This window comes from Anguilla anguilla, chromosome 7 (assembly GCF_013347855.1).
Source record: "Anguilla anguilla isolate fAngAng1 chromosome 7, fAngAng1.pri, whole genome shotgun sequence".
In the NCBI taxonomy this organism is placed as follows: Eukaryota; Metazoa; Chordata; class Actinopteri; order Anguilliformes; family Anguillidae; genus Anguilla; species Anguilla anguilla.
In genome coordinates this window covers 19,372,499-19,612,571 of record NC_049207.1, presented here as the reverse complement: position 1 = coordinate 19,612,571, position 240,073 = coordinate 19,372,499, and the positions used below count along the sequence as shown (strand labels likewise).

Here is a 240,073-nt window from a genome sequence, read left to right as displayed (position 1 = left end):
GAAGGTCGCCCAAGAAAGGATGGAAATCTCACCTTGCAATAAGACAGGCAGATGGAACATAAAAAGAGAATTTAGGGGGTCGGCATCCTTAATTTCTTTTTTTATTTTCAATTTTTTCTTCATTAGTCTGAATTTTATTCACACAACTACTGTATGTCCCAAGTCCATAGAAATGTAAAAATGGGTCATTTGGAGGATTTGACCATATGTCATTCATTTACGTTCTAATGGGGGATGGCGGGACGTTGGCAGGACGTGGGCAGGACTTCCGTCCTTTCTAGGGTGGCCATCTAGGGACGACCGTGGAAGAGGGGATGAAGTGTCCAAATAGAGCAGTGTAAGCCTGAGAGTTATGTCCCAGCAGAGTACGAGCTGGAAAAAGACTATTGTTCTTTTCTGCTCTACTTCTTCGCATTGTGGGGATGTTGACTGAGACTTGAACATGAAATGAATACTTGGATATTTAGTCCTTCCCTGACTGCTGCTGCTCCCTCTCCTACCAGTTTGGGGCTTTGCTGTGACAATAGGCCATGGAGCCCTCGCATCAGATGCCTTTGTCAGTTTCCTATTATCTTCCCTGGCACTCGCCTCTCAATAGAGCACTCAGGATTTTTGCTGAGTGAAAATCTAATACTCACTGGTATCTACTGTCAACTGCATATGTGCAGTATGGTCATATTTCTGAAAGCCCTTGGGTTTATAATTGATTTGTTCAAACCAATTACTTCAGCAATTAATGATTTATCTTGGTTCTTTAGTGTTTATATGATTAATATTTCAGCAATACATTCAATTGGTAGGATACATGTCTACTGTAAATAGGTCATCTTATTTTAGGATGCTTTTTTATTGTCTGTTCTGTGTTTAATGTTACCTTGACATAAGCCTTCGTGGAGATACAATTTTAGAAATAAAGAAACCCACAATAACAAATAACACAGCCTAGAAAGGTGAGAATCACATTTGACCTTGACACCAGGGGCCACGCATGAGACATTGACAATCATCATCTTTGGTAGGATCTGTTCCTTGTGTGTTCATTTCAACTGGGCGGCAGTGTAATATAATGGCTAAGGAGTTGGTCTTGTAACCTAAAGGTCGCAGGTTCAATTCCCCTGTAGAACACTGCTGTTGTACCCTTGAGCAAGGTACTTAACCTGCATTGCTTCAGTGTATATCCAACTGTATCACTGGATACAATGTAAGTTGCTCTGGATAAGAGCACCTGCTAAATGCCTGTAATGTAATGTAGCTGTGCTGAACCCAATGCTGGAAAAAGCTGGTGTCACCTCTAAAGTCTCCATTTGGAATTGAGTCAGGCTTGTTTTTATTTGTAGCTCAGGCCTTGGCTGAGGATGCTGCAAGTGAAGCGTGCACAACACTGAAATGAATCCCCACCAAGACTTCACATGGATGGCCCTGTTGTGATTCCCTGAGCAGCTCTGGATTCCCCAGTTCAACTGCCCTGGTAGAGATGAAGGACCTGCACTCCACAAGGGTTCAGGGAAGGATGGAATGCTCAAGTTCGAAACGCTCAAACTGGGGACCTGGTCAAACAAGGCACAAAGTGAGTTAAATAATAGACTCAGAGAGTGTGCCTAAATTTGGGACCTTGGAAACGTATTGTCAATTGAGTGCCTGCTGGGGGCCAGTGGCGGATATTTACTGATAACTAGACTGGTGGCTGAGGACTCACCTCTATAAAATAAGTTTTTTAGTCCAGAGAGAAGCAGGGCTTGGCTATAAGCAGGAGTATCCACAAAAGGTGGTCACATGGTCAACCGCTGGTGACTACAGTCCTTTCTTACACTCTGTGTGAGCCAGAATCCCTGCCTCTTCTTCATCTCACCCTGTCGTTGTCACTGGTTAGCTGGCTGCATGGGTATTAGCTCTCCATCAATCTCTTAGGATCTTTGACAACCATATATTATGTACACTCTCTCTGAAAAAGCAAACTTCACACAGCACTTGGCAGTACTCTGTTGCACTGCCATCAATAAATGTTCAAAGCAATACTTTGGTGTCAAGTGGAAGAACTCTGGGGTTCTGGCAGGGTTAAATGCATACACAACTCTCGAGGTTTCATAATCTACTCCAGTCATCACATAACACTCCCTGCGAGAAAAGTATGTAGAATAATATCCCAAAGCTTTGAAAACCAAAAAATCTAACCTCAGTCTCCTTGGGCATCTCTCCAGCCTATCATTTAGATGCGAAAAAGGAATTTAATAAGACAGAAAAAACACAGTGCAATTTATTGGATTCGACCTGAATTTATGTGACTGTGAAAACTGAACAATCGTTAGTGATGTGATTTTTAGGTATTATTCTCTGAATAAACATTCAGGGATTTTGTCAGCATTTTTACTGATGACACATGAAGGCAAATTCAACAATAAGAAAAAAAAAGACCTGCGACGTGAAGACATGGCTATGCACCACCGAGCACAGTGAATGCATGGTATTTGCACGAGAGCATTATCTAGAGTTCTGCATATTGAAGTGCATGTGATTCAGGGCTTTCTTTGCTGCTGGGGTCAAGGTTCGACAAGAGGCTTCCAGATTCTTTCCCTTCCTAAAACAGTGGGCTTTTCACAGGCGCAGTGTGCAGGTATGTCGCCTAGACTGATTGCGCCTTGCGATTTGCCCTTGAGTGGAATGAAAAGCAATTCAATATTTATTTCACAGGCAAAACATTTACATTTCTCCATTTGGCATGTTAATAGAGATTAAGCTGAATTCACCCCTGCGTGTCAGGTGGCAATTCAATTGGCTCATACCTCACATACCTGCGCCATTGTACTGCCGTCAAAGTACATCTTGTTTTGCTGCTCTTTGAGTGCTTCAGAAGGGATGACATATCAGGGAACATAGTTATTACTGCAGACCTCATTGGCTTAAAAAAAACAGTGAACATTTTTTTGAAAAAAAAATTTGAAAGAACGTCCAAAATTGGTAAGAAGAAGCCATTAAATTGGTCCAAACTAATTGCTGTTTATGCACTTTCAGCCCTTTATTTGACTCTTTTTCTCATTTATTCTTTTCCCCAAGTGATGGAACTAACAATTTGTTTCCCCTTACGCTAACACCTGTGGGTGGTACACCAAGGCGTCCACTTCACAGAGCTAGGAGTAGATTGCAGGAAGACCGCTGTGGATTGCAAACAAAGCTGCAGTGAGTCAACAAGGAATGTCCTGGCAAGTACATAGCTATACTTGAAGAATAATGTCGGGAAATTAAGAGGAATCGTCAAGCTAAAGCGTAGGACATACATTACACTAATTGTGAGCGTCATGTTGCTCAGTTCCCTGCATTACTTTTTTGTTTGTTTTTTGAACAACGTGGGAACTTCAAAGTATTTTAAAATTGTATTATTATTTTTTGTTTAGCTTCAAAATGTTCTCCAAATGCCCATCTGCACGAATAACAGCCCAAAAAAATTCACAGGACAAGCTATCATTGATAGCAATTACGTCCTCGTTAGTTTAAATCATTTCCTGATCAAATATGTGATCCGCAAGCAAAGAGATGCTGTTTCTTTAAGAATGTAAGGTGGGAGAGTCCCCTCACTGACGCACGTTTGGTATGCAAACATAAATTTAGCAACAACGTGTTCTCAGCGTGCAAAACTATTGGAAGCAACTATGAAGTGTCATGTTGTCATCAAAAAACTTTTAGAATTTATATTGTGGAGTGGACGAGAGCTGAAGGAGTAGACACCGTTTCTCTTGTTCAGGATCAAACATTCTCACATAGGCTTCTTCACTCTGAATGAGCGAAATTGACAACCGGAGAGATGGTAACCCACATCCACAGAGCTGCGGGAATTGTTTTCGTGGCGTCATTATTGCTGTGCAAGGTAGGAATTAATTAACTTATAAGTTAGCGTTTCACTGTATCTTTTTTTTTATTTTATTTTTTTTTTACTGTAAACTGGTGCTGTTCGTTTTAAGCGGAACATTTACTCAAGCAGTCACCCGATGCTGTAATCTGCTCGTATAAATCCCATGATTGTCGACAATTGCGTTTTCAAGGTAGCAAGTTTCGAAGTAACGTTTTATCAGTGATTTTAAGAGAACTGAAGTATCCCACATGTTTATAATTATGATATTAGGAATGATAATCTGTATTGTTCCACTTGACAGTTAAAATTATATTCTGTGGGTAATATCGTCTCTCTCCTGAGATAAAATGCGCCAATTGGAGTTGCCATTTGACATCTGACAAGTATTACATCGTCAAGCCTAAAAGATATTCTTGGATCATAATAGGTTTTATTCAAGGCGTACCTACTACAATAACGCCCAATGCTTTATTTATGACATTCACTTCAGAGATATTTTAACAAAAATTGAGTGGGTGGTATGTGATTAAAGTGAATAGGGCATATTTTATTTATTAAACAGCGAACTTGTCCCATTCTTTAAAAAAAAAAAAAAAAAGGAAACACACCGTGTATGTGCGGGGTACGTGCGTACAGCTATGGAACAATTGAGACCTCGTCAATTTTTCAGTTTTACTGCTTATGGGTGTGTGTCTGTGTAAAATGCAACTTTTGACATTTGTTTCATGAACGATTGACTGCATTTGATTTTAATTCCAAACAAAAATATTGTAAATCACAACAGAAACTGGCAGGAACTGACAGCTTGTTGAAAGAGGCGACAAGAGAGGCTTCAACTTTTTGGTGGAGTTACCCCGATTTTACTTTAGAATGGTAACTAATTTTTTCCAGCGTTGTGTGTGCGTTTTCCTTTTGAAAACCCAATTAAAGTCAGTTTAATGACAGTGTATTTGAGTTTCAGCAAAAAATCAGTCAGCATCATAAAACGCAGCTCTTAATTAGTCTCTTTTATTCTGCGCGTGTAATCAGTCATGTTTTGCATAAGGACGATGTGAATGTGCCGGAGATGCAGTAATCGACATCAGTCAATCTGTGGGATTGCGTGTGCGCGTCTGAGCTGCAGACGTGTTTCCCATGCAAGCTGCTGAGAGAATGAGAGCGAGAGTGAGAGATAGACCAGTTTAGCTGGAGCAGGTCCAGCAGCTGATGGCCGTGATGAGAGCAAGGTTCAATCTGTAGGGGAGACAGAACACCAGTGTGGCGGCACCAGTGGGCAGCAGCTCAGGGCCAATGAGGTGGAAAGCTCTTTTGAATAGCAGAAAGACCATGATTCTTCAGACCACAGTATTGTTGGTACCAGTCCCAGAATGCCATGCCTAACAGCAAGGTACTCCACCTGAACTAGTTTGCTTTGTGAAAGGCATGATTAGACAACAGAAAATAACTGAGTCAGGGAAAAATTATGATAATAGCCAGAGTCTGCTTAAGATTCCTGTCTGTTCACTGCTACCCGGTTACAGGAACATCACACTGCTCTACTTTTAAACAGCTCTGTCTGAGGGTGACATGGACACTGCCAACACTGCTGGTATTTTGGAGTCTTGGTAAATCTAGACAGCCGCTGCAGTCAGTTAAAACTGGTCAGCAGGGAAACCTGTCCCAGCAAACAAAACCTGATGCCCCTGCCCTGCAGACCCTGGCCCCTTGTGGGGGCATCACTGGCAGAAGCTTAGGGGTTAGTGTGTGACACACAGGGGCCTTAACTTATGAGGGATTCCTCATATGAATACAGTCTTATGTCACAGTGAGGCATCGATTTGATATGAGATGTTAAGTTCAGAGCCCCTTTTGTAGACAGCGATGAAGTGTTAATGTATGTAATGTTTGGTTTTGAGGCAGACGGGCTGTTGTAAGGTTAACGATGATGGCGTCTCGTCACGTGAGGTTGCGCCGCCATCTCCACCTGCCACATGGAGCGGTAGCGTCTCCCCGGTGGAACTGAGGTGCAGGGCGGGGGGGGGGGGGGGGGGGGCGGAGGGGCGGGGGGGGGGCAGACTCAAAGGCAACTCACAGGCTCCGAGAGGGAAACAACCGTCCACTTCAAACCAAACATCACAGGAATTCCTTTGTGGGGACGTTGCTTCGGTAATTTGCCTTTTGAGAGGAGTTTTGCTTTGCCCTGGCCATTCTTTCAGTGTGACAGGTTCTTTTCATTCGTTCTCTGGCAGAGCGGAGTCAGAGGAGGAAAATAGTGGCAGCCTACCTTACTCTCCGGGGACAGGGGGGTAATGAGGGCGGTGAAGGGGGGGGGGGGGGGAGTGGCTGAAGGGTCTGTTTCTGCAGACTTTTAATAGTCCTGAGGGAATGAATAGACATGGCTTTGTCAGTGGGGTAAAGGCATTTCTGAAGGATTCTTTACAGATCTTGTTTAGTTGCAAACAGCTTGTTCCACCCCCCCCCCCCCCACCCCGCTCAGAAGCTAGAAAAACCCTTCCAAATGAGCTCAGCCTTCCTGTGAAAGAGGTTGAATAGGAGTGTGCTGGACACCAGTGGCAGGAGAGCCCGCCTGCTTAGAAGATGCCTTGGCCTAAACGCAGTGAGGTCACCGCAGTTCCAGCAGGAGGACATTCGGCGCGTAATTGCCGATGTGCGTTTGCCTCAGCATTGTGGTGTCAGGCCGCATTCTTACGCTGTGAAATGACCCTTTCATTCCCCGCGTGAATAGGCCCGCTTAATAAAGTGAAACAGCTCGGTAAAAGTAATGGATACGGTAAAAATGATATGCGTGATTATCTACTGTAAACGAAATGTATTTGCAGAAGGAAATGACATTGCCGTCTGATGATTCTCATGGCTGATATGCTGACAAGCAGAGTAAATTGCAGAATGTTTTGCTTCGGTGATAAATTTGTTCTGCTCTAGCCATCTCCAAACAAACCCTGGTTGCCTTTCCAAATTCATGTCCGGAGAAGTAAAATATTTATATACATTACTGAGCCTCAGTACGTACTCTGTTGTTTTCCCAAATACATACATTGATCTTTTGACATGGTTACCTTTTGGAAACATGGCAAAATATTACTGGAGCATTTGCTTCCAAAATTGCTCTGCACTGATTAACCTTGTGCTTCTCATATGTGCAGAACGTTTGGCAATAGTACTTTCTGCTGTAAATTTGAGTGGGTGTCCATCAGGTGGATGTGTGTTTGGGACAGGTTCAGGAAGACAGTGGATATGGTATAGGTGAGTGAGATCAGATAACTGCACTGCACAACTGCACTTGTGCTGTGGTGCAACATCGCTTTGTGTGGCCAATATGTGCCAAACTACTTTATTCTTACTGAAACGAGCCAGTCTCGCACAAGGTGTAGTCTCCTTCAAGTTTTTCGGCCTGACAATTTGTTGAAAACCATGGTTTTTTTTTTTGCACCTTCCCCAAACATCATGTAGACTCCCCCAGCTTGGCGTTGGGGTGTGATTGGGTCACACACTGTGCCACCTGCTCTCCAAAGCACAGGCCCAAATTGGGAATGAAGCACTGGGATTGGAAGTGAAGTCCATTGTTCCAAGTAGTCTAGAGGGAAACAAAAGCTCCTAGCCATGGCGACAGGCTCCCCTGCTGGGCTTTGACAATATTTCCATTTTCAGGCACTGTGTGATCCATAAAACCCTGAAAAGGTCAAATTAAAACCTTTAATGGCAAGTGTGCAAGCGTGTTATTTAGAGGTTTCTTCGAGAAAAGGGTCAAAAACATCTGGGCTGGCCTGGGAAAAACCGGCTCGAAGCATGTTAACGAGATTGAGTGTTTTCAGTTAAACTGTGAAACCTTTGAAACTCTTATTGCTCACATCTGGGCCTAATCTTGATGAGAATGAAAGTCCCTGTCGCTGTGTAGAGTGGCAGAGCAGTCCCTCACTGTTAGTTTTTTTGGAAAAGGATGTGGGTGTGGCGTTTGTGACCCGGGTCGTGCGCCGTAGTTGCCGTCCTGCCGGCTTGCCCCCCCGGTCCACGGAGTACAGGTGCAGACGGGGGCGCTGGGACACCCCTGCCCCGGATATCCCGGGTCAAGCCAGCCGCCTTTATCCCCGGGCCAGAAGGAAGTTCCTCTTACCCTCCGGAGCCTTCCAGAATGAAGGAAGAGCGCATACGGGGGCGGGGGTTTGGAGAGCGGGGTTTCATTCATCACTAACGTCAGCGAGCGGTTCAATGGTGGCGATTGTGAAGCAGGCCGTGTACTGTAGTATCAGTGGCCGTGCCATTACGCTGGGCTGTAATAATGGACTGCAGCTTAGAGCTGTGTGGATGATGGCAGTTTACTCAGGGCAAAGCAAGGCGTTTGCCGGACATGCGAGGGGAAGTGCACGCTGAGAGATGGCTCAGAACTACATAATGACCAGCCCTGGCCTGTAATTCAGCCTGATTTATGCCTTGGGGGGGGGGGGGGTGGCTGTGACTTCAAAAACTCGCCATTCAGCTTCACTGTTATTCTTGCTGGGAAAATCCCAAACCGGTTCCGTTTCGGACGAGCCATGACCGTCTGTGGCCAGCAGATGGCGCTGCAGCTGTGGAGCGCTCGGTGGGAGAGAGAGGCTGTTGCTGAGTGTCGGTCCGCATCAGTCACACGCCGCTGACGGTCTGAACAGATGGCTGCTGAGAGCTCATCTCTCCGTCGTGTTGATGCAGTTGGCTTTTTTATCTGTATCCCTGTCACTTGTTTATTTCCGGCCAGTTTATTTTCCATTATTAGTCACGGTAACTGTACATAAAAGTGGAACTTTTGGCATCCTGTCCTTTGATGAAACATCTTGTGCTAGTTTGAGAATGCATTTGGCATTTCCATTAGCATGATTGAGATTCTTGGGGGGGGGGGGACTTGCTCTAGATGTAAGGTCAGAACACACCGTAGTGGACGGGATGTTTCTTCATCTGGTCTGCAGACACGAGCGTGAGTGTTCCAGCTCTGTCTCTGTCGGTGTCACAGAGCGGCGACGCTGCTGTAACCTAGCCCTGAACTCTCACACACTCACGGCCCTATTACAGAGGGAGTGGGGAAATCAAGCTAACAGATGAAGTGCCGCAAAGCCTTAAAGATATCACTAAGAATATGGATGGCAGGTACCTCTTTGTTTTGGTGTTAATACTGTGGATTCAGAAGGGTTTGCTGCTTGTACCAGAGGGAGATTTCTTTACATACAGAAAGGATTTTGTTTATAAAATTCTGCTTGAAAGCTATAGCATGATGTAAAAGAGAGGAAGTGGGGGGGGGGGGGTTCTGATGATGATGCGGGTTGGAAGGGAAAGAGAGAGGGAGCCTATGAAGGAAGCTTGAAAGAGCAGAGTGGGAAAGCAAAGCTAGATCATTAGAGACTGAGGAAAAGTTGAAGACAAAAAGTCAGGAGGTGGAAGACACGAGTGTGACAGAAACAGTGAGTGAGAGAAAGTGTGAAGGGGGGTTGAGGGTAAAGGGCTGGGTTTACCTGACAGGGTCTCTACACCTGGCTTGGGTGAGTATTTGTGAGGCTAGTGATGCTTCCTGTGGTTTCACATGTGTGTCTTCCCACATATGTGCACCCACAGCACACTGTTACACGCACACATCACACAGTTACACATACTCATACTGCACTCTCACACATCACACTGTTACACACACTCATACTGCTCTCTGACACATCACACTGTTACCCTCATACTGCTCGCACACATTACACACACTCATACTGCTCTGCAGACTGTTACACACACTCATACTGATCTCAAACACTGCAGACTGTTACACACACTCATACTGATCTCTCACACATCACACTGTTACCCACACTCATACTGCTCTCTCACACAGCACACTGTTATTTACACTTTAGTTGAACGTGCCCCCAACATCGCCTTATATTGTCACCTGAAATGCTCCAAGGCTTAATTTGCACTGTTCAAAAGTCATTTTGAAATAAAATCTTTGCAAGTCTGGAACCTTGAGCAGTATTTTCATTATTGATCAAACAACTTGGCAGTTAATCGCTGTCTGAGACTGTAGATTACTAAAAATAATAAAAATTATAGAGTACTGTATAGCGATATGTCAATCGAGGACTTGCAAAATGATGGAGTTTCTAGAATAAGGGCCTTGATTTTATGCAGAAAAATATATGTGGGACCCTAAAATCCTTGGGGGGAAAAAAAAAAAGAAAAACATAATTGTGGGGGATAGATTCCTTATTGCGTGTGCAGGGTTTTGTACCCCTGCCAGTGGCATCAGCCCTAATAATATATCTTAACAAAATTTGGGGTAATAGCAGCTGCATACGCATCATTTCAAACAGACTTACAGGCTTGCAATATTCGGCCTCAGTCTGGCACCTGAGGCCTCTCCAAAACCGTCATACCCCAAAGGCTTGGAGCTCTCATCCCCGAGAAGAGGAGTGGGGGCTATTTATGCAAGCACAGCCCCTAATTATCATAGACTGCCATGGACAGATGTTTTTCTGTTTAGAATTTTTTTTTTTAGATTTTTTCTTTCTTTATTACCCCTATGTAAATAATAAGGTTGCATTCGCATGCCCAAAGTATATCAAACTTTATGGTCTCAAAATATCCTCTTTCCGAAAGACGAATCTCCAGTGGGCATGCTATCTGTGTGGAGTAGGTTGTGCGGTAGCCATTGAAACGTTGCAAGATGTTAGCGCATGAGTAGTGGGCAGAACCTGGGGCACTTGAGACCTCCCAGGCCCCTCAAAAAGGACATCTGGGGTGCGAGAAACGCAAAGCGCAAAGGAGAACTGAATTAATGGCCCAGTGACCCCCACCAGCAAACATTAAAGTCCCACGGTTCCTCCTGTTCCCCTCGGTGGCCTGCCAACTGTCCTGTACGAACCAGCCTGAGCTGTAGCCCGGTATTTCCAGTTCAATTTCCAGGAGCCCTTGTATAAATCCCATGTAAATCACTGAGGGGCTTTTGGTTTTATTCCCCCGTGGTGGTTTTCTGAGGACTGGTGCGTGCCTGACCTCAGAGACCGGAGAGCGGAGGCTGTTCCAGGTCGTTTCGGCTTCAGTCCCAGGCGGATTACGCCGATCGGGCTGTGAGCCGTGACCCATGCGGTGTGCCGTGAGGCTCTGAATGTGCTCTCCCTAGTCCCAGGTTACTGAATCCTGTAAAGAGATACGAGCCTCTCCTGGAGGAAGTGACTTCTGGGTAAGAAGGACTGTGTGGTCGGTCCAGCCAGGTGTTAGGCTCAGGGAAACAGGATTTTCATGGTTTTGGCCAAAAAATGTAATGCAGAGGGACAGTAGAGGCACTTTTGTTTCAGCAGTTATTGCCTTATAGCAAAGATTCCAAGTCTTACTGAATGTATCTTGTTTCTCTGGCCAAAAGAGTTCTTGCACGCACAGTACATCACAGAACCTGCAATAGATCTTCTTTGTGTCTTTTGGAATGTAGTTTGTCCCACCTATAACATCTTGCAGTACAGATAATGTATTTACTTTAAATGAAGGGGATTACGACCTGGCAAAATTCCCAGTCGTAGTTGGAGTATATCCTGCATAGTATCTCTCTTCCAGGACAAATGCTTTTAATCTCTGTGGGTTTTAGTGTCAGCTTATTACTAGATGGTAAAAAATTGTTTCCTTAATATGACAGGCTTTTAGCACAAGTGCCAAATGCGGATTAATGGGTTTCTGATGGTTTTGTAATAAATAAATATATATGCTTATATATATTTAAAAAATAGTGCTTGCAATACTTCAAAGAGTGACCGTCATCGCCAACCAGACTTGTTGTAACAGTTAGTGCCTCAGCTCAATCCAGAAAGGTGCCATTTCAAACAAGAGCAAGATCACAGTGTCTATTTTCAACAAAAAAACATCAGTTAGCACTGTTAGCCTATTGTTGTGGCCTGTCTTAACCTGTCATCTGGTGCGTACCTGTCCCTTCTGTCAGCGCTGTTTTCTAGCCTCCCCGCCTTGCGTCACCAGTGCCCGGTATGCTGCTTGAAAGATATTTGGCATTTATGGCCCTGGAACAAGCACTTGACATATTTTTGTCTTATTCCCCCCCCACCCCCCCACCGCCTCACTTCACTGGGATTGAAGGCCTTAAAGAACGCTATTGTTAATGCATTCTCTGCCTCTCCTGTGTCAGTGGCTCCAGTAGCTGAAATAGCTGGAATAGCGATGGAGAGGTGCTGGTGGCCCTTCTGCGGATGACGGTGGCCCTGGCGCGTGGCCCTGCTGCGGAGGTGTATTAAAAGCTGCCGCTGACAGACGGTTAGTGGCCTTGATGACAGGGGAGGAGAGCACCAGCGTGACGCAGCGCTTGTGTGCGAGAGGGATTTTATCGGTACGACCGCTTGACACTCTGTCCTCCTCCCTGCACGGTTTCTTCACAAACCGCTCTATGAGCCCGGGAACGATGCGTTTGACCTGCCCGTTAAAGCAACAAGCACGCCGTGGCCGCAGGTGGATGGGCTATTACAGCCGCGAGTGAGTGCACTTTCCCTGCAGACTTTTTCTCAGTGAGCTTTTCAGTTATTTACTGGTACCTGTCCGTCAGCAGAAGTAAGTGAACTATGGGAGACAGCGGCCCAAGCTCCTCTTTGAGAATGCACTCTAATTTCCCATGTTTTCTTGCGTTCTTCGCAAAAGTTCAGTTGAAGAGGTGAACATCGCACGCTCCTCTTCATGTCTGCTCATGTCACGCTATCTTGTTCGTGCTATAAGTGCGTAGGGCAGAGGAGAGAAATGAAACCCTGTCTTAGGAAAAACCTTTGCGTATTTAGGAAAATATTACGGAGATCAGCGTCACGTGACTCGACTGGCTGGCGTGCTCCTCATTCCTCCACCTGAGTAACTCCTTGAGACGCATTCCTCTCCATGCCGCTCAGATTCGCTCAGGGATTCCACAAAGAGCGCTGACTGACTGAATGTCAGGACGCGGATAACCTGAACCTGCTGACAGTGTAATTGCACCGTACGATCTCACAAGCCGCGCAAATAAGTTATGGTCTGCCTCATTCTCAACGGCGACCTATTAGATTTTTTCCCTGAAACCTAATACTGCGTTTTGAATGTTTACAAATTACAGGGGGGGGGGAGGTCTTGGGGGGGGGGGGCGGGAAGCATTTTGTTTTTTTGTTCCAGCACCTATACTGTTACAGTCGGCGGCTACGCTAGCCAGCGATTGCTTAATTCATCGCTCATCCCTTGACAGCGTGCTGAAAGCCGATACGTTGTCTTGGCGACGGCAGCCCCGCAGTTAAGCAAGGGAGTGTTCGCGGCGCGGTGTTAGCCGGCACCTAAAGGCCGGGCGTTCCCGATGAGGCTAATGACGCCAAGCGACCCCGCAGGGAGCTGGCAGCCAGCGAGGGAAGCGTGTCTGGGGGTGACTGATTGGCTGCTGGTGGTACGGAAGGTATTCCTCTCCGCTTCTCCTCATAAACCCCCTGACGCTTTGGACCCCGTCACACCCGCCTCGAGGGTGGTGGGTGAGGGGTGGATTTTATCTGCAGGTTGAACTCCTGGGCTCACCTGGGCGAGAAGTGTTCCCTCCACCCTAACTCTCCTGAACTCTGCAGTTGGGCTGCAGTGAATGTGGATGCACTTACTCTCCTGCACAGTGGAGGTCTAAGAGAGCCTATGTAATTCTCTATGTGTGGAGACAGATTTTTTTGGCTGGGGGGAGGTGTCCCAGCTGACGATGTCTCCTTGCCCTCAGGGTTGCGTTCACTGTCGGCTTCATCCGCCCACACTCCTGAGTCTTTTGCCTGGATTCTTCCACTATGACACACTGTGCTGTACCCCAGATTCTTCATTCTCATACACAGCACTGTACCCCAGATTCTTCATTCACAAACACTGTGTTCTATAATGGGTAAGGCACTGGTCTTGTAACCTAAAGGTCGCTATTGCAGCCAGGGCTTGGTTTAGTTTGAATTTAGCCATGGGGCATCTACCATGTGCACAGTCAGGACTTCATTCCTTTGCAGCTGTTGTCCCTCTGCACAGAAATGTGACTTTGTCTGGTCTCACCTGGTTTCTTCTCGCTTATTCCAACATGGCTGTCTGTTGGAAGCAGAGCGCCAGAATAAATACATCAGTCATGATACACATTTATGCAGAGCCTCAAAATCACATCATTGTTACCTGTCTGCACTGTCTCTTCTCACCTCTTGAGTCAAAGGCATCAAACTCACGTCCTGGAGGGCCGCAGTGACTGCAGGTTTAACTCCAGTCCTGGAGGGCCACAGTGTCTGCAGGTTTAACTCCAGTCCTAGAGGGCCGCAATGTCTACAGGTTTAATTCCAGTTCTGGAGGGCCGCAGTGTCTGCAGGTTTAACTCCAGTTCTGGAGGGCCGCAGTGTCTGCAGGTTTAACTCCAGTCCTGGAGGGCCGCAGTGTCTGCAGGTTTAACTCCAGTCCTGGAGGGCCGCAGTGTCTGCATGCTTTTCATGATTAGCTGTCAATCGGCAGCAAATTTACAAGGCTTGTGGAATCTTTAGCCAATCAGTGACTTAAATCAATCAGTGAAACACACCAAACATCTGCAGTCACTGTGGCCCTCCGAGACCAGAGAGGGACACCCCCATGTTGTCATGGCGCTGTGTGGGCTCTAATCTCAGACTGTGCATCATGCCCCTGTGCAGGGCTCTGGTGCTGAGCTAGTGGAGCTGTTACAGATGCAGTTGGCCTTACCCCCGTTCCCCAGAGGTAGTGAACGCGCACAGTACTGCATCAGTGCATCATGTGCGCATTCACTACCTCTGGGGAACGGGGGTAAGGCCAACTGCATCTGTAACAGCTCCACTAGCTCAGCACCAGAGCCCTGCACAGGGGCATGATGCACAGTCTGAGATTAGAGCCCACACAGCGCCATGACAACATGGGGGTGTCCCTCTCTGGTGAGAGACTCCACCGCCTGCGTCCAAGAGACTGATCTGTCAGTCCCGTTAAAACAGAAGAACGCCCCCCTTCCCGACAAGCGCTCTTCGAAAGTGGCTGATAATGTGGCCCGTTAACATTCCAGCCCCATTATAAAGGCCTTAATGTGAGATGGCAAGGCAAACTGATACTCCGACTGCCAGCGGCGGGGGGGGAGTGGGGAGCCCGTTCCTTCCTCCGTGCGCCGCGCTCGTCTGGCGCTCGGCTGCGCGGGTCGAAGTGACGGAGCGGCAGGCGTTCCTGACGCTCGTGTCAGGCAGGCCGGGACTCCTCCCCCCAGCCCTGAGCCAGTGAGCAAGCAGGAAAGTAACCATTAGGGCGAATCATTACCTGCCTTGATGGGCAGGGACCGTGCCAGTGCCGTGCTGAAACAAAACAGTGCTGACCGTGTCAGATTTACATCAAGTGTTCCTTCATTTTTCGATTCATGTATTAAGTCATGGGCGCATCAGTATATTGACTGTCAGTATATTGAGGTCATTCCGTTCGTGATTTTTGAAATGCATGAGCCTTCTTTCAATAATGTAAATAATCCCAAAAAAATGTAAGAACTGCTAATAGCATACCAACATCAGATTACATGCTTAATAAAAATGCCAAAATCGACATTCGTTCGGAGGAAGATGATTACTCCTGTGGAAAATGAACCTCGTGTATGCTGTGAGTGCCAAAATGCTTTTCACAGTCTGATGGAGCTTTAATATGTGAAATGATGTGTCTTGTGATTCTGCCCTTGGCAGTTCAGGTAAGGACAAGCCTTTTAGCTCTGCAGCCTTTCTTTTTCCACAGTCATCTCTGTGTGTGTGTGTGTGTGTGTGTGGGTGTGAATGTGTGTGTGTGTTTGTGTGTGTCTATGTACCTATCTGTTTATGTTTGTGTCTGTCTGTCTGTCTGTCTGTGTGTGTGTGCATATGTGTATGTGCGCGCAGATGTGTATATATGTGTATGAATGTGTGTCTGCCTGTTTGTTTGTGTGTGTGTGTGTGTGTGTGTGTGTGTGTGTGTGCACCCACGCTATGTGTATGAATGTGTGTGCGTGTGTCTGCCTGTGTGTGTACATGTGCGTTTGTGTGCGCACTCTCACTGATGGATGGGGATTTGAAAGCCTCGTTAATTAGCTGCGGTGATTAGGCGTACGCAGATTGGGTCGGTGGTGAACATGGCTGTGGACAGACAGCCCTCCAGGCTGCCGTCATGTCGAGGAAAGAAAGGTGGCTCGGCTCCATGCTGCTTTTTTAATGCATTCTGGGTATCATTTACATTTCGCTCAATTGAAAGTGATTCCCATACATTCTCAGGCCTTGAGTCCTCTGCCCCTTTGTGTCCTTTCCCTGTCCTGGGCCTGTTTTCATTATGTACTGCATGCTTTTCCGTTCCCATGTTTTCTGCCACATTAAGAGTTTTGAGTGGCACATCTGTACTTTATAAACCTCCTTCATAAAACTGCAGAAAGTGGAGGTGTGGTCAACAGTGTGTTCACTCTAGCTCCTTTGAAAGGACAGGCTATGGAAAAGACCCAAGGGAGCACCATGCACACATGCACACACACACACGCACACACAAAAACATATTTTCTACCTTAAAATTTCCAGCTTTAATACCTATTATTATTCATTTTCCCTCATCTCCCAGTGCATTCCAGAATTTTTGTTTCAGTCTGCACTCATTTGAGGAGAACTCTGAGTGGTAAGTGTGGGGGGGCCTGGGTGACCAGGACAGGGTCTAAGGGCGCCCCCCCCCCCCCCACTCCCCACCCCCCACCCCGCCCTGGCTGGGTGGCGTTTCCTGACAAGCCTGTCCTCAGCCCAGGGTAGATAATGTGCATTTGTCATGGATAATGCTTTTGGTGCTCTGTTCCTCTACATTCACAAATTGAGGCTTTTGCGCTTGGAGATGGCTACTCTGTGATTTTCCTTGCATTTCTTTCCTGGAATTTTAATTCCCTCTTCTCAAACCCTGCAGTTAAGTAAAGAAAAAAAGACACCTATTCAGATGTCACGTCAGTGTTTCTATTTCATTAAAAAAAACAAAAAAAAACTAATCCTTTTCCTCCTTTATCTCACAGGTCTTGAAGTTTGCACCCTGACAGTTGCTGTTATATAAGCATAACTTTGCCTGTATCTAGCCCGGGTGGTGTTTGCTTACCATGCGAAATACATTTTTGTAAGTCCTTTGGCTCAAAGCGTCTGCCAAATGACTAAGTTGTAAGCGCGAGCAAATTGCGATTTTTTTTGGGTGGGTCAGATTTTGATACGGACTTTATTCAGCCAAGCTGTCAGCAATTGCCTTGTTTAAGCTTTTGGACCAGACCTAGCAGAAACCGTGCCAGTCAGAGAACAATCCCATACTGTGTGCGCGAGCCTTCTGCCCTCCTCATACAGAACTCGAGAGCGTATGGGTATGGCTGCTTGCTTCACATCAACTGGCTTAAGCAACCTGCTGCAGTGAATATAGTTGTAGTCCTCAAAATCGATGATGCCATATTACCTACTGAGAACCATGGAATCAATCACAGCTTTACTTAAAAAAAAAAAAAAAAAAAAAAAAGTTTTGCTCAGTTACTTTGTTACGCTCTCAGTCATTCAATTTAACATTGATTACACTTCCCTTAAATGCATTTTGATTATTTAAAATCCACTCTAAACCCTAAAGGGTTTCCTGCCAAACTGTAGTGCTGGTTGTCTAAAGAATGTATCCACTAATAGGTCAATTTCGTCACTTTGGAATGGTTTGAAGTTTTACACTGTGTTCTCTCAGAGCTGCTTTCGAAACCCCTGCTGCCTGTAGCCAGTTCTGGGGTGTAATTGCCTGTAGACCAAACCCTTGGGATCCTGTGGGATCAGAGAGGGACCCTCGCCCATGTGAGCTCAGCACAGTGGACCCTGCTAACCCGCTCAGGGCCTGGTCCACTGCAGATGGCTCGTCAGGAGAGGTGGGGATTTCCACCGAGGCGGTCGTCCATTACGGCTCTAACTGAAGAGAACATTTCACAGCTGTGTGCCCACCCTCCACACACTGAATCAGAGAGCTGTTCTTCCGCTGTGTGCAGCCGATCCTTCCCTGCCGGAGAGCCAGCCCTGCCAGTGCGCTGGGTTGCCGGGCGACTGTGTGCCAGCCCTGCCGTCTCGGAACGCCTGCTCCTGTGTTCCTGGCTGGGACTGAGGCTGAGTTTTTGGAAAATGTGGCTTGTTCGGCCCTTCGTTAGGGCTTAGCGGCAGTGTGGGGTGACCCTCAGAGTGGGCACCTCCCAGCTGTAACATTCCTCATGGTTTGGCAGCGAGCGGGAGCCAGGGGAGGCCCTGTAAAACGCTGTCTAATTGGCCCACACGGCTCCACTTCAGCCAGTCGGTAGGAATGATTGACAGAGTGTGATGGTGTCGGCAATACTAGCGGGTTCATATGACCAAAGGTCACTTTGCCTAATATAAGATATATCGCGAGCTGCCATTAAACTACATTTGATACTCCTGCGTTGCGTGTTAGCTGCGTTTGAGTGGAACATGGGAAGGGTGACAAGCCAGTTGAGTGACAGGCACTGTGGAAATGTTTTTTTAAACGAGATGGGGTTGAGTGAGTGTAGTTCAAAGATCAGACCGTTGCAGTTTTCAGAATGTTTGTCAGCGTACCATTATACGACTCAATGCATTTGGACATTGTAAACCCAGTAAATCTGGAAAACAGGAAGGGAGACACTGACCGTGAAAAAAGCTTAGTGGAGCGGAGATTTACCTCAGCGTAATGTTCTTCCCTGTGAGGGAGGTGGCCTAGGGGACAAGGGGATTCTCTTCCACCCCTCCACTGCAACCATGGTGATCCTCTGCCAAAGCCCTCAGTCTGCGCTTCGCAACCCTACCTGGTGTGAAGTCCCCCTCACAATGACCTATAAGACCCTCTTTCCTGCCTGCTTCCTCTCTTAAAGATTAAGAGTGTTCACTACCTGTGCACCTGTTAGATCTGTTAGAGGCATTATGTTTACAGGAGCCTTTCTCATGGTGTCCAGTTGTCAGTTGGAATTCCTGGAAGAAGACATGGGACCAGTTTCACCCGTACTGGCGTTGGATGGGGGAGTGAGCTCCATACTGTGCTGTTACCGCCATTGTTTTCACTAATTACCTCAGTGTCTTTAATCGCCGTGGGTTACGGCGCATGGCTGTGTTGTCTCATACCTTCTGAGGGCTGTCTGTACGCATGGATTCAAGCCAAGCATCTTGTTCAAGGACTGAGGAGTAGTTCCTAGAGAAGTCAGAATACTTAACGTGCATTAATAATGTAGCCATGTTGTATTTAGCCTTACTGGTCTGGGAAGGTTTTTAGCCAGCTCTGGCACTATTATTCATATTAAATAGGTGAATGCACTTATGTTTCGCCCGTATTGTAAGTCACTCTGGATGGGAGTGTCTGCTAAATGAATGTAGTGTAATTTAATGTAAGCAGTATGTGGACTTGTGACCCTTTGTTCCCAAACCTAAGGAATGTAACGTTAGCCTAACTCTTAAAAAAATTATTTTCCGTATTTTTTCTCTCCACAATTTGGAATCACCCATTTCAGTCACTGCCGTGCTGTGCAGTGCAGTGCTGTACAGGTGGAGTGCTGTGCAGTGCTGTTCTGTGCTGTGCTGTGCTGTGCTGTACTGTACTGTGATGTGGGGAAGTTATCTGCTGTGCTGTGATGTGTTGTGCTGTGCTAGTCCTTGCAAGGAGCAAACTAGCTGAAATGCAGCTCTCCTCTTCGGCATTTCTGGTGCTGACTTGGTACAATGCCATCTTCAACAGTCTGCAATGCATTGTGGGATAGTTATCGATGATGTTTCAGTCTGGTTTCTCCATGGTCTTTACTTTGCCTGGGCATCTTCTAACCATCAATGTCTCAACCTCTGATGCACTCAGATTCACTCACTTGAAATGGCTTTTCAACATGTCGTGTGGAGCTGACATAGAATGGCTTTGCTGCATGAAATGTGAAGTTAAACAAAGTGTTACATTCTCCCTTACTTACGCAGTGGTAATGGAAGTCAATGTGGCTGAGAGGTGGAAAAGGTAATCTGGAGTTATCAGATTGAAATGCAAGATGCCCCAGACATTCTTTTTTGTCAGAAATGCCTTTGGAAAGCCCATTTCATTAAAAGCTGTATTCATGGGTGCTTTTCCCCCTCTTTGTCTTCGTTTGTTGTTCTCAAGTAGTTTAACCCTTTCAGAGGCAGGTTAGTGAGTTCAGAGAGATGGCACTCTTGGAACTGTCATTCTGAGGAGCATTAGTCTAGTTGTGTTCCATTATTAGGCGTGCGGGATTTCATGTGCCCTGGGTGAAAATGTAACAGGAGAAGATGTGTAGCTGAAAGAGCCTGATAAGCAGTTGTAAATGCTTGCGTCTCGTGAAGGTCATTTGCATCGAGAGCGAGGTCTTCCGTTTTGTATCTCTGCTTTTGACACGGTAGCTTTCATCCGCAGCCAGGGGGACTATACGGTGAATAATTCATCGCAAACCCCGGCACACAGGTCATGTTCTGTTCTTCTTTCAAACACATTTAATGTAACTCTGGTCAACTAATACCCTCACACACTCGCACACACGCGCACACACACACATGCACACACACAGGGCAACTCCTGGCCTTCTTGTTTCACTCACAGGAAACCACTAATTGCAATCAAAATGTTCTCTACATTGAGCACAGTTTGGATTTGTGTCAATTCCTCTTTTCCTATTTCAAGTTTAAAAGATAATAATAATAACTCACATTTTTTTACAGGTCACAATGGTTGTGTTCTGAAAAGCTAAATAGTAGCGTAATAAAGGCTGGCGTCTCGGCATTCTGTGCAAGTTTTCAGCACTTTATGACCAGGCAGAATGGAGCAGCCAACGGTTGTGCAGTTCAGGGTTAGTCTGTTGCATTCTGGTGCAGCTTGACAGGGTAAATGGCCAGTTTGATTTCATCCTTCCTGCCAAGAAACGTCAGCTCTAAATCTAGCATTTACCTGCTTTGCATCTAATGAGGGATGCAGATTTATCATCTGAAGGGTTTGTCGTGTCTGCATGATTTCCCCTTTTAAACTACGTGGGATTCTGTGGCAATCAAGAGTTTGTGTGTACTGGTGCCTGTGAGGACCTTGACACCTATAAATTTGCCTTGATGAAAGAGGACTTCCAAGTGCTTGGCATGCTTTAAATCCTTCTCTGGTTTAGGGTTTCTTGGTTTCGCGCTGGGCTCCTTCTTAACTGATGAAAGAATAACTCTCCTAACACACGTGCGTTATAGCCAACAATTGAAAAATCAAAATGGCACAGATTAGGTTTATGTCTGAGAGTTCATGAAGTCCTTACACTTCAGTTCAGCACAGTTGTTCTAGAACACAGTGACAGGGCTGAGAAATTGATTTTTTTTTCCACTAGGGGGGGATAGTTAGTAGTAACCGTTCTGGTGAATGACGCACTAGTAATTCTGTCTTAATCCTAGTTTTTGACCTCATGGACAAGAGATATATTTTTCTTTGAAGGAACACAAGTATCATCAGATGATAATTTCACGCTTCATAAACTCTGAGGTGTCAAGTGCCCTCTGTACGTAACCTTTGCCTGACTTAACCTGATAACCAGCTCAGTATAATTAGTGTTCAAGTTTGCCAAGCAAGATGCCCATTCTTCTGTCGTGATATTAGTGTTGAATATTGTCTCCCAATGTTTTTTGTTTAAGCAGTCTCCTATTTAATCAATAATACTACAACAAATTGGAGGACCAACACCTGTTCTGGTAAAATGTTTTAGCAAAAATAATTCAATTGGCAAATTATTATGGAGTATGTCATGTTGGAATAAAATGGAAGAAAATTTACCGGGATGGTGAGTGAGCACACTGTATGAGATGTTTGTCATGTTTTGTGTGTTACAAATAGCATCATTAGGGGCTAGCTAATGAGCCATGAAGTGAATCTATGGGGAACTGTTTCCTGAGTTTGACCATTCTGTCCTGCTTTACACACGGGAGCCATTTTATACAGCAGGCAAAACTCTGTGCAAAGCATTTTTGGCCTTATGTGCAGGGTTTCCTTGCGTCCCAGGCATGTGGTTATCTTAGCGTAGTGGAGGACAGGCAGTGCCGCAGGGCTCTGTGGGGATGGAGGTGACCTGTGGCACCAGTGAGACCGGGCACTGGGGGCACTGAGGAGGCGCCAGCAATGACACAGTGAACGAGGGAGCCCTCGCCAGCTCTGAAGGTCCTCTGGGAGGGCAGGGGCTGTTCCTGGCTTTGAGTGAGTGCAGGGTCACGGCGGGTCACGGCGGGATAATGAAGTCATTATTTTCATCAGCGGGGGATTTTTTTTTCGCCGGTCAAAGCCATGCCAAAACACATCGCCGCGCAGCGTACAGTAAGCATGGCTTCGCAGCCCCGGGAATTTGACTCAGCGTCCGAATGTGCGCGCTGATTCGATGTCAGACGGCAGGGAGAGAGGGCGCCCTGGGAGATGAAGTGAAGCGCGGCGAGCGCGTGCGGAACGCGGCGGTCACATGCTCCTGTTTACGGCAGAGGCTGCCCGAAGTTACAGCGCCGCGATCCAGAGGGTTCACGCCGGGGTCGTCCGCCGCCCTTTGGACGATGCTGAATGCCTTTTTGTCTGCTGCGAGAAGCTTATGGATTGGGCTCTATGGCAGGTGGCACCATCTTGCTGGCGTGGCGCTCCAAGTTAAACAGAGGGCTGATGAAACGAGGCTGTGAGAATTTCGGCGGGTGTCGGCTGGCATCCCGGCGGACCGAGCCCTCCCTCTGTGAAGGCCCGTCGGGGGTTTGCCGCATGTTGCGCTGTCCTTCCTCTGACCCTTCATCCAACCACCTCACTGCTCTATGTGTATGCAATGCTCACGTCCATCTGTGTCCTTCTCCGGTTCCTATGAAGATAGGGCCATATCCCCGGAAATAATCAGCGCCTAGGTGATAAGTGGCGGCGATAATGTTCTAGAGGGTGTTTTGAGAATTCTTTTTCGGTTGTAATACAATTTTTAAAGCCGTATTTTAGACTCTGTGCTGCAGTTTGAACCCCTGGGATACTGGGATATTTAAAAAAAAAAAACTTGCTGATGAGTTTGGTTCAGTAGCTTGCTGTTCCTTGGATCTGGAGCTGGAGCTGGGAATTGAGCCAATCACAAGCCGGCGTTGATTCTGCAGGGCCTGAGTGTCAGTCAGGGCCCTGACTTTTCAGTGCCACCACTGAAACCGCAGGCTCTGCTGAGCTGTGGAAACAGCTGCCGCTGAACAGAGACGAGCTGTGATCGCGAGTAATTCTTCCTGGAAACTCTCAGTGGGCAACGATGGCAACGGTCTGCCCCGTTAGCATTGCTGTGCGATACTTCAACTCAAGGAAATGATTCAGGTCCAAAATCCGTTTTCGTACAATGTGACCTTGTACATCTTTCCACATTTTCTCAAAATCAGCTGGCCACAAAACTGCAATAACCGTAGGTATGACAATCTTTAATCGAATAATCTTTGAAGTAAATATGTACTGGCTAGTCGTATTATGATATTTGCCAACGGGTAAAATTGCAATCATTTTGACCATAATGGATTGCAGTCACTATTAAGGATCTGTACTTTGGCAGGCAGGTTTCAGAATGAAATTGTGTGAGACGTACTGGTTGGTTTATAAGTTCATAGTAGAATCTTTGTCTTTGGAATATCTGTGATTCTCCACTGTGCAACATAATATTTTATCAGAGGAGTATGTTTACTTGGCAAATATATACAGCATGTTTTCCATAACAACCTACTGAAATTTCATATCACAACTGGAGTGTGCAACCTGATGATGGCACCACAGAAAAAAACAAACCTCAGCTGTTCCCTTGGCACTGTGCAGGTCTTCCTCCGGCTTGTGTCTGTGCACACCCAACTTGTGAACTGCGGTGTGACAAGAAGCGGCGGCTGACATTGCATGATTTGGGGCGGTGCATGTGCTCGTATGCGCTCTCCTGAATCTATAGCAGGGGTAGCGATGACCATATCGTTATCGGGTGCACATGACTGGGCATCCCAAATTGGGGAGTCCCCAAAATCCCAAAATAGATTTTCATATTGATTCATTACATTGGGTAATGTCCTGCCTGCCTTAGACCCCTGTCAATCGTCTTAATGACAGGCAAATGCAAAATGCTCATGGTAATGGTAAAAAAATGTTTAGTGTTACCAAGAAGTTTATGAAACAAAAAATGCTATAACAGGGCAACGTCATCCTCTGTGTGAATGTGTTCTGAACGAAGTACCGGCCAGCAGACTGTGATGGGCCAAGCTCCGCTGTGCAAATCGGACAGACAGCTAGGATTTGTATGCAGTGAATTAAATAAATTGCCTCATTGTCAGTGACAGTGATTCGGCTGCCTGATCCTGGCCCTGGTTATGGGGCTGTATGCATGCAGTACGGTGCCTTTTTGAATTCTCTTTTGGGAGACATTCACAAGGAATTTCACCGTCCTCCAGAAATTTTTCTGCACTTCTGAGAGACTGAATGGAGACATTTTGACTAAGAAGGTCAGCGGGGTGGAAGCGGACCCTCGATCTCCAGTTAGTCAACACAGGCAGCAGGCAAACACCCTGAGGACAGGCGGAGAGGACCACCCAATTATTTGTTTTACTGTTCATGTGTTTTTCATGGCTGCTGAATGTGTGGATCCGCCCTTAGGTTTAATGCCCTGTCATATTAAAAATGCTTCTATTGTTATATGTGCCAGTCAGTGAGGGCGGGGTTTAAATAGCAGACGTTGCTTTGAGGCTGGAGGCTTGAAGTGCTGCATCTACGAGCAATGAGTCAGTCAGTTCGCTAAGAGCAAGAGGCTTTTAATTGCAGTGAGACCCACCGCTCTTTGATCTTATAATGCTGCAGCTCAGTGCTATATTCCAGTCCATTTTGTTCAAAAGGTAGTTTCTGTTACCATCACAATAGCAGGTCAGTGTACAAGCAGTGTAATGCTATCTCTGACAGAGCACAGTGAAAGTGGGGCTATCAGATTCGCATCAGTCAGACAAGGCATCAGGACGGCTCAAGCTTCAGACAAAGCCTGACATGTTAATAGCCACAATGGTGTGCTGTGCTCCTCTCTCTCTTCACTGTTGTCAAAGTGGAGACTATCAGTTGCCACAAATATTCTGCATATTTTCTCTCTATTTTGTTCTCTCTCTCTCTCACAGACACACACAGAAAGACACACACACTCTCTCTCACTCATGCACAGACACAGACGCACACACATACACCCACCCACACACACACACACACACACACACACACACACACACACACACACACACGCACTCTCTCTCTCTCTTTCTGTCTCACACACACACGCACACACAAAAATCCAACCTCCTGGAGAGAGACGTGTAATTTTTCCGTTATTTGACAAATGGGAATCACTATTTGAATGCCACAGTGTTGACTCTGTCTAGAGATATTTCCTTTCCTGAACATATCTACATTTCATGATATGCAGATCAGTGAGAGAGACATGCATGGAGCCAGGGGGTTGTGGGCCAAATGTTTTAAAGTGATAACCCCTGCTACCACACAGTAAAAATTCTAAATGTGTTAAACAATGAAAGCAAACAGTGATGCTATCACAGGCATCTGTGGAAAAACGGGTGGGTTTGGTGTTGGGGGCCTCGTTAAAAAAGAACACTGAATGAACAAATATTGTTTCTGTCTTTTTTTCCAAACAACATCGTAAAGTAGGCACTATGCATGGCAGCAGTCCGTGCAGAATGACCCTTGGTGAAAAATAGTGTTCTATCATATTCATTTAGCAATGTAAAAAAATGAGGAATTTGATGACTGAGCCATAAGTACAGAATGTGTAAATTATATTTTTATACACAGTGTACTTATTTGGCACTTTTCCAAATTTTTATGAGGAATATTGGGGGTGAGTGAGCGCTGGTGTATGAGCACTGGTGTGTGTGAGTGATGGTGAGCGTGTGCTGGTGTATGAGTGCTGGTGTGCGTGTGCTGGTGTATGAGTGCTGGTGTGCGTGTGCTGGTGTATGAGTGCTGGTGTGTGTGAGCTGGTGTATGAGTGCTGGTGTGTGTGAGCTGGTGTATGAGTGCTGGTGTGCGTGTGCTGGTGTATGAGTGCTGGTGTGCGTGTGCTGGTGTATGAGTGCTGGTGTGTGTGAGCTGGTGTATGAGTGCTGGTGTGTGTGAGCTGGTGTATGAGTGCTGGTGTGTGTGTGCTGGTGTATGAGTGTTGGTGTTCGCGTGCTGGTGTGTGTGAGTGCTGGTGTATGAGAGCACTGGTGTGTGAGAGCACTGGTGTGTATGTACTGGTGTGCTGTTTTCCCTGGCTGGGCTGAATGTCTGAACCTGCAGTGGTAGTTGCTGAAAGAGAGTCTATGATAGATTGCTGTGTGCACAGTTCCTACTGTACGCGCTGCAGCCGGGCCCTGCCGCTGTTTAGTTAAGAGAGGAGCCCTGTGTTGAATTAGGGCTGAAGGAGCCCTCGGCGCTGTTTGCTGCGGCCCAGACCCACTGAGGCTGCGTGCTCGTGTCAGTTCCGTTCCCACACCAGGAGGAGGGCTGCTGAGTGAACTCAAATGCCTGTTTTGGTTAGTCCGCGGTCCGGGCTTCTGTCTCGCTCCCCCGTCCCCTCATAAATCACACTTTGCGCTTTATAGAGCGCTGAAAGATGCAGCCTGAGCAGGGTTGTGGCAGAGGATGTGCCCTCCCAACCCTACCCACCCCCTTTGGAGAAGATGTGCTTCATAGCAGTCAGGGAGTACTGCTCTTCCATTGCAACCTGCGGCTTATGATCACCTGGAATGTTCCGGAGACACACTGAGGCTGTGTTCCAATAGGAAGTCAGCAGAGTTTGTATTGGGACACAGTTAGCGGGTGTGCTGAGAGGCTGATGCGGTGGTGCTTCATGACACGCCACAGAAAACCAAAGCTTTGGTTGGTGAGTGTGTGGTCCCTCACCTCTAGAGGTCAGAGTGGTACTCGTCACGCACAGCCATCTCTCACGAGGGACTATGCAATCAGCGTTCGGAGAGTGATTGCTCGGGAATTTGCCTGAGAATGTGCCGCCTGCTTTTGGCTGTTTCACCAGGGCTTATCAGAAGGGTGGAGTCTTCATTGGCTTTGACGGTCAGTGATTGTTTTTCCCTGTGATGTCACCCTTGAGTCATGTGAACCTAATGGTTATTCTCTGCGGCGTTAATGGGATTCCTCCGCAGTGATGCCATCCCGCTCACAATTAGCTGTTTGTTTTCTCTGTGATAAGGCCGTGCGGACTGCTGATTGGCCCATGTAAACCGGTGACTCAGAAAGGTTACACACTCTTTTCCATGTGCTCTCTGGCAGCTATATGGGCACAGGCCCCCCTGTTGGGGGTTATAGACTGGAGACTTTGTTGGTTAGATCAGAAGAAGTAGGACCACCAGCGCGGTCTGACTCTTACGGTTCTGGACATGGAAACAGAAGGTTGTGGTTTCATATCCCTACGTGAGACGCCACTGGGCTGACCATAATCACGTGTTTAGGCAATACTGCTCCTGGTGAAAGCCAGGCATGACTGAAATGCTGGAATTTTAGTAGATCTTCAAAAACAGGGAGTTTGTGAGTGGAACTGGGAGGATGGGTGAAATAATGACCATGAAAGGGAAAGGTGTTTGTTGCTATTAGAAGGCGAAGAGAACACTTAATCTTTTTAACCACCTTCACTGGTGTTAGAATGGTAATAGAAATGAACTTTCAGCCATTTACCACATCTACAGAAAATCTTTTGAAAGAATATTGATAAATTGATAAAACAAGAACTGATCAAGGGACAAAGGGTGTTCATCATTCTGTGCTGGACAATTTGTGCTAAAACAAGTCTTAAATGGAAAAATACTAAAGCAGAAGAAAGGACCAGACATTGGTGAATCCACTGTCACATTTCGACTGTAATTTGTCATTATTCTGCCAAATTTATGAATCATCTTTGAAATATTCCATGAAAACATGGAAATAAAGATTGGTAGTTGCACTTTGAAAATTTCATATTATTTTAAAATGAAGAATGCTGCTATGGTCACATAATGACTACAGGCAGTTCCTGTGTGTTTGGTGGTTTTATGGTACACATTACATCGATGAGCAAAATTAAGGAGACTTTATTGAACACATTTACTGGCTCTGTTGTGGAATGTGTTCAGATAATCCCTCCTAGATTATCTTTTTCTATTCCAATCTAATTAGAGGCTGTTTTTCTTATGCAACCAAGGCACATTTCAGTTGGCCCTGATCTTGTGTTGTTTTTATTGAATTCGGAGCTGCCGGATTGGCCTTGCCTGCTCTTTCAAATAAAACAGCCGCTTCTAAACGCGACTTCTGGGGGCGGTCGGTCTGTGCTGCTTGGACGAGGCACTTGTGCTAACTGGTACTGCCTGCTGTGTAACCAAATGAAAACAGGGAGAGAATGAAAACCAAATGTGCCACTTCAATTCGCTATGGTCCTTCCCCAAACTCGGGCTGCCTACTGCACACAAGCCCATTGTGTGCACTCCGCTGGAGGTTGTTCTGACTCTTTTCCCATCCTATTGTTAACACCATTTAGCTTCTTTTCTGGGTTGACCTGACCCCCTTTTTTGTTGGCTTTTCTAGGAACCTCACCCACTTAATCACAGACACTCCCAACACAAGGAGAGACTGCTGGATGAAAACTGACTCTGCCCCTCCATGTTCTTCCTCATTGAAATGATAAGAGGCCACTGACAGATGTGCCGTGGGTTTCAATTGGGTGCCTAGCTTTCACTTGTACGATGATTTATTATAAGACAGTCTATATTATGGCTGCTCTAGACTGGGACTTTATTTTGGTTGGGTGTGACTCCACTGAGAACTTCAGCATCTCAACTTGTGTGTGGGTGCATTTGCGTGTGCACATGCGTGTACATGCAGTGTGTGTGTGTGTGTGCGTGTGTGCACGTGCATGCATGTCTGCAGGAGCTTATCTCCAGCCTTCCTCTGGGTAGTGTGTTGCAGTACAGTAGAGTGTGATGTGAGTGGGGGCGGGTAGAACTGGCTGGCTCTGGGGTTGGTGAACCCATGCAAACAGGACACAGACCTGGGTGGCCCTACCACTGTCTCTGTGCCCCCCCCCCCCCCCCCCCCCCCCCCCCCCCGCCCTTCCCACTCGCTCCCGCACTCCAAACAGCCCTAATCCCCTTTACTCCGGGGTTGATGAGGGGAGACAGCTGGGGGGGAGCTAGCGGGAGTGGGGGCTGAACGCTGAACGCATTCCTGAACGCTGTTAATCACACATCACAATAACCGAACGCTCCTCAAACCGCAGCATACCGTCTGTTTTTAAACCGAGTGCTGGTAACGGCTGATTGTGACAACAATACATAAGACTTAATTGCACAACAATAATGCAGAGTCTGGACCAGAGGAGCATTTTCAAACACCAGCCAACTTTGGAAAAGTCCAGAAGAGTTGTTCAGTACCGCTGAACTAGTTACTCAGAATTCACTAATTTACCGATCAATGAATTCAGTGAAGAAACTGAGAAAGCAAACTTCTGTTATCAAGTCTATCACCATTTCTGAAGCAAAACCTACCTAACCCTAAGCCCCCTTCCCTTAATCCACTGGTTGCCCTGTCTCATGAATTTGGGAGAGCTGACGGGACAGAAGGAGATTGAGACATACAGAGGAGTCCACATCGAATCTCTGCTCATAAAGATGCTCTACTCGAGGGCTAAACGGGTTAAAGTTAGAGGAGATTGTTTGGCACCGGCTGGTAGGTGGTGCTCCGGGCCTGTGGCATGGAAAAAGTCTCTTATGCCCGTGAATAATTGCAGGGAGTTGGTCAGAAGTTGAAGCTAAGGGCAGGACCGAGGCGCTTAAGGGGAAATGCCTCAGGCATTTTGTGAGGTGGCAGGGGAGCATTATCCCCGTTACCTCTTCTGCAGGGTCATTCTTCACTCCGCACCCTCTCATTTGGCCCATGTTTACAATAATTTTAGGAGCTACCACATGTCCCTTTCAAACATTTCAGAACATTATTAAGTGTAATCTTTCCCACAAGAACCTTAATGAAATCAACTAAGTAGTATTCATAATATTTGCATTTTTGTATTTTCTTTCCTTTCCATTCAGAACAGCCAGTCAAATTCATAGGAGCATGTTTTGTTGCTGCATTGATTACTAATTGTTTAAAAAACAAGCCGCATTCCTTAATTTTCAGTTCATGCTGATGTTTTCCACATATCTGTCCATTTAAATCAGTACTGAGCACAAACGAGTTCTGTTGCGCAGCTGTTTGTATGGCCCAATTTTTCATTAAATCCTTGACCGGACATGAAAATAAACAGGACTGGATACCTACCCAGGATTGCACAGTTATGCTTCTGGTAATTCTCAGAGGTTGACTCATCCTGTCTGTACCGTGACCATACGGTATATGCATGCAGTTTGTGTAACAGAAAATTGCCCAATGCCCAAACTTGGCACAAAACTTTGTCACAGTTCAGCTTTAGGAGGGGCAAGGCAAACAGAGATGGATACATTCTTGCTTGCTTTCAGCATTTCATTCCTTCTGCGCTTCTATCATGTCATTCCATTCTGCTATGTAATAAGCATAAGACATCTGAATGCCAAATGTGACTCTGGCCTCAATGAGAGACCTCCAGACCCTGCTAGCTGTTTCTCTGCTTGGAGCCGTCAGCTCCAAGACTAAAGGGAACTCAAGCTGAAGGAACACTATCCAGGAACTCCAACAAATACTCAGGAAGCTGTTCTCTTTTTTCACCACCGACGTTCCGAAGGGAATTCTGCCCTCTGTTATCCCGTTGCATCCCACCAGGAGGTTTTGTGATGAGTTAAGCTGTAGAACGTTATGACAATATGAGCGAATGCTACGGACGCATCGCCTGGAATTGAAACGCTGGTTGTGGTTGGGATATGTCAATATCGCTGTGGAAGGCTTATCAATTCACAGCTGTGTTCAAACTGGCTGCTAACATATTTTGTGACAGACAAGTTGACATTCACATACATCCAGCTAGCCAGCTAGTAGTAAGTCCTCTGTTAACTGGGTTGTCCCCTCTTGAAAGTGGCTTTAGCAAGACTTTAGGCCCTGCTTCAGAATTTATTTCTGTACTAAACTCTGGAAGAGACGGAGGAAATGGTATGAGAGCTGTTAACTCTGGTTTGTGATGGGCTGTGACAGTGGAAGAGGGGCTACTGTCTCTCTGGAATGATCCTAAAAGCTGATGTCCTGAAAATCCAGAACTACAGAGAGAGCAGGAGGTGCTACCGCATAGTTTGAACCATATGTTTCAGAATAAGTTTTTAACCTCTCAACCCAAGTGGCAGTCAGCCAATAATCCACTATTGCACTGTAAAAGCCTGGCCATGCCCAGCTAAACAGATAGAGGGTCCTTTCATCCTCTCTCAAGAGCAAGTGCTGTTTTCACCTTGAGGGCATCCACTACCTCTGCCTCTCGGGAAACCCCTACCTGCTGAAATTCTCATCCCCATTCTCATCATGGGATTTTCTTTTTTGATTGAATATGTGGAAAGTGACGGACAGTTCTGTATGCTTAGCCCTGGTCTATGAGGAGGGGTGTCCGGGCCATGGATAAAAGTGAATTCTGCGCTGGGGGTGGTGAAAACCTGTCACTACTTCTGATGTGATTGAGGTTCTCACATGATTACCACTTAATGAACCAAATAAACAAATCAACAATTCTTCATGTCTTGCTTGTTATAAGGAAAATAAATTGTATGTTTTCTTTCTTAAGTGGGTGTGATAGAAGATGTAAACTGGGTGGGTAATCTAAAACAGATATTATGTCAGTGCAAAGTGAATTTTTCCCTCCCTCTCGCTCTCTTTCTCTCTCTCTTTCTCTCTCTCTCACACACACACAAACACACATCTGTGGTTTGACAAGACATGCTGGACAAACTAGGCCACAGAAACATATTGGCTGATTATTGAAATCTTATAGTTCCAAGGTAGTTATGTTTCTCTCTGAGCTGTTAAATCACAATTCCTGTGACGTTTTCTTTGCCTATATTATCAGATTTCTCATAGTGTTACAGTTTTCAATACATTTTGCTTCTGGCACCCTTCAAAAAGCTGCCCTTGCCCAGTTTGATTTCATGGCCAGCATGTGCCGTTACTCATTATCCTCAGAGCGCTGTCTGAAACTGACATATTTGTATCTCTCCTGAAACTGGCTGCATGAATTCAACAGGGAGTAGCTGTAAAAATAAGGCTCATTAGAATAAGTGTCTGAGAAAGCCACCATCACCACAAATATGTGTTTGCCAGAAAGTGACAGCAAGCTCAGACGGTGACATAAGCAATTCCCTGCTGTCGCCAAGACAGACTGACACAGGGAACACGCCCCACCAATAAACCTCTTGAATCCATGGGTATTCTACCAACCAGCTGCTAACCTGCCAGAGTGCATATTTAAAGACGTATGTAGTTAGGCAAGGTAGGCAGGTCTGGAATGCAGGAACTGACATCATCATTCAGTGGGAAATGTGAGCTTATGACCCAATGGTGGTCATGGCAGAGTGGTGTCCTGCAGTCTGTCATCCACCTTCAGGTTCTGTCATGGGAGCCTCTTCACTGGCCAGGTTTGGGTCCTGGACTAGAATATGTGGTGTTTGTATGGGTGCTCCTACTGCCCCTACAATTCTACAGCTTTATTCCTTGCTGTCCTGAGGTACCCAAGTTCCAAAGACAGGAGGAGTCCAGTTTCCTCACAACTTTCCCAGCAAGCTCTGAATTCTCTGACCACTCTTGCTGAAGCTCAGAGGTTTTGCAGCCTCATGTCTTTAACTAAAATTTCGGAACACATTGCCATCTTGAATTAAACCATAATTATTTGTCAGCATTTTTTTAAAACTCTCTTAAAATGCAGCTGTTGTTGTGTTAATATGGCACTTGATGCTGCTGTTTATATCTGTGAGAACAAAACGAATGGGTACATTTCCATTCTTCTCAAATGACCAATGTCCATCACTACATGTGGTTAAAGATGATGTTTTATGACTATATCCAGTCTGTATTTGTAGCTTTCCAGAGCTTCTGAATCATCCCATTATTGGCACTGTGTGCCTCATTCTGCTTAATGTCGCTGGGCTGGAGGGCTTTATCTGGCCAAAGCGGATGTCTGTATTCCCCTGGACAGTCTTAACAACTCAACACCACACTGAAACACGCCGGTGCTTATGGGCTGGGAATCGCTGGACCAGTTTGGGCTGTTTAACATTGGGTCCTGTAGGGACACCTCTGGCTTTTTGCTTCTTTACACTTAATGTCTCTCCAAGGTGAGTGATTACACACAAAGAAGGGCTTTGGGTTTCACATCTGTACCATGTTGAGAAACCACTTAGGTCGATTATCGCTGCTCGTGTTCAGCACAGAGCTGTCCTGAACACGTGTCTGGGCTGTCAGAGATTCTCTGAGGTCCCTGTTAAATACGGCTTGAACCAATTGTACAGCCATTATTTACCTGAGTACTGAAACTCCACAGTGCCTGGCTATGTTTTTGTACGATTGCTACTGAGCTCAGTGAAGACTTGCCTACAGTAACAGGCCCTTCGGTTAGCTCTGGAAAGACTCTTTAGCTTTGCCTGTTTCACCTTTCCTCTGTCTCCCTGTTTTGCTTATGCTACTTATGCTACCTTCTGTAATCACAATCTGTGGTTGTTGTTGGCAGAGGAAATGTAGTTGTAAATATTTATCAGTGGACAGAAGCTTAGTTCTCTGTGTTAAGTAAGTATTTAAGGAAGAAACCATAGCAAGATACCTGGATGATTGAAAGCAGCAGACTTGAAGGTAACTGCATAGCTAGTGACTGCAACTCTGGTTCTGCAACTCTTTTCTATTTATATAAGAGAGCGCATGTACGTAGGGAAAACAGAATTTAAAAAACATGATCACCTTTAAGCTGTTGCTGATCATCTTAGCCTCTTGTGTAAAAAAAAAGGCTCCATGTCTGCCATGAATTACTATCAGGCAGGAGGTGGAGGTATAGTCATCATTTGTCCATGGTTTACCTCCTAGTATAATTCATTTTGTACATGTAGACATTCATACAAATGTTTATACAGTATTTTTCATCATAATGAAATAATTTGTACGGATATAGTAGGTCACTTAGTGCAATATTGAATGAAGAGGGAAGACTGAGAGGAGTTTGGAGTAGCTGTAAGAGTGAGAAGTAGAGTACAGGTTAAAGGTGGCCATTTGTTTTGAGATGGAAAACATCTGTTGGCTCTGCAGCGCTAGAGCGAAATCCATGCATTAAAGTCTCAATTCATCGTTGGCCACTTAAAGGACAAAACAACGTCTTGACACTCAACGACCAAGACGCTAAGCACGACATGGCCGCTTTGATGGTGGATTTTGATCAAGCACGCTTTTATCGTTCCAGACAGAAGCGCGGTCAGGAGTTCAGCTGTTCCTGCGGACATAGCGGTGAGCGTCGCGCGATCGGGAGACGCCGGGCTAGTAAGCGCAGAGTGATCTGTGCTGTGTCAGCCAGGGCAGACATGGGAAATTTGCCAGGGAGACGCAGGGGGAAATGTTTGGAGGTCGCTTTGAATATTGTGCCTATGGAATGGTCCTCCTCCCGCACTGGGATGCATGCACACCAGCACCTGGGGCTCACCCCATGCTGAAAGAGACACTGCCCATCATGCACTGCAGGGAGGGGTTGTGCAGGGGTCACACAGGGGTATCCTGTGTTGGGATACATGGTCATCCAAATGGAAAGCTGAGGAAAGGTGAACTGGTCAACATTTTTCATTTTCACTATCTGGGACATGATAGTGTCTGGGAGTAGCTAATTTGCCCCTAGATACTTCAAAGGCTGCTTGGCAGTGCATAGGAAAAATTCTTTGTAACACAAAGTTCACCAGTTAGAATTTTGTTTGATGGATTATAGTAGAATGATGAGATCAGGAGGTAATAGGTAAGATGCAGACTATAGCAGGACTGCACAACCCCGTACCTGGAGATCTACCTTGCTGTAGATTTTGCTTCAGCCCTAATTTGGCACGCCTGATTCTGCTTATTACCAGCAGATCTCTAGCTGTTGAATGAGGTTTGCTTTGTTAGGGTTGGAGTGAAAACATGCGGTACAGTAGATTTCCTAGAACAGGGTTGGGCAGCTCTGGACTATAGGCTGAGTTTTATATTGTCAGTGTACCCTTCCTTCTTTAGATCTATCCAGACAATGTAAGTCTGTAATAAAGTTAGCAGTGAAAGTCATGTTGGATAATTACCTATCATACGCAAATTATGTAACTAATGAAATTTAGCGATGTGTTAGGAACAACAAAAAAGAAACGCTACATATGAGAGCCAACTGTCCTGCTCAGATTCCCTCTCTCTCTGAAATTGGCATGGTGCAGTTTGTAAAAGCAATAATTATTCTGCTAAATTAAGCAGTACAAAAATAAAATGCTGAATCTTCTCCCAGCCTCTCTCCTTAAGAGATCTTGGCCACATCCTTTACTTCAATGTGTGCAGATTGCTCTTGGCACTGAGGCCACAGCGATGCAGTGTAGATCTGATGGAAAACCCTCATCTTGGGTTGCAAACTGATGCAGCTGAAAGAAGGTTACTTGCATAGATAAAAGCCAAAGTTTCACACCTGGCCATTGCATTGTTCTGGGGGGGGGGGGGAAACTGCCAGTGAGTTTCTTCAGCTGTTTTCCATTGGAAGTCGATTCTGTGAACGGCAATTGGTTCGGATTCAGAAGTATGTATTTCTCAACACACCGTTCTATTCTATGGTATGACTTAATTCCTGCTATTGTACCTCCTGATTTGTGCTCTCTTTAATTCCCAGATGACAGAATCATTATATATTTTGCAGCCTGGATGTTGAAAGTCTTAGAAGTTACTCTGAAAATCTAAATTTGTCTGGCCCACACCACCTGACTCTCTTCAGGGCTTGCTTTGTCCTCTGCTGCTTGACCTAGCCTGGAATCTAGACTTTTTTGGGCTGATATAATTGATGTTACAATTTGTAAGTGATGCATTCGTTTTTCTTTATTTACAATAATTTGCAAAAAGCCGGGCTCAAATAATGTGATTGTCTTTAACCACAATAACATAAATCAGGAAACGGCAGAGGCATCCGTGTAAACAGAACACATCAGAGCAACATTCATCACTGGAAAATAACAATACACACAGATGCAGCAGCTTCTTGCCAGATTGGGGTTTCATGAGGTCCCTGAAAACACAGCAGCACAGAGGGCAGTTCAACTTCTGATATGGGACCATAATGTCCTCCAATGTGGGTGCCTCCAAACCTCATGGGTTTGGCATGTTCACATTTCTCATTGGTTTTTTTTTGTTTGGTAAAAGCCAAACCTGCTAAGCAATTCTGGGACTGGAAGGGAATGCCACAACATCCCCTGCAGTGACTCATTATCTTGGTCAAAGTCTTGAAACATAGATAGATATCTTAGTAACTCCAGAATTGTATATTTATTCTTTAGAAGCTAGTGCTTTGGTACCTCTGTCTCTTCAATGAGCATTCAAAGTCTTAACTTATTTGCCTCCTGTGTTTTCATTTTGAACAATTGTTTGAATTAGGAGACAGCTGGTAGCAACTACTGACTGCCTTTTAGTGCTAAATAACAATCCAAATGGTAGACTGCCAACCCAAGTGGACTCATATTGTAATCCTACTCTACACTACAGTCCAGTGTAGATGGTCGCTGGTCACATCCTCCTCTCCCAGGAGCCACACTAGTACTGGTGCTAGAATGTTTTTGTCACCCCAGTCAGGAGTATAAGAGTCCTTGTCAACTGGCCTTAAGGTGGCTTACAGGGCTGTCTTCAGTTGTTTTTTTATTAATATCAGGCCTGCACATTGCTCTTGTAATGCATTGCTAGTGTGTTAGACTTAAAACGTTAAACACTGTGGTGGTGCAACAATATTCACCTTACCTCTCACTCACCATACTTTTCAGTCATAACGTTGGATAGCACTGTTTGTTGAGCTTGATAACATCAGAATTGTAGTCGAGGCTGCCATCATTGAACCTTCCCTTTTGTTTTCAGAAGAAGTTGCAAAATGTTCATGCAGAAGGTAAAGCAGTGCATTCGCAGAAGGAATATAGCTTAAATGTGATCATGCTCATTTTTGTAAGGGTGCACTGAAGAAAGAATTGTGGGTTTGATCCACATCAGTGTTCCTGTTGTGTGGAACCTCTGTCAGAATGACCTTGAAAGGGTTGCAGAGGCTGACTCATTAGTTGCATTTGTGGCAGAGGGAAATCGATTGAAAAACGACTCCAAGAGCTGGAACGATATCAAAGAGGTACGCTGGCTTGACCTTTCAGAGGCTTGAATTAAATACCGTGAATGCCGACTCCAAGGAAGCGGACTGACGCAAACGGTCTCACGTTGAAGATGGCAGACAGAGTTTACAGAGCAGAACCCCTCCAGGAATTTCAGCCGGTAAACACCAGAAGACGAATGAGCTGAAAGATACAAGTAGTCTAATGGAGGACAGCGGTGCGGCAGTTAAATGTTGGCACGCCGAGTGTTCCCATCCACCCACAGGGAGCTTTCATTACTTTTTATGCCATAACAGGCTATAGGCTGCCAGGCCACAGCCTTTTCAATTGGGACAGGCCCCGACCGATGCTCCAGTGCAGAATGTGAGAGGAGGGAGCCAGGTCTCAGGCAGGATCTGACTGGTCAGACAGACGAGAGAGGGTGTGCCCTGAACACAAAGGTCCAGAGGCAGAGGATGTGGACTCCTGAATCGCCATAAATGGAGATTGGAAGAGAAAGGGTGGCCTTGTGACGGAGACATTATGTCACGCCACAAGATCTCCCAAAATGCAAAGATGCAAAATTATCCTGATGACAAAAATTTGGCAAGCGGATGTTGGGACTGTTTTCTAAGGCTCTTGACCTTTTTTGTGTGTGCATGGAGAAAAGTCACGTGACACCAAGAGCAGCAGATCCTATCATTCGGTAACTTGGAAGTTGCCAAGAGAGAAGTTGCCCCATTCCAAGGGGATAAAACCATCCAGTACAGATTAAAATCTGGCAAGGAAGAACTGTGTCTTCAAAGGTATGGTGGGAAGAATGAAAATATTAAATAACTAAACAACCTGTCAGGAATCAGAAACGCTGTTGAAAAGGAGTTTTGTTGCACCCACTTGCTCCATCACAGTGTCCTTGAGTTTAATGCATGAAGTGCAAATTGTAACCAGGTGATGTGTTAACTCAAGGATGTAGTGTTTCCCTTGGCAAGCCAGTTCTCTGTCAGAGTTTAAAGATGTATACCTTTATCGCTTCTGAGGTCACCCGTGGCCTGTAATAGCTTAATTCTGTCATAAGCAAATATTGAGGTAGCACCCAATAAACCCTGAGTTCGTCTTTCCTCAATGTGGAAATTTCTCCTGCAGAACGTTGTGTGAGGCAAGAGCTAAGAACACAGTATGTCTGTGGGAAGTCCTGGTATTATGGAAAAAAACATTTCCCAAACTGAAAATTTAGCCTTGTTTGAGTATCCTTCCTTCTAATACAACATTGGGAAACTAGCCCAGATCGTCACAGATCTCAATTGATAAGCTATCTCTTATTCTTCTAGTCCAGTCTCTGTAATGTTGTAATAATCAATGGAAAAGGAATTCCATCATAAAAATATTTTATGAGAATTAAATCAGCTGAAGCCAGCTGTGCCTGATATAGACGCCCGGGCCTTGCCTTCCACTGTGAACGCATAGCCCCCTTTTGTGATTTCCACCAGCAGGGGAAGCTGGCAGAACCCTCCAGGAAAGCCCAATTATGATATCAGGTTGGTGTTATTACTGCTGATTATGCGCTTTGAAGGCTCACGCTGCCACGGGTTCACTTCCCCTCTTTCCATATTCCACTCCCACACTTTGAAATGCACTCCGCTGGAAGTGAATGAATCTCTGGGATTGGCACATTGTCTCTCTCTCTCTCTCTCTCTCTCTTTCTTTCTCTATCTCTCTGTCTGTCTCACACACACACACACACACTCACACATTTGTACACAGATAAAGTCAAGCTGTGTGGTAAAAGACATCCTGGGGATTAAGTTTTAGATTAGGTTTTTTTTATGTCAGAGGCCTAGTATATTCGGTAACCCCTCTCTACCCTGTGTCAAAGGCACCTCGCCCCGGCCCTGGCCCCTCCCCACCGGCCCTTGGCCCCTCCCCAATCCCTCGGCTTCAGTAGCACTGTGCGTAGCTCAGGTGCGGTCTCACCTACCCTCCCATATGGAGCGTAGGGACATGGGTAATGAGCTTCCCATTATAGCGGTCTCAGTCTCAGGTTGCAGCCCTTCCCTTGCCCTGCTCGTCAGCCCTTTTTCCCCCTGGCTGGAGGTGCCGTGGATGAGCGCCGTGTCTCGTTGACCTCGGCGCTCTCTTGGAAAGAGACAGGTTTCGGAGCCCTGCCAGCTCTCTGCGGCTGGGCCCCGGGGGAGGACGGACTCCGGTTCGAACGACCAGCCTGCTTTCTCAAGCGGAAGAAAGAAACAGACATGATGGATCCCCCTAAACACTTGAGTGAACTTGGCTGCTGCAGCCCATCAGTCTACCGGTGCAGCCAGTTCTAGCCTGTGTCTGTGAGCATTGGGAAGGTCTCAGAGTGCTGGGTCAGCGTGATGCTGCAGATTTACAATAAGGTCAGCTAATCGGTAGAGAGAGCAGCCTGAATATGAAAAAACAATAATTATTAGTTGGATTGATTTTTTTAGCCCCGCAGTGGTATTGTACTGTTAAAATATTTTGCATCAGGAAGTCATTTTCCCACTGAACACATCCCAACTCAAAGAGCACAGAAGGAGGAAAAGGTCATCTTCAGTGATACTCAGGAAACACATGACAAACCCCCACACACACACACCCACACACAGACACGCACACACAGACACACACACACACACATACAAACACGCACACACCTACACAAATACTCACTTTTCTCCACTATTTTCATTGTGCTAAAAGTTTGGGCATCTGGTCAGGCTTGCAGTTTCATGGCAGAGTTGCTGACAGCCTCTCTAACTCTCCAAGTCTTTTCTCAGTTTCAAATCGTGTTTAGTTGAACAGCTTACCATGGGCTCCGTGGCTTGACCGGTGGGTGCTAGTTGCCGGGTTTCAACTATATGAAATGTTGAAAGTAAACCAGCATTTGGAAGTTCCTGAACTGTGTTGCCAAGTATTTGAAGGCCATAACTATAACAACATTATAGGAGTAGGAGTTATGTGGTGTTGAAACATGGCCTATAACCTAGATAACCCTTGTTCAACAGAGAAAGGTTGTCACACTTCATTCAAATTATTATCGGGCATGACTTGTCTGGCTATGAACTGTTTTTGAAGTCTGTTGAATATAAATTTGTCCAAACATGCTGTTGTAATGGTTGTGGACATGCTGTTTGACTTCAGCTAATGTTTAATGAACACTTACTTTTCTTATTTGCCCAAAGCGCGAACACATGTTTGAAATGTCAATTTTAAAAAAGTATTCGGTGTAACTTCACAGTGTAATATTCTTGTATAAAAATAATTCTGGTTGATTGCAATTTTAATTTTATTCATGAAAGTAGAAAATTGGAAATGTTTTCTGGAAAAAAAACAAATTCAAGTGACTGATTATATCTGGCACTGTTTAGAATGCTGGAATCGAGTGAAGAGAGAACATTTTTATTTGACTTCTTGGCTTCTCAACAACCTTTATTTGGCATGTCATTTATCCTTTTTTATTGTGAAATATGTTTTAGTCTGATTCAAGGCCTCGTCTGCAACATTGCTGCACACCTGCAGCACTAGAGAGTTCCATTAGCAGCCCATTATCTGTGTGCTGGTCGGTGGTCTAGTCCTATAATCTTTGAGAACTGGGCCATTTGACACTCTCTCCCTCTTTCTTTTTCTCTCTCCCTCTGCCTCTGTCTGTCTGTCTCTCTCTCTCTCACACACACACACACATACAGTATACATATGTATAGATATATGAAGGCTTCTCACTCTCTCTGCCAACAGCCGCATTGATCAGACTGCAGTTAAAGTGTTCACGCATTTGTAAGCATTTGGAGTTTGTTCCAGTGTGCTGCTTGAAATTGGACGATTTGGTCCATTGCATTTTGAAAAGCACTGTTATGGCATTGGAATTTGACAATTTGAAATGGGATCAAAATGGAACTGGACTCAAGCTGGAACTCAAAAGAGTATTAATGGGGTATTTATGTGGGGTGGGGGGGGGGGGGGGGGGGGATTAACTTGTGGAAGGCCATATTCATGTGAATATGTTGGTTTCACTCTGCAGAGCTTTATTAGCATATTTGTGAGAGGGGAGGCCTGTATGGTTGCCCAGTGCTTCTTCCCTACTGGTGCTGCAGTTCTGGTTGCCAGGTTGTCCCTCAGTACACATTGCTCTGTTTGGACCCTGATTACTGTGTGGCCTTGATGCCTTAGCGTTTCAGGCTCACTGAGCTGGAAAGGCCCTGGAATGGCAGACTCAAGGACGGAGTACTCCCAGGGTGTCCCGGGAGAGTGGCTCAGGTCTGGGTTAATGGAGATCCAGTTTCCCTTCCCCCCACAGGGATCGGCAGTAATAGAACACGCCCTTGCTCTGTTTATTTCCTCTGCCCTTCAGACCCTTCACAGCAAAACGTTTAGAGACGTTAACCAATTAGAGCCTCACACTAATAAAGCTGAAACTGCAGTACAACATTTGTGTGTGTGTGTGTGTGTGTGTGTGCGCGTGTGCACATGTGTGCATGCTAAAAGTGTGTGCATGTATAATGTATGCATTATTGTGTGTGTGTGTGTGCATGTTTAATGTGTGCATTATTCTATGTGTGTGTGTGTGTGTGTGTGTGCGTGTGATAAGTGTTTATGTTTGTATAATGTGTGCATTATTGTGTGTGTGTGTGTGTGTGTGTGTGTGCATTATTGTGTTTGTGTGTGTGTGTGTATGTGTGGTAAGTGCGTGTGTGTGCACGTATAATGTGTGCATTATTGTATTTGTGTGTGTGTGTATGTGTGTGTGTGTGTGTGTGCATTATTGTGTTTGTGTGTATGTGTGGTAAGTGCGTGTGTGTGCACGTATAATGTGTGCATTATTGTATTTGTGTGTGTGTGTATGTGTGTGTGTGTGTGTGTGCATTATTGTGTTTGTGTGGTAAGTGCGTGTGTGTGCACGTATAATGTGTGCATTATTGTATTTGTGTGTGTGTGTATGTGTGTGTGTGTGTGTGTGCATTATTGTGTTTGTGTGGTAAGTGCGTGTGTGTGCACGTATAATGTGTGCATTATTGTATTTGTGTGTGTGTGTGTATGTGTATGTGATGTATATTTGTGTTTAATACACCGGACCCCTCTGGTCTCCCACCCCTCTCTGCTGCTCGGATCTGAAGGATTCTCCAGGCCTGTTTCCCTGGACGCCGCTCAGTTCTTTCGCATGCTGCCCTGAGGAACAGTGAACGCTAATTGATTGCGGTGGAGGGTGTTGAGTTTGGGGAATTAGCACAGATTTGATTTGTCACTTTAAACACTGTTTCATGGGTCTTTTCCCACAGTTGGGCAAAGTGTATTTTGCAGAGGTTGCTTGGCAGCGGAGGCCCTCTGTCTCCCAGGTTCTCCCCATCCAGCTTGGCTCTGGCTCGTCGTTGCAAACAATTAACCTTGCTCATTATGGAGATTTTGCAGCCCAAAGAAAGCAGCTGAAGTTCAGCATCCTTAAGAATTACTGTTATTATCAGTGGGCTCTGTCCAAACCTCTGGGGTTATTTCTAATAATGGGGGCCTCATAACTGTAAATAGGAAGCCCTGAATGAGAGGGGCTGCCGCAAATGCTCCACAAGACAGCTGATCCACAATATGACCCATTCATTCACCTAAAAAACACTGGTGAGACAGAAAGTGGCTATTTTGAAATAGATTTGACTGAGCTGTGGTTCTACTGTATAACATTGATGGTTCTATTGGTTCTAAGTGTTGTGTAATTGATTTTTAAAAAATGAAATATTCATTGCAGACACCGAAAACATTCTGAAAAGTTTTTCTTGTGTGTGTGTGTGTGTGTGTGTGTATTTTCCCCTCAGGTGGAGGCCAACGGGCACGAAGGGGCTGTGTTCCTGAGGGAGTTCACACTGATTCGACGGGACGACCTGCCAGAGGAGTCTTCCCCTGAAGACACAGGCAGCAATAAGCCTGAAGACCCGGTGAGCCCCCGGTCTGCAGCTAGCACACCAGCTGCCTGTGTTTCCATCAGTCACATTGCTGTTATTTCGCTTTATTACATACAGTAGTAACTGTGCTGTGTTTGCCAGTGTCCATGTGAATGTACTCATCGCTCTACTATATCTGTGAAATGCTTGTGGTGGGGAACGTCACCTGCGCAGAATTCACCTGCAAGCCCCAAACTGTATCAGCGCAAATGGAAATAATGATTACGGACTATGGGTTTTATCAATGTACAGCCTTTCAGAATTTCAAAGGGCTTTACAGTGAAGGGAGGGAGCCCACCTCATCAACCATAAAGGTGTTGCATCCATAAAATAGGTGCAAGTGCAATAAACAATAAAGCGTTAGTATTTAAGGTGGAATGCTCTTAAAGTGCAGATTTGAGAGGTCCAGCAGTTGGGCTGTGCTCTTATGCTTGGCTGGAGTGTGTTTCTCAGTAGTGATGAGTGAGGTGACACAGCTGCTTCTGAGCTAATAACTCATCCAGATGTCTGATTTAATATAGGCACGGTCATGAAACTAAATACATTATTCTCATATTAACAGAGGGGTTAATACCATGTCAACACGTTCAAAACATCACTGCGCTGTGTGGGGGGGAGGGAGGAGGTGTGAGATTTCTCCATTTAGATGATGACCGATCACAGCAAAACGGTTCATGGTTTTTACCATTATTAATTTAGTCAGACAGACAGACTTTCATTGTTTTGGATGGTCACATTTCCCTTGTAATGCAATTCTCTGTTATATTGCTCCTTATTTGCACAGCATTGGCTGTTTTTCCAAGAGTACCACTTTGTAGTTAAATCGATAACTGGGCCAGTGCATAATTTCAGTACTATGTTCTGCTGCTTGTGCAATCTTTATAAATACAACTGCTGGTTGTCTTCATTCCCACTGCCAGTGAATTTGGGAACATTTTGCTAGAACTAAATGCCATAAAGCTTACATCATTTTGTTACAAGCAGGGGTGGCACCGTATATTTTTTTATTTATATATTTATTTTATTTTATTGGGGTTCTTTGCTACCCCTTTGATACTTGTGGTATGTACACTATGTATGCTTTTCATTTTAAATAACTGATGACATTATACGGCTTTTAGTTTGTTGGTTCATCTGAAAAGGTTCCTTTCACTCTCCAACTCTTGCTCACTTTAATAGGTATATTTATTAACAACTGCAGAAGAACTGAAGTGAACTTAAGAAATTGTACCATTCATTAAGAACATTCAGTGCAAACTAATTCCATTTAATGTGGTCACACAGCTCCTGTTGCTTGTAGTGGTGAGGGGCTGGAAGGCAGTGAGGTAAAGCAGTTGGTGAGCAGGTGACATTGAATATGGAGGTTGCTTGGGTAGGTTTGACAGCTTCTCTCTGTTCTGCTCGTAAGGTGTCCAGTGTCAATGGGGCTTACAGTTTGGAGTTGTTTTCCAGCTGACACAAATGTTAAATGAACCAGGATGGAAACGAGTTAGAGGATCTGTCTCAAACCGAAGGGAAGCTGTCATCTGTGAGACCCAAGGATGTAGTTTCAGAAACTCATCTACCTCCAGTTCAGTAGTGCAGGTGTTTGTGTGCTCATGAGGTTTGTGTGATTGTCTCTTCTTAAATGTCAAACAAAAATATTTGCCTGACAGGTCTGAAACAGATCTGCCCAACACCAAGCGACCTGAAAAAGAACAATGTCTGTAGAAAATGTTGCAGAAACAATTTTGCTAAGATCAGTGATGACTTTGCAAACCTGTAGTGGTCCTAGTTCTTCCTTTGGCTTTCTAATGAGCCTTCACAATACTGTACTTGACCATAGTCTATTACTGTTTTATCCTCAGTTCCCCCATCTCACTCATCAGCCTGCAGCACTGCCCATACAACATATAGATGAGTCTACTGTGTTGAATATTCAATGTGTACTGTATATTAATCCCTATACCTGGTATGAGGAACTTCTCATCTAAATATGTCAGCATAAATGCCTTTTCAAAGCAAGTCTTTAGGAGATCTTTGGGAAGGTCCTTATGGCAGGGGAGCCACAATCCACCAGTTTTCACAGATCCAGCTAGTTAATGAGTGTCTGAGAGTAGTTGGGTGGTAAATATTCAGAGCGTGTGGAAATCACACTCAGACGCAAACACATGCACTTGCCTGCTGAGAGCGCTCACGGGGACATGCAGTGCAGCTCTGATGCTTCAGCCCATAGCAGATTTCAGAATCTTACAGAATCCCCATTCACTATTAGTGTTGCTCAAACGCCAAAGCCAACACTGTATAATTAGTGGAGACCTGGGACGTTTTGAAGTGTTTTCTTTTTCGATTCATGAATTTGTTTCCGGATGGTTCCAAGGAGGCCCTAACGACCTCCGGAAGGCAAGTGGCTGAATGCGTGTCTCTCTCCCGCCGCGTGACAGAGATAAATTGTTCTATGAAAAGGAAAATGTTTAACCTGGCAACTTTGACAAAGAGGTGACAGTGGGATGGTGGGGTAGTGCGTAGTGATTAAAAGGCTGAGGTTTTCCAGCAAAGGGAACAGACATGCTTCCTATAAAAGTAAGCAGATTTATTTCTCTTGGGAGTTCTCAATAATAATTTGTCGTCCCCCTACTCACACCCCCATGTTGTACGTACTCATCCAGCACTTCCTGTGGGTGCCCATGTTTTTCACCCAGGCTTTTTTCATTGGCTGGTGTTTTCGGTGCGTGATGCAGATATGGAGGCTCAGGGGCAGAGCTTGTGGAATGCTTGCTGCACATTATGTAGAACTTGTGGTGGCATCTCAGGGGGGTATTATCAGATGGAAACATCCTCTGTTGTTTTATCAGGAGACGCTCATCCTTCCGGCCCCATCCTGTTGCCTTTAGGAGAGAGGGATGGAACGGGGCGTCCCAGGAGAGGATGGCCCCTGGATCAGTCTGTGACTGATGGCAGGAGGGACTGCACTGCATGCTGGGAACCGGATGCGTGCTTATATTTCAGAAGAGTAAAATGTTTAACATTTTGTTTATCTATGGAGGAGTAAAAAATGTTCTCAGCCATTAAGTGAGAAGGAACTCCTGTTATCATCAATAGTATTCCCAGCAGGGATATTGTGTTTAAAAACATAATGTAAAGGCTCTGTATTGTCAGTCACCTAAAACACACACGCAGGCACGCATGCACACACACATGCTCACACACAGAAAACCTCCATGTCCATTTATGTCATGCCTGTGTAAGTGAGCCTGAATTTAATAACGCAGCTGTCAGATTTTCTGGCTGACTTAACCGAAGTAGCTTAAAGCCAACAATTTTTTGTGTGTGTAATCCTAGAAAGAAAGGGAGTAGTTGGGATCCATTTCCATCCCGGTGGTAGAAATGATCAAACCCCAGGTGATCAGAAACTCAATCCGGTCTCCAGATTGAGGGGGGGTCTGCAGGTGGCTGTCTGGCTTCTGTGTGGAAGATCCCAGTTTGCTCCAGGCACTGGGGTGAGGCAGTCCGGGGATGCACGCAGGCCATCCACCTGCCCTTGTCTAGACTTCAGAGATGGGCTTCTAGGCCATCATGGACCCGTCGAAAGAAGATCCCTTCCAAGACAGCTAGTGTTGTCTGTCTAAGGAGGGCTTTGAGTGTTTTGAAGTGAAACGGAGTACTCTCCAGAAGACCCAGTCATCTCGTTAGTTCATAACATAAAGAGTTACTGAAATTCAAGGTGTCGGATGGGGCTGGGGAACAAGAGTGACAAGTACATCAGTCTCCTGGAATTACACTGGAAGTCTGCACAGTGTATGCCCTTTATGTGTGCCTGAGTGTGTTAATCAAAGCATTAACTTAAAAAGGTCAGCCACCGGGTCAATGCTCTCTAGTTCGGCAGTGGCAGGTCTTTGGCTTCTTTGTGACAAATTGAAACTCAGGGATATACTGTAACAGCTCTAAGCATTCTGAGCCAAGCACAAATGAGCAGGTCAAAAGTCATATCAGAGGATACTGTGATCTTTGGCAAGAGTTTGTCATGGTTATAAAGTTGTCTTGCAAAGAGGATCTGTTTAATTGTTGTAATTAGAAAGGGAGGATCTGCTGTCTCAGATTTCGGTCAAAGGTAATCTATGTGTGATTTGTAGAATTCCTCTGAGCATGATTCGTCTGTGCTGCTAAGGCTGATGCTCAGCTTTTACAGTGTCGGAGAACAGCGACGTGTGTTTGCTCACCTCACTGTGTCTCTGTCTGGACAAGATATCTCTCGGAAGTCCTGCCAGTTTTACGGATGGACGCTCGACTGCTACGGTTATTGCAGGTGCGGAGAAAACCGTGGCTGTTTGTGCATGACTCAGATCCCCTGGGCCTACGGGGCTGAGCCTCTTTAAATGTACACTATACAGACGGTAACAGTGCGTTCATTCTTACCATGCATGCTGCCCTCCACTCCACCACCAATGTCCCCCTCTACTTTTTTGTGTGAAGCTCGAGCCTGGCAGTGTGTAACATCTGTCTAATTTAGCATTTAATTTGGTCCAATGAATGTGTGTGAGGGGGAGGACCGAGCACACACCCGGGCACTGACTTCTCTCTGAGAAGGCTTTCATTCGATTTCTCTGCTCGTTAATGTGCCTGAAGTGAACAAATTAAGCTGCTGTACTTCTTGCAAGTTACTGTATGTGGTGAATTCTAAATACACTGTGGCTAATTTTATCCATCTGTCCACGTCTCTCTTGGAAAAGTGTTTTCAGTGGGGTCAACCCAGTTAAATTAAGGATAAATAAAGTAAATAAATACATTTTTGTGTTTTCAGTTCCCATCTTTACACCACATGCAATATGCAGTATCTGTCTTAGATTTGCTCAAATCTGCAGTGAATGCATTTACCAGAGAGGATCTTGTAAAAATGTAATCCCTGTAATCTCATTATAGTTCTTAATATACAACCGTGACCACCAGATGGACCGAATCTGATACTTTCAAAACAACTTTTTTTAAATTATTTGGAATTTTCCCTTTTCAGCCACGCTTAAGATGGATGTCCCAAAAACATGAATGCACAAGGGCAACAAAATCATGTCACCGATTACAAAGGAAACCCTCATAATGAAATTGAAGTCAAGCAGAGTTTCCCAAGGAGAGTAGGTCGGAATAGATCTTAGAAATGGCATATTGAAGCTTCAGATACGCGCATGGATACTTCTGGAAGATGGATACATATTGCATTCAGAGAACCAGAACCAGAAAAGAGGTGCGAAACGGGTCAGAGGCTCTGTGAAAACTGCTCTGGATCCCAGTCAGGAGGAACAGTTCTGGCTCATTGAAGGGTTTGTCAGGGCCTGGCGTTGGCTTTTCCTCTGTGTTTCTGGAATGTGCGTGGCTGTGAGTATCCTTAAAGACACCTGATTAGTTCTCAGGTCCCCGGTAGAGCATTTGTTTTCATGTTCCCTGTAGCACTACCTCACGCACACTGCTTCGGTCTCCAGTGTTTCCTCTGAGTGACCTGATGGCCGTCAGCCTAGATGCAGTGTAACAGCTCTGCATTGGTCAGCAGTGTGCAGCCTAGTGTCATTTGGGAGGCATTTGATGTGCAATAGATGGAATATATTCAAAATTCAGCCTCAGTTGTTGTGTGAAATTGTGCCCAAAGGAAATACCATATACACTTGCAGTAATTAATGTTTTTGCGCATTGGTGGCAAAGAGTTTAATTGGTGGATTAACCCCCCCCCCCCCCCCCCCCCCCATGTCTGTGGTTTTGAGGAATAAGGAATAGCGGGAGTTCCAGCTCCTTCTTGTCTGTGTTATTGAGGCCGGAATGTTCTTTCAAGCCCCAGTTCTCTGGATGGAATGAAGAAGAGATGCACTTGTGTGACTCTTCCTCATCCTCTGTCAGCCATCCAATTCCGCATGGCCAATCCCTGCAAGGGTCCTACGAAGCAACATTTGAAGCTTTCAGTCATCCGCGGCTCAGTCATCCGCGGTTACTCTGTGTGAGTTCGCTGGGTGCCGGAGCCGCAGCACACAACAGTGGGTTTCGGCAGCAGCTGTGGGAAAGTGCTGAGTGCTGTAGAATGTTCCAGAAACCAGTGTTTTTTACGCCTGCCGTGTTTGTTCCATCCACATGTGTGTTCAGTAGAGCTGGAGGCCCTGCTGCTAACCCAGAGGCCCTTGATGTGGTCTGCCAGTTGACTGTGGGTATTGGAGTAGTTCTCTAATGGTAGAGACGCAGGGGGCAGCACACACCACAGACTGCAAACAACAGAAGTGTGTGCGCGTGTGCGAGAGAGTGTGTACGCATAAGTGCTTGCGTGCAGATGGGCGTGAGAAAGAGAGTGTGTGGTTTTGAAAGTGTGAGTGCCTGTAAATCTCTCTATATGAGCCTGTGCACTTACGTGTTTTATGTAAATATTTGTGTATGGGTTGTAGGTATTTGTATGTCTGGGTGTATGAGTGCGCGCACATGTATGTGTGTGCACGTGTGTGTGCGTGCGTGTGCGTGCGTGTGCGTGCGCGTGTGTGTGTAGATATGTGTGTGTATGTGTGTAGGCGTGTGTGTGTGTGTGTCTGTAGTTGTGTGTGTATGTGTGTAGGCATGTGTGTATGTGTGTGTAGATGTGTGAAGGCATGTGTGTATTTTGTGTGTAGGTGTGTGTGTTGTGTGTTTGTGTATTCCTGTGTGTCACTTGGGGACTTAGTTCCACGTACGCTGACAGTTTGTTTTTGCTGCAAATGCAAAGTCATGGATCTGATTAGTGGAGGCCCTCCTTCACCCCTCTCCACCCATCAGGCAAGCACACTTCCAGGGACAGCAACCTAATGAGAGATTTGTAATTATTTACTTTCGCGGCTGTATTCCTTGCAGATGTTTCCCCAATGTGAGTGAGATGCCAAAAGACACTCCGGCAATTTCAGCATGACTTTTCCACAGACACATTAGGCGTGAGGCTTTTGGGCAGCAGATCATGAAATGAAGATCGTTTTTTTGTGGTGGTTGCTCATCTTAGTGAACATTAGTTCAATGAGTTGCTTCGAGAATGCCTTCTCTGCACCATCAGGGCTGATGTAAGAGAATTTCCAAACTGCTTTGGTTTCTGAATGTTTCCTTAATGTCAAAATTACACCTTTTTCAATTTCCTATTGAAAATGAACAGTGCTCTCACAAAATGATAGAGGTGGAAAATCCAGATTGAGAAAGTAAAAGTTCTCCCAGTAATTTGTTCCAATATCCTGATTTCGCTAATTATCACAATTCATCAGCCAAGAGGTAGAATGAAAAATCATCTGGCTGAGTTCATGGGTGGAAGAAACACATGACAGGACTTTTACTTTCTGACCCCTGGACTTTCCACCTCTGCAAAATGAACAGTGAAACACAAAAACTCCCGCCCCTGGATTTTGGCACTCACCATTTGAGTCACGGTTCAGCCAGAAGGAGGGTCATCAGTGCCTATGGCTGCATAGATACAGCACTGCACCTCATCACTGTCAGCTGTATCCAGGAAACCATGTACATTGTGGAAGCACATGACAGGTTTATCACAGGAGGCTTTTGTTGGATTATTGTGAGTAGGTTATTACTTGGATCTTGGTTATGATTTGTGGACATCAGATAACGCATACAGTTCCACCTCTATAGCATGTTCCCATTTTCCTTCTCCCTATGGCTTGTATTGTCTGGGCTCAGTGCCTGAGCTTTGCTGTCTGAGTTTAGAATAAGAGCAGTCAGCCGTGCGCACGGCATGTGACCCTGCATCTGGGGTGACAGCTCTCAGAGACACGCCCGGGTGTGGGGACGCAGAGCCGGCCCAGGAACAGACCAGGGGCGGCAGCAGAGTGGGTAAGGACCTGCGGGTCCAGCTGTGACCTAGGACTGCTCCACTACTCGCCAAAAGGGCCTGTTAGGCAGCACTTCGGTTACACGGTGCGGTGACCTCAGCCAGTGGCTGTGCGGCGCTGAGGTGTATTTACCGTTAGGGATTTGACATCCCGACGCGTGTGTGCGACGTGTGGGAATTCGGCGTCTCAAAGTGCCTGGTGTGGGGTTTTTTTGTCTGGCCCTTTGATCCGGCCAGCGGGCTTCGCCGTATAGCCTGCGATTCTGGTGAGGGGCAGAGGGATGCTGGCTGTGACCGCAGTGGGCAAAGCAGGCCGCGCGGTGTCAGGGGCCGCCGTGATGCAGTAGGCTTGTGTGGAGCCCTGGGATGGCGGGTGGGGGGCGGGGGAGGTTTGCTCACTGGGCGTGATCGCCAGCGACGAGTAATTGCTTCTCGCTGAAGGATTTTTTTCTACAAGAGCACAGAGTCAGTAGGGCTCCCTGATAGCAGGCGGGTAACCCGAAGCTTATCGCTGCTGCCCTGAGTTTGAATGTCTCGCTCGGGACAGGGGGGTGGGGGGGCAGGGGGGCAGGGGGGCAGGGGGGGAGAATTCACTCTGCTTCAGTTTCCCACCACATCTCCCACATCAGCACGGTCAGCGCTTTGGGGTCTTCTGCGAATCAGAGGGCCAAGTCTGTCTGCCTAGCGCAGAGGGAGAGGGATACAGAGAGAGAGGGAGAAAGGGAGAGAGATACAGAGAGAGAAAGAGTGAGAGGGGGAAGATAGAGACATACAGAGAGAGAAACGGAGAGAGTGATGCATATTCCAGTGCACACTACGCAGTGTGGATTTGGAATGACCATCCCTTTTTCTAACTGAAAGACCCATTACCGGGGGGGAAGTGTTTATGAGCAAAATATGAACAGAAACAAATTGGGACAAGTTTGAGCTGGCTTATTAGGGCCACACAAATGCACTCTCAGAGCGGTGAGAAATTAGATGACATGCGGCTTGTGCAGTAGATCAGATGAAGCCCTGGGCTTAAGCCCTTCAGAAAAGTTCTAATTTCAAACCGCAGAATTGAAAACAAGCCGACACTTATCCAAGCTGAAAAGCGACTCCCTCCCCTTGCAACATGAGAGGGTGTGTTTAAACAAAACCTTACATACTCTTAGGTCACTCTGACTTTCAATTAGCATTTTTACTGCCCTCTGTTGAACGTAACCAGAGCCTCCCACGAGCTCACCGTTGACACAAACAAGGTGGTCCAACATGGTAGTGCCATTTTGGGGATTGGGGTTTACTGTGTGATTGTCCAGAGTCAAGATATTAACCTGAAAGGTCTCCCCTCCAAAATTAAACCTTAAACCTTGGGAGTCATTTCAAAGGGGAATGTTTAGTTTCATTTGACCTCTTTTTCACTATTTGTTTTTTGTTCCTGGTAGAAAGTTACAGCTTGTAGCCGGCTAGCGCCAGCTTCAATCACAGTACCGCCAGAGGACTTCCGCAGAGAGTAGAACAAAAATGTGGTAAGATTGACAACCCCATTGCCACAGATTTTGAGCTGAATGCTAATCAAATAGAGGAAATAAATAAAGAGATGAGGCTTGTGGCTGTGTAGGTGTCTGGGTGAGAGTGAGGAGAGGTGCAGGAGGTCTGGAAGCAAACCTGCCAGGCATTAATCAGTGATGAGTGAGAGACATTCGGAACCCGTGTCCCACAGCAGTTAGCTTAGCTAGCCAACTTTCTATATAACACAATCAGAGAGGGTTCTGATTTTTGTCAGAGAGCAGGGAGAATGTTTTTCCTTTTTATAGAGAAGAGGGGTGTTTCTCCCATATAGAAAGAAAGTTGATTTTTTTTTATTTGCAGTTGATACAAAGAGGTTTTATGCCCAGCTAGAGTGAGAAATGAGATGGTTTTGTATTGGAGACAGGAGGGTAAAGGTTTCACCCTCTATGGAAAGAAGAGAGGAGGTTTTGCCAAGTTAGGGAGAGCCAAGCTCTCTCGCCCTTTTGGGAGGAAAGGATGAAATATTTTCCTTTTTAGAAAAAAAGCAGGGAGGTTTTTTCCCAGATAGGAAGAGCAGGGAGAGGTTTTTGCCCTAATGGAGAGAGCGGCGAGGGGGGGGGGGCTTACCCTACGGCTGTGGGCATTTAGCGTCGGAACGCGTGGCATTCTTGTCTGTCAGCGTCTGCGTTCTCGGCTGCAGCCCGGGCCGTAATTAATGGAGTCCAGCGCTTCAGGTTTGGGAGAGAGGAGCCTGAGAAAGGATCGGCGCGGAGCGCGCGGTAATTCAGGCCCCTGACCCGCGATGACCCGCTCCGGGCCACCTCCTCAAAACGCGCCGCCGCCCACGCGTGGGGGCGGGTGGGGACGCGTGTTTCGGGTCGTTAGAGCGACCCCCAGCTAGCGCTGGTCGTGGTTATATCCCCTGCCCCTGTTAAAGGCAGGGTGGATTCATAGGTCTCACTCAGCCCACTCTAGCTAGCTGCAGAGGTTTTCCGGATGAATCCGTCGCGTTCCCCCTGCCCCCGGTTCTCACGTCCGCCGCCCGGCGGCAGCCCGCGGGTCGGATCCCGCGATGAGAAGCCATGGCCAGCAGGTGTAAAGAGGACCATCCGGAGGCTTCTGGGGGAAGGTTTTCCCCGCGGCGCTGGTGAGAAGCCGTATCCCTCCCCTCCCCTGGCAGCGCTCAGTAAATCAGCCTTTTCACCGCAGGGCTCCGTGACCGATGGTAATCGCGGAGAGAAGGTCAAACGTGAAAGCAAGACGAACGGTCGACTTGGGAGTTTCCGCCATCAGATTTGCGCCCTTTGCCAGAATCACGGCTAAAAGCCACCCCACCCCCACCCCCACCCCTCACGCGGGGGGTCTGTCGGGGCAGCAGCCAATGTGTCTCTGATCACGGAGGGATGTTCTGCAACTGCCCTTTCCTGACCTTCAATGGAGAGGATTAGAGAAACAAATATGCTTAAATTCCACAGAATACCTGAGGGAATATCCACATTTATGTTTATGTTTATGCTTTATAAAGCAATTCACTTTTGTCCCCTGTTGGTGATTTTCACTCCAACATGTTTTTGTCATCCAAGACACTTGTATTATGTCAAAAAACGACGATGGTTAAACTTTTTTTCTTGGTTTCAGGAGGAAATGGAGGTTATGTCAATATCAATCAATCAGTCCATTTGAATTTCATCTTCTGTTGCTGTGGCTCTGTGTGGCCGGTGGCGTCTTCAAAGCCAGGATACAACAGGGCGCACTAAGCTTAGTAAGTGTTCAGGTTTCAAATGCTGCTTGACGCAAGTTTGGAAATATTTAATTCAGGACTGACCAGCCAGGGCCCGTGTGTATTTTGGATTCGCTGGTGTTATCACAGTTTCTGGAACTTGGCGTCCATCGCACAAATAAATAATGGTAATGATATTGGCGGCAATTTAAAATAAAAATGTGTGAAATGAGATGAATGGCAGCCCGGTCTGTGCTGTTTTAGGAGGTCTCTGGACGTTTCGCTTGACAGAACTTTTCCTTGTAGCACGTTATATTTCCAAGGCCTGTTTGAAACGGGCCCTGTGTCTTGTAATCAACAATTTTTTGCAAATCCTTCTTTGGTTATACAAACCCCTGCTTGGAAACGTAATTTAATCAAATGCCTATTGCATCTACCAAAATAACTTTGCTATGGTTTGGATGACACTGCCATTAAGATCTTTGGCGTTCTAACCATATCATCTTTCTCCTCAAATTCTACATCGACTATGGTGTGGTTTTTGGTTAATTACATAACTTTAGAACTATTTCTCAATGATTTTGTGTGGGGGATGAAGATTTAAGCTCTTAATGATTTACAAAGACAGGACAGTAAAATTCTAGAAAAACACACAATTTTTAAAGTCAGACCACCCCGACATAAAAAACTTGTGTACACATTTTGCTGTTGATTTTGATTCATACATTTTTATGTACAACAGATGTGCAGTTGGTATCTGAACTAAATCTAACATTACAATTCAAGTGCATGGAAACCAAAATAATAGGTTTCAAATTCATACATTGCTCACTGATTGAGTGTGTATTTTGTCCAGGTTTTCTGCATAGGTGTCAAACTACATATTGTTAATTTGAATAATGCGTCTTTTCCCATTTCAAAGAAATGGACGCGCAGTAAACTTATTACCGCTGAGTTTTGCTGTTTTATTGCCCAAATGAATCACACAGAGGCATTGTAATTTGATAATTAATGGCCCTTGCCATAACATTTTCCCAAAGCTTAATGTTAACACAATTCAAAACCAAACATGATCAAACTTAGCCCTGTCGGGGTGGTGAAGCCGTTAGATGAATGGCCCCTGAGCACCCGGAGGATGTCTTGCATTAAAGTAATGACTGGATATTTGGGTAGGGGCCAGGGTCTTAGTAATGGCAGAGATTTGTGGGGTGCCTTTCGAACAGACCAGTGTACTTACAGTACACCTCTCAACAGAGGAGCGATTCAGGACACGCTCTGCTCTGTGAAGCGGCCGGGGCTCTGCAAACGGCCAATGAAGCAGTGTGTGTGAGTGTGTGTGTGTGTGTGTGTGAGTGTGTGTGTGTGTGTCTGTGCGTGTGCATGCCTGTGTGTGTGTGTCTGTGTCTGTGTGTGTGCATGCCTGTGTGTGAGTGTGTGTGTGTGTGTGTGTCTGTGTCTGTGTGTGTGCATGCCTGCGTGTGCGTGTGTGTGTGTGTGTGTCTGTGCGTGTGCATGCCTGTGTGTGTGTGTGTGTGTGAGTGTGTGTGTGTGTGTCTGTGCGTGTGCATGCCTGTGTGTGTGTGTCTGTGTCTGTGTGTGTGCATGCCTGTGTGTGAGTGTGTGTGTGTGTGTGTGTCTGTGTCTGTGTGTGTGCATGCCTGTGTGTGCGTGTGTGTGTGTGTGTGTCTGTGTGTGTGCATGCCTGTGTGTGAGTGTGTGTGTCTGTGTCTGTGTGTGTGCATGCCTGTGAGTGTGTGTGTGTGTGTCTGTGTCTGTGTGTGTGCATGCCTGTGAGTGTGTGTGTGTGTGCGTGTGTGTGTGTGTCTGTGTCTGTGTGTGTGTGCATGCCTGTGAGTGTGTGTGTGTGTGCGTGTGCATGCTGGTGTGTGTGAGTGTGTGTGCGTGTGTGTGTACATACGTGTGTGTGTGAGTGTGTGTGCCTGTGGGTGTGCCTGTGGGTGTGCGCGCATGCACACAAATCTTTATTGGTGGCTGAGAGCTGCCCTCTGATGTCATACCTGGCTTTCTGGGCGTGAGAGTGGTGGACTGTCAGGGGCACACACCCCTCCGGTCGTCGTCCTCGGGAAACACGTCAGCAGGTTACAGAGGTGCGGCTGGGCGGAGGGAAGGCAGGCTGCTGAAGGATTTACGGCTGGAGGCCGCACGGGAAGCAGGGGACTTGAGTGTGAGCTGCAGCCCAAGGGGGAGTGGATGGGAGTGGGGAGCCGTGTCATACAACCACAAGCCCAACCTGCCCTCATTTCTCTCTCGCATGGCTGAGCCCGTAGAGAAACACGCAAGTTTTCATCAGCTAACCTTGAGCCCTCCGTGGTTCACTGAGTCAGTCAATGAATGCCTTTCACTAGTGTGACCATATATTGGATTTCAAAAAACGAGGACGGGGCGGGTGTATGGCAGTTATTATACTATAATGTTATTTATTTGCTTAGATATGGTCTAGAGAACAAGAAAAACCTAACCGGACCTTTTCAAAATTTAGAAATCCTGCTTCTACAGATATTTTCTGTCCCAAAAATAATAAATATTTGGAACAAGAAGACGTCTAGTTAGCCTAGTTTTACACCAAAACTGTATAGATTTTTTCCATTCATATATGATCTCTAAATGACATTTCAGTACAGAGTCTCGGCATTGTACGTGTCGTGTTGGTGGAGACGATGGTCCCCGCAGCCCCTTCGTTCCCTCAGCGAGGCGTGCGGTGCTCAGAAGGCGATGCCAGTTGGAGCTGGGCCCGGGGCGCTCCCAGAAAACCCGGCAGCAGCCTGGACCGGGCCTGAGGGAGAGGGAGGCGAGGCGGTCTCTGCCTCACGTCAGCCTTAATGCTGAGCGGCCTCTCTGAGCGCTTCAAGCTTTTTAGGCTTAAAGGAGAGTCCTTTTCCTCCCGCTTTCACTTTATGGTTAGCCTGGCAGGAAGGGTCGAGTTCCCTGTCTGCCGACGCAATCTTCCCAGCACCTCTCCTCATCCACACCTTCATAATGGTGTGGGAAAAAATAAACCTCACAGAGAAAAGAGGGTCAGGAAATGGCCACTGGACTTTCCAGGAAATGGGGAATTATGGTTTGGAGGCCAGGTCAAGCCAAATGAAGTGTATGGACCTCCTGGGCTCCTGTCAGAGTCAGAGTCAATATGGACTTTATCCAGCTGCCACCTCACCCTGTTAAGCTGTTTTCCCCTTTCACTGTCACACTGGGTTCCATGGGCATGCAGGTGCTTTAGGGGAGCAAAACGTTTGTTTCCTCTATCTGTAATCACAGGGATACATATGCAATGCATATCCAAATACAGCTCAGCAAGTGTTTGCATGTAATCTTATCAATCTTTTGATTTATGGGATGGCAATTGGCATGGCAATTGATGGAACTCAATAATAATTTCTGTCAGGAGTGATTCCTCTGGGGAACAAGGGAGACTAAATCTTTAACATTAAATAATTTGTTTTTAAATTAAAAAAAACTCTTAACCAGAATAATATTAAGTAAACAAACATGATGTTGAATGTGTGAGCATCCCCCTCTAGTGGCAAGCAGTGGTCTAGATCGGGGTTGGCAAGCCTGGTCTTGGACTGGCGCAAATGTTTCTGGTGTTTGCTCCATCCAAACCTCTAACTACGTAATTGGATGAATTATTATGCTTAATGATCACAGGTGACCATGTGCTGGAGTTACTCAGCATTTTACCATTCGGTCATTTTACATGTTCAGGCGCAGTAGTCAAACAAACGGGGCATTGAGTCAGAACAGAAACCAGAGATATCACTGGCACTGCCAGGAGAAGGGCTGCCTGCCCTGAGCTAAACCTCCAGATATGTTTGCAGGACCTGTCTCCCTTGACATGTTAAGTCTCCCATTGATATTTTTTTGAGAAAGAACATAAAATGGAAATTATTTCTTCACAGATTAAACCTGATTTTCTGTAGATTTTCCCACTCTGAAATCCACATTACCACCAGTCCAGAATAGCCAAGGAAAACACACATGTGCAGGTAGTAAAGTTGAATGTTTAGGTACAGCCAGATCTGTACTTGATAGATTTCCATTAAAAATATTGATTTCAATCCACATAACATTTTAATTTCGGGTAGTTTTGGTTACGAAGGTGAAGCTAGTTGTAAATATATACAGCTTTTGATATTTTGGGCTGCATGTCCAGCTTTATTCTGGAAACTTATTTTTATCATCATCTCACACAAAATGTGTGCTTGAGTGGTTGTAGTCAGTGGATGTGCTTGACAGCATTCATGGGTTTCATATACCTGTATACCTCTTAGAGATGTGGCCTGCCCTATCTGGATGTATGATTTGAGCAATGTCTTTTTATTAAATATTTTAATAAATTTTTATGAATGTGTTTGCGGGTAGAACAATTAATACATGATGAGATTATTTATGCCACCTTACTCACAGTTCAGCAGACTATAGCATCGTATTCAAATGAAATGTAACGTGTGAAGTTAGCCTGTGTCCTGTATGCAGTAGAGTAGGAGACTTGGCTAGGCACTGATGTGGAACTGGTCCTGATTGCGGTCATTTGAATGAGAACACTGTCTTGTGGCAATGGCTGACAGCGCGCTCTTTTCAGGTTTCACGAATGTTCCTCTCCGTACCCTGCAGTTGTGTGAAAGGAACACTGGGTGGCACTAGTTCTCCGAACTCGCTCAAGAGAAAATGATAACTTTTGTTTGCTGGATCAACTGTCACCTGATTATGGTAAATGAATTGAAACTTCATCAGTGAATGTTTATATTAAGCTTATGCGTCAAGCTGGTGTGTATCAAGCTACCTGCAATGTTTCAGTTATTTTGCATCTTGCTATTAGTTCAGTTCAGTTATTTGATGATATCAGGATTAAACTGAAAGAACCACCATTTGTTTTTAAGTCAAATGTATTTTAAAATGTACCTTCAGCGGTTAAATCTGTGTGGACGCCTTTGTTTATCTCATTCCTTTGATCTTCATAAAGCTTTTATTTGTCAGAGACCCACTGCTCCATGCATTCAGGATGCAGGGTGGTCCGACATCAGCCAGCACCCAAGCATCCGTCGTTTCAGGCTAAAGAGTAATTCATGAAACCGATTATAACTGTCGAGAGGCTTCTGAGGTTAGTTTCATATTGTTCTGGGCGAAGTCTTAAAAGAACCCAGTGAATCTGCCGCCGTAACATGCTGGGTGATTTGTTACTTCCCCCTTCTTCTCTGTCCACCACACTGTCATCTCCAGGACTTAAGACTTTCTGGCCTAGGCACTGTAAATGGAGGAGGGGGGTGTCTTGGCTTAGAAAGGTGAGGCTTAATCTTTTGTTTCAGTTGTGCGCTCTTCCTCCCTCTGAAGGAGGCACCTTGTGGTGGCAGACACTCCCCGGTCTTGCCCCATTGGCTGGATTTACGCTGAGAAGTGTAGAGGTGGGACCTCCCTCAGATTGCTGTGTCTCTGAGGCTCACTGAGAGCTGTCAGTCAGTGCTGAGCAGCAGAGGGCCCTCACAGGAGCTGTGTGTCAGAGCTTTCTCTGATGTCTCCCGGTCTCTGGTGATCCCGCCTCTCATACTCTGAACTCTGTGCTCAAAACCTGCCTCTGCGCTGTGCGCAGGTTAAAGATGCGCAGCCGAGCGAAGGCGCTGTCTGAAGCGGTGTTTTCCTGCTCCTCAGAGCGCTGTCCCCGCTTTGGTTTTATTAAGAGAGAAGTGAACGAGCGCTGCTCCCTCACAGCGATTTTTATTATCCCCGGCGAGGGAGGACTCGCCAAGCAGCGCTCCCCTGAGCTCGCTGTCGTCTCCTTTTTTTCTCTTTCTGTGACGTCCCTCCATCTCAGCGGCGCACGCCTCCCGCCACAGGGTCCTCGGAACATGTGTGCCGCTGTCGTGTGATGGCGGGCGTTTGCGGAGCTGCAGACACACACGCAGGACAGCGGGGCCAGATTTGAGCGGGAGCTCACGGTAGTGTGTTTGGACAGCTGCGCGCGTCCGGAGGTTTATGGGGCCAGGGCCTTTATTGCTCCTGTGGTAATCTGTTTCGGGTCAGCTGCTTTTTGAGTCAGACGGACTGGAGGAGCGCGCTGCTGCGCTATGACAGCCAACTTGCGCTAACGAACATTGCTTTCTGATTGGTGCCCGTTGCCTCGGGTCTCCGGCTAGTCCGGGATGGTGTCAGGGGGGTTTCTTGGCGGGGAAGGCCAGCTTGAGTAACTGCTGTGTTAGTGATGTATGAAGGTCATAGTAGTCAATGTTAAACGCAGAGACAAGATCCGGTCCAACCACGCTTGTGCATTGGATGAAACCACAGGCCTGTACTGGAGAGAGCAAGATAAAAAAAACAGACTGTTAAATGACTGTGACTGCCACTTACAGGCCTTTTCTCTATTTAGTGGTAAGACAAGGTAATATTGCTCATGGCCAAGTCAGTCAGACAGTCAGCCAGTCAGTCAGTCAACCAGCCAGCCAATCAGTCAGTCAGGCACTCAGTCAGTCAATGTAGGCCACCACCTCTATTGGAAAACAACACAAAAACCTGATGCAATGTTGTCAGTCGTCCTGGATAGTTTATGGACATCATATTTGGGCAGAATGAATAAATAGTTTGCATCTGCACTATTCAACCTAAAACCAATATCAGCCTTTGGCGCCAACCCTAGAATGAACGGCCCGAAACAAATCATTTTGGACAGCGTTCAGCGGCGTTGTTATAGAAGAAGTTGTAGTCAGCAGTCTACTGAGATCACCCTGTGGCTGAATGAGGTATCAATGCTGGACCGCACTCTCCACATTTTAATAAAGGAGAATTCATTTTTGAGTGCATTTTCAAGTTTCAATGCACTGCAAGATGTGCACTTTTACACGAAGGGGTTTTATTTACATATAATTAAGTCAAACATTTTGAGGTGAAATCTAACCAACAAAGACAGCAGTGTCAAACTCAGTGCTGTGGTCTTATTAGATTAAGTACCTATCCGTATTCTACGCAGTTAAAACGGTGCTCTCAGCTCTCAGATTTGCACACAAGAGAATGGCGGGATTTCATTTAGCCTTAAACATCCTCCCAGAATGATGTCAGATATTTTCTTTTGCCACGATCCTGCGGTCATATTTCCTGGATCTGCATTCGTGGAGCCCTGGAGTGCATTGCTGCGATCTCCCCCGAATTCAATTTTCGGCAAAGTCAAACTTTGCAAAAATCTCTCTTTTTTTTTTTTTGTTGTTGTTGGGGTTTGGGAGATTTGGGGCTAGGAGAGTTTGTGCAATGTTTATCTTGAGGCTCCACTGAAAAGCCATAGTATGTGTCCCGTGGGACATATACCTCCTTGTTGTCCCATTTATTTACTGCAGTGTAGTTTATATCCCTGCGGTGTGTGGAAAGAAAATCTACTCTCAACGCACAAACGTACTTTTCCATCTAGGTTACGATCTTATGCCCTTCTGCGGGAAGAGGGAGAGAGGAGAGAGTGAGGGGGGAGAGTGTGAGAGAGAAAAAGAGAGAGAGTGTCCTGAAAGAAACTTTTGGGCAGTCAGTTCCTCTCTCCACACAGGAAGCCAAGCGTTGGAAGCCCCGGGCCCTTGGCTCCCTGAAGACGGGGCTTCTGAAGAACAGGAGGCTCAGCGACTGGACAGGCCAGATAGGAGCCTGTGCTGGGCTGGGGTAACTCTCTGTGCTTGAGTTACAGCATGCTGGAGAGGTGCTGCAGATTCCCACTGTAACAGTACAGCGGAGAGAGGTTCACAGCAGCGGGGAGCCGATGGGAGGGGGTTTGGGCGGCCAGTCTGCAACAGCGCCAGTCTGCGAGACGGTGTGACTGAAACAAGATACTCCCTGTCAGCATCACGGGGTTATGCTCAGGGCCCAGGTTATGTCTCATTAGAGAATATATACGTGTGAAGGCCAGGCTGGACTCTGGCAGGGGAAGGCTTTATGGGAAGTTTGAACTTATAGGTTTCGACATAAGCAATAAATCAAGCATGGCCACTCATCCTGATTTGTTTCAGCATCAGGGTGCTGATAGTACCACAGTACATGCACAATGCTGGCTATAGGTGTCCGCTTTCATTGTTATAGGCTGGATTTACGACCGTGTTTAGAAATAGGCCCGTCTGTCAACCTGCTATATCCTGAGCTTTTATGCTAAGTCCCTACTAAACCCTGGAAACACACTTCAGAAGTTTTCTCTGGCTCAGAGCAGGTTTAGGAGCAGGCATGGTTCTCTTCCACTGCCTTGGGCCTTATAGTCAAGCTAGGGCTGTTTGGTGTCATACCAGGAAACATGATCACTGGGTCACTGAAAATGAGGTGGCTGACAAGCTGATTAGCTGTTAGGATCTCTGTCTATTCAGAGTGTGTCTGAGGTAAAGCTCTCTGCTGTGTTCCCCACTGCTGCCCAATGATGCATTAACCCTTGGAAGAGTAGGTATTTTGAAATTCTAAGTCAGTGTTCCTGAACTCTATTGCTTTCGATTGTCTGTTGTGGTCGTTACATCAGCAATAGAATGATCCGGTAAAAAGATTCCAATCACATATTTGCACCTGAAAGGGTTAAGGTTCCTGTGAGCTTGTGACAGATCAAATTCTCCTGGCCAGCCTTTTTCACCTGCCACGTTTCTTCCTTAAAAATAGCGTCTCGTTTAGCCGCCTGGAAGGAATGTCCCAGAGTGAGACGATGAGGGATGGGTCGGGGCCCCGTCTGGTTTTTTCATCAGTGCCCGGGGTGTCCTGCGGTCCGGGGAAGCCTGGGGAGACATTGGCACAACATGCCACAGCAAAGCCAGGCCTGCCCCTGTCCTAAGAGGCAGAAATCAAGGCACACCTCATCCACTCTCCATGTTTGACCTTCAACGGGGAAACTTTCTGCTGCGCTTTGTACTTTTATTAGGGGGTAATAAAATGTGACATCATCTTAGGAATGGGGGGGAGTTACCGTCCATTACGCGATGCTTGACAATGATGTCAATAACAGAAGGTCTGCGGTCTGTGAGTCTCATCGATGCCCTTACGGATCTACGTAATGCCCATCTTCACACTAGAAACACTTTAAAGACACTGTCCACTAGCCCCAGGTTGGGCTGGACATCAGTGTGACTGTCTGTTTAAAAAAATGCAGAGAAACCGCCACTTGCTTACACAGAACTGTTAATTCATAAGTGCAATAGTCCCTTGTTAGAAAACATATTACAGCCACATTATAAAGCATGAACAATATTGAAAAAGCATGGTTTAATTAAATTGTCTAATACATCTTAAATTGTGCCTATAGGTGTTTATGAGTCAGGCTGCTGGGCTTCAGCCAGCTAGCTAAACTGTAAGAACTGTGTTGCCATGCACTCCGTGAATGAATCATCACACTTCTTTCAATGTGCAAGTTTTTATCTGACTGCATGTCCTAAAAGAGTAGATATCATCTACTGGGCTACCGAGTTTGCTGGCTTGCTATATTTGACAATAAGAAGGGCTTAAACCTAATCTCTATTAGCTGTGTGATGAGTTGATCTTCGCAAGACAAAAAAAAAAAAAAAACGGGGAGAAACATAAGTTAAAAAAATTAGAAACACTTGCTATAAAGGAAAATAAATTTGCTTCTATCAAAGGCATCCAGCTGAACTGGATTATTTCATCCTACATGACATAATTCAGGTTTTTAAAAGAGATTATTCACCTCAAAATTTACTTATGAATAGGGTGTAACATAAATGCGGCAATAAGAAAGCCTGAAGGTTGGCTGGGAATCAGACATTACCTAGAATGGTGTGCGAAGCCGTGGACTGCAGCCGACATGCTAATATCATTCTAATGCTAATAGCGCTAACACTAATATCAAGGTTTTAACGTGCAGGTTCTCAGATGTCACAGTTTTCACTGTTTTTCCCGGGCACCCCTTTCCATTAAAGTGCCTGAGACAGCCTTCGCCATGTTGCCATTTCCTTCTCGAAGCCCCTGATTGCACAAGCATATGGAAAAGGAATCTCCATTCCGCAAGAATTCCAGCCACTCCCGTAGGAATTGATATATCCTTTCCCCCCCTCTATCCCTGCTCCTGGAACACAAAGCAGAGCTATTTAGTGTTGATGTGCAAGTCCACGGATCTGTCATCTGCCTGAACTTGCCTTCTTGTGGCCAGATGGAGAGTCGGAGAACGGGCGGGCGGGGGGGGGTGACGGGAGGGGAGGGGAGGGGAGGGGGGGGGGGGGGGGGGGGGGGTCACGCTGAGCACGTGTGGCGTGAGGACTGGGCAGCCGGTCATCTTTGAAGCCCCTCGGCGGGCGGGTCTGCCGACGGGGCAGAAGTGTGGAACTCATTAGCGTCCATTAAAGGGACTTTGAAAGGCCAGCTGTGGCCTGCGTGACTGGTGGGCGGAGGGTCCGCCGGTGAGCAGGTGGGCCCTTTTTTTGGGAGGTTTGTGTCGCTGAAAGCCAGGCTGGCTGCCACATGTCCAGCCCTGTGGGAAAGGCTGACTGGATGCCAGTGTAGTAAACTTCATAACAATGGCCATCCTGAGGTCCTTCTGTGTACTTCAGAGAGACCTGAGTTTCAACTGCATGTCAATTTCCTGAGGCTTGTTTAAAGGTGCATTTGAAGAGGACTCTACATTTTTTAAACAATTACTTGCAATGTATTGTCAAAGTGTCAAAGTGGGTGAATCAAAGAGCCTTTTTAAATATTGTCAGGTCACATGGATCATGACTTCATAAGCATACTGCAACCATTGCTGGACAACAGAACTGTTTTGCTAAATGTTTACTGCATTTTACGGCACAACATGCCTCACAAACCCTGCATCTGTTGCTGAACCATCAAAAGTGGAATTTGGCCGTAGCGAGTCTGTTTTTGTGCGGGGACAGGATAATGAGCCTGTTTTACTGGAACGCTCGGCGCAGTGGGGGGTTGGGGGCGGGGGGGGGGGGTGTCTGACGGACAGAGCTCACCCTGCCGGATTTCCCATGAGCCGCTGACATGTGTTTAACCCCTCACCGTCGTGTGAAACACCCAGAGAGCCAAGCGGCAGGTGGAACAGTCTGCGGTCCTCTGTTCGCCGTGTCAACGAGGGTCACGCTCCCCCCCCGAAACAGCCATGCGTGGGTCACGGTGCACCTGTGTTCCCTTGACGCCCAGGCCGCCCACCTCTAACGCTTGCACGCCTGGGTCTCTGGGTCCTTCATGGAACATTAAAACAGTATCCTTTCCCAGCTCTAAGTGGGGGAAGCTCAGTTTTTTTTTTATTTTTTTTTTTTACAAAGAAACATAATTCATTTTTGAAAGCACAACTCTTGTTGGTTGGGGTTGTGGTTGTCCTGATGGAAACTCCATACACCGTGGCCTGGCAGTGTGAAGTAAACTGCGGGATTGCTTTAGCAGAACAGAGAGGGAGACGGATCCATTGAGCTCTGATGGTTTCCATGGGAGGCTTTGAGGCCATAAACACATACACTTGTAAAAGCATTTATTTTCTTTTTTTTTAAGTCCGGTCCTGATTGAAAAGGCAGTGTGAGTAACAAAGCCGCCCGTTTTAATGTGAAAGCAGCAGGTTTCGGCTCGGCTCACAGACACAGGTAGGCAGCCCTGAAAGGAATTGGGTTTAATAGAGCCATCGGTAATCTTCCAGATGAAGAAAGTGAAAGGTCGAGGTTTACAAAGAGGACACCACGGGGTTGGCTACCTCCCCACACCTCCCTGCTATAATTTGGCCAGCGCTGCAGCCAGGTTCATGATGTCATGGTTCTCCCTGCTTGAGAGAGAAGTTTCTGGAAAGGATGCCTTTTTACTCATTTACCTCTGTCTGTCCCCGGGATACGTACAGTCGGTGCTGATTTACTCGCTGGGTCGCACCTTGCACATCTGGGCCCCTCCTTTCTCCTGGGTGTCCGGGAAAGTGCAGACCCAAACAGAGAGCGCCGACCATGCCGAGCGGCTGCTCCGCACCAGTGTTGTAACGCCGCGAAACGAAGGGTTATGAAAACACACAGCGGCGACTCTCTCTTGTGTGCTTTTCGCTTTTAGCGCGGGCTTCCTGAGAGATGCACCAGTGTGCATTAAACGCCGGGCCTGGCTCTGCTTAGAGGAGATGTTTAAATCTGCTGTTTATACCAAGTAGGTTTTCAGTACATTCCTAGCCAGCGTGTCTCATACCCATTAATCCTGAGGACAACATGACAGAAAGCGCATGTATAACATTTCTGTTTAGTGTCTTTGTCAGTCTGCTTAACAAGTTGACAGAGCTAAATATACCCCTCCACCAATCTGGCGACACACCCTAACGGGGAAAACAGCAATTTTGCAAATGTTTGAGTGGAGGTTTATTTAAAACATCTTTCTACTGTACAGTAGTAAAGCTGTGGATCGTGACACAATGCCAGGCAGGTGTCAGTTGCCTGTTATCCACGCAACCCCCTCTTGCGTGGTGTCCAGGGGCTGTTTGAGTAGCTTCAGAATTAACCCAGCCCAGAACTGTTCAGGCATGATATATTTCTGACTGAGAGGAAGCTAAACGGGCCCAAGCAGCACTATGCTAATAAATAGCCCAACAGGGGACTGTGGGCCTGCATGTACCTTGGCAGAGAGATGCATGTCCCCACAGAGGCGAGACAGAGGAGGAACAGAGGTCATGGCTTACAGTGAATGATCGACAGTGTACTAGAATCTGAGTGCTACTAGAACTGACCTTTAAATGCCCAAATGGACACTGACAAGCACTTTAGCATTCATCACTTTTGCGTTATTCTTTTTAAATTAGTTGAAAACTTTCGGTTCATACACCAAATAGGCTTTACAAGTTATTGTTAACTTGGTAGAGATCCTTATGTTCATCAAGAAGTATTTTTTCTTGTCTTTTATTTCAAATAAATTAATTTTGTAGAAATGTTTGGTGCAAGTATGGCCTGACACAGTTTCATAGTGACTAAATAAATTTGAGTTCTGTTTACATTAAAAAGTCTTTAAAATCTATCCATGCCATGGAATGAATATATTATATATGTAATGACTACACAAAGATCATAGCCTTTGTAGGGTATTTTAAGGTGTGTGTCACTTTTTAATGTACATAACTAAGTGAATATTAATATTAGCCTGTGGCAACATACCATGGGTTAAAAGCCTTGTGTGACCATCTCTTGTATATCACAATTGCACGCCAATATGAAGCAAATTGGAAAATGGGCCAAAATAAACACAGAGTAAATTTCCAAAAATGAAAAACACATGTTCATATTTGACTCAATTTTGGTTAAAACCCAAAACCTTACCCTATGCACTATACATGTGAGATCAGATGTACTGTATTATTTAAAGAAAAACATTGCTTAACCTGTTTTCCAAATACTGCACGCTAATACTTTTAATGTGACTTTCCATTGAATTGATGTATCTGAAGAGAAAAATAGCATTTTGTATCCTGAAGTTAATCAATCATTTGAGATTCTTTTGTTCTTTTGTAATTTGGGTAGTGTTTTGTATTATCATATTGTTTAAAATAATAAATGTTTTCAGGAATAGATTCATTTTTGCATTTTTGGGGTCCCTGGGAATGATCTGTATTCAATAGATTTACTAGTCTAGAGCACATGCAACCAGGTGCATGCTGGGACATGTTAACATTTATGTAATAAATTATGTAATGTAATTTATGTTTTCTGTAACATTACTAAATAAATTGACTTCCACTGTGATAGGATATTGTCAACTGAAACTGTCGGTTTCTATGTTTCAATAACAGAGGATTCCACAGTTATAATGCAAAATAACTACAAAGTTAGTAACCTTTTTTTTATCTCTAATTCTAAGTGATTTCATTGCTGAAAAATGATCCCATCCAGAATATTAGTGTACATGTATTTGAATGAATCCATACCCTACCTGAGGCCTCATTGGTTCTCATTCTCTGAACCTGTACCCAGAGCACAGTCTTGTTGTTTGGACCCAGTCGTTGGTCTGCTTGAAATGTTCATTTTTCATGGGTTTATAGTAAATGCTTCACCTCTGGCCTGTAAGGCTGTCCACCTCTCTACATCTCCAGTATTTTTCTAAACCCTTTAACAGTGTTCACACACATCCACCAGAGGGGAATGAGCCCAATCAAGAGGCCCAGTAGATTCTTTCATGATAGCGGCCGGCTTTTTTATGCAATTGCTGAAAATGAACTGGAACCAGTAAAACGGTATTTTACTATCATCATTAGAATTCCCAACCATGTGGGAATGCCTTTCTTAAATTTGGGAAGGCAATAGGCATAATCTCTGATACATCTGAGCACGGGAGTGTTTGAGAGTGTAGGAAATAAGAGCTCCTAGGGAAATTCTTCTCCGTTGCAGTGACCCATAACACTTCCATTGCGACCCTCACTCCAACCCCAGCCGGCCACCCCCCCCCCCTCCCCCAGTAGCTTTTATTTCACCACTTAGGAATTTATGGCCTAGTTTAGCCCCTGTAATTAATCGCCAATGGGTCCGCTTGCTTGCCTTCCTGACCTCTGTTGATCTAATTAGGCTCTAATTTTACTAGACCTCATGTCGGGCTGAACCAGACCCGGGCGAGTTCCACCATATGTGCTGATGACATCACGTCAGGAGGCCTGTCTGCCTTTCTTCTGACCTGCGGGCTGTGACAAAGGAGAAGAGCCCACCTGCGACCGTGGCCCCTGAGCCAGTCCAGCAGGAACATCATCCCTTTAAAGACTAATTAGATAGGAAGATTAGGAAACCGAAACAAATTACTGCGCCAGACAGGAAAAGGTATGTGGGATGCGTACCAGGACAATATCAGAACCAGGAAGGAGTGGGAGTTGTAAATACTATAACTCTGAATTTTATGGTTCCCGACAAATATGTCTTCTGAGAAGCTTTGTGGAATCTCAGCTCTGTTGGTAAATCAGAAATGTCTCCTTTAAAGGTCTGTACCCACAGAGTATTGATGGAACCACTGTCTGTTTGGAAAGAGTATTATTTTTTCGCTTTTATTTTAATGACTACTGACATTGAAAACCAGATGAAATCAGAGAGATGAAAGATTTGAGATATTTACTGTTTTCAGAATCTATATTCTGTCTGATCTTATCCAGATGCGCAACCCACTCTGCTCTTCTCTTCTCTCTGCTTTGCTTATTCAGGTCCAGCAGTGTGTGTGTGTGTGTGTGTATGTCTGTGTTTCCGTGCATGTGTCTACTGTATGTGTGCATGAATGTGTGTGTGCCTGTGTGCGTTTGTGTGTGTGTGTGTGTGTGTGACCGTGACCGTGTGTGTGTGTGTGTGTGTTTGTGCCTGTGCGCGTGCGTGTGTGTATTTGCGTGTGTGTGTGCGCACCCCCGTTGCGTGTGTGTGTGTGTGCGTGGGTGTCCATGGGTGCGTGCGTGTGTGTGTGCATGCGTGCGTGCGTGTGCGTGTGCGTGTGCGTGTGCGTGTGTGCATGCGTGCATGCGTGTGTGTGCGCGCACGTGTGGGTGTGTGTGTGTGTGTGTGCCCTGTCTGGGGCTCCCGTGGGTCACATTTCGGCCATCCAGCTGTGTGCTGTGCACTGCAGACAGAGAGGAACTATGGATTAGGGGAAAGAAAAGCAGAGATATGCTGATTCATCTAAGGAGGCCTGAGATGGCCTCATTCAAATTCTACCCATTTCCCCTTTTCCTTCAACTCTCCTGCCCTCTCGTTTTTTTAGTGGGGAAGAGACATTTTCTTATTAGGACTGGGGCTGGGTGATCCTGGTCCAATGCCTCAGTCTAGCTGCTGGGAACAAGAGGAGGCGTCCAACACTGCATCACAACATGCCAGACAATAGCTGGGGCATCATTACAGATGAGGCTGTGGGTTTGAAGAATGCCTCAAGGCATTGGCACAATTGGCCCGATCTGAAAAGATCTTGAAAAAAACATTGGTAATAATCATTTTTGGGGCTGCCCTTAATTCAATCCAGAATTTGGTAGTTTGATTTAGATTTTTGTTACAAAAATGCACTTACATGAACCTGTATGTATGTACTTAACCCTTTAACTGTCCCACAAGCTTTTTAACTGGATTGCTTTTAAATAGAATGTGGTCTATTAAAGTAGGGTGACCGCTTTTTCCTGAACACTTTTTCTTTTTAGGATCAAAAATATTCGTCTCGGCAGGATTTCTGAATTGCTAAAAATGTAAAATGCTTTTGCTACAGTGGCGGGAAGACACGTAAAAGCGGCATGCAGACTGCACAGGGCCTGCTGGGACTCCTCTCTCTGCCCGCTCTTACCAAGGTGTGTGAATGAACTGGGGCTTCATTCACTAGTCCCTAGTGCTGTCTGCAGAGCAGCCCCAGGAGCGTTTGTCTTTAAACGGTTCAGTGAGGGCTTAGTGCTCAGTATCCAGGCTTGCGGTTACACCCGGCATGATTTACTGTCTGTGGGCTGAACTCCATGGCAAAGGTGGTAATGGCCTTGCAGGGGCGGGGTGGGGGGTGCACCAGGTCACAACTGCAGTGAGTCTTGTGATGGTGGCCTTGGCGCTAATTGCTTCTCAGTATGGGAACGTTGTCCGAGCATCTCCTGGGGGGTGGGGCCTGGGCGGGATCGGGGGGGGGGGGGGGGGGTGGTGGTAATAAATCTACAGCCTCGCTCCAGGTCGGACAGTGCTGCTCACGTTCACCCACCTCAAACTCTGCCTCTCAGTTTCATCTCCAGTGCAGCTGGACCCAGCTCCCACCAGCATTAGCTGGCACTGAGATAACTCTGGCAACTTCACACTGACAATTTATCTGCGTCTACCTCTCAGCATGAGGAGGAAGGTGAAAAGTTCCCTCTTAAAAAGGACATAGGGGCAACGTATCGTAGGGGAGATTTGATTCAGTGGAGTTTCAATGAAGTGTATATCCAGGTCCTTTAGAAGAAATTAAAAAGGAGGCTTTGGGCCACTGACATGTGTGAACAGGCAGAGTTATGAAAGGTCTGAGGAGATTTTAACAGCCATAAATACTGTAATGAATTTCCTCCTAAAGTCTCAGTGCTGGAGAACATGGAGAGGTTTGAAGTTTACAAAATGGGAGCGCCTCTTCACTATCCCTTAGTCGACCTTCTGTGGTCTTGCGAATGCGTGGAAAGACTATTTAACCACTTTATAATGTGACTTTGATATGTTGCTTTTGCTTCTAAATCTTTCAGATCCAGAGTGCTGTTATATATTAGGTTGAATGGATATGGTCCAGCGGCTTACAGCATATCTGACAAATAACTATTCTATGGCACACAGTCCAGACCTAATGTAATCCAGTGTCCTATAAAAACTGCCAAAAGCTGCCTAGTGATATCGCGCAGTTAATAGATCAATAAATATTAAAGCGTGCTGGATATTCATGCGGCATATACTTCTCTATCCAAAATCAAATTCAATTTAAAAGCAATAGTTTTCCTGCCGGTCCAAAATTCAGCTTTCGGTTATATCTCTGTGGTGAAAGTTCTTTCAGATGGAGTTATGGGTGTTTTTTTAGGGTTTTTAAAAAAATGAAACCGTTGCCTGGTTTAGAGGACAATGGCATCGGATGTGAATTCCAAGCTACCCAACCAAAGTCTGTAAATGATGGTTCTGATAGCTTCAGACTTTCAGGAGAGTCATTATCTAAGTCTTGTGTCAGCAGTAAACATTAACGGTGCTTTGTTTGGCTGTCGTGTATACCGGCTCCCTGTCCACGTACTGTGAATTCATCTCAAGGGTAAACGCATTGGCTTTGAGGGAGGAGTTGGCCTTTGGATTTCTTCGCAAGCATACTTCAGGAAACGAAGCGCTCAGACAAATTTGAGAGGCCTTATTTATTATCGTTTAAGAATGCTGAAGAAAAACTGTTTTTAAATAACCTGAGGGAGCAGTGTTCAAACAGAACAAACATCTTCCTTTGTGAGGGCCCCGGTCAGACAGACTCATCCAGGCATCCACCTCATCAGCACTGTAGAGGAGATGGACTCCTGAGTCATTATCAGTCAGCTTGTCTTTTGTTATTCCCAAGTCTGCACTACTTATCCTGAATCTGCTTACGCTGTTTGTCGTACTCTCCTGGACTGTGATAGAGTGCCCCCTGTGGGTGCGTTTATGGGGCAGTCAATCTGTCATATCCACATGTTTGGAAAATCCACCTCTGAAACCAGATGCTCCTTGCTAGTCACAGTAATACCTGTTAATGAGGTTTAGAAATGCATGCTTTTTTTCTTTGGGGTAAGAGATGATGTCCGTATCATCGGTCATTGCGAATCTAGCAAAACCAGCCGATCACTTTTTTAGACATCGTATTTCTTTATTTTTTCAAATTAATATTTTAATTTAAATAATATTGTTATTCAAATATTTATAAGATGAAGTTGTATTTAGTAACATTGTAGGGATTCAGTACAGATTTGTGGTATTCAGTACAAATTAAGCTCAATTAAAACCTTGGTTTTGTAGCTTTTTGGCTGCTGGTTGTAATGTTCCTTTCCTGGTAAAACATTTTATATCTGGGAACAGAAAGTTAAACATGATGACTCAAGGGTAAAGCATTACTTATAGGCATGCTATGTTTATTGGGGAACATGCTACTATTCCTCCTGCTCTAACACTTTTAATTTTCTTGTGGGACTGGAGCTTGGATTCTGCTGCAATGTTTAATGTCAAACCACAGAACATTGTAACAGAAACCCTGTTTCTTTCTCACCTTCTCAGGAATACTACATTTTTAGTCTTTATTATTTTATTTCTTATTTCATAAAATATGTAAATCCAGAGTACCAGACAACGGACAAGATACTGTATGTCTGTTGTTTTCCTCCAATATTTTTTCCAGACTATTTGAGGCATTTGTAAGCCTTCAAAATTTATTTGTTGTAATTTAATAATTTATGTTGAAGTCTAACATCTGGATGATGTGTGTCCAAATATTTCAAGTTACCCTAATTGATAAAATTCGCACTAATAAGTAACACATACACACATCAAAAGAATTTTAATTGTTGATAAAATGAAAACCAGATAGATAATAAAATGCTTATTGTACCAAATAATTTAATTTCCTTTCAATTTTCCTTATTAAAGTCAGAGATGCATTCGTCCTCAAGCAATGACAGAGAATAGCCTTTCTTAACTTTAGTAAGTCAAGGGAGTTCAGTTTACATGTCCCAAAACAAACCTGTTATTTTCTTGTCATCTGTAACTGTTAGTGGCAGCCTTTATAATAAGTTCACCTGTATTAGAAAGCAGCTTCTGTTCAAGTTGTTTGTAGCATTGCTGAATAGATTCTTTTTTCTGAGTTGCTGTTAGATTATTTCCTCTCGAAATATAAAAGTAATTACATTTAAATGGATCATGGCTAGCTCGGATGCATTATTTTGTATCGGGCATTTTGTAGTGTCAATTTCCTAGGGTGTTGATGGAGGTCAAAGCAATCAAACTCATTTGACATAATTTCTCAGTTATATCATGTGGGCTGAAAGAGGAGTGAATAATCCAGATTAGGATTTAGTTTGGCTGCCAAGAGCACTTCTAGCTCATTCAAGGTCAAGTCAAGTCTAATCAAGCCATCAGCATACTGCAGCTTGTGTATGATCATTAAAGCACGACAGAGACCCTTGGTTGAATGAGACGACTTATATTTGTGCTTTTAATCTCTCTTCAGCATGACTGACCTGTAGTACACATTTTTCTACACAGTTGTTTTATATCTATGGTTGTCTTGGCCTTCAGCAGATGTATTGACTTGGACAGAATGGCCTGAAAATGGCATTGCAGAAAGTATAGGCAGTGGTGCTCTTCAGTCAAGTCATTGACAAAGAATTGCCATCCAGTGCCAACACTGGATCACTGGATAAAATAAAATTATTGCATTCATAACATTAAATGTAGGTAAATTGGGTAATTAGGTAAAAAAAAATTCTGATTTGATACTGTACACTATGGGCACCTAAACCTCACATTATATTATATTAACAGTAATTACATTAGGTGATGTATATTTGACCGTCAATAGTTGCATGATCCATGGGAGTAATCTTGTGGTTCTGTTTCTATGCTCTTATTCCACCAGTGGACCCATCCGCATAGGGATGCTAACTTCGCGATGGTTTGGCTGTCTGTTGCTTGCCGTCTGCTGCTTGTGGAGGTCTGGTTCTGCGTTGTGTCCTGGGTCTGTATCCCTTTCAGATCGAAGATTCGAGAGAGAGGGAACATGACGGAGCAGTCAAGTGTTCTCAGTAAATGCCGGACTGGGATATCTCACTTATCGCTTTGGCCGAGCATGTCAGTGATCAGGCAGTGCGTGTTCGGGGCTGCGGTTATCTCATCAACTGTTGTTGGCAGATCGGCGTATCGACTGCCAGCTAAAGGGGCCCCCATATCACTTTTCAAAATGATTACAGCGAATGGCTGCTTTGATCAGGCGGGACAAGGCAGCCTACTGCCCAGAGGGTTCTGAACAACAAAGAGGTAGATCAGTCATTCATTTATCCAACATGACCCCTCTTCCCCACGCGCCCCAACCCTGCAGCACAGAAATGGGTGAGAACAGTTGGTTTTCGTTGATCGGGGTTGATCGCTATGTCATGGGAACAAGGCTCGTGTATGCTTTCCAGTCCTCAGTATTAGACATGTGGGAGTGAAAAATGCCATTGGAATCACTGCCATCAACAGCATCCTGGTAACTGGCTTGTGGTAGACCTCAATACACCAGGGTGATTAGTTTATGGCCAGCCTCGTCTATGGAAACGGGTCATTCATTTTCTAATTGGATTTTAAAACTTTGCATGTGAGATTTAGGAGATTGGTTATTGCTTGTTCATATTTTAAATATGAGCAGTTGTTTGCTTACCTTGCAGATCAGTTTAATGTTGAATTAATGGATTATTTTGATTGGCTGTTTTTCTCAAATCTTATTGCTGTTTTATGTACAGTAGATAATAAATCTAATTTCTTTCAGGCTGTTCATTATTGTTTGGCACTCACTGTTTCTACCCGTAAGATCCGTCCAACCCCAACAAAACAGTATTTTTAATTCATTCTAGATTTTTAGTTTTGATCCAGAGTAATACTGGTGGCTGAGAAGTTTGAAATCTCCTGTGTCTTTTGCCTCCTAGTGTCCATTGTCTTTCCTGCCCCTTTCCTGCATACACTACAAAAATGACAAGAATACAATCCACAATCTTGCTTACATAAATTTTTTGGTTGTCATAATTTTTGAGTGATGTAGGGAGAAATCTCATAAATGATATGACTGTTGGCTTCATAAAATGCACGGCACCACTTTCATCTGTATTGGGCCCTGTGATTTAGATTTTATCATGAATACATGACGTATCCTTATGGTTTCTATTTTATACATCAATATTTATTTTATTGTGCAACAATCCAAAAAAAGTTAGCTATCCGTCTATAGAGTATTGTGTGGAGAGGAGGGAATATATCAATAGATTGTGATCAGTATTTTTTCACTATTTGTTTTGGAATGTGATTCTTCTTTCTGCCTTAATTGATAGTAATTATGTGGGTTTTGATTTGAAGTGAGGAGAACTTTTGTTTTTATATGCTAAAGGCTGAATTCCTCTGTAATGTCCACCTAACATCTTACACAGTGAGTGTGTTTTGGAGGGTGATCACTACTGCAGTTTACTTTGATATTGTATGTTATTTTTTTTGGGGGATTGGGGCTTCGAGCAAAATAAGTATTTACTCTTCAGAAGCCTGATGTAATAAGTTCTATTGCTCAAAAACTGCACACCACAACAATTACCATGGCTAATTACAATATGATGATCTTCATTTTTTGTTTAAGGAGTGCCATGACTACTATGGCTGTATTCAGACCTTTAGGTCCTTTTTTTAAGAAAATGTATACCTTGTGTCCTGTTATTTTCTGTATACTCAGAATACTACTCTAGCTAGTGAGATATCAGTGTTCTCAATCTGATTCAAATATGGCTATGTTTCTGGCTTTTTATTGTTTCATAGTCAAAGTCAGTTCTTTTCAAGGCCTCATTTAACATTGTAAAAGTGGTTAAGTTCCAAGTGATGAGAATGTGAGGAATCTTCTGGCATTTTGAGTCTGAGTAATGAGATCTGGAAACCATCTCGCTGTCTAAGTTATTTCAGACAGCATCAGATCCAAGTTGAAGTCCTGCACGATGGCTGAGGACAGTGACCGCTCTCAGCAGTTTTGTGGATATCTTTCTTTTTTATTCAGTCTTTTCAACTAGAATTATTCTGAATAAATCATGTTTTAAGGCCATAGGAATTGTCCCTAGGAGGGGAACCAGGGAATAGTCCTTCCCCCTCTTCAAATGTCCATAAGTGAGTCCGCCAGATGTTACCAATGACTTTTCTATTGAACTTCCCAGAGATATGAATATACTTTATTTCAAAACTATAAATGAAATGGGGGAAAAAAACAGCAACTGCTTAGATATATTTCCAGAAAAGTCCCTGATTACTGGTACTTACATGGCTGGGCTAAATCATCTGATCTCAGTCGCGACCTGTGGAGTAAGGACTTAAACAGATAGAGTGCGTCTGTGGGGCTGGTCCTCCCGGGTCCTCTCTCACTGACGTTACTGTTTGCCTCACTGCTCCTGCTGGGTACTGTACCTCTTCACTTCTAATGGACAGGAGAGAGTCGTGCCGCCTGTTCGGAAAAGGTGCTAAGCTGGCCAGCCTGAAACAGAGCAAGGGAAGGAGGAGTGAGGGTTGGGAGTGAGGGAGTGTGTGTGTGTGTGTGTGTGTGTGTGAGTGTATCAGCAGCTGGCCGGCTCCTTGTTTGGTTTAGCATGCTTGATTGGGGCTCTCTCTGATTGGTTGGCGGGGTGGATCGGGGGCTCTAGCAGCGGGGCTGAGTGAAAGGGAGGAGGCGACGGGACTGGGCAGCAGAGCTCAGACTGACAGGAGGCAGGCAGTGCAGAGCGGCGCACTCCTCCGCAGAACCACAGCGCTCGCACCGGCACCGGCACACGCACCGGCGCACGCACACATACCGGCACACGCGCGGAGCGCTCCCTCCAGCAGACCTGTCCCCTCTCCGCCTCGACGGCATGGATCGGCCCACCACCGCAACACTGCTGCTCCTGGCTGCAGCTGTACTGCTGGTAAACTCTGCTTCTCTACCCTCGGCTTCTCACAGAGGGGAAAAAGGGACACGTGTGTGTGTGTGTGTGTGCGTGCGTGTGTGCGTGCGTGTGTGCGGTTTGCGAGCTGACTGAGAGAGCCGAGTGGGATCGTGCATGATGTGATCTTTGCCTTTTTTATGGTGTGTTTGTTTTTTCAGTGGTGCTGCTGTAGTTGCCTCTTTTCCAGGCAGAGCTGGGAATGGAACACATTAATTTCCTTGCACTGCAGAGAATTTGTTTTAATGAAAAGGGCGTAGCTGTGAGCAGATGTGTTGGAAGCTTGTGTGTTGGCTCAGCAGTTCTTATGTCTGTGCATATTTATTGCATTGTTTGTGATTACTTTACATGATGAGTTTTTTAATCCTACGTACTTCTGAGTGCCAGGAATCACTGGAATATAAATTTTAGATGTGTAATCCAGCAGATGTAAACATTGGTCATTAAAATAGTTGTTTCTTCTGATGGTGAATGTGAATTAGACTGCTGCTGCCCATAAAGAGTTTTGTATATTGGTATACAGAGGTCATTGGATGTTATGTGCATATGAAATTTGGCTAAAGTTTAGCACAAGTGCAAGCAACAGCTTCTCTTGCAGGGCTTGCAAATCCCATTCTAAAGAGTGCACTGTAGACTATAATAGATGAAGAGGTGCCACTGTCCAGGGTTCAGAAGAGCTTCAACAGATGTAATGTGATCATATGACTTACCAATTAGAAGTCATAACTTGTGTGTGGACAGATGTCTGCGAAGGTGAACTTTGTCTCAGCACTTTATGCTTCCAGAAAGCCCTCTTTTGAACTTGGACTATGAACTTTAAATTGGATTCAGTTCCTTCCCCTTCTCCTGAGGAGGTGCACTGCACTTAATTTTCCTGAGGCCTGAGTTGTTTTGGATTGGCTTGAAAGACGAGCAGCGCAAAATGACTGTGTACTAAAACAGTACCGTAATCATGCTCCAGGGTTTATCTAAGAGCCATTATCTCATCACATGGTATTTATCATTGAAACGAGCTTGGATGAACGCTAACACATGTGATGTGGTTTCGCTGTGTCGAAGGTTTGTCTGCATTTGTAACGTTTCCTAATGGGAAGAGCTTCAGAGCCCTTCAGAAATCAGCAAGTGTAAATAAAGCTGCAGATTGATGTGGTGTTTGAGATGCAATGTGCCGGATCAATGCAAAATGATCCAGGTTTATATCCAAGGATGTTAAATCCAGCTCTGGCTAATGAAACAATGGATTTGACAGTTAGTCTTTCCTGTGATAGTTCACACATGGCTCAATGCAACTACAGAATACCATTGTATCTGCAAGCTTCCAAGAACCTTCCCCACCCAACAGCCTAGTAGTATTGAACTTGAGCTTGAATGTTAACTGTTGCTAATCATGTGACACAACAGATGTAATTAGAAAGGGTTTATTCATGTGGATTTAGCACGGAGCGGACCGAAAAAGAAAGGCAGAAAAACCGTGTGTGTTCTCAGTATGATTTCATGTCCGCTCCATTTACTCTGCTTAGACCACTGCATTCTTCTCTCTCATTTATTATGAGTCCAGGTTTATAGTGGCCTTTTGATATGGCGGAGCTTAATGTGTTGAATAATGGTCCGTTTTGCTACGTGGCCCAAAGAAAATAATCAGACAGTATTACCTTTGTATCTCGTTTCCTCTCTGAAGCCATTAGTCATTCTAAGCTAAACGAGATGCCATGCTGCTGGGAAGGGGCCAGGCCTTGATGTAGGAGTGTGCCGTCTGAGACGCTTGTTAAACAGCTGTTTCTCTTGTAATCGTCTTTCTCCTTTCATGGGGTTTTTAAAGCTCATTACCAGACATATGTTACCTGTGTCTTCTGTATTACCTAATAGCTGTCATGTAATCGTGCAAACTCTTTTTTCTATTGAGCAGAGAAAAAGGAGGTGGAATGGTTGTTTTTGCAGCCGAAGGGCTGAGTTCTATGTACTCCAAATCTGTGACTGGATTCAGTCCGAACCTTTCTGCATTTGACCTTTGACCTGAAAGAACTGGCTTCCCACCGGTACTCCTAAAATGCTGATCTTACAAGTGCAGAAGTGCGATAAGCCCTACGTAGACTGCATGAACAAAAAACCCATGGAAGAACGCAGAGCAGCTGATTGGAACAGGGACAAGCACTGCATCCTGATTGGCCAGTACGGTCTCTCTGCACAAGCCTTCCCATTGTTCCCCTTCAATAGAGGGCCCCAGCTGTCCACTTTGAAGTGAGGCCTTCTTTATTTTTGGGCCAATGCAGGTGAACTATGGTGCTCCCTTGAAGAGCCCTCCGGCAGTGTGTGGTATGAAGCCCACAGGCCAGGGGTGCAGCACCCCTCTGACAGCACGTGTCATACCTGAAGAACTCTCTTTCAACTGCAGTCCCTGCCCGAGGGACTTGCATTGTTTCTCTGTACGTTGTTGTTCACTAATTTACTGGCTGTACCATGGGGAAAATATTAGGGGTATTATTAGTGCCCCGCATTTCTGAGCAGGTGTTCACTGCCCCCTCTCTTCCCCCACATGGAAAATGGTTCCCTCTGGTCCTGGAGGGAATGTTAGGCACTGTGGGGGTAACGTCTGAATGCAGTCTGGAGGTTTTAAGAGATTAGGCAACTGTTAAAAACCCCACAGAGTTCAAATGCATTACTCCCCTCCCTCAGCCTCCAATGAATACTAATAAGACAGGTGTCCTAACTGACTTGTTCAGCATTTTAAAGGCCCGAATGCCCCTGTCCTCCCCTGGGGCCGCCCAGCTTATTCTGAAGCAGCTATTGTGTTTTCTGAATCCTTTTCTGTAGGAATTTATACAAGTACTTGAACACAATCACACAATGCACCGGTGCCCAAAGACAGCAGCCAATAGTAGTAATTAGCACAAGGCAAAAGGCATTTCTGTTTCTTTATAAGTCAAGAGTTTTTACCATTACTTAATGGCCCATTTGATGCACTGTATACATTTTTGCGATATCCACTGGCACAGAACAGTCCCCGTATTTTGAACTTCTGAGGTCAAAGGGTTTAGTGGCAGGTTGTGTATGGGGGCGAGGGCTGGGGACAGGAATTTGGGTAGGGAAGAAGGGGGCGTCATCCACCCACAGTGATTCTTTCATCCTGTGGTCCCCATTGCCCTGCCCAGACACTGTCTGAAAAGAAATAGTGATTTTCAGGCTTTGATCATTTTTAGTTTTTTAGTTTCATGATGGTGCATGACCATGTCTTTAGACGGTGTTTTTCATACGCTGCTAGTAGTTTTAAACTCACTGAAGGTGGAGTTATGCACATTCTAAACAGAGATGCAAGAATTAATGTAATTCTGATCATACATTCAGCATAAATTGAAATCTGCAAGGCACAGGTTGTGAAACAACACAGATGAGGACCAGAACAAAGACTATATTCCAGTATAGACCTTTGTAAACATCTTGCATAGTGTTGTGGTTTGTTAGCCCACACCCAGTTACGGTATTTAATCTGACAGAAAGCAAGCAAAATGTTTCAATGAATAGCATGGCTCCTGCTATTGTTGTACGTTCAATCCATTGATTAATAGATTGTTTGGAATGTTTTTTCAAAACTCTGAGTGTTCTAGAGTTTTCAATTACCCATAGTGATTGTTATGTCAGTATAATTAGAATGTTAAGTTAACAACATTATTCTAATCACATATTTGTGAATTAGGATTAGAATTTTAACCAATGAATTATTAAAATTGACACGCAATCTAAGTACCAGTATGGCCTCTGCGATCTACTGGTCGTATTGGGCACCCCTGCCATGAAGGGTTAAATGAATATGGTAGATGTGCTTTTTTTGAGGGGCTGCTGTCAAATTTGCTGCTGTGGCATGATTGAGATACACATTGTCCTTGCAGGCATAGAATTGGTCTTCTCTTAATATTGATCTTGGAATTGATGTGCCTCTCAACTTTCCAAAACAGTGCAGTGCAGTTATAATGGAGAAAGGAATGGAACTTGTGAAGAAAAGCATGACATTTCACAATGTACATGATTACTCTCACATATGACAGAAATAAGCTAGTGGAAAGCTCTTCTTCTATAAATCTGTGAGAGGTTGGACTATCAGCTACCAGGTCTTCTAACCCATCCACCCCCTTTTTATTGTCTCTCTCAAAGACCAAAATTAAAGGAAAAGACAAGGTCTCTGTAGAATTTGTCTCTTGACACATTGGAAGCATTGACCAAATCTTCAAAGGTGGCAAATCTCTTTTCTCTGTCTACTACCTCTGTCTTAGTGTTCCAAACTCCCATCAGCCTAACCGGCTTTGAGGGAATCCTCCCAAAAGCCCTTGCAGGTCATTAATTGCTGCCAGGTCTTATAAAGGTAACTACAGTGATTGGAAATGATTGTGGTAAGCTCTTCTTTGTGCTCTGAGATGCCCAGTATGAGGGTAATTCTGGAGGAAACAAGGTTGTGACACTAATTGAGCAGGTACGGTTTCATACAGATGTTTGTTATGGCAGTACGTTCAGATGTAGGGTTTCAAAGCAGAACCACGCCAATGGAGTCTAAATCTATTTTCGGCTGAAAATAGATTTAGGTGTTCACTCCAAAATTGGAATGGGTCGTACCAAATTTCTGTAATGAGGTACAGGTTTCCTGCCCTCTTCCACTGGCTGGTGAGCCGCGTCGGGCCCCGCTCCTTCCTGAAGGGAATTGTGGGCCATGGAGGCTTCAGTCTCGCGGCCTGTCCTCACTTCCCTCGCCCGTAGAAGGCCAAGTGGCGAGTGAGGAACCCTGAAGGAGAAAAACAACCCCAGTAAATAACCGCGAGGCGACGACAGGTATGTGTGCCGTAAAGGCACGTTCATTATAGGTGCTCCATCAGAACGAGCTGAGTTCACTTCCCCAAGTTAGAGGAAAGCCTTCATAAGGTTCACGACATGTGAATCATGACAGCATGCATTAGAGGGGACAGGCTCGGTCCTTGGACTGGTTACCCTGAGAGAATCCAGGACATGCGCAAAGCAAAGGTTGAACGCGAAATCAAGTTCATGACCGCCGCTAAAATGGAAACTTTTTTTTTTTTGAATCGCAGCACAGCCAACACCTGAAACCAGAGATTCTGTTGCAATTTGCATTGCTGGTCTGATTAAAATGTGTTAGAGAAAGTATATCAGGATACTTAAAATGTCAGGAGCCGGGTTTCACTGAATAGCAGGAATCTGGGAGAGGTGGCGTGCATTCAAATAATGGATTTATTGCAGGTCCTCACACAATCACTGGCGACGTCAGACTCCCGTGTTTGTTTACTTTTCTCCCAACGAGAATCTCAGTGTCAGTGCACTGGAAGTGTCTCTTGGAATCGATCCAGCGAAGGAATGTCTTAAGAACGTGAAGGTCTGGTCTGTAGCAGTGAACATTGTGTGCAGTTTGGTGTTTAAATCCATTTTCAAGGCTGTTTATTCAATTGCCTTTTTTCTTCCCTTGTAGAATCTATAGAAATTAATTGACGCTATCAGAATTTAAAGTCCTAATTCAACTGAACAGTGTGTGTGTGTATTGTGTATAAGAGAAAGATTTCCTGTCTTTCTGTATTTCTGTAGTGTGTGTGCCAGTATGTCCTGGTCTTGTGTGTTTGTGTTCCTCTGTAATTGCCAGCTGTTGATTGACCATTTCTACAGAATGAGTGAGAGTTGGTGACAGAATAGTTCATCTGCTGCTATGATTGTGCCAGTAGGGGTGATAGTTTTGTGGTCATGTTTCTCTGTATTGTATATGTATAACTGTATGTGTGGTTTTTCTCCTTCTCTCTCTCTCTCTGTCTTTTTCTGCATCTATCACTCTCTCACTCTCTGGCTCTCTCTGATGCTGTCTATCACTTAATATCCCTTTCTCTCTCTCTTGCTCTCCCTAATTCTTGCTCTCTCTCTCTCTCTCTCTCTCTCAATCTCTTGCTCTACCTCTCTCTCTCTCTCTCTCTCTCTCTCAGAGCTCACGCACAGCCCGCTCAGAAGAGGACCGAGACACCCTGTGGGACGCCTGGGGCCCGTGGAGCGAGTGTTCGCGCACCTGCGGCGGTGGGGCCTCCTACTCTCTCAGACGCTGCCTCAGCTCCAAGTAAAACGATTTCCCATGTCCCCCTCTCGCCACGTGCCCTGCTCGCCACTCCCCTATCACCCAGCATGCCCTTCTCGAGCTCACTGATGTTATTGCACTGTGCTAGCGTTTTTTAATTCATTAACCATGTGAACAAATCTTAACAAACTGACTAAAAGCTGTGAAAAATGAACGCGCAGCTGAGCTGTTGAAATGTAGGCTGGATTTACCACGTCCACCGTATCAGGTTTAGAGTCTTTCTTTAGATCTGTTCTTCTAAGCGCATGCCACTCCCTGAAAATGCAGCCTAAGAAACTGAATATCGGCCTGTAGAGGTCCGCAGAAATCGAGCAAAATGGCTCATGTGCTACGGAACGGCAGCTCTTATTGCGTTTGATCTGTGAATGCATTTTAAACTGTAACACATGGCAATCCATCAGCATGATGTAGTTCCCGTTATTGAGTCACAGATATTAGAAGAAAATAAAAACATCCATCCACAATTTGTTGTACACACTTATATGAGCCTCAGTAATTCTTTGTCTGTAAAGAGTAATTGTGCTCAGTCTGGTTTACATTAAGCGCGTGTGATGGAAGGGCTCCCTTCTCCTTGTAGTTTATCTCCTGCTAAATCCACCTGGACATTTCCATAATAGTAGGAGTAAATCTTAAAGTGAACCCCAGTCACATGGGCTGTAATAGAACTCCTCAAAAATATATTTTTATGTGACTGTTACAGATGTCTAACTGGTCAACAGAGACATCTATTGTTTTCCCTGTTAAATGGGATATACTGTAGCTGGTCTATATTTCAGAAAGTCCTGTCGGTAACACAAGTCATGTGATATTGATAGCAAATGAAGTATAAATTGGGCCTTCCGTCATTGTTTTACCATTCTACAGCACAGCACATGACATCTATTAGACAATGAGCATGGCATGACCAAATGAAGTCGCCAAAAATAAATGGATCACCGCGACATAAATTAATGGTATGTTTCTTATGGATATTTTGTCACATTTATAGCCTAAGAAATATCTTTAAAGTTACTTTCATGCATTCCATTGTTTATGATTCCCATAACACATACTGTAAAGGCATATGGATATATTTTGAAGGTGCCCTGTGATGGACTGGCAACCTGTCGAGGATATATTCCTGCCTTTTGCTCAATGCATGCTGGGATAGGCTCCAGCACCCCCCATGACCCTGACTGGGAATAAGTGGGTTAGATAATGGATGGATGGATATTTTTATGGTCAGGTGTGTGCATCAGAGATTCAGAGTGATGACAAGATAATAAGAGGTGAATGAGGAGGGAAACATGGGCAATACATTGACTAAACTAATGGACTCTGCCAAGGTGAAATTGCAGTGTATGACAGAGCCCCAGATTACAAATATGCATTTACTGTTACAATGCAGCAGATTCCCATAGTTTTAAATAATAGCCTTGGTCTGGTAGATTGCATTTCATACATTCGTTATCAGTACATGAACCTGATATTAGTGTAGTACAGCAAAAAAAAGTTAAAGGGTATAATTAAAGTTACTACAATATTTCCCAGCCAGCAAAAAGATTTGCCAAATTTCTGTCCCATGATTTTCCCTATGCAATGAAACCCACCCTTTGTACTTCCAAACCATATTCTGGACTGAATATTTTTCATTTAGTTTTCTTCCTGCTATCATATAATCACAAAATGCAATAGGCTGTTTTTTTAATAACTATTCAAGAGGGTTCATTTTATTGAACCAGTCAGTCTGGGTTTTCTGTGTCTGGCTTAGGGCTGCTAGCCACAGTGTATTTTTTCAATTTAATATTCCTCAAGAATGGATTGGCTGCAAATTTGTTAGTGCCTGAGTTAGGATTTTTCATGAGATGTGTGGTCAGCAGAAGATCTTTAAGGCGGTGGTGGATTTGTGTGAGTGGATGAGGGCCTGTGCGGGGGGAGGCGGAAGAGAGGGGGACGGTAGCAGTTTCTCGTATCGCGTGGGAATGGGTTACAGTAGCAGGAGCTGTGGCAGATCAAAGCCCTGTTAAAGCACACCACAAGGCCCCATATGTGGCTGTTAGAGGTCCTTAAGTGTGGCTACAAATCCACCACCACCGCTGCCCACCCCTCAGGCGCTATGCCCAGAGGGCCTCCCGCTACTCCCTAAACTACAAACCCCAATGCCGTAACAACGTTAACAGAACCGTGATTGCACGGAAGGTATGAAGTAAGCCTGACGGAAATGTCGACTGGGCAGCGGAGGAGAGACGGCAAACTGGAATGACGGACAGAGGAGCAGGGATGAGATGGGTGGAATATTAGATTGACGAGGAGTTCTGGCTCGTGGACCGGGGGCGTCTGGCAAGCGCTGTGGCTTCCTGATGGGAAATGTGGTGTAGTGTTCTCAGCACCAGCCTCAAAGCCAATTTGGACAGCAAATAAATAGCGCTATATGCCTGTCTGTGGGCGCAATATCGTTTTCTTTTTTTAACTAGACCTGAGTAAACGTGTTGTGGAACAGGGACTTTTTCTGCTTGACCACAGAATATGTGCGGTTTGTTTCAATGGCTGGCACTTCTGCCAATCCTGCCCTGTTAAATGCCCACATATTTGTGGCATAGACTGCTGACTCAATCCGAAATGCAAACAAGGTGAATCTTTCATTTTCCAGGTCTGATGTTCACAGCTAGTCTGTAAAAGCAGTAGCAGTAGCAGGGCTTCCACAGTCTCATTCTGACCACAAACCACCATTGTTTACCTGTGCTGAAGAGGCTTGTGTTGTATCTTGCCATGTTGAGTTTAATGAACTTAAAATTACGGTGTATGGTGGTCCTTCTTAATGTCTCTTAATTAAACAAAACACAGCAGCAGTTTTTGGTTTATTGCTTTAATTTATTAGTATCCCCTTTAGTAAATGTTTTTGTGTCTTGCTGTGACCCATGTTGGGAGGGTTTGTTATCGTGGGCTTGCTGGCAAATCTTTGCTTGTGGAGGAGGAACCACTTCTTGGGGGCTGACTTCCCCTTCTGGGACGATCTACCAGCAGCCTGTTCACAGCAGGAGAGGAGATTCTCACATGGAGATCGCTGAAACCCCAACTCCCTCCCTGTCCCATCACCCCTCGACCTGCCGAGTCGCTCCTCACCGGGGCCCCCAGCCCCGCCCGCGACCCCGCCCGCAATGGCACGTTGGCAGCGGGAATAGGAGCGCGGCTGTGTTTTCCCCACTCACCTGTCATTCACTCGGTGCATGAGAGGCTCGTAACACAGGCTCTGTGTGTGGAGGGTGGGTGGAGGTTGTTTTTCAGCCTGCAGAGCTTTTAATGAGTGCCACGCTGGGACGTGGACAAGGGCACAGGCTTAAACGGGTCCAGCTGGAGGGAGAGAGAACGGCATTGCTGTCGCTGGGAGTGAGTGCTGGGCCAGTGAGCCATGGCAGGGGCCTGGCATGTGTGCGTGTGTGTGTGCGTGCGTGCGTGTGTGTGTGTGTGTGTGTGTGTGTGTGTCTGTGTGTGTGTGTTTGTGTGTCTGTGTGTGTGAGTGTGTGTGTTTGCGCGTGTGTGTGTGTGTGTGCGTATGTGTGTTTGTGTGCATGCGTGTGTCTGTGTGTGTGTGTGTGCGTGTGCGAGTGTGTGTGTTTGCGTGTGTGTTTGTGTGTCTGTGTGTGTGTGTCCGTGTGTCTGCGTTTGTTTGTACCTCCAGGCCTATGATGTTCGCTTTGTCCTCCAATACACCCACCTCTATGAATTCTTGCTGTTCTCTACCCACCCCTTGAAGTTGAGTGCACTTACATGCACTGTACCTGTGCTCCTGGAGGCCACTTTCATCTCTGCTATTGCAGTTACCCTAGTAACTTGTAGAAGTGCTAAAACTCAATGAGCTGTGCGATGAGGGCATATTCCAAACATTATAAAACTTGCCAGAGCACACATTTTTAAATGTATCAGAAATTTTACAAGTCCCATGGAATCTCACACGATTAAATTTGCAATATGATTCTTTTAGGTGACAAGAATATGAGTATTAGCATGATTAATTGTATGTATTAGATCAGGCAGTTTGAGGTAAATCCAGTCTGATAGATATATCGGTATTCCTTGTGTGGGATCTTTCTTTAAAAGTTTTTTTGTTTAAGGATTTTAGATCAGCTCTACATCTGAGGTATTTTTTTCATCAAATTTTCAACCAACTGGGGAGTCATTAATATGCCAGTTTTATGGATTAAAAGTGCCTTGAGTATCAGATACAGGAAGGAACACGCTCGTGGTAGCTGTGTATGTTGGTCACTGTTCAGAAGTTACGCATTGGCTTGGGAATTCTGGAATGCCAATGGCCCCCTTGTCCAAACGTATGATGTCATGATGAATTCATGTTCACCTTCCTGATTGGGTTTCCGCGATCCGGTCCTGGCCCTGACACGGCACAAGCGCCGCACGCTTCCAGCCACGGCTCGCTTTCTTTTTCCGATGCGGCTTTATGGGAATTTCTGGCGGGCCTTTGTACGTTCCCGCTCTGGCAAATGAATACAATGAATACGGGGCATATTGTTTTACAGGTAGATCTTGTCTGTCGTTACCTGCCTCTCTCTGTGAATGTAACTCTGCTTTCCTTGGCTGCTCTTCGTGTCTGAAAATGCTCTGTCTCTAACAGTCCCGCCATGCCATCTGCTTTTCAAGGTGCTCTTTTGAAAACAATTTCATAAAAATACTTGGAAGGGAGCTTAATGTGACTCATCATCCGCTTAATGTGACTCATCATCCTCCCATTACTTACAATTTGGCTATTTTACATCTCACTGCACAAGATTAGTTAAGATTTTGTGACACAAAAATTTCACATATGTTAAGTTAAAGACTCACTTAATGTAATCTGCCTCCACTGCCCATAATTATCGGGGTAATTATCTGTCACATTTCATCACCATGAAAGCATAAATATACCGTGGTCTGATGAGTTGGTAAAATATCAAACAATGTTCAACATATCAGTGCATATCATGTCAGATACCTTGCCTTAGTGTGTAATTATCTTACTAAGCATTACATTGAAAAGAGAGCATATTTGGGATCAAAGACAGGACCTTTTTTTAAACAGCCGGCAATGTAGAAGTGGTGAGTTTCAAGGTGTGTTTGAGGGATTAAGTGGTGTGCTAGAGGTCAGATGGCTTAAAGCTTTTTCCCTTTTCCTTTTTTTCTGCAGAACCTGTGAAGGACAGAATATCAAATACAAAACATGCAGCAATGTGGTGGGTATGCTATTCATTTTGGGTATGTTTGGCTTTGCCTGCGCATGCGTGATAAGTACATGTCTTGCCATGGATATAAGAGGACATTGGGTTTTGTTTTTTTATGGGCCGTTTAGTGATGGACTTCCCCTTCTGAGGTATTACATTTTAAATGCACTCCAATACAAGTAATATATAATATAATGTACAGTATGATGGAATATTTCCTGTTCCTATCTTTGATGTTAATACCAATAGTGGAATTATTTGATAATACTTTTCCAACATCTATGTAAATCATTGCTCCCTGACTCCTAAATGCATCTCAGAACATTGTTTCCTGTGCCAGGTTTTTACTCCAGGATGACAGGATACCCTGTAGAAAAAAAAAAAACATGTTGACGTTTCAGTTACAGTACGTCCTGTGTTTTAAAGAATTTGGAATACTATGTTCAGTGTTCACTTTGTTTTGAAACAACAGAAGGTCATTTGTACTAAAAAATAAATAAATCCCAAAACACTTTATGAACAGTTTACGTCCATTGCACCATGTGGCAAACTGGACCCATACAGAGTAGGGAATTGTTACCTAGTTCCCTGAATAATTTAGCAGGGATGAATGAAAATAATGTTGCCACATTACAGTTCAAGTTTTTTTACTGCTTCATACTCCCTCTCACTCTCTCTCTCTCTCTCTGTCTCTCTCTCTCTCTCAATGCCAAGAAGAATAGTGTTTTTGTTTTTTATCAGAACACTGGTTTTGCTTGACTAAATTACACAAAGTAGGCTTCCTCAGAGATAATCCTGTGTAACACAGCCAGTACAGTATAATATTTCTACGCTTCTCATTATAGACAAGGGCTTCCAATGATAAAGGATTTCAACTGTCTTTGTCCCTTCTAGTTTTAACTGGCTAGTAAACAATGCCAGTGAGGCGATACATTTTATCCCCTCTGAACTTACTGATGTAATTTGTTCTCTTTATGTAGAACCTGAGACTATCCAAATCTGAGTTTGAATGGTGAAGCCTTCAGTAACTCCAGCACATGATCCTCTGCAAACATTAAGCTGAATAGTTAATCCAGTTATACTGTTATGGGTGTGGGTGGAGAAAAAACCAGCAGCGTCTCTGGAACTGCACAGTCAGGGTTGTCTAGACTTAATTTAAATTATTTTCAGCCTCTAATGTGATACCTATTTCTTACCTGTCAACTTACTGAAAGTGAATTAGTATTGTATCATAGTTGTTTTGATCATATTGGCTTGTGGGACACCGCCTAGTATTTGTATATTTTTACTTTTTGGAATTCACATTGACAGTGACGTCCTTAATCTGGTGTCCAGTGACAGCTGTCCTTTGAACTAGGCTGAGAGGAAGTTAAGTGCCAGAGCAGTTGACCCTTGATGGGCTGCACCTGCCAGCTCTTAGCCTCAGCTCTGCCCCTCCCCCCACCAGGATTGCCCCCCCGGGTCTGGTGACTTCCGCGCGCAGCAGTGTTCTGCCCACGTGGACGTGCGTTACCAGGGCCAGTACCACGAGTGGCTTCCCCTGGACAATGACCCTGAGAACCCCTGTGCCCTCAAGTGCAAGGCCAAGGGCACCGGTCTGGTGTTGGAGCTCGCGCCCAAGGTGCTGGACGGCACCCGCTGCTACACCGAGTCCTTGGACATGTGCATCAGTGGGATCTGCCAGGTGAGTGGGTACCGCCTTCAGACTCTCAGGACCACACCCCCACCACCGTGACTGGGTAGAAGCATGGCATTGGGGTAGGGGCTATTGCATTCAGGAGGCTACTCCATTCAGTCAGAGGTGGGTGGGTTAATTCCTGTAGGTGGTCACCTTTGCTCAAGATGATTTAACTCCCTTATCTTGAATTTTTCCTGTTTGAATCCTTCAGTGGATAAGAGATCAAGAGATATACGGTGGCTCAACCTGGCTGAGATACGGGCGTCTGCTTATCAAATGTATTCAAAAGTTGAAAAGGTGGTATTTCCGGCAGATTGACATACCAGATACTTTTTCTCTGTGAGTCTTTCCAAGCTTTGTGTCAATCACCTCATGGAAAATATATGGGACTATGAAGGGGACATCGAGTGTCATGCTGTGCAGAGAACAAAATTCCTAGGATAGTACTCTCTGCTAGCAGGTGATGTTATAGGTCAGATCAGCTGAACTGCATGGAAAACGCAAATATTATCCAATACTACGGAACATTACCATTCGTTTTGCTTGAAAACATATTGAGCAGAATAAGTTCAGCACATGGCCAATGACTCTACTGGGGAAAGGAACAGAAGTGTAGTGCAGCCAAAGGGTATAAGCCCCCCGCCCGCCCCCCCTCAAAATCCTGTGCTGGAGGGGAGCTTTAATTACCACGTGCACCAACACAAGGAGTCAGTAGAAGTCTGTTTTACCAGGCAAGGGTCACACCCCCTGCTGCCAAGCAAAAACGTCCAGCCAGCCTCTCTTTTCTGCCCTTCAGCTTGTTGGCTGTGACCTTGAACTGGGGAGCACAGCGAAAGAGGACAACTGCGGAGTGTGCAACGGGGACGGCTCCTCCTGCAGGCTGGTGCGAGGGCACTACAAATCCCAGCATTCCGCGGGTAAAAGTGAGTGATGCATCACTCTGCTCAGCCTTTGCTTGCTCATACTGATGATGTCATGAAATGCCCCATTGGGGGAGCCATTTTGTCATCTGCTGCTGGGCGGGGCACAAACACAAGATCTGCATCATTCAGGGAAAACTGCTACCTTTGCCTCTCTGACCCATTTACCACATTTTTGTCTACTCAAGTAGTTCTAGTGTCAACCATTGGCTAAAGGTTCAGAACAATAGTGCTTAAATGAGAGCATCCCACCACTATTTATTACAACTAAACTGGACCAGTAAGAGCCAAAATGGCGGCTTTGACCACCCAGCAGTGTTTATTTGACTGTGTTTTATTTGGGATTAGCTGGCAGTGACTTTAGAAGAGTAGAGATTCCTGCACACTGGACCAGTTATTACAAGCCAAACTTAAGTAATGGTTTCTCAGATATTATATGTCACTTTTTAGTTTTGAGTTTGCTGGCAGACACATTACATCCTTTTCAAATGTCTTTGCTTTGTGCTGGACATAGGGGAATATAACAGAAGAATGCACACTGCATAAAGGATTTCAGAAGCCAAACATGTTACAAATGGAAAAAATGAGTTTGTGCAGCTCAAGTTTACCCTGTCATAGAGAACAGCAATCCACTATGCCCGCATGCTGCTTCTCCTCACAGCCACCATCTAGCTGACTAAAGCTCTATGCTTCTGTGCTTCACTAAAACTTTTGGAAAGAGCCATGATGTGCGGTCATTTACTCCAGCTCGTTGGTTGCTTTATCATTAGTCTGTTCTGGCTCTGTGCAGCTCTGAAGTGACTGCTGCTGACAGCTATATCTATCTCTCTTGTCCATCGAAAGGAAGTGTGTCTCTCTTTAATTCTGTAGAACATGTCACTGACAATGCCTTCTCATTGAGTAAATTCACTGTAATTATCTATCTCTCTTTTTCTCTCTCCTTCTCTCTATCTCTCTCTCTCTTTCTCCTCCTTGTTTATATGTCTCCCCAGCGGAAGACACGGTCATCGTCGTCCCCTACGGCAGCCGCCATGTGCGACTGGTCCTGAAAGGGCCCGATCACTTGTGTAAGTCTTGGTAGGTCCGGGATGCTTCATTCCACAACTGAGCAGAAATTCTGGGCCAACTTCCTTTTAGCATTGGCCCTCTGTGTGTTCTCCATGTTACTCTTAAACTTCAAACACAAATTTGCACAAATTCAAATATTTAAGGCCATATTTGATGAAGATTTGACCCCTTTTCAGTGTCTTTTCAGACGTTCCAGCCACCATTTTCAAGCAAAGAAATTATGTTTCAGATGTCTCAGAGAACCTTAAAATATTTGTTTTTGGGGATTGATATGGTGCAGATTTGCATTTAAATTCAGTCGGTCAACCAAACATCCCAATATCATATGCTGAAAACCAAGACAGAATTAGAGGAAATTGTGTTTTCCTCCCTTCGCTGTGGAAATGACTGCAAGGCCTTTCAGGGATACTATCTGTGAAGTAAATGCTTTGGCAGGAAGCTTGTGTTTGAGTGAAATCGATAACAAATGTTCCATCTATTTTTTCCTGCCAATTTGTAGATCTCCTCTGAAGCCCAGGAGTGATTACAGGGTGATTTCTCATTAAAATATTTCAGCAGTTTTCTTATGGAGGGCACTGAAATAGTAACCATCTGGATATACGTGATGACAGGCACATTCATGAGTTTGAAGTTACGTCATTATTGTGTGAAACTTAACGTGGGCTCGTTAGGATATGTATGACTGGGGGTAACTGAAAGTGATTCTATATAAAGTCTTGGCATAAACATTCTTTTATTCAAGCAGTCATTTGTATTGAGACAGTGAGGAGTCTTATAAGTTTGGGTATTTTATCAAACCTAAAAATGGTAAAAGCCTTATGCAAAAATGGTTCTGCAATTCCTGAATACTGGAGAGATTTGTATTTTCCTTTTAATATGCCAGATCTACAACTGTATTGTATGATACTGTATATATATATATATTAGTATATTATTAGTATATACACTAGAAAAAGTCACATTAAAATTACTTATAAATTAACTTTTAATGTATAAAAAGTTGGAGTAGGTTATACTCTCTCTACTCAAGCAGATAAAAGGATACACCTTATACTTTCTATTTGGCATAAAAAAATTGACTCTAACCATAGTATTGTTTGTGCTTTATGCTGGCAGCAATGCATCAGTGTAACAATTTAATTTGGCCTTATGTTAGTGTAATAATATCATTATTACTGTGGTAACTAGTAATAATTGTTAGAGAGGAACCACATGGTAATAACAAACATGGAACAGAGTTGTGTAATTGCGCACATTATCTGAATTACCCTCCCCCCCCCCATACACACCCTAATTTTATTCTTACTCCAACTCAAACCGTTAACCTCACGACAACCTTAAATCTAACCGCAAATCAAACCTAACCCATTATCCAATTACAAAATGTATGTAATCATGGGAATTGACAATTAGATTGTACTTGGTTACAATTACTCTGCACTTGCATATGTTTAACAACTGTACCAGCATAATAACATGTGAAAATCAAACTGTTATGAAGTGTGAACACCATATGCTGTGTGGTGTCATGGTAATTGATGTGCGGTTGTTCCTCGTTGCCAGACTTAGAGAGTAAGACTCTACAGGGCGTGAAGGGAGAGAACAGCCTAAGTGAGCCTGGGACTCACCACCTAGAAAACACCACTGTGGACTTCCAGAAGTTTCCTGACAAGGAGGTCCTGCGAATAACTGGGCCCCTGGGAGCTGACTTCACCATCAAAGTAAGAGCTTTTACTAACTTCTCCCGAACTTGGCCAGGCTTGCCGTGACATACGCTTTGGGACCTCATTCGTGTTGTCCACTTTCTGGTACAGTGTGTCCCTAGTGCCCTTTCCAAACAATTGCCAGTAATCGCTATGCAGTATGACAGCATATACTGTAGAATATTGGGGCTAAAGGAAATGGAGAAAGATTTACAGGCAATGCATAAAATACATTTCAAAGAGAGCCAAGGAAATAAGAACAGAGAAAACCCACTTAGAGTTTGCTCCACACCTAGTGCCAATGTACATGTGTCAGTCAGGCCTCGTTAAAAGAACCAGTGAGCTGGTCTTGCTGATATAGCTCTCAGGAATGCATGAGAACACATCTCCTGCTGGAGACCTGGGTTCTTTTGCATAGCAGGCTGAACTCTCACATGGGTGGGGGCCAGGTGTTGGCGTGGGATCCAGAAATATCAAAGCCCACTGCATCAGGAAAGGAAATTTGGGATGTTTCCTGAACCTCCCTGCAGTATCTGTCATTAAGACATCAGTGATCTACTGCAGAAACACTGGCTGCAAAAAGCTTTTAGCACATCAGGGAAACATTAGCGTTCCTTATCAATGTGACAAGAAAGCTGGCTGCTCATTGGTCGGCTTTTTTTTGGACAAGCCAGGCATTTTAAAGTAGTTGTGTAATGCTTTAAAGCCAAACCTTCGTGTTCAATTTCTGGTGTTTCCTTTTTACTTGGAGGCCTCTGTGGTGGCAAGGAAAACCACGAGAGGTCCTCGTCTGATTCCTGACGAAGTTCAGTTGTTAAAGTACTCATTTGCAGTGCCAAAAACGATTATCTTTGCTAGTAAGTCCGTAGCCATAGATCTGGTCCATTGCTGGTTGTAAGTAAAAAATGAAAGAGGTGAAGACTGTAGACATTCAATCAGAAATGTTATGAGAGGTTATGGTAGGTTAGGAGAGGTCGGTGAGGCTGATCTTAAATGGTTCAGCATATTTAAACATAACCGGATTACTTGTATCATCCAGCACTGGATCAGTGCTCTGCATTGATTGGCTGCCTTCCATGTCCATGTCAGGAGGCCCAGGAGGTTGAACTCCAGTGACATGGAGGTTCACATGGGTCCCCGTGGTCTGGCCTGATCATGCCGTGGAGGGCACTTTGGTCCTGTATATTTTTATGGTTGCTATCACAGTGATCTGGGTCAGGGGCCGAAAACATTAGATATTGCAGTGTCTGAACCATCATTGTGTGACACATCACTTTGAGCCCCCTCCAGCTCCCGGGTTGGCCTGGCTGCTCCTCTCAGTGTATAAATCATGGAGAGGATCCACGTTTTCCATGCTTATTAATGTCTCCTCCATGCCTCTGATCTCCGGCCAAAAGCCTGTTTCAAGGACCCCAGTAATCAATGGTGGTGGGAGACGCTGGCCCATCCTTTCCTCTGTTCTCCTGGGAGTGGACTATTTTTCATTTATCTCCTCCCTGTGCATCCCTTCCCTGCTCTTCATAATGGAAAGCATATTGGCACTACAAGTGCAGACAGTGTCCCTTTGCAAAATTATGAGTGCAGGGTCTCGGGCAGGAAGGCTGTTAAGTCATTACAGTCCAGCCACCAGGGCCTCGTCCCTTTGAGCTGATGAGAAGCAGGAGCTTCAGCTGCGGCCGTTTTACAAGCGATCTGATTGGACGACTTCAGAAGAGCCACAGAAGAGTGAGGACCTGGTTGGATTTTTGGGGGGTTTGTTCCCCTTCCTGGAGTCAATTGCCGCGTTTGTCCTTGCTGCTCCCCCATGTGCTTGTGGGACATGTGGAGACTGGTACCTTAACCCTAGTAGTGATGAGCAGCTACTTGGTAGCTGGCTGCACTGGCAACAGTGCTATTGACCCGGCCTTATTTTTCATTATGTTGCTGTGGCCTTGTGCTGGCTCTGAATGGAGGCCCTGTTCTTAGTGATGCAGTTCAGCGAGAGACCTTACAAAGGTCAGAGGTCAGAGGCACATCTCATTGCGTGTCACGCTTGACCTGTGTTGTCTGACATAGCCAGCCTCTGTGTTTGGGGTATCTCAGCTGCCTCCTTTCAGCCTCGAGCGAAATTTCAGTTCCCTGTTCTTCAAGTGGCTTTCCTATTTCCTCTGTGTGATATGAACTTAAGTAGCCCTAGCAGCCCTTGTCAGTTACAGGGATCATGCTCTGCCTGTGGCTGCTTTGTGGTTCAGTTCTCCAGTACCATTTCCTTACATGCAATGCTTGTTTCCTAGCTGCCACCGTTGGTGCAATTACCTCAGACTTGGCCCTTGTGGTTTGCGCTCTGCACGCAAATGGCCAGAAGCAGGAAACGCAGACCGTTGATTAATTGATTCTTGCAGCTAAGTGGCGATAAACAACGCGGTTGTCTATGAGCGCACAAACTTGGCTCGCAAAATCTGTGAATAACTGCCGGGATCATTATCTGCAGATATCTAGACGTACTCCAACTCCACCGGCGCTCCCCCACGTGTGAGGGTCTGTGCCAGTGAGATGGCCTCCGCTCGGTCTTTAGTGCAAGTGTGAAATGGGCTGTGGACGATTGTTTTCCCCTCAGCAGTCCCAGAATCCCTCTGTGTATTGATTTGGACATAGTTAACCAGCATATACATTTCTCACTCTAAACTGTTCCAAATGATAATTAACCCCCTGGAAAATGGCTCACGCCAATTTAGAAGAGTTTTCCCTGAGCTCCGAGGAGCTTGTGAAAAAATGTTGAGGCAATTGCGCTCGGGCAGAGATTTGTGGAGAGCCGTGGACATTAGAAATGATATAGGCAGCACAAGGGAAAGGCCAGTAAAAACATCCCCCTCCAAACAAGTGAGAATAAAAAATAAATAGGAATGTTGGAGAACGAAACAAGAGAAGCTGTAAAGGCAGAAATCTCTAATATGAAGAGAGGCAGCCTGCCAGTTCTTTGTCACAGATTTGCACCAGTGAAACTAAGTGGAAAACTTATTTTTTAAAATCACCAGACGTTTGTTCCGTTGTGAATGAGTATGAGAATATGTGTCAAAGTTCAGTGTGTTTTTTTTTTTATTAGAAAAGGAACGCCGAAGATATTTTAGTTCCAGTTGAATGAGATGAACAGTGTCGGGCGTGGAAATATTTTTTATTCAGTTTGAATGCGCAGGGTTCCACTTCATTTGCTAATCGTGCGAGGACTCAGGCCATTATACCATACATCAGAGGATGTTTTAAGGTTTGTGTTGTAGGCCTCTATTTGAGTCGACCAGGCTCAAACTGTTTCTTTTAGTGACTCCAGTCTGTGGTTCACCATTGACAATCTTTACTAATACTTCAGGTCAATATTCCTGTAGTTTATTTCCCTCAATATAAAGGTCGTTCTCAGTCTCACCTCATTTAGCTGAGGTGCTGGCAACAGGCAGCTCGCATCTGGTCTCCCTGTGGAACAGTGCTCTGAGAGCAGGCATAATTTTGACACTGTGTTTGTCCCAGCCAAACCCTATGATGTATTCTGCAGCTCGTTCAGATGTTTTCAGTTCTTAGACATAAACCCAATTACAGCACTTGTAAGAGATGGACCGCATTATAATGAATGCATGCTTGTGCTCAAAATGCCACTGTGTCATCCAGTAACACAAGCTGTGGCACCAGGAGATGGAGAGCTAGCATGCATGCATTTTCTCTTTGCTCCCTGGCAAAGGCCTGGCTGTGATGGGCTTTTCCAGAGCGAGCCAGCTAAGCTGAAATGGATGTAGTCCAAAGCGAAACACATTGTCAATTTGGAGGAATGTGACTAACAGAGCAGGTTAATTTTTGGACACAATTAAAACACCCTGTTTTCACACAAAAGAGATTCTTTGCAGACTTAGGCTCAAAGAAACAAGAGAATTGAAGTTCTCTGGTTCCCATGGCACCTTCCCGATGCACTCCATTAAAGGTGAATGGACCTAGGAGGATTTAGTGCCTCCAGCCATACCAGAGAAAGGGTGGTAAATACGAAAGAGGGGGTACACTCTATTTTGGGGGAACAGTTGGCTGTCTATGAGGCAGGGGGTGCCAGGAAAGCCCTCTGCATACAGGATTCCTTCTCCTCTGCAGGACCATAGTCCCAGGTTGCTCGGTGCTCAGTTTACTTGTGCTGACTTATATCTAAAAATGTATCAACATCTGGGTGGTATGCAGATATTTTGACATTTTTTGGGAGAATTGGGACACACAGTCTTATGTGTTACATACAGTATGGGCAGCTGCATGTCTTGTCCATGACTGGGTTGGTGGAGGGTGAACGTATCAAAATCAGTCCACCAAGCCCCCAGAATTCCAAATCAGCTTTATGTATTTTCCCTGTTAAGGTTCTATTCTCACATCTAAAGAGCACTTCTTCTATTTCTCCACAAAACATAAGGTGCACTACAAAGTTTACAGTAAATCTGCATGTTTTAGCTTCCAGTTGCTTTCTATGTACTGCTGCTAGGTGTCAAAAACTCATTGGGGTCAGTCAAGCATGGGTACTGATGCTGTGCTTATTTTGATAGATGATTTAAATTCCAAATCTTTGCCTGGACTTCTATATCCTGTTTGGGGCTGTAGAGATTCCATTGTTTCAAAGAACCATTCTGGCACTTAAAAATGTTTTTGCTAGCTGCTGTGGGGGATATGCCTGCTACAGGGTACTCTAATGCTTGTAAATTCTTTAACTGTGCAGTCATGAGTCATCTTGTAGATTTTCCACATTTAATAAAAGAATGCCAAAATGAAAATGTCTATTAGTATGGAATGGAGGGCTAATTTTGATTGGGATTACTTTGCGGTAATCCAATACCCTCAATTTCACTGTTCTCATCCCAAGGATCTTTTTTATAGAGAATCCTTGTCATTCACGTTTTATGTCAGCACATGTAGTGAGCTGCCTGGCACCTCTTTAATCCCACGCTAATGCCCTCTAAATAGGACCCGTTGTTTCCGCGATGTTGCCTGTCTGAAAATGCGATTGATGTGCGACGGAACAGTTAAGTTTAAAACAAGTGATGCGCGCGCTCAGTCGCGGGCGGAATTCGCGGCGGCGGCGCTCATCACTGCACGCTGACGAAACGACGCGACGGAGGAGCGTTTAAGCTGTCCTCGTGGAAGGACTTTCATCATCGGCCTCCATTAGCCCAATTAAAAACCTGACTTTGAGGTCCACTGCAAAATGGATTCAATCTGCCCGCACATGTCCAACCCCCCCCTCCCCCCCCCCCAGCAATAGCATGGCCCGTCGTTTGATACGAGTTGAGCTGGGCTCATTGGCAGTGTCTGGGGAGGGGTAGATGCCGGACGCTCTTCCCCGAATTGAAGTTATGTGTCAGTAACAGCGGACCGCGTGTGCACTCGGCATGCTCTCTCTCTCTCTCTCCCTCTCGAAATCTTTCACGGGCTCTACCCACTTCTGAAGCCCTAGAGAAAGCTCTGATCCTGAACCCATGGCCTCCCAAACAGGCCGCTGTGGAGTCTGACGCCAGATGTGCGCACGTTTAGGAGAACTTGACTGATTTCGGAGTTCGCCAGAACGAGACTGTGTAAATTAGCGAGGCCAAAGCGGCCAATGTGGGGAAATGGAAAAGCAATATCGATATCCTTGGGGGAATTGCCCTTTGAACAGGCAACCATAAAACTTGAGCTTTCTTTCAGATAGAATTGCAAAGCACTTATAACATTTTTATTCCTTGTCAATCAACCTCACTTCATCCTTTGTATGCGTCCCATATGAAACAGTCCGCTGTCGGGAGAGCTAGAAACAACTTATGCAGAAGCTGGTGGACCCTGGAAAAGATTCAGACTCCAGTGGATTTGTCTCAAGATAGCAATTATCTGGTCCCTGGTTGTCATGTACCTTCTTTCCGAGTGGAAAACAGAACAACATAATCTGGTTTAATGGGGACACGGTAAGCTGGTGTGGGGGGTGTGCGTTTCAACGTGCTCTCCTCCGATTGGTTCTTTCAGATCCATTACACTGGAGGGGCAGACAGTGTGGTTCAGTTCATTTTCTACCAGCCCATTATTCATCGCTGGAGGGAGACAGACTTCTTCCCCTGCTCAGTGACTTGCGGTGGGGGTAAGAGACTGCCTTCACCACTAATTGCTGCAGATTACTCATTAAATGATCACACTATTTATGATTGATTACCACCTTTCACAATTGTTGGCTTACAGGACTTATGACTTATGTGATTCAAACCTTTTGAATTTTCAGTTTTTCAGCTTTCACTCCTTTTAAGGTTGTTGGGTAAATTCTCAGTTACGGAAGTTGAATTCATAAATTATATCTTTTAGAAGGTGATTGAATTGTCTTCTTACTACATCCATGAACCAGTACACAGTAGTGATTAATAGTCTTTTGAAAGGCTTGTAGTACTAATTGTGCACAATTTGTTCAACACAAGTGCCCATTCATCCTTTCATTTGTATCCACCTGAACTGCTTCCTGACTGAGTGGCACTCTTGGCTTTGATTGGCTGCAGGGTATCAGCTGACTTCAGCAGAATGCTTTGACCTGCGTAGCAATCGGGTGGTGGTGGACCAGTACTGTCACTACTACCCTGAGAACATCAAGCCCAAACCCAAACTGCAGGAGTGCAACCTGGACCCATGTCTAGCCAGGTCAGTGGCTTTCACAACAGAGTGCGGCATGGTGAGCAGGTGGAGACAGTCTGTGCACTTAATCAGAACAGACAATACTGCACATTGCGGCTTTTGAACCTTAGTAATGCATAGTGAATGTGTTCACTGGTCTATTCCAACCATACCATTAGTAACCTCATAATCCAGTTTCACAAATACTCTTTTCGTGTATCCCCCCATTATTTATGGCATGAGGCTGTTAAAAGAGCACTGTGTGGTATTGGTTCTACAGACCCAATGTTAAGTAGCCCTGCTTTAAACCCCCCTTCTGCTCCCCGGGACAGTCTAATGGACCCTCTGCTGAGCTCCTGTCATCAGCACTCTGTTCAGTTCCCACAAAATATAATTATTTTGTTTTCATTTGACTCTTTTTTTTCTCTCTCCTTTGTATTTCCATCAGTGACGGCTACAAGCAAATCATGCCCTACGACCTGTACCACCCCCTGCCTCGGTATGTATGGCAAGGAAATCTCATGGACCACAGAGCCTCTCTCCTATTTCAGGTCCTGCATTCACCTGCAGGGCCTTCCAGTCTCCCCTCCATCAGCTTATAAAATGCATCAAGTTACTTTTCTCATCCCTCTACCCAAATGAAAGTAGCCAATTCCCATTCTCTCACACCCCTGTTCCCTCAAAACTCTGTACACAGCTACAGCGAGATGAACGTGTAACTAAAAATCACACATAAGAGACTGAAACAGACGTCTGCAGGAAGAGACGTATCTGTAACTGAACCTTTCCAGTGGAATTTACTGCATTTTAAGTGTGCCAATGCGGTTTGTAATTATGCTGGAAATTTCTTTTACAAAACATGCTCTGAATTCATTGAAGGGGAGGGAAACACTTAATGGTAGATTACACCACATTTATTGCTCTGGAAGTCTGCTCAGTAGACAGATTGGTGGCACTTTTTTACAGTTTTGATAGGACTCAATTTAAGTAGAATGTTTACAGTTTTTTTCTATGCAAGGAGCCACCCTCAAGCAGAGAAGCTCTGCCAATTCTAACCTCGCATTGCAACGTTTACACAACTGCTGTTATGTGACTCACACCCTACTCAGGGCCAAGGGAGGCCACTTAAACCTTATAATTGATCGAATGGTACAGCGAAGTCCAAGAGAGATCTCTGCCAATCGAAGCTCTGCTTTAGTCATCAGCAAATCTCTGGTTGGTTCACAGAATTGTCAATTCAATGTGATAGCTCCACCCACTGTGTGCTCCATGCAGCTTCACTGGCCTGCCTGCACTGTGGGGGTGACGTGTGTTTGGAAAGGTTGCGAGCGCTGGCGTGAGTGCACGTGCCTCACCTGGCTCTCTCCTCTCAGGTGGGAGAGCAGCCCTTGGACGGCCTGTTCCACCTCCTGTGGCGGGGGGGTCCAGAGCCGGTCCGTCTCCTGCGTGGAGGAGGACATGCAGGGCACCATCACTCACACCGAGGAGTGGAAGTGCCTGTACTCCCCCAAGATGCCCATCCTGCAGCCCTGCAACACCTTCGACTGCCCTACCTGGCTTGCACAGGAGTGGTCGCCTGTGAGTCACTCAACTCTTGTTGGATTCAAATAAAATTCCAGCTGTGTAAACTGGCACAGCAGGTCAGTCATCCATTTTACATTAAAGTACTCTTTATTGCAAGTACAAGTGAGCAATTCACTTGACCACAGAGCTGTAACCAGTAAATACAATCTACTATAAACAGGCACCAACAGAAAAATATGCCTGCACCAACCACCATGTTATTTAAGAGTTACTGTGTCTGTGATGTTTACTTCAGCTTTAATAGCTGTCCTGAAGTTAATATTTGTGCAAATATTTTTGCACAAATGCTTACAAATGCATTCTTCATTAGCTTCTTCCTGGCGCTTTTCTGCTTCGCCTCTTATAGTAAATCCCAAAATAACATGAGAGCTAGCTGGATGTGAACCCGCATCAAGATTGAGAAATGTGGGTCCTGATACTAAAAACATTGTTTTTAGTTTTCTGCCAAACAATTTGGATTTTTTCGCTGGTCAGACTGACCCTGTAATCACACGTCAACGAGCAGATCGTTCATCTCTGTTATCTGCAACAGGCCGCAGTGGTCCCAGCTTAACGATGTGTTAATTAGTTGAAAGGGGTGAAAAATGGCGCAATTAATCTTTCTGGCCTGGCTGCAGAGCAGATGGTCCAAGGACCTGTGTTACTGCAGCATGCTTCACATGTGCAAGATGTGACTGCTAAAATAAACCCGTGTTAAACTTTATACCCCTTGGATGATTACCGGTAGCAGCGCGAATGGCTCCACCCAACCACTTGGGCACATCCAAAGCACACAGAACTTTAATTCAAACCCCAAAGTCAACAGAGCCCAGCGTCCCCCCGGCACCGCAGGCAGAAAGGTTATCGGGCTGCCCGTCTGAAGGGGGTGGAAGCCCCATCAAAATAAGTTACCGCGGGACGCCCCGTATGTTCCCACACGCGGCAACGGCCGAAGATAAATGGGAGCGGCCGTTCGGGGACCCTATGATTTTAATTTCACCGGGAAATTAATTTCTCCCTCCAGCAAGCGCTCCCGGGGACTGGGGAGCCAGATTTGTGGCCTGTTAAAAACCCAGGATTCTGTTTACCTTCTGCATTCCTCACTCTGAACTCCTGTTAAATGCTTGTCTTGGCAAAGGGTGCAAGAAAAAAGAACTCTTTACAGGCAGCCAATTTGCCGGAATTTTCTCCTTCACTCCCCGGCTAGAGACCTGTCCTTTCAGGAGCACTGCAGTAAGTCTTAAATAAAGACATTGTCAGGGATTAGGAGGGGAAGGACAACCCTCAAGAGCATTTCCCATGCTGTTGAGATCCGTGCTGGCTTTTAGTTGTGTGCATATTTCTGGCTGGAAAGATCTGAAGCCAAAGAGGTATTCAGAACAATGCTGGCAATGTAAGTGAAATATTGTATACGGTTTGGGATAGAGATAAGGAAATGTTCCCTGCTCCTACTCACTAAAACATCTCACAGGTCGGTGTCACGTACCACATCCTCACATTTAATTTGTGTCAGATGACTTGTTCTCTCTGGATGATAATCTGTCATGTGACCTGTCCTCTCTCCCCCTCAGTGCACAGTGACGTGCGGGCAGGGTCTGCGCTATAGGGTGGTCCTGTGCATCGATTACAGGGGTCTGCATGCTGGTGGCTGCAACTCGAAAACCAAGCCCCACATCAAGGAGGAGTGCCTGGTCACCGTGCCCTGCTACAAACCTATAGGTGAGCAGTGCCTTCCTACTTGGCTGGGGAGGGCTAGGGTATTTACTATGAACACCCTCTGATGACTCTCACATATTAAGAACTGATTGACCTAGAGTTCACACACATACACACACACACACATAAAACACAGAAATGAGAGGACCTGCTACAAGGTCACAGTAGAGTGCTTTTTCACAACTTCTTTTATAATCAATAAAAATGTTGTCAGTAGGATTGGGTGAGAAGGAAAAGCACTGACAGGTCTCTGGGCTGGGATGAGCAGGTCCCTGGGCTGGGATGAGATGGCCATCTCTTATCCATGCTCTTCCATTGTAGAGAAGCTTCCTGTGGAGGCCAAGCCGCCGTGGTTCAAGCAGGCCCAGGAGTTGGATGAGCACACAGCAGTGACTGAAGAACCCACGTAAGTCCAGCCCTAGAGAGGCTCAGCATAGTACTGTATACACTGTGTGTGTGTGTGTGTGTATTTTAGCGAGTAAGCTAAAGTGAGTGAGTGTGTGAGTGAGAGAGAGAGAGTGAGTGATGTCAGGCAGTGCTCTGTAACTCTGTATCTCCTTTGGGATGGGTGTAAATGTGTCTGTGGAAGAATACAGTGAAAGGGCTCCATTGAACTGTGAGCATGCGTGTCCTCTGAGTGGGGTCACTCCTCAGGGCAGAGCTGCTGTGCCCAGCCCCCATGGCTCGGGGTTTCCTGGTACCTGGGCTACACAAACACAAAAGCGTCACTCACCGACTCGCCCGCTCCTGCCTTTCTCCAAAGCTTTGAGCCCCTAACGAAGCCCAGACTCTGAGCTCGCTCGGCAGCTGGCAGGCCAAACGCACCACAGTTTACGCAGCAGGAGGATAATGTGTGGATTCATTCCTCTCAGACTGCCCGGACACGGCAACAGAGGGAGTTTGCTCAAACATGCTTACCTCTCAGATGTGTGTTACGTGACACTTCTGGCTGGAATCAAGAATCCAAGATTGAGCGCGGAGATCCCGAAGATAAGACCGGTTCAACAAATGCGTGAAAACGCGACCAATTAGGTATTGGCGCTCTTTTATAACAGACGCTCTGCTGGAGTCATTACGGGACTGAGCGGGTATTGATTTAGGAATAAGACACAGCAACTGCATCTCCAGATGCATGGCTTGAAAGGTTGAGATTTACAACATTAAAGATATGTTTAAAGATTTAGCCTTGCATTGTAGGGGGAAACGGATGAATCTCAAACATTCCTATGGTACATTCAAGGTCCCCTGACAGTTGAGGTAAGGTTAAGGCTGACTTTTGTCCATTGGATACTCACAAAGTCCTTTGCTGTATACTCAAGGCCATTTTCCTCCCAAAAACCATCAATCATATGTGACTGGTATCCATGAGTAAGCTTGCACAACTGCAACTAATTCAAAGTGCACTGCAAACTTGTAAATGAATTTTGTGTTACGTGGAACTTCAACCAGTGCTGAATAAACCATAGTGAAGAATTGAACATGGCAAGCAGATGCTGTGCATGTTGGATTACCAGACAGAATTCTTGACACGTTGTACCAGATACATGCCCTATTCTGATAACTAGGTGCCCTCTAGCTGACCTAGTCATCTCAGTCCTTGTTTTTTGTTCTATTCATGGTTACCGTGAGGTCTTCGAAATAGCGCTTCCAAACAGACTCTCTTCCAGCGCTGAACCTTCAGTCTCCAGGGGGGGTTTAAAGTTTAAAAACACGAGCTGAAATGTTTGCGAAGGCTTTTGTTGAGTGAGTCATATGTTTCTCCCGCCACGCGCAGCGAACACCGATGCTTTGGTCCAATGTCAGGCCGAACCGTTCGAACTGAACAGGTCATTCATCCCATCCTGCAAATATCCTGCGATTTGCTACTTGGGAAGGTCGGCGAGTGCCATGTTCCCGTGTAATAAACCATTCTCTGTGCCCTGTTTACCTCACGTGAGTGCTTCTTTTATGACCTGCATTTGGTACAAGGGAGTGTGAGATGTAGCTGATGCCAAAGCAGATTATTTTATTCCTTGTGAGGAGCAGAACTTCCCAAAAAGCACATAAATAACTGAATATACCGAACGGTTCAGGGGCCAAGAACAATATCTGCTTGCCATATGGACGGAGGTTACAGACGCGAAAGAAGCAAAGAGAGGAAATTCTTGCTCTAGACTTATTGCACCTCCATTGCCAGAAGTTAAGCCTGCCATTTAATAGACACCATTAAACTACAGTGGCCTGACATGGTCAATAAGTGCAAAACAAAACAACCTTAACTGAACCGACAGTTTTGGACCTGTAGAAATATGATCACACAACAGGTCATATTAATGTGATGCCAGGATAGCTGGCTAGCTGTTGAATATTCTCTTTACAACTGCTGAAGAGAGTTATTCAAACATACTAACAGGAGTGATTTATGTCCAGATTTGTTCAATTATGCCCCAGAATCTCCACAGCTCTAATGAAATTAATTAATCATAGTTCAACAGTCTTAAATGAAAATAGATATAAAATTGACATGAATCCTTATTTAAGGGATATTCAATTACCAATACTTCTGCCTGTATTTTGTAATCAGAAAAGTTCTATTTATTATTCAAAATTGATGTATTTTTTATGATTTCTACAATTGAGAGACATTTGGATATGTCATTGGTTTTTTTTTTTTTTTTGGTTTTTTTTTTTTTAAGAAAAGGGCAGTTTTGGGGAAACTACTCTGAAAGCGTAGTTGTGCAATCTACCAATTACTTCACCCTGAAAGTAGTTTTATTTTTGCTACTTTTGCTACAGATTTTTAACGACACCAAAGCTAGTACAATGAAGATAAATGTAGCTTGCCAAAAAATGCAGTTCAAACCACTTTGTTAAAAAGATAAAAAAATAATTATAATGATCTTGTTCCCCAGTTAGGAAGCGTGTGTGAGAAATGCCTTATTTTTGCACACGGGGAGAACCGTTATACTGTATAGCTCAGTGGAGCAAACCAGCAATGTGTGGCAGCTGGCAGTTCACCGTTGGCAACTATAGTGGAGTGGAGTGCTTCTCACCAACCAGAATTAGAGGGAAAAGAGAGAGAGGAGGTGGTTTTTGGTCAAAGGGGTTTTGAAGCAAATGTATATTTTATGGCCAAAAGAAGTTGGTAGTTAATTTCACCTCAGAATGACAGATTAACTATTACAACCATTATACAGATATGAATGTAGTTGAACCACCAGCAAACTGCTGAAAAATGTAATTAAACTACTAGTTTAACTACATGTAATTAAACTACTAGTTTAACTACATGTAGTTAAACTACTCCTCAACACTAAAAACAGGTTTCACATCACAGATCATAAACACTTACATACCAGCTAAATGTGAATATAAGTGATAAACGTGTAAAAAACATGATTGTACACCATATAATACTGTGGTTCAGCACTAATCTGTACTAGCAGGGTATTTAACTTTTGCAGGGTATTCCACTTTTTGCCCAAATCACACAAACATTTTGTTTAGTGGGGCCTGAAGGGTGGAGACAGACTGATTAGAGATGGTTATGCAAACCATCTGAACACAAAACCTTGCCATAAAGTAGTGAACAGAAATTTTTGACATGGAACGATGATTAAATTATATTAAAAGGATTCCATGGATGCTTTATGTTGTCTGTAAATAAGGGGAAAGAATGCTTTTTATCTTCAGTCTGATTTTTGTTTGCATATGCCTGATTGGTTAATCAAATTCAATATTTGCCTTATTTTAACATAAAGTTTCTCAGTGGGTGGATGACTATGAGCAGTATATTCCAGAGGGATCATACTGTAATTGGAAAATAACTCTGAGGGATAAAAAAAAAAAAAGATTTCATGTGCAAAGTGGACTTTGTCGAGTTACCAAATACTTGCTAAACAGCCAGAACTCAGTTCACATGGAATGTGCATTGTTGGTACTGCTCCTCTGATACCAGCCCAGAGCTTCAGGGACAAATTGTTCTGGTTTCATATAATGACTTTTTCACTTTTAGATTTTCCTATATACAGTTGTTTTTCCCATGCCCGATGATATTTGAAGACTTGTCTCATTATGGCGGTTTCCTCTGTCTTTGTGAGGCAGGAAAAGCCCTGCCAACAGTCCCTCCCACCCTCCCTGGGTGACACTGTGGACATTTTTGCACCGTTCGACTTGGCTTAAAAATGTATTTATTTTCATTTTCAGTGAGAATCACAGGTGATTTGATTACATGTCCAAGCACAGGCTTCACTCAGGAAGTTAAATTCAGACTTCAGATTGGACCTGGATTATCAAAGTATCTGGAGCCAGAACCCCAACCATCCCAAACAGATTTCAGGTGTAATCTTAGTTTCTGATTTTGAAACCCAGGCCCACTTTCAACTGCTAGCACCTCCCTTACTCTAGCCAGTACTCAGGCTGTCTCCTGGGCCAAGGATGGGGTTTGTTCTGTGGTGTCACCTGCATGTGACCTCAATCTAGCTTTGCTCAATAGATCTGCTGTTCAGCTGTTCTGCTTTGCATACTTATATACTCTCAGTGAGAATAGGTTATCACACGAAGATACTTGCTGCCAAACAAGTCCTACAGTACACTTATGGAACACTTTGGTAAACCCACAATGGCACAAATCATGTAAATGTAGTGTATTACTGTTTCAATCTCCATCTGTTACAATCTTCATTTGTAATAATCTCTATATGTTACAATCTTAGTAGGACCAGTTATTCTGTCTACTTTTCTTTCTGATGTGCTTCTGGAATTCTGGTGGAGGTAGAACAGCCTTCTGAAGGACACAATACCATGTCCCACCCTAGGTCTCATACCTTCAAACCCTCAAGCATTGGCCGAAGTGAACTAATCATTTGTCAGTACTACTGCAGCAGCCGCCCTGTCGTTCTTTGAATTCTCTTCCTCTGAATGTTCTCTAGTCTGATGTGCAAATTGTGAATGTGGGTCCACAAACGTCTGTGACTCACGCTTCAGTCAGTGACAGTTCTTCTCGGCCCTGCATGGTCATGCTAAAGATATGCTGGCGGGAGAGAAAGCCAGATTCCTGAAGGCCAATAACATGGACTGGTGTAGAAATATTCCCCCCTCAGCTCCATTCTTAAGTAGGAAGAGGGATGCTTCAAAGAGATCCCGACTCTAATGATTTGCAGCTGTTAAATTAACCGAGGGAAAGCTTTTAGAAATACCTCCTCTATTTATGAATCGAAGGACTGAAATGTTTGATGTTTTCTGTTGGAGGCATTTTTATTATCATTCATTCATGTTTTGATTATAGGTTTCTACCCATATCAATTTTAAGTATTCATGACCTAAAAAGTGTGTGACCTTCAGTATGGTTAATGAAGAACTTGCACTTTAAATTAAGTGTTTCCTTATGGATGCACATAGTGCCTGGTGATTTTTATAATCTGGGAAAGAATATGATGTCATATGAATCTAGACTTTTTTCTAGAATATGCATTGACAATACAAGCATGTACAGATGGCTAAAGAATATATGATGTGCATTACTGATACAGTAATTGAGTGAGCTTTGTATGGTACATTAATGTGTGTGTGTGCATGTGTGTTTGCATGTGTGTGAGAGAGAGAGTATGTCCTGATCTTGTGTGTTTATGTTCTGTAATTTCCAGCTATTGATTGACCGTGTGTGTGTGTGTGTGTATGTGCGCGCAGGTTCATCCCTGGGGCCTGGTCCACCTGCAGCAGGACCTGTGGGGCGGGGACGCAGAGCCGAACTGTGAAGTGCCAGGTCCTGCTGTCCTTCTCCCAGACGGTCGCTGACCTGCAGGACGATGAGTGCGAAGGGCCCAAACCCCCAGAGTCTCAGCCCTGCTACCGCCGCCCCTGCGGGGGGGAGAGAGGGGAGGAGGAGGAGGAGGAGGAGGAGGAGGAGGTGGAGGAGGAGGCGGAGGAGGCCCGCCCTGTCGAGAAAGAGGAGCTTCACGACTGGGAGTACGAAGGTTTCACGGAGTGTTCGGAGACCTGCGGGGGAGGTAAAGAGCCGAGTCTCAGGAGCGGCTCCTGGGAGCTCAGTGTGTTTACGCTCCGAGGGGAAAAGCTCACGCTCGCTCGGTGATGTAAGGCAGAGCCGCGACCGCAGTCTGCGGCCCCCCTCCCTGTTCCCCGCTCACGCACGGCCGCAGACGCCGCCCGCGCCGGCCCTTTTCCTCGTTAAGGCCGGGTAACGCCCCGCTTCGGCGGGGGAAGTTTAGCGAAGGACACCCTGATTGAGTGTGCGCGTGATGCACGACAGCTCTGCTCCTGTCACTGAAAAATGTTCTTTTGAAGGGATCTGCCTCTTGTCACTGAGGCTTGCGAAGTTTCCACCCTGCGTCGCGTGAGATTTCCGCCGCTGCTCCGCCATGGCCGCCCGCTCGCGTTACGCACAGCTGCACCACAGGGCCGGCTTCATAAAACGCGCTTAATTAGCACACTTAATTTAATGAAAGTTAAAATTGCATCATACAAATGACACGACCTCGGGCTTCTTATTCTGAACACTGCGTTTGACCATTGAAACATTTAACAGTTACGTAATGCGCATGTGCTGAATTAATTTGTGAATCAGAAATGAAGCCCATGTTTAGCGCACAATAGATTTCACACCTTTTGCGGTTCATTTAGTCTGCACTCGCGTGCGACCTGGGAGGAGGCCCCAGTACTCGTTGCCTTAGCTCTGTACGCGTGTCCCCCGGCCTGTGAGTCACTTTGAGTGTTCATTTTCCAAAATGGCCTGCCAGCTCACGTTAGCGACGCGTTTTATCTGCCCCCCTGCGCGGCGCGATGTGTGCGAGGCGACCTGCGACTCCGGGGCGTTTTGGAAACCCGGCGGCGGCGGGGACGGCGTAATGAAACAGTCGTCTCTTTCACGACTGGGGCCCCGTATCGCATGTCGCCCACAACAAGAGGCCGCGATCCTGCGGAACGTCAAGCTGGCAGGGGCCGTTTGAAGCTGGCGGGGTGTAGCACCGCTCCCGGCATTGCCTTTGACACGGCTGAATTAGGGATTTATTATTTATTCGTAACTACGGGTGCGTGTGTTCCGTGGGTACCTTGCCGTGACAGGCCTCTCGCACGCGCGGTACGTTTTTCTGTTCTGACTTTGGCTAAACTTCAGCCAATATAATCGACGATCCCTTAGCTGCGTGTAGGTCTTTCTAGGTGAAAATGACAAGACTGGGGCACCTGAAGCTAATATAGTACATCTGTTAGCATTTGGAAGCATTGCTTAATTGTTAAAGGGTTGGCTATGCTGTATTTCCTATCTCTAAATGGTTGATCTTTGCAGGGAACTCTAGGGAAAACGCAGAGCCAAGCGATAAAGGCGTTTTCATAAAGAAACTGTTTTTTTTAATGCGCCCTAGCAGTGAGGACAGTGGATTTCTGCACTTCACAATGGTTTTTGTTGCCGCGTCGTACTGTTCCCTGCTCAGCGTTACTCAGAACACTTTGAACTGCGCAGCCACATCAGATTGTTGAAAGTCGTACGGCCAGTTCTGATTGGTCCAATGACTCCGGGCTACAAAGCCAGTTCTGATCAGTCCGATCACTCTTGCGTTGCGCAGACAGCTCTGATCAGCGTGAGCCACTGCCAGCATCCTAAAGTGAAAAGGACAAGCAGAGAATAAACAATAGGGATTTCGATGGAGGGGAGCAGAAGAAACGAGAGGCCGTGCCAACAGCTTGGATTTAAAGAATATGCAGAGCTGGCGTCCCGGGAAGGCTATGCGCAAACAGCCGTAAAGAAAATCAAACTGCTAGAAGCTGGCATTTGCAGAGGCAAGAGCAACAGTTGAGAATGATTAAACAGGTCACTCTCGCCTGTTCAGCGCTGCGCTGATTTATCTAGCGTGGTAGACTGCAGACATCGCCAGAGGTCGTGCGGCGTAACAAAACGTATGCATTTTCTGTGAGTGTGTGAGAGATGGGGTGCATTTGAGAGAGTGTGAATACATGTGCTACAGCCCTGAGCCCTGAGTATGTGATTAATATGTGCAACTGCCCTGAATGATCCTGAATGTGTGTGTGTGTGTGTGTACGTATAATTTGTTCATGCTACAGCCCTGAATGTTCCTGTATGTGTGTGTGTGTGTGTGTACGTATAATTTGTTCATGCTACAGCCCTGAATGTTCCTGAATGTGTGTGTACATATGTGTGTGTTACATGCAACAACCGTGAATTATCCTGAATGTGTGTGTACGTATGCGTGTGTTCATGCTACAGCCCTGAATTATCCTGTGTGTGTGTGTGTGTGTGTGTATGTGTGCTTTTGTGTATAATCCTGCATGTGTGTGTGTGTATGTGTGTGTTTGTGAATAATCCTGTGCGTGTGTGTGTGCTGTGTCATAGGTGTGCAGGAGGCAGTGGTGATCTGTCTGAATAAGCAGACCCAGGAGGCCTCGGAGGAGAGCCTGTGTGTGAGCTCCCGCCGGCCCCCTCAGCTGCTGCGGGCCTGCAGCACCGAGCCCTGCCCGCCCAGGTGAGCCGCGCTGGGCCTGTGTCACACAGCCGCTCCCTGCAGGACATCCTGCCTCTGAGTCTCTGTGTCTGCTGCCACTTTGCTTGTTATCATGCTCATGCTCTCTGTAGCTGTCTCTCTTTCCTCTCGCTCTCACTCTCTCTGTTTCTATCTCTCTTTTGATCTCTCTTTCTCTCTCACTCTCATTAGCTGCGGTTACATGCACACTTTTTTTCATTCTGATTGAAATCATTCCGATTGGAGATTTCAGGTCAACTTTTTACATGGGATGTGATCTAATACGGTCTGGTGTTTACATGCACCGACGCATTTAATCGTAACAGCTGTGTGACATGCGCAAAAGTGATGAATACATCACGTGTTTGATCAGTGGAGGGAAACGTACGTTACCACACATTTACGTCAAGACAGTGGGCATGCACAGAAAGAACGCAGCCAGAAAATAATCCGTTTCATTGTTTACATGGAACAATTTTTCTTTTGATCGGTTTATGAAAAAAGTTTAAACTACCCCCCTGCAACCAATTGAAATTACAATCGGTTTGGGCCTGTTTATTCTGATTAAGGTGTTTATATGGAGCATTTTCATTCTGATTGAGCTTTTAAACAGATTTTAATCGGAATATTAGGCTCCATGTAAACCCAGCTACTGTTCCTGTCTCTCTTTCAATCCCTCACTCTCTTTCTGCTCAGCTCTTTTTTTCTGGGGCCAGAGAGGGAGACAAATGAGACAGAAAGAGAGAGTTTCTCTATGGCCAGAGCGAGAGACAGAGGAGAGAGAATCGAGTGAGAGAGAGTGTGAAAGAGAGTGAGTGAGAGAGAGAGAGAGAGAGAGAGAGAGAGAGAGAAAGAGAGAGAGATAGATTCTCTGTGGTCAGAGAGAGATAAAGTAAGAGAGAAAGTGTTTCTCTGTGGTCAGAGAGAGAGAGAGGAGAGAGAGAGAGGGGGCACTGGGCCGGAGTCATCACAGTGCCTGCACAGTGGGGCAGTGGGCTGTGGAGCGGTGCGGCTCCCTCAGAGCTCAGGAAATGAAGCCCGACCCGCCGTCTCTTTCCACAAGAGCTGACGGCTGCAGACGAGCCCCAGGTTGGGTTTCAGCTGCGGGGCTGGAGCGGCCGCTGGGTCAGAGACAGTGGCTGTAATATCAGTACTGTTGATCTTCTCTCGTGCGACGGGCGCCCCTTCAGTTAAATACACAAAACCGAGTCCAACTGCCACTGTGAACAGAGCTGTAAGCAGCATCTGAACGGGGGGGGGGGGAACCCAAGATTCCACTCAGTTCCTTCATCTATGCATTTTCTTTTACTCTCCCTTTTGTATTTTGAACAGAATGTTAACCAATTCACCCATGTAAATGCACTTTGAGGAAAGAAAGGGCTGATCTATTTATAGACTGCTAAAAAACTTTATTATTAAATGCATAATTCTTAGAGAGGGATATGAGCCATTGAACAGCATTTTCGGGTGTTGAAATGGCCAAGCCGTTGCAGAATGTAAAGTAGACTTTGCGGTAGCCCGCACTTAGAGAATTACACCATTCATCAAAGGCCCAGTGGTGTTCCCCAGCTCACCTTCAGTCAGAAAACCCAGAGCTACCCTGTATCCCTAGTCCTGTTTTGTTAAGTGTTAAGTTATGTTTTCAAGTACAACAAACTATGTGTTGGAGTTGTTTCACTTGGCCAAGGACACGGTCCTCCGCACAGTCCTCCTCACAACACTTAATTCCTTTCTCTTTTAAAGTTAGCCCGCGGCGCTCAGCTACCGCAGTGTTCCAGCTTGAATAAGTGTTTCTCTGTGTGACTGGGGCAGCCCATTGGAGAGACAGATTGCCTGCTTCCTGGTTCAGGCTGGGGACCGTGGGGCGTCTCCGGGCCTCCAGCAGAGCAGCCCTACGGTCCTGTCAGAGCCGGGGCATCCTGCACTGGGCCTGCCCTCACTGCTGTTCCCTCTGTCTCCACCCCCATGGGGGGTCTGCTCCAGGTGGGAGACGGGGGCCTGGAGCTCCTGCTCGGCCACGTGCGGCGTGGGCCTGATGAGCCGGGCCGTGTCCTGCACCCACCTCCAGTCCCGGGAGAACAACCGCACGGTCGTCGTGAGCGATGGCAAGTGCCGCCAGCCCAAACCCAACCCGGTCCAGGCCTGCAACCGATTTGACTGCCCGCCCATGTGGGAGCTGAAGGACTGGGGGCAGGTAAGACTGGACAGGATCTCAAGGCAATAGCTAGATACTAAACTGATGCTTGATGAGGTTTGATGTCAAGAGTACAGTTAGATATCCTTTGTTAAGACTGAAGATGGATGTCAAGAGTACAGTTAGATATCCTTTGTCAAGACTGAGGTTGGATGTCGAGAGTACAGTTAGATATTGTTTGTTAAGACTGAGGTTGGATGTCGAGAGTACAGTTAGATATCCTTTGTTAAGACTGAGGTAGGATTTTGACTACAGGGTAGTTAGAGACTGAAATAGTTCTTGTGTTAATACTGGGGTAAGCTATCAAAAAGATAGATGTTGAAATAATGACTTAATTTACTCTACTTTGTGTACCTGGTGCAGATTTATCAGGGAAAGCACACAGTTAAAAGCCTTATCCACAATAAGAACACGAACTGGAGATATCCACGCTATAATAAAGCATAGCCACATGAATTGAATTCCTAAGCTTCTGGTCACTAAGAAGTATAGGCAGTTTCAGGAATAATTTGCAGCTTTCAAATTTACAATGCATTTCAATCTTGGTCACCAAGCTTGAGAATGTGTTTTATTGATGTTTTTCCACAAAGGCAATGTTCACATTTATAAATGAACTGATAACCTGAGCAAAATGGAGAATGGTGCAGTCTAAAGGAAAGCCTTCTCAGACTGTCTTGATTCTATTCTACTAAATTGTTATTTTTAAAGTCTCAGAAATTTAAATTTACATAAGAACCCACGGTGACACAGGTGGCACAAACACTTTAAATATCCTGGAAAGTTCATTATACAGATTTATCCTTGATTTTAACTCAGTCACATGGGGGGGGGGGGGTAGTATTTCAAAAAAAAAATCAGAAATGTGTTCCATGTGGTCCATTTGGTCTGTTTTATATCCCCCATAATTTTCCTTCAAGGAGAAATAGGTCCGGGTTCTTATGGATTAAAGGGAAACTACTGCACAACAGAACTTGTAGATGAGGCTTTAATTTTGCATATTAATATGGGTCCATATGTTTGAATTTTGAGTTGCTCAGCTACACAGCATTGTCAGTCATTGTCTCAAGTCTGGAAAAACAGAGAATTGTGAAGTTCTGTTTCTTGGAGACAAAGTTAGCTTCTTAGTTTGGCAACATATCACAGGTTAAAAAAGGCTAATTTAGAAATCATTTTTATGAGTAATCCCAGAGAGAGGTTTAGTTCTTACATTACACCAAGATTTTTAACTTCTGCTTTTGGAGTTCCTGAAAGACAAATGTTTGCCATTTTGTCATGGAATTATTTGAGGCCAAAAAGCGTAATTTATGTTTTTGTTTTCGTCATTGAGCCTCAGGAAGTTAGTGACCATTCCATTTCTTATGTAATAAAGGCAAAGTTTCTCAAGATACAAGCCCTCCTCTGGTTTTTCCAGCAGACATAAATGTCTGGTTGGAATATTCGAGGACTATGAGGAGAAGAACAGGTGACCCAGTTGTGGAACCATGTGGTACTTCATGGTATACTTTTATCTTTTACCAAATATGGGCAACTCATCGACAAGTGAAGTACAATTGTCCTTCCTGGCTTAAATACCATTCTGTAGGTCTGTGGTTGTGGTGGTCGAGTTTTGGTCCAGACAAAGATAAGACAAGAGACAGAAAATTGTGCGGAAGTTTGTCTGTCAGGGAGAAGAAGTGTTGCTTTGAGGGCCATAACTGTGACATCATCTGTGATGATGTCAGGTGGCAGGAATTCTTGTGTTGTTTGTCCTTCCAGTGTTCCCGTAGCTGCGGAGGTGGCATGCAAAGAAGGGAGGTCCTCTGCAAGCAGCGTCTCGCGGACGGCAGCGTTCTGGAGCTGCCCGACACCTTCTGTCCCTCGCCGACCCCGCCTACCCTCCAGGCCTGTGACAAGAGAGAGTGTCCCCCAAGATGGGTCCCTACAGAGTGGTCCCAGGTACAGTCCAAAAACACCTCGTTCATATCCACAGATAGGACCAGCACCAGGAAAGCACCGACACATCTAATTGGCAGAACAACCTCCACTGGACTAAAAAAAAACATGTTTTACGCTGTTCAGTTTTTAAAAGGTTGAAGTCTTTTTTTTATAAGCGCAGCGGAGAAATGCACTATGGGATTGCTGGCTCTCTGGTCAAAAGTCAATTGTTTTGTATGCTGTTGACTGTTCTTGGCATCCAGCCATTTTCATTTCATGTTTTTTCCATTGGAGGTTTCCTTTAACCAAAAACCCAGCCAACATCATGCATTTTCTCATCTGGGTCATGTCTCTTGAACAGGGTTAACCTGACAATAATAAAACTTACTCAGCTGATGAAAACTAAAGACCCAGTAATCTTCCCCATGTCTCCCATTAGTTAACTTGACCCCTATCAATATGAGTTGTTTGATCTGAACTCTCAGAGATGCTGTAAGAGACAAACAGGGCCTGCAGCTTTGAGTCTGGCATTCATTACAGCACTACTGACTGGCGTCTGTGTTATGAGCTCTGTATAACTGGTGTTCAGTGTGGCAGTACTGAATGGTGTCTGTATTAATGGCTCTATGTGACTGGTGTTCAGTGTGGCAGCACTGACTGGCATTTGTATTGTCAGTGCTCAGCCACCTGTGGGGAGGGGACCCAGAGACTGGCGCTGGTGTGCAGGAAGCAGGAAGAGAACGGGGAGTACCGCACCCTGGCCCCAGCGGCCTGCGCCGCTTTCCCCGAGCCCACGACCGTCCGAGCGTGCTCCCTGGGAACCTGCGCGAGTAAGAGCACTTTGGTTGATCTGGACTGCAGTCCACTCCATCACAACACTGCAAAATAAAAATGTTCTAATCTGTCTTTTGTGAACCTGCCTCAGCAACATGATCAACTTGGAATATTCAAAATGATCTTATTCTTTATTTTATTTTTCATATTACACTTTTTCTGAATTACTCATTTAGAGACCAGGAACGTAGCCACATTGGCATGTTATTGATTGATTCTAGGGATAAAGGTGAGCATGGGGGGGTTTGTTGGAAGCACATCCCTCTCCCCTCATATCTAGCAGCAGTCACTGACTTGAATGGAGGAATGTGCTGTGTGGTGCTCTTCCGCTGTGTCTGACGCACGGTATGATTGTAATTAAATCCCTTTTTCCCCCCCTCTCTCGTTCCAGAGAATTTCAAGCCTGGAGGCACTAAACTGGGTCCAAGCATCCTGGCTCAGAGGAAGGTCTACATCCAGTGGCGGAAGGAGAAGAAGCTGCAGCTCATTATGGGGGGGTACGCCTACCTCCTCCCCAGGACCTCCGTGTTCATCCGCTGCCCCGTCAGGCGCTTCCGCAAGGGCCAGATCCGGTGGCTCAAGGACGGGAAGGCCCTCCTCAGCCAGCCCCACCTTTTTGTTACCGCGCTAGGCTACATAAAAATCCAGCACCTCAGGACCTCCCACGCAGGGGTGTACACCTGCGCAGCGGGCCAGGCCCAGGAGAACCTGGTCCTCAAGGTCATCGGCAGCAAGCAGAAGTTGGCAGTCCCGGAGGGGAGCCTGTGGCTGACAGAGGGAGAGGGGAAAGCCCCTCCGGGGGGCCTGGACCTGCGGCTCTCCTTCGGCAAGTACGACGGCATCGTCCAGCGCCTGCTGGAACTGAAGGGGGCCGCCAGGGAGGGCCCAGACTCCAGAGAGCTGCTGGACTCGGCTGAGAAGAACGCCTCCACCTTGGAGGAGGACAGCGCCGGGGAGGCCTGGGTCCCCCAGACACTGGTCATGGAGACGTGGAGGCTGGACGAGATCATCAGGAACCTGTCGCTCCATCCCCATGCCCAGCAGGCCCTGCACAGTGACCAGCTCCTGACCCAGCTGCTGGTGGAGCTCTCCAAGAACCACGGCGAGAGCAATGAGTCCACCCTGCTCCACCCCAGCAGGTCCTCCTCTGAGTCCTCTACCCAGAGCTCCAAATCCAAAACCAGCCCAGACATCACCCAGTCTAGGGGCTCCACGGGGCCCCACAGGGAACATCCTAGAGCCCCGGCCATCTTGCAGAAAACCCTGAGCCAGGAAAAGGAACAGTCCCCCTTGGAGGTTGTGGCCTACGTGGGCAAGCCAGTCTTCCTGCCTAGACAGACCATCAGTGTGGAGCTTCGGTGTGAGGCGGTTGGCACCCCCGAGCCTGCCATCACCTGGACGAAGGATGGGATAGAGCTTCTGTATAGCAGCAGGTAAGAGCAGTACCCCATCCCCATCCCCTCCACAGCTGTCCCCAAGACCATCCTTGTTAGCCAGTGGGTTGCAGTGTGGACAGAAAATAGTGTTGAGGGCCATCTGTGGTACTTTAAGGCTCTGCATGGCCTGTGCAGCCAGCCCTCCCCCCACTTTTGCCTGATTTCATGGGTTTTGTCTCTGTGTCGTGGCAGAGTAGGCAGGCTGCCAGGGGGCTCCCTGAGAATCCTGGCTCCGCGCGAGACTGACGCGGGCCTGTACGCGTGCACCGCCAGGAACCACGCCGGCTCCGCCTCCCTGTCTTCTTCGCTGAGGATCACAGGTTTGAGTCCCCCCCATTTAATCCACCCCACTCTGATCCCAATCAGAAACATCTGCCTCTTCACTTTGTCTAAACACCTTTAAACACACTGTTTCCCAATGCCAGGCTCCTTGATATCCAGAGAGACAAAGAGCAGGCCGAGATCCAAGAAAAACTTTTGCAGGAATGACTATTGAAATGTTGTAACCGCTGACAAATACCTCTTTGTCAGAAGATTTCCAGCGCATTGGTCTCAGACTCTTATCCGACTGTTTCATCTTGACATACAGACATGTGAACACATAAATTGTCCAGTACTCTCTTGATTATCATCATGTCTGTCAGTTATTTACTTTGCAGTGTACTCTGGCACACTTCATGAGGAACCGCATGACATTCAGGATATAAATTGTACTAGCAAAACATAATTTATCTTTGTCTCCTCGGCCACTGAAATCTGATCTTTGACATGGATAAATGGTTTCAGCACATTTCCACAGCACAGAAGTGTCCTCGGCACATAGATCTGTCTACACGTGGTCTCTGTGGAGCGTGACCGTTCATGGGTCATTTTCCTTCTTTCTCAGAGCCACCACAGCCTGCTCCGGATGACCCCCTCTGGACTGCCCTGGCCCGTGCAGCAGAACCTGGTGTCCACACTCTCCTGATGACCAGCAATCATACCAGAACCACTCTGCAGACCGGCACCACTGCCCTCATTGGTCCGTCCCCCTACCCTCTCCTTGTGACCTTTGACCTCTTCATTGACAGCGCCGGTCTTTTTGTTATTTGCTGGTTTGAGTGAGGGGGCTCCATTGATGTACAGCCGGGCCCTCTGCTAAAAAACTGTGAGGGAGGTAATGAGGAGTCAGGAACAGGAAATGATATTAGAAGGATTCTCTGGCTTTGTGAGCTGCCAAGAAGTCACACCTGCCTTTTGTTAAGGTATCCAGCAGTGATTCACTGAAAGTGACAGGCTTACACCTGTCTGATGGTCTTTTCCACAGTCTATGGGCAGTATACAGTGTTCTCTGATGCACATCTTGCTCTCATCCACTCAGTATGTTGAGGCTGAAGCTGAGCTGTTGTCTTCTGAAGGATCTACATTTAGATGTTCTGTGCTCCTCATGCAGGCTGCCCCGTTACGGGTCACCCCAGACCCACGGTGTCCTGGTTCCTGAACAGGCAAACCCTGTCCCAGATTGCAGGAGTGGCTCATCAGCTGTTGGCGGAGAACCAGGTCCTGCGCCTACCAAACATCACCCGAACCCTGAGGGGCGAAGTCAGCTGCAGCGCGGAGAACAATGCTGGGACACTGGAGCTGAGGATGTCCCTGGATGTACAAGGTGAGTCACATTTACAATACTTTGACAGATACCTTTGTCTAACGCAACTTGCAGGGCCATTATCCTCCTGAGACCCAGCAGAAGAACGTATAAGCATTTTCTTTCTTTTTTTCATAATACAACTGTCTTGGATGACAGAAACATGTTGCAATGAAAATATCTGCAAAAGTATTTATTTTATTTTTATTGAATGTCCCTTGTAGTGTAGGTTTCAGCATAGTAGAATATGTTTCATGAGATTAAGACCAGAGACTCATGCCCCCTATAGGGGACAAAGGTGAATTGCTGGCTGCAAGGAGGCTATGGAAAATAAGCGCAAATAACAAGGGTAACTACAGGCATCATTACAGAGTAGACAGCAACAATATGGATGTTTGGAGCAAAGCTGATCTGACTAGTGTATGAAATGAGATTTTAAATTCACAAATTTTTATATTTCAATACTCTTATAATCAATACTCTTATTGAGTATTAAGTATTACACATCCTACTCTTAGTATTGACCAATATTACAATGAAACAGAAGTAAATAAAATAGGTTAACAATTAATTAATTCATCTTCAGTTTGTCTAGGCTGAAAGGTCTTAACTTTCATGCCATATTACATTGCAGCCAAAAAAGACTAGAATCACTTTCCTGTCTCCCTGTGGTATTTACTCTATTTTTCTAGAACTTTCCTTTGTTTTTTGTGGAGTGGAAGTGTTGAAGCACTTATATTATTTGTGCAGGGTGAGGCAATATTGTAACCCTGTGTCCAAAATTCCATCACCCAGGCTAAGAATCCATGCATAGTCTGCTAGCAATGCAATTTACACAGATTTTAAACATTTAGAAAATAACACATTGCATGTTGCATTCCTCACCATCAAAATAAAATACATCGACAAAGACAAAAGTCAGATAACCCAAGCTGCTCTTTTTATCCTGTGATGTAAAACCTTTGTTTAACCTGCTGTGGGATTATTTAATATCACATTCAATTATACTACAGTGAGTGGTAATTGTTCTACCCCTCTTCAATCCTCAATCTCTTGACCAAACACTATTGCGATGCTTAATGTTAGTGCCTGTATCTGAAGACCTGCATGCAACTGGCCTTGTACCACAGGCATCCCAAATGTAGCATTCCTAAGAAAGTCAGGAACGAAATCAAGCACGTATAAAGACTCAAAATATCATCTTTCCCAGATGCAATGTGCTGTGTAAGCGCTGTAATAGGGTGAGGTACATGTTTTCCTCCTTGTGTCTCTGCCTTGGACCGGTTGCAGTCCAGCAATAACACTTTAGATTTAGCACAGAACGCACTGAAAGAAAGCATGGCCGTTCCAGTCACGGAGAGGCTATGCTGTGATGCTGTTTGACTGCTCTGGCAACAATACATTGCAAATGTGATTATTCAGGAGTCGTGACCCTACGGCGAATGAACAAAGTATGGCTCTAGTCTGTTCCCCGTGTGCCAGCATCAGTGGTGATTAGGAATGCCAGGTCACCTTTCAGAGAGCATTGAGGGTGTGTGCATTCCCAGATAATCTTAAGTGAGTAGATAAGTGGCAAAAGGTGTTGAAAAAAGCCCAACTCAACTGTTGCTAGGGATGCTGTGCCCTGGTTCCTACTATGTTCAAAGAATATAACTGTGAGCTAATAACCATCATCAACATTTCTGGCATCATCACTGTATACATTATTAAGGTATTAGTTGAAGTGTCCTAGAAACATTACCAGTAAATTAGCCTGACATACTGCAATAGCATGATGATATCATCCTATGTGTGGTCACAGGGGTCAAGGCCCCAGGGCTGAAGTGTCTGCTGGACGGTGTTGAGGGGAACCACTCGCTGTGCCGAGACAAGAAAAACGCCACGCAGAGTACAGCGGCCTGCCAAGGACAACACTGCCCCCCTAGGTACTGTTGTGTTACTGCATGTGTCAGAACGGTGAACATCGGCAAAGGCCCATCTGCATTTCTCCTTTTAATCATGATTTTGACTGAGCATAAAATAAACATGTATTGTGCTGCCTCTCATTGAAAAACATCTTGAAAGTGAAGTGTGTGATCCAACAGTATGAAATTAGCAAAATGCACATAGTTTGAGAAGAACGTCAGGATTGTTTTTTACATATTTATACCATTTCGCTGTTTTCTTTGGGCCTTTATATTTGTTCAGCATTGTGCTGCAGCTCCACAAAGTGGCAGATTGTGAAGCTGCGACTCAGGAGCAGAAGCAGCAGAGAAAATGAAAGTATTGATTTCATAAATAACAAATTATTGTGAAAAACTTTTTGTCTTCACTAGTTATGACTAAACTCAACAGACAATACTAGCTAATGGAAATGGTAGCCTGAGGATCCAAACAGAGATGATCTCAGTAAATGAAAGCAGTTGTACTCTGATGAGCTGATCCCTATAATAGTATAATGGACTGTGGCCCTGTACCAGAAGCAGTGTGGTGAAGTTTTATGACTGTATAACTTTTACAGAGTTTCTCTCAGATAAAACAGATGAGGCTTCTGTATACTTTTGTAAGCCTGATGCCAGAATGAATTTGATTTCCAATGGGAGCCCTTCTTTGTAGATTGATGCATTTGCCATGCTGTAGTTTGACCTCAAGATATTTGCTTTTTAGAATAGAATACACCATGCTCTGTCAAACACAAATTCATAAGAATTTGTTCTCCATAGTAAAAAATAAAATATGTTCAGTATTCATATGGCATTCACACATGGTAGCTCCACCCATTATGGATGTGTGCGTGTGTATGTGTGTGTTTTTCTGTGCAAGAGATGGAGAGTGTGTGTGTGTTTGTGTGTGTGTGCAAAAGATGGAGAGAGTGTGTGTGTGGGTGTGTGTGTGTGTTTGCGTGCATAAGATGGAGTGTGTGTGTGTGTTTGTATGCAAAAGATGGAGTGTGTGTGTGTGTTTGTATGCAAAAGATGGAGAGTGTGTGTGTGTTTGTATGCAAAAGATGGAGAGTGTGTGTGTGTGTATTTGGTTCTGTCATAATCTCAGTCCTGAAGCTCCTCTCTCCTCGGGGTAGGTGGCAGGCGTCCCCCTGGTCTCCTTGCTCCATCAGCTGTGGGGGAGGTGTGCAGGTACGCAGGGTGTATTGCCAGAGGGGCACCCAAGAGGAGGACAGCTGTGTGGGGGCAGGGAGGAGACCCCCCCACACCCAGCTGTGTAGTGCCATGCCCTGTGTGGAGTGGGCAACGTCTGCTTGGGGCACGGTGAGCACTGAACACCTCTGGGGGGCTTCATTCAGCATTAAGAGCAAACTACTGTAATTAGATATGGAAGTTGCCATTTTTGCAAAAGAGAATGAGAATAACTTTGTGCAGATTTTATTCATTCAGTAGAGTCAGCTCTAGTAGCTTCATTCACTGTGACAAAGATGGACTGGTGTGGGGATGATAACTGTGACAGGTTGTCTTTGCGCTGCTGTGGTCACAGACTAACGCTGCACACCCTGGTCTCTTAGTGCCACGGACGCTGTGTGGGACACCGTCAGGCCACGCAGCACAGGCAGATGTTCTGCCAGGACAGGAACGGCACCAGAGTCGCCCACGCCGAGTGCAGCTCTCTACCCAGGCAAGACCAGCGTGACCTCTGCCACCACCGCTGTGACCCACATCGTCTACTAAGTGATGTTCTGCTTTTTTGTGTTGTGGCCAAATGCCTAGACACTATCGGCCAGCAGAACATAAAACCTCAACCACTTCCAACTCTTCATGTCATGAGATTAGGTTAGGTTTGTCCTGTTGTTTTTCAGAAAATATATAGACTAGATGTAGGAAGACCAGCTTATGAAACACTGCAAGTACATTATGGAGCACTTTATCAAACTGCCCAGCATGGGATGCTGTGTAGACATGTGTGAATGACTACACAAAGAGAGGTTATGGTTGAGAAACAATGGCAAACAAAAAGATGTAGTTCAGCCCCCATGTTTTTAGGCTCCTCAGCCGTGTGTGTGTGTGTGTGTGTGTCGGTGCAGTTTTGAGACCTGTCCTCTCTGCCCCCACAGGCCGGGGGCCTACAGGAACTGCTCCACGGAGGCCTGTGCGCTGCAGTGGCGGGTGGGACCCTGGACACAGTGCACCTCCACCTGCGGCAGCCACGGCTTCCAGTCCCGCCGCGTGTCCTGCACCCACCAGCGGACCGGCAAGACCGCCCGGGACGTTAACTGCGCCTGGAGGCCCCGCCCCTCCAGCTGGCAGCGCTGCAACATCCTGCCCTGTGCCCGGGGTGAGTCTCGGCCACGCCCACACATTTCTGCTGCTCTTCACAGCTCTCCCGAATGCACTATGACACATCCCTAACACAAATAGCACACTGTAACACGGCACATCTTCATGCTGGTAATTCCCTGTCATCAGCGCACTTTGATACAGCTAATACATTAACACAGCACTCGCTCACACAGATAAAGCAGCACTGAGCACTGCATTGGGTTCAAAGGCCTCATTACAATATTGTGTGTGTGTGTGTGTGTATGTATGTATGCGTGTGTGTGTGTGTGTGTGTGTTCACAGGGGAGTGCAGAGACAGCACCAGGTACTGTGAGAAGGTCCGGCAGCTGGAGCTCTGCTCACTAGCCCAGTTCAAAGCTCGGTGCTGCGAGTCCTGTCGGGACAGCTGAGGTCACCCCCCCACCTCGTCCCCAGGGGGCGCTGCGACTGATTTACTCACCAGCCTGACTGCAGAGCACCATCACTTGGGCTGGACAAATAAAAAAACAAGCAAGAGAAAGAGAACATTCATTTGACACCAATGAAGGCTTCGATTTGATTATGTTTTTAAAGTGTTGTTACGATTCCCATGGATCAGACAGCAACGAGAGACTTGTCTTGGAACTGCCCTGTGCGTCTGCAACCAGGAAAGAGCTTGGCGCCCCCGGTGGCTGTTGATGAAGCTGTTTTGTCTCTCAGCACCTGCTGGATCTCACAATGTAAATTCACCGGAGGAGAAGCAGATGCTGAACAGACCTTCTAGGTCTTGAATTTTACTTAATTAATGCTTTGTTCTTTTTTATTTTACAAAAAATCCCCCCTGGCCAGAATTCCCCCCCATCTACTGTTTTGTGTATATGTGTCATGTGGAGGAGGACATTGTTCCCTTTCACATTGAGAATTTTAGTTTCAGCTTGTGGTTGCGCAGAATAAACCCAGCACACAAGTGCAGTGGGGCTGGCCCCTGGAAACAGAGAGGAAGTGAGCTGGACATTCAGCCAATCAGATGGGATGACCTGAAGCTATTCTGTCAGTTACAAGACCACTTCAGCCTTCCTTTGTTTCCCTTGTCACAAGCACGGGGTCAAAGGTCAGTGATTTCTCCATTTCTAGTGGCTCACACATAGAGTGTACACTTACAGGCATGAGATGAAACCATTTGCGCCCCCAAGAAAAGGTCTGGGCCGTGAGTCACATCACAAAACCGTTGGATCCGTGGCCTGTGGAATTTGTTGTGGACTGTAAATTTTGTTGAAATTGCTTGGTTCAAAATGGCCTTATTATAAATTTTATGATGCTGTGACTGTTTTGCACAGGTTCTGGAGCACTGTGGTTAGAGAGGATGCACTGACACAAGAGGGTTGTTTGGTCCTTGCATTGTCATGAGAAACCCTTGTGTACCTCAAGGCAATCTGTTTGGCACTCATCTCAGCAGAGATGGACTGAGGTAAAAGCCAGCAGTGGGTGGAGTCCATAGAGTGGACACTTTTTTTTAAGATTCCCTATGCTCCAGAAGTCCTGCCCCACAATAATTCAAGCATCATAATATAAATAATCCTATCCAGCAATCTGGTTTTGGACACTAGTTGAGTTCCATTTTTAGCTAATATTACATATTATTACTACTGTATAATTATTAATGAACTCCAAGTGGTTTTCATACTAACGCTACCATGACCAAACATTGACAAATCTGATGCCGTTAATGTTGAAAAAGTTGAATGATTGTTAATTTCCAAGATACTACAGTAATACCGTAAGTGGCTTTAGACACACATTGGTATTACAGTATAAAATTATCCAGTTCAGGTTTCAGCATATGACTGGGACAACACACTGGGAAAGGAATTAATATTTATCTTCTTTAAGTGCCATCAAACTTTATCAAACCTGTCTTTAAGTGCCCCTCCCACGCCACTTTTGCACCATGGCCAGCATGTCATTGTGAAAGAGACACTCTCCTTATAGAAACATTATGAAATTTGGTATCCTCTATTTCACATTGAAAATGGCAGTTTTGTGTGACTTCAGCTTTTCTATTTCAGTCATATTTCAGTTCACCTAACTAGTCGTTTGGGAGTTTCAAGGTGACTTGATTGAAATTTATCCAGTGATTTTACCCATGGACAATATATACCATGCTGTATTTAATGCAGTATGCAAAGAGCCTTTTTCTTGTGTTAATTGTTTTAGAAATATTTAGAATTAAGTATAAAACACAATTGTTTACATAGTGTAACTCATGTCATTAATACTTGCCACAGGCATTATGTTGGAGTATAAATAAAATTGGTAGTCAGGGAATATTCTCAAGTTAATACAAGTTCTGTAAATATTTGATTTTCTTTTTTTTTACTAGAGCTTTTTTGTTTTGTTTTGTTTTGTTGTATCTTTATTGGTTCTATTTATTACAATGTCACATTTTGTGCAAGTGCAATTGTTTTTGTAAATGAAAGCGATTTCTTGAGTAGTTCTGCTGTAAATGAACATTTCCGGTTTTGTTCAGGCATGTATTTGTTGTTGTCAGTACAGTGCATGCAATGTAGGCTTATATTGCTGACTTGCTAAGTTCAGACATACTGTACCAAGCCTGGTCATCCTGCAGATAATAAAAAAAGTTTTACATTCCTTTCCAAAGGTTTGTGTGTTCATACCTTCTTCTGGCACTGTAGTCTTTGATGTGCTTTGTGTGGGTTTAGGCTGGGCTATGCTGGGAAGCGTATTGTGACAAATACTTCGTAAAGTGGGCTATATACTGTAAATACATTTGATTCGATTTTGATTTGTATCTATCAATCCAAAGTCCACTATCCTTATCTATGGATTTCAAGGACCATAAATGCACTGAAAGACTTGAAAGCTCAGTAAACATATTTACACAACTTCTATTAGTTGTACAGTATTTCTACTTTTATGCAATCGGGACATTAGATAAATCCAAATTGCAGACAAAGCATGAGTATGGGGAATAGTTATTTTTACTCAAAAGAAAAGGCTTGTGAGAGTAGCACACCATGGAATTAAGGAACTGAGACAAATTGTCTTTCCCCATTTATTTTTTTACAACCTGAGAGGGAAAGCTGATGCAAGCATTCTTCAGAGCGTGAGTATATATATTTTTTTACACTTGACGTTTCGGAAACTGGTCAAAGCTGCTGCAGCAACACTTATAGTTCATTTTAGGTGGGAGTTATTATGAACTGACACATTTAAAGGTTGTGTGTTCGGTCATTATGTCCATCAGTATTTTATTATGTACTTCAGTTTTCTCTGTGCCGTATCTGTATTTTTCTGTTCTTTCTCTGCGGGCCCCCCTGTCTAAATCAAACTAGTTATTAAGCAGTTCAGTGCATTGTCACATGGTAGGAAAAAATAATTACGCTGTGAGATTGAAAGAAAAAAATATGGCATAAAATATATGTAACATATATAAATATGTTAGCTTTCATTTTTAGTGAACAAAAAGCTGTTTCCTGCTTTACTGTTTAAAGTACGTCATAGACCATCCTGATTACTCATATTATCACAATAGATACATCTGTATCCACCACACCTCCTTTATTGACATTAAAAATGACACCTCAAAGCTTTTTTGTTTAGTTTTAAATAAATTGACAGTTGACTCTTGCCCATAAATAATTCACCCTGCATGGGCGGGGGTTTGACACCCACCCGCCATTGTGTAATGAACAAGTAAGACATTTGAGTCTGAGGTGGGATTTGAACCTGGGCCTCTCACTCATTCAATGATTTCAAAGGCAAACTAGTTACCAATCAGCTAAAGGCAAAGCCACACCTATCCAATAGCAATGTTGTTATTTTTTTAATTGAGAGATGCGTCACCAGAGACTGTTGTCATGATAACCTGCTAAGAGACCTTAGCTTTACCGCATCTTTACTGTGCTTCTCCTGTCAACTAGCCGAGCTTCACCTACTACAGTAGCACTTTCTCGGCTGTGGTCTGATACCCTCTCTGCTTTCTACATTACATTACATTACAGGCATTTGGCAGACGCTCTTATCCAGAGCGACGTACAACAAAGTGTATAACCATAACCAGGAACAAGTATGACGAAACCCCTAGAGAGAAGTACCGGTCCAAGTACAGGGAACAACCGCATAGTTCAACTTGGACCCTGATGGTTAACTGATTAACACTAACAACGAGAACGGCAACAACGCAATCTATGGAAAAATAAAAATAAATAAAAATACAAGTAGTCGTTAAGCCTGGCGCATCAACTAAGTCACCTATTAAACAGCTGCCTAGTTACAACCCTAAGTTTAGTCATTTACAGGGGGGGAAGGGAGGGATGGGGAGAGGTGCAGCCTGAAGAGGTGGGTCTTCAGTCATCGTTTGAAAACGACATCTAAATAACACGAAAGAATAAATAACACGAAAGAATATGAAAGGAATGCACACTGTACTACTGTCCTTCAAAAAACTGACCTACTGTAACATGCAAAAGTTTATTTAAAATATCCATAAAGTTAGCTGAGAAAGACCAGTTCCTGTCTGATATAATGGTAATACAACATAAATCTCAGGTATGCTGGTAGGCCTGCAGGGTGCCACATAATTGGTAGTATTGCCCTGGGTTTAGCAGGCCAGGGTCTGTGTCATTACTCCCTTGTGACCCCCTGCTGGTCATTTGGGTGCATACAGTCTGCTTGCTAAACCTGTGCATGCATGAGGTGTCTGACTCATTTCTGCCCAAGTTTGGCTCGTGTACTGAGATGTGAAAAGAAGCATCTGGTGACATTGTGAGCACAGCTATATACAACTGGGCATTCCAACTCCAGCCATGGACATCGTAATTAAACTCAAAATCTCTTCTACGAGCAAGCTTTAGAAAACATCATAGCAATGGAGCACATTGTAGAAACAATAAGACCAGACAAGAAAAGAAAATGCAATTCCTAAGATACCAGAGGACGCCGTTGAACATGATAGGAGGGGAAACAAGAAAGACAGGCTCACATTAGTTACACCTCTTTCTCCTCAGCCCTAACATCTGATCTGCTTCCTCTGGCAAGCAGCTACCAAGCACGTCATCAACACACTCAGAAGCTGCTTAAGCGCTCTTCACTGAAGCATGTGTTGACTCGTCTGGACCGTGGTTGACATGGTTTCTTTTTTTAAAAGCAGTGTGACTCACTAGATCACTACAACGGAGGCAGGCTTTATTATTTGGGGAATTTCAAACAGACAGAAGCAGAAGTGGTGCAAATTCTGAAAGAGTGCTCTTCACTCTGGCCCTGCGAGAATGTCTGCCTAGAGTGAACTACACCGAGGAAGCCTCTACAGGTTACTTTAGGCATATTTACACTAATTAATGGCCGCAGATATATTTGCTGTATCACTTCCTGTTCAAGAAGGGTCCTACCAGAGGTCGCTGAGAGAGCTCCGGGTACGCCTGGTGGACCAGCTGGAAGAGCACATCAGCTCCCTCATTGAACAGCTGCTCCTCGGGGAGATCTTCTCCAGGGACGATCGCGAGGATGTGCTCTGTGAGCCAGGGCCCCGAGCCAGAGTCCGGAAAGTTCTGGACATTCTGGACTGTAAGGGGGAGGAGGCTGCCAGCTCATTCCTCTCCATGTGTAGGCATCTGCAGGAGGCAGGGAGACAACCCACTCAACAGACACAGTCTGCTGGTAAGGGAAACTATGTCCAGACATGTCTCTGTCACTTCTGTAGACAAAAACGGACTGCATGGATTTATGTAACTTCTCAATAATCTATTGGTTGGTTTTTACAAATCATCTTATATAGAAGTAGTCTTGTAATTGCAGTATAAATCTGTGTAATGGGGGTGTCTTTCTTTTTGCTTACATACATCAGACTAACTAGCGAAAGTCACAATTCATAACACCCCCGTTAAACTCTGTATCTGAAGCTGTACAAATCATCTTATATAGAAGTAGTCTTGTAATTGCAGTATAAATCTGTGTACTGGGGGTATCTTTCTTTTTGCTTACATACATCAGACTAACTAGCGAAACTCACAATTCATAACACCCCTGTTAAACTCTGTATCTGAAGCTGTACCTGTATGGCTCAGAGTGGTAGCAGCCTTCTCTGCATTGTGTTAAGTTGATGTTGATGGACTACTCCATCAAACAGATGACAGCAGATGACTTTCACCCTCTGAAGGTGGTGGTTTTATAATAAATCGGTCTCACTATTTGCACATTAAAATGAAGATAAAGTAAAGAAACTTCTGTAGTCTAGAGAATTATACCAACAGGGCAGTGATTGACAAACTAACCCTGAACTACAAAGTATAATCAAATATAAATTGATAGAATTATTAGATGTTTGAGCATGACAATGGATTATACAATCTGGGTGCATAATGTAATAACTTTAAATCAAATTGTTTTATCAAATCATGTTATTCTTTCAAGTGCACATTTTAGTAACATTCACTTGAGGGAATACAAGTCCAGTCTGACCTGATTCCCCCATTGTGAGAGTATATAGATTTTTAACCACGGGAACCATAAAATACAGTGACATTAATCCATGACCCATCATATAGATGTAAATTCTGAATATAAAAATATTACATTACAATAAATAATACAATAATACATTATTTCTAAATACTAATAAATGATGTGTTCTAAACAACAGTAAATCCAGTATTAAATGTAGCAGGACAGAAAGCATTTGTTACATTTCTCTTCATCAGATTAGCATAAATAACTATGCAGTCAACATTTATTTGTTTATTTTTCCAGGCTACCGTAAAGTGATTCAAAAGCACAAACAGACGCTCAAGCGCAGGAGTGAGAGCATGCTCTTCTATAACACTCGACACGGAGAGAAAATTCTCTTCTCTGAGCATTATGTCAATCTCTTGCTTGTGAAGGGACATCACAGCCTTGAAGTAAAAAAGCATGAGATTCTGGCCTTTGGGCAGCAGCGGATTTCACTACAGCACCAAGCACCGGAGCAGAGAGTGATCAAACCGGCACAGCTGTTTTCTGATATGGCTGCCAGTCAACCTGCAAAAAAGATACTAGTTACGGGAGTGGCTGGCATTGGCAAAACAGTCTTGGTCCAGAAAATCCTGTGTGACTTTGGAAACAACCAGGGATATTTCAACTTTGACTTCGTGATCCACCTGACCTTCAGGGACCTGAATTTGATCAGCAAACCCATAAGCCTCAGAGAGCTGGTTCTACGCAAGAATGGGTACCTAGCTAAAGAGTTGGATAACATATTTGCCAATGATGACAAGCTGCTGTTTGTGCTGGACGGATTTGATGAGTTTAAACACTACAGGGGGTGTGATGTGGAGGAATTTGTAACAGAGGAGGATGAGGAGGGAGAGGTAGTGCAGATCTTTGCAAGTCTAATGCAAGGGGAGCTCCTTCCAGAGGCCTCTGTAGTCCTTACCAGCAGACCAACAGCCGTCAGCTACATCCCCATTGGCTGCATTGACTGCTTTGCCCTCATCACTGGATTTTCTATGGCCGAAATCAGGGATTTCTTCCTAAAGTACTTCCAGGAGGAAGGTCTGGCACTCAGAATGTTTGAAGTAGTCAGGGCCAATGAACTGATGTTGACGTTGTGCTTCATACCAGGCTTCTGCTACATTGTGTGCAGCATTCTGAGGGACAGTGATGGCTTCTCAGGCAGGAGCCCCAAGACCATGACAGATATCTACACACAGTACCTGGTGGCCTTGCTTCGGTCCCACACTCAAAACAGGGCAGGATCAGCTCATGACGTCAGTGCTGAAGAGGAATGCCTGGAACAGCTATCAGATACTGTGCTAAGCCTAGGCCGACTGGCCTACCAGAAGCTACTGGCCCACGAGACTCTCTTCTACAGCCGCACCTCTGAAGTGCGGCAGCTGGCTGGCAACAACCTGGTCAGCACCTTCCTGGATAAGACATCGATCCAAGAGCCAGGCTGCAATGAGGACGTGTACTCCTTCACGCACTTCACCGTCCAGGAGTTCTTTGCCGCCCTCTACTACGTGCTGGAGGAGCACCCTTCCCCAGACATCCTGGAGGCCGAGGTGAATCTCGGGCGAGAGGCAAGCACAGGATATCTGGACCTGTTCAGAAGGTTTCTCTCCGGTCTGCTCTCCGAGCGGAACCAGCAACTGCTCTCCCGGCACGTGCGGATGGGGACGAGCCGCAAAGCAGAGTCCTACCTGCCCAGGCTGCTCAGAGACATCCAGAGCCTGTGTGAAAATGGAGCCTTCATTCTGAACCACCTGCACTGCTTCTTTGAGCAGCAGGACGTCACCCTGGCCCAAGCGCTACATCCCATGGACCTGCGCATTAATGTCAGTGATGACAACCTCTCCCCCATGGACTATGGAGTTATCAAGTACTTCCTGAACCTAATGTATGGGAATATTTCAGAGCTGGACCTAACTGGGACCAACTTAAACACTGAGTCTATGACGGCTCTAAAGCCCTACCTGTTCAGGTGTCAGAAACTATGGTGAGTTCACCGTGCCAAGAGTATTATCAGACACCAATAGGGATGACAAAACAAAAATGGTGGATTGTCTGAATAACAGTACTGCTTTTTAATTTTTAATAATTAAGTTTTAATTTTTCTCCTTAAGATAAGTGGACAGATAAAATAGGCAACATGAGAATCAACACATAATCAGTACTTTTTTATATTTTAGGCTCGGAGAGAACAATCTTGACATTGAAGCAATGCAGATTCTGGCTGAAGTATTACAGTCTACAAATAATATGATGCACCTTGGGTGAGTATGTGTTAATACACAAACTCACTAAACATTGAACTGCTTTTGATTGTTAAACTGTTTTTGTTTCTCTTGCCCACTCAATACCATAATATTAATTTTCTGAAATGTTATGATTTAAAATTGTTTAAAGGATTACTATAAGCCATATTTATGTTACATTTGTACCAATGTTCATTGCATAATTTCCAAGCAAGGTTTGTTTATTTTAATTATATTTATCAGTTGTATGATAATGTTCTAGAGTAATTATTGCGCTTATCAGTCTAGGATGGACAAACATTGGTGACGAGGAGTTGCTGGTTCTAGCTGATGCCTTAAAAACAAATCAAGCACTGCAGGGGCTATGGTGAGCAAATCTGTTACTTTTCAAATATTTTAAACTGTTAACTTCTAATATTTACTAATTTAGCTTAAAAGGGATGTTCATTTGATGTGAAACTATACTATTTGAAATATTTTCCCAACTTGTGCATTTTGACCATGTATGTTGATTAGCAAGTAATGTGTATAGTCACTAACCGTTTCTTCAATAATAGTTAGTTCCCCTTTTTAAACGACAGAATCATCGTTCATGAGTTAGTTCATCATTTATGAGTTAAATTATCAAAGGACAACATATTCTTGGGGATTTTTTATGCCGCCCTTGCATCATTTCCTCCCACATTTCCTCCTAGCCACAATAACAGAAAAGGTTTCAGTTCCTGATGCAACCGAAGTTTCCTGTTTTCGAACAAAGTACTGCCTAATCAATGTTATTCCATCCTCTAAAAGTACCGTACATTTACTTAAATGAACACAAACAATTGTTAAATGGTTCCTTGTAATTCAGAATCTTTTTTCAATCGATTTAGAGAAGACAATGTCACCAACAATGAATATCAGTTTGCAGATTCATGCATTTTGCATCACCATTATATATTTGCAGGCTCGAAGGAAACAACATAACCTTCCGAGGTCTGTCAGCATTAACTGATTTCCCCCAGTTTTCTTTGCATAAAGTCATGTGAGTACACCTTAATGCATACCACAGTGCTCAATGTGCAAGCAGACACCATGATCTCCAGCCATCCACTTGCCCACTCTCTAACATATAACCTATTGGACAATTCAAAATTTCCTCACAACACACACACACAAGCCCCAAATCACATCAACACCACTGTAAATATACTATACTATACTATAAAGCAGTGTTTCCCAAACTCAGTCCTGGGGCCCCCCTGTGTATGCTGGTTTTTGTTCCAACCACTATCGCAATCCCCATAATTTTAACAAGCTGCAAATTTTTATCAGTTAGGTGCTTTTTATGTTTAAAGGTATTATTTGCCTTCTTAAGCCATATTATGTCTGAAATAGCATTTCATGCCACAAAGAATAAAATCCCCATGTTGATATTGCACTACATTGTGGTTGTTGTGCTGCATTGCAAACAATTACATTAGAAGAGGTAACCTTTTTGATCAAAGGAGAGACAGAGGTAAATCAATAGGCTCCTAATTAGGTTGTTGAACACGTGTTAATTGTCTTTCATCATTTTTTCCTTAAACTTAACTCAATGCAGGTTTGAGTCATTATCATTTGCTTTGCCTTTGAAGTCTTTATCTTCCAGATGGTTAGTTTTAGTGGACAGGTGTCCACACTTTCACCAATTAGTAGCCTATTGATTCACCTCAGCCTTTAATGTAAAATTTACTGTTTTCAATATGACACAATAAGCACAATATGAACAAGATCATTTCATTCTTTATGGCATCCATTGCGGACATAGTGTAAATGGTAAATGGACTGCATTTATATAGTGCTTTTATCCAAAGCACTTTACAATTGATGCCTCTCATTCGCCAGAGCAGTTAGGGGTTAGGTGTCTTGCTCAAGGACACTTCGACACGCCCAGGGCGGGGTTTGAACCGGCAACCCTCCGACTGCCAGACAATCGGTCTTACCTCCTGAGCTATGTCGCCCCAATGTGGCTTAAGAGGGTAAATAACCCTCTTTAAATGGTGCTCACTAAAAGTACCTATGATTTTTTTTAAATAACAGCTCGCTAAAATTCCAGGATTGTGACTGGTTTGAAGAAAAACCGGTTTGGGAACCCCTAGTATAGAAGATGCCTAACACACCCCCCCACAACACACACACACACATACACACACACACACACACACACCCGCTCATCCAGGCTTTTGTTTCATGCAGTGTCATTTGGAACAATTTAAGTGAGGAGGAGGCTGAAAAACTCAACAGCATCTGCCATAGAGAGTGCTTCATTGCAGGCTTCACAAAAGACAACACGTGGGAAGGTTGGGGTGATTGGGTCCTTCAAAGGTGTCAGGTCAGCAACAATGAGAAGCTGGTGACTTTTCTGAACAAGGTCTGCAACATTCCCATTTACTGCATGGAAATCGGCTGGGTGGAGAGGTTTTACAGGAAACTGACAGAAATGATCAGGGCCAGGATCGATCTGTGCAGTGAAGAGGATGTACGACGAAAACTGGTGAAGTTTCTGGACATTTTGGACTTGTGATATTTTCCGTCCCAAGTACCAGCGCCGTAGATGGAGGGGGGCAATTGGGACACTTTGTCCTGGGCCCGAGAGGGGTCCAGGATATGGGGTGCAAATATTTTTTATATGTCACAAAATATGTTGGGGGGGGGGGGGGGGGGGGGGGGGGTTTGTTTGTCTTCTAATATCAAAGTCTTCTCAAGCAGCAATATTTATTTATATGAAAAAGGACTATTGTACTGTATTTGCATTGTCATATGGGCAATATATTTTTATAAGATTTTTATAGTATTTCATTTCAACCCACTTTTTGTCTTTTATACATTTTGTATATGGAACTGTGTCTGTTGTACTGAGGTCTTATGGTATTTTAATGTTGAAATACAATTCATTTAATGTGCACATTGCATTCATTTCTGTCATAAACTATTCAGCATGAAAAAAAAAAACATATTTACACTCCACAAAAAAATTATGTACATTTCCACACCATTTTCCATTATGAAGGAGACATAAACCCATCCAGGACGACCCAGAAATGATTTTTAAATTGTACAACAAGAAAATTACAACGATCATAGGTACAGTAACAACTATACTATATATGTGTGCGTGTGTGTGTGTGGGCGCGCGCACGTGTGTGTGTATGTGAAACAGGCTATATGCCTACTTGTTAGCTGATTGTCAGCTTGGAGCAAAAATGAAACCAAACGTTACATCTGTGTCAGCTCAATACAGTTTGTGAAGAGCCTTCACTCTTGCATTCGATGTGCACTCACTTGTAACTGCCATGTAATTGCTAAAATTAATTCATAAAAGTGTGCAGAATTGCTAAGCACACATTTATTAATTCCACATACATCTTAACTAACTATGTTTGACAGGTCTAAGTATGTACTAATCTGCATTTATTACTGCAATAAGAGTAGTTTATCTGTAAACTCCAAACTTTATTAATATAAATAAATAGGAAGTACCACAGGCCCAGAGAAGTGGTTCTATATTTTGGTCCTGGGGATCCCTGTGTCTGCTGATTTTTGTTTCAACCACAGTTACAATCACATGACTTAATAAACATTCCTGAATAGCTTGCCTGTGTGCTTACACACCTGGAATGGCAGGTTATGCTCAACGATGAAAGATGTAAAGTACACCTCAGCTCTAGTGACCTCTGTCAGACTTTGGTTTTCTGCTGAAAAGAATAGTGAAATACTTGAGCAGCCTTCCCTGCGCTTAGCCTCCCTAATATGTTGAGGTCCCTAAAAGAAATAAAAGCATAAGGTGTATCCTTATTATATTGTCTTATGCAATACTTTGTTTAATGATTTTGTCTAATCTGTAAACTAAGTTGAGTATATGCAGAAAATGTGACATTAAAATATGTACTTACAGTAAAAAATTAAGAAGACAATAAAAGCAATATAAAACAATGGAGATTAAAATTGGACCTATTTTAGAATCAATGTAGGGACATATTTCAGCTGCTAGCCCCCCCCCCCCCCCCCCCCCCCCAAATGCCGCCTCTGACCTAAGTGGCCTCACCGGGCTGTACGGGACCAGCAACTCTCGGACATATGCCGGCGCCAGTTTGTGCAATGCTTTATATGTGATTAATATCATTTCTAAATCAATTCTGAATTTCACAGGCAACCAGTGTACAGAGGCCAGCACTGAGGTGATATGAGAACCTGAATCAGATGAACATTTTATCCTCGTTAAAAACCTAGCTGCAGAATTCTGTATGGTCTGAAGGCGAGCCAAGGTCTTTTGATTTAAACATGAAAATAAAGCATTGCGGTAATCTAGGCAGGATGAAATAAAAGCATGTATAATTCTCTCAGTATCCTCAAACAATAAAACTGATCTTACTTTGAAATATTTCTAAGATGGCAGAAACATCACTGAACCAATAAAACATTAATATATATTTAGGTGAGTGTATAAAGTAGAGATAAAAGTGTCTCGAGTTCTTCAGAGAGAGATTCTTGACTGTGATGCCCAAATGCTAAGCATTGTCAATGGCCTATCTTCTTTCATTTCAAAGTAAACAATTTTAGGGTTACCAAATTTGTTGATTACATGAAAAATGGTCATTTACAGTATGTATACAAATTCGACAACACAACTGGTCCAAAGTGTCAAAGTTTTTATTATTGCATTGAAACAGAAGGAGAGAGAACTAATAATTTGGTTTCTGCTAAAATGATGAATTTTCAGTTATTTCCCCCAGGTGCCCAGTTGTCATTCAGATTGTTGGCGACCTGAGACCTTTGTGTTACTTGTTGGTATGTTGCCAGCCATGTCTCTTTCTAGGGTGGAAAATGTTTCAGGAAGAAGTAAAATAAATAAATAAATAAATCTTATTAGGATTCAAACATTATTGTTTTTCAGATTTCACTGTATAAGCATGTGCAAAGATGAGTGTTGTTGAGTGACTTAATTTAATTTAGAATTTTTTCCAGGTAAGAGACATTGACATTTGAAAAAAAGAAGAAAAAACCGCAACATTTGAAACAAGTAGAAAAGGACACTTTAAAAGAAAGGATTACTGAATTGTTGGTCACTAAAAGAATTTGGTTATGTAACACTGTTAAAGTTTTAAAAGAAAAACAGTGCTACTTTATTTAGAAACAAAAATACTTTTGAAAAATCAAATTAAAATGTTTATTGTTTCTAAGTCCAACAAGTGTGTTGAGTCTACGTTTTCAACAAATTATTATATATATGCAATCACACATGGTAAAAGTTGTAAAAGATGCATATGTTTAATGTATGAAGCAACAAAGCAAATGCTACATTAGAGAAAATATTTTTGAGAAAACGGGAGTGAGAAGCTAAATATTTATTTGTTTTAAGTTAGATGACTTCTGCATGAATTCTTTCATAAGAAGAAGAATGCTTCAGTTGTTGTTCCTTGCAGAAGCTGAAATGTTATGTTAAGTCCTCATCAAAAATGCTAGTACTGGAGCAGGCCACGCCCCCAGAACAGTCCACAGCCTTTATCATAGCTGTTCTGCAACCAGTCAACAGGAAGCCTGCTAGACATATAACAGGAGTTTCTAATGAGACCATTCAGATCATAAGAGTCAGAGACTTTGTCAACCGCAAAACTGCAAAGCATTTTGCATTTTTATCTATTTTGAAAATGCGGAATGACATTTGCGTAAAAAAACAAACACCCACCATAATGATGGTATTGTTTCTTAAAAATAAAGAAAACCCCAGTCTTAAACTTGGTCAAAACAGAATTTGTTTAGGCAACAATGCAAGCACAAAGCATGTATATGCCAATGAATTGTCTATGGGGAGCTTTAAATGTAATCACATCCTTGTTTAAAATGGGCACTACAGTAAAATTAAAATAAATGTTTATAATTTGGAACCCTTTAAAATTAACAGAGCAATTTATTTTTCTGATGATGATATATGGTTGACAAAATTACCCGACCAAGCTTGCAAAACCATACAGTTAATCAGACATTACATAAATGTGTATACATAGTCAAAGACACCCAAAAAACTTTAGCCTAATGGCTGATTGACAGTGTCAGCAGTAAGATTACCAGACTGCTAGGCCATGGCATCAACGTTCATTCACATGTTATAATTTCTTCTTCAGAGGCAATGGCCTCCAATAAAATTGCATAATGGCTGACAACAGGGTGAACAGAAAATCAGCAAGGCCAGGGTTTCCAGTAAGGGCGAATAAGAATTAATAAAATAAAATTAGAATTGATATGAGCATGGTTCAAGCCTGCAAGGCCATTATAGTTTTGGACACCAAGATTCAGCCTAAAGCGCCATACATTCTGGTTCAGAGAACCAGTCCACATGTCTGCAGACCCTGTGCCACTGGAGGCAAAAATCCAGCTCCAGCTCACCAAACCAGGTTAAGAGGCTTTTAACTTTGTTGATATGTTAAACATTTGTGTGTAAGCCTTTGATTTAAATACTTACAGATAGATGTAAATATGTACTGTTCATTTATAAATTCAATCAGTGGATTTAGAAGCTCCTAAAGGCCTAAGCATTGGCCTTTAAAATAATTACCCTGTATGATTTCATATACATTCTACATGGCATTTTACAAATGTTTTACATTGTAGGCTTTGTGTAAATATGATTACTGCATACAGAATAAATCACACTGACCTAAAAACCTACAGTAGAGCCAGAACCTGTATTGGCTGAGAATGGATCTGGTGTGCTGATTATTAGTAACAGCAGTATCCGTAATTCTTGTATTCAAACCTAAAAAGTGTTTTACAACATTAAAACGTTCTTTTATCACAGTTAATTAGTGAGTCCTTAGCTAATATGGACCTACTGGTCATGTAGACCTGATTTTAAGGGTTTCCACGAGATGTGAAGATGCAAAAAAACACAAGCAGTGGTGCAACAGGATCAGTGAGCAGAACACTGAACTACATTCTCCAGAGCTACAGTACAACATTCAGATCTCTGTGGCCCCCCAGATTCAGACAGAGATGGAGAATAGGTGGGGCTTAGTAAACAAATTGTACATTGAAATTAACAAATTATTTTAAAAAGAGTAGAGATGATAATCTAAATTAGTGAGAAAGGCAAAGGCCCTAAGGAAATTTGCAAATAAGGAAAGAATTGCAAAAACAGCAGCATGGAAAAGAAAATGGAGAAATAACAACAGGCAAGCAATAAATACTAGAATTGTGTGCAGACTAATGAAACTATATACAAATCTGCCTTACCAAAATTAAAGCTTTTAAGACCACATAGTTGTGACACAGAAAATGCCACCGATTGCAACAACTTAAGTAGAAAAAGCAATGAAAATAAAGCCCTGGGAAAGGATGACACCATAGATCTGAAAACCGTAGATATGATGCTGTTAAGTGGAACAACAGTAATATATATTCACTACAGAATTGTCCAATTGCATTACAGAAGTCCAAATGTATTCATAAGCCGGAAATAAGCTTTAAGAAAGGAGAGCCCAAAGACATTAAGAACTACTGCCCCATTAGTCCACTATCTCATCTCTTCAAACTCTTTACAAGTATCCTGAAAAAAAGACTTGGAAAGATTCTAGATGAAAAGAAGCCATGATAGCATGCAGGATTCAGGAAAATATATGAATGAAACAAATGCAACCTGCCAATATGCTTGGGGTTCACAGACTATGCAAAAGCATTTGGCTCAGTTGAATGTTTTACTATCTATGAAGCCTTTAGTAGAATATGTTTAAATGAAACATGCATACAAACAATTAAAGTCTTATACACATATGCAACTGACAACATAAATATTGACAATTTAAGATCAAGAGGTGCCAGACAGGGAGATCCACTATCTCCAAAATGATTTACTCAGACCTTACAAACCACAGCACTGAAGAATTGAATGATTTAAGAATTGTGGATGGTGTGGCCCTGTTTTCAACAGATAAAGACAAACTACATCATCAGCTAAATTAACTAAGCAGAGAAAGTGCCAAAGGTGGCCTAAGGATCCACAACAGGAAGACAAACTATATGCCCAATTTCCAATCAACCACTGTCATATGACTAAAAGAAACGATCAAAAAGGTAGAAGACTAAAACATACTGTACATGAAAGGTACAACAAAAGAAGAGATAAATGCAAGATACAAGAGAAGAAGAGGTAGATACAAGAATAAAATTAGGCTGCTAGTCTGTCAAAATAAGGATATACCACTATTCTTGAAGAAGAGTCCTTACTCAGTGTACCTTACCAACAATTACATACAGATACCATAAATGGGCTTATTAAAAAATGATACTAAAGAAGCTAAGGATGCCTCAATGAGCTATAGAAAAAACACACTTAATTTAAAATTGAAAGACAAAATAAGATGCACAGATATTAGGAAAATTACCAAAATCCAGGATATAGGCAAAAATGGAAACTAGCTGGTCATGTTATGAAAATGAACGTGAACTGATGGACAAGGAAAACTACAGGATGGCGACCAAGAGAAGGAGAAAGATCAAAAGGAAGACTGAAGCAGCAATGGAGTGATGATCTAAAACATAAAGAGAGCATAACATGGCCATGGAAAGCAAAAGAGAGAAACAAATGGAGAAATTTGGTGGACAGCTTGTCCTGCAGTGGGCAGACACAGCTTAGAGGATGAAAGGTTTGAAAACATGCAGGAATTATGGCTTTATACTGTTTCCATGAACTGGTACACTCACCAGATCCATTCTCAGCCAATACAGGTTCTATCTCTACCATTGGTGTTTACATCACCGCAACATAAAGAAGTTAATCGTTACACATATCCTGCAGTTTAAAAGATTTTTAGCTACTGTAATGAATATAAATACATGTATGTATCTTTAAAGATTGGCAGGCTGAATCTTTTTCAGATGCTTAGGCCTTTAGCAGTTTGAAAATACGCTGGGTGTGCCTGTATATTTGCACTGTACATGCAGTTAAATGTAATCAAATTGGAACAGGGACACAAAATGTATGTTATTTTGGCTCTACTCCAGTGTATTGGTTTTGAAATAAAACAATGTGTAGAAGGTTAAAGTGCAGACTGCTAGCTTTACTTGAATAGTATTTGTATCCATATTGAGTGATCCGTTCAGGAATTAAATCCCTGTTTATATGTAGTGCCCCTCATTTTGGGCAAGAAAAAGTAATTGGACAATTGGCTACCCAGCTGTTTCTTGGCCAGCAGTGTGTTGTTGCATCATTAATGTGTGTACAAGAAAGCTAACAAAAGGTCTAGACAAGATTCTAGATGTGGAATTTGCATTTGAGTCTGTTGTCTCTCAAAAAGGGGATCAAATAAGTGTCAGTGTCAGGAAAGCATGCCATCATGTGGATGAAAAATTGATCGAAGAGAAACACTGGGTGTGTCAAAATACACTGTTTGATGCATTGTTAGGAAGCAAGAAAGCACTGGTAAGAGCAGCAAAAACAAACAACCTGATAGACCACTGAAGACTGGCGTAAGGAATGACTAAAGTTCACTTTCAATTGTGAAGAAAAACCCCTTTTCAATTATCAAACTGATCACTTTCCAAGATATAGGCATAGATGCCAAAGAAAGACTACAAGCGAAGACTACACCAGCATAACCTCAGACGGTTCACCGCACGGTGTAAACTACTGGTAAGCCGCAAGAGTACATTGTACACGGTAAGCCGATAAAAAGTACATTTAATAAACTTTAGAATTCTGGATCAAAGTATTGTGGACAGATGTGATGGGTACTAGCCTGTACAAAAGTGATGGAAAGAGGACAGTGTGGAGAAAGGAACTGCTCATGATCCAAAGAGCCCCCCTCCCCCTGCCTGAAACATAGTAAATGTAGTCTAAAAACTTTGCCATGAATGGCTGCCACTGGAACTAGCTCTTCATTAATGGCATCAACAGCAGGATGAATTTCAAAGTGTACAGAAACATCGTATCTTCTCAGATTCAGCCAAACATAGGAATGGAATGTCCTTGATGGGCCAAGTGAGTCACCCACCCTGAATTCAATCGAACATGCGTTTCACTTGCTGAAGACAAGACTTAAGGCAAAATTCCCCAGAAACAAAGAGAAACTGAATATGGCTGCAGTACAGGCCTGACACTTTGGCACCAAGCAGTAAGTGTGACTGTTTCAGATTATGTTATTTTATCCAATTACTTTTGCTCCCCCAAAATGGGGTGACTGTGTATTTAAAGGGCTGCAATTCCTACACAGATCACCAGATATGGATGTAAATATTTACATAATTAAAGCTGTCTACACTTGAACCGCATATTCAGTGTTTTATTTCAAATCCAATGTGCTGGAGTACAGAGCCAATAATTTGTATTTCCGCATTTAACTCTATCAGTAAATTTAAGTCACATAAAGTCACAGGCTTACACATAAATGTGAAACATATTGACAAAGTTAAAAGCCTCTTATGCTGGTTTGGTAAGTCAGGGCAGGATGTTACCTCCAGTGGCATAAGATTTGCTGACAGGTGGACTTGTGCTTGGACCCTTGATGTATGCTCATTAGGGTGAATCTGGGTGTCCTCAGTGACAGCGTTTCAAAAGAAACCTACAACTGTGAAATAAAAGTGAGACCCTTAAAAACCCACAGCATACATATACACATACATTTATACATATGTTTGGGGGTGGGGGCCAGGAACAAAACCATCATGGCCTTTCAGTGGCCTTGACCAGTGCTCAGATCAATTTTTATTAATTTTCAATCTCATGCCATAAGATGAAAACCCTAGCCTTACTGACTTCCTGTTCAAGCTTTTATCTTCAGAGGCCCAAGAACATTTTTTGGGCCTCTGAAGAAGAAACAATGGTTTGTGTAACAAGGTTTACTTCATGGCCTATGCCTCCAGTACTCCTCCTGTGATGCTGTCGCAGGCTATTTGGCAATAACTTATAGGGCATTTCTGTCTATTCAGAAGAAACAATGGTGTGTGAAAGCAGGTTTCTGTAATGTCTCGTTAACAATATGGCCTTCCAAGCTTGAACTATGGTGGACCAATTCTCAGGAATTATTTGTAAATCTTATCAACAGGAGAAAAACCTGTGAAAAGGGGTGACATAGCTCAGGAGGTAAGACCGATTGTCTGGCAGTCGGAGGATTGCCAGTTCAAACCCCGCCCTGGGCGTGTTGAAGTGTCCTTGAGCAAGACACCTAACCCCTAACCCCTAACTGCTCTGGCGAATGAGAGGCATCAATTGTAAAGCGCTTTGGATAAAAGCGCTATATAAATGCAGTCCATTTACCAAAAGGGATGTGGGTTGTTCTAGGGGTGTGGCCTGCTTCTGTGCTAGCATTTTTAATGAGAACTTAGCATAACTGATCATCTTCTGTAGGGAGTAATAGCTGTAGCCCTTTTTTTCCATGCAAAATTCATCCAAGTTATATAACGATTGTGCATATCACTCACTCTTTCTTTCTCAATAATTATTTTTGTCTCTTTGGGGTGCATCATCGCTTTTAACTAATGTTGGTCAAGCTTGCTTCATGCATTTAAACACATGAATCTTTTATACCTTTTGTTGAAAATTTTTGTCCTTTGCTATTTGTTTCATTTTTTTTTTTTTTGCTCACTTTCTGAACACATTTATTCTCTAAATTTGTGTTTGCATTACACTCAAACCTTACACATAACCATAATCTTTTCGAAACAAGTTGTTCAATGATTCTTTTTCATTTCTGCTGTAATATAGCAAGGTCCTGTGCTACTTGTTTGAAAGGTTTTCTCAAAAATAATTTTTCTGCAATATATATTTGTATATCTCAAAATTTCTAAATAATTTAGAATATCACAAGTGACTCAAAACTAATCCTTCTATATGCTTATACAGTAACATTTAAAAAGGACCAATAGAGCTTAAGCTAACTTGTTTTTTAAAATCCTTAAAACATTTATACATTTTTAACCTCCTTTTCCCCTCAGTCTGTTTAAAATGATTATAGTTAGACAACAGTTTCTAAATTCAATGTCCATTGGGGTTATAAGAACTTACCATATGCAACATTTACCACCACAGAAAGAGACATGGCTGGAAACACACCCCTGAAAAAGGTCTAAGATCACCAACCGCCTTAACGGAATACTGGTCCCTGGCACCGGGCCAGCTGGGGGTAATCAGAAACATCCATCATTTTTTCAGAAGCCAAATTATTTATCTCTCTTCTAGATAATGTTTTACTACCATTTCTATAGGATACTTAGAACATTAATATTAATAATTATTACATTAATTAGTAATCATATTTTTTATCATAAAAATATTTTTGTGTTCCTCTACGGGCTCTGGAGGCTGGCTGTCTCTCATGTCGCTGCCTTGAGTCCTGATCCACATCCTTTCAATTGAAGGAAAAGATGAATTCATATTAGTTTTTGATCAAAGAAATGAATTAAGGATAAAAAATTAAACATTTTACAAATGCTCGTTGTTAGACCGGGCCAATAATTGGCTAATTCAAACATGAACAAAACTATTAAAATAAGTATGTTGATGCTAATTATCTCAGCACCAGCAATTAAGATGCACCAGCAATTATGAGTAATGAAATGAATGCATCACAGTGCTATGCGTAGATACTGAGATAAAGTCAGAAAACTCACCGATCTTCTTGAAGTGAACTGACAGTGACTCTGAGCAGCGTCATCTAGAAGTGACAGATAAAACAAATGACCAGGGAAAAGACAATGTAAGAAATGTAAATCAAATATTAAATAAATCTTGAAATTATCAAATCAAAGTATAAGGAACAGATCTGAGTCTGGTGTCAGACCGCACTTGCCTGATCAACAACAGTTGCTTGCTTACAATAATACCAGGACTATCCTGCAAACTGAAACCTTCCCTGGGTGACATTTTGGACAATTTTGTGCTATTGTGGATATCCCAGAACATGGGGTGACACACATCGGAACCCAGCATCTTAGCAGGATGAGCTACTCAGTCGGGCCAAGAACTCACCTTTCCCATAAGAGGGTGCCTGAGATGTCTGAGACAGCTTTTCATTCGGCTCATCCAGCCTGAGAACCAATAAAAGCACAGGCATTCATATGACCTCAAGTCTACCCTACACGAACCTTTAGCCATTTAGCTCAGCAAAAAATATAAACCAAGTTTGAGTTTAGAGTTGAGGACCATCCTGTCAATGGCGATAACCAGCTTCTCACTAATTTAATAATTCATCCATTGTCAGTTTTCGTCTCAGCATTTGTCACAAACTTGTTTCTAAAGAATTCTGTGGTGACTAAACCCACCTCCTCTGCAGGTTGCCCGTCTTTTGCCTTTCCCTGGTCAGCTTTTGGGCACTGTCACGGTAAGCCATCTGGAGGCAAAGGGAGAGGAATTACCATTCAGCTGTGGTCAGATACATTAAATTGCAAACCTGCTCTTAAAAATGTGATTGTGTTAGTCTTACCAGATTATCCTTTGCTCTGCCTTGATAGATTTGTATCTGCAATAAAAACAAAAGAGTTCCAACACTGAACTTACCTGGATGAATTTGAATAATTTTTCAGGATCTGACTGATTGAATGTAAGTTTGAACAAAAACCATGAAGATGAATACGGAATATAAACTTAAGCACTTGCATAATGTAGTGGTTATGGCTGGATGAGAGATTTGCAGTGTATCTCCTGTTAATTAGCTCTCACAATGAAACACCGGGGAAAATACATTTGCTGTAATTAGTAATAAAGTCTACAGACTGTATGTTAGATATGTACAGTACACTAAGCTCATGAAAATCACTAAAAAGAAAGCTGCTTGAAATGGTTACAACCTAAATAAACTGCTACTGAGGACACTAGAATATGAAATAACACTATTCTATCATTATTATTAGTTCTGGAAAATTGGCTCACTTCATTCTTCAGATAACGCTGGCGCTCTTTGGTGACCGTCTTAATCTCCTCTCTATACTCTGCAAATTTCAAATTTGTTTGGGCTGTTCTGGCCTCCTCTTCAACCAGTTTCCTGTAACATAAGAATCCTTGGGATTCAGTACAACTTGTACTGCACAACTCATTATTTTAGCCCATAATTCATGTTTCCTTCAAATACTGTATCATGTACATGCTTTGATGAGACAAGATTTCTTCCGCCATGGCATTATATTTGCATAAGGTCTCCGACCAGTTGTTGCTGTCTGCAACTACTGTAATAACTGGAGGTAGAAATTTGGCACAGATGCTCAGATGAATCTCAGAAGAAATAAATTCTAAGATTTCTTTAAACTGTCACCGCAGCTAAAATTGCTAACTCACCAAAATCATGGGAAGGGCACGTTTGAATGTGCAACAAGCTGACGCTCATCAAAACTGACTTACGTTCTCTAATGGAGAGTGATTTTTATTCCTACTTCCTCATGACATTTTTGCTTGAAACTCACTGCTGGAAAGTGGTCTCCTTCTCCTGCATCTGGATGGACATCATGTCAAGCTTGTTCCGGAGCGTGTTCATCTCATCTTGGTGTGCTTTATGCTCCTGCTCGATGCCCGACTTCAGCCCCATCATCTCCTCAGCCAAATTTGTAGTCATTACTTCGAAAGCCTTGCAAGACTCCTTTTTTTAATGTGAAATTGTTTAAACAGAGATTGATGCATGGTGAGCATTTTATTTATTTTTTCAGACATGACAGATGATAACAGTGCAGCATCATTGACAATGTTGGCACAGCTTCTTACCTTCAGCTCTTCTTTTTCTAATTGGGTTGTGTAAACCAATTTATCTCTGTTCACCAAATGTTCTAGGAGTTCCTTGATCTAAATTGGACAGTAAAGGGGAACACAATGATTACAGTTCGTCCAAAATCTGTTTTATTACAAGAAATCCAAAACATTAGGCAAGAGTGACAGAAGTACTACAGTAGCATTAGCCGGACTTAGTCACCTCAGACTTGTGTGAATCTCCTATCTTTTCCCGCTCCATGCTCATTTCCTTTATGTCCAGCTCCAAAGCCTTAATCTTGGAGCTTAATTTATTTTCTGTTTCTTGGTGAAGGGTCTGCTCCTGGTCCAGTTTCCTGAGAGACAGAGACCACAAGAGGCAGAGACCATGGAGCATTAAGACCTTGACTGCAAGGCTCATTATTTTCTGATCACAACTGCTGTACTTTTTAAATGTCTTGATTTTGTCCCAAAACTAAAGATATCCTCCTCGTAGTTTTGGGAAAAAATATGAATTTTTATTAGAAAGACGGAGTTTCTGGAATGCTGCTTGCTTTAATCTAGAGGAGTTAAGACTGTATTTATCAGATACATTTTCCAGGACATTGGGCATCAGTTGTTTTAATCAATATCTTTACAAATAAAATTATAAGAACACCATTAGCATGGACTTGATTTTTATGCTAATCACTTTAAAGCCCTGTTTTCACATGACAGTTTGCTCAGTATTTACTGCTGTAAAGTGGTCTCTTTCTCTTGGGCCAGGCTGGTGATCATCTCCAGTTTGTTCTTGAGGGCGCTAATCTCATCTTGATGAGTTTTACGGTCCTGGTCTAGACTTGTCTTTAGCCGAATCATCTCCTTAGTTGAGGTTGTGGTCTGTACTTGGAAGGCCTTGCAAGATTCCTGTTTTAAATATGAAAATGCAAATGTAGGAATTTCTTCATGGCAAACACTTGACTTTCAGTCAGGACTCACATGAACATCATGTAATCAAAGCATTATTGACAATGCTGGCGCTTGGGCCAAAGGCCCATTTCAGCTTCTTACCCTCAGCTTTTCACTTTCCAATTTGGCGGCGTTAAGCAGTCTTTCCATGTCTGAGGACTGTTCTTCGAGTTCCTTGATCTAAATTGGACAAGCAAAGGAAACTAAATGATTACAATTTTTCCCAAAACCTACACAGTATGCATAAAAAGAGATGTGATTTATGTAACAGGGGAAGTACAAATTGAATTAGCCGGACTTATTCACCTGGATCTTGTGTGAATTTTCTGTCTTTTCTCGCTCCATGTTGATTTGAATCATGTCCTGTTGGAAGGCCTTAAGCTTGGAGTTCAAGTTAGTCTCTGTGTCCTGGTGAAAGATCTTCTCCTGAGCCAGTTTCCTGAGAGACAGAGACCACTGGAGACTGAGACCATGGGGTGTTAAGACCTTGACTGCACAACTCATTGTTTTCTGATCACAACTGCTGTACTTCTCAAATATATGTATTATGTCCCATAACTAAATGTCTCACTCACCAAAAAGTTAGAAAAAAAATTACAGTACAAAGATACAGTTATAACTAATTTCATTCCTTACATGTATCTACCAATGTATTTCTCATGTATTTACCAATGTCTTTGCAACTAATATCATTATAAAACCGTTGTCCTGAACTTGATTGTTTTCGCTGTCACCTTAAATATTCCCTAAGCTTCAAACTTACTGCTGTAGACTGCTCTCCCTCCGCTGTAGCAGTTTGGCAGTCATCTTCAGCGTGATGTTGATTATTCCTGCCTTTTTTTCTAAGTTTTTCACCTTCAGTTTTAGTCTGCGGTTCACCTTAGCCGATTTCAAAGTTGTAACTTCATAGGCCTTGCAAGAAGCCTTTTTGAAAAAGAAAATTGTGTAAATAGAAATGCCCATAATTATTATTGCTATTATTGTTAATATTATTATTGTTGTTAATTTTATTATTGATATTTCTTTTTTCTCTTGCCAATCACAATTCAGCCATGAATTACATGCAGACAGTTCAAGATATTTCAGATAAATATTTTGGTCTCGCACAATTGTACATTTTTGGCAGTGTTCACAATGTTCTCACTTTACCTTAAGAAGCTTGTTGTCAGTTATTATGGTGGTCACAATTCTTTTAATCCTCTTCAGATGGTCTTCAATGTCCTCTTTCTGAAATTGACAAGCATAAGAAAAAGGTTAGTTGAAGGTATGCCCAAACCAACATATACAGTAAAGGGGTTTCCGAAACTTACTTTTTTATTCAGGTCCGAGATCTTGTTAAGAGCAGTATTTCTTTCTGCAGACAGTCGTTCCACTTTTTTCTTTGTCCCTAAACAAATTGAAAACCAGAGTAGGAAGAAATGTTACACTGAAACAAGAGGGCTGGAACACAAGTAATCAGTCACCTAAGATGAAATATACCAATGTGCTCAATGAATTGTTTAAACTTACATTGGTGTATCCTGCTTTTAACCTGGGGGCAACAAGCAGGAGAATAGAGAGGAAAAATTAATTAATAGTAAAAAACATAGTCAATGACAACACCTTCATTGCATGCAAAGGCACTGGTGAAGATTTGCTCAACAACCTGACAAGTTTTGATCGTGCCATCACAGAGAAGAGCTCTGAGACTATTTGCAGACAGCAAACATAGTGAAACAAGCTTACCGTCAGTGCTGTCCTCCACACTATCAACACCCATGCTACGTTCAGCAGAAGTATATTAATCTCTTCCCAGTTTGGGCCCGCTCTCCGACCCTCTGGGAGCTGGGTGATGAGCTGAACAAGATTCACAAAACCTTCCCAGGTCAGAGGACTGCACTTCAACTGGGTCAACTTGTACACATCTTATTACGGCAGTATTTTTTCCTTTGTCCATCAAACTGAATCAACTTTAATGACTTTATAATGCCTCAGTGTGGCACACAATAGGTCAGTCTCCATCAGTTAAAATACACTTATCCCCTTCATTACTATAGTTTCTCAGTCAAGAAATCCCACCTTATGTAATTAAAATCTCATAAAATGGTAACATGGTATGAATGCACAATTAACAATTGCTTTTTGCTCATATTAATGCATCAAATATCACCATGCTGTAATGAATAATAAAGCCTTCAGAAAGTAGTATAAATTACCTTTTCAGACAGCCAAAGAAATACCTCGTTGGAGAAGGTAGGGATTGTCAGGGAATTCAGCACTGGGCAAAGGAAAGAATCGTATTGATTACAGATGAAATATTACTGAAATCACAATTCAGTGATCAGCACCTTTTCTTTGTCTATAAATGCTGGAAAAACAATGTACTTTACATTCCCTTTTGGGAAATTGATATGTAGGCCAGGATATTTCAACCATACATACAACATAAAGCTTGTTATTATTAAGCTGGTTGGAAGGTACATTTATTGAACCAATATGGAAAGATGGCTATAGGTAACTGTATTTCTTTATAATAATAATAATAATAATAATAATTGAGTCACTATACTGATATTCATTACCGCTATATCACCGTGAATGCAAAGATGAACAAATCAAATAAATCAATTGGAAGTCTGTGATAATAATGAACTTTTCTAATACAGTCAGCTAAAGGTCCATAAGGTCCATGTATCCTATATCTTGATACACAAACAATTTCCCATAATTAATTGTCTATTAGGCTAATCATTTCTTGATATCTAGCATAAGTAGCATCACATGGAATAATTTCAGCATTAGTTTCTTGTTCGGTGTTAATATCTGGCAGTTCTTTCAGGCTATACAAGAAATTCATATTTCAATGCTGATTAATAACATAGAAGAAACCCATCTGTTAAACCACAGTACTTCCTAGAAACCAAAAGTTGGCACACTACACAGTTCAGACAAATAACCAGGACAAGCAGTTTTACATTCAAATTAAACAAATGCACCCCTGTACTTACCAACATTGGAAAATGCTGAATTTGTGAGGAAAAAGGGAAAAAAAAGGAAAAAAGGGAAAATAAACAGCCACCAACGCGAAAACACGTTGGGTGGCATACTTACGTGCTACAATACGTATATATTTAGTAACAATTTTTGAAAAGAGTGAAGTAAATTAATACATTAAATCAGTAACGTAACCAATACAATCTGTCAGCTTGCGTTAAGAATAGCAATGGTGAATAATTGAACTGCAGAGTTGCATGTAGTGACACTTGTGATGTCATAATACACAGAACTTTTAAAACATAATATTTTTATGGCTTTTAGAATTCTAGCTGATTTCTGCCTTGTGATGTCAGGTCTCATGGCTGTTGTAGCTGTATTTTGTTGAATATCATTTTAATTAGTTAATATTGGTAGGCCACAATAATTACAAATACTAGCTTTGTGTCTTTTCAAATGTTTAACAGTGAAGGCAGCTAAGCTAAATTGCAAAAGGAATACAGAATACAGAAAGTATGTTTCAATTCATGTATTTTTCAAAAGGCCTACTGCTTCCTTGGTTGCCTAGACAACCATATACTCTGTAGTCAGTATTCCATTAGCCACTTGGCTAGCACTGCTCTCTGTGGTGCTGATCTTGAAAGACAGTAACCATACTGACACAAATAATGTAGGCTCCTGCTTGACATTTTTTACAAAAGAAATGCCTACAGTGGAAAAATAGAGTACAGCATGGGCTGAAGGAACCTTTTAGTTCCTTGAAAAGTAGTTCCTTGGTACTTTTGGTGGAAACGCGGCTATAGTTACTTAGTGGGAGTTCTACTCTGGTTTGGGTATTCAGCATTATGCTGGTGCAAAAATAATCATATACAATTTAACTATCATGATAGCGTCTTGATTTGCATGTGTGCAAGTGTCTTCTTTCTTAACCATGATATAAATATTACCAAGATCATTTTTTTCACGTTAAGTTCTTCAGAATTGATTAAAATCTTCTGCTTGAATACGTGATTACTCTTTATCAATAAATGTATTGTTTCATGCAATTAGCGTCTCATTTTGGTACAAAATGTAACCCTTTGAGTTTATGGAAAATATTAAAGTTGGAAAGTCCGGAGTAGGATGTAAGTCCCCAATAACCTTAAAGTCTGTATATGTATTTTTCTATGTTACATAAAATACATTTTCGATTTTCCGTCTTGGGCGACAGACGACCACAGAGAGGACGAACAGCCACTTGCTTAATAGCCTATAACCAAAGCTCATTTTAAATATTCGTGTTTCCCGCAAAAAGGTCCGCCTTCGGGTGAGACGTCATCAGTAAGCGACAAAGGACAGGTGTCCGAGGAATATTCCTGAACTCGAAAAGTGCAACTTTCTCTTTGATTGCATTTTATAGAGTCTTATTTCTTGTACTGTCAAGAACAGAATGTGGAATATGCTTTCTTGTTTGAAATAAGTAGTTCTGTTGTATTCTACGTGTATTTATTTTAGAAAAGCCCCTCCGACGTGAAGAAACCGAATCTCTTGAGTTTCCTTAGTCCCTACGAAAGATCTACGTTAAGCCCAATGTGGGTTGATACACAGTTCTGGCTTTCAATGAATCTAGCCAACTAGCTGCCAGGGCCATCAGTCTGTCCGTTTGCTTCAAATAACAAGGTAAACGTTGAGCATATGAATGTTACGTTATGTGTTATAGTTAAATGTTGAAGATTTTTATATTTAGCTAACGTGAGTTACTTAGCTATAGCTAACTGTTTGTGGACTTCGATAGCTTGACGGTTCGCTGACCTAGGCGACATAACTAACATATCTGATATTACCATACCAATCTGAACTTCACGCCGAAGCTACTTCGCTGAAGTTATTTTAATATTATATCTAGAAACTATCAAGTGTCTTGCACTACTGCAGACGTGGCAGTAGCTAGTTATCTTGCCTTGCTAATTCTGTCGCAAAATCACTTTGTTACCTTACCACATTGTTTTCGTCGTGGGATTTTTTTTTGAATTGATTACTACAACGGTGGCACTAATTATTTAGACTTTTTAGCGTCACAAAATGGATCTGTATTACATCAGCAAAATGGTTATGGTCAACCTCTTGGTTGAATTTCTTTGGAAGGCGTGATTAAATACGATGGGTTTATTGTGCCACAGGTGTGAACATGATTAACACCGAGAAGAAACCTACGGGAGGTGATGCTTCTGCGAAGGAGGCCAGCGAAAAGAAGAAGGAGAGTGAGAAGAAGAAGAGGTCACGGGTGAAACAGCTGCTGGCAGATGTGAAGAAGCAGGTGGAATTCTGGTTTGGGGATGTCAACCTCCACAAGGACAGGTTCCTGAGACAGCTTGTTGAGCAATCAAGAGATGGTTGTAAGTGTATAATTTTTCCAGATAGTGTCTTTGTAGCACATAAGAATGGGATGGTGGAGTCATTTCATGCTTCAGTCTCTGAAATAATGTTCTCCAACTGTTACATGATCTGCACATGTTTGCCCTTGCTTGCAACGACAGAGGTTCTAAGAAATACATGGCGCCCTTTTTCCCTAAAACTGGTGCTTTCATGGTTTGAATAGCTACATTCTTAAGAAACCATTTGAGTTTTTATCCTTTTTGTGTTCATTACTAATGAGTGAACTGCATCTATTTCTGCTCTGTAGATGTAGATATTTCTGTGTTAGCCACCTTCAATCGAATGAAAAAGATGACGACTGATGTCAAGTTGATTGCAAGGGCCCTTAAAAACTCAAGTGTAGTCGAGGTAAGGAGTTTATTTTATTTTTTTCTCTGTGCTGAACAGTTTGTTCATAGCATGTTTTTTTTGTCAAGTAAAACATTCCAAAATAATTTCAAGACGATTGTTGCTGGCCAAGGTTTGGAAGTGTAATGGTGTTTTGAGAGTGAAAGCAATTAATTCTTGTGATTCCAGGTGAACCTTGAGGGAACAAAAATAAGACGACAGCATCCACTAGGAGAGGAGCCAAAAAATGTGGACGAGCGCACCGTCTACGTGGTAACAGTGCACGTTCCTGCAGTAGTTCTCATGAAGCCTCTAACTTACACGTGTGATTTATTCTTTACATAATTAGAGTTGAAGCCCAGACCGTGGTGTCCACTTTTTTCATTCTTTTCCAGGAACTGCTGCCCAAGAATGTGACACACAGCTGGATAGAGCGGGTGTTCGGCAAGTGGGGGACCGTAGTTTACATCAGCGTCCCGAGATACAAGTCCACTGGACAGCCAAAGGGATTCGCGTTCATCGAGTTTGAGACGGAGGAACAGGCGCAGAAAGCCACTGAGGTATTTCTGTGCCGTTGATTTATGGTCTTTTTGGGTGGTTATTTATCTCTGTCAGTTTTCATTTATTTTGCTCTCCGTTAGATGCTGAATAACCCTCCCGAAGATGCTCCCCGGAAGCCGGGCATCTTCCCCAAGACCAAGAAGAACAAGCCCGTTGCCCTCCCAGGCCCGGAGGACACCCCACTCGGTGGGTGTGCTGCAGCGGCCGCTGTAACGGGCTCTCCCATTGGAGTACCCCGGCAACGTGCATGCTCTTCCCTCATACAGGAGTGCTGATGGGAGTGGATGTCCTTAGAACACATGCATGTCACAATCACAAATGGAAAAAGTCTTTTTTTTCCCCCCTGAGAGCAAACAGACCTCACATTATGTATAAACTAAGCCCTTACCTCTGCCATTGGCTAACTACGTTCGCATTAATTCTAACTCTGTCACTGCTTATTTTTTGTTTGTTTGTGAGTAAGTGTGCATGTGTTTGTTATACGTGACCTGTGCGCATGAATTTGTGTGTATGACTGTGTTTGTAGGTGTGTGTATGTGTGTATGTACAGGGAAAGGGAAGGGATGTGGGATGTAGAATATTTTGTCCTACTTTTATAATGGTGCTGGCTGTTGTACACCTTTTTCTTAAATAAAAAGATATTTTAAAAAAGTAATGATAAAAGTCATAAATAACTTCTGTTATTATAGAATAAAATGTACGCAGCATGCAAATATGTATTTAAGCATTATGTATACTGTTTTGTGCCCCTTTTGCATCATACGTTACACACACTCTCTGAGCAGAAGAGAAGAAGAAGAAGAAGAGGAAGAAGTCTCGTGCTGGTCGGAAGGAGAGCACCACTCAGCCAGTGCCCGAGACCAAAGAGCAGGAAGCCGTGGCGGAGACAGAGCCCTCCGACAGGAAGAGGAAACGTGCAGCGGAGGGCCCGGAGTCTGAGGGCCAGGATGCACCGAAGGACCCAGCCAAGCGGGAGAAGAAGAGGAGGCGGTCTCAGAGCGTAGAGGGGTCCAGGGCCGACACGCAGGGCGAGACGCCCGCCAAGATGAAGAAGATGGCCGAGGTAGAGGAGGACCCCAAGGAAAGCGAGGAGGCCGAAAATGAGGTCAAAGGTAGAGTCGAGGTTTACATATTCAAGGCTATCGTTTTTAATAGTTTATTGTGCCCAATGCAGAATATATATTTTATGTTTATGTATTTTAAAACTTGGCTGCAGTGTAGTATAGTGGTGGGGAACTGGGCTGGTTACTAACTGATAAATAACTTTGTCAGTCTAAATGCTGCTGTGTGGTTTTTCAATGCTGTGCATAAGCACGTAGTGTGGGAAAATCATAATGAGAGAGGCTGCAAATATAGAGGTGGAAGCTTCAGTGAATGGGACAGTAACATCTCGGTGAGATGCACTGTGCTCAGCAGACTGTTAGAGTCATTCCCTTTGCTTTGCAGTAGATTCTGCTGAAGGTGAGAAGGAGAAAGAGGAAGATGAAGAGGACGGGAAGAAGGAGGACTCTCTGTTGAAGGCCAAGAGGAAGAGGAAGAAGAAGCACAAGGAGCGACCCAAGATTGGCGAAGAGGTCATTCCCCTCCGCGTTCTTTCCAAGTAAGCCTCCTCTGCTCATCTCTTGATAAAATAGTCCACCTGTGACAGTCATTGTATGAAGTCCTGACTACAACAGGCTGCTTATTTGTAAAAAAACAAAAATAGTGCTTTATGCTGTTCTAAAATTTCAGTTGCATGTGCCCTCCTAATCCCTGAGATTGAGAGCTTCTTTTTGAAAGCGTGTTATTTTTCTGTAGTAAATGTTGACATAATATTCTGTCCCTGCTCCTGCTCTCCTGCTCTGTGTGGAAGGAAAGACTGGCTGGACTTGAAGCGGGAGTACGTAACGCTGCAGAAACGTAGCATGGCCACTCTCAAGAAGTCCATGGTCAGCCAGAAGGGTAATGGAGAAATGGAGCTTGGCTCCACCGTGGAGAGCAAACAGACTGCCGGTAAGTATGACTCACTGCCCTTGGAAAAAATTGAATGTAACAAGATACATATACAGGAGATGATGGATGTGCTAAAAAGGAGCAGGAAAGGTATTCAAGTGGTTTTTATTCATTAAATCTTTCATTGAAAAGGTCTGAAATTCTTCCATGGCTGCGTAGGTTATGGAAGTATTTGACCTTCAACGTGCATTCTGCTTCTCCTTGTGTTTGTGCTCCGAAGACATGAACAATAAGCAGGAGCGTGTGTGCGACAAAGAGGCGTCCCTCGGCCCCCAGTTTGAGAGCGGCGTCATCGTGAAGATCACGCACAGCCAGCCACTACCAGGAAGGAAGTGTATCAAGGTACCTTGTTTCGACCCTTTATTTGTTTTAGTCATTTTTAATCACTAGAGTTAACACTGTTGGCAATGCTGCCATTAAATGTGTATGGCTTGCGCAGGATGCCCTGTCGGAGGTGTCTGCTGTCGTGTACGTAGACATTCTGGAGGGGGATGCGGAGGGGCACGTCCGTTTCAAAACCCCCGAAGATGCCAAGGCAGTGATCACGGCTCGCTCCGAGATCCAGAGGAGGCACAGCTGGAGACTGGAGATCCTCTCTGGTGAGATGCATGCTGGGAATAGAACGTGGTGGGTCCTGAGATGAGATTTCACATGCCTGCTCATTTGTTTCAGCCGTCAGACTTAATGTTTCTTATTCCCTCAGAATATACTGGTGGCAACATCAAAGGCAATTACCTTTTATTTTCTTTGCATGTTATTGTATTAAAAATGACAGTTTGTGTTTGTGCTGTTTCTGAAAGTCCATTAGTACAGAAGTAGTGTAGTGTTTTTTTGAAGAATAAATGACTTCTATGCTTCTTCTATTTAAAAAGTTGTATTTTGCTTTATTAAAAGGTGACAATGAACAAAGATACTGGCAGAAGATTTTGGTGGACCGGCAAGCTAAACTTAATCGTCCGAGGGACAAAAAAAGAGGCACAGAAAAGGTAAGCTAACTGGTTGGTTGGTCGGTTGTTATTTGTATTTCATGAATTTCAAATGTGTTAAGACAAATTTGAAAAGGTAAGGAGCAAAAATTTAAATTTAAACCTAAGGAGAAAGTCTTTTCTTGGCTAAAACAAAGTACATTTAACCCCTTCACGCAAGCTCCCTATTGGCCTGGGCATTGGTGTCCTGTGATTGCTGAACTCAGATGCAACCAAACTGAGTGGAAACAGCAAACTGTTTTCTAGCTTTATTAATAGACATGCATGACAACTACACCAAATACGGAGTTTCTAATTGTCCATTCTTGTGTCCATTGAACAAGCACTTCCTGCCCAGTCTCTTCTGCAACTAGTGTGACACACTGGACAATAGTGTGTATCTGGGAGTTCATAGAAAGATTCTTTACCCACCAAAAATTCTAATTCTGTCATAGCAACAAGATAAAGCCAAAGTATGCCAATAATAATAGCCCAAAGGTATGCCAATACTGTGGTGGGAAAATGCTGCTTGCTGAGTTATGCCACGTCACTCTACTGTCAATGTCTGTGACTAAATATGGAATAAATATCCAATCTTACCACTGGTTTTACACATAAAGATGTCCCTTTCAAGATTCATTTATTGTCTTGAACAATCCGTTCAAATAAGACGCAAATAGAAGGCAGGAGTAGGCATTTACATCGGCCACGTGCAAACGCCCTCTTGTTTTATCGCTGTTGTAACTCTTTTCAGTTAGTTTGGCTTGATCGATAACTCTTTTATCCAGTAGAGGACAGTATAAGATTACAAACAGTGTATGGCATGTCTCATTTGAAATAAATAATGATTGAGACATGCCATGGTTGCCCCCATGCAGCGGCATCAGTTGTAGCTTTTGCGGTCAACTGTAACGTTACACAGTATTATACAAACACTCATCGAGGTGTAATTGTTTTTTTACTTTGGTTTTTGGAAAATTTTACTTGCAAACTCTCACCATGCTGACATAAATTAGGGGAGTGGGTCAGAACAGGAGGGAGCAGAATGAAGTCTAGCGAAGATACATACGAACATGGTGAAGATGTACACATTGCTGCTTGTAACATTACAATAATTTACATTGTGTTATATTTTTTGATATTGTTATGTTGGCATTGGTCTTAAGAGACAACTGTTAGCCTCTGGTAATGGTGCTCAGCACATTTGTATCAGGAGCAATCCAGTAGTTGTCAGTGTAGCGCATTGTTAGCGTACCCTAGGCAGTAGTGGCATAGTGGCTTATAGTGGTCTGCTTTTTTAGAATGCATGCCCCTCAGAAAGGCACTTGTGTCTTTCAAGAGCTTTGCGCTATTCTCTAATGCAGCTGTTTCACATACTGTAGTGTAAGAGTTCATAGGTGGCTCAGTCATGTGTTATGCTTGAACATGATCCAAAAGTGAGCTTCATGAGTCAAAACAGTTGATTTGTAGTGAAATATATGATTATGTTATGATGGACAGCAATGCACAATTTAGTAATTTTGGATAGATTTGGAGACACTAAGGGACACCATGGTACACTGCTTACCTTTTGCGACATAGATCTTTAGTAGTTCGCCATATCACCCTCAGATTTTGCACACAAGTACTTTTTTTGGTCAAGTACTTTATGATCCAGGACATGTGTTTTACTTGTGATCTTGTGAGTATTTTATTTCAAACCATAGAAGAACAGCTTCCTTTTTTGAATTTTCTCCAAGATTGTATTTGTGGCACTTTAGTGTATATTCATAATTTAGGGAGAAAGTATTTGTATTGTAATTGTTAGTATTGTAAATGGTACAACTGTCTTCCTTCATTTAAACCTTTTTCCACATCTCTGTGATGCTCACATCTGGAGTTGTGAAGCCATAATAGAACACTATCTGGGCTAGGATTGGCCAGATTTGGCATCTGCGCAAAGGGGTTAAGTAGTAAGGTCTGTGTATAAAGTCATAAATGACTATCACACCTCAACAGCTCTTTCAAAACAAAGGGAAGACTAGGTGCATATGGACAATTAGTTATACTGATGTACACTAACAAAGTAAAATGGTGGCTCTGTCTTCATCTAACAGACAGATTTTTATCATCTGATTAATTTCACAGTTGATTGCGAAGGCAGAGAAAATAATCACAGCCCAAGCAAAGGAGGCCAGTAAGCACATCCGCTTCCTGGAAGACTGAACTTCCTGAACATCGTCTCCAGCTGATGACTCCCACACCGGTGTGCAGGACAGTTTGAGTCAGCGTCATTTTTCTTCTTTTTTTTTTTTACTATTTTCAGACAATCTTGAATAATGTGACTGGGGCCTAACGTGGCAAGGTTTCTTGAATATGTTGCTTTTACATTGACATGACTCGTCTTGAGTTTGATGCATTTTTATTTTGACCTTTGTGATGAGAGTGGCGCAGACTTGTTACATGCCATTTGCTTTGTTTCCAGGTTTACAAGTGCGATTTGCAGGATGATATTATATATTGAATAGAAGGGAATTCTGTATATTAATACAGCAAGTACACCATGGTTGAAAAATTATAACCAGAATATTACGGTAAATTTGTACCTTAGAGTGTTTTGTAAAAGAGCACACAAATTCACATTGAACTGGTTTCAGCAAGGTTTTTATGAGTTGAGTTTTATTAAAAGCTTGTGTTTTAGTTTAAATTTGTTTTCTATGTTTGTGGAAACTAGAACAAGATCAACAAAATTTTGCCATGTATGAAGATGTGTATATAATGTAAATATGGCAGAATGTGCCATTCTTTTGTTTTTCTGGCCCCGGTTACCTCATTTACAGAGTTCATGAATTTCAGTATTTTTTGGTAAATAAAACGCCGTGTTGAGTGAATGTGATGACTGGTGAGTTCCTGGACATTTGGTTTGCATTTCTGTGGGGCGTGTTCAAGCTTTTGTATTAAATGCCCAACCTATAGTCAACTTTTCGGTTGGAAGCTTTCCTTCTAAGGTCAATATCTTAGGAGGGACATTCTAAGTTGTCATGTACAATATGTAACCAATGGACCTGTTCTTACTAAGCACACACCTGTCTCATATAGTACTTAAATATGTAGAGCATCAAATTGAGGAGCTATTTTTTTTTTTTTTTAACTTTTGAGACGGTAATACTGGTGTTAATTTAGTCTTTTGTTAGATGATTTTACATCAAGGGAAAATTAAACCATTTGGCTTGTAAATTATGCTTGGAATTTCTGCACCACCGTCAGCACTTTGTTTTGTATTTAATTATGGAATAAAACAATCCAGTAATGTCTTGAATACAAAAAACAGTATGTAGCATAAGATTGGTTACAAAACTTTTACATGAGCTATAACAAATTCTCTTCTTAAATGAAACGACTAATTTTTTTAAAATTTAAAATGCAGTGTTTTTTTTGTTAAAAAAAAAAAATAAATAAGAAATTAAGCACATTTATTTATATATTGCTTTCCATTTGCACAGTAAATAACTGGTGTTGCAAGAAATTTAAATGTTAAGAAAAACTTTGGCGTCCTGAAAGCATGTACAGCAAAACCTTTTCATCCTGAGCACCAGAGTAACTGCAAACTCAGCCAAGAGTGTGCCTGGACAATACATAATTGGCTATAGAAGAACTGAATATTAATTATTTTTACTTTACAATTCAAGCGAAAATCTCAATTTTACCAGTACCTTTACCAATAGTCTAGTTTGCCCTCTTGCGTCTGGTAAGGGCAGCTGAATGGACAGTCTTGGGGCCGTGACTGCATTTAGGTTTACGGCTGTTGGTTTCAGCTGTCCGGACTGCACTGCTCTCCCTTGCTGACGGTGTGTGCTGGAGTTTGTTTCCTTCACCCCGGGCAAGCCTGTACCCTCTTTCAGAGCAGGGCTGGGTCTCCTTGGTAATGTCACTGGCAGTAGAGGCCATGTTGCCGGGCATGGAGCAGTTCCGGGACTGAAAGCTAAGTGGGAGTACCAGGGTCTTTGGCATGTCCTGGGATGGACAGGTGATGGTGTTCGTCAAGACCTCCACAAGTTTGTCTGGCTCCTTCAGCTGTGTTATTGGGAGAACTTTCTTGGTCTCCCAGAACCGGCGCTTTTCCCCCTTGGCGGAGGGGGCCTCTAAGGACACCTTGTCCGTGGTCCAGGCCTTCTTAGGGGTGTGTGTAGATGGCAGTGGATGGCCCTGCTGCACCACAAAGTCAGCATGAGTGGTGGAGATGAACTCCACTTCATCCTTGGGAGAGGAGTCACCGGTTCTGTGCCCACAAGTCAGCCTTAGTGGCCAGGTCTTACACTTGTCCCACAGTTTGGTACACCCCTGGCAGAGCGTGGGGTTACTCTCCCAAGTGGCTTTGGATCTGACTGGCTTGACCACTTCTACCTGCAGACAGCTGTAGTCATGTCTGTAAGTGGTGACGCAGTTTAAGGGGCTGCTGCTGGGCTTGTACACGAGCCGCTGGATGAGCCGTTTAGGCTGTGGTGGGTGGCAGATATAATGCAGCTTGTAGCTGGTGGTGCTCTCGAAAGGCAGGGCCTTTTCCCCAGCGGGAGTGACTTTCCAGCTCTTACCGGCAGCGGGAGCAGCCTTGGAGCAGCAGTGCTCCTGGTACGGGACGGTCATGTGGGACTTGTGGCTCAGCTTCAGGTCGCTGTTGGTCCTGACAGGCCGCTGAAATGGAGTGGCCCTTGATTGAAACTCCTCTACAGTAACAAAAATTCAGTTAGCTTCACTTTTAGAATTGTCATTTGCCTAGATGACCATTCTAAATCTGACCAACTAGACAGGCACCCCGATAAAGTGCTACAAAATATAAAACTAACCTGGGTGCCATATTATTTTATCACGAATAGTAGTAGAAGTAATATTAGTACTGTATGTATAGAAATTCGTTAAAAGCCATTTTACAATACAACTGTTCCTCAATGTAAGTGCAGCTCTATTCACTTGTTTCATTATTCACAACTCAGAAGTGAGGCTTGGTTCAAGATGGCTTATAAACCATACATGGGAACTGTTCTTAATAATTAATTATCATTGTAGCTATGAAGGAAAGCATACCTTTGTATGTGGACCGAACGTCCATCTTAGCAGATGGGGGACTGTACTCTATGGTCTTGGTCACTGTATTCTGCTGGATGGAGTATGCTTTATAGTCATGCACATACGTACTGGTATGCTTCACAGCCCCCTCAGGTGGGACATGGTGAGCCTCAGCGATCTTTGGGACCCTCCTTGTCACATCATGCGGCATGATATCTGACCTAAAATGCATTTTAACTTTTTACTGGATTGTTTCAGTATTGGGTTTGAAAACTGAAGGTTAAACTAACCTTCTGAAATGAGTCAAATGATTTGATCGATAAGGGGAACGATTCAGTCAAATGATTCAGTTAATTCATTATTAAGAATCAAACTACTTTTTTCTAGTGCTGACAATACAGAATTGTACATGGAAGTAGAGCAAGGCTTTATATTTGCAAAAGTCAAACAGCTATAATACGAGCAGTTTTTCCTATTTTTGTCCAAGTTCACAGTGCAGAACGTGGCTCTGCATGTTGCATTGAGCATGTTAAAGGTAATTCTACATGACCTTGTACCTACCATCAAAAGTAATGTCTATAACAATTACTTATAAATATCGTGTTTCTCATAATCAAAGGCCCACTTTATCCACCAGGATCAATTGTTCTACAAAGGCAAGGTCACTTTAGTTGTAGGCATGGCAACGGAGGAGAATGGCAAACAATTATCAGACAGAAACAAACTGTATTTGGTTTGAAAACATTTTCCTTTCTCGTTTAAAATAGCCAAGCCTTTAAGAACAAGAGAATATTATCAGACAAAAAATGCAAAGGTCCTGTCAGTTTAGCAAATAGGTTAACAGTACAAACACCATGAAAACAGTGTCAATATACACATTTTTATTTGAGAAAACATGCCATACCACATAAGGAATGGAATTAATGTGTAATAAACCATTTTTATGGTTACAAAAACAGCATTCATGAGATAATAGCCATTTGGGCCACATAATTCCTCAATTCATAGAAGTCATGAAGTTAGTGGTGACAAATAGGGGACCATGTGCAGTAAGGCCACAGGTAGGTCTCACCTGAATGCTGTCATGCCAGTCATCTTCACTTCCGGACGCCGGCAGTTCTCTGGAGCTTTTCCCAACTTCTGGGCGGCTGTAGAGCTGTGGCCGAGGAACCTGGCCTGATACTCCGTGACCATGCGACCAGAGTCGGCACTTAGCTCTGCTGACTGCGGCATATGAATGAAGTGTTGGTGTCTGCAAAGAAAAACTTAATATGATTCCTAGTTGAATGTCAATTTCAATCAGAGCGCTACCCAAATTTTGTAACGGGGGTTGGTCTTCTGCAGACTGCGATGCTTACAGTACTATAGATAGAACGTCCCTTTATTACACACATGAACGTGAGTAAACTATGATGTGGTATTTATAGAACAACTGAATATTTATCCTGAAGCTGTTGTTTTGTCTGAACACTAACAGGGAATATACAGTATCAATGTATGCACTGCATGCATAGCCTGCTCCAGTTCCGTTTCCGAAATTAACAGTTTACAGATTGAGGCACCCCGAAATACAGTAGGCCTATAGCACTACTAACATATTTGAGGATGTGTTGGAGAAACAAACGCCCCTTTCGCTTTTGACAAACAATCTGATTTAATGTTTATGTGACAACAATTTTTTTACAAGTACTCTCTTAAATCGGAAAATACACGGTCTTACCTCATCGAAAAATATTCTCCCGCAAATGCTTCTCACATAGACTGCAATGATGTGCGCGTTCTGTAGGCCAGCATCTTTTAGTTGAAATTCGCTTTCACACACTTGCATTTTACTCGTTGAAACGACAGTGTTTCAATAATTCAAAAACAGACGAGAGTAGTGAACAAATGGAGTCGGCAGTGGGGGGGGGGGGGGGGGGGGGGGGGAATAGCTAAAAATACCACCGGATTACTCACTCACCCACTCTAGAGATCAGAGGCATGAAGGGCTGTGGATGAGAACTGGCGCTTTACTGCCATTAGGAGGATGGACGTTAAAGGCTTTTGATCTAAGGGGAGATTTCAAGCCTTTCATATAAAAAACGGATTTGCGGGGGAGAGAGATAATAGGCTAATCCTATGAAAATATGAAGCAACGTAAATCATCTATGAACAACCACGGATTAATCCACCCCAATTTGATTGGGAAATTATGCAACTAGTTTTATTGATTTTATTGAATTTTAACGTAGAATTAGAGAATGGTAGGCTAAATCGTTTGGATTCTGAGTCTATGATTTGTATAGTAAGTATAGTAATATAGTGATTTGCATAATAAATGTGAAGCCGACAGTTGAAACGGGGCGGAAAGAGTTATCTTTCCTCCGTAGGCCAGAGAAGCCATCTGCACCCACACAGCACTATCCATCTGCCAATGCTGTGCTTGCCGAGTCCTAGAGCGCCCAGTGTTTGGCGGTCCAAACCAGTAATATCAAGCCCTCAGAAAATTGATTCAGTGAATGTAGCTACATCAAGGTGAAGATCTGGAATAAGCATTGATGTATTCATGTAATAATTAAAGAACCATCGCGCTGTGATTTTTTGTCAGCTGTGGTGGTATCTTGCTAATGTGAAACACCCTACAACCCTTTGACATGCCCATAAATTGACTTGGGCTGAAACCTGAGACTTAAGGCAAACTGGCCAGTCAGAGCTATATTTGAGAAAATAATCTTTAGGCTACATAATCTCTCCCAGCAGGACCACGGACAGCTCCAAACGCCTGCTATAGTTGGCCCCGCCCCCGTGGAGGAAAAGCATAGTATATTTGTGGTGACGGCAGGATGTTACATACAGTATGTATCTCTCACATACCTCCATTCCTCTATCATTGCTCTCTCTCTCTCTCTCTGACTCCAGCTTTCTTCCTAAGTGAGTGCGTTCGTGTGCTGCAACCACTGAACCACTGTTCATTGACCGCAACTATGACGAGTGACTGAGGTTAAATGAGGACATGTGACTGCTGCTATTATCATGCCAAAGTACAGCCAATAAAAGACCAGAAGACGTGCGTGATGAAGCTCCAGAATATGATTGCGAAAAAGAGTAAACATTGACATGAAGGAGGATTGCGAAATCTCTAACATTTTATAAAGTGTGTGTCAGTCCACTTTGCCATCTACGTCCAGCAAGAATGAAACTGTATAAAAAGACCTTGGCCTTTGTCTTGAAAATGCGGCCTGACCCATATAGTTTACATTTAATTTGCATATATGGTTTGATGCAAAATTATTGGGACGGTAACACGATTTTTGTTGTTTTGGCTCTGTACTCACATTTGATTTTAAATAAAATTAATATAATATTATAATATAATTTGCTGTTAGATTTAATTTTAGGGTCATCTATAGCTGGTGATCCTTGTAGGAGTCACAGCCCTTTTTATACATAGTCTCCCATTTTTTATTAAGACTCAGTATTGAGAGAGCACATGATAATTATCCACCAAACCACCATTCTTGTACTTCTATTATCTTGGTCACCTCAAAATAACTCGTTAATTTTATGGAAGTTGTAATGAATTGATTGGTTGATAGACTGACTTGCTGATTGATTGGTTGATTATTTGATTGATTGATTGGTTTTGTTTCTCTTTGTAACACTAAAAGATTTGTATGTTTTTCCCCAAAGCAGGGGCTGAACATATCGTTCAGTTTTATGAACCATCCTCAGCCTGATTACAAACTGTCTCCTAATACACTGTGCCCCTCAGTCAACCCTGTGAACTCTCTGTTGTTTATATTCTCTGGCCTTCCGAAAAACCTTATGTTCCAACCCTTGCTCTTGAGACAGTTTTACTGGAAACACACCAATTCTGAATACTTTCGATCCTCAACAGGGCCTTTTGTATCTTCACCCAATTCCATCATCAATTCCAACTTCCCATTCCTTCATCAGAGTGACTGCAGGACTTCTGCAACATTGGTCATGTATGAATATAATTATATATTATATATATTTTGAAGCATATTTTTGAAAAGAATGTTTTTGAACTTACCTGTGAATACAAGGTTCCATTAAGTATTTTACAGATGATACTATTGAAATATATGTGAATGTACTGTACTGGTCAGGAATATTTCTCATTAAAATAAGTTTTTTGTTGTAAAAACTGATTTACTTATTTTATGTATTTATTTATTTATTGCAGTTTGGCTTGTTTGAACTTTACTCTCACCATATACTTTACATTTCCCATTACACCGAGATTAAAGTATTCCTTAAGCCTTTTAAAAGAAATAGGTTACGCGTTGTGTAAATGAATGCAACATCAGCACTTAATAGCATGTTATATTGTACTTTGAATCATCAGCACATTTCATTTATGGCTCACATTGGTAATTAAAATTTCTCTGAGCACATCGGATGATAGTGATCATAGTCCAGCACAACGTGGTCAATCCATGTGGACTGTGACGACATCTTCATTGACTGATTCAATTTGCACCCTTAGTGATTACCACATTATATTACTGCTTTGCAACTGATTATTGAAGAATAAAATTACTTCAGTCAGAGCAAGTCTATATCTGGCACTGTTGATGTAGCTAGACTATTGGAAAATATTACATAATGTAGTACCAAGTACTGTACTAGAAATATTGATGAGTAGCAAATATTTAGAATGCTTTGCTCTAGAAGTTTTGTCATAGTCAAGTGCTTAATGACAGCTTGTTCACACTTATGGAGGTTACTACGCTGTCAAAAAAAATTACCAAATAAGGGCATACTGTCATAGCACAATCTACCACTAGTCTCTAATTGTCAATGAGACTTTGACAATGGAGTCAGATAGCATATAGGTTTTCAAACACAGCTGCTCTTGTACTTATTACAAGAAGTAATTAAGTACCTAGGTGAATGTCCAGTCTTACTTTGGCTTTCATTGCACTGGTGATAATTAAGATGATGATGATGATGATGATGATGATTGATAATGGCTAATTAAAATAGCAGTAACAGTGAGGATGAAGACAGCAATAGTAGGCCTAATCAACTTACTGTTGTGCCTGAAAAGCTGTCTAGACCATAAAAACATGACTTTTTGTGGGATGGGTTTCATCCGACAACTCAAAAGATTTTGTTTAAAATCAGTCTTAGGTTTGGGGAAAAGTGATGTGATGGTCATAAGCTGAAGCAACAGTTGTACGTGAAAATTAACATGTTCAGCTCTTTCACCTAGATTGTTCTGGCACTCTCTCTTGGCTAAAGGGAAATGAGTCACTGAGCAACCTCCTTGAATCATGTGAATTTATTACTCACAGTTGGAAATTGAAACTAGTCTGTTGTAGACCAGTTGTACCAAATATGAGAGAACTGTTTGTACAGATGTGTAACAATTTATACATTTGTTTCATGTATGATCATTTAAATGTGCGTTCACTAGGACAACCCAGAATACATAGATGAAATTAAAGCTACGTCACTCACTTTGCTAGCAACGTCTGTCGTAAGAACAAGGAAATTCCCTCTACTGTGACCTTTGCTCCAAATTCTCTTGCGTCCAGGTTTCTGTTTTACGTCAAGACCTGAACAATCTCTCGCGAGAAATTAGGAGCTCGGTTTTTATAAATACAGCAATGATTGCGCATAGGAATCAGAAGACCTACGAGTTAAGGACGTGTATTGTGGGCTATATAACTAACAAGATCATTTTACTTTGCTAACACAGAGATCGTTGATTGCTGAATTGGTGAGTAATTGGTTTTCTTTAAACCATTGTTATAAAGAACCGTGGTTATATTTTCTTTCCTCGCACTGTGGTAGTCATGTGGAGCTACCGTTAACAAAATTGTTTCCTATAACTTCTCAGAATTGTGTACTATGAGACTGACGTATTTTGTATACTGTAGCTAGTATGACGTGTTTTTGTTTCCTTGTTTGGTACTGACACTGAAACATTTTCTTTTAGCAATGGAAACTATGGAAGTTATGGAAGTCTCCGATCAGGTGCGTTTGATGTGCCAGTTATATTTTGTGTGTTGTGTGTTGAATTTTTAATGTGCGAGCTACTACCAGTTTACTTTCTTGAAAGCTTGGAAGAATGTCCTAGAATACCCTCGAAACCTTTTTTATTTTTTCTATTTTTAAAATGTATTTTATTTTCGTTCTGGTGGTAACTACCACGTACAAACTTGTTACATTGTCATTTTGTTTTCTTCCAGAGTGTGGTGACCAGAGTGGCCAACCTTCCCCTGGTCAGCAGTACTTATGACATGGTGTGTAATGTGTACACTAACACCAAGGATAGCCACCCCTACATTAGGTCTGTGTGTGAGGTGGCTGAGATGGGTGTGAAGACTATCTCGTCAGTGGCTCTGACCAGTGCAATGCCCATCATTGGCAAGCTGGAGCCTCAAAGTAAGACTTTATGCTCTGTTAAAGTTGAAGTCTTGTATAACTGTTTTTTTTTTTTTTTTTTTTTTTAACTAAATATTAGCTAAATGCTTGGATTATACACTGGGGTATGTATGGTAGAATGAAAGTATTCATGATTCTATGTCCTGTTGGTGTTAGGTATTACCAAGTGTATAGCCACTGTTTGTGCATTGTATTTCGTAAGAAATGTTTTTTGATGTAGTGCAGAGGTTGAAAAAGCTGTAGTCTGACTGGAATGAAGCTGATAGTAGTGGTTGCAATTACAGGAAGTGCTGGACTTTGTTGCACAAAGGTTATTTCCTACTGAGGAGCTGTCATGTGGCCATACACAAGCAGTATCAATTTTATTAGCCTCTGAGCTGTCAGCAAAATATTGTAAATATTGTAAATGGCTGCTTGTTTCCTAATTTCCTTTTAAACTGAAACATTATTACATATTACATATTATTCTTTTCCAAAGGCACCTGTCTTAAAAATTATTATAGTGGATGTAATGCTAGCTAAATATTCATTCAGGGTTTTTCAATGTTATTACTTGGTCTACATAAAACATTAACTGTTTTTTTTATGTTTGTTTTGTCTCTTGACAGTTGCCATGGCAAATGACCTTGCATGCAAAGGGTTGGATAAGATTGAGAAGACCTTGCCAATCCTCCACCAGCCATCAGAGCAGGTGTGGAGTAGCCTGATGGCCTAATTTATCACATTGCATTCCATTGCTTAACACTGTGGCATATATTTAATCATAGCCCGCGACCATGCTTGCCTAAGCATCTGCTGCCAAACAGGGAGAGGTGACATAAAAACATTGACCTATTTCTGCATGACCTCCAAATCCCACTCCTGTACTTATGACGCATCGCATGCCTTTTTTAAACTTTTCAAAAACGTGCTTGTTCACGTGACAGTTTACAACCACCACTGTGCAGCTATAAATATTTTTCACTGTTATCCTGTATGGATGAGTTAATAAAATGTTACTCCTGTATAAAGGTATGAACGACAGCATATGCCTTCTGATGTAAACCCGTGGCTTTGGACACATAGGTTCAGTGTTCTCTCTCTCTGTGTTAGATTGTTGCGAGCGCCAAGGACGCGGTGACGGGAGCAAAAGAAGCCGTGACCACCAAAGTGAGCGGAGCCAAGGACACAGTGTCCCACACCATCATCGGGGTTGTCGACAAGACCAGAGGGGCAGTGCAGGACAGCGTGGAGATGACCAGGGCTGCGGTCAATGAAGGGGTCAACACCGTGATGGGCAGCCGCATGGTGCAGCTGGTGAGCACCGGGGTGGACACCGCGCTGAGCACGTCCGAAACACTGGTGGATCAGTACCTGCCTCTGACCAAGGAGGAGCTTGGTGAGTCAGACCAGCTGGAAAAACTGTGGGGTTTTAATTCAGAGTGTTTGTGGGGAATTAAAATGCCATTGCATTAATCGGCTCGGTATCCAGTCACGAGTATTTGTTTAATTCTGTGTCCGCTAATATAAAACACAGAGTGCAGGCGTTTATTGCTAATGAGATTAATTGGAAGAGAGCATTCAGTAGGTGCAGAACTCTTGCCTATTTGCTGTTTAACAGATAACAGGCATGTTAAAATGAGGATGTTTGTAGAGATTTACTTTTTTTGTAGACGCCCTCTTTTTGTTGGTATCAAGCAGCACTACGCTGTTGCACTAGCAAGCAGCACTGTGCTGTTGCACTAGCCAGCTTTTCTTGATGACTGAGATTTTATGGATGGCAGTACTCACGCAAACCCTTGCATTTCCCCTTCTTATTTTCCTCCTGCAGAGGTGGAGGTGAAAGCTGTGAAAGGGTTTGATGTTGCCACCGGAAAGCCCAGCTATTACGTGCGCCTGGGGTCACTGTCCTCCAAGCTTCGGAAGAGGGCCTACAGTCAGGCTGTGGCCAAGGTTCGAGATGCAAAGCAGAGAAGCCAGGAGTCCATCTCTGAACTTCACCACACTGTAGATCTGGTAGGTCAGAGCACAGCTGTACCGAGCCATATGGGTTGAATTGCACAGGGGAACAGTGTAACGCCAAAATCTCGAATCATTTCTTACTGCTTTGACAGTCATACAAGTCATACGTTTTTCAGAAGCACAAGATTGAGTTTGCTTTCATTGGTTCTAAATTGAGGAAATGTGTGCTTAAGGGAAACACTTGTTCCAAAACATTATTTTGCATTGTGTAGTAAGGCATTTTGATTAAAGTATTGTTAGGAACACTTCTGGAAACTTAGCATTTTTACAAATTTGTTCCTGAAATACTTTAGTAAAGGTAGCAATGCTTTCAGTAATCCAAGCCACAGGTGTTTTTTTAACAAGTGTTTACATTTATAAGAAGACTGTTGAACATTCTTCTGTATTCTAGGGCCCTCATTTGTTGTATTGTTCCCCTTAGATTGAATATGCAAGAAAGAACATAGACGGTGTCAATCAGAAAATGCATGAGAAGCTAAATTCTTGGGTTCAGTGGAAGAATGAAGGACACCAAGAGGAAGAAGCCACTGAAGCCATGGTAATGTTGTGTTTTGTTTGTTTTTTTTAAATTGCAAAAACATGTAATCGGTATGGATACTTGCATGCACTATTAAACATTCCAAACCATACTGTACAAGTCTAGCTCAGCAGGTCACCAGTCCAACACAAGCAGGTCCTTTTAACAGCCCAGGCTTTTTATCTGTAAATGTAGAAGAATCATGGCTGGCAGTAAAGGCCAATTCCAAGTTCAGTGTTTACAGAATGTGGGTTGGAATTTGACAGCATCCGAGTACTTGATACCATGGGCATCATATTTCAATTGAGTGCAGTATAGTCAAAGTTGACCTTTAGCTGAGGTTGGAAGAACTTCTTTTGAGGGAAATTACTCTACTGAAAATCTTGACTCATCCGTGTCTCCTGTTCACAGCAAATTGAGTCGCGCACCTTGGCCATCGCCCGCAGGCTCACCCACCAGCTGCAGACCACCTGCCTGACCCTGGTGTCCAGCCTCCAGGGCGTCCCCCAAAACATCCAGGAACAGGCACAATCTGCGGCCCAGTCCGCCTCAGACATCTACAGCAACTTCAACAAAGCCTCTGCCTTCAAGGACCTCTCGGATGGCATGCTGACAAGCAGCAAGTCGCAGCTGGGGAAAATGAAAGACTCTTTGGACGGAGTCATGGACTACCTGGTCAACAACACACCGCTCAATTGGCTGGTAGGTCCGTTTTACCCCAGGCTGGCCCCACCCCCCCACAGTTCTGCATCTAACACACAAGAGAAATCCCCTTCCCCAGAGAGAGTTATGTAGCCACTGAACTACCCTCAATAATAACCCTCAGTAACCCTCCAGGCTCAGAACTAATCCGGGGCCATGGGCCTCATTAATACTTGGGGTTGTGCTTAAATGCTGTGAAATCCAGTGACTATGTTGGGGCCAGTGCAGGGTACAGTATTGACAAAACAAAGCATTCCTTTTACTCTTTAAAGTTAATCAAGTTGTGACATAATGTGTACTTACTTGCTTTCTGCACATGCAGACATTGTGCAGGTCTGCTTTGACATTGATCTGAAATGTTACCTATGTAATCCTGGCTGCCTCTGTGGTGGTTTGTGTAACACTTTCATGTCTTAGTGATTGGACTGAATCTATGAAAGGCGTGTGAAGATTGCCACTAAGTGCCTTACCATAATCCATAACATGCTTTCTTGTATCAGCTACTTTATATATTGACTTTGTATTGCACAATTTTGTACAAGGATTATAATAATAAACAACCAAATATTTAACCTTTTGTCCTGAGTGATTTAACTTGACTCTTGGTTTGTGGATGGACTGGGCTTGTTCTTTTGTATTGCTTTTGGGGTTCTGCAGCATGAGAATTTTTTACATTAAGTAAAGCAGGGGTGCAAAACAAGGGATACTTCTGCTCTTAACTCTTTAATTAGCTCAATCATATCTTGATCTGACATTTGTATATGCTCTATAGAGCTGCCAAAATACAAAAACTAAGGTAATTGGTTGGAACAAAAACCAGTAAGTTCTGCACCCCTGCATTAAGGGAAGGTACATTACCTCTCATCCCAGTGGTGGTATTGTTTAAATTTGCCAGTCAAAGCTGCAGTTTGTAATGCTTTTTTCCCCCTTGTGTGAAATGCCCAGTTGTGTATATGTATGTCAGTGCTGGGAGGTTGGAACAGTAAAAGCAAGCATGTGCCCTCCTCAAAGGCACTTGAGATCTGCTGCCACTTTTCATCACAAACACAGCGCTTAAGTCTGACTCACACAAGCTTGAGTCGGAGGAAGACGCTTCATGTGCAGGTGCCCAGTCGACCAGTGGGGGCGCTGGTGTACAATAGCGCACTGTCTTTCTGGCCAAATGAAACCATCCCTTCCCTGGGTGATGCTAAGTCCAGTTGTATGTTTCTCTGCTGGGCTACTGTAGGCACTGGTACAAACCGGATTTGCCATGACACCGTGGGGCCCATGCTAGAAAAGTGAAATGGCTACCGTATTTAATTTATTACCCATGTTTTTTCTGGTCATACCTCACGCTGGCGCACCCCCCAACCCACCCCAAAAAAAGACAACCAAGCTCATTTTAACCAGTATTTCCCATGGACAGGTGCCTGATTTCACCATCACAGACCTGGCCTCTGAACCAGGTGATTATTCCGAAGATGAGGAGGAAGATTGGTCATTTGACTGCTCCAGTACACCCTCTACCAGAGTGGAAATTTTAGCAATATAATATTCACCCTCAACACTTGATATTTTGAGAACTGCACTTGCTTGGAGATTTAGTTGTGATTCATTTCTCAGTTCATGAACTGTAATAAAATATTTCCAGTTATTCTGCCCTGGTGTCTGTAACTGAATATACTTTCCACATTCCCAAAGAAACACGCACAACTCTGGCTTCTTTGTATACAGTTTACACGACTATGATTTGGTTGCATTCTTTTCAGTGTACCTCTTATGTAGTTCTATTTACTGTCCATACAAATGCAGTTTTTGGTGCAAAAGAAGTACTGTATTAAGGCCTTCAGTAATTCAACTTCAGTATTCGGTCAAATGTGTTAAATGTTAGTAGAGTTGAACTTCTGTTGTTGAGATATCTTGTTGTACCAAAACAGGGGGTTTATACATACACACACACACTAACTTATGATACAGAATGTAAACCATTAAATTTTTGGAAAAGAAAAGCTACCATCATTGTAAAATATTCAAGTTTTCCTCACCTTCTTTCTTACCTAAAAATATGCAAGTCTTTATGCAAGTTCTACATATTTTGGTAACAGCCAAAAGCAATGCCATCCAGACATGTATTGGAACACAATAATAGGATTAATAAAAAAAGAAACTGCTGAAGCAGAAGGTATCACAGCAAACTATTTCCTTAATTCCCTTCTAGCCCAACCATGTCATGTCACATTACATTTAGGGCTGACGTGTTTACATTTTGTAAACTGTCCCTATTGATAAAAACAATTATGTCTGTTTTAGAATATTATTTTAAAGACTTTAAAAAAAAAAATAACAGTAGGTTAAATATAAAGCCTTAAAGCATTTTCATTCCATTTTTAATTAGTATCAGTTTGCCTTACTTTGACCAGCAAAATAAATAATAAAAACTGCAAACTGTGGCACTTTTCATATACATGATCTAATGCTGTAACAAGTAACCCTCGGCCTATTCAACTCATGCACATTCATTTATGTTAGTGAAAAAATATCTGTAAACAAGCAGGCGCTCGTTGTCAGTTGTACAACATTACCTGCACCTATTAGTAGACATAGTGCATTTGCACATTTACAGTATGCAGCATGTTACGCCTCCAGATATTCTAACAAAGGCACATTTTATATGCAAATTATGAAATAGTACGAGCCTTTAGCAGATCATAAACCCAAAGGCAGCGTAGATCTCTAGGTCTGTGAATCGCCAGTTTATTAGTGCTGGTGAACGACTGTATAAATGATGATGAAGTAATGCGTTGACTGCGTAGCTCGAAAGCGGAAGTAGTCATTCGACTGCAGAATATATTCCGGGGCAACGCACTCGCCTTGAAAGGAATTGGCGGTTTTTAGCAAAGCGAAACGGACTAACGGAGTGGCAAACATAAAAGTGTGGAATAGGAAAGAAGCACGTATAAATGCAGACATCTTTTTAACGTTCATAACTTTCTATCGGTTTGAAGATTTTGGAACCAGTCGCCTTTTAACTTTAAAACGGAGTCAAAGTGCTTGGTGGCTGGGTGTGTCTTGAATGGGAATTGTTTGGTTGAGTTCGGCGGACGCGGCTGAAGTCCAGCTATATTTGGAAACCGATGTTCAGTTTTAGGGCTGGGTTTTTTGTAGATGGCGATATTGGGTTAAGATTAGCTAGCTAGCTATTTAGCTTGCTAGCTGGTTTCATGCAGTAAACAATTATTTTTCCACGGGCTTTATATAATTTGTAGCTAGTACGAACTGAGCAAACATGTCTAGCCTTCAGAAATCGAATGCCAAGTATTTATGGTGGAGTCTCCTGAGTCTTGGATTGCAGCCCGAAATCGCGGCTAACTCTGGCGGCTCAAGCAAACGAGGAATTACGTTAGGCATGTGAGTAACTTGTAACAGTCATATCTAAATTTCCATACTTGTTTCCCGAATCTGTTAATCAGTCATTAATGATGAATAATGATTTTAAAACGTTCTGTATTAGTTGACCATTATCCCTGTTGCCAAGCAGCCAGCGTTGGGTAGCGTTAACGTTTGTTGTAGGGATTTTTCTGTTTGACGATTGCTGCTATTGTTAAGATGTATAACCTTTTGTAGACCCCTGGGGCCTTTATATCGAGTCGAGCTTACGCCGATGAGTTTGCGAAGCAATATTACATAAACATGATGGAAACATAACTAAGGCCAACGAAACTATTGTTTAAAGTTTGGCGGCTAATGATTGGCTAATATAACTCAAATTCTTTGCTGCACTTAGCAGCTGTGAATGTTGCTTTTTTACACCAGAAGCGAACTACCTAGCGCAACAAACACGGTGCAACATTGCAGTAATGTCAATAATTATATAAGGTAATGTTAAAGTTGGGTTATATGTCTTGTATTAATTGCCTGGGTGCTTCTGCTAACGTGATAGAAATGCGTATTTTTAGTTGGTTCACCAACTGATTCATAATCTTTTTCACCCCATGCAGTAATATGTTTGACACTCCAAACAAAGATGCCTTCTACGTCGTCGCTCACTTCTTGTTTGAAAAACTTAACCCTTCACGAGTCAATGAGGTGTTCAGGTAAGTTAAGACGATGAAAGTTGGGTCTTTTTGTGATGATGTCTCTAGATTTTGGAAACTTTCTGCACAACATCCGTCATTTTGCCTTTTTTTCCCCACAAAGGCATTGTTGGCCAGTTATGGGTTGGAAGGCTGATGCGGAATTTCGTAAAGCGACTTACAATTGGTTTCGGGAAATCGGGGTAAGGACTGGACCTAAGGACACGAGTTTTTTTTCTTTTCTTTTTTTTAATACCTTATTTCCTGATGTAGCCCAGATTAGGGTGAACATTTTACTGAAAATACTGAAACTGCTTCCCCTCAGGCCGAACGTGGGAATGCCTTCCCCAAAGTTGTGGCGTCCTTGTTTCTTTCACCTGGGGGACCCAAGTTCATAAATGTGATGCTTCACTTGGCCAAGCATGTCATGTTGCAAGAGATGAAAACCTTTTCCACAGGTAATGCAATACTATGGTAGTGCAGCATGGTTTCACGTGTGGTATGTTAGTGTTAACTCTTCGAATTAGTTTGGGGTAGAATGACATGGAAATGCATGTTGCATGGAGATTCTGTTGGTTAAAGGGGGCTTTTTGTAAGATGACACCTTTCTCTTTTAGCAGAGAGCTTAGCCATTAGAGCAACTTGAAAAGGAAGGATGTTGGTGCTTTTAGTGGAGTTTATGTGCAGTTTTAATATAGAGAAGGATAATGGACATGCACAAGTGTGCTAGACTCAGCTGAGTTGTTAGCAAACCTGACAAATTCATAAAATATTCTATTGGAAGAAGCTAACCCTTTTTTTAATTTTTTTTTTTTTATCCTGCTCTGAAAGACAAAACGTGGATTCCCGAAGCTTCGGCTGCTAAAGCTCAGTCACTGGAGACGGCCATGCTGAGGTTTCAGCTGGTGAGGCTGAGGTTTCAGAGAACTGCAGTGGAGCAGGACCAGCTCATCCAGGAGTACCAGCACAAAGCGCGGTGAGTTCTGCCCTCTTTGATAGTCTAAACAGAGTGACGGTGCTTTTTAGTATCACATTGCGGTTTACTACGATTAGACTTGCTCCTGACCGAGAGATTTACCTGTGGAGGACAGTCGTTTGGACACTACGTCGTGTAATTTAAGAGATGAAGACATGGGCTGCCAGAATGTGTAACAGCCCCTAAAATAGTCTGCATGTTGCAGCCATGCAAGCAGTTTGAACAACAGATTTGTGTTTTGCTTGCACTCAGTTACCCCACCTCATTCCAGAATTAAGCAGATGTTAGAGCAAGCTAGAGTTAAATTCTTATGGGTAAAACTGAGACACATACATGTACATTTTATCAGAGACTGGCTTGCCAGGACTTGTATGAATTCCATGATCTAACTAAGTGCAATGTATTACATGGCCACTAGGCATTGTGACTTTTACTGTCACAGTTTTAACAGTTCTTGAGTATTAAAGTGTGTACTTTTGATTAAATTGTGGCTGAACATTCCTAAATTGGTGTTAATGCGTTTAAATCTCTCCCCGTCTCACAGGGCGCTGGTCAAATCAATAAGGGATTTGAGGGCTGAAGATGCCCAACTTGACAGCTTGCTGAAGTAAGTTTATTTTCATTTTTTCCAGAAGGCTACCTGCTTGTGCAGCCTACTTTTGTATTTGCACAGCCAGATGTGCAATGTCCCTGTAGCTGGAGAGCCTGCTCAAGCGGTCATGGATCATTTTTATTTTACAGGCTGGTCTCAAAGAAGAAAATTAGTAAACATTTAGACTTAGTACTGCTTTAATAAAACTAGTGTTTTCCCACCTGGTGAAAAAATGGCTTTGATCTGCACTGAACTTGATTTATCGTTGTTTTGGTTCAAATTCTGAGATGCAAGGAATTGAATTGGCATTGCAGGCATGTCATCTTGCTTGTGTGAGGATGGTGGGGAATGTCCCATATCTCTACATGAATTTTGCCATCAAATATCATTCTCCTGCCTTGATTATATCATGCCTTTTTGGGGTAGCCTTTACCTCTCCACAGTTCTTAGAAAAGACTCTCTTTAAACCAATAGTCTGTAGTGTCTTTGACTGTTTTCTGTAAAAAAGCGCTATACAAATAACATTGATTTGAATAAATGTATCTCTTTTTTTTAAGGCATGAGAAGGAAGGTGAAGAGAAGATGCGTCTTCAGTCTGAGAAGATTCTGAAGGTTTTTTTTCCTTGCATCTTCATGCCTATTTCTCAACACCACTGTGCTAAGAAATGAGTAGCATGACCTGTGTTGCTTCCCCGTCCTTTGCAGGTCCGCTCCCTCTGGACAGATGTAAACAACATCCTGTCCACTCTGGAAGAGGAGAGGAAGGTTGTGGACTGCGTTGTCAAGGGAAACATTGACCAGTACACCTTGGACGGGACGGACCTCACTATAAACATCCCCAAAGTTTTGCTGGAGCAGGTTGAAAAATCAGCTCAGTCGGTGAGAACAGACCCCGATCATAGAGAAATTCACGTGTGAGTTTATCCATGTACCACATGTAGTAGTATCACTGGCCCTGGATAAAGTCACAAACTAATTTCACTTCATTGAAAAATAAGAACATTACAATGGCATTCTTGACATACACTTTCTTGAGACTTATTAAAATAATTGACGTGCTGAGTTTCTAATGGAAAAGGCCTTGTACATTAGCTTCATAAATTCCATTGTAAGACATGGCCAAGTGAATGTAACTGGATGGCTGGGTACTTCTACAGAGCAGCCATCCTCCCTGACCTCTTTATAGTGAGGGATTGCGAAGCAGTGCTTGTGTTTCCGAGAGCTGACCCCCCCCCCCCCCCCCCGTGTCTGTGCATCAGTCGAGCACGGGGAGCGTGTACGAGGAGGGCCAGCTGAACGTCCTGCGCCTCCTGGAGCTGCTGAATGAGGCCCTGCGCCTCCTGCGGGAGGAGCGCGAGCGGGTCGGGGGCGCTGCACCGCGGCCGGACCTGCAGCACATGGAGGAGAAGGCCCTGCTCCTGAGGCGCTCCCTGGAGGCAGTCAGACTCACGAGGTAGGAGGGGCTGGAGCCTCCTGAGGAAACGCACACAGGTGCTATAGATCTGGGACATCCAACTGAGTCTCAAGGGGGCCACAATGTCTGTAGGTTTTTGTAGTTTCCTTTCAGTCACCTGCTAATTAAGGACTTGAGAACAAGGTGTGTGGATTATTTAGCCAATCAAGGACTTGACTGAACCACTGGTTCATTTAAGCCACTTAAATGACTTGACTCTGTGAAAACCAGCAGACACTGTGGCCCTCCAGGACTGGAGCTTGACCCCTGTGCTATAGATGGAGATACACATGCGGGAGAGCTCAGCAGCTCACTCACAGCACACATCCCTTCAGAATCAGTCAACCTCAAATCACAATGCTAGCATCTGCATGTAGGTGGGCTGCTCAAAAAGAAAATGAATGCATAAAAGTGCTGAAGTAATGCAATTCTTTCAAAAGAATAAGTGTTCATTTTTCATTTTCGGTCTCGCTCTAAGTTCAGGACCCAGGTTTTGTCTTGTTTATAGCCTGGTGGTAGATACTCGTAATACAGTATGTGGAAGTAAATATTGCCAGCTTGCATTCTTTGTACTTCCTTTTAGGTGTTCCTTAGAATAACTGTGATGCAGCTATCTCAGACAGTGCAGTTTGTATTTGCATAAAACCTTTCTGAAATATGTAGTTTAATAATTGCATATGAGTGAGTAAATCCTCGACGTGGGTATTGAATTAGTCCATAAAGTCTCCAAGGGTAGCTGTAGCAGCTGTTTTTACAGTCAGGTATTCATTGCCAAAATGTTGCTTTGACTTATATGCTGCTTTGACTAATTACATTGGCAGTGTGGGTTAAATTATGGTTGCACCATCACAAGACATTCTTTTGTCTCAAGAGAACTGCTACTGCAGTTCTGTTGAGTGAGTGAGGTTTGAATCGCCACCAGGAAAAGGATTTCCAAGGAGGACATTCCTGAAGTGAAGGCTTTTATCCAGAAGATGGAGCAGGCTTGGGACAGGAAGTGGGAGGACAGCCTGGAGCAGAGGCCGCTGACTTCATTCCTCAACGAGGATCCGGTGAGTGGAGACGGCGAAGCCCGCGTTTGAAACGCTGGCCTGAGGGAGAGCAGGTTTCTGACTCGTGTTTTTTCTCCCAGGCGCTCGACTTCCTCTCCCCAATGGCGCCCCTTTGTTTTGAGCCGGCCGCTGAGGGCAGCTTCAAATCCAGCGTCTTCTCGCTGTATCCAGCCAAGCTGCCCGGTGGGTCAACAAACGCACGTTCACTGATTCCAGAGCGTCTCGTCTCTGTTTCTGGGTTTCGTATAAATATTATCATTCCATTTGCTAGCGTGTCTGGAAATTTTAAAGGTCTAAAATTTTGCAAGAACTTTGTTTTGAATCAATGTTCTAAAGTCAAAATGTAACAGTCCGTTTCCTTTTTTCCTACCGCCCTCTTAAATATAAGTGGTTGTTGGTTTCAGCTTTTTCAAGGTACAGAACTCTTCCTGTAAATGATAGCCAGAAAAGCAGAATCAACGTAAATATATTTTTCAGTGGGGCTCGCCTGCATAAATAAGGGATAAATGGGGGGGGGGTTTAAGTTTGAATTGTGAGTATGTAATTAATAACAGGCTGGAATGGTTAAGTGTTACCGAAAAGCTGTATAACTAGTGAGAAGGTTGTCAGTCACAACTTCATTCAAATTCATTTCTGTGGTTACCTTCCTAATGCCTCCCCCAGCCCCCACAGTGGAATCGGTAAAGGAGGAGGCCCCAGCCGAAAGTTCAGATTCTTCAGAGAATGCAGATGGAGAGACGGCTGACCTGGAAGACCTGCAGAGGTACTGCTGTAATGAGTAAATGGTGCTATATGTGTGGCTAAAGCTTTGCCCTTTCATCTGCTCTGGGAGGGCGATACCCAGGCAGGCCTCAGCAGTGTCCTGTCTGCCACAGATCCTCCCTACATTATACTTGCCTTTCGATGACCGGGGCGAACTGAGAGAAATCGCAACGGACAGATACGAGGCTGACATCTCCAACAGAGACCTCATATTTCTCTAGACAAAGGAATGAAAGCTGGTTCACATGGGGCCTTGTATTTAACTGTATTTAATCTTTTCTACGCAGCGTTTGCCTCCCCGCATCAGAACCTAGTGAAACGCCGGCTCCCAGTTCTGTGCCTTCTCCAAGACCATCAACTCCTTGCAAAGCTCCCTCTCCTAAACCTTTCCAGGTGGGGTACATTTTTAACCAGCTGCAATTAAAGAACCTCTGCACAGAGGAAACCGCTTGAACATGGCAACGTGATGTTTTGCATGCTTTTGGTTGTTCCTGACATCACTTTGGGGGAAAAGTCATGTGACTAAATGAGTCTCTGACAGGCCAGCGATCGGAAGACTGCACCGGTGGGAGGAACACGGCAGAAGACTGCGGCAGTGGAGAAAGCGGCCATGATCATGGACAGGGAATGGGACAACCTGGCAGAGCAGGTAAAAGTGAAGCCACCAGTCTTAGTCCTGGTCTTTCTCACCATGTGCTCATCCTGTACAGGTAGGGTGAGGTTGAGTGAGCAGCGCAGGGAAACTGCTAGGATGGATTTTTAGATTCGTAAATGTTTTATTTTCCGCTAGCAATTTTCCACATAACCACACATTTCAGTTTACAAGTGGGCCACTTCTATAGAAGAGTACAGACCACTTTCCTCTTGTCTCACACAGTGCTATGCACAGTCTGGGAAGTCGACACAAAGAGCAGTTTCCTGAGATCCCCAAAGGTGCATTGTGGGATGTTGCAAAGGGCTGATGTCTACTGACAACCCTTGTTTGTAATGGAGTTACTATGGCAACCTATGATGTATATTGTGAGGTGTGAAAGCGGAAGCTGTTCTCTGTACTGCATGTTTGATGTAATATTGCCCCCCCCCCCCCCCCCCCCCAAACTGTGTGCATGTGCAGTTTGCAGACGGGGTCACCGCCAGCCCTGACTACAGCAGACAAGGCATGGAGCTGGAGGCCCTGCTCGGCACCCTATTGGACCCGTTCTCAACCAGGAAGCAGATCCCCCGCACCCCAGAAAGCCTGAGTGAGTGCCCTAAAGCCCCTGAAACATACCAGCAGGTGCTGACTAAGGGGGGAAAAGGCATGCCTTGACAGCCTGACAATTCCTTCTGGAATGTCGACCAGCTCGCCTGTGCAGGTGATAAAAGATAAAGAAGACTTTCTCTCTTCGTTCAGTTTCAGAGGTGAAGAACTCGTGGAGACGTGCGCTGGAGGAGGGAGAAGCTGAAAAGGCTCAGCTCTCCGGGAGCCCGAGAGACGGAACGTCCGACGCCTCGAGGACCCGACCCAGCGCGGACACGCCCCTCCCGGCCAGCAGGCTGGCGTGGGACACCGACGCAGCCTCCCCGCTCACCCCCCTGCCCGGGCAGCCCGGGGACTCTCTGCACTCCACCCTGTCCTGGGACTCGGCCCAGCTGGACGCCACGCGGGGCCAGAGCGGCAGCAGCAGCGACGTCATCCATTTCGGGATCGCCTGCGAGACCATCCCGGAGCTGCTGGGCGGCGAGAGCATCCTGAGCTCCAGCGACGGGGTCCCGGACACCCCTGGCCTCACGGAGGAGGAGGAGGAGAACGAGCTTGGCCTCATGGAGGAGGAGGAGGAGAACGAGCTGGTCCTCCCGAAAATCCCGTCCTCCGCTGCCGACCCAGAGGCGGCGCTGCGTTCCCGGTTCAGCCGGATCCGGAAAGACTACTGCGAGGCGTCCTTCACGCACCGCGGAGGGGAGACCCCGGAGCCGCCCTCCCCTCTGAATGCTGGGAACTTCCCCGAGGCTGGGGACTGGGAGGCTGGCAGCAGAGTCTTCTCCCTCGACCTGGACGCGCTGGAGAGTCCCCCTCTCTCCAGCAGGGAACGGCTGAGCCTTCCCAAACTGGCCACCTTCTCCCCCATAGATGACCTCATGCCCTAAGACCACTCCAGGGTGGCCGCAAAGCCCGGCCACCATTTTAAAACCGAAATCTTCAGCGCTTAGTGTTTGCATGTAGTTTTTTCTAATTAAGTGAAAAGCAGTTTGTTTTCTCTGCTGAAAAGCCAACTGTGAGTCTAGCACCTCTTTCTAATCTGAACTTTTGATGAATTTTTTACATGTAAAGTCTGCTCTGTACTCTTAATATTTAATTTAGGTGACTTCCATTGCCGTCTAACCTTGGAGATTTTTATCCATTTGACGATTAAAAATAAAATTGCACTGTCTGAACTGAACAAATTTGGGAGGAAAGTAGGAATTCAATGTACAAAAAAATATATACAAATTGTATACTGACTGTAAATAATCTTGTACATTTTCCCAATAAACTTTTGTCTGACTCGGATGTTTAAAAAAAAATCCCCTAAGGATTGAAGCAGAATTATTCAAAATATGATAGCAAGTAACCTGGATCACACTTGTGCTAATCGCTAATTGTAGACCTTGGAATGGGTCCTGGGGACTCCTGTGCATGTTTGTTTTCATTCCAACTACAATTACAATCCCAGGTTATTATTAAACTGTCCATTTTTCATAATTGGACACTTCATATTTTGAGGGATTATTTACTCTTAAGGCACATTTTGTAAGAAATGGCTATACACACCATGAAGAGTAAAAGTCCCATATTCACATTGTGCTCCTAGTTGAAAGTGTGGACACCTGGCCACTTGACTAACCATTTGGTAGATGAAGAATTTGAAGACAAAGCAAATAAGGAGCCATTCCTGCATTACGTTTAAGGAGATGTCTTTTTAATTTTATGCATAAAGGAGTGCAAATCACTCTGGGTAAGAGTGTCTGCTAATGCCTGTAATGCAATGATGTGAAACACCATTCAGCTACTAGCTTATAGCTAATTGGTTCCCCCTTGTGGAGAATCTTCAGCCACTGAGTGCAAGTGAGCTTGAAAAGCCTGGGCTGTGTCCAAATCAGCACGCTTGCCTACGGAGTACACAAGTTGTATGTATACTACTTGTATACTCAATAGTAGGCAAGTGTGTTGATTCGGACATGTGCTCAGCCTTAATTGAGCAAGAGATTGGCTGTGGCGTAAACCAATATACTCTGGTCCCCCAGGACAGAGTTTGAGGCCCACTAGTAGAATGATGGTCACAAAAAGGCATACTGATTAAATCAGGGGTCTTACACAAAAAGGGCTGGTGTGGGTGCAGGTTTTTTTAATTTTTGCCCAGCACTATGGCCCCTGATTGAACTAAACTAATCATGGTCTTCAATCAAGACCTTGATAAGCAAAATAGGGAGTGTCCCATTACTCTTTACCCCTCACCTCCATTTTTCGAATATTGGGACGCATTCCTGGTGTCTTAGTGCTGGGGTAAAACAAAAACCTGCACCCAGCTCGGCCGTTTTTCGATAAGATTTGACTCCATGGACTAAATAGTTACTGTGTAATATGTTGCAAACTGAAAATGCAATTGCATTCACCACCATAGGGGGGTGCTGAACATCCAAGGCAATCATAAACTATTTGCCAAACTAACAAGCATTAAGTCCGCCTGACCCGGGATGAATTTTGGCCAGGGCAAAAAACGAAATGCCTCGGTTATGTGTCATAATAAACGGTCCCATGTATTTAATTGCCGTCCCATATAGAAGGGTTGTTAAGGAAGTATGAATGCAAATACACATCTTTAGGATGCCGGAAAAGTAGGCCTATTACTGTATTACTGGTACAAGCTCTTGGCAATCATCTGAAACTAATCGCCCCCTCAGTGAAATGGGGAGGGGTGTAATTTTAAGAGTAAAATATATATTTACATTTATACGCATGTGCGCTTTTATATGCAACGATATTGTTCCCATTTAATTTTGCATATCTGCCAGCGAAGCAAACTGAGCGCGATAAAGGAATCTGCATTTTGCGCTTTCCCCTGATGCTGACAACGACATCCGACAAAAATCCATGTTTTCAGTTGTTTCGAAAATTCGCAAATAACAGCAAAAGTCGTCCTGCAAAATTTGAGTAACTTGTCTGAAGAGCTACCAACCTTCGTATCGATAATCTTCCGTACCCTTTGTGCTTTTAGAAATGATGCAGTGGTTAATTAATCATTTCTTTCGTTGCATGATTAAACTCGTGAACACTTGAAGAACTGGCCACTTGTTGCATTCACGCACATTTGCGTTTCATTGCATCTGAACTGAAGACAGAGGGCACCATAAACCCGAGAAAGAGCAGGAACGCGCGTTTAGCCAGTCCTCTAAGCCCCAGTCAGTCTGGGCGGTTCCATTCCGCCTTTAGCAGCAGACAGAAGGCTCAAGAGCTCACAAAAGTAACAAAACACAAACATGGCGCCCGCTTGCACAGACAGCTAGCTGTTGATAAGAGTACCGCAAAAAAGTGGAAAAGAAAGTTTCCACGTATCACAGAAGTGCAGTCGTTCTGTATTTGAAGTGGATGTCTTCTAATCTGCAAGGGCGGAATACCATACGGAGCTGAAAGCAGCAAGTTGCCTACATGTCAACATTGTTTCTTTTAGTAGTATAAAAACAGCTGGTAAGTGTTAACTTGTTGCTTCACTGGATAGACGACTGATTTTAATCTTAATGACAAGCAACTGTTTTCCTTAACTGTTGCGATAGAAGGATCCTTATTTTGAGCGTGCGGTCAAACTTTGTATCGTTATCCTATTAACTCCCAATTCAGCAGGGTAGGCTATTTACTGCCAAATTTATGATGCAGCGCCGGTATGTGGATTGTCCCGTCCCGCGTTATCTAAATTGATATATTGGTTTGATTTACACTTCGTAGCTACATATGTTGTTACTGCATGTGACACTTCCGTGTTGAACCGGGGTTTAAAATGTGTGGAACTGAGTTGAGATGTGACACAGTTTAACGAAAATATGCAATGATAGTGCAGTAAACTTACAGCAACCCCCAACCTTCATTCTTAGGCCCCAGCCCATTGAAAAGTAGTAGGTCGCTTCTTGCTCTCTTAGCAAACAGCGCAGGTGCTATAGGGTGTGTCAATACAAAGCAGGTAAGCTACCCGTTAAACCGACACGGTTCTTTTGATTATCCGCAGTAGTGAACGAATACCAACACCGCTTAGGCTACGCTGTTCCTTGATATGAATGGTTTGGTTGGCTAAGTTCACTAAATAATTTTAAAATGACAAGTAGCCTGCACCTCCACTGCAGAACTAAAAATTTGCTGCCATTTTTATGCTTGGAGAGCTGTGCCAGTTGCACGGCTATGTCGATTAAGACCGCAAGTGTGGTTCTGACCGAGTGTCAGAATTTCCCTAAGATGATGACTCGCTCAAAACTAACAGGAAAACCAGAGTTTCTGTCAAGGGACAGTTGAATGCAAGTTCGTGCAGAAGTCGGGTTTCCTAACTTGATAGTTAAGAGTCATTCAGTGCTGGAGCAATTGATATTTGTTGATCAGATAGACGTAGCGTCCTGAAAATGCAGTGTTGTTTGCTAAATGCAACTGCCACTCGGTCTCCATGCTTTAGTTTCCCAATATGTTAGTGCCGTTGTCATTGTTCCCTATATTTTAGTGCCGTTGATAAGGTCGGAAGAAAATATGAGCAGTAGCTGCTGTAAGTAGTTTTGTGGAAAAACATTCACTGTGTTTACTGGTGAAGCTAAAAGATTGAAGTCTTGTGTGGCAAGCTTTAGACTCAAGTAGCCTCAATTGAGACTGCTGAGGTTGGTAAATTGATCATTGAAAATGTATTACTGGCAACAGAAAATAACTCGTTTTGAAGTGGTGTGATTTTTATCTTTGACTGGTTATGATAGGCAGAGCGCTTGCATGTCTTGGACTTCCTTACACAGATGTGTCTGTGTACCTTCCTGATCACTGCAAGAGTCTGGAACTTAGCATTTCTGTGGCTCAGTGTTTTGACAGCCGAATTCTGTTTTCGTTGCTTGCGGTGTTGGGGCAGCGTAAGGAATGTCAGTCAAAGTCATTCTTTCCACTTTTCCATGTCTGCCTCAATTCCTCCACTGCCCTCCCTGTACAGGACGTCACCTCTCCAGCTGCGCGCGGGCAGGGTAAACGGTCCTCTGTCCAGACTCATTACTGTGGCTACTGATGGTCGCGGCAGGACCCACGCATGACATTTAGCCTACTCACAGCCCTGCTGCTTCAACCCGGCCCCGTAGTTTTATTAGGACGTTAATACACGTGTCATACTGTCGGGGTTGTTTTTTTGGAGTCACAATGCAACAGATAGGTGATGCGCAGGCTTCCCCTCAGTGAGTCAGTGTAGTGTCCTCTGTTACCCTGTCCACATAAAAATGAAAAGCGCTCCTGTCAGTTCTAGCTAATTAGCTGGCTGAGGGACGTAGCAGGGCTCGCAATGAAAATACTTCCGGAAGTGTTTTTATTGGTGAGCAGCCAGAAAAGTTAAATATAAACTGCATTTGATGGGTGATTGCCAATGAGGAATGAACATGATTGATTTCAGCAGGGCCGGAAAGCCTTGAAGCTTCGAGTTTCCATTCAAGTTCCATCTCTGCAAGCTCTTAAAATTTTGTCTATTCATGGATCATGACTTGCACTGCAGGCATAAATGCATGAACTGCAGCTGTGATTTTTCACTTGACTCTTAACTGCCACCTCTCCCAGTTACCCTTTGACAACTTTGCTGTTAACCTTTAATGAGCATGTGTCGTCATTTTAACTGTGCAGTTTTCCAGGAAGGCTAAATCAGTTTTGCTGACTAGGTTTAAAAAAAAAAATTAAAAAAAAAAACATTCTCTTGTTGACGGGCAAACGCATCATTATGACATTTACCTTGGAGACCATCTGTTGAGTCCATCGTGGTGGGAGAGCAAAATCTAAATTACCTGGGTCAAGACCTACGGCTGAGTGGTGTGCCCGTGTGCAGTAGGCTGGCTTCAGGGTCCTGTAGAGGAAGGTAAGCACGTTCATGTAGTTAACAGGTTCAAAGCTCATGCAGCGTAAATGGTCATTAATGGTCCAATGTGGTGCCATTGGTGGGCCCAAGAGAAATCGGCACAGTTTGTAGGAGAGGAGAGTTTCTGCAAAGTTGGGGAAATGTAACACTGCACTATTGTCTGCGGCACTTGAGAACACACACAAAGGCTTGTCGAGTGAATGTAGGTCGAGCAGGTTTTCTCTCTATCCTTGTTTGCTGCAGGCTATTGTCTAACAAGCCTTTACAGTCCAAATGGTGTGCTCACAAGAGTGAATGAAAACATACCTTTTGCTCCTAAATTTAAATTTGGCCAGTGTGAAAGAATTTTAGTTTTTCTTAATTTTGCCTGCTGAGAGGCATCTGTGTAGCCTTGTGCATAAAAATTAAGATTTATTTTGTACTTATCAGTATGAAATGTGCCTATTTTCACATTAGAAGACATGAAAGTTTAGCCTGCTTCCCAGGTGAATACACTAATTACGCTTTATTGCTTCTTGGAAACTGCCTGACAGACGCTTCAAAGAACATTCAGAATTGTATGGGTTCAGCACGTTTTATGATGGGTTAAAATACAGCATTGGTAAATTATTACCAGCTGACTGCCTGTGCAGCAGGTGTTCTTTACACAGACAGTGAGCACATTTTAAATAAAATTTATTATGAATAGCTCCATCTCAGGAAGGGCTTGTGAGACAATGTTCTCTGGCAAAATATGGTGAGAAATTTTGTATGTTTTTGTATGCAGTGGTGTCTACGTCTTTGTAACGGAAGACCAGAAGGATGGTCAATACGCACTTCAGACCCCACTAATCATGCAAAACATTGGCTGTCTTTGTATCAAGCTGCTAGGAGATCAAATTCCAGATAATGACCATTCCAGTTACTTTTTGTTGATTACTAGAGGGTCCATTTACCACAAAGTGAATGCCTTTTGTACCTCAGAGCATCTGTTGCACCTGTGTACAGGTCACTTAATTCTTAGAAGAATTTTCTATAGATGAATTTGGGCAATATTTGAACACCTTGCTCAATCGAGTATAAAAACTCTAGAGACCGAATCTGTTGGGTAGGAATGATTCCATTAATTAAAATCTTTGTGTCAGCCTTATGCTAGCTTGTTGATGTGAAAGAATAATTAGTGCTTCGTTTTCACCTCTCTCATACTGTGGAAATGGTGAGGCTGGAGTAAGTCAGTGTTTTACAGCTGATTTGTCATGCATGAGGAGAAACTAGTCTCATGACTCGTACATTTCTGTAGAGCTTGGCTCCCTTTTTTTTTTTTTACTTCAGAACAGTGCCCTGCTGTGCTGGCTGCTTTTGTCCAACATTTTAATTAGTTTTGTTGTTGCTCACTCTTCTTTTAGAATTAGTTTCATGCGCATGAATTGGTTTTTATGATCAGTTTTTGTTTTGTGGAAAAAGACTGTTCCAGGAAAAAAATGGACTGAGCCTGTGTACACCTGCCCAACAACAGGTTTTCTAACCTTCATCGTCACCGTGCCATTACTGTTAGGATCAATATCTTTCCCAGAGAGGGCCGATCACAGCAGTACTGTTGCCTGTATCTGGAGTTGTCAAGAATCCAAGACCAAACACAGGCCTTATTGTAAAATATCCTGTGTAAAACTCATTCACTGTAGCCAGCCCAGCTCCTATTGCAAATCTCTTGACATGCTGTAGGAAGCGGCTTTTGATTGCACACATACTTTGGCGCCCAACCAGAACCTGTTTTTAGGTGATGAATGGTGGCATGAGAAGCGCCCAGTGTAATGTACAGCATTGTCATTACCATCGTAATCACTCGCAGAGAAGCACCTCAGTTCCTTTCACGCCAAACCTGCTCTGAAAGTGTGCTGAAATGGCTGTGGGCATTAGCGCCCAACGCAATATGGATTGTAAACATGTGCTGCTGCAGCCCCATGCTGAAAACCCGGCGGGGGAATTCCAAATAGTGAGGATTCCTGATATGTAACGTGAATAATGCGGGGTCATATAGCACCGCGCCGGTGACGGTCACCAGCATTCCTCACGCCAACCGCCCCTTCCCCCTGCCACCTCACTTCAGAAGTTTCTGCAGTTCTGCTGCTGCTGTCAGGCTGTGAAATATGTACGCCGCGGCAACCCCGGGCGGCTCGCGCTCGGAATCGGCTGGAAGCAGCGAAACGTTCTGCTCTCTCTGAGAGCCTCGGGAGTCTGGGCTGTACGGGGAGCGGTAAAACTGGTCCTGCTGTTGCCCTGGATTAATTCTCCAGGAGCCACTGACGAAAGCTGTCTACACTTTGCATGCGTGACAGTAGACCTTGTGCTGTTGATTTGTCTATGCTGAGCCAGGCGTTATCATTTCCTTTGTAATAAGTGTCGGATGGTAGATAAGTAGGGAGTGAATGACTAGTAGCATGCCTGTGAACGTAGCATGAACAACATAAAAAATCCTTGCAATTAAAAATGGATGAATGTAAAAAATAAAATGGACAACCTAAGAACTCACAAGGCATTCAGACCTCTATATAATTAGCATGAAGATATGTGCTCCAGATTTTGGTCAGGAAAGGTAGAAACAGGATCGACCATATGAAAGCAGACGGCTGTATCTGGAGGATACCAGGGAAACTACATTCTGACAGGAGGCCAGATAAGTTGAAAGGTCAGAGGAAACAATGAAATCCATATGTGGATGGTGATTAGATTCTGAAGTGGTGTGTGTGTGTGTGTGTGTGTGTGTGTGTGTGTGTGTGCGCGCCTGTGTGCGCGCCTGTGTGCGCGCCTGTGTGCGCGCCTGTGTGCGCGCCTGTGTGTGTGTGTGTGTGTGTGTGTGTGTGTGTGTGTGTGTGTGTGTGTACGCTTAAGAGCTGACAGTCCAGAGGGCCAGTTTGTTTTCACCATTTTAGCCATGCTGTCTTGTGATGCAATATCTGTCACGCAGCACTCAATTGCTTTCTTATTTGGCAGTTTTCTGGCTGCTCGATAGAGGCTGCCTATCTGTTTGATTAAATTAAAGAGTGGCTCTGACTCATAGGTATCCTTGTGGTATCCTGCACACTTGATTAATCCCTGGCCTAGTGAAAGATAAAGTCATACATATACTAAGTAAAAGGATTCATGGGTTAGACTGTATACGCATACTAGGCTCTTTTTCCATATTGTATTTGAGTGCATAATAATGGCCGCTAATACGGTCTGCCTTTCACTTTGCTGAAGTATTGATACTCAATTAAAATATCCAATCCATTTAGTTAATGTTGCAATACAGAACAGCAGTAAAAACAGTTGAGGAGCTCTGGAAAGAACCGTGGGTCCTGAGTTGAGTAGCTTGCCATTCCTATTCACTGGATGTGCTAGCTGTGAATTTTATTGCTGTTACACAACACTTGTTCAGGGCACTTCTATCCTTCAGTGCCATTCCGTTTGCTTTGGCTTTTTATAGCACATGCGAGCCTTTCATTTGCATCGAAATCATAGCAAATACTTTTGTGCTCTTCGGTATTTTCAGATGAGGATCACTGGTCTTTTCTTTGTGCGTTATCACACGTCCCTTTCTGACCTAAAGCTGCAAATTGGTTAATGGTGTGAAAATCTCGTGGTCTTTTTGCTGCAGAGCAAGTCTGACTTTGGTCTGATTTACAGTAAATGTGGGGGGAGGGGGGTGGGGAGTTGGGGTGTGCAGTACTAGGAAGTCGCCCTTACCGAAGAAAGGGCCAGAGGATTGAGCTTTCACTTCCCACGACGCAAAGAAAAGGTAGTAGTAATTACTTTGTCGTAATCGATTTTAGGTTAGGTGTAAGCAGTGCATGTTCTGCCTGCTCAATCCAGAGAACTTGCTTCGGGGGCTGAGAGAAAATGAGTGTGTTTCAGACTGTGACTGAAATGTAAGACATATCCTAAGGCAAGCGGCTTCTCATGATTAGAATACCATGTCAATAATGGCTCCTTTTATGTCCTATTCTCATATTTATCGTGTGTAGTGGATGCATCAACTGTGCCGTATGGCAGTTGAACGCTTGAAAGCTTGCCTTGTCCACAGTCCAGGCTAAGTTGGCCTGTGTGATTGGATACTGGGCAAGCGATGATTTCACCCTGTGAGCTGGACATAAAAATCAGGGGCCCATCACTGAACGAACCCATGAATGGGTTCTGGATATGTATTGGAACAATTGACAGTTATGCACAGGCGATTCTGTTTTAATGTTACATATCATGTGACCAGTAGAAGTCTAGTAGGGCTGGATTTTTCCTTACTGAAAGGAAACCATGCCTTTTAGCCAGCTCTGAAATAGATATCACATGCTATGTCCTACACTGGACTGTAATCGAGACCTAAGATTATGTTATCTTGATATCATCATGGACCCACCGGCTATCTGTTGAAGAAAGAATGAAGGACAAAGACTGGTATCAACCACAAAAGGACATTGTGAGGAGTTGCCCATCTCATCTGATCAAATTGCGCATACTGGTGAATTCTGCAATACTTAGATCTCAATGAACTACAGATTGGGGTGATGGTACCGGAAAGCTGCTACAAAGTTCCTGCTAACTATTTCCAAGGATTTTCCCACATAGATGCTGTTGGCACACAGCCTTTTTCTGGAACAGTACACTCATAGCCACAAAGAAACGCTCGGGTGAAAGAGCTGCAGGTCGGGCATGCTGTAAGCTCTGCCTCTGGATGTAGGCTATGTCGTGCGTGTGTTCCTCAGACTGACCTTAGAGGTCCAGCATAGACTAAAGCCCATCAGAATTACAGTTTACAGGTTGCTGGATAAGTAGGTGGATGACTCCTTTTGAGGGGTGCTTTACATTTATATTTTTGTTATTTGAAAGTACATTTTCCAGAGTACATTTTTTAGTTCCAGACGCTAAAAGGTTTTTGATTAACTTAGACCCCTCCCCCCCATATTTTCGTTTTGATAAGCAGTTCACCAGGGCTTGAGCTCATGCAGTCATGTATGAGGCTAGCATGTCTGAGAAAGGTGCCATATAAAAATAAACTTATTAACTTTTTAAGCAAAGCTCATGAATTATTTTGAAAGCTTGACACTTCTGTTTTGCCTGTGTACTTGCTGACCACGTATAAGAATTGAGTAACTTTGCTACCTGAGACCACAAGTGGTTTTTATTTATTTTTGTTCATATTTCATATTTTGGTAACCGTACCAAGGGTTACTGTGTAAATGTTATGTGTGCCACATTGTGTGCATTCCTTCGTCTCTGAGAAGCAGTGCATTACGACATCGTTGCCATAAACGGTCTCTTTGTCCCAATCGTCGGTTGCGTCACGCTGCCTGAAATCTGAGCGAAGCGAGTGGATTCTCTTTGTTCAGCCCGTCTGTCTCGTCTGCTAGCGTGGCCGTCGGCCCTGGTTCCGTTGCGACAGGTGGCGGACGGCCGAGCCCTTGCGCCTCTCCTCATTGGCTGGTGGGTGGGGCCAGGTGTAAAGCGCGGTGCAGGTGGCTGAGGGGAACAGGATGCGGTAGAATGCCGGTGGCGCAGAGGTCACACTGCTCTTTTTGGTGAGGGAGTGCCGGAGCGCTCTCCCTGAGAGCCTGGGAAAGGTGTGCTGGCTTATACGCAGCGGCAGCCTGCTATTATCTGTCGTACTGTTCGTCACGTTTATAGTGGGAGCAATATTTTCACTTGCAGTGTGTCACATTTTGGTCTTTAGTCATGGTTCCATGTGACTTTAGTGTTTAAATCTCTGGGAAGAGTTCCTTCCTCTGGTGATTAAAAGAATAAACTTGGGTCATCGTATTACACTTTATTACACAATTATTACAATATTTTTTTTCCCCTGGTACATAAATCATTTACTTCAGTTCTTTCATGGCGTGACATTTCAGTACAGAAAATTTATAATTCAGCAAGAAGCAAGCAAGGCTGTTTCTGTGTTGTTGTACAACACATTGGTTCAATTGAATGTTTGTGAAAGGATTTAAGAGCCCCTTTTGGAATGCAGCCCAGAAGAAGGTGGCTAGTTCAATTCAAATCCAGTAACCTCGGTTGACCCCATTAAAAGGCTGGTTCTCATTGGACAAGAACCACTTGAAAATGCTCTGCTTGGCCATCACTTTGTTCCTCCACCCTGGCTCCGCCCCCTTGACACCACACGGTGTTGACAGGTGGCGAGGTGTCTGTGCCACAGCCCCTGCGGAGCGTCCTGATCATTAGGGCAGGGTGACACAAGTGTCACTTATGGTAGGCTCTAATCTCATGGAGGCTATTAGCTGTGAACTGTTAACAGAAAGAGTGCTTAAGATCAGTGTTAAAGGTATACCGCCATACCGATATTTGTTTAAGTACATTATTGCTGCGGTGCAGGGCTGATGTAATTTAACCATGCAGTTGTGGTTCACGTGCTTTTGAATGACACTGTAAATGTGAGGGTTGCTTGTTGTGTGTAAACTGCTTTGTGGGACTTGTATTTTTGTTATTGTGTAGTTTGCATGCATTCAGACTCCCGAAAGCCGCTGGACTGTTCCCCGGCTCCATGCTGCGTTCATTTACGATTCCCACTCCCCACATTTCCCGGTTTGTGAATATTAATAATTTCTCTCAGCCGGGCTTTCAGAAACACTCTGAATAACATAGCACTTAATCACAGCCTGTCGGAACCATTACTTTATATTTGCCCCAAGTGGCTGTAGTAATACTGTTCTTCACCTTTCTTTTTTTAGATCACATAAGTCATTAGCCTGCAAGGAACCGAGAGTAACCTCAGCTGACATGGTCTGTACTCAATGAAGCAGTGGGCAATTAAAGGCTCCGGGCTCTCTTGAAAATGTAGGATTTCACTGTTTGGTAAACCCTGCTGGGAGTCTCTTGCTTTAGGTATGCCATTCTGGTCTCTACCAGTCAAAACAAAGCACTTCAGTCCTTTCACATCCCCTCTGTTGCCTTGCCCAATCCCCCTAGTCTCTGCGGAAAGCGGAGAAGTGGATTGTCTTCTCCAGGGGTCGAACCAAGCTGTTGCCCCCATGTACTTTTCACATAGCACAAAGTATGCGTTGATCACAATGTTGGGGCGCGCTGTTTAAAATGCTTGCAATTGTTACTGAACAACTGTTAAGCAGGCGTTAAGCAACCGTTAAGCAACTGTTAATTTCCTTAATGGATGTGGGAACTGCATCCAGCGTATGCCGTGCGGCGTCTTGCGTTTGAGTCAGGTGTTTCCGCTCGTGCCGGCGGTGCTGCCGCCTCGCTGGCTAGCTCCAGCACGTTAGCTCGGTGTGTAGGGACATGCACGCCGCCGTTAGCGGTTCCCCACCTCCCCCAGGCCGGCCTCCTAGCGGAGTCTTTCCCCTGTAAGTGGGGCAGGCAGTGCTGGGAGGACACTGGGCTGCCCGTTGCCCCGTCTCAGTGTCTGGGGCCTTTGTGTGGCCTGGATGAGATCACACTGCTGCACGTATCCCACAATGCATCCCCCCCCCCCCCCCCCCCCCCATCCCCTCCTGTTTTACAGATTACAGTTCTTGGAAACTGACCTTCAGGAATCAGCTTTATAATTCAAATGTCTTTTATTTTGTGTGTTTTTCATGGGGTTTCCTGGCATGGGCTGTGGCGCTAATGACACCACAAGTAGGGTTTTTGGCTGTTAGCGATTTTTGCATTCATGAAAAACTAGGCCCCCTTACCTGGGGGCAGTGGTATCATTTGCATGTAGAAGAGGGTTTCTCAACATGCTCATTGTTGCCTGCAGGAATCTGTGCCTGTGGTTCAAGATGAAACCGGTGCTGCAGCCAAGAAATTTGACCTTTGAATTCCAGACACAATGGGCCAGGCAGTCCCACTTCCATGCGAAAGAAACGCTAAATGGGAAACCTTTCGGACTGCGGAACAATTACGAACACCCCTTGATGGCGATAACCAGAAGTCCGAGTTCCAAACCGGACGCTGTGGGGGCGAGTCGGAATGTTGAACGCATGAAAGGAGGCGCTGGCGGGTTCCCTGCGTAGGGGAAAGGTTTGATTGATGGGCCCCCTGCTCTTTGTCTTTTTCTATGAGGCTCGCGCGGGGTCGTGACCCTTGGCCGGGGGGGGAAGCGGATAAGTGAGACGTGCGCTCCGAAACTAGAGGATCAAACGGGACGCAGAGCCCCAAACGAAACGGCGGTGCGAGCGTAAGGCTCGCTGCGGCGCTCTCCGTCTCCGGAAAAGGACGGTGCGCGCTCGCCGCTTATGTCTGTACGCCAGGATGACGGATGGCGGGGGCCGTGTTTTTATAACGTGCAGCTCGACGTATTTGTTTTGTGGCCTTCCTGCATACTTGAGCAGCCTGTTTCTAAGCAACAGCCATTCTGTCCTCAAGTATAGCGGAGGTTCCATAACCAAAGGGAAACTGTGGCTTTCCCAGCACTCTGTGGGGCCTGAGTGGGAGAGGGGGAGGTGGGTTTTGGATGTGAATGCTGTCGTAGGTAGCTTGTGGGCATTGGGCAGAGGGTTGAAAGCCTAGTTTATCGGACGCTTCACAAACCGATTGAATCTTGTTTTTAACTACGAGAATGATCTGTGGTCACTGCTTCCTGTTTAGTTACCATGGTAATTTATTTGCTGAAGACCTTGTACAGACTTGCTTTCAGTTTGATTCCTTCCATAGTTTCTGAGCAACTGGGTGACAGTAACTTGCTTAAGGTACTCCCAGCATACGGCAGAAAGATCCGGGGATCATTTCATGCTTATGAAAAATGGTGAAACCACACAATTTTGAAATAACTATAATACAGTTTTGAATTTGTAGCCTTTTATAGTTCAGCTGAGAGCGACCAATGATGTCTGTGCTATAAATGAAGGGAAAAAAACATTGTTACTGGCGTCCTCTCCTTTCCTGAGTAGTATTAGTTCTTCAGAAGCTTGGTTTTGCCGATTGCTTTCTGGCAGTTGGCCTTTGAGATCCCTTTTTTCAAATGAGAATTCAGCGGTTGATGTTCTGAGCTGTTACAGGTCTTATATCCCCACTTCCCTTCCATATATCGGGCCTGCCTGGTGTAGTTATGTCTGTAACTGTGGGCTTAAAGCAGAAGCATTGCCTGTTAGCCCTTTGTACTATATTTAATGAGAAATGTCTGGCGTGTGCTGATTGAGCAGGTGAAACCCCTGCTGCGTTTGATTGCTTTGTGCATACATTATACTTCAGGGCCCGGCTGTCATCGGTGCATTAAGTTATCAGGCCGAACACGCAGCTGGTGAGAGGGAGTGTAGGGAGGCTTTCAACATCATGGAAAATGAGGAGAAAAGTGTGTGCCAACAGAGAACTAGAATCTTTTGCATATTGTAATTTAAGGTGCGCGATATGAAAATTCTTGGACCGATGTCAATAACGCCTAAATCTAATGTTAAAAAAATAAAAATAAAAAAAAGATCTGTGAGTGTTGTCCAAAAATTTGATCCCCCCCCCCCCCCCCCCCCCCCGAGGGTAGTTACTGTACAGTTTGGAATGGATTTGTGACTCCGTTTTAAGTTTCAAGAGCGAGGAAGCTTCATGTCAAACACAGGATACATTTTTGTGGTCATACTGCAGGCTGTTAATACTTCAGAAGCTCTGATAAGCAGGCTGTATTTCTTATAATGGAAACAAATGGCAGGTAATGAGCTTTATATCTCGTTCGGCCCTCTTTGATTTCCACTGTACATTCATCACATGAACTGTGCGGCCTCTGTTTCCGGAACACTTCCTCAGTGACTCCTCAGAACTCAGATAAGACGTCTTAAGATGTGGGTTCATATGCAGTTCCATATTCATTTCCTCTTCCACTTGAAAGCCTTTAATTTAATCTGCTCTCATTCCTGTGTGCACTCCACACTATATGGAAGCCTATAGATTCTCATTTTCATTTCCTGGCCAAATTTTTGGAGCGCTCACGTCCCCATATTTCACTTTGCAAGCACGCCGTTAAGAGCTTGCAGGCCTCGGGATGGCTCTGGGGGCTGTGGACATTTGAGTACGGGGGGGGGGGGGGGATAAGCTTTGAAGACCAGCAGAAGATCGATGGACGCTCACAGCTGAACTTGCAGCAGAAAAAAAAAAATCACAATCTTGGCAGTCTGTCAGTGAGGGGGTGGGGCCTGGTCTCCATGGTTGCGCCAATGTTTACCTGCCCCGCTGTCAGCAAAGAGGACTTTGCTTTCCATTCCCATTCATTGTGGCTCTCTGTCTGTAATCCAAGTCTGTGCAGAAGGGAGGCACAGGATGGGTGGGAGAGCTAGTTTGGGGAAGGGGGCGTGCTCCTGAAACACAGCCACCGTTTGATACTCGCCTGCTGATTGGTTGAGCCGCCAATAAGAGCCACCTTCCATTGTCTCTTCCCTTTGAGCTAATGACGTGCTGTCCAGTGCGTCAGCCTTTCCGCCTTTATTCCCAGAGGGCACTTGGTGGGGGTCAGAGGGCCTCCACTGCACGTCCTCCTACTGCAGGGTGATTACTTCCTGCCAGCGGAATGCAGATGGTCTTGCAGTGGGACGGTAACTCCGCTCTTTCCACTGAGGTAACCGCGGCTATCCCGGCCACGCTGGAACATGGCTGGGCTTCGGCTGCCCGGGCTCGGCAAGCCTCCGCAGCCCCACGGGGAGAGACGCGTCCTGTCTTTTATCCCAGAGCAGAAGAAATAGTGCTTGAAGTTTAAACTAAAAAATAAATGCATTACATCTGAAGTTTTTTTTCAGCCAGCATTTTTTCTTGTTGGCTTGATTGGGGGGGGGGGGGGGGATGTCACAAAATCATGTGCTGCCTGACCTGCTAGCCTAGCTCCAGTGGAAGTGGGCCTGGATTACTGAGGCGCTCTGTACATGGTGGAGTTGGCATTTTGGCAGAGCCTCATGCTGCTTGAGTGCCTGAGAGCACTTGGCATACAACCAGGTCTTGCCCTGGTTGTATGCCCTTGCCTTTTATTTTGCACAGTGAATGAGAAGTGGCTTGTGGCACACCTTTATAGGACAATCCTAAAGCAGCGGTACAGTCACCTCACTGGAGTAACATTAGATGTTTTTCTCACCGGCCGATCCCTCGTTTCATAACTTGCATGTGATCCTATGCATGCGCTCCGTCCACATTACAAAACTTGACTTGCGACATGATGTTGAAATGGGGTTGGTGACTGACACTTGGAAGGGCTTGGGCTGCCGTTGGAATGTGCTGCTCAAAGAGCCTCAAAGAGGGGTTCAGATCTCAGGTCTGACGGGACAGGAGTTGGCACGCCTCGAGGTTTACTTTGGTATATTGTGGCGTCAGAAACTCTAGGTGCTTGGCGTGAACTTCATCCGTGTGCTAAAGCGGACATCTTGGCTCGTGCGTCCGGGATGTGGAAGTTTGTGTTCCTCCTGCCGCCGCCCCCACGGGCCGTGAAGAGCTTGCTTTGGACGCTGAAGGCGGGCCCTCAGCCCACAGAGCCCCGTGCTTCGTTTTTCCATCCCTGCGATTTCCCGTCATGGCGACTGTGTGCGAGGCTCTGCGTTGAAGTCTCTGAGCGCTACGGTGTCATTAAAGGGGAAAAAAAGACTCATTATGTGATTTGCTCATGTTGGTTAATGCCTGCAGTAGGCCCTTCACAAAGAGTCCATTGCTGTTACAGACCGCTTCAGATGTTGTCTAGACCAGCTTGTCATGTTGACTGCAAGTTGTCCCAGAAAAGAAAAGAAGGAAAAAAGGTCCGCCAAGACGACTGGAGGTGGATGTGGTCCGCCAAGACGACTGGAGGTGGATGTTTCAATATGAGTCATTTGAGCCACAATCCACAGAAGTTCATTCTAAACGGGACAGTTTTGTTTTCAGTAGATAGAACTCCTTGGTCCTGACAGAGACAGCAGTTTAACTCTTGTGTATGTGTGTGTGCGTGTATCCGTTCATGCATGTATTCATGCATAACCTACTGGAAGGCAGGTTTCTCCATCGAAGCAGGGTTTTGAAACTCTTTGCATTATAGAGTGGGGATATCAGGTTTGTTCTTTTTAAAAGCTTACTTGTCTTTGGGGTTTCTGGCAGGAATGGCTGAGGCTTGAATTTTGTCTCTGTGAAAGCCAGACTCTGTTGTACTCAGGCTTATTTGTAATGCTGAATGAGCTGGATTTTTTTTTTCCAGTCAAAAGTTAGAATTCTTTAACACGTATGCGTTTTTTGAAGGGGCTGTTTCTATAAATGGAGACTCACCAGGACAGAGTTAATCTTGTGCTTCATTATAAAACTAAGTAAAACCAAGAAAGGCCAGTTTGCTCCTGATATGTAGGCTAGTGAGAAATGAAGCATTGTCACAGATAGGTTAGTCTTTAAATGTTCAACTATGGTACATATACAGCTGTATTCCACTCCTTAAAGCTGACTAGATTTTCTGGCTTTGACATAAGTAAATAAAGGTCCACCATGTCGCTTTTCAGTAATGCTCTTATGCACTTGTGTAAGGAGATACCCAGCATTTAGGCCGCTGCTTTGTGATTGGAAGAAAGGTCAGCCTTTTTGTTTAGATTTCTGTTTGGAAAAAATGCTTCAAGAGAAATGACATCTTTGAACATTTGTTTTTCTTCCCTTTGAAAGAAGCATAATGAGAAGACAGAAAGTATTGTGTACACACAGAAATTACTTGCGAAAGCAACAAAGTGAAGTTTTTCAGAAGGAACCATGGTAGCTGTCAGCAGACTGGTGTGGTGCCCCCCCCCCCCCCCCTGCAGTTTAGTAAAATTCCCTTGGACCTGAACGTGCGTTTTGATCAGGCCCTCATGGCCATGCCAGCGTGCGTTTCTCTTGAGAAGCTGCCCGCTGTGAGTCAGTGATTCCATTGTGTGGGCAGGACGATTGAGAGGGATGCGGATGGAAGACTGTCCCCACAGACCGACCAGCCGCTTCAGTGCCTTTAAGGAAGCCGCGTGAGGTCACAAGGAGACCCGCCGCCTCATTGGTCGCTCTCAATAACAGCAGGCTTCAAAGACCTGCATGGACAGAAATGCCAGAACGGAAAGTGTTTATGGCCTTTTTGTGTACATTATTAGGAAAGCACTCTTGGTTGGCGAGCTCTGTGCTCTGCAGTGTAATTTTGAAGGGAAACTTAAACTTTTTTTTTAAGACCATAATTTAGTGCTTATTAAACTCTTAGCTGTTCCCCCAAGATTGTGGGGGAAATTTATCAACACTGCAGAAAAGAGTAAAATATGCAGGAATGCAGACAGAGAGACGTCTCTGCCCTTCTGAGTGCTCGGGCTTTATGAGGATCCCGGGCCACGGTCCGGGGCTGTAGCTTTGTCCTTCCCTTTAGCTTACTGTAAATAAAGTAACCGCACATTAGCGACCGCTGCATTCTCTCATTTGTAAATAGTACATTTCCTTGTTTGGGGTTGTGATATTTTCCCCCCCTTCGCTGCACGGTCATTAAAACAGAATGAGCAGTGGCTTTGCTGGATTTAAGGGTTTGCTGGGATTTTTCTCTAAAGTTGTTTGAGCCTAGCCAGGCTGATCTACTTCGGCTTTTCAACTCTGACGCCGTTCCCTGTGGAACATGAGTCTTCTCTGAGTGAGCATTCAGTAACTCCAAGCCCTCCCCCACCGCCGACCACCATCACAAGCCTTGTGGTGCTGATAAAATCTTTAACTACTTTCTGGAATGGTGTTGTTTGGAGTGGAAAATTCTGTCAGTTGTATTAACTTCAGTCAAATAAATTTTTTGCACCCCTCAAATTCGAAGTGTGATTTTTAGTTTTTGTTCCATTTTGGTGCTGAAAACGGCAATCTTGGTTTATTATAATTGCTGCTAAACCTGCAGATTGATTCTGGTTTACTGCAGGTACCACAAACTTTTCCATCCCAGAAATCGCTGGAACATTACCAGTATAGTTTCCATGGAAACAGTACTGTTGTGAGTTCCTTTGCTCTCACTTCCCTGTTGGATGTGATGAGTAAGATGTCAAACAGTGGGTTAGCCAATGGGAGGCTAGTGCCACAGGGTGACTTCTCACCACTACCCCTCTCTTTATCACCATGGAAAATTCAGGAGATAGCTGAAGCCATGCCAGTACAGCCCAACTCTGTGATATGTATTTTAAGGCCTGGTTCTCATGTGGTGAGCTAGGGGAGGGGGTGGTGTGGGGGTTGTCCTGGAAATGCCACACTGGGGGAGTCATTTTGGGACCCCTGGGGGGATCAGAAAGGCAGTGCCTGTCCTCACATTCCATTATTCTAGTGTGACAGCATGGGCCTCTGTGGTTCAGTGTCTCTTTGCTTCTTGTCCTGATTGGACGCTATTACTGGATGTCTCTGGCTGACAGGATATGGGGTGTCCCAGGGCAGGTTTGTCTGAGTGGCCTGTGGTTATTTGAGAATCATGCAGCCTCACAGAGCTTCTTCAGCCACCGACCGCTGAAGCTTTAGGATGCAAAAACGCAAAAGGTACAGAATGGTATTCAGAGGGTTGTGGTCCGTGCTGAAGAACATGTTATGTGACACACAGCTTACACTGGCCACTTCAAACGGATGCACATTTTTTTTTTCCATTGCCAGAAGAATTATGGCATTGATGAAGACTTTCAGGTTTGTGAGGCTGTGGTTTTCAAAGGTAAAATAAACGATTACTCAAAGAAGTAATGAGGAAATGTGCTCAGTCAGATTCCCTTGCGGTTCCTCAGTGCGTGTTCTTCAGCAGGACACAGCTGACGCAGTGCAGCGGTGACTCCGTCTGGGGAAAATCTCAGTTCCTACACTGGCCTCTGAAGGGCTTTGAAGGTTTGTGTTAGCTTCTCTTTCTTCCTCCAGGCAGTTGTTGCTGAGAGGGTGTTTCTTTTGTTTTCTTTTCCCCTCCTTGAGCTGTGGTTCTGCATGCCTCTCGAAGGCAGATTTTTAAACGGTCTCGTGGTTGGAGGCAGTGCCTCAGGAAGGGACACGCCTCTCCCTGTTACTTCACTAAGACACTTCCTTCACTCTGGAGTGAGTATATGGCTGAGGTCTCTGGGATGGTGTTGGGTCATGGGGGGTGTGTGAGGGTAATGTTCAGACTCTGGGGAGAGGAATCCCCCAGCAGGGTACAGTGGTGCAAGACTCCTGGCTGCTGTGCCAGCCACATCCTCTGAGTCCGCCCCCCCACCCCCACCCCCCATCAGTCCACCATTGGAAAGCACTACATGCAAATGCTGTCTTTATTTCCCAAATAATGCGGATTGCTCGACTTTGATAAGGCACATTCAATAACTTTTTATTTCGCCTAACAAAAGTAGGTCTGCGTGGACAGAAAAGTGCAGCGGGCATTGTTTTAGGAGTCGAAAATGGTGCCATTCTCCTCCTGCTATTGCAAAATAAGTTTGTGTTGGAGGGCCCACCCTTGTATGTTAGCAAAAGGACAGGCTATTCATAAATGGAAAGCTCTGCATTTCTTTTATGATGCATATCCTGTCAAACCCATAGTCGAGTCAGATTAGTTTTGCAATTGCCTTGTCAACAAAAGCACTAACTACAGAATTTGTCTTTCTTCAAACAAGTTCCCTTTGAAGTTATATGGAGAAAGCAGGAGATGAAAAGAACAAAGTGCATGTTTGTGAAATTGTGTAATTCAGGCGCAATTGAATTAACTGAGAAAGCACGGCTCTTGAGAATACTGTGGATAGAGCACAAATTAAATGCGCTTCTTAAATTGTCGAGAAAGAAATTAGACTCTGAAAGGGAGTAAAATTACTGGGAGGAAGTAAACAGCAGGATTAAAAGACACTTGATTAGAATGGGAACCCCTGTTATGTCTGATTGGTGGAGGCAAAACATACAAAACAGACAGACAGTTGTTTTTTGGAATGGTTAGTGGAGCGGATGTTGATGGGCGTTTATTTGATCTGTTTGAACCTTAATCTAAGTTCTGGGATTGAAATGGCACTCTCAATCAGTGGATCAGTGTTTGAGCCATTGCAAGTCTTTCTAGAAGCAGGTGAACATTGTGAATGGAGAATCTTGCTTTGCGGGTTCCATCTGGTACACTACTCTGCTTCTAGTAAAACCTGGCATGGCCCAAAATGCAGTGCACTGGGAGAGGTGTTTCCAGTCTAGAGGTTGAGCTGAGAGTGTTTTCTTTAACTGGTAGAAGGGAAGGGGAATTCATTAGCTACTGTTTACACTAATCAAAGCAGTAGTAACATTGTGTTCATTTAAATGCAGTACTCTGCTCCCCAAATCTCACTGTTATATTCATACAGTGTAAAAGGCAAAGTGAAAGCACCCTTTTCTGTAGTATTTTGTAACTGAATTCCTCGGTGAATTTCTCTAGTGTTATTTTCAGTTTCAACTCTGACGCTGACCGACTGCTTATTGACACTTCACTGACTCAACCGTTGTCATCAGCTGAGCTCCGTACGCTTATATTAGTCATTTAGCAGACTCTTAAATGACTGATATAGCATAACTTACAAATGTGAGAGAAGTGAATTCCCCAGAGTTATGAGCAGAAGGCCCATGTAGGTAACCATGCCAGCCTAGAACTATGTGCCCGCTGTCTTTGCAGTGCTTTAGTGTTGGCTGTCTAGTGCATGTTTATTGTTCAATCAGATTCCTCAGCAGATTTACAGTGATGAGCTGTGTTTGCTTTACCTGACATTGAATGGTAAATGGACTGCATTTATATAGCGCTTTTATCCAAAGCGCTTTACAATTGATGCCTCTCATTCACCAGAGCAGTTAGGGGTTAGGTGTCTTGCTCAGGGACACTTCGACATGACCAGGGCGGGGATCGAACCGGCAACCCTCCAACTGCCAGACAACCGCTCTTACCTCCTGAGCTACGTCGCCCCCATTAAAAACATTAAAAGCTTCTGATGATATGTTGGTCTCTAGAGTTTAAAAACCCCCCCCTTATCAAAACACTGCTAACCGCTGCCTCCCCCCCCCCCCCCCCCCGCCTGTTAGGCACGCCCCAGCCATGATCGAGGACAAGGGTCACCGAGTGACGGACTACTTTGTGGTGGCCGGGCTGACGGAGAAGTCCACGCCCCTGGAGCAGGACCTGTCGGAGACCAAGTCCAGCGGGCCCAAGGCGCCCATCACCGACCTGGCCGTCATCAACAAGTCGGCGGGCGAGACGGTGCCCGAGGGCTTCACCTGCATCGAGAGCACCTACAGCGGCCAGCAGGCCAACCTGAACCACGGCAGCCTCAAGAGCCCCGAGCTCTTCCTGTGCTACAAGAGGGGCCGGGAGAGAGCCCCGCTCATCGACATCGGGTGAGCGCCCATCCACACGCTTTCCTGCTGCTTTTTTCATGCTTTCGGTCAACTCTGACCCTCCTGGTTTCTCACCAGCACAGTTTTGATTTGCATTTTTATGATTTGTATTTCAAAATATTTTGAACAGCTATTGCTTTTCTGCTGAATGATTTTCAGGCTATGAATAAACCCTGTATTGTTTGCATGGAACCCTTATTTTTAATCTGTGAACATCCCAAGGAGACCAATTAACTCCAGGGCCAGCTTTAAGTAGAACCGCAGCACTGTGCCGTGATGTTGTTTTTAAACACTGCTGACGAAGTGGAGGGACGGGATGGTCTGTCAATGCTGAGACAACAATTAAAAATTAAATTCGGGGTCATTTTTCAAAATGCATTTAAAAGAAAGGATTAGATTTGTGTCGTATCTGGTTTGTACTGGCCAGTCAATTAAAGGTTTTTTTTTCTTGCTTCACTTGGCTAAGTGCAAGAGATCGATATTATTGAATCATATATTTTTCGAGAAGATTTTTGTGGCACTTAAATTACTGAGAGACAACACATGCAAAATAATGCAAGGAACCTCCCAGTAAAGCCTCTAATGTGATTTTTCTTATTTATTGGGTGTTGCATTTTCTGAAGGGAGGCTCCAGATTTTTTGGTAGGAAATTGTAGGTAGATCATATGAAGGTCCTTACATGTTTCTGTGTCCAGGTTGACATTGTTGTCTCCCTGTTGATGTTGTGGGAAGGATATAGTAGGTGTCGTATCTGCAGCCGTGGCAGTGTAGCATGAAGGTTAGGGAACGGGGATTAGATCTCAGAAGTTGCAGGATTGGTTCTCCGGTGTCATGGTAGCCTCAAGCAAGGTACATAACCGGATTTGTTTCTGTAACTATCCAGCTGTGTGAATGTATGTAAAGTATGTATGATGGTATGTAAATCTATAAGCTGTATAAGTCACTCTAGATAAGACTGTCTGCTAAATGCCTGAATATAATGTAATTTAATGTAATGTAATGTAGTGGTTATTGGTTTTAAGGACCACGTGTAAAAATCCAGGTGGGCACAAGCGTCATATCCTCTTTTAAAGTAATTAAGCTGTATTTCTTGGGTAAATATGCGGTGGTGCACAGGCATGGAGTTTAATGGTGAGCATGGCTCTGTGAGGCCGTCCTATCAGGAGGGTGCTTGGACTCCGTACGACACACACGTCAGCCGCTTTGCTCCTGCGGTGTAGCGGAGTTCTGGGAGACATGCCTGGAACATCTGTCACCGGCTCGTAAACAAGTCTCCCGTGAAGGGATGCGGCTGTTTTTTTTAAGATGTCAGGGCTGGTGCTGTTTGAATCTGCTGTTTTCCTGGATAGATCTTGCCGTGCGGGGGACGAAGGGTGGGGGGGGGGGGGTTCAGGGTGTGGGGGAGTGTGGGGGGCTGTGGTGGGCGGATGAGTCTTAATGGGGCGTTCCGCTTCCTAGTTTATAGTCATAGCTCAGCTTTCATTGTCAAGAGGTTCGCCTGACTCTTTGAAGGGTCGTTTTTGGCGGTGGAGATGGTGTCCCTGCTGAGAGAGGAGGGGATGAAGGGAGATTCATTCATCCACCTCCTCTTGCTGTGCAGTGGAGCCCATCCCTCCCACAGGGCGAGGGGCACATGCCTGCCCAGCACCCCAGAGCTTTCCAGGAAATCACTTAGTCAGGTTCTGAGCAGGAATCAGTGGGTCAGTGCATGACAGGCTAGCATAATGTTGAAATAAGACATTTTACATGCCAACAAAGAGAGGAAATTGGCTTATGCTGGCTTTAATGAGACTGTGGTATTCAGTGTCCACCTCAGTGTAGCATTACAGAAAATACAGGGTGTTTTTGTGGTACGCCTGGAAATCCCTTGCCTCAATAGTGCATGAGACTGAGGGGAGTAGTTCATTCAAACGCAGGTTATTCTGCCTAATCAGTGTCTGCAGGCTAATGTGACTTATTCCAAGAATCGGTAGAATCGCTTTTGCTAGACTTAAGGACAGATGGTCAAATCAAAACATGTGCGAGAAAGCTGCTTCGGTTCCTTCAGGATTGTTTATTTTGTTCTCCCTGACTGAGGAAGAGCATGTCCAGTAAAGAACAGGTCGTGCTTGTGCCGGGCCGGTCTGCCCCGGTGTATCCGATAGTGGTAATTGGTTTGGAAGGGTCAGCGCTGGGGCCCCATTGGCTCATGACATCATCAGGAAAATGTGCAGAGGGTTTGTCTGCTTCTCCGTACCTCAGCAGAAACCTTCATTTATGCAGCGCACCCAGATCTTAAGCCTGATGCAGGTCCATGTTCGTTGGTGGTCTGGTGGGTAACAGGAGCGATATCCTCATGGGGGCAGGCTGAAGGAGAGCCAATCAAAGGTCATTTATCAACTGCTATATTTATGTTTATGTTAATGTTGTATTTGCATTGCACACTGGGAAATGTGTTTGCCATTGTCTTCGAAAGTACTGAATCCTGGTGCAAAAAAACGTTCCTCAGTTGTACCCCACGTTAAATAAATTGGCTGCAGAACTTTTGCACAGTCAATTTATTTGAAGGCGTTCTGTGGTTTCTATTTAAAGGCCCTCTGCTTTGACACTCTTGTGGTCCATTTTACATAAGGCTGATAACTATTCAGAGCAGCATTTATCTCAGACAGAATTTTTCATGGTAGGAATAATAAAAAAAAAAAGGATGTCAATTAATTATTCATCTTCCTCCTGTCTTGCTTGCTATGGAAAACTGATTTCCCTGCCAGGGCCTTAGTGAGATTGAGTGTGCTCACTGTGCTCACTGGTGCTGTTCTGTATGATAATTTCCTTTGTGAATGCTGCTGCGCTGACCCTGTTTAGTGTGTAGGGATGAATGAAAAAGAAGCTGCCCGTGGTACTGGTCCTGTTTGTCTCCTGATATCGGAGTGCCCATCTTATGAGCCCTGACCCTCTCCAGATTCTAATTACACCATCGCCGTGCCAACAGGGTTTTTGAATGTCAAGCACAGGGGCACTGGAAGGTTTCCAGCTTTCTGGAATCAGGCCTGTGGATGATGATGTGGCTGCCTCTTCTGAAATAATATCGGTCACTGGACAGGCTGAATGTTTCAGCTGCCAGAAATGTCATCCTCTTTTGTCAGGCATCTTGAGAATCTTCCTTTGGATAGGGTTGTGTGTGCGTGTGTGCGTGTGTGTGTGCGTGTGTGTGTGCGTGCGTGCGTGCGTGCGTGCGTGCGTGCGTGCGTGCGTGCGTGCGTGTGTTTGAGTGTGTGGTTTGCGTGTGTGCGTGCGTGCATGCATGCATGCATGCATGCGTGAGTGCGTGAGTGTGTGTGTGTGTGTGTGTGTGTGTGTGTGAGAATCCTTACAGAATGCCCCTCTAGTGCCAACGTGTGAAATCTCCTGATAACCAGTATGGCCTCAACAGCTGCCATTTCACCTCTTCAGTAGATGGTGTAGATCAGGGGTGTCAGATCCTCTTCCTTTTAATGGGCAGCCCGTTATGGGTTTGAGAAAATGTGTGTGGATTACTTATCCTGAATTATTTATCCTATCTTTTGCTGCCCTGGATTCTTACACCTGCATTGTCAATGAGAAGGCAAAATATGTGAACAGCGAGCTCTCATTATTGGGGTGAAGCTTCAGTCAGGAATACAGTATAATTCCATCCTCATTCAACATCTGAGTCACGTTTGCCTTGATCTTTTAAGGGCAGCGCACCAATTATGCTGATTACGCCTTTTTGTTTTTACTAGTTTTGAAAAATATAATAACTGTCCTTCTTAAATAAAAAAAATTGGTACCAGCTGGGAATAATGTCTATCCAATCATCTACTTGCTGAGTGGAACTCACAGTGACTAATATGAATAAAATGTCCAACAAAAATACCATGTGAGGGAAAAGGCCAGAAATAGCCTTGTTTTGAGGCAAGAAAAACTCTGAAAGTGAGGACGCTTCCGCCACCTTTTCATGAGGTGCAGCTGTTTGAGCACATGTTCTGGAACCTTCCATCAGCCAGAGCTTTGTGGTGCAGAGCAGGACTGTGCTTTGTAGGGCTGTAGTCTGAGGGCTGTTGTACAGCGCTCCCTTTGAAGGATGTCTGTGCGGCGACCGTGGTCGTCATGGGACATGGGGGATGATCTCCGTTGAAGTATGGAAATTGTTTTCATTTTTTCTCCCCTTCATTGGCTCAAATGCTCCCCCCCCCTTGATTTTTTTATTTCCTTTGAAAAGCCTATTCCGTGAAGTTCTATGTGACAGCCTGATAGTAAATGATGGAGTGTAAAATGAAGATCGTCTGAGATTGGAATGCTGTGTGTATACGTGTATATGTTTGGAGTGCATATTCACTACCAGAATAAGCTGGAACACTGTACCACTGATCCAGTGAAGAGTTGCAGTGCCCACTGCAGTGTCAGTGAGGGTGAGGCAGACCATGCAACTGAAGCTTCTTTCCTGCTGTTCATGTGAAGAGCTCGGGGCTGTTCTTTATACCCCCGCCTGTGAGTAAACTTCAGAACAGTGTGTGCTGAAGTGGTAGAGCCTTTACTCTCAGAACATATTTGGGGGGGAGGGGGAACCAGCAAGAACCAGGACCAAGCTGTTCTGCGCCCGTGGTCAGAGTGATTTCAAAGGGCTGTAGTGGTAGTCTGAGTAGACAAATGAATAAAAGCCCCCCCCCCCCCCCCCCACTTTAAAAACCACAGTGTTCTATTGTCACATCATTATTTGTGCAATTGAAATACCCGCCACTGTTTCTTTAAGGTTTTTCTTTATGTCTGTTTTTCCAATACCCAGGTAATAGAGGCCATCTAAAAAGAAAAGTTCAATTCGATTAAGTTGGAAAAAGCCCAGAATTCAGAATAGAAATTGAATTAAAAAGAAAATGATTTCTGTCTGTGGTACAATTCAAGTGCAAATAAAATCACAGTAATGGAAACACTGGTGTGAGTTTGGCCCAGTTTGTGCACTCCACTTATGTAGTCTACAGCGGCCTCATCAGCCACCATTTGTTGAATTTGCAGGAGTGCAATAACTAGGGCCAGCAGTTCGTCTTCCCTTGTTTTCTCTCATTGTTCTCCGCCAGCTAGAGATGGCAATAGCCTCTTTGCCATGTCCCTTCTCAGACAATTAACCCATTTGCATCACCTCGATAATAAATAAAGTTCATAAAGTAATTGCCACTAATTAAGCACAGACAGTGATTGAGAGCGGTGTTTACAAGCGACACTCGCATGTTAAATTCAGTTCAATTACTTACCTCAGGGGGCATGCTGCAGTATTTTTAAATGTAATACTGGGGCATGATAGGTTTTGTTCGAAGGAGTGGGGAAAGCCCACATTAAAAATAAGAGCAGTTATATAACATTTACCTTGCATAAAAAGGTAAAAAAAAAAAAAAAATGTGATTCAACTAATCAGGCTTTTCAGTCAGTTTTTTCAATCAACTACTTTACCTGTTCAAATGCCGTTATGCTCAACTGCTGAGTAAGAATGAAAGCCATTTATACATTCATCCAGTTTCACTTTCCTTCCTGACTCTCCCCATGTTAGATCAACTAATTGTTTTTTATGAATCTCTCACTTAGAAACTCAATTGTACTATTAGTTACTTGAATGTGCCATTGGGGTGCCTATGGGGACCCCTGGAGGATAACCATTAAAATACAAGTTCCTGCAAGTCACATAATGGAGAACAGCTAGTGGCCCCAGCAATAACTGATAGCTGATGAGCTGATAACAGCATAGATTGTGTGGTCTACAGTATATATGCTTTGGCTTGAGTCATCTGATGATCTGTTTGCCTGCTAGCAGCTTTCATTGGGGCTTGTCGCAGGCCTGTGTTTTCTGGGTTGGCTGTTTGTCTTTGGAGTATTTGAATGCAGGTCAGAGGCCGGTTGTTGGCTCTCCCGCTCCCTCGGAGACCGCGCGGTGTGGGTGTGAGGCGGGAGAGACGGTGACGCACTGCCCCGGTCTGAATGGAAACAGTGGGAGTGTTCTAGTTGTTCACGACGCCAGTGAACCTGTGGCCTCGAGGCTGCAGCTGATACCGCAGGCGCTAAGAGCACCGTAGCCGCGTTGCTATTGTTTCAGTTTATTGCACTTTGTCATTCTGTTGAGTTATGCTGTGTTGGGAGATGTACAGAGTGTGTCTGAGTGCGTTTTTAATGCCGGGACTTATTTCCAATCCAAACCTTGTAATAGAACATTTGCAAACTGAGTGGGGCTGAGTGCTTAGATCCTGGAAAGTGCATCAAGCAGGCATGCACTGCATTTATTTGGCTCAGTCTTGGATGTCATTTTGCACTCTCTCTCTAAGACTGTTCCCAGGCTAGCCTATTAGCATGTTTTTAAATATTTGAGCTAATCTAAATTTTTAATTTGGTTTGATTTAGTTTCTTCATTTTAGAATTTTTTGTTGCAACGTTTAATGCCTTTTGGTGACCTTTAAATACACAATGGATGTGGGGGTGGCTCTGTTGGAAGTACTCTTGTTATTGAGGCCATCTTTGCCTGCTTCAGTGCTGAAATGGCTGCGAATACAAATTTGATTTGTATCATTTGTGATTACAAACATGTGCTGTTCACTGCAGCTGCCTTCTAGTTATTCATTTAACTGTTTGTTGAACATGTGGTAATGAAAGCCGTGCGTGTGAGTGCATGTGTGCACGTGCACGTGTACTTGTGTGTATGTGTGCGTGTGTGTGAGAGTGTGTGCACACGTGTGTGAGAGTGCGTGCGTGCATGTGTGTGTGAGAGTGCGTGCATGTGTACGTGTGTGTGAGTGAGTGTGTGTATGAGACTGTGTGTGTGTGAGAGAGGGTGTGAGTGCGTGTATGAGACGGTGTGTGTGTGCGTGCGTGCTTCAGTGTCCACTCATCAGATTGTGTGCTTTGTTTGGTCATCAGGGTGCTCTACGAAGGCAAGGAGAGGCTGATCCAGGGCTGTGAGGTCATCCAGGCCACGCCTTACGGACGCTGCGCCAACGTCAACAACAGCTCGGCCACGTCTCAGCGCATCTTCATCACCTTACGCCGCGCCCCGCCCGTCCAGCCGCAGAACTCGCTGGCCGTCACCGACATCTGCGTCATCGTCACCAGCAAGGGAGAGACCCCGCCCCACACCTTCTGCAAAGTGGACAAGAACCTCAACTGCGGCATGGTGAGGGGGGGATGGGGGTGCGGGGGGGTGCGGGGAGGGGCAGCCTCACGGGGAACCAGCCCCCAGCACAGACCACACCGATCTATCCAGCATCATTATCCTTCATTACTTCCTGTCTCCAAATGTGCTCTATACAGCCATGCTTGTTCTCATCCAGAGCAAAGTGCCATGCCAAATGACATTGGGGTTGTCATTACCCTGGTCTTACGATTTAGAACCGTATGGACGGCTGGCATTGGCTGGGTTGTTTTATGGTCTCTGGATGTAACGATGATAACGATCGATAGTAACTGGACTAACTGTGTGAGTGTCTCATTGTGTTTTTCAATTTTGCGATTATTTCTTTTTTCAGTGGGGCTCCAGTGTTTTCCTTTGCTACAAGAAGTCTGTCTCTGCCTCGAACTCGATCGCATACAAAGCAGGTGAGTGGCATCTTTTGTTCTGTGCGATGACATTTTGTTTTTCCTTCGGTGGATCTTGGTGACAGGCCTTGGGAGAGCGATGACGCTGAGGCCTAAGAATGAAATGCCATCCGTTATCTGATATTAACCCCCTGGGAACTCGCTTAAAAATCCTTTTTCACAGGGGAAAAACTCAGTAGAATGACTAATTCAGCTGAGGGGTAGCTGCGAGCATGTCTGATTCCATCCAATCTGCTACTGGCATTTACCTTTTACCTTTTGTCAAAGGAAATGTTGGACGTGTGGTTCTTAACTGAAAGAGAAAATGGACTTTCATTTTGGTGGCAGTGTAGTATGATGGGAAAGGAACTGGTCTTGCAACCTAAAGGTTGTGTAGGTTCAATTTCCAGGTAGGAAGCTGTCCTGGTTTCCTTGAGTGAAGTACTTAACCTTCATTGCTGCTGTATATATCCAGCTCTATAAGTGGATGTATTGTAAATGCTATGTAAAAAGTTGTGTAAGTCGCTCTGGATGAGAGCGTCTGCTAAATGGCTGTGATGTAATGGTGGTCTTGAGTCGTACCTGTGTGTGCAGACCTCGCCCCCCTGTTCTCTGAAAGGTTTCACTAAGTGGTTGTGAAATGCCGGTTGCATCAAGAGGAAAATCTGCAATTGCGGTTTTATCTGGTGGTTTACATTAGTACAGCAGGGCCTTGTGCCCTAAACAGCTACTCTTTACGGGGAAACCCCTCATCTGTCGTTTTGGAATGTATATTTATGCGTCATGCAATTACAGCTTTTAAGGGTGTATATAAGTGGTAGGGAGTTATTCTCAGTTTTTTCTTTAGTCTCAACACGTGAGGAGGGACCATGATTTATCTCCTGGATTTTTCTGTGCTGAGTCACAGGTTATCAGAGATCTATGTGGAAAAGTCTACCCTTTTGTGGGCATTGCCCATGCATTATTGACCAGAAAGCTCCATTTGGCATTAGCTTAATCTCTTTCACATAATTCAGTGTTCCTGTAGGCATGCTTTTAGACTTTTTCCGAGATGAACTAATCGTTAGTTTGTAAGATCCAACCCCCCCTGCTGTAATTTATGTTTGGCTGCTCCCTCTAAGATTTTATCTCAGTTTTGGGCCAGTGCTAATGGGCTCTACGTTATTATGAATGGACGGATTTCTCTGAAGTGATGATATTTATCATTAAGGAGAGTTTTTAAAAGTGCTTGAAATGACTAAACTTTTATGCAGTTCTAATCATTTAAACAATGCATTTGGCCAGAGAAAGGAATGATGTTACCTCATTCAAAATCCATCCCAAACAAGTCATAATGTTACATAAGTTTTAGGAACGCTATTAAATATGGAGATATTAACAATGTGCCACCAAACTGTAGCTTTTATAGGGCTTTGGGTACATTATTGATACATAAATTAATTTATAGGGGAAAACACCAAATCAAGTGAAACACTGGTACAGGTGAATGCTGGATTGATGTGGTGCAGTGGGTTGTTGTGGGAATATTCACTGTATAATAACAATTACTATGTAGCATTTTAAGGGCACAGCACATGGATCAGTCTGTGTGAAATTAAGGCACCTTTTCTGAGTATTAATGCAGATTTATGAGACTTATGCTTCAGGTCTATCACAGTGATAGAAATATGTGCAATATATTGTATAAACCTTTAAAGAGTAGAATATTAGTGGCTGTATTGTTGTGACTTCCACATGGACCGGTTTGCTGTGTGCTGCAGCTGAAGCGGGACCCTAAAGTCAGGCCGGGACAGGGGAGCGTGGGTCACGTCCCACACGGCCCCGCGGTGCTGTCCCACGTGCTGCTGCATTCATTAAAACCCCCTGCGCCCCCTGCGCAGAGAGAGCCCTGCCGCAGCCAGTCCACACATCCCTCAAACGCAGCTGTGGAAACAGCATTAGTCACAACAGAGTGCGTTTGTGTGCGCTGTTTTAAGGACACGACTCCACGCAAAGGGGCTTGTTGTTGGAAAAATCCCTGCCTTGTATATGATGATTAAAGCAGGCCTGTTTTGGCTTGGCTCTGCTGTCATGTGATCTGGGAGAGGAGAGGCTCTGCTGTGCTCTTACTCCCCTGTCACGTGATCTGGACGAGGTGAGGCCCTGCTGTCCTGCCGTGCCCCTGTCATGTGATCTGGGAGAGGAGAGGCCCTGCTGTGCTCTCACACCCCTGTCATGTGTTCTGTGCCAGGTCTCATCTTTAGGTATCCTGAAGATAACTACGAGTCCTTCCCTCTCTCCGAGTCGGTGCCTTTGTTCTGTCTGCCCATGGGAGCCAGGATTGAGTGTTGGGCACCCAACACACGCTACCCCCTCCCAGTGTTCTCCACCTTTGTCTTAACTGTCTCCTCTGGAGAAAAGGTACACCCCTCTCCAGTTGTTCCTTTTTATGGGTGTAGCCACTGGAAGAATGATGTAGTTATTGGGAATAATGACATTTGATTGTAATAACAACCTTCTGGTGATTCTTTTTAGGCTGCTATGTAAACTGAAGTTTTTTTTACAAGCGATACAAAGCAATATGTTGTTCAGCTTGTGGCCCAGTGTGCTAATAGGCTGGACTTCAGCAGCAGTACGGTGCCTGATTGGTCGCCCCATTCTATCCGCGCAGGTGTATGGTGCAGCGATCCAGTTCTACGAGCCCTACCCGCTGGAGCTCCTGAGCGAGAAGCAGAAGGTGCAGCTGGGCCTGCTCACCACGGTGGAGAAGAAGCTTATCCCCAACAAGCCCGTCAACACCAACAAGTGCATCTGCCTGCTGTCGCGCTGGCCCTTCTTCGAGTCCTTCCGCAAGTTCCTCATGTTTCTGTACAAGCTGTCCGTCTCCGGCCCCCACCCGCTACCCATAGAGAAGTAAGAGTGCGGGAGCGCAGAGGGGCTTGCACAGGGATCTGGGAGGTGGGGGGACGGGGGGACGGGGGTACTGTGGGCACACGCATCACATGCAGATTGTGGTCCTTTTTCAGGTGGGAGTTTAGTTGAAGTTAACCTAAAATGAAGGGGAAGAAATGAAAGTTTCTGTGCTGGTTCTTTGACCTGTAGTTTAGCTTGAAGTTTTATAATTTTACAGCCCTAGCCCTCATTTTTCCTTCATGGAGGTAGAATTACTTTGTGATTATTTATTATATTTTTGGTAAAGTAAAATAGAACAGAACTTCCTTGTTCAACAGAGGCCTGAATTTCTGTACCTCCGATTATGTACGTGTACCGTGTTCACACTGCTGGGAGAAAAAGCGCACTGTGAAAGGGTAACGCCCACGCACAGATTGCGGTGGCCTTGGGTAGGGTTGATTATTGGCCTGTCTGTCTGAAGCCAGGCTACAGGGTGGGCGATTAAGCCTCCGGAGCCCTGCCGTCTCCCGCTAATCACATTCCTGCCCGCCCACGCCGTGTCAGTCAAAGGGCCGAGCTCCGCACCTACGGCCGAGGCTACGGCCGGGCCTCTGCCCCCCCGAGACCTCGCGTTACCGCTGGGAGAACGCTGCTGCAGCGCTTCTGTAGCAGCGTTCAGAACGGCGGCGCTGAAGTGTGATTACGCTGCTTTCACAATGCTGCTGTGACACTGCGGCACAGCGGTAATGATGCAACGTAGGTGTTGCGCGCAGCGGTGTTGGGAGATTTTGTTCTTCTCGGGACTGATTGTTCTTGGGTTGTTTTCCAGGCACATCTCACACTTTATGCACAACGTGTCCTTCCCCTCGCCCCAGAGGCCCAGAATCCTCGTCCAGGTGAGACCCTGTCCTGCGTCCCGCCAGGTGTGGGGCGGGGCCGTGGGAGGTGTGGTGCTGTAGCATCATCATTATCATCATCATCATCATCATGCGAGCCTAGAGTGTTTCAAAAGCTGTGGACCTGATTGTGAGGGTTTTGCTCAGTGTTCGCATGCAGCAGGTCGATTTTGCGGAACATTTCTGTTTTGCATTATGTGCGCATTTACTTCCTGAGATGTCAGCGGATTTCTCTCGTCCTGAATTCACGGCTGACCTTCTTTGCACCAGAAGCGCCGCCGTATTCATGTAGGATAACTGCGTCCGCAGAAACTAAGGAGAGCATCTGCGTAGAATCATGACTGCCAGAAATGGAGAGAGATGAGAGAAGAGGGGGCAGCAGCAGGAGGGGGCCTGTCTGCTCTCCAGCCCCTCTAAAAGCTCTTTAGAAGTCTGATTGCGGACAGAAAATGGGGGGCTCTTTGATCCCCTTACCCGTATATAAATGCTCTGCAGAGCCACTGCGAGTCCCATCATAAATTGCCTTAATCCAGCGGTAAAGTGAGTCCTCCAGACCCAGTGCGTTCATTCATCCGCGCGTCGGTACAGTGCATTCTGGGGCCCTGTCCTTGAGTTACACTGACGTTGTGTTACGTTGTGTTTTTGTTGCAGCTCTCGGCACATGATACCCTGATCCTGTCCCAGCCTGTTTGCACACCTCTACCCCTGAGGTAGGCCCGACCGAACGCCGGCAACAGGCTGTAACCGCACGCCAGCTTAAATGTGACCGGGGTTGGGCTACGCTGCCAAACTCGCCTTCTGTTCTGTACAGTTTCCATATGCCTCGCTGAATAAATCATAGCGCCTGTCATTTCAAAGTGCAAAGATGATTGCTGTGTGTTTTCATATGGAGCCCCAGGAAAACCCAGTGTGCTTTACCCTGTATGAGGGAATCGAATGATGACGATGATGATCACAAGCTGGGGAGTTACTTCTGCTGAATGAATAAGCTTCTGTACAGATGGACCACAGTAATTTAGTTTTCAAACTGTAAAATTACAGCTGTTGTTGTGCTTGTTTGATTACTGCCTCTGCATATGCCTGCATAGTTTCTGCAATGTTGTTTTGAACCCGATTTTGAATATGTGCTGTTTTTTATGCGCTATGCTAATCTGTCGGCTCAGTGTTAGTCATATTTAGCTTGAGTTGTGGCTCCTGAGCGTTTCTCCGTGTCTGTACTGTGACGTCCTGAGCGCAGCGGCTCGCTGTTTCAACGCTCGGCGGTGCCAGGGCCTGAATTCCCTCCTTCGGGGAAACAGGTCTGATCCCCGTCCTGCGTGTCTGTCCCTGCCTGATGAATAAGCGCAAGCTTCCTGTTATCTGTCAGCCGCACGCACCGAGCTCGCTCGACTCCACCCTCCGCCATCCTGCTCGACAAGCGCTGGCGTGAACTGCAGAAATCCACTACCCCCACCCTTATGTGAATGGGGTATACCGCAATATGTTTAAATGCAATCAGCTACACAATGCAAGGACAAATATACAAAGTGTTGCCTCTTTCAGACATATTATTTCAGTTATATTATTTCATGTAGATATGTAGTATTTTTTACATTTGTTTTCATGACAACCTCTCCTTTGCTATGGCAGTTCCCCTCCCGACTAACCCTAAAATTTCCCAGCTTCCCCTGGCTCAAAGAGAATATCAGGAAGTGGAACTGAAGACGCTGTCTTCTCAGATAAGGCCTGAGGTCCTGCTCATGGAGAGACTGCAGAGTGCTTTAAAACGAGGGCTGAAACAAGCCTTTTAAGTATGAAGACAGACTGGCGGCAAAAAAGTTTCCAGAGGAAATGCCTTCGTTTTGAAAAGCGATAGTCTTTGGAAAGTGAAAGGAGTCTACCGGGGAACCAGCAGTCCAAGTTTTGCATTTTTCCAGTTCTATAAATATGAAACGTTATTTAATCCTGTGCCAGCATGAAAGCCTTTTTATGACACTGTGAGCATCTGTTTACACATTCAGTATGTCCTGAGGTCACACCCCTCGTCGGTTTGTTGGATCAGCCGCTTAGAAGGTGGTAGTGGCGCAGTAATTCATTGCAAACTTGGATCTTTTTGACTATAAAATGATTCCTTATCATTTTTTCTAGGACATATTTATTGGTTAAAGTGAAGGGTCCTCATTCACAGGAAATAAATCTGCTGGCCATCAGAAAAGTCTCCGGTTTTCTCTGTTACTGCGAGACAGAGCCCAGTTTGCAGTGTGGGGTCCGCAGGGCATTCTCGGTCATCCCAACTCAACTGAAGCGCATTGGAAAATTCAGACTCCAGAAAGCTTTGCTGACTTACAGGCCCGTTGTGGGACCTCAATAGGGTTTGCAGTCAGCTGGTTGGTCCTCCTCCCCCCCTTGGTATCCGTCTGACCCCTCCCCCTCCCTCTGGCTTCCTCAGCGGGGCGGACTTCAGCAGCCTGCTGTCGAACCTGGGCTCGGAGAACTGCGCCACGCTGCTGCTCTTCGTCCTGCTGGAGAGCAAAATCCTGCTGCACTCCCTGCGGCCCGCGGTGCTGACCGGGGTGGCCGAGGCCGTGGTGGCGGTGAGTGGCTCCGCCCCCTCCTCGCCCGCTTTGCTCTCTCGCACCTGGCTCCCCGCTCGCGAATCGTAGGATGTGCCGTAAGGTCTATGGCGATTGGACTCCCCGCGCTGCTGCGGCTGGGAAGATATGCCAGGAATGGGACGCGCACACAGCCGCGGTCGGGAAACAGTTTGCCTTGAGTCTTGACACCTCCCTGACTTTCCTGCACGGGTATTTTTAGTCGGCCTTGTATAAAGCGCTGTTGAGATGGTTGTCTTTTGGCTCTCTTTCAGATGATCTTCCCCTTTCAGTGGCAGTGCCCCTACATCCCTCTCTGCCCCCTCTCCCTGGCGGGGGTCCTCAACGCCCCCTGTCCGTTCATCGTGGGCGTGGACTCCAGATATTTCGACCTTTACGACCCCCCTGCCGACGTGGTCTGCGTGGATCTGGACACCAACACTATCTACCTGTGAGCCACTTAGATTTCACTGTCTTATGCCTTCATTATTTGCAGCATAATGCGTGAAACTGCTGAGGCAGAGGTATAGATGTGGATTCTCACAGAAGTTGCTTGTGTTTCCTATGAGATGAGGGTTACTAACTGCAATTTTTCTTCACAGGTCTGACGACAAGAAACATTGTAACTGGAAGAACCTTCCGAAGAAGCCGAGCAAGAGTCTGTTGAACTGCCTAAGCAACCTGTATCACCAGCTAGCTACAGGTACAGGGCGATTTCACCGATCCTCTCGATAAACAATGCTAACAGCTGTGGGTACAGGACACCGTCCAGCTTGTAGTGTAAACTGGGAGAACTCTTAGTCTTCACTATCAGCTGGCTACAGGTACAGAGTTGCCACTCTGTCTGTTTCTGTCTACAATGCCACCTTGCTTCAGAATACATCCCCTCTCAGCCTACAAAACCAGCTGGCTGCAGGTACACAACTGTGTCTCAGTCATGCTCTCAGTCGACAGAGCTGGCTGGCTACAGGTTTAGGATTCAGTTTGCTATACTAGCTGGCTACAGACAAGGTCTTAGTAGTCCCTCACTTCTCAGAAGAGTTCAACCTAAACCATTTTGGAATTGCATAATTGTCAAAGGGTCTCCTTGTTCTTACTGGTATTATAGAGATGCTTGATTTGTACAGTTCAGCAGCAGTGTCATTTATAAGAGACTGTCTATAGGTGCTTGAGTGAGGGCCTGAATGTACTGACAGTGTGTTTTTTGGTGGTCCAGTCCACAAGACCGCCCAGGAGGGCCTGGCGGTGGAGATGACCCCCATTGAGGCGGACTTCACGTGGCATAAAAAGATGACTGGGCTGGAGATGGAGATCCAGGAGGCCTTCCTGCGCTTCATGGCCTCCATCCTGAAGGGCTACCGCAGCTACCTCAAACCCATCACCCAGGCGCCCTCCATTAAGGCCACCTCCGCCGACTCTCTCTACGACCTACAAGGTACCCAGCATCCTCTGCACAGTCTGAACGCTGCTCTGTGTGCCCAGCACCCACTGCACATCTGACCACTGCTCTATATGCCCAGCACCCACTGCACATCACTGTACCAACACTACTTCTCCCTCTGTTCAGTGGTCTATATACCCAGCACTACTGCCCCCTTTATTTACTGCTCAATGTACCTGACACTGGTAGCTACTGCAGGCAGGTATGCTCATTATAACTGTGTATTATTGTCAATGAGAATTTCTGTTTTCTGGAGTTGATCTGAGGTTCCCAAGTTATTTATTTTAGAAATTTACTGTGTTCCTTAATATGTTGCTTGAGGCTCTAAGGTCAAATTAATTGAACCATCCTTGAAGACCAATATACGAAAGGTCTATTGCTGTTCAAGGATGGTTCAATTAAAGTGAACACAGAGGATTATGTTTTTGGGAAGGTTGTTTTTTTTCTGGTAAAACCTCTTGTCAGACAAAAAAAATCCAAACATTCAAAACGCTTTCAAGTGCAACACACGCTTACAAATGGTGCACCTGACAGCCAGCATGTACCGATGCTGATGAAGTAGTTTCCCGTCCTAATGGTTCCCTTTTGGTTATCGGGGCTTGCCGATGTCCCTGACAGGTTGCATAGTATCTGAACAAAGCACGCAATCCGGGCATCATAGCTTTATATTTTTTGAAGAATTTTTCATCCAAGAACAATAAACCCCAAAGTCAGTTACAATATGAGCTTTCCACACAGGATGCGTGGAGTTGCCAGCAAACTGTTCTCTGTTCGAGAGGAACTTTCTGTGACAATAGAATGAGCTAACTCCTATTTTTTAAAGTAACAAAGCAAAAACTTGTTTGCTTTTGAAGAACACAAACTGTAAAACCAAAGCCTCCTTTTATTTCTGAATCACAACTTGTATCTTTAGAATTAATCATGTCCATTTACGAAGAACATTTTGCTGTTGCATTACATTTGACTGTGGTGGCCGACCCCTTAGTGACACCATTATAAATGTGCCCTTGGAGCCTTCATAGGTATGATGTGTAATGAAACGTGTGGAATGTTCTAGAGAGCAATCTCCATCACCGTTTCTGTCAGGGTTCCTGAAGAGTCGAGATCGCGCTCACCAGAAGTTCTACTCCCAGTTGACCAAGACGCAGATCTTCATTCGCTTCGTCGAGGAGTGCACCTTCGTCAGTGACAAAGACACCGGCCTGGCCTTCTTCGATGACTGCATAGAGAAGGTGAGCATCTCTCTCTGCGTTTATCGCAAGTCGTGCTAATTTTGTGTGGTATTTCTTGCTTGTGAAACTACTACAAAATACCTGTTTTCAAACCCACCACACATATCCCCCCCCCCCCAGGTATTCTCGGCAGTGATTCTGAGAAATTACATGGTTTTTCCGCGATTGGCTGGCGTGGTCATGCTTTTGAGATATCTAAATATTTCAACGAAGAACGGCTGTCTGTTTTGAGATGCTCTTGATTGTTCTTAGCAGAATTTGCCTAGCAGAATATCCCATGATCTAATGTTTTCTTTCTCCCCTCTCAGCTTTTTCCTTCAGATAAAGGCACAGATAAGGGAGCTAAGGTATATATGTGCTCCTATCTTGTACATGTTTTCAATAGTGAAGCGTCTAAGGTCTGCGCAACATAGCATTTTGCCGTAACATTTTTTTAGCTATGCTTAGCATACATATGTGCTCTGCATGATGCACAAGTCGTACTCTGCACTAAAATATCTGCTTTCTGAAAAAGAAGTGCCCCTTAAGAGCATTCCAAACTGACTGGCAGGTTGTGTCTGTCCTCCCCCCCCCCCCTTTATAGGCGGAGAGCGAGTCTTCGGAGGACACCAGGCTGATGGAGCTGGACGAGTCCCAGAAGAACGACCTCACCGTGTTCGTCATGCCCCCAGAGCTCCCCCTGGAGGACGGGGAGAACCCTCCTGCCCGATACAGGTGCCGCCAAGTCAGCCCTGCCGCATGCATCACCTGGTTTATTTGCAGAGGGGCTCTGCCTCCGTTGCTTCAGAACCCCTCACATTCTGTAGGCCTGTAACATAGCTGTCATTACGTCCTTTCTTTGATGACACGTGAGGTGACGGAGATGGGTTTGTACCAAACTGCCCAACTGGAGCGAAATTTCATCCGTGATCGGTCTGTGAGATTATTAAACTGAATTGCAGTGACCTTTAGAAGGACTCCCCCCTCCCTTCACCCGTTTGGGATGATTTAAAGTGGCCCAATTTTATTTTTTAAAGTCCTTATTTTATTTTGTTTACACAAGTTAAGGGTCGCCCGGTGCACGTTTGCTGCTTTTGTTGCCTACCTGGACTCTGAGCTCGGTTCTACGCACTTTCAGTTTCCCTCTCTCTAGTCTTTATAACAGCTTATGTCTGTGCCAGCCTGCTTTATGGGACTATGCAGAGACACTAAAACCTGGCACGGAGCTCTGCTCCAATTCACAGGGCCTTTCAAAGTCTGACCCGTTTGGAAAGGTGCCCCGCGTAGCGGTTTGTGTAGCGACCGTGCCAGACACAGGTTACTCAAGGGCCGCACCAGCTGCCCCGACAGTAGATTTGGCAAATTTGTTTCATTAAGTATTTAGATTTATGTATTTTTTATTTGTCTTATTTATGTGTGTCCAGGAATTTGTTTCTTTGTGATGAAAAAGCGGTAGTAATGGATGTGTTTGGAGTTGGGCCAAGCAGAGGGTGGGAAGGCTGCGTTGGTCGTCCGGGGAGCACAGTCTGTACAGTGTGTTGATTAGTTTTGCTGCTTGTTAGTGGGAGCCGACTGGCCGGTGTGCCCTGAATAAGCAAATGTTCCCGTCCGTGTTCAGGGGGACAAAACGATGGCTGTGAGTGCAGACAGACTGGAAGAGACCACTCTGAGTGGTTGTGTGTGTGTGTGTGTGATCATCCAAACACTAGCTCACTGTCAGAATAGGATATTCTTTTTGTAGTTTAAGTTATATGTTTCTTTAGATCACAGTCTTTATTTAGTGTACATTATTAACATATTGAGCGACCTTAATGAATTTACATTTTGCCTGTGTGTTACGTGAATTGGTATGAAGAGCTAATCGGGTCTATTTCGGGTGTACACTTGTAGTAAATGCAAGCCTGTGTCTGTGGAGGTGTACAGAGCAGGTGTTTTGTTGGGGGATGGGGGGGTGCTGGGATGAGCCTGACTGCCCCTCCTCTCTCCTCTCAGTTATAAGAACTTCCCCCGCCTGCGCCTGGAGCTGTTCGACCGTCCCCGGGAGCTGCGACCGGCGCTCAGCAGCCGAACGGCTGGGTCCAGTCTGTCCAGCAGCCCCGCCGTCCTGGCCAAGAGGACGAAACAGGTGAGCCAAAATGGCGGCTCGTCTCCAGCGGACCCTGTCTGCGGCAGCGTTCCCACTGCTAAGCATTACCACAGGGCAAAAAGCCTTTTGAATGCGCGGCTTGCTGTTGGTTGAAGTCAGGGGAGGCCTTGTGTCGGGTAGATTATTGAGCCATTGCAACATGCAGATCTGGCCCATTACGGATGTTGGTACTAGTGATTGGAGGATGGTCATTGTAATTTATTAATGATTGACAAATGTTCCCAGTCTTCTGAAGCAGGTGAATTGGGGTAGTCGGTAAGATGAAAAAGCGCTAAAGCAGTACCGGGTCAGGGGCAGGAAATCCCTATAACTCCTGTTAAACTCCATAGTGACCACACTGTCAATGTTTGTCTATCTCAGGTAATATAACCATCCTTTGCAGAAGCTGGGGTATAATAGTATGTCAGCATGTAAAGCTTTGTGCTGGATATAATCTCTAAAAGCCACCTAATGTAAATAGGTGATAACTGTGGTAATCCTAGCTTTAGAGCTGCAACTTGCATGTTGTGTCTGGTTGATGACGCATTGAACCATACTGTATAGAGAGAGCAAAGCACATTCTGGCAGGTTCTGGTTTGGTTTGAATGAAAATCGAAGCTGAAACACAAATGGAGAGACACACCACTGAGAGCCTGCAGTGTGTTGTGAAAGAGTTCGCACATTACCTAAGGTGGTCTCTCACTTAAAACGTTAAAGTGTTTTATCAGAAACCATCTGCTTGTTAAACTCGTCCTCTTTGGTGATGTGATTTCCATTCACTTTAATGCTGTAAAAGTTGTTAGAGCGTGAACAGCTCGCAGTGTTGTGCCCATATCCTGCTGCGAGAAGGAGCTTGATTTGCAAGTATTCCCCCATGGTGGCGATCCCAGTCTGTCATTAGACTTGGATCGGAATGTATTATTGTGACGCAATGGTCGGTGCGAGCGAGTGCTCTACTAGTGTGAGTCACTGCTGGAGAAAGTCAGGCTCTGAAACTTTGTTGGGATACACAATAGCATGAAATATCAGTTGCTTATCCTCATTAACTTATGTCAAAGTTTTGGGTCTGTAAAGCCGAAATGAAAGTAGGCCAGAATTTGGTAACATAACTGGGGCCGATCTGCAGTGGTCTCAGACCACAGCCCTTGCCAGTCTATCCGCTCAGTGGAAGATACAGTTGGCCTGCTGGGCTAAAGACCAAGGTCCCCAATCAATGGAACTAATCATAGACTTGTCGCTCCCCAACATCACAGCTTGTAGTGGATGTTCTCTTGCATTAGCATGGGAGATGTGAAGCCTGTTGCGGGTGGTTCGTTGGGAGTGAGCCGAGCTGCTCTGTTGCTGGAGGTCAGTCCTTGTTGTGGAGGTGGGGCAGGATGCAGAGGTATTGTTTGCGGGCGCGAAGGCAGCCGGTGCAACAATGGTGCTCTGCACTCCCAAACTGCTCCGTTTAATCTCGGCCCCCCGGTATTTTTGGAGCTCCATTGTTTCAGAAAATTGGCTGCTTGGGGGGAAACCCCTGGCCTTAGGAAACATGCACATCCACACCGTGGACCTACGCTGGGAAGGGTGTGTACCCATGAGTGAGCTCATAACGAAACAGGACCGACAGCTTAAACCTTACCCAGTGAGTAGAAGCCTGAATCTAGACGTGTAGAGGGGTGGAAATGTAGGTTGAGAGATGTTTTGACATAAACGGACATAGCCTGGTTGTGACCTTGTCCTAGTCTGTTTATGTCAAAACATCTCTCTACCTAGATTTCCACCCCTCGAGAAGAATAGATTCCATCTGAATTTGGACTTGTACTCACTGGGTAAACTTTCCCTTCTCAGTGACTGTCTGAGCTGACTGTCTAAGACGTGTGAATTGCACTGTTCTGTATGTCACTTAATAGCAGCGCATTATGTTATCTTAGTGTAATACTGAGACCAGGCCATTAGAAGTGAATAGTGCAGGCTGATGTCTACCTTGTTGGTGATGTATAAATTCTCCACCCTTGTGCAGTATGGTTGTAAGCACATTCAGGCTAAAGATCTTGGCTGTACACTGGGAGCTGAGTAGGGAGGGAGGTTCTCTATCCCAGGGGCTCTGTTCAGCTCCTGAAGCTTTGCCCGTGTTGCTGCAGGAAATCAAGCTGGCCTACAAGATGGCGAAGCGCTACTACTCCAAACCCCCCCTGTGGGCCAAGTGCCTGTTCAGCCACTGCTACAGCCTGTGGTTCATCTGCCTTCCCGCCAGCATGCGCATGGCCCACTCCAAAGCGCGTGCCATGCACCAGGCCTACAACGTCCTCCTGAGGATGAGCAGCTCCGGGGTGGAGGTGCTGGATGAGGTACGTGCGCCGCTCCTCTCTGACTCCTCCTCCTCGTCTCTGACTGCTCCTCATTGTCTTACTGCTCCTCGTTGTCTCTGACTGCTCTTTACTGTTATATGGCTTTTCACTCACATTTCACTTTTCATTATTCACTGAACAAGTCACCATGTGGAACTACTCAACAATGAAAGGGATTTTTACCTAGATGAACACCGAAAAGCCATTAACCTGAATGAGTTATTCCCCATGAGCAACATCTTATTTTGGTTGCAGACATTTCCCACTGTGTACATGGAGGAAATGAATATGCTTAGTGTGAGAGGTGGTAGAGGTGATGTCTAAAGTGGAGTTGGGGGTGGGGTTTGGTAACGGCCCCTCCCTGCCCTGTACAGGTGTGCTACCGTGTGGTGATGCAGCTGTGTGGGGTGTGGGTCCTGCCTGTCATGGCTGTGCGGGTACTGATGGAGATGAAAAAGGCGGGACTGCAACCCAATGCCATCACATACGGATACTACAACAAGGTACTGCACCACAATACTATCACATACAGGTACTACAACAAGGTACTGCACCACAATACTATCACATACAGGTACTACAACAAGGTACTACACCACAATACTATCACATACAGGTACTACAACAAGGTACTACACCACAATACTCTCACATACAGGTACTACAACAAGGTACTACACCATAATACTGTCATATACAGGTACTACAACAAGGTACTACACCACAATACTATCACATACAGGTACTACAACAAGGTACTACACCACAATACTCTCACATACAGGTACTACAACAAGGTACTACACCACAATACTGTCACATACAGGTACTACAACAAGGTACTGCACCACAATACTATCATATGCAGTACAAACATCACAGTACAATACCGTCACATACGGATGCTACTGTAAATCAATGTACTGTATGGTTGTTAAATATGTAGATGTTAACTCACATGGGGCTGTCCATTGATTATCCATGATGATGGATCTCATGATATATTCTATATCTATTAATGGGAAACCGGGAAAGTGGGGCAGGTATGTGTGTAACCAGGAAGAGTACTGTACTACAGGGTGCTGTACTGTCTATCTGCATGAGGACTGACTGTTAGCTCAGCTCCACAGAGCGCTGCTAGGCAGGGAATATGCACTCGTGTGAACCTGGGCTAATGACAGAACTGAAACGGCAAGGCCAGTCAAGCAGACTGCCTGGAGGATCGATAACAAACAGCAAAGCCAATTGAGTGTTTCACTTATGCAGATAATAGATTAATTGTTAACTCTCTCTTTCTTTCCATGCGTGAGCTGATCGCGACGCCAGATATGGAGGAATGAGCGCCTGAGGCCAATTGTTAAAATTGTTCAGGGAATGTGGGACATTTTCGTTTTAAATTGCAGGTTTAATCGCTCCCGTATGCAGTCCTTCCTGTGTTTCTCTCGTCGGTGTTGAGGCATTTTTCCCCTCGTGGTGAATGGCTTATCGGACCTTTTGTTCGGCCTGGCCCTGATCCCCCTCCCTGTCTCTGCAGGCTGTCCTGGAGAGCCCGTGGCCCAGCCAGAACCGAAGCGGCCTCTTCATGTGGACGAAGGTGCGCAACGTGGTGCGGGCGGCGGCGCAGTTCAAACAGGCACTGCGAGGGGCAGCTCCCCCTAAAGGACCCCCTCTGATCACCGCAGGTGAGCACCAACATGCTTGAAAACGCACTGAAAGACCCACGTGTTAAAGCTGGGAAGCCTGATGCGCAGGTATCTGGATCAGTGGTGCCACCCACTGGTCAACATGTTGAGTACTCTGCTATTCCTCACATAGCAGTGAGGTCTTCATTTCACCATGGGATTAGAATGAAGCTCATTCAGTTGTGGCACATGGTAAAATATGTTAGTCTTTTGATAAATTAGCAATGTTCCACGTAGCATTCTTTACAGGCATATATATTCTGGCATCTTTTCAGAATGTGACTCAAATAATAAACAGAAAACAGTGACTGTAATGAGTGAGTGAGGTTGAGTGTTGTGAGTGGCTTGTGAGAATGACACGGTGTGATGTAAGTGCGCCCTCTCCTGGCTGACCTGTGCAGGGGTGACGGCGGGGGGAGCAGCGAGCAGCGACGGCGACCGGATCAGCCACGGCAGCGCGGACAGCTCCAACGAGGCTAACAGCGAGGAGCACACGCTGTTCGCCCGCAGCCTCATCGTGGGGGAGGCCTCCGACAACCACTGCGGGACAGGTACCGTGTACCCCAACACGAGAGCCATGCTGTTCACCCCACCCCCTCCACATACACGGACACACATACATACCACACACCCACACACACAAACACATTCACACCACACACACACACACACACACATTCACACCACACACACACACACACACACACACTCACACCACACACACACACACACACACACACACATTCACACCACACACATAAACACATTCACACCACACTCCCACACACCACACACACATACTCTCTCTCACACACACCACACCCACACTTCCACAGCCCACATACCACACAGACACACACACCACACAGTCTTAATTCTACCCCCCCATGTTGCCTTGAATCCCCCCTCCCCCAAATTCAGCCTTGACCCCCACACTGCCTGACTGTGTCTGTAGTTATGCGTGTTCCAGTCTTCCCGGGCGCTCTGCTTGCACAGCTGGGTCTCTCGGCTCATCGTATCCGGTTTAAACATGTGGGAGCTCCTCTTTACTCTCAGTCCCTTCTGCTCTTCTCATTTGTTGTATTAGGTTGTTGTTTGCGCTAATACTGCAGTTCTTCGCAGATAAAATCAAATTCAGCAGGGTCCTATACTGTAAATTGGGTCTTGGAAAAAATGTAGAACTTGTAAGTCTGCTGTTTTACTTTACAACCGCACAAGAAGAGTGTGCCAGACACTGGCTCTGACCACAAACACTCATGTTTTATTTTACATCGCACACCATCGGAACATAAATCTGCGGTTTCCTTTCTTTTTGTCTCCCTTAACTGTGTCAATCCTTTACTTTGAAACGGCCTTTTTTTGGTCAGAAGCACATTCCTAGTAAATGCTTTAAAATAAAGACAGCCTGTTTGAGTTTGCCGTGTACTGAACACTTCATTAGCCTGTCTGCATTCCTGGTGACTGAAGCGCGTGTCTCTCACCCGCCTGTCTGTGTGTTTCGCTCTGGCGCGTGAGTCCTTCACTTTGGCTGGGCCTTTGTGGGAAATAGCTCTGGGGAAGGGTGGGCTCCCCTCAGGTAGCTTAGTGTGCGTGCGTGTGTGTGTGTGCGTGTGTGTGCCTGTGTAGGTGTGTGCGTGTGTGAGCCTGTGTATGTGTGCGCGTGTGAATTTGTGTATGTGCATGTGCATGCACATGTGTGTGTATGTGCATTTGTGCATGCGTGTATGTGCATGCTTCAGCAGCTTAGTGTTTTGGCTGTGGTGTCACTCTCTAGGGCTTCACAAGCTGTTTTATTGCTCAGGGTGGTCACTTGTAATTCTAAACCCCTGCGCAAACTGTACATCTTCTTTCCTAGGGATGGGCCGCAGGTGTTAATGTGAGATGAACTCCTGCAGTGTCTTACGTTCTGGCCCTAGTCTCTCAGCTCTGAATTGGGCTGTGAGAACACAGCAAGGGTGTCAGGGTGTACAACTGTACTTAAGGGCGTGTTTTCTGCTGCAGGGGCCCAATCGGATCAGGGGTACGGCTCCAAGGACGAACTGCACCAGGATGCGCCCGACGGCCTCCAGGCCGCGGCTCCCTTGGCCAACTCGGACCAGCCCGGCAAGCCCAAAGCGCAGAACGGTAAGGAGCCCGTCCCCAGTAACCCTCACCTACAGCTCAGTCACGTCAGTGACTGACACAGGGCGTGGTGACCTCGTTTGAATACTCTGGTAGAGGGTGGGGGCGAGGGAGATGGGAGAACTCCAGCAGCTCACCGGAGGCTTTTTGTGGGGGTGTGAGTGACTGTCCCCTCCTCCTCAGGGGGCTCTGTGGCTGGCTCGCTGGACAGCGCTGTGGTCGTGGAGGAGGACGCGCCCGCCCCGGTGCCCAGCATAGTGAAGCTCTCCACAGGAAGCTTCGACAGCACGGCAGGGAGAGGAGTCGGTGAGGGTTTATAACTCGTACCCTGGTCCCCTACCCGAGTACTTTCCATTATGCATATGAGGGGAAGATCCAGTCAACATATATTGTTCTGTTTATCATGATGAAATTAATTTATTATACAATTGAATTTACCACAAACCTACCATCCGTAGCCTAGAAATGGTTTATGAATTATTATTATTATTGTTAACATTCAGTAATAGTCATTTCTGTGTACAGGCCTATGAAAAGAATTAGTTCTCCTGTTTCAAGTCTTTGATTCTGTTTCAGATTGTAGCCAAACCCACCTTAAAACTGGGGTTTTTAAGTTTGTTGTGCTCTACTGTAATGTGCTCTGTGTTGATGGCGGTTCTCCACACTCTGGCCTGTTCCAGCACGTGGCGCTTCAGGGAAGCTGTTCACCCTGCACAGTAAGAGCGAGGGTGTGGCCCTGGAGGAGGGCGTGGCCTTGCCCCTGGAGGAGGCAGGGCCTCAGAAGCACCACCAGCAGCAGCAGCGGCAGAAGTCCTTCTCGGAGCGCAGCTGCAGCTTCAGTGCGGAGAGCCGCGCCAACATGCTGCTCAAGAAGGGCGGCCTGGAGATGGGCGTCGACCAGATCGCCATCGCCATGGGCGCCGACGCCAAGATCCTGGCTGCCGCCTTCTCCGGGGGCAAGACCCCGCCGCCCACCGCCGGTGCCACCAGCTTCCATGGCCTGGAGTCAGAGGAGGACCTGCACAGCTCCCAAGACAAGCTGTCGGAAGAGAACAGGGTGTCCCCCGCCCCTCCTCAGCCAAGTGAGACCACAGCCCTTCTCACCCCGCGGGCCAAGGCCAATCCTGACATCTCCCTGCTGGAGGAGGGAGCCGAGGACGAGGAGGAGGAGGAGGAGGAGGAGGACGTCTCCAAGAAAGGCGGCTCCCTGCCCAGGGCGGTTGAGAGGGAGGACGTGGAGGTGGGGGCCGACCCCCTGTCCCTCATAGTGTCTGAGAGCGCCGAAACCCTCTCGGTGCAGAGCGAGGGGTCCCGGTCGGTCCCGGCGGTGGTGTCGCGCAACCTGGCCGACGAGATCGAGATGTACATGAACCTGAAGAGCCCGCTGGGGACCAAGTCCTCCAGCATGGAGCTCCACCAGGGGGCGCCCAAGGAAGAGGAGGCGGCGGTGGACCCGGAGCAGAAAAAGGCACTGGAGCGGAGGTCCAGCCTCCCCGTCGCCCCCGTCAAGCCGCCCGGCTCGGCCCGGGACACCCCCAAACGCAGCCCCGCCGTCACGCGCTCCAAGACCTTCGCCGTGAAGTCCAAGAACCTCGGTCAGAGTCCCAGCCAGCGGTCCTCCTCGCTGACCGCGTTGGTCCGGTCCTCCCAGAGCGGATCCCTGGGGTCTGTCATCAACTCCATCTCCGGCATCAAGATGGACAGCCTGCTCTCCGGACCCAAGATGGACGTGCTCAAGTCCGGCATGAAGCAGGCTGCCAACGTTGCCAGCAAAGTGTGGGGCGCGGTGGCCAATGCCTACTCCTACTCTGATGACGAGGTGAGTGAGGTGCACAGTATGGGGAATTCTTGTTTTCCATTGGAATTTATAATTGGAGGGTGATGAGTATGATATGATTGATCAGGCTAAATGTGGATGATAGATCTTTCTAAAGAAATTTGCTGTGCATCACCGCTTTCATTTGCATAAAGGTCACAATAAGGGACAGAACATTTTACAGCAAAAACAAAGGACAATGAGGTACATAATCATAATCTAAATCTTATTGTACCTCATTCAGCCCTGTCCTACTCAAGTATCATCCAGGACATATGTGCCTTACAGAAGTTATCTGAAGTGTTGTGAGCCCTGCATGGTAGACTGACTGTGTGGGTGTTTGTGCCTGTGTGGCGTGTATGGTGTACGTGCGTGTGTGTGTGTGTGTACGTGTGTGTGCGTGTGTGTGTACGTGCTCACGTGCGTGCGTGCGCGTGCATGTGTGTGTGTTTCTCAGGAGGACCAGGTGCAGGGTTTCCCTGCCAGGCTGGAGGAGAACCTGCTGGGGCGCAGTGAGGTGGACGGCCCCGTGCCCCGGGGCCTGATCCCAGGCCTGGCCTCCAACGGCCTCACCCGGAGCAGCACCAGCCTGGGAAGCAGCAGCGGCAGCAGCGACACGGGGAGGGCGCAGCAGCCAGCACGTGAGAACACGCACGGACCTGCACACAGATACATACACACGCACACACACACACTCACGGACACGCACACGGATACACACACAAATGTATACATATGTGCAAACACACGCACACAGACACATATACTCACAAACACATATACACACATATACAGAGGTCAGGTCAAAGAAAATGTCACTTCAATTTTTTTTTTCCCCTCTGGTGTGTAGCCACATTTATCTCTTCGCCCTTCTGCGGGACAGTATGTAATTTAGCTGAGTTTTTGGCTAGGAGTCGGCTAACTTATGCAAAATAGATATTCATATTGTCAAAGCGCTGATGCACTTTGATGAAATTGCACCTTGGTATGATACCAGTGGTGTAGGTGGGGAGAAAGTAATATTTACAATTTCACCTCTTCTCTCCCTCTTCTTCTGTCTATGCAGACATGACCCCGGGGAAGGCAGGGAGGGGCGTGGAGTCTGACAGATCAGATCAGGGCTCCTCCCTCCATGCCAGTACCTCCAGTATCTACCAAAACTGTGCACTAGAGGTAAGAACGGTGCCCCCTGCAGCTCACTCACTGAAATTGCACTTCCTTTATTTGCACACTGGAGCCCAAATATGTGTCTGAACCACAGATAGTTCTGTGGTCCCATCTTTTTTCCAACTGAATTTAATTAGTGAGCTGTTAATTGCGCCCTGTTGTGTGTTTAACATCATTGATAATGAATGCCAGCATTTCACTTGTTGTGCTACAAGCCAGCATTCTGTGTGAGAATTGTGTCGTTGGAGATGCATTCATGTTAATGATGCATGTAAATGTGCTTAGTCAATGTTTTTATTCATATTGGACCTTTAAGGCTTGGACCTTTAAGTTTAATTAGTCAGTTAAATAACTGCTGATGTTAAGGCCAGTGTGCCTAGACTGAGATCAGAGCAGGTGTCTTCATGCACCAAAAACCTCAGAAATGATCATTATTGTTGGAACGATCCAGTGCAGTGAACTTATACTATCGATGACAGAGCCTACTCTGCTTGGTTTGTGGGAGAACCAAACAGTGAGGAAGATTACAGGGCAAAGGATTCAACCCAGCCAATTCTGCTATTACTGCCTGTGGGGGGAAAAAAGTTCTACAGAAAAAAGTGACTCCGGATGCTTAAATATGAGTCACAAATATAACATAACCTGATGCGGTATAATCTTCTTATTAGAATCACTGATGGTATAATCTTTCACTTACAAAGATTAAAAAGTGCCAAGTAAACCCAATTACGGATGCACACAAAGTGTTCTGCCGAGACAGCTTCTCCCTGCAGTCAAAGGATGGAAGCTTGCTGGCTACAGGGAGTCACATGGGGGGGTGTTTGGATTGTGTATTATTGTGCCATTGTATCAGTCGATGTAAATATTACATGGTTTGCATTGATTGGATGGCAGCGAATGCACCTAATTCCCTGAAACAAGTGAACAAAGGGACAAGACAGACACCGAAAGTAGACAGGACGGTGGCAGTAAAACGTGTAAGAGGCTCGCACCTGCAGAACGGGCGGGGCCATAAGCTGCTCTCCTGCCCCCTCTGCAGGTGCTCATGTCCAGCTGCTCCCAGTGCCGCTCGTGTGAGGTCCTGGTGTACGACGAGGAGATCATGGCAGGCTGGACGGCCGACGACTCCAACCTCAACACCACCTGCCCGTTCTGCAAGAACGCCTTCCTGCCGCTGCTCAACGTGGAGTTCCGTGACCTGCGCGGCAGCGCTGGGTGAGTGACGGCCCTGAGCCGGCCCCCGGGGAATCAGTCATTCAGCTGCACTGACTGCAATAGTTTATAATATCTGTGTTTTTATTGGCCTGTTTGTAGTCATGGTAACTGGTTGACATTGAGGATTCTTTGGCCATTTGTATAGCATTGCTTTGAAGGTGTATAGCAGTGTATACATTTTCTGTCCTTTCCAGGTTCTTCCTGAAACCCAGTAATTCAGGGGACAGTATACACAGCAGCAGCATGCCGGTGGCCCCGGGGCCTGTGGACCAGAAGAGTGGGGCCCCTTCAGGGGCCTCAGACCTCATGGCTTTCCCAGAGTCCTCACAGGAGAGCCCAGGAGAGGCCCCAGGGGACCAGGCTGGTGCTCAGAAGAGGTGGGCAGCAGCAGATTTTCACTACTGCCATTGCATGTCGGTGGAGTTTCTAACCGTGTGACAGTGACTGACCAAACTGCTCACAGTGTTACTGAAATCCACTCCTGCATTGTTCTTCCCCTAAGCCTGGCACTAGAACCTGTGCAGTCGGACCCCTTGGGACTGATGGACAAGCAGGCGGGAAAGAGGGGCGCCTCTCTCACCCGCAGCAACAGCGTGGGTGGGCCTCTGCAGAGCCTGGACCTATCACAGAGGCCGTCCCATGGGGTCTCCACCACCAGCTTACCCAACAGCCTGCAGGAGGTGTCGGTGAGCTTCTGCCCTTCTCCTCAGAGGCACCTGTCAATTCACATTCATTACAGGTCGTATTAATGGTCAAGCAAGAGCACAATTATTAAGTGTAAACCTCAGTTGAGAGAGCCATCCTACGGTGTGTTTCCCAGAATACTTTGGGGCAGAAGAGGGCCAACCCGCTGCCCGTGTCCGTGCCGTACCTCAGCCCCCTGGTGCTGCGGAAGGAGCTGGAGTCCCTGCTGGAAAACGAGGGGGACCAGGTCATCTACACCCACAAGTTCCTCAACCAGCACCCCATTCTTTTCTGGAACCTGGTGTGGTACTTCCGCCGGCTGGAACTGCCCAGCCACCTCCCCGGCCTCATCCTGACCTCCGAGCACTGCAACAATGGAGTGCAGGTGAGCTCACGCTCAGTCCTGCTGCACAGGATGGTACTGCAGTGGTGGATGGAGAAGATTCCCTTTGCCCTTATGGGACCATGCTGTCTGGAACAGGCTGAATATAGCTTTCTGTGCTAAAGCACATTTGTGTGGTTAACAAAGGATATGTATAATTTGTGGTAGCTTTGTCATAGAATAAAAGGCCAAATGTGTGATTATTTGGGATTAGCCGTGGTCGCTGTTAAATGAATGTGCCTCTGTGCTACGGTTAGCTGGAACAGTGCTGATTGTTGACCTCCTTACTGTGCAGCTCCCACACACGTCCCTGTCCCAGGACAGCAAGCAGGTATACGTGCAGCTGCTGTGGGACAACATCAACCTGCACCAGGAGCCCGGAGAGCCACTCTACTTGCTCTGGCGCTCCCTGAGTGAGTGCTCACCGTCGCCCTCTAACTGCAGTGGCCTGCACAGGTCTGAATGAATAATGTTAGCATGACTGTCACAATGCTGAGCTGCTGCTGTGTTTTTATTGGCTCCAGGGGAAAAGAAGGGACTTCTGGCCCCCACTGAGCACCAGGAGTCCAGGACTCTGCTCAACAGCATCGTCAGGTGCATCCAGACCAACGACGTGTACGGACCCATCAACCTCCTGCTGCGGGAGATCAAGAGGCACCCTAACGTAAAACGCCAAAGGTGAGACGCTGAGATCATCAAGGATTTCACTCCTCGATTACTGACCACTATTATAAACCTCACTGAGGGGGGAATCTAATCTAATAGATCTAATGTCCTGCATGTTCCAGGAGTATCTACAGGGAAATCCTCTTCCTGTCCCTGGTGTCCCTAGGACGAGAGAATATCGACATAGGTGAGTGGAATCATCTTGCATACGTGTGGAAATTGTGTCCCCTCTTGTATTAAACTTGGAGAACATCACTCAATTATGCCCTTGCCTTATTTTAAGGGTTTATTTTAAGCCCCGACACATTCTTTGTTCTTGTTGCCAAACGCCCCTCTCTCCTCACAGAGGCCTTCGACCGAGAGTACAGAGCAGCCTTTGATGAGCTGAGCCCGGAGCAGGTGAAAGCGCTGGCTCGCATGGACAGACCACCCAGCAGCAGTGTGCAGTGGTGCCTGAAGTGCTTCGGTGCACCTGTCATATGACGGAGCCCCCTGCTGGAGAAATGGGGCATCACGCTTGGAGCAGCTCCCACACACGGGATGAAAGTGGGCGGGACCAGGTGATTGATTGGATGTTGGGCGAGGGTGAAGGGGATACATTTGTACAGAGAATTTTACATCTGGATTGTCACCCAAAGATGGTACTTTTTAAAAAATCAAACTGAAAGCCTTGTATTCGTTCTGCTTCTGTGCCGTTCACCTTGTCGCCCACTCGCTATAACACAAATCTATTTTTTTGATGCAGAAAACCCACATCTGTCTAGCAGTAGTGACACTTTAGACTTCTTGTGCAGAGGATGTTGAGAATGTGTATCAGTTCGAACATGGAGTCTGCTGAACATTGGATTCCTCTGATCAGATGTCTCGGTTTAGCGTCTTAGGTTTTAAATCTGCATCTCAGCAGGAAGAGTATGTGGCGAGCATCAGCTGGGGAAGGGTTGCCAGAAGCCAGCATGCATTGTGCTCAACTGAGAGTCCTATTATTTCACTTTAAACTCACCCCAAAACCACTTGCATCAGAAGTAGAACACACAGAGCATATCTATATCTGAAGAAGTTATTTGATGTACATATATGCACTTTCAGACTGGCCAACTTTAGGTTTTAACTGTTTGCTCTTGTATATATTTTTCTAAGTGGTAATCTGTACCAGGGTTGCCAGGTTTGTTTTTGTCTTTTCTTCAGTGGATGTGCGTTTCTTCACACCGAGTCTTAAAACACCAGCATCCCTTTCAGCATCGACCCTGTGAGCCCGCGTGCCTCCGAGATGACTTGTGAGGGTGCTTACTTTAGCACAAGTTGGCAGGGAGTGGACTGTGGCTGTAGACAATCAGATCAGTTCCATACATTCCTACATCCTGAACTCACAGTAAAGGGCCTTGTGGTTATGTTATTTATATGTACATACCTATGTATGTGCGTGTATACATACATATGAACACACATACAAAGACTTTAAGGAATCAGTTGAATGTGTTTGAGATCTTAAGAAGAGGAGCTACAGTTAACCAGTGGATAGTAGTTGGGGAGAGGACCCATTTTGGCCTTATGGCTATGAATCTGGGTCCATGCCTCAAGGGTTCCAGCCAATCACAAGGGAAAAGAGACTCTACTACTGAGAACAGCTCCCTCTCACCCCGTTCACCTGCCTCCATGTCCTTTCCTACAGCGAATTTAGAGCTGGTATGTTGGGAAGGAGTGTCCTATCATGGGAATGAATGGCTAGCACAGTACCTCAACAGCAGAGAAGTTAACTCAACTAATTCAACTGCCACTCTTTCAAGGGTTTTAAATTAGTGTAATTTTAAATAGGCATATCGTGCACCGTAAGCATGATAACAGGTGGGAATCTGGGATGCAAGTTTTGGATTTTCAAGGACTTCTTGTTCCAAGAACATGTAGTGCAACTGGAGAAAAACAGGCCTCATCGTGAAGGATTTTTTTAAACAATCCAGGATATTAGTTTTGTTTATTTGGAAATGCTAGCTCACACAGTTGTATAATTAACATGAAATAATACAATTGTTTAGCCTCTTTTTAAAAAATCTAATTTATTCTTATTTTGCTTCATGTCCATGCATTCACTGAAACTAGTTCCCCACTTACTAAAAAGAAAGCTTACTTAAAAATAAACTGTAAGTTTACATTTAAATAGGTGAGGTTATGCTAAGATAATTTAACACGCAAGCAAGAAAGACAAAATGGAGAACATTCCAGCTAGTTATCAGACTGCAGTGTTTAATAACAGACCTACTCGAGTGCTTCTTTATAAATGTCCAGTTTGGGCATCTTTGTGTAAGTAGCTGTTTCTAGAGATGGGAGAGTAAAGATCTGTAAAGTTGTTTTTTTTGTGTTGTCGTTATTGAGAATTTTGTCCTGATATCAAATTGCACTGCTTGGATTTCATCCATTCCAGCATCCCACGCAGGGTTCTTGTGTTACGACGTGACAGGTGATTCCAACACATGACTTTGTACATTTGATCTTTTTCCTGCAGGTGAGTGTTGGTGCACTCAGTTAATGGTTGTACAGCAAAACTACCCTTTTTAGATCATGGATAATCTGTCCCTTACCGTCCTGTGGAATGTATGTGAATTGTCTGTACAGAATTGTACTGCAATAAATGTTGTCTTGATTTAAAACGGTTCTCTGTCAGTGTTAACTTGCTTGAAAGTACAAGCTGAAGTAATTTCATATAATAAAAAATTACCTGAAGATAAAAATGCCATCGGTAGGTTGGTTCAGGTCTATCCAATGGAATACATTCAGACTTGGCCAATATAATTTCCCATCCATAAATTGAAAACAAACTAGATTTCCCCTTTTAGATGAGACATATCAGGACATCAATCTTGTAATATTACTTTATTTGATTTTGTGTAATATTCACTCCTGACAGCCTCTTATCTGATAAATATTTTCCCCCTATACAAACACTAGTACTTTCTGAACTTGGGGAACTAAAATCTGTAATGCCTACTGAATCTGCATTCTATATAAACTTCTGGTACATTGGTGGGCTCTCTCTTTGAATCTTTTGTAGGTACAATATGTTCAGCTGCAGATTCTAAATTGATTGCCATTGTACAATTACATTACACCGACTGTGCTGGAAACCTAATCTGATAAAAACTAATTTTTCCATTGTAGGGATTTGCCGTGCAGCACTGAAATTAACATGGTTTCCTGTTCCCAGTAAACTGGTTATTGCAACATAATGTGGACCTGCAACAGACCATCACCGGATCTCCTTCAGAGATTTATTGCAACTGCTTGTTTTTTCCAACTTAATCATAACTAATGGACAAGGCATTGCTGGTCCTAATTTTTTCCCCCAAAAACAAATGTTGCATTCATTTTTGCCTAATGCCTAAATTTGAGCGCTGTGGTTCACAAAATACTGAAATCCTCCCTGTATAGTAAATGCCCCATAGTACTGTAAATAAATGCATGTTTCTGCCATTCATTAGTGCCATACAATTTAATTTCAACTGAACGGCAATGACAACACTACCCAAGAATTGTGCATAGGCTGACAGAGTAACACCAAGCGCCAACAGGCTGCATGTGCATCGGTGCAGAAA

General features: G+C 44.6%; 8 protein-coding genes and 1 non-coding gene across 16 annotated transcripts; 8 read left to right on the top strand and 1 right to left on the bottom strand.

Annotated features, from left to right (window-relative positions):
* The first annotated feature begins 3,578 nt into the window (after positions 1–3,578).
* Positions 3,579–111,717, top strand: LOC118232278 (ADAMTS-like protein 1). Of its 2 annotated transcripts, XM_035427139.1 has the most exons (15): positions 3,579–3,859; positions 42,879–42,998; positions 83,039–83,166; positions 88,340–88,385; positions 89,821–90,057; positions 90,848–90,974; positions 91,964–92,038; positions 93,603–93,760; positions 99,731–99,842; positions 100,249–100,387; positions 100,809–100,859; positions 101,734–101,938; positions 103,495–103,642; positions 103,961–104,045; positions 109,307–111,717. In XM_035427139.1, the coding sequence occupies exons 1-15, from the start codon at positions 3,797–3,799 to the stop codon at positions 109,707–109,709; spliced, it is 2,097 nt and encodes a 698-aa protein (XP_035283030.1). In that variant the 5' UTR covers positions 3,579–3,796; the 3' UTR covers positions 109,710–111,717. The 2 variants fall into 2 exon arrangements, with proteins under 2 accessions (XP_035283030.1, XP_035283031.1); XM_035427140.1 differs by lacking the exon at positions 109,307–111,717 and having other exon boundaries at positions 3,581–3,859; positions 103,961–104,049.
* An 11-nt stretch (positions 111,718–111,728) lies between these two features.
* On the top strand, positions 111,729–126,996 carry LOC118232277 (ADAMTS-like protein 1). Its single transcript, XM_035427138.1, has 13 exons — positions 111,729–112,113; positions 114,094–114,304; positions 116,060–116,239; positions 116,895–117,048; positions 117,444–118,485; positions 118,681–118,808; positions 119,375–119,509; positions 119,921–120,133; positions 121,914–122,037; positions 123,171–123,357; positions 123,609–123,718; positions 124,155–124,375; positions 124,663–126,996. The coding sequence occupies exons 2-13, from the start codon at positions 114,146–114,148 to the stop codon at positions 124,767–124,769; spliced, it is 2,760 nt and encodes a 919-aa protein (XP_035283029.1). The 5' UTR covers positions 111,729–112,113; positions 114,094–114,145; the 3' UTR covers positions 124,770–126,996.
* Positions 126,997–129,139: 2,143 nt separating this feature from the next.
* Positions 129,140–135,764, top strand: LOC118231187 (NACHT, LRR and PYD domains-containing protein 3-like). The gene is made up of 6 exons (XM_035424785.1): positions 129,140–130,014; positions 131,104–132,826; positions 133,020–133,103; positions 133,369–133,452; positions 134,032–134,109; positions 135,303–135,764. Exons 1-6 carry the CDS (start codon positions 129,696–129,698, stop codon positions 135,628–135,630), a joined length of 2,616 nt encoding a protein of 871 aa, XP_035280676.1. The 5' UTR covers positions 129,140–129,695; the 3' UTR covers positions 135,631–135,764.
* Positions 135,765–153,002: 17,238 nt separating this feature from the next.
* On the top strand, positions 153,003–160,819 carry larp7 (La ribonucleoprotein 7, transcriptional regulator). Of its 3 annotated transcripts, none has more exons than XR_004766161.1 (13): positions 153,003–153,348; positions 153,849–154,064; positions 154,352–154,452; positions 154,621–154,704; positions 154,827–154,991; positions 155,073–155,178; positions 155,778–156,104; positions 156,439–156,592; positions 156,845–156,984; positions 157,205–157,326; positions 157,424–157,611; positions 157,879–157,970; positions 160,077–160,819. XR_004766161.1 is itself a non-coding variant. In XM_035426101.1 (13 exons), exons 2-13 carry the CDS (start codon positions 153,857–153,859, stop codon positions 160,152–160,154), a joined length of 1,734 nt encoding a protein of 577 aa, XP_035281992.1. In that variant the 5' UTR covers positions 153,003–153,348; positions 153,849–153,856; the 3' UTR covers positions 160,155–160,819. The 3 variants fall into 3 exon arrangements, 2 of the variants coding, with proteins under 2 accessions (XP_035281992.1, XP_035281991.1); XM_035426101.1 differs by having other exon boundaries at positions 156,442–156,592; positions 157,424–157,583; XM_035426100.1 differs by having other exon boundaries at positions 157,424–157,583.
* On the bottom strand, positions 160,577–168,482 carry LOC118231822 (stabilizer of axonemal microtubules 1-like). 4 transcript variants are annotated; one of them, XM_035426103.1, is made up of 4 exons: positions 165,846–168,482; positions 164,065–164,244; positions 163,011–163,213; positions 160,577–162,652 (listed from the first exon to the last, which is right to left on the bottom strand). In XM_035426103.1, the coding sequence occupies exons 1-4, from the start codon at positions 165,860–165,862 to the stop codon at positions 161,655–161,657; spliced, it is 1,398 nt and encodes a 465-aa protein (XP_035281994.1). In that variant the 5' UTR covers positions 165,863–168,482; the 3' UTR covers positions 160,577–161,654. The 4 variants fall into 4 exon arrangements, with proteins under 4 accessions (XP_035281994.1, XP_035281993.1, XP_035281997.1 ...); XM_035426102.1 differs by lacking the exon at positions 165,846–168,482 and adding an exon at positions 164,713–164,910 and having other exon boundaries at positions 164,065–164,216; XM_035426106.1 differs by lacking the exon at positions 165,846–168,482 and adding an exon at positions 164,713–164,910 and having other exon boundaries at positions 163,122–163,213; positions 164,065–164,216.
* Positions 168,483–168,584: 102 nt separating this feature from the next.
* On the top strand, positions 168,585–173,183 carry plin2 (perilipin 2). The gene is made up of 8 exons (XM_035426107.1): positions 168,585–168,723; positions 168,943–168,980; positions 169,196–169,391; positions 170,000–170,082; positions 170,484–170,769; positions 171,202–171,386; positions 171,814–171,930; positions 172,321–173,183. The coding sequence occupies exons 2-8, from the start codon at positions 168,945–168,947 to the stop codon at positions 172,702–172,704; spliced, it is 1,287 nt and encodes a 428-aa protein (XP_035281998.1). The 5' UTR covers positions 168,585–168,723; positions 168,943–168,944; the 3' UTR covers positions 172,705–173,183.
* Positions 173,184–175,424: 2,241 nt separating this feature from the next.
* haus6 (HAUS augmin-like complex, subunit 6) lies at positions 175,425–184,070 on the top strand. Its single transcript, XM_035427611.1, has 16 exons — positions 175,425–176,001; positions 176,592–176,687; positions 176,791–176,869; positions 176,992–177,124; positions 177,498–177,642; positions 178,187–178,249; positions 178,792–178,846; positions 178,940–179,113; positions 179,494–179,687; positions 180,610–180,739; positions 180,820–180,922; positions 181,403–181,502; positions 181,789–181,894; positions 182,043–182,150; positions 182,616–182,742; positions 182,895–184,070. The coding sequence occupies exons 1-16, from the start codon at positions 175,880–175,882 to the stop codon at positions 183,626–183,628; spliced, it is 2,469 nt and encodes an 822-aa protein (XP_035283502.1). The 5' UTR covers positions 175,425–175,879; the 3' UTR covers positions 183,629–184,070.
* On the top strand, positions 181,566–181,696 carry LOC118232670. Its single transcript, XR_004766373.1, has one exon.
* Positions 184,071–185,922: 1,852 nt separating the features above from the next.
* On the top strand, positions 185,923–239,134 carry dennd4c (DENN/MADD domain containing 4C). Of its 2 annotated transcripts, none has more exons than XM_035427558.1 (33): positions 185,923–186,206; positions 205,453–205,764; positions 212,656–212,908; positions 213,261–213,330; positions 215,540–215,709; positions 215,960–216,201; positions 217,010–217,076; positions 217,728–217,786; positions 219,505–219,649; positions 219,922–220,097; positions 220,249–220,349; positions 220,863–221,081; positions 222,174–222,319; positions 222,628–222,666; positions 222,903–223,033; positions 224,291–224,423; positions 226,550–226,756; positions 227,131–227,259; positions 228,291–228,438; positions 228,840–228,989; positions 230,440–230,562; positions 230,743–230,865; positions 231,240–232,378; positions 232,833–233,016; positions 233,442–233,548; positions 234,582–234,757; positions 234,952–235,134; positions 235,260–235,443; positions 235,578–235,826; positions 236,119–236,236; positions 236,348–236,501; positions 236,612–236,676; positions 236,836–239,134. In XM_035427558.1, the coding sequence occupies exons 2-33, from the start codon at positions 205,466–205,468 to the stop codon at positions 236,970–236,972; spliced, it is 5,826 nt and encodes a 1,941-aa protein (XP_035283449.1). In that variant the 5' UTR covers positions 185,923–186,206; positions 205,453–205,465; the 3' UTR covers positions 236,973–239,134. The 2 variants fall into 2 exon arrangements, with proteins under 2 accessions (XP_035283449.1, XP_035283450.1); XM_035427559.1 differs by lacking the exon at positions 185,923–186,206 and adding an exon at positions 186,511–186,693.
* Positions 239,135–240,073: the final 939 nt, after the last annotated feature.

What these genes read in the sequence shown, in the direction of transcription:
- LOC118231822 (XM_035426102.1), bottom strand. Translation starts at nt 164,820, where the DNA reads ATGCAAGTGTGTGAAAGCGAATTTCAACTAAAAGATGCTGGCCTACAG. An exon ending in ACTGGCATGACAGCATTCAG is followed by an intron (nt 163,214 to 164,064) that starts GTGAGACCTACC and finishes AATGCATTTTAG; the next exon opens with GTCAGATATCATGCCGCATG. An exon ending in CGTTCGGTCCACATACAAAG is followed by an intron (nt 162,653 to 163,010) that starts GTATGCTTTCCT and finishes TTGTTACTGTAG; the next exon opens with AGGAGTTTCAATCAAGGGCC.
- LOC118232277 (XM_035427138.1), top strand. Translation starts at nt 114,146, where the DNA reads ATGAGCCGGGCCGTGTCCTGCACCCACCTCCAGTCCCGGGAGAACAAC. An exon ending in AGCTGAAGGACTGGGGGCAG is followed by an intron (nt 114,305 to 116,059) that starts GTAAGACTGGAC and finishes TTGTCCTTCCAG; the next exon opens with TGTTCCCGTAGCTGCGGAGG. An exon ending in GAGTGCAGCTCTCTACCCAG is followed by an intron (nt 123,719 to 124,154) that starts GCAAGACCAGCG and finishes CTGCCCCCACAG; the next exon opens with GCCGGGGGCCTACAGGAACT.
- dennd4c (XM_035427558.1), top strand. Translation starts at nt 205,466, where the DNA reads ATGATCGAGGACAAGGGTCACCGAGTGACGGACTACTTTGTGGTGGCC. An exon ending in TCGATGACTGCATAGAGAAG is followed by an intron (nt 222,320 to 222,627) that starts GTGAGCATCTCT and finishes CTCCCCTCTCAG; the next exon opens with CTTTTTCCTTCAGATAAAGG. An exon ending in CCTAACGTAAAACGCCAAAG is followed by an intron (nt 236,502 to 236,611) that starts GTGAGACGCTGA and finishes TGCATGTTCCAG; the next exon opens with GAGTATCTACAGGGAAATCC.
- LOC118232278 (XM_035427139.1), top strand. Translation starts at nt 3,797, where the DNA reads ATGGTAACCCACATCCACAGAGCTGCGGGAATTGTTTTCGTGGCGTCA. An exon ending in ACAAAACATGCAGCAATGTG is followed by an intron (nt 88,386 to 89,820) that starts GTGGGTATGCTA and finishes TCCCCCCACCAG; the next exon opens with GATTGCCCCCCCGGGTCTGG. An exon ending in GCCCTGCTACAAACCTATAG is followed by an intron (nt 103,643 to 103,960) that starts GTGAGCAGTGCC and finishes CTTCCATTGTAG; the next exon opens with AGAAGCTTCCTGTGGAGGCC.
- LOC118231187 (XM_035424785.1), top strand. Translation starts at nt 129,696, where the DNA reads ATGGCCGCAGATATATTTGCTGTATCACTTCCTGTTCAAGAAGGGTCC. An exon ending in TCAACAGACACAGTCTGCTG is followed by an intron (nt 130,015 to 131,103) that starts GTAAGGGAAACT and finishes TTATTTTTCCAG; the next exon opens with GCTACCGTAAAGTGATTCAA. An exon ending in TTCAGGTGTCAGAAACTATG is followed by an intron (nt 132,827 to 133,019) that starts GTGAGTTCACCG and finishes TTTATATTTTAG; the next exon opens with GCTCGGAGAGAACAATCTTG.
- haus6 (XM_035427611.1), top strand. Translation starts at nt 175,880, where the DNA reads ATGTCTAGCCTTCAGAAATCGAATGCCAAGTATTTATGGTGGAGTCTC. An exon ending in CATTCCTCAACGAGGATCCG is followed by an intron (nt 180,740 to 180,819) that starts GTGAGTGGAGAC and finishes TTTTTCTCCCAG; the next exon opens with GCGCTCGACTTCCTCTCCCC. An exon ending in GGGACAACCTGGCAGAGCAG is followed by an intron (nt 182,151 to 182,615) that starts GTAAAAGTGAAG and finishes GTGCATGTGCAG; the next exon opens with TTTGCAGACGGGGTCACCGC.
- plin2 (XM_035426107.1), top strand. Translation starts at nt 168,945, where the DNA reads ATGGAAACTATGGAAGTTATGGAAGTCTCCGATCAG. An exon ending in TGGCAAGCTGGAGCCTCAAA is followed by an intron (nt 169,392 to 169,999) that starts GTAAGACTTTAT and finishes GTCTCTTGACAG; the next exon opens with TTGCCATGGCAAATGACCTT. An exon ending in TTCACCACACTGTAGATCTG is followed by an intron (nt 171,387 to 171,813) that starts GTAGGTCAGAGC and finishes TGTTCCCCTTAG; the next exon opens with ATTGAATATGCAAGAAAGAA.
- larp7 (XM_035426100.1), top strand. Translation starts at nt 153,857, where the DNA reads ATGATTAACACCGAGAAGAAACCTACGGGAGGTGATGCTTCTGCGAAG. An exon ending in AAAACTCAAGTGTAGTCGAG is followed by an intron (nt 154,453 to 154,620) that starts GTAAGGAGTTTA and finishes TTGTGATTCCAG; the next exon opens with GTGAACCTTGAGGGAACAAA. An exon ending in ACGAGCGCACCGTCTACGTG is followed by an intron (nt 154,705 to 154,826) that starts GTAACAGTGCAC and finishes ATTCTTTTCCAG; the next exon opens with GAACTGCTGCCCAAGAATGT.